Source organism: Balaenoptera acutorostrata, chromosome 3 (assembly GCF_949987535.1).
Source record: "Balaenoptera acutorostrata chromosome 3, mBalAcu1.1, whole genome shotgun sequence".
Classification (NCBI taxonomy): domain Eukaryota; kingdom Metazoa; phylum Chordata; class Mammalia; order Artiodactyla; family Balaenopteridae; genus Balaenoptera; species Balaenoptera acutorostrata.
This window is the reverse complement of record NC_080066.1, coordinates 95,009,871-95,294,576: the sequence shown is the minus strand read 5'-3', so window position 1 is coordinate 95,294,576 and position 284,706 is coordinate 95,009,871. Positions and strand designations below refer to the sequence as shown.

General features: G+C 49.8%; 5 protein-coding genes across 16 annotated transcripts in view; 3 read left to right on the top strand and 2 right to left on the bottom strand.

The window, feature by feature from the left end:
* Positions 1-42,212, top strand: part of MAPKBP1 (mitogen-activated protein kinase binding protein 1) — a 54,796-nt gene extending 12,584 nt beyond the window's left edge. For 2 of the 3 annotated variants that reach the window (XM_007180349.2, XM_007180350.3), the window contains 30 exons: positions 13,748-13,839; positions 25,498-25,560; positions 25,780-25,837; positions 26,580-26,750; positions 27,135-27,272; positions 27,531-27,713; positions 27,952-27,969; positions 28,295-28,455; positions 29,248-29,437; positions 30,013-30,159; positions 30,376-30,551; positions 31,325-31,416; positions 31,684-31,809; positions 32,188-32,258; positions 32,430-32,551; positions 32,836-32,911; positions 33,022-33,133; positions 33,307-33,370; positions 33,628-33,762; positions 33,970-34,106; positions 34,311-34,366; positions 35,424-35,660; positions 36,133-36,299; positions 36,530-36,675; positions 36,797-36,994; positions 37,152-37,236; positions 37,533-37,816; positions 38,039-38,635; positions 39,075-39,160; positions 39,788-42,212. In XM_007180349.2, coding sequence (XP_007180411.1) covers positions 13,748-13,839; positions 25,498-25,560; positions 25,780-25,837; positions 26,580-26,750; positions 27,135-27,272; positions 27,531-27,713; positions 27,952-27,969; positions 28,295-28,455; positions 29,248-29,437; positions 30,013-30,159; positions 30,376-30,551; positions 31,325-31,416; positions 31,684-31,809; positions 32,188-32,258; positions 32,430-32,551; positions 32,836-32,911; positions 33,022-33,133; positions 33,307-33,370; positions 33,628-33,762; positions 33,970-34,106; positions 34,311-34,366; positions 35,424-35,660; positions 36,133-36,299; positions 36,530-36,675; positions 36,797-36,994; positions 37,152-37,236; positions 37,533-37,816; positions 38,039-38,635; positions 39,075-39,160; positions 39,788-40,015 — 4,416 coding nt within the window. In that variant the 3' untranslated portion in view covers positions 40,016-42,212. The remainder of the gene's footprint in view (positions 1-13,747; positions 13,840-25,497; positions 25,561-25,779; positions 25,838-26,579; positions 26,751-27,134; positions 27,273-27,530; positions 27,714-27,951; positions 27,970-28,294; positions 28,456-29,247; positions 29,438-30,012; positions 30,160-30,375; positions 30,552-31,324; positions 31,417-31,683; positions 31,810-32,187; positions 32,259-32,429; positions 32,552-32,835; positions 32,912-33,021; positions 33,134-33,306; positions 33,371-33,627; positions 33,763-33,969; positions 34,107-34,310; positions 34,367-35,423; positions 35,661-36,132; positions 36,300-36,529; positions 36,676-36,796; positions 36,995-37,151; positions 37,237-37,532; positions 37,817-38,038; positions 38,636-39,074; positions 39,161-39,787) is intronic. The other variant, XM_007180351.2, reaches the window with a different exon arrangement.
* Positions 42,213-42,464: 252 nt separating this feature from the next.
* Positions 42,465-49,282, top strand: JMJD7 (jumonji domain containing 7). 7 transcript variants are annotated; one of them, XM_057542627.1, is made up of 10 exons: positions 42,468-42,548; positions 44,487-44,784; positions 45,872-45,941; positions 46,532-46,685; positions 46,761-47,014; positions 47,354-47,410; positions 47,915-48,010; positions 48,237-48,313; positions 48,521-48,680; positions 48,771-49,282. In XM_057542627.1, the coding sequence occupies exons 2-10, from the start codon at positions 44,746-44,748 to the stop codon at positions 48,857-48,859; spliced, it is 996 nt and encodes a 331-aa protein (XP_057398610.1). In that variant the 5' UTR covers positions 42,468-42,548; positions 44,487-44,745; the 3' UTR covers positions 48,860-49,282. The 7 variants fall into 7 exon arrangements, with proteins under 7 accessions (XP_057398613.1, XP_007180405.2, XP_057398610.1 ...); XM_057542628.1 differs by lacking the exon at positions 45,872-45,941 and having other exon boundaries at positions 46,769-47,014; XM_057542631.1 differs by having other exon boundaries at positions 44,487-45,941; positions 46,769-47,014.
* On the top strand, positions 48,930-59,999 carry PLA2G4B (phospholipase A2 group IVB). Of its 4 annotated transcripts, none has more exons than XM_007180348.3 (21): positions 48,930-49,058; positions 50,399-50,447; positions 51,659-51,731; positions 52,028-52,164; positions 52,254-52,385; positions 52,723-52,763; positions 52,945-52,987; positions 53,262-53,316; positions 53,640-53,770; positions 54,033-54,116; positions 54,419-54,456; positions 55,278-55,413; positions 55,993-56,129; positions 56,382-56,604; positions 56,769-56,886; positions 57,203-57,340; positions 57,521-57,625; positions 57,769-57,948; positions 58,300-58,466; positions 59,051-59,237; positions 59,358-59,999. In XM_007180348.3, exons 2-21 carry the CDS (start codon positions 50,439-50,441, stop codon positions 59,567-59,569), a joined length of 2,346 nt encoding a protein of 781 aa, XP_007180410.2. In that variant the 5' UTR covers positions 48,930-49,058; positions 50,399-50,438; the 3' UTR covers positions 59,570-59,999. The 4 variants fall into 4 exon arrangements, with proteins under 4 accessions (XP_007180410.2, XP_007180409.2, XP_057398609.1 ...); XM_007180347.3 differs by lacking the exon at positions 48,930-49,058 and adding an exon at positions 49,233-49,342; XM_057542626.1 differs by lacking the exon at positions 48,930-49,058 and adding an exon at positions 49,269-49,342 and having other exon boundaries at positions 49,629-50,447.
* Positions 60,000-108,593: 48,594 nt separating this feature from the next.
* Positions 108,594-202,022, bottom strand: EHD4 (EH domain containing 4). The gene is made up of 6 exons (XM_028166046.2): positions 201,658-202,022; positions 168,362-168,538; positions 158,043-158,140; positions 129,175-129,587; positions 119,605-119,769; positions 108,594-112,690 (listed from the first exon to the last, which is right to left on the bottom strand). The coding sequence occupies exons 1-6, from the start codon at positions 201,891-201,893 to the stop codon at positions 112,154-112,156; spliced, it is 1,626 nt and encodes a 541-aa protein (XP_028021847.2). The 5' UTR covers positions 201,894-202,022; the 3' UTR covers positions 108,594-112,153.
* Positions 202,023-220,608: 18,586 nt separating this feature from the next.
* On the bottom strand, positions 220,609-279,926 carry PLA2G4E (phospholipase A2 group IVE). Its single transcript, XM_057543946.1, has 20 exons — positions 279,744-279,926; positions 257,655-257,727; positions 251,896-252,032; positions 248,172-248,303; positions 247,093-247,133; positions 245,122-245,164; positions 244,559-244,619; positions 243,433-243,593; positions 243,256-243,342; positions 242,765-242,802; positions 240,757-240,892; positions 239,319-239,455; positions 236,736-236,958; positions 234,176-234,290; positions 233,495-233,632; positions 231,947-232,054; positions 231,197-231,400; positions 229,133-229,299; positions 221,507-221,690; positions 220,609-221,083 (listed from the first exon to the last, which is right to left on the bottom strand). The coding sequence occupies exons 1-20, from the start codon at positions 279,924-279,926 to the stop codon at positions 220,845-220,847; spliced, it is 2,607 nt and encodes an 868-aa protein (XP_057399929.1). The 3' UTR covers positions 220,609-220,844.
* Between the last annotated feature and the right edge of the window lie 4,780 nt (positions 279,927-284,706).

Sequence of the window (284,706 nt, the reverse complement as noted above, 5' to 3'; positions counted from 1 at the left end):
TAGCCACTCAGGAAGTCCCGAGATAATTCATTTCTGATACTCAAAAATATTTTCTTGGTTAGCTTTGGTAAATAAAATGTCTTTTTATACTTTCTGAAGTACATGTGCTTTCTGAAAAGATTTTTTTACACCATATAGAGAAACGTAAAGAAGAAAACAGGTCATTCATAATTCTAACAGCCAGAATAACTATTTATAGCTCCATTCATTTCTGATTAAAAAGGACAGGTAAAGCTCTTTTTAAATAATAGTATTGTTACTTTTATTAAACAAGAATTATCTCAATCTTTTTGGACTTACTCATTAATTATAATTTAAGTCAGATTTATGAAGAGCCATGCCATGCATGTATTTACTAAAGTCAGGGGTAAAACTGTTTGGTTTGTAATCATGCAAGGCACATGGATTATTCCATTCAGACCTTCCCCAATCTTTCTGGAAAGGCATCAGAATCCTGCTTCCTGCTCCAGCTTCTAGGTTTGGCTATGATAGATGGAGAATTCTCTAGGAGGTTAAAGAATTTACTAAGTAAGATGCACCAAAGAATATTCACAAATATTTTTAAAGTATTAAAAATGGATTCAACAAATATACTATATTAAACACTGTGTGCTGTGCTATAAGCATAGAGTTGTATGAGATACAGCCTCTGCCTTACAGGAGATTATAGAGTAGCAGGAGAGATAAGACAGATCCTTAAAGAACTTCTGTACTACAAGGTACTAAGTAACACATGCCATGTAAATGATGAAAATTAAGTGCTGCTGTAAGAATACCAAGGAGGGAGGAGTCACTTCTGGCCAGGTTGATCATGGAAAGAATCATAGGGGATGTGATATTTGAGCTGGTTCTTTTTTTTTTTTTTTTTTAACATCTTTATTGAAGTATAATTGCCTTACAATAGTGTGTTAGCTTCTGCTTTATAACAAAGTGAATCAGTTATACATATACAATATGTTCCCATTTCTCTTCCCTCTTGCATCTCCCTCCCTCCCACCCTCCCCATCCCACCCCTCTAGGTGGTCACAAAGCACCGAGCTGATCTCCCTGTGCTATGCAGCTGCTTCCCACTAGTTATCTATTTTACATTTGGTAGTGTATATATGTATGTCCATGACACTCTCTTACCCTGTCACATCTCACCCCACCCCCTCCCCATATCCTCAAGTCCATTCTCTAGTAGGTCTGTGTCTTTATTCCCGTCTTGCCACTAGGTTCTTCATGGCCTTTTTTTTTTTTCCCCTTAGATTCCGTATATATGTGTTTGCATACTGTATTTGTTTTTCTCTTTCTGACTTACTTCACTCTGTATGACAGACTCTAACTCCATCCACCTCCTTACAAATACCTCCATTTCATTTCTTTTTATGGCTGAGTAATATTCCATTGTATATATGTGCCACATCTTCTTTATCCACTCATCTGTCGATGGACATTTAGGTTGCTTCCATGTCCTGGCTATTGTAAATAGAGCTGCAATGAACATTTTGGTACATGACTCTTTTTGACCTATGGTTTTCTCAGGGTATATGCCCAGTAGTGGGATTGCTGGGTCGTATGGTAGTTCTATTTGTAGTTTTTTAAGGAACCTCCATACTGTTCTCCATAGTGGCTGTATCAATTTACATTCCCACCAACAGTGCAAGAGTGTTCCCTTTCCTCCACACCCTCTCCAGCATTTATTATTTCTAGATTTTTTGATGATGGCCATTCTGACCGGTGTGAGATGATATCTCATTGTAGTTTTGATTTGCATTTCTCTAATGATTAATGATGTTGAGCATTCTTTCATGTGTCTGTAGGCCATCTGTATATCTTCTTTGGAGAAATGTCTATTTAGATCTTCTGCCCATTTTTGGATTGGGTTGTTCGTTTTTTTGTTATTGAGCTGCATGAGCTGCTTGTAAATCTTGGAGATTAATCCTTTGTCAGTTGCTTCATTTGCAAATATTTTCTCCCATTCTGAGGGTTGTCTTTTGGTCTTGTTTATGGTTTCCTTTGCTGTGCAAAAGCTTTTAAGTTTCATTAGGTCCCATTTGTTTATTTGTGTTCTTATTTCCATTTCTCTGGGAGCTGGGTCACAAAGAATCTTGCTGTGATGTATGTCATAGAGTGTTCTGCCTATGTTTTCCTCTAAGAGTTTGATAGTGTCTGCCCTTACACTTAGGTCTTTAATCCATTTTGAGTTTATTTTTGTGCATGGTGTCAGGGAGTGTTCTAATTTCATACTTTTACATGTTCCTGTCCAATTTTCCCAGCACCACTTATTGAAGAGGCTGTCTTTTCTCCACTGTATATGCTTGCCTCCTTTATCAAAGATAAGTTGACCATATGTGTGTGGGTTTATCTCTGGGCTTTCTATCCTGTTGAGCTGGTTCTTGAAGGAAGGGTAGGGTTTCAGTATGGGATGGTGGAAGGGAAGGGCATTCCAGGCAGAAGAATATGAACAAAAGCCCCAGAGCTCCTTTCCAGAATAATGAATAATCCAGATTGCCAAAAGCACATCATTCATATGGTGAGTAGAAGGAAATAGAATTAGAAGAATGATAGGGCCCATTGACAGATGGATGCTAGGCTAAGACATTTATAATTTATTTAGTTGGCATTAAGGAGCCATTGAAAGTTTTTGAGCAGGTGAGGGACATGATCATAGCTGTACTATGGAAAGATTATTCTAATGGGTTGGGGAGGGGAGGGCAGTGTCTACAGTAAGGAGCTTGATTAGAAAACCATTGCTGTATCCAGGAATATGGTGCCGAAGGCCTCAACCAAGGTGTTGGCGTTAGGAATGGAAAGGAAATGAGAATTTTATAGAGAATAACACATTGAAGAGACCTTCCTTCTTCTAGGAGAGTCTCATGGAACAAGTTGGCATGATTGCAGGGACACTGAGAGTCCTCTCCACTCCCCTTGTCCCAGAACACACGTTCGCTTTGCACACTTAGTCCAGATAAGGAACAGTTAGTATTCTCCCTGGTTACAAAGTTTGGAAACCAAGAGATTAAGAAAACTCAGGCATGTAGAGGTGGTGAATGAGGAAGAATTAGACCTTTCTTGATGATCAGATTTTTAGGTCATAAAGCTTTGTTTGTGGTTCTGGTCTTGGTTATAGCAAGGACTGACCTTAGAGAGGAAAAAAATTTTTTTTTCCTTTATTCTGGTTGCTTAAATTGAGATGTCTCCTATCCTTGCCTTTCTGATAACTGGAAGAGAAAGGGAGGGTAGGAGTACCTGCTCTATACCAGGCACTGTGTTATTCAAGCTGCTGTTTGGACTTGGGTGCCCGCTGTTGGCTGTATTATAATTGAGTCCTTTGGCGAGAGGCCTCTCATTCGCTCCCTTCTGGTTTGAGGTCTCATGCCATCCTTACCTCTTCCTCCATCTGCACATGAAATCATAATCCCCTGCTTCTAACACTGTAATTTTAGTTGCCTTGGAAATGGGTGTCAGCTGCCTGTGTTGACTGTAGGTTCTAATGCCAGCTGGATGTGAGCATGCTCTGACCAGGTGGGGTACTCTGACATTGGAAGACCCTCTGTTACTCTTTTCTCTGCAACCATCTCTGTGAGGAGAGGTCAGAACACATTTTTAGACCCATTTAAGCTACTGATAAGACCTGCTACTTTTTTAAAAACATTAATGCTAGGAGGAGAGGACCCTGTTGCCCCTCTACTTCATCCTGTGCCCTTTGCCTTCTACCTTGGTTCTCAGACCTGTCCCTGATGCCTCCCTGATGGCATGGTGACTTCCCTTTGTTCTCTTTCAGAAACTGTAACATCCTGGTGGTTTTGGAGAACCTGAACTCCCTCCTTGGTCACCATGGTTTCTGGAACCAGACAGACCTAGGTTTGAATCCTGGTTCTTCCACTGACTATTTACTTGACTCCTTCATAACTAAAATGGAAATAATACTAGTCCTTCATAAAGTTGTCAAGAGTATTCAATGAGATGGTCTTACAAAGCGTTTAGCACAGTTCTTGGCGCAGAGTACACATTCAATAAATGGTATCTATTATGGCTGTAGATCCTCTGTCTGCCCAAGACCTTTTGCACCCCATGGGTGTGGGTATTCTTGTAAGAATACTCAGAGCATTGTTTTCTCCCTAGTCCCAGGAGGGGTTGAAATTTGGAAATAAAAAGGCAAAATGCTTTAATTGAATAGTTCCCCACCTGATTAATCACTGGAACCACCTAGAGAGCTTTAATATGCAGATTCTTGAACCCCACTCCATAGCTGTTGATCAAGAATCTTGCAGAGGCAGGGGGTGGGTATAGGGTGGGGACTGCTATCTGAAAAAAAAACTTGTTAAGCCCTCTGAGTGATTCTATTGATCAGCCGGAATTGGGAACCTCTGTTCTCTAGTCTCCAGGGGCTTATGCTAAAGGATCTCTAAGGTCACCTCTTCCCAAGCAGTGGCAGACTCACCTTCCTTAGAAGCTAAGGCTATTTTAATCTCAGCACAGCAGAATTGGCTCAGCTCCAACAAATCTTGATCTCTAGTGAGGGAACTTGGTTTTTCTGTCATACTGGAAGTTGTTTCTGGGAGACTTCATGGTATAGAAAGTAGAACCATAAATCAGCCACAGGAACCAGGAGCAGAGTAGAGAGGCAAGGTCTGTTCTACAGTTTTGGAGTGGCCATTGTGTCTCTTCCTGCCTCTGACCAGATGGCACTTTGGTCTCTGAAGGAGCAGGAGTAAGTGAGCTTGGGCATGATACCCGCTTCCCCCTTCCCCCTCCCAGGGCTGGTCACTGGGTCTCTGCCCAGCTGGCTAAGTCTCTGCACAAAGCCTCCTGGCCTTGGCTTCCTCTGTGGCTTTTGCATAAGTGGCAATTCTCAGAATCTGGTGGAGAATCTGCTTTGTGAGATTAGAGTGTAGTGTGTGGGCAAGAGACAGGCATAGTTATTCTTAACCTGCAGGAAGGGAGGGAAAGGCAGAGAGGGCTCTGCCTCGGACAGGTCTGTGACATGCTTGTTTATAGAAATAGCAAGCCCATAGTTTGGCTGGAATGACTTATAACTCAGGTATTTATAACTTGTATTGAGTGGGATTAAGAAGTAGAGAAGGGGAGAAGGGGGAAGAAAGAAATTGGTGGCAACAAAACATGGCAACCAAAACAGATCAGCTTCCTCACAGTTGCTGGGGTTTCTTTACCAGTTTGAGGTCAGCTAAATCCTAGATGACCCTGGCCTTTTGTGGCTCTGGCCCCTTAGTTTTGTCTCTCAAGGGAGCAGCTGCTTTCTTGCCACTGCAGACTCCCTGTAGTAGTCCCTCGCACTAAGAAAGCAAGAACAGATTTGAATCCTGTATGCTGTGGGCTCAACAAGAAACCCTTCTCTAGCAGTGCTGTTGTCTTGGCTCCACCCACTGGATCTCTCATTGGCTGGTGCCTCTCCTCTAGCTTGTGGGCTGGTCAGATCTAGGGACTGGAGAGACAGATACCAGAAGAGTTTAGAAGGCCTTGCTTAGAGTTCCTGAGATCATGTGTTTAGGGGGTTGGGACTGCTGGGGACCCTGTGCTATGTTGCAGATGGCTTTGGACTCTGGAGAGTCCATTTCTTGCTTCTTCACTTCTTTTTGGCACTTACATTGACTACCCCATCCTTCTGGGAACTCTCCCCTTCACTGGCTTCCTGGTTCTCCTTCTCCCTTTCTAACTGCCTGAGCCCTCATCTTCTCCATACTCTAAAAATAGCTACAGCCCCATTTCTGTCCTCAGCCTCACTCTCTCTTCCCTCTGTCTTCTCCTGCCTCATTGTACTTTCAGTGGTGGTTTTCACCTCCATGTGAATAATTCTTTTTTAAAAAAAATATTTTATTTATTTTTATTATTATTATTGTTTTGGCTGCATCAGGTCTTTTTGCGGCATGCGGGATCTTTCATTGTGGCGCGCAGGCTTCAGAGTGTGCGGGCTCCCTAGTTATGGTGCGTGGGCTCCAGAGCACGTGGGCTCTGTCGTTGTGGCACGCAGGCTCTCAGGTTGTGGTGCGCAGGCTCAGTAGTTGCGGCACGCAGGCTTAGTTGCCCCACGGCATGTGGGGTCTTAGTTCCCCAACCAGGGATTGAACCCATGTCCCCTGCATTGGAAGGCGGACTCTTAACCACTGGACCACCAGGGAAGTTCTGTGAATAATTCTTTTTCTTTCCATAGATTTTTAAGAATTTATTTATTTTATTATTTATTTTATTTTTGGCTGTGTTGGGTATTCATTTGCTGCACTCGGGCTTTTCTCTAGTTGCGGAGAGCGGGGGCTGCTCTTCGTTGTGGTGCGCGGGCTTCTCATTGCTGCGGCTTCTCTTGTTGCAGAGCACGGGCTCTAGGCGCACGGGCTTCAGTAGTCGTGGCACGTGGGCTCAGTAGTTGTGGCTCATGGGCTGTAGAGCGCAGGCTCAGTAGTGGTGGCGCCCTGGCTTAGTTGCTCCACGGCATGTGGGATCTTCCCGGACCAGGGCTCAAACCCGTGTCCCCTGCATTGGCAGGCGGATTGTTAACCACTGTGCCACCAGGGAAGCCCCCATGAATAATTCTTAAATATCTATTTCTAGTCCTCACCTCTCTCCCAAGCATCAATTCCATGTGTATGTTGCTAAGTTGAATGTTCTGTGGTCCCTACTAAATATTCCTGAAGCGCCTTAGATTCAGCATGTCTAAAACCGACATCATCGGTTCCCATCCTTACCCCCTTTGTCCAGACCCAGCTCCTCTTTCTGATCATGGCAGCATTTCTTTTCATAGCACCACCTTGTTCCCTATCTCTGAAGTTCAAAATTTGAGTCTTCTGTCTTTTTCCTCCAGAGTTGTACAGTGCCCCGTCTTGCCAATTCTGTTTGCTTTGTCACTTTTTTCTTTGTCATTATTTCTTTTCTACTCTCACTATCTTCATGCTGGTCTAGATCCTTATTACCTCTCACCTGAACTGTTGTAATAGCCTCCTAACTGGGCTCCCTGCCTGTGCTATGTGTCTTTTATACATCATCACCAAACATAGCTTTGATTGTGTCCCTGGTTTGAAACCCTTCAGTGGCTTCCCAGAGCCTCCAGTTGACCGCACTTAGTTTGGCAATCAAGGCCCTTCCCGGTCTGGTTATAGTCTACCTCTCCTGACCTAAGTCTCCTACAAAAGATCCTTGCTTTCACTGTTGCTCACCTACTCTGTTGTTTCCTTGTGTCGAACTCATTCATGCAACTTCTTCTACTGAGAATTCCTTTCTCTGTATTTCCATCTGTCAAAATCCTATCCTCACTGCAAGGACCAGGCCACATTCCATCTAGTCTTCCAGGAAAGCTTCATTGTTTCCCTTTCCTGATCCTGTTCAGAAATCATCGCTCTTCCTCCTTTTTGAGCACTTTATATCTTTCTTATGACCCTCATCACGTACTGGATTACTTTGTAGTATGTCATTCATCTTCCCTAATGGATTTTGAGGACCCCCATAGCATCCCAGTGACTTTCAAACATTTTTGAGAACAACTCACATTAAGGAATACACTTTACATTGTGACCCAGGGCACACACACACACACACACACACCCCTGAAATAAAGTTCCACGTTCAGTACTTACCATTACTACATGCCATGAGATCTATTTTTTGTTCTATTTTAGTTATTCATAACCTATTAAATCAATTTCAAATCCCATTAATAGGCTGCAATCTGCGTGTTGGAAAATACTGTTCTATCTAGTATGAATGAGTAGTCCCGTCTGTCGCCTCTGAGCCACCTGTTTTTTCCATCTACTTTAATGAGAGCCAGAAGAGCTCTTAAACAGTTGGCTTTATTCTTTCCTTCTCTCTTGGGAATAGGCTATTATGAAGTTATCCCTTTATCTTATTACAGTGAGGGATGATTTTGCTTTCCTTCTTTCTCTTAGGAGGATACAGTACTGCCCTGCCTAGTGCATGTTGGGAGGGGTGGGTATTCAAGCCTTCCTTTGCAGTGCGTCTGTAGTAATTCTGCCCTCCTGCAGCCTTGCTTCTGGGGAAAGATGACACTCTCTTTCAGGTTGGTGTAGGCTTTCCCCCATCTCAACACTCTCCACCTGTCCAAGGAAAGGCTGGGTCACAACTCGAGTATTCTCCCTGCTTCTAGGCTGTGTTGCAGATGTGGAGGAGATCACTGCAGGGTACAAAGTGGGTACCCTCTTCTTAATTCTGAGTTTTCATTGTGCATGATGTTCCTAGAACTGTGGATGTATCAGGCTGCCAGCTGCCTGTAGCAGTTGTGTCCCAGCTCACCAGCCAGAATCATTTACCTGGACTGGTGTGTCTTTTGGGCTATATTTCATTGGCATTTGGGCCATGAGGATTTGGAACCGAAGTTCCTGTCAGAACTTGGGGCCCCATCCCTGACTTTGAGGACAGCTATTTTCTTATAGGGCCTCTTCCCTGCCTCATTTTCCTCAAATGATGCTTGAGGCCAGAACTCTCATACTAGTGGGCTTGCTTCCTTATGAAGAGAGATGCTGTAGTATACAGGAGGGGCTAGGTTATTGGTTGCCAAGGTGTAGTCACAAAATCCCTGGGATCCCCAAAACCCTTTTAGGTGATCTCTGCGATCCCCTCTTTTCCAATTACATATCCAAATGAGGCCAACTTTTTTTTTTATCTTCACCTAGAATAACATATCACAACAGATTGAATGCAGATGCAGTTATGAGAATCCAGCCGTTTTCTGTTAAGCCAGACATTAAAGAGATTTGCGAAAATGTTAAACAGTGCCACTCTTCTCACTAAATTTGTTTGGTTTTGTTTTGGAAACTAGAGTTACTTTTAATAAAAGTGTTAACATGTAATGGGTTTATTCTTAGTTTTGAATGAATTAAATTTATTTAAGTATTTCCATTCTAATTTCTAACATAGTAAATATTGATAGATATAACTTGTATAAATGAAAGCTCTTTGAGGTCCTTGATAAATTCTAACAGTGTTAAGAAACCAAAGAGTGTAAGAGACCAAAAAGTGTGAAAATTGCTGGGCTAGGTCATGCTGTGGTAACAAATCACCTCAACAACTCCATGACTTAACGGATAGTTTATTTCTTGCTCACACTTTTGTTGCAGTGTGGGTCAGTGCGGGCGCTCCGTTCATCAGAGTTACTCAGGGACCCAGGCTGAGGGAGCCCTATCTCATCACCTGCTGCCACACTTAGCAGTCAGGAGAAGGGATGTGTGCAGTGGTCCTTGAAGACTTCTGCTGGAAGCAGCATGTCAGAGCATCATAAACATGTGCAGCCTTACAAGCTCTTAAGTGAGAAACCTAAATCAAATAAAAACACAGATTCTTGAGCTCTCTGTACCCCTTCCCCTCACATTGCTGGGTCAACGAGTGTCAACGAAGTGGCTTTAGGATAAAGAGAAGTCAGGGATGTGAACTATAGAAGGATGTTGCTCATGAGGTGCTGAGCTCCACACCATATCCTGGACCATATTTTTACTCTCTTTTAAACATTTACTGTGCAATATTTAAGACATACAGTAAAGACATGTGGAATAATAGAGTGAACCATTGTGTGCCCACCGTCAGCTTAAGAAACAAAATGTTACCATTAATGTACCATTAACCTCCTTTTATGCTTGTCCTCATCTGGATGTGGTCTTTCTGTCACAACCAGTTTTATTTCATTTTATTATTATTATTTTTGGCCACATGGCTTGAGGGGTCTTAGTTCCCTGACCAGGGATTGAACCGGGGCCACGGCAGTGAAAACGCCTAACCTCTGGACCTAAGAGTCCTAACCACTGAGCCGCTAGGGAATTCCCACACAACCAGTTTTAGATACTTTGTGGAGAGCAACTTTACTGGCCTGAAATACCCCAGTTTTCTTGTGCTTCCCATCTCTGTCCTTTCACTGTTCCTGAAGCCTCTGCCATGCATTCATTTATTCATCAAATATTTATCAAGTGCCCATTTTGTGCCAGGCATTGTTTAAAGTGCTAGGGATGCATCAGTGAGGGGTAGCAACTTAGGCCTTGCCCTCGAGGAGCTCATATTCTGGTAGAGGAGACAGACAGTAAGTATGTGGACAAAGATATAATCAATGTTGGGTCACTATCTGACTCTAAGTATAATGAAGAAGAATAAAGCAGGATAAGTTGGGTATAGAGTGATAGCAGTCAAGCCAGTCTGGAAAGCCTTCCCTGTGGAGAAGACCTTTGAGCAAAGACCTGAGTGAATTAGCTGTGTGAGTAGTTGAGGCAAGGGAGTTTTAGTGGAGGGAATAAAAAGCATATGCAGAGGACCTGAGGCTAGAATGTACTTGAGGTGCTTCAGGTGCCAGGGTGGTTGAGGTGGAGGTAAGTGAGGGAGAAGTGTAGGAAACGAGGTCAGAGAGGCAGCCAGAGGCCAGGTGACTTAGGGCCTTCTAAACCGGGGTGAAGAATCTGGATGGGGAACCATTGGAGACTTTTGAGCAGCATAATGACATGATCTCCTATATCTCTTGAAAGAATCACTGTGGCCTGCCATGTTAAGAAAAAGAAAAGACTATAGGAAACAAGGCCTGAAGCAGAGGGAACACATGGGAGTTACAGCCATAGTCCGAGGGAGAGATAAAAGTTGCTTGAGCTTAGCGGTGCATTGGTAAATGTTTACATGCTCTCTGAGGGGGAAGAAGGGCCCTGATTTGTAACGTTGTCTGATTTCATGGCATAAGTGCTCCCGCCATGGTGATTTCAAGCTACCAATGTGCTCTCATTGAATGTGGAGCTGGGAAAAGAGGTGCATAGTTAGCTCTCCTGAGCCAGCGTGAGCCAGCTACAGCACACCGCTACTTGAACTTGGGCACTTTTAGCCCGGGGTGGGTTTGCAAGGGGGTGTCCAGGTTTGTATCCATTTCTTAGGGTAGATGGAGGCTGTACCACCTTTTTGGAAAGAAGGAATATGGAGAGGGTTATGAAAGGGAGAGAGTCAGTTTATAAAGTCCATCGTGCAGGAGCCTTGCAGGACAAGCCTAGACATTGGAGGCCTTGCAGGAGCTCTGGACTCTCAGATCCTTTGAAAGTGGAGCTCAGCCCCAAACCTCCCTGCAAACAGGAAGCTGGTTTGAGTTAGAACATAAAATAAAACCCAGCTGATGCCCCTGAATGTTTTTCCCCTGCTCTTCCCCCTCCACAGAGTCAAAGGAAACTGCCTTTTTTTCCCTTGGATAGCTGCTCAGAAATCCAGAGGAAGCCAAAAACCGTAAATCCTTTGAAAATCATCCAAGTTTTGAGCCCAGGCAAACTCCTGTCCGTGGGGTTTCCTAGCCCGGATGTCTGCTCCACTGTGGAGAGTCCTAGGAGGAAAGTGACAGAACACAAAGATGCCAGGGACCAGAGATGAATCCCATGCCCAGCGGGGAGAGATGGTCTTTAGCAGGGTTTCTCAAACTGCAGTTTCCAGGCCACTTGTAGGTCATGAAGTCAATAAAGTGGGCCATGATCAGAATTATTTTTTTAATGAAATAGAATATAATAGAAATTGGAGTTTATCACATGCAATGAGAGTATGTATTTGTCTTTGAAACTTTTATTTCAGTTTCATGAGCATGTATGTTTATACTGGATCAAGATATAAAATGTGTCTCTTATGATGGGTTGTGGTCAAAAACGTTTGATAAACACTGGTCTTTCGGGTCTGAGTAACTCACATCTCCTTCCTGCTTTAGATTGCTGTTGAAAACTCCAAGCTAGTTCCAGAATTAATTCTCTGTGGAACTGGATCATCTACCCACAAAACACCTACCCAAATTCCTGTCAGAGAGAAGGCAAGCTGAGAACCCACAGACTAGTCTGATTCTTTGGGACCAAAGCTGAAGCATAAGGGCGGGATTGATGCAAATATGAATCCAAAGGATTTGCCTGAAATCAGATTAGCTTGAAGAGAATAGGAGTTGAGTTGGCCTTTTAGCTCAGTGCTTGCTTTGGTGACCTTTCTCATCTATGTGAGTAATGCTGGCCTCAGGCTCCTCTTTCTCTCTTCTCTGCAGTAGGCAGTTGGTGCAGCAGGAATGTTCCTGAGTACCCCTCCCTCAGGGATAGCTAGAGGCACAGTGCCAGAATAGGGTGTGGTGCCCTGAACTGAGTATCTCCCGGACTTCCCCAGGGTTATTTTGTCCTCTCCAGTTAGTGTGCAGTGCTCAGCCCTTTCAGAAAGGTGACTGGGTGCCGGAGAAGGGGGAGGCGGTCATTAAGCTGAGAAAAAGTGAGGAAAGAGGCATAAATTAGGGCAGAATATCAAGAATGTATAGAGTAAGGCTAAAGTTAGTTTAGCGCCCGCTAGGTTTAGTGCCTCAGAAAGGCCCAAGGGTAGCTGGCACATTTGGTGCTTGCCAGGTGGTTGTGGGTAGGTGTGGTGCCCTCGAACTAAACTGCCTCTGTCAGTGAGCAGACACATGTTGGAATTCCTGGTCCACGTCCCCAAGAAACACAGAAGACTCTTGGGGACCTTCCAGGGTAATAGCTTTAACTACAACATCCCAGGGGACTTATTTTGGTCTCCGGCCACCTCAGGGCATTTCTTTCCAACCTAATTCAAACTAAAATGGTCCTTGGAGATAAGAATTTAAACAGGCCCTCTAGGAGCACTTGGAATTCTCCATTTGGGAGAGTAAGAGAGAAGGAGAGATCCTAAAACTACCGTAATTGACTCTGGGCTTCCCCTCTCTAGATGCTGGCCTGGGCTAGGACCAGACCACAGTGCCGCTGATATGAACACCCCTGAAGGGTTTCTGGTTCACATCGCCCTCTTAAAGGCCCCCAACACTCTCTTAGCAGAGTACACTCTAGCCTGTTTACATGGCCATTCTGCATTCAGAAGCCCCTCTGTCTGAGCCACCGAGGACCGAGGACATCCCTGAGGAGGGCCAGCGCAGGGAGTCCAGACAATGCCAGAGGAGACTCGACCTGGAGTGACATGCAAGACGTTTTGTAGCAGTGGGTGAGGGAGTGACGAGGTTACAGGGCAGTCTGAATCTTACATGGGATCATCTAGCAGAAAGATCAGGGAACTAATTTGAGGTTAGTCCGGTGTGTCCCAGGGCCTGCACACAGTGTGGGGTAACAACAGTGATGAAGAGAGTGATGGTGAATGTCTCCCATGGTCATGTCCTCTCAGAATCTCTGAGCACTTTACGTATGTTTCCCTTTCATCTCTGTGGGAGTTGTGGCTTAATAATAATTAGAGTACTCTGAGCGTCTGTGCTTTGCAAAACACGGCCATTAAGCCATGTCTCTGCCTCCTAGGCTTGGAGTCTGTTTGAACTGGCAGACGTCTGATGGAGGGGAAGAGTGTGATGGAATGCACAGATCAGGGATATTATGAGTCACCTAATTGATACCTAACATTCTTCTGGCTCTTGGAGATCAGAGTGGCCTTTGTTTCATGCCTGCCAAGGTACGAAGATCAGTGACCTCTCCTGAGTCTCATAGACCCAAGAGGCCAGTCTGGGGACCCAAGACTTTATCTTGTAAATGGAGCCTTCCTGGATTGGGAGAGTTCTTGTCCCTCTGTGGCCATGAGCTGAGTTTTAACCACTTCATTTTCTTTTCCATGGGCCTAGCAGTTTGATCACTGTTAAAAGCTGGCGATGTACACTGGCTCTTTCCCATGTGATCAGGAGGCCTATGACCAGATCAGGACCTGGATAAGTCAGAAGACAGGGCCATCAGGAAACAGCGTGGAAGAAGGTCCCGGCTACCTTCAACTCCTCCTTCCCAACCCCACTCCATCCATAATATAACACTTCTCTGTCTTGCTCCAACAGGTGACCTTGGAGAAGGTGCTTGGAATAACAGTGTCTGGAGGCAGAGGACTTGCCTGTGACCCCCGATCGGGTTTAGTTGCCTACCCAGCTGGGTAAGTGTCTTGGAAGTGGTCTTATTGCATGGAAGTTTATAGCTATGCTAAACCAGTTGGAGTGGGCAGGGGTTTTCTGGTATCTTCTGGGAGATGCATCCAGGTTAATGTTTTGGTGCCATTTTTCTAAATGAGATACGGGGCCACATAAAGGCTCTTTGTTGACTGTTGTCTTTGTTGCCATCCTGTCCTGCTTTTTTGGCCACCCACACCCACCCACGCATACAGATTCACACTTTGTATTCACACAGCTCCCAACACCATCTTCAATATCTTTAATATCTACCTTTTAGTCATTTTTATTTTATTTTTTAAAATTAAAAGAAAAATTTATTTTATATTGGAATATAGTCGATTTACAATGTTGTGTTAGTTTCAGGTGTACAGCAAAGTGATTTAGTTATACATATATCTATTCTTTTTCAGATTCTTTCCCCATATAAGTTATTACAGTGTATTGAGTAGAGTTCCCTGTGCTATACAGTAGGTCCTTGTTGATTATCTATTTTATATATAGTAGTGTGCGTATGTTAATCCCAACCTCCTAATCTATTCCTCCCCCACTTTTCCCCTTTGGTAACCGTAAGTTGGTTTTCTAAGTCTGTGAGTCTGTTTCTGCTTTGTAAACAAGTTCATTTGTATCGTTTTTTAGATTCCACATATAAGTCATGTCATATGATATTTGTCTTTCTCTGTCTGACTTACTTCACTTAGTATAATAATCTCTAGGTCCATCCATGTTGCTGCAAGTAGCATTATTTCATTCTTTTTAATGGCTATGTAATATTCCATTGTATATATGCACACAGCTTCCAACACCATCTTCAATATCTTTAATATCTACCTTTTATTTGTTTTTAAAAACAGCTTTATTGAGATGTAAGTCACATACCATACAATTCACCCATTTAATATGCACAATTCAAGGACTTCCCTGGTGGTCCAGTGGTTAAGACTTCGCCTACCAATGCAGGGGGTACGGGTTTGATACCTGGTCGGGGAGCTAAGATCCCACGTGCCTCATGGCCAAAAAACCAAAACATAAAAAAAAAAGAAGCAATACTGTAATATGTACAATTCAGTGGTTTTTAGTGTATCCACAGAGTTGTGCAGCCATCACTACAGTCAATTTTAGAACATTTTCATCACCCCAAAAGGAAACCCTACACCCATTAACAGTCACTCTCTGTTTCCCCCCAAGGCTGCCAGCTTTTAGGCAGCCACTAATCTATTTTCTGTCTCTATATATTTGCCTGTTCTGAACATTTTATATAAATGGAATCATATTTTTTGTGAGTGGCTTTTTTCACTTAGCATAGTGTTTTCAAGGTTCATACATGTCGTACTGGGTATCAGTACTTCATTCCTTTTTATGACCGAGTAACATTCCATTGTATGGATATACCACATTTTCTCTGTTAATCAGTTGATGGGCATTCGGGTTGTTTCCACTTTTTGGCTGTTATGAATAATGCTTCTCAGATCATTTGACTACTCTTATCACGTTAAGAGGTGTCAGTGCCGTGGAAGAGAGGAAGGGTTCCAGCGCTGGTGTTTTTCTTTCCCTTGCAGCCTTTTCACTCCTCTGCTCCTACTGATGAGAAACCCCCAACCATAGCTGCTTGAAGCTTCTGCAGAAGTGTTTCTTTTGGAGGCTTGGGGCTTTTCCTGCTTCTGGTTCTCTCTCTCTCTCTCTGTTCTCTCTGGTTCCCTGTTCCTTGCTGCTGGGCACAGGGACGTGAAAATGGGAAGGCCACTGCTCTGCCTCTTTCCCCACCATCAACTTGGGAATGCCGAGTTCCCTAGTGTGATTTTCACAGCAACTCCTGTAGTTTTTGTATCAGATATATGATTTCTTTTTAGTTTTATCATCCCTACCTTTATCAAGAACGTTTTCTGTGTCAGGCACTTTGTTAAGCACTTTACAGGAATTATTTTATTTAATACTCAGAGCAACCCTGTGAGGTTGGAGCTGTTTTCATCCCATATTTTAGAGGAGGGAAACTAAGATTCAAAGAGGGTAAGCAGTTTGCTCTTGGTCACACAGCTAGCACGTGGCTGTATTGGGACTCCAACCCAAGAAGTCTGACTGCAGAGCTCTTACTCTAAAATGGCACGAGGTGGAGGGAGACCAGACTTGCTGCTTATTTTTAAAAGCTGCTTTCCCCTAAGCTGTTTACCTGCTCTTCGAATGAGAAGAGCCAATTTATGGGCAGCTCAGTCTATGCCAGGGACCCTTCTGCCCCTAGGTTCTGGGGTCTGTCTCTTCTGAGTGGCCCTTTGGCATTTGACGTCTGTGGTAGGGGACTGTGGGAGCTGCGCTGACTTTACCCTGCAGAGGCTGAGCTGGCCTCCTTCTCCCCCTCCAGAAGCAAGTTGATGAATGATCTCTATTGCTGGATACCCTGTGCAGTCTGCCTCCGGGGAATTCCACTCATGCCTGCCTCGGCCCCGGGAAAGCCAGGTTCCTTCTTGTTGGAGGTGGGACTGGGGCTGGATGTGGGACGGGCCGGAAAGGCCTGGGCTGCTGCTCTGTGCGTGCTGAGTCCTGTCTCCCTGCTCTGGGGAGTGTGGAGCCCTGGTCCCTCTCTTCCCCATCCGCCCCAGACCCCAGGCCTGGCGCCTTTAAGGGTGTGTGCTTCTGTTTTTGGGCAGGTCCCAGCCTGGCGTTTGTGCCTTGGGGGTCATTATCCTTCCAGGTAGTGTACGGAAGCTTCCCTGCTGTCACCTCTAGTAGGTTTCCTGAGTGTGTTTGGCTTGGGCCAGCCCTGGGCAGTGCCCTGATCCACTTCCTGACCTTTTGATTTCCTAGAACTTGGAGTTCTCTCTTTGCAAATGGCCCTTTTCTGGGTGTTTTAGTTTTGCTCTGTGCTAGAGCTCCCTGATGTGCTTCTGAGGTATCTGGGGGCCACCAAAGTCTGTGTGAGCGAAGCAGGCTCTTTCCCTCCCCTCTGTCTTCCTTCTCTTCCTATCTGGTGATCCCAACCCCACCGCCCATCCCCCACTCTCTAGTTCCTACTTTGCTTGTTGCTCTAGGAGCAGTTCAGGTATCCTAGAAACAAGAAGAGAAACAAAGCTCAGAAAATTCTCCCAGAGGCCTAGAGGCAAATATCAAACCAAAACAAAGTTTTCTGAAAGGAAATGAAACAGCCCAGGGAGGGTGGGGTGGAGGAGGATGTGTGTCAGGCAGAGGTGGGTTGAAGTCTCTGGGTAGAGACCCCTCGGTTTTAGCACCCCCTGCATTTCTTCTCCAGAGCTCTCCCTTTGCTGTTGCTTTCCCACAGGAAGCCCACCCTCACCTGTCACATTTTAAGCCCACTGCCCCAGGAGGCCAAGCTGGTCCCCAGATAGCTTTGAGGCACTCAGTTTAGTTGAACACCCATAATTGACTTGGGGCCCCTTCTCTGGCTGGCTCGGTAGCGGGTTCAGGGCCTTTAGAGCCCAGCACAGCCCCTGTTGCCACTGTGGAGTCAGTCAGTTTGGAGAATGGGTTTCTCTTGACCCCTAATGCCAGGGTGCAGGGCCTGGCCTGAGTGCAGAGCCTCTGTGCAGAGCAGCTACTGGCGTGAGAGGTGCCCTATGCAGCAGCCAAGAGGAGACCTCTTGGTGGTTTAAGCAGGGAGGAGGAGGGGAAACCCAGCTCTCCTGAGAAGGCCCTCCATTTACTCAGCGCATATTGGAATTTATGCTGAGATCCAGCTCCAAAGCTTTGGACTGCACGTGAAAGCACAGAGTCTCCTCCTGGACTGTGTTCTAGTGACATCTGAGCTGAAGGAGCGTACAGCTCCCTTCTTCCTCTCTGTGGTAAGCACTGTGGGTGGGGGGGGGGGGTTGCCGGGGAGTACGTGGAGTGGTGGAGAGGCCCGGTGGACCTAAGGGAAGAGGATGCTTGCACTTGGTGCCCTGATGGCTGTGAATCACATGCAAGGGTACTCACAGGCACCAGTCCCCTCAGTGCCTTTTCTCCTGCTTTCCCTACAGATCTCACACCTAAAAGTGGGGCCCTGTAGTTCTTCCCAAGACAGCTTGTTCATCCATATAGTCATTCATTTGTTCAGCAGATACCTGTTGAAAATATACTTTGGACCAGGCACTGTTCCAGCCGCAGATTATATATATACAGCAGTGAATAAGACAGTGTCACTGCCTCTGTGGGGTTTAAGGAGGGGCAAGCAGACAGTAAGCATGTGAACAAATAAATGAGCAAGGTGATATCAGAGAGTGGTAAGTGTTCTGAAGAAGTAAACCGGGGTGATGGAAAAGGAGAGTAAGTGAATACCTGGGAGCGGGGTGGGGTGGGGCTACTTTAAGACTGGCTGGTCAGGGCTCAGTGGGAGGTAACATTTGAGCTGGTGTCTGAGTGACAAAGAGGAATCTATGTGTGAAGATCTGCACTTCCCAGGTGGAGGAGACCTCAACTACAAAGGTCCCAAAGAAAGGAGGAATCAATTCACTTGTTTGAGTAGCTAAACAGCAGCCATGGTGGCTAGACCATAGTGAGTGAGAGGAAGGGGGCTCAGACACTGCTTTTGGACCTGGCTTGTGAGTCTTGCAGCTCACAGACATCCACCTCTTGTCCCAGAAGGGAATATGTTTAGAGTCCTCTGGACAGAGAGAGGTGTACTGGTAGCTCTACACCAGTGACCACATTATTCACTGGGTTATTACTGCTAAGTCTTTTCTCATGCCTTTGATGGGGGGGAGGGGTGTGTGTGTTTCATAGAGCATCCCAGAAACAGAGATGCCAGTGGGTCTCATGGGCTGGCCTAAGAGGGTTACTTATTTGGAAGGCATTGGGTTCCATGTGGGTCCTGAAGAGGACCACAACCAAGGATGCCCTAGGAAACATCCTAGACTCATTATCTCTTAGAATAACTAAAGCTGTAAGATTTCCCCTTTGGGAGTGAATCTGGAGGGACAGTTGGTAATTCCACACCTGGAGGAGGACCCTAATGAGTCACTAGTATCCTGCAAGTCCTATATGGGATACCGTAGTTGGGGTTCCTGTTGCAACTGCTGAACCCCTCGATAGCCCTTTCCTTGTTATTGGTGCCCCAGAGAACCCTTCAAGAAGATGGCTAGGAGCACCCTGCTGGTTACTTTGCATATTATTTTTTTCAGTTCTCACAACAATTCTGAGGCATAGATACTATTATTCCTGCTTTATAGATGAGGAAACTGAGGTTCAGAGAAGTTAAGGAATATGCCCAAGATCACACAGTATGTTAGCAGACAGGTCTGCCTGACCCCAGTTTTCTTATTCTTTCTATCATCACAGTGTCCTCGAGCATCATTGAGTCCTAGAAGTCTAAGGTTGGACAGAACTGTGGACCTGCCGTGGGGCCTGCTACTCAGGAGGTTCCTTGGGAGTTAGGGCTTTGAGATCTGGTAGCTAATGACTTAAAGATTTATTCACAAATATGTATCGAGTGCCAATTTTCTAGGCCTTTGGGATGTAACAGTAAACAAAATAAACAAACACTACTGTCACAGAGCTGGCAGTCTTAGTGATGAATATAGATCATCTCCCCTCCCCCAAAGTAAATTATATGGAATATTATAAATTGATGTGTGCTTTGGAGAAAGTATAAGCAAGAAGCAGTGAAAGGGGATAGAGAATGTGGGGGTGTGGGGTTATAATGTTAAGTAGGCGTACAGGGTGATGTATGAGCAAGGCTTGAAGGACCTTTGGTGTGCCTCTGTGAGTCACCTTCTGATTTTTCTTGGTCTGAAAGAGGAAATTCTAAGGTGCAGGGTCCCTGCTCAGACCTTCTGTGTCCTGCTCCCTGTGTGTGTTTCTGCATTCTTTGCTCATCCCAGGGTTCATTTGCTTCTGCCTTCTGGAGGATGGAGAGTCATAGGAGGTGGATCCTGTGGGAATGCTGGGCTCTTGGTGATGGCAGCAGGCCTGGACCTGTCCAGGCACGGGGGCTGTCGAGGGCTTGGCCCTTCCTGGTTCAGAGAAGTTCCTGGGCAGTGGGCCCAGCACCTGGTACGGGTGCTCCACCACATGACTCCGGGGCTGAGGCCCCGAGAGACTGAGGCCTCACCGCTTCCCTATGAGAGTGAGCAGAGTCCCTGTACCTGTACCCTGGGGTTCTGAATTACGGGACTCAGCCGGTTGGGCCCGCCCAGCCCTGTCATGTGGAGGATTGCAGCCAGTACTGCTGCAAGGGCACGTGCCAGTGACTGCCTGCTGTGCTGGCCAGGGTCAAGGGATGTGGAGACCAAGGGCCAAAGATTGACGCAAACTGCACCCCACCCTTCCCTCCCTAGCAGACTGAGAAACTTGCTCAAAGGTCAGAGAAGACTGACGAGGCTCCCACATCAGTGTTTTTGTGGTCTCTTCTCTTGGGAGGACCTCAGCGAGCTGGGCACAGGGGGACCTTGGAGGTCTTTGCCAAGTTCTGCCTTCACCATCTGCATTATTGTCCTCACAAGTGGAGCTGTGACCGAGGGTTGGTCTCTTTTTTCCTCTTTCTCTGTGTTGGAAAGTTTCCAAATTTGAATAATTAGAAGTAAAAATTTCAGCTTGGCCTACCTGTGTGTGTTTCCCTCCTCTGTTTAACTCTCCCATGCCACACATGAGAATTTCCAGGCTACACTGGGGGTGGGGGTTGGGAGGTGTTAGAGAAGGGAGAGGTTGCCTCAAAGCTAGTCATCCTCTGTCTGCATTGTCTTTTTACACACACCTGCTGCTCTCCCTCCTTCTTCCGCCATGGAGTCCAACCTAGGGGAGACAGGAAACAGAGGATGCTATGAGCCAGCAAGACTCAGAATTTATGTGCGGTGACTTGGGGAGTGTTCTCAGCCGCCCTTGAAAGGCCGCCATGCTGCTCGGGTTTAAAGGAACCCTCATCACCTACTTTTTCTGGATTTGGAATGTGGCTGTCGGAATCTGCATCAGTTCATTTCAAGTCAGATCAGCTCTGAGCTGAACCCCTCTGCTGTGGTTTATCTGGAGCTGATCCGAAAGCTAGGTAACCCAGCACCATTCAGACTGGAGGCCATCACCAGAGAGGATGAGCCTGCAGAGGGCCGCCTTAGCCGGGCGGCACAGATAGCAAGAAAACGTCAGCTCTCCCGAAAACTTGGTGGGCTTTGCGTGATGGTGGCAGGCCTGGGGGTTGTCATTTTTCACACACTGAATAAAATATTAAAATCTAAATATCTAGATCTATGAACTTTGAACTATAACTGCTATAATTTTCATGTGCCCTGTTATGATTTCCAAAGATTCTGTAGCCAGAATCCTTTTTCCCTCCAAGCGCCCCAGTCTTCTCTGCCTCTTCTCAGAGGCTCCTGCCCTGGTGCTCTGTGCGTTAGGTCAGTGTGCTTTCTGTGTTTGTCTCTCCTTTTCAGCTTCAGTTTTCTCTCCTTTCTCCCACTCACTCCACTCTGCTTTTCTGAGAGCACAGCTTCTGGAATCCTGACTCTGTTTTGCTTTAGCTGAGAGGCCTTGAATAAGACCTCTGAACTCGTTTCTCCACACTGAAGTGAGGCTGATTCTGTACCAGCATCACAAGCTTGTCGTAAGGATTAGCCAAGACCAGACCTCTAAGGTGCTTAGCAGCGTGCCTGCTACACAGAAAGTGCTGGGTAAATGGTAACTCTTATTATTGGGCCCACTGTGTGAAGAGCAGTAGACCGGTTATGAAAGGAAGTGAAGGCCTTCGTGCTTAGAGTTCATTGAAACTCTCGCGTGGTGCTTTTGAACTTAGCCAGGAGGTGTCACTTCCATTCTCTTTCTGTGCTTCTGTGCTGCTGTCCTAGTCACTTGAGGTAGTTTCTCCCTCAGCATTTCCCCCATCCCCTCCTTGCTACCTTCCAAGCTTATCATCTCCTAAGTGGATGAAGATGTAGATAGTTTCTTTCCCCAGGCTTCACCCAGCTCTCCTTCCTTGGCTGCCTTCCCAGAACTTTAAAGGAAGCCTCCTTGAGAGTTTTTATCATTACTCAGACCCTAACAGGACTCACCTCCGTTTTTCTGAAGGAAAAACCTGACGCAGTCCCTGAGCACCTTGTTCCCACTGCCAGGAGCCCCTTTTGGCTTCCTGTCCGTGCTCCAGGGGGAGTAATCGTAAGATTTGCCGTTTGTTTGGCTCCCACTGTGTGTCCAAAAAAAATTATTTGATCTTCACAGAAGTCCTGAGAGCTTGATCCTAGTGGCTCCTTTTTTTTTAACATCTTTATTGGAGTATAATTGCTTTACAATGGTGTGTTAGTTTCTGCTTTATAACAAAGTGAATCAGTTATACATATACATATGTTCCCATATCTCTTCCCTCTTGCGTCTCCCTCCCTCCCACCCTCCCTATCCCACCCCTCTAGGTGGTCACAAAGCACCGAGCTGATCTCCCTGTGCTATGCGGCTGCTTCCCACTAGCTATCTATTTTACATTTGGTAGTGTATATATGTCCATGCCACTCTCTCACCCTGTCACATCTTACCCTTCCCCCTCCCCATATCCCCAAGTCCATTCTCTAGTAGGTCTGTGTCTTTTTTTTTTTAATAAATTTATTTATTTATTGTTGGCTGTGTTGGGTCTTCGTTGCTGCGCACAGGCTTTCTCTAGTTGTGTCGAGTGGGGGCTACTTTGTTGTGGTGCACGGGCTTCTCATTGCAGTGGCTTCTCTTGTTGCAGAGCACGGGCTCTAGGCACGTGGGCTTCAGTAGCTGTGGCATGTGAGCTCAGTAGTTGTGGCTCACAGACCCTAGAACGCAGGTTCAGTAGTGGCGCACGGGCTTAGTTGCTCCGCCGCATGTGGGCTCCCCCCGGACCAGGGCTCGAACCCACGTCCCCTGCGGTGGCAGGAGGATTCTCAACCACTGTGCCACCAGGGAAGTCCAAGGTCTGTGTCTTTATTCCCGTCTTGCCACTAGGTTCTTCATGACCTTTTTTTTTTTTTTTTTCTCCTTAGATTCCATATATATGTGTTCGCATACTGTATTTGTTTTTCTCTTTCTGACTTACTTCACTCTGTATGACAGACTCTAACTCCATCTAGTGGCTCCTTTTTAACAGATAATGAAATAGGCTTGTGACTTACCCAGGGTCACAAAGCTGTACATGGCAGAACAAGGACTCAAACCCTGGTCTCTGACTCCAAAGCTCACAGTGTCCCCACTGTCCCACACTGCCTCTGAGGATTTGGAGATCCTCGGTGCCGCCTTCCATAGAAGACAGGTGGGGCATGCAGTAGGGAGGAGAGCTGGGCCTACGGATACCCCAGTAGACCAAGCTAGTGGACCAAGGGAGGCATTCATCCATTCAGTAAACAGTTCTTGAACTGTGATGGGCCAGACTCTGCTAGGCACAGGAGACAAAACAGTGAGCAAAACCAGGCTCAGTTCCCACCATCATGGAAGACACAGTCTGGTGGGGGAGGCAGTCAACAATAAATATCCTACTGTATAGCACAGGGAACTATATTCAACGTCCTGTGATAAACCATAATGGAAAAGAATATGAAAGAGAATGTATATATATGTATAATGAGTCATTTTACTGTACAGCAGAAATTAAACACAACACTGTAAATCAAGTACACTTCAATAAAATACATTTTAAAATTAAAAAATTGTAAAATTGCAGTTGTGATAAATGTCACAAAAGATTGATACAACTGTGTTGTGAGAGCATATACTGAGGCCATCTGACCTGAGATCTGAAAGAGGACTATGTGTTAACTAGTTGGAAAAGGGAGAGAAGAATGCTCTGGACAAGGGAAGGCGCTCTTGCAAAGGCCTGGAGTCGGAGGAGCACAGCAAGTTAAAGGGAGTGAAAGGATGTGGTTGGAGCATGGTGCAGGGTGAGGCTGGAGGGTGGGTAGGGGCCACACCACCCAGGGCCTTCGTGGTACTTGAGGGGTTGGGTCTTAGAAGCCCCTCAGGGATGTTCAGCAAGGGGTGACACAGATCAGAGTTGCACGTGTTTGATGTAAAGAGGCCTGGACGCTGGAGGAGCTGTGAGTCCTGGCTCTGCTCTTTATAGGAGCCTAGGTTTCCTCACCTCAAAATTTTGGAGGGTTGGACCAGGTGATCTTTAAAGTCACCTAGCACAGTGCGTTTAATTCCTTCCATCCTTCCTTCCGACTCTAAGGTTTTATGAATCTTACCTGTTTTGGAGGAAGTAGGCCCCCTGTATCCTGGACTGCCCCTCACAGAAGCTGGACAAGTGTGCTTGTGTGTGTGTGTCTTGGGGATGGGGGAGGGAGAGTGATGGGGCACAGAGTTTCCAAAGGCATCTGATTTGGGTCATATCTTTAAAAACCCTCCTGACGTGGCATTCTAGAAGGGAAGTGGGAGACTGGAAGTTGGTATAAAGATAGAAGGAGAAAGGAATGAGGAAAAGGAAACAAAGATTAGGAGATGGAGAGAGAAGAAGAAAGAAAACAGTGAGGAGGGATTTGGGGGAGGGGATTAGAGGAAAAGATGATGTGACTTGGGAATTCCAAGGCTGTCCGTCAGCCTGGCAGTTCTGGGCAGAGCTGGTGTCCCTCCGAGATCCCAGTGTCCCCAGTGATTACCTGTGGCGTTTGCATATGGAAGTGGTTTATTGAGCCTGAGATGCTGAGCCCTCACTAGCGGCTTGTACCTGCCTTCGTTTCAAGTTTCTGGCAAGCGGTGGGTTTCAGATGTGGGGTCTGCAGTGCCTTCCCACTAAACCAGGCTGAGTCTGGAGGACATAGCCCTCTCGTCCTTCTCTCCCCATCCCCTTACCTGGTGTAGCAGGCTCCACGTTTGCGCCTGTCAACTAGTTACAGTTCTGATGAAGCAAGGAGGCAGAAGGGCTGTGGGCGCAGGCATGCTGATAGCCGGGGAGCCTGAGGGAGAACACTGCTGGCCATAGCTGCCCGCTTCTTGCCCCCAAGTCCTACCACCTGGCCTCCCCTCTGGAGCTGCCTCTGGAAAGTCAGTCTGAGCCTGATCCCATCCAGCCTCGCCTTCAGGCTGCAGCGGGTGCTCCCAGCCTTCTCCCATTGTCTTCTGGCAGTCTGGAGGGTCCGTCTCAGGTTCCTCGGGGCCAGGGGTTCTCAGGGCTGGGCTTCCCCAGGCCCTCTCAGGCTCTCTCTGCCCCTCCCGCCAGTCGTACCGAGCCTCCTAGCGGTTCTGGTCCCCTGCCTCCCACCCGCTCCATCACCTGACGCGTAGAGGGTGTGTGTGTGGGCTGGGGGGGGTTGGCTTCTGCCAAGCACACAGGTGGGCACACACGTGAGAGGCCTCACTCCGTGGAGCTCAAATACTTGACACACGTGTGACGCCACGTCGCACTGGCTGTGTGTAAACCTGTGGCCTGCTTTGCCCAAAGCACGCGAGTTCTTCCCTCCTGCCCCCCTTCCTGGGCTGCGCAAGGATTGTGGGAAGGCCTGGGTCCCTGCTGCCCTTTGGGGCAGAGATGGCGCTGGTGCTTAGGGACCTGGTGGGGCTAGGCTTGCAGAGAGGCCTTTCACCCTCACGACGCTGCAGAGATGGGCCCTTATGGGTGGGAAAGGAAGTGGAAAGAGCAAATTGCCAGAAGAAAACAGTCAGTTGCCCTCAGTGGCAAGTGGAGCCCCCTTGAGCTGGCTCGCCCCAGCTCCCTGGCCTGGGGGCCTGGAGCTCCTGGGGGAGCTGTGGTTTGGTGCTGAAGTCAGTTGTCTCACTCATCTCCCCAGGTGTGTGGTCGTGCTGTTCAATCCCCGGAAACACAAACAGCACCACATCCTCAACAGTTCCAGGTAAATGGGTCTGGGCCCTCAGGGAGCATCTCCTGGGGTCTGTGAGAAGGGTCTGAGGTCTCTGTGGCTCTGGGGACTGGGACTGGGCCCCAGGGCCAGCTAGGGAAATGACGCATGTGCCGTTGGTGTCTGCTGGTCTTGCCTTTTGAGGGGACTGGGAGGGAGCCGGGCTTAGGCCGGGCTGCCAGTGCCCCTTTGAGCCTGCCTCATTTCTTGCAGGAAGACCATCACTGCCCTTGCCTTCTCCCCTGATGGCAAGTACTTGGTCACTGGAGAGGTGAGTGTGGAAAGGAGGCTGCAGTACTCTGAAGACGGTGGCGGGTGGCCTGGCCTCAGCAGAGAGCTACAGTCCTGGGCCTGGTTAGGGCTGCTGCCGCTCTGGCTTCCTGAACGGATGCCAAATCCCGGTTTTGGCTGCACCTTAAAACAGTGGTTCTGAAGCCATAGTGGGCATCAGAATCAGCTGGAGGGCTTATTAAAGTGCACATTGCTGGGCCTGCTCCCAGAGTTTCTGGTTCTATAGGTTTGGGAGGGGGGAACCCCAAAATTTGGATTTCTAGCAAGTTCCCAGATCATGCTGATTCTGCTGGTTTGGGAAGCACACTTTGAAAACCACTGCCGAAAGATATTCCTTGTGCCTGGGGGCCCCCTGCTGGGCGCATGAGGGACGCCTCTCCCTTCTCAGTCTCTTACGGGGAGGCATAGGCGTGGGTGGTGGTGGTTCTCAACCCTGGCTGCCCATCAGGATCCCTCTAGGAGCTTTGAACAAACACAGAGGCGCAGACCCTCACCCGGAGATACTGAACCAAATCTGGGGGTGTTTTCTCTCTGATAATCGTTGTTGTCCTGAGATATTTATCATGTTTCCTCTACACCTTTGCCCTGTGTAGCACTCTGCTTTGGGCCAGGGGCTCATTAGAGAGACTGTGCCCAGTAGCTGGAGAGGTAGGCCCCACCCTGAAAGGCTAGGGGAGGCTGTGTGCCTCTGGCCCTCACTTCCAGTTCTTGCCTCCCTGCAGAGCGGGCACATGCCTGCCGTGCGGGTTTGGGACGTGGCCGAGCATAGCCAGGTGGCGGAGCTGCAGGAGCATAAGTATGGTGTGGCTTGTGTGGCCTTCTCCCCTAGTGCCAAGTACATTGTCTCTGTGGGCTACCAGCATGACATGATCGTCAACGTCTGGGCCTGGAAGGTGAGTGGGCCGGGTGGGCCGGCCTCGCAGCCTCATGGGGGTCCAAGGGCCAGTTGGGGACCTGAACGAACCCCTTCATTCCACCCTGCTGATCTCAGTTTCATTCTAGAAAATGACCTGAAGCAGAAAAGAGCAACTGTGTAGCCAAGCGTGTTGGTAGAAAGAGGCTAGCTTTGTGCCTCCGAGGACCTCCAGAGGCAATGAATCTCTTCAACGCCTCTGGAAAAGGATTCTCCTTCCTCCCCTCTTTTTCTGACCAGTAAATCCTGGAAAGAGACATTTTTTAAAGTACAAATCCTCTCTAACCCTTCTTCATCCTCTGAGCCTCTTCCGTCTTGGCTCCGAGAGGCAGAACTGCGATTCTTCCTTTGGCTTTCCTTCCAGAAAAACGTTGTGGTAGCCTCCAATAAGGTGTCCAGTCGGGTCACCGCCGTGTCCTTCTCTGAAGATTGTAGCTACTTCGTCACTGCTGGCAACCGGCACATCAAATTCTGGTACCTTGATGACAGTAAGACCTCAAAGGTGAGGTGCTCAGGCTGGAAGTAGCCCCCAGGGCCAGGGTCTACTCAGCCCACCCCAGGAGACTGCTCCCCTTGGGCCCCCTCTGCTTTCTCAACAGCCATCCAGAAGTTCTGGATGAGCCAGATGCTGTCTGGGCCGAGGGGTAGTCCCAGAGGGCAAGGGAGCCTTGCTGCGCCTCTTCCCTCCCACTCCCCAGGGCCTGGTTTCCAGGGCGGCCCCCGGGGCGGATGGGTGGGCGACAGTGTCGCGTCTCCACAGGTGAATGCCACCGTGCCCCTGCTGGGCCGCTCCGGGCTGCTGGGGGAGCTGCGGAACAACCTGTTCACCGACGTGGCCTGTGGCCGAGGCAGGAAGGCGGACAGCACCTTCTGCATCACGTCCTCAGGGCTGCTGTGCGAGTTCAGTGATCGGAGGCTCTTGGATAAGTGGGTGGAGCTGAGAGTAAGTACCTCTGTCCCGGTGGGTGGGGTGGGTGGGGGGCTGCCCGCGTCTCAGCTCAGGGGAGGACTGACGCCTGTGGCTCTGTACAGGGGCTGGGCCCTGCATGCAAGAGGGGACCCCAGGAGGAAGAGGCTTGAGGGAGCCAGAGCTTGGCCCAGTTCCAGCCCGAGCAGAGCTGTGTAACTGCCTCCTCTCTGCTCTTTCTGTCTTTCTTTCCCTGCTTTCCTCTTCTGCTCAGAACACAGACAGCTTCACAGTAAGTGGCGCTAGACTCTCCTCTCTTTCTCACACTGTTCCTTTCTCTTTGCTGGGCTTTTCCTATTTTGTCCTCTTTGCCAAAACCTCTAGTGCCTTAGAAGGCTCCCGGACTCCCATCCCCCATCTGCACGTGACTGTGAGCCCTCTGCCGCCTGCCGCTGGAGGGCGGGGCGTCTCTAGATAACAGCTGAGGGGCTGGGGCCAGAGCAGCTGGGCTGCTTTCCCCTCGGCCCCTGCCTTGGCTGGCGTCTCCTCTTGGCAGGTGACTGTTGAGGAGGGCTTGAGCGGGTGGCCCATGCTGACGAGAGCCCCTCTGCCTGCAGACCACCGTGGCCCACTGCATCTCTGTGAGCCAGGACTACATCTTCTGCGGCTGCGCTGATGGCACCGTGCGCCTCTTCAACCCCTCTAACCTGCACTTCCTCAGCACCCTGCCCCGGCCCCACGCCCTGGGGACAGACATTGCCAGTGTCACAGAGGCCAGGTGAGCTGTGTGGGCCCCCTGCCTCCATTTCAGAGCCTTACTCCGCACCCAGCCTTCCTTGCCTGTGCTTCAGAGGATAAGATGACGGGTGTATCGATACCCCCAAAGATTGCAGGAACATCTCTGCACACACACAAATGTGGCTTTATTGGTACACGGCGCACCGTGGGGGACCATGGAGTGTCTCAGTATGTAGGCGTTAGGAGGGGCTTAGTGTCAGATTTGGGCTTGTGTTAGATGATCTTAGGATTGGATCCAGGGACTGAAGTTTTGCTCTGGTTGGGTGCTGTGAGGAAGTGGGGGCAGTTCTACAATTGGACATTTAATTTTATTTGAAAGGTGGAAGGAAAGGTATGGAGCTAATAAAGCTGTAATTGGTAAAGAAGTTTCAGTCAGTCCTGAAAGATGGAAAACGGTGATGTTTGGTCATTTTTGTGGTTTGTACGGTGATCTTGTTTTTATCTGTCTCAGACACCACTACAGAGTGGTCTTGTTTTTGTTTCACTCCGTCACGACCACAGAGTTACCTTGTCTCACGTTGGTGTTCTGTGACCTCGTTTGTGTTCATCAGGAGAGCACCATGGCCCAGCAGCTAGTGCTGGGTCAGCTCCTAGCTGAGAGCTGTCAGAGGCAGCTTTTTCCTCTCAGGCAGCTGCTTCCAAACCTGCGGGTCTGGAGAGGGCTCCCATGCTCTGCTCCTTCCTTTGTGGGTGGGCTTCTGTTTTCATTCCCCTCAATCCCTCATTTCGTCAGCTCCTCACTCACCAGTTTGCTCTGTCCTCTTCCCCACAGTCGCCTCTTCTCTGGAGTGGCGAATGCCAGGTATCCAGACACCATTGCCTTGACCTTTGATCCTACTAATCAGTGGCTGTCTTGTGTATACAACGACCACAGCATTTATGTTTGGGACGTGAGGGACCCCAAGAAAGTGGGCAAGGTGTACTCGGCTCTGTATCATTCCTCCTGCGTCTGGAGTGTGGAGGTAGGTGGGCTGACTCGAGACTGACCCGGTTTGCCGGGACACTATTGTGAGGACAGAAAGTGGGGATCCCCAGGTAGAACGTTATGTTCCCGCTGCCTCCTCATTTCTCCAGCAACATCCGTGTGTCCACATACCTTCAGATGGGTCCTGAGGGTTGAGCTTGAATTTTAGTGCTTATATGTCTCAGGCTTCTTCCAATGTGTCCCCGTCCATCCTTAGTTTTGCCTTGTCCTGGGGCTGGGTGATCTTGGACAAGTTACTGAACTTGACCGAGCCTCATTTCCTCAGTGGTGAAATGATGTACCTGATTCATCTAATTGTTTTAAGAATTAAGTGAAATAATGTGAGTGGGAAACATAGAAGAGTGCCTGGTACATGGTAGATGCTTGGTTAACGTGCTTTCCCGCAGTGATTTGAAGAGTATCTAATAGTTACGGCTTGCTTACCATGTGACAGACAGCGGGCTAAGCCTTGGCCAGCATCAGCTCCTTAATGTCATTCCCTTCCGTCTCCGTGGGCAGGCGAGGGACTGCTCCCTAATTGGAGCTCTGACTTTGTTCCCTCTGCCCCTTCAGGTCTACCCGGAAGTGAAGGACAGTAACCAGGCCTGCCTGCCCCCCAGTTCCTTTATCACCTGTTCCTCTGACAACACTATCCGCCTGTGGAACACAGAGAGCTCTGGGGTGCATGGCTCCACCCTGCACCGAAACATCCTCAGCAATGTGAGCCACGGGGCCCCCACTCCATGCCTAGCGCCCACGTTCCTTCGCCTTCACACCGCCTTCTCAGGAACTGGGTCCCCAGACCTTGATCTTCCAGCTCTTATTTGGCCGGCCCCTGCGAGCCAAGGCTTTTTTGTCTTGTCCAGCATTCCTCTCCCCTTGCTTCTGTACTGGGTCAGGCCTGCCTTATCTACTTCTCCTGACCTGCTCCACTAGGACCTCATTAAGATCATCTATGTGGATGGGAACACTCAGGCCTTGCTGGACACTGAGCTGCCCGGGGGAGACAAAGCTGATGGGTCCCTGGTGGATCCCCGAGTGGGCATTCGCTCTGTGTGTATCAGCCCCAACGGACAGCATCTCGCTTCAGGGGACCGTGTGGGCACACTCAGGTAATGCCAGGTCTGGAATGGGTACTGCCTGCCTCTCATGGTCTGGGCTGGGGGAGTTAGTCCCCAGGGATAGAGCTTTTGAAAAGTTTGGCTCTAAAAGATTGGGGAAAAGATATTCATATACAAGGGAAGGATAATTATAGTGAAGAAGCCCAGCAGAAACCATCCTAATCAAGTAATCAGGCTTAACATCCTCATATCAACATCACAAAGCCCATACTGGTGCACTAAGAAGGACATAGCATTTTTTCTGTGGTATTCTTGCCAAAAATGCAGAAAACTCAGTCCTGTCATGCGAAAATGACAGACCAACTCAAATTGAGGTACATATGACAGAGCATCAGTACTCTTCCAAAGTGTCAAGGTTATGAAAGGTAAGCAAAGACTGAAGAACTGTTACAGACAGGAGACTGAAGAGAAGTAACAACTCAGTGCAGTTTGGGCTCTGGGTAGGATCCTGGATCCAGAAAAAGGATGTGGCAAAACTGGTGAAATTCAAATAAAGCCTTTAGTTCATAGTGTTGTACCAACATAAATTTCCTGGTTCTGGCAACTGGACTGTTGTTATGTAAGGCGTTAACATTAGGGAAAGCTGGGTAAGGGAAATATGGAAACCCTCTGTACTCATTGCAACTTTTCTCTAACCTGAAAGTTCAAAAATAAAAATAAGCTTTCAAAAAGGTCAGGGGAGAGGATGTAGCAGAGGAAGCAGAGTGAGTCTCTCCTCCTGCAGCCTGGCAGTGACCCCCTCCCTCCTCTCCTCATCTTTGCAGGGTGCACGAACTACAGTCCCTAAATGAGATGCTGAAGGTGGAGGCCCATGACTCAGAAATTCTATGCCTGGAGTACTCTAAGCCGGACACAGGTAAAGAGGATGCCTGGTACCCAGCCCAGAATGGCACAGGGCTCCTCCAATCCTGCTAGTGCCACTTAACATCTGTCCTGGCTGTTGGATGTGGGACTGAAAATCCTTTGACTCATTTGGTGTCATTGCAGGTTTAGAGGAGGGCAGCTCTGTCCCTTCTCTGTGGTTCTCTTGGCTTAGGGATATGGGGCTCAGTTCCTTTTTGCTGGACCCAGATAGGGGCCTGCTCTGGGCACTCGTGGGCTGATGGAGTTCTTCCAATCCCAGGTCTGAAGCTCCTCGCGTCAGCGAGCCGGGACCGGCTGATCCACGTGTTGGATGCTGGACGGGAGTACAGCCTACAGCAGACGTTGGACGAGCACTCATCCTCCATCACAGCTGTCAAGTTTGCAGGTAGGGGCAGGGCAATTGAGATACATTCTGCCACCTATGACCGACATCTCCCCTGCCCCCCCACTGCCACCTGCATCCTGCCTCCATGGGAAGGGTATGCCCGTCACAGTGGCATGTGGGACAGCAGCTGGCCGGCCCGGGGCTGGATGGAAAGACAGGTGGAATATAGACTCTTAGTCCAGGGGACCCTGAGCAACCAGGTTAGCTGAGAATGGGGAGAAAGGAAGGCCTAGGTTTGGAGGGAAGCATCCTGATTTAATTGGTTGTCTCAGCCTTGTAGAGTAGCTCCGTAGAGGGAACATGTGGAGGGAAGCGGAGGGAAGGCTGGCCTTCTTGTGGTGAGAGGAGTGGGAACAGCTAGGCCCCCTTCCTCCATAGCCAGCGATGGGCAAGTCCGCATGATAAGCTGTGGAGCAGACAAGAGCATCTACTTCCGCACTGCACAGAAGGTGAGGTTACTGGGTGTCCCTGAATGGGGCAGTGGGTTTGTGGGTGGGGCGTGGGGTCGCTACGCTTCCCCTACCTGAGGTTACGAGAGGTGAAGGGCGGCAAAAGCAAGGCTCTCTGGGTCTGGTGAGGCATTTGGGCATGGGGTCTGCCCTCGTGCTCCACCCCCGCAGTCTGGAGATGGAGTACAGTTTACACGGACACACCACGTGGTACGGAAGACAACCCTCTACGACATGGATGTGGAGCCCAGCTGGAAGTACACAGCCATCGGCTGCCAGGATCGAAATATTCGGTGGGCATCCCTTTCTCAGACCATCTGACCACATTCCTTCATGCCCCAGGGGGTCAGCTCTAGGCAGCTCAGCCGTGTGTCTATCTTTTTGTCCAGGACTTTGTGCCCCCCCTTGAGCCTACAGAATGAGCACTTTGCCTCACCCAAGAGGTGGTAACCCCTTTGGTGTTGGGGAGTGGCTTCCAGAGAGAACAGAGCTGCGGGTGAATGCTGGCTTTGCCACCACCCAAGTGACCGTGACCTCCTCCTCATGAATGAGTGTGAATGAGTGTGTTTCTTCACAGGATCTTTAACATCAGCAGCGGGAAGCAGAAGAAGCTGTATAAAGGGTCGCAGGGTGAGGATGGCACTCTGATTAAGGTAAGGGTCCAGCAGGATGGGCGTTGGGCTGGAGAACGGGAGAATGGGGCGCTGGGCGGAGAGGCACTGGTGCTCCCTGTCCTCGTCCAGCTGTGTGTCCCACTCCTCAGGTGCAGACAGACCCCTCAGGGATCTACATTGCTACCAGCTGTTCCGACAAGAACCTTTCCATTTTTGACTTCTCCTCAGGCGAGTGTGTGGCTACCATGTTTGGCCACTCAGGTGAGTGTAGCCCTGATACTCTCCCCCTGGAACTTCCCTCTTTCTCCCTTTAGTTTCCTGCGTCCCAGCAGAGCTGTCTGTCCCTCCCCTCCAGCTAACCCCCTGTGTGTTGGGACAGACACTTGGCTGGGACTTCAGTGGGGCTCATAGGCCATACTCTTTGTTCTTCACAGAGATTGTCACTGGCATGAAATTTAGTAACGACTGCAAACATCTCATCTCCGTGTCAGGGGACAGGTGAGCAGAAGCCAGCTTCCCTGAGACACAGATTCTTCCTCTGTGCCACAAACACACCCTGTCCCTCCCCTCTCTTCAACTCAGTGACGTCTTGGCAAGTAGGGCTGAACAGGGATATTTCTTGGCTGGGCCTGACCTGGCACTGGAGGGTGGCTCTGGTCTCCTTGCCAGCCTGTGGAGAAAGGGGTGCTAGAGGTGTTGCCACCCACAGAGACCTACGTACTCCTCCCTCACCCAACTCTGTGGCTCTACCCCAGCTGCATATTTGTGTGGCGCCTGAGCTCTGAGATGACCATCAGCATGAGGCAGCGTCTGGCCGAGCTGCGCCAGCATCAGCGCGGGGGCAAGCAGCAAGGACCATCCTCTCCCCAAAGGGCTGCTGGACCCAACCGGTGAGAACAGAGTGTGGGGTACGGACAAGCGGTGGGTGGGCATCCAGACTGCTCGCTGTGATGGCACGGCTCCTCCTCCTTGCTCTGGACCTGCCATTCAGAAACTCTGTATCTCCCAACACTTGTTCCTCACACGAAGCCCCAGGACGTTGGCCTCTTCCCCTGTTGAGTCTCCCCTCCCCCTGACCTTCATTGTCTTGGACTCAGGCACGAGGCCCCATCGATGCTATCTCCTGGACTAGCTCTCTCATCAGACAGTGACAAGGAGGGAGAAGACGAGGGCACTGAAGAAGAAGAACTTCCAGCTCTGCCCGTCCTTGCCAAGGGTACCAAGAAAGAGCCAGGTCTGTGGAAGTCTGATGTGGGCCAGACACGCACCAGTTGGTGCAGTGGCTAGATGCGCCCTTTCGGGGGCTGCGGGGGTGAGAGCAGTGTGAGCTGAGGAAACTGGAGCATTGTCGTAGCCTCGTAGGGCGTGGGCTGCTGTGGGACCAGCGCTGCACGGTGGGTGGGCGCGAAACCCTCTCTGACTGCCGGTCTCTGTCTAGCCTCGGTGCCCAGCACGGCCCTGCCCCGAAGCCTGTCCCACTGGGAGATGAGTCGGGTGAGTCACCGTCGTTAAAATGTCCTTCCAAGGTTACAAGAAGTGAAGGACGGTGAAAGCAGGGCTCTCTGCACCTGGGGAGGCATGTGGGCATGGGGTCTGCCCACGTCTGCACCCCTTGTGTCCAAGGAAGGGGAGCTCGAGCCCCTGGGCTGGTTCCAGGTGAGGGGTGACGAAGTCCAGGTATTTCCTCCCGGCGGCCTGCAAGGATTAGTCACCACTAGGGGAAATACTCCGCTTGTTCAGCCTCCTGGGGGCCTGGGAGTAAACAAAGAACATGTTGAGGTGGGGAGTAGAAAAGGGGTCTAAGCTGAATGGTTACAAGGAAATTTCAAGAAAGTCAAAGGGCCAAAGAACTGAAATCTGGAGAAACTGTAGTTCTAAAGACCCAGGTGAAGAGCTAAGCTCAGAACTTCCAGAAGAGTTAGAGGGAAAAGGCCTTAAGAGGACCAGTAGCTGAGCGGCAACTTCAGGGTGGCCGGGAGGAGGATGAAGGCTTGCAGAGGCTGCCCAGCCTTCCCTTGTCCCACGTCAGGGTTTCAAGCTCCAGCACCTTTCATTGTCAGCAGCAGTTTCATGGGATGATGGTGGTGTGGTGTCTGGTGCCTTCTGACCAGGCCATGTGTCTCAAGCCGGGGCCATCGGTTTGTCCTTGGTGCTGTGAATGGACTTGGGCTGTCCTCAGAGTGGGGGCCTTTTAGAGACTCCCAGCTCTGAGGTGTCCATGACACCAGTGAAGACGAAGACCAGAAGGTCCTCTAGGACAGGACACAGAGTGAAGCTGAGAGCCTGAACTCTGGAGCCAGACTACCTGAGCTGTAACCTGCAGGCAGACTGTCTGTGGGACTTGGACAAGTTACTTAAGGCCTCTGTGCTTCAGTTTTCCCATCTGTACATGTGAGGCGAATGGTAGTACCTCCTTCATAAGGTGGTTGTGAGGATTAAATGAACTAATACGTGTAAAGTGCCTGGCACACAGTAGGTGACGTGTGAGTGTTTGCTAAGACTGTTGTGTGATTGTTACTGTTACTCCTCTCCCACCCCCTCCCCACACCAGGCACAGGAGACAGAGGAATTCCTGGATCCAGCTCCTGCAGCCAACCAAGGACCCAGAAGAAGGGGGCGCTGGGCTCAGCCAGGCGTGGAGCTGAGTGTCCGCTCCATGCTGGACCTGCGGCAGCTGGAGACGCTGGCCCCAAGTCCTCGGGGCCCTAGCCAGGACTCTCTGGCTGTGAGCCCTTCAGGTCCTGGGAAGCATGGTCAGCAGGCCCCTGAGACCTCACATGCTAGCCAGGTGAGCCCGCTTTCTCCCAGCGAACTAGAGATCTCCAAGCAGCTTTAGCCAGCCTTGTGCCAACAGCTGGGGCCTGAGCATTGGTCCGGCTGTGCTTGCTCTGCCTCTGTGGGACATGGGTAACCTGAGCTGCAAAGTCAGGTGGGGCTGGCTAGGCTGTGCGGTACGGTGCTTGGGGTGCAGAAGCAAAGGGTAGCCTTTGTCCTGGGCTGGGTTCCTTGGAGGGCTCATGATATGAAGTGGTGGCTAGAGGTTGGCAGCCCAGAGTGCTAATGTAGTTCTTCCAGAAGCTCAAGAACACTAGTTGGAACCCAGCCTGGCTTTTTGGTGTCTGTCCTCAGAGTCGGAGCTTCCCCCAGAATTGGTGCCCACTGGATCCTTGCCCACCTCCACCTCCTCTCCCAGACCCTCACTCACGTCAGCAACCCCAGTGATGTTTCCAGAATGTGTGTTTCCCTTTGTGTGTTTCCAGAATGAAAAGCGCCCCCGGCCTCAGGCTTCCCAACCCTGTTCCTGCCCCCACATTATCCGATTGTTGTCCCAAGATGAAGGGGTCTTTGCCCAAGAACTGGAGCCTGCACCCATCGAAGACGGTATTGTCTACCCAGAGCCGAGTGACAGCCCCACCCTGGATACCAGGCAAGGGTCCTGCAGACTTCTGGGGCCATGCAACACCCGCCTCGTCTTCCCTTCCCTCCGAGGGTTCTGTATTTGGGTGGGGGACTGGCCCCAGGCACTCAGGGCTTGCCCACCACTGCCTCATCCCCAGTCCTGCTCACGGGTCGGGCAGAAGGAAGGCAGGAGTCCAGTGGGGCTGCTGCTTACCATTGCTCACTGCCTCCTCTTTCCCCTCTTGGCCTTTCTGGCAGTGAGTTCCAGGTGCAGGCACCAGCCCGAGGGACCCTGGGAAGAGTGTACGCCGGCAGCGGGGGCTCAGAGAAGCACAGCCCTGACAGTGCCTGCTCCGTGGACTTCAGCAGCAGTCGCCTTTCCAGCCCTGAGCATCCCAATGAAGGTGAGGCTGCAGCCCTGAGGGCGGGCCGGGACCACGCGGGTCAGTGGACTGAGGTGGGAGTGGAGGCTCTGGTGACAGAGGGGTGCAGCGTGATGCTTCTCTCCCCCTCCCCCACATCCAGACTCCGAGAGCACGGAGCCCCTGAGTGTGGATGGCATTTCCTCAGACCTTGAAGAGCCAGTCGAGGGTGATGAGGAAGAGGAGGAAGAGGAGGGAGGCACTGGCCCCTACGGGGTGCAGGAAGGCAGCCCCCATACCCCGGACCAGGAGCAGTTTCTAAAACAGCACTTTGAGACTCTGGCCAATGGGGCTGCTCCAGGTGTGGTCACATTGGTCACCGCAATCTACCCTTCTTTCCTCCTTGCCCCTCTGAGAGGGAGGGTCCAAGGGCAGGCCATGCCCGGGGGCTGCCTTCTAGGGGAGGCAGAGTCTGGGCAAGAGCTTGCTTCAGTCCCTGATTTCTGTCATCCTGGCAGGGGGCCCAGTCCGGGTACCAGAGCGGACAGAGTCTCGGAGTATCTCCTCACGATTCCTGTTGCAAGTGCAGAGCCCCGCACTCAGGTACTGTCCACAGCAGCTCACTTTCCTACAAGGAGCTCCAGCTCTCCTAACCTCGCAGTGCTCCCAATAGGGTCAGCCCTGCGCCTGGGGCGGCCTGCACCCCTCTTCTCTCCAAGGCTCTGTCTTCCATGCCCAGCAGCGCTGTGCACTCCCCAAGTTTTGGGACAGCTGTCCTGGCTGGCTTTGTGCCCGCCCTTCTCTCCTAGTGCCTCTCTAGTGCTGTGCGAGCTTCTCCCCGTCTTGGCAGGGAGGAGCCCTGAGCCTCCTCTGGGGCTTCTTCCACATTTCCTCCCTAGGGAACCATCCCCATCTTCCTCAAGCCTGGCAATGACATCGAGGCCAGCCCAGGTGCCGCAGGCTTCTGGCGAGCAGCTGAGAGGCAATGGTGCCAATCCTCCAGGAGCACCCCCGGAGGCGGGGCCTTCCCTTGGGAACCCTGGCCCCCAGCAGGCAGCCCCTGTGCTGTTGCCACGACGCCGTCTCAACCCGGACAGTAGCTGGGCCCCCAAGAGAGTGGCCACAGCCAGCGCCTCAGGTGGACTCCAGAAAGCCCAGTCGGTGCAGAGTCTGGTGCCACAGGGTGAGGAGCCTGGGGGGCTCAGCTCTAGGTGTGGGGAGTGTGGAGCCCATGGGCGTGCTAGAGGAAGGTGGCCTCACGTGGCCCTGATGTGTCACTGTGCTTGCCGGTGGGAGCCCCTTAGTGGGTATGTGCAGGGCACAGCAGCTCCTAGAGAGTTGAGCCTTAGCACCCGGGACGCCTTCCTCACCGCCTGACCTGTGTATGTCTCTGTCTTCCCTGCAGATGAGGCCCCTCCACCAGGCCCGTTGCTCTTACAGGAGATGGAGGCCCAGGGGCGCCTGTGCTCCCTGCCCCAAGCTGACAGCCGTCTGTCTCAGCCCCACTCCTACCAGAACCCCACCACCAGTTCCATGGCCAAGATAGCCCGCAGCATCTCTGTTGGGGAGAACCTGGGCCTGGCTGCCGAACCTCAAGCTCCTGCCCCCATCCGAGTCTCGCCACTCAGCAAGCTGGCCCTGCCCAGCCGGGCTCACCTGGTCCTGGATATCCCAAAGCCACTGCCTGATCGTCCTACCCTGGCCACATTCTCACCTGCTACCAAGGGCCGGGCCCCTGGTGAGGCAGAACAGCCTGGCCCCTCAGCGGGCCTAGCAAAGGCTCACAGTACATCTGAGAGGCGGGCCTGCTTGGGGGAGGGTGCCACTCCCAAGCCTAGGACCGAGGGCCAGGCTCAGCCTGGGCCCAACAGTCCCCGTGCCCAGCAGCTGCCGGTCAGCAGCCTCCTCCGAGGCCCTGAGAACCTGCAGTCCCCAGCCCCTGAGAAGACTCCCAGCCCTGTGGAACGCACCAGGCCGGGGGCAGCCCGGAGCCGGGACTCAGGTGCGCACAGCTCCCAGCTCTCATCTCCTGCCCCGTCCTCTCTCTCCCGTGTCCGTTGGCCAGTCTCTGGCTCTATCCCATTTCTGTGCGTCCAGCCTCTGGCGTACTTCGTCCTGTCTGCTCCTGTTTCGGTCCATTAAGTCACACCCCTGATGGTGAGACACTCCTGCCGACCTTCATGATCTCCCTATGACCCACTTGCCCCTTCAGTGCCTTCCGGCCCCTGGGACTGGGGCTGGAGCTGGCCCTTTCCTCTGGACCTTGTTTCCTCGGTGGTGTTGGGAGGGTGTTGGGAAGGAAGGAGGCAAGAGGAAGGGACTGAGGGCGTGCGATGCTGGGTGGGGTGGGGGTAGGCCTCTCTTCCTCTGAGTGACCCCTGGGTGGGGAGGCCTGAAGGGGCAGCTTTGCTGGGCCTTACTGAGCTGTCTGTCCCTCCCAGAACCAGCCGTGAGCCTGGAGCAGTGCGAACAGCTTGTGGCAGAGCTCCAGGGCAGTGTGCGCCAGGCCGTGCAGCTCTACCACTTGGTACGTGTTGGGTACCCCCCCCCGCGGCGGGAAGACAGAGCAGGTCAGGAGTGCTAGCTGAGTATCCAGAACATAATGATAAGGCTCTTCCACCGGTGGGTGGGTGGGTGGAGCAATTAAGAACATTCTGAGTAGGTGAGTGGGTTAGAAGCCAGGCCAGGCCTCCTGAACTGAGCACGTATCGGTCATTTCTGGCTAACAGCTGGAGACATCCTCAGACAGGAGGGTGGGGTGTAGAGAGCCCACATGTCCTAGTTTGCTTAGGACCATGCAGCTTATGCCTGTTGTCCAAGTATAATTATTAATAGTATCCCCTTCCATATTCAAAACTGACTTGGCCACCCTAAACATAGGGGACAGTCCAGCAGGGGCCAAGATTTGAAAGAGGAGTTGCTAACAAGACGTAGATGGTGCCAGATCTGACAGTCACCCCCAGGGTCTGCCTCCGTCCCCTAGCCTCTGGTCATACTTGCTGGTCTCGGAGTGTGGAACTCCCAGCCACACCTAGCAGGGCATGCAGTCCCTTCTTTGGGGCAGGCTGGACGCCGGCAGGGCCCCTCCCTTTTCTACATCCGTTGACAGTCCCCTCCACTGTTCCTCCACCTCACTTCTGGGGTCCTGTTGCAGGTGGCCAGCTGCAAGACACCCTCAGCAGAACAAAGTCGCATCACCCAGCTCCTCAGAAACACCTTCTCCTCCGTGCGGCAGGAGCTAGAGGCCCTGGCCGGGGCTGTGTTGTCCAGCCCAGGCGGGAGCCCTGGGGCCGCGGGCGCCGAGCAGACACAGGCCCTGCTGGAGCAATACTCAGAGCTGCTGCTTCGAGCCGTGGAGCGGCGCATGGAACGCAGACTCTGAGTTCCAGAAGCCTGTCCCAAGTGAATGCTCCCCCGATTCCAAACTGCAGCCCCTCCTCCACTCACCAAAACCTGTGGGGTTGCTTGGAGTGGATAGCAGGGATCAGTGCTCAGAGGGGAAGCAGCTTTCCCAGCTGTTCCTCATGGGGTCCCTGTATTTATTAATTTATTTCCCTGACTGTTGCCTCACTTTCTTGGAACTCCTGCCTCCACAGCCCCTCCAGTGGCTCACGCAGGAGTAGGTCTTGGGCCTTCGTCATCTTGGTGCTGTGAGGAGTAGGAGGGCAGCCTGCCCCATCTGGGGGAAATCGGGAAAGGCTGGCCCTCTCTTCTTAGAAGCCATTTGAAATTACTGCAGGGATCAGCTCCCTGGGGTGGAGCACACACAGGGTATTCAGTGGGGTAGAGGTGAGAGGTGATCTGGTATCCATGCCCTTTAGCCAACAACGGAGGCTCACCTCTACCTCCACTTCCCCCCCTCCCCATACCAGCTGCACTCCCCTGGCTGCCAGAGCAGGGGTTGTTTTCCCCACTTGCTGGCAGTTCAGAAAGGCAGAGCCCTCTGGCCCTTTGGAGCACTCCCAGCCATCAGGAGGCTTGAGTTGATATCAAGGCCCGAGCCGCCACATTCCACTCCCGTTCCCCCTCCAAGAGGGCCCTAGCATTGTCTCTTCCTGTGCCGCCTCTCTCCTGGCCGGAACTGTGGAGCCAGCTGTGGGACATTGCTGCAGGACAGTAAAGCCCTCTGCTGGGCAAACATGAAGCCCTGGCCTCCTTCCCTCAGCCCCTTGGCCTTCCCTGTCCTCCAGCCCTGGTCCCCAGTAGGCTCCTGGAGCCGAGGCCACCTTCTCCCTGCATCCTGAGTGATGCTCAGTCAGAAGCCTGTGTTGGAACTTCCCTCATAGTTTACAGGGCGCTGGCCCACCTTCTAAGAACCTTGGCCACAGGTGAAATCTAAATACACACACACACCCACACACACACACACCCACAAGTTGAGTGTTCATTGCTAGAGCACTTGCCTGGCTGATGTGTACCTGCTTTCCTCTCACGTCCCGCCCTAGCTTCACCAACTTGGCTCTTATCAAAGAACATGAAAAGGGAAGGAACACACTAAGCCTGAAATCTGGATTCCTACTGTCCACAGCCTAGCTGATGTGAGATGGCCCAGAGTATCTGGTTTGGGTAGAAGGAGCCTCCTCAAAGGCAGTGCTGGGCACCCAGGGGTACTGGGTACTGGAGGTTGAAGAGAGGGAGGCACATGGGACTGCAGCAGGGGCTAAGAGACACACTGGAAAGGTGGTAGGTGGGACAGGTAAGTGGCAGAGGTCAGGGGATAGATTAGAATTAGAAGGGCAGTTTTAGGGGTGAGGGGAAGGAGCTAGGGCACAGTGGGCAAGTAGAGTAGGACCAGGTAGTGAAGCACTTGTTGAAGAGTTGAGGTGAAGAACATGTGTCTCTAGGCCCTACTGCTTCCTCTGCCTCAGGTAAGTCAGGGCACCACAGCTCCAGGCCACAAAAGTCCATTTCCCTATGGGCTCCGCTGGCTCTATAGGCGGAGGCATAGCAAGAAATTAGATTCTGAGGGGTGCGCAGCTCTGTTTGCATCAGCGGCCTGAACAGGTGAAACCTATTTCACCCTCACTCTTTTCTACTACCACCACCTGCTTGGCCAACGTGCAAAGAAATCCTGGCCCAAGAACTCTCACAGCTGAGAGTGGAGCCTGGGAGGGCTGCAGCTGCCCTCGTCAGAGTTAGAAATCCACTCCCACCGTACCCCTAACCCGCACACCAGCCGCAGTCCACCGCAAATGGGGTTCAGGCCTGGCCCTCTGGGCTGGGTTCTTGGCCATCCTTAGCCAGTCTGTCCTTCACGAGGAAGGAGCTACACTGCTGCCAAGGTTTGTGAGAAGGTGGCCGCCCTTCCCCTACCCCCAGCCCAGCGTGGCGTGGGGTGGGGGTGGGGGGGTCTCGTGGCCGGCGCCCGTCCCCTTCTGCATGTCTGAGGCCACCGGCGACTGCCGACCCCGTTCAGATCTGCCCTGACCCAGTTTTGAAAGCCCCTTATTTATAACTTTTATACTTTGTCCAGGCCATGGCGCTTCCCTCCTCCCCAGGTCTCACAGGGCAGAGGCTGTTTTTAACATGTCCGTTTGTACTGATGTATGAACTCGTCAATAAACACAATCATTTGCTAACCCTGGGTTGCCAGCGAGTGGGGCAGGCGAGAGGAGGCGCGGCTTTTCGCTTGCCGCGTGGATACAAAATCTGTGGTCGCCTGGGGGGTATGGGGGTGGGCAGTTGGAAGCTGCTGACTTCAGCGGCAGTGTGTGGGAGGACGAGGCGTGGAGGGGGCTGGGAGCCCGGGCTTGAGGCCGCACGGAAGGGCGGGGCCTCGGGCCCGAGGCGGGGTCTTAAGGGGGGGGGGAGGGAGGGAGGGAGGGGCGGCGGCGGCGGCGGCGTCATCGTCATGGCGGACGCGGCTTTGGACGCCGTGCGAAGAGAGTTACGGGAGTTCCCGGCTGCGGCAAGGGGTGAGTGGGGTGCCTCCCCGACCGCAGAGCAATCACAAGATGCGGGAGGGGCCTTGGGCTTGCCGAGAACCGGGTACCGGATCCGGGTGCGCCCTGGTTCTTCCTGGGCCACTGGCACCAGGGTGCACCCTGTTTCTTTTCCTCAAGGGGCGCGGAACCTCGTGCACGTGACTGGTGGCCGGCCCCTCTGTGCTCGCGCGTGTGTCGCAGCCCCGTTCCCCAGCCCTCTGGGTGGGCCCTTAGCTCCCCTCCTTCCGTGTTCCCGCACTTTCGTGGCTGCTTGGGGGGACTCTTCACATTATTCCCAAGACCCGGCCCAGTCTTTACTCTGGTGGCGTTCTGTGTTTCCCACCGTCAGCTGGCACCGAATACTCGGGGCATTCTGTTGTTAACCTTCCCACCCTTCCCTGTTGTGAAATCTTTAAGGTTTCTCCCTCTCTGAACCCCTGCTGGATCGCTTCCTTCAGGAAAAGACTCCTCCAAGCTGCGAGCATTGCAGAGCTTTGGGAGAACTGGAGGCAGCTGTACTGGAGATCCCTGGCTCTTCCCCTGCTTGGTTTTTTACTTTTCTCTCTCATTCTCTTCCTTTTCTCTTTCTATTTTTAAGCAATATCTTATCACTGAATAGTGACATGGGCACATGGTTTAAAAAACAGCAGACTTACAATGTAAAGTAAGCTTCCCTCCCATTCCAGGCTCCAGTACGCATCCTTCCAGAAATACTCTGTTCATATCTACACACAAACCTATGACTGTATATCTCCCTTTTTATACAAATGGTAGCTTGTTAGACACACTCTTCTGTACTGTGTATCTTGAAAATCGTTCCATATCACTCTACTTCAGTCTTTTTCAGTCTTTTCCATCCCTCCTGTGTACTAATGCTGTAATTTACTTAATCAGCCCACTATTGGTAGGCATTTAGGCCATTTCCAATCTATTGTTTTCAATACTGCAACCAATACTTTGAGTGTTCGTTTAACCAATACTTAGTAAGCTCTTCAGTGTGCCAGGCTCCATTCAGTATGTTTAGGATACATCAGCGAACAAAACAAATCTCTACCCTCGTAGAGCTTACATTCTAAGTGAGGAGACAACCATAGGCACACTAAATGAGTAAATTATATAGTAGAAAAAAATGGGTTAGAAGATAAGTGCTTTGGGGTAAAAAAGTAAAGCAGAATGAGGAGGCTCGGGATGTGGCGTGGAGGGCAGGTTACAAGTTGAAATGAGAAGGTCAGGGTAGGCCTCTTTGATAAGGCGACATTTGAGCACTGGCTTGAAGAAGGAGGGGAGCAGGGGAGCTGGGCAGACCTCTGAGAAACAAGAGCATTCCAGGAGAGGGCACACGGGTCAGATGCCCTATGGTGGGAGTGTGCCAGGTGTGTTCAGGGATCAGTGAGGAGGCTGGTGTGCCTGGAGCAGAGTCTTTGTGCACATGTGTGTTTTTGTTGGTTAAATTCCTAGCAGAAGAATTGTTGGACCAGAGGAATTGTTTGGATCCTTTTTGAAATTCTCACTTGGAAGCCCCAGGAGGGAATAGTGGCCATTCTCTAAAGGAAATCTATTAAAACGGTGAAAAAGTAAAACTGAAATAAAGGAAATCTATTAAACGGTGAAAAAGTAAAACTGAAATAATTACAGAAAGTACAAAGGGTTAAAAAAAAAAAAAAAAAGCAGTGTCCACTTATTTTAAGACTCCTAGTAAGAATAACAGGGAGATTTATTGAGCCCCACCAGGTGACTGCTTAGATGGGCTGGCATGACTGGGAAGGCCCTTTGCCAGATTCCTCGCCCTTGCTCCCTTATCTATCTGGCACGTTCCGTCTTGCCTCTCGAGCCAGTGAAGGAAGCATACTTCCTTTTCAGTTTTCCGGTGTCCACCAGGGTCTTCCCGCTCTGTTTCAATTTTTGATCTAAAGACATTTCACTTTCCAGCTGATTGCAAGGCCCAGATGACCGGTGTGGAGACGCGGTCGTGAGAGAGAGCGTGACCTCGGAGGTGAAAATGAGTGCAGTGGCTGTTGGGATAGGATGTAGTAACCACCCACTGGGGACCAAGACATTCAGGCTAGACCGCAAGGATGAAAATAACACAGCAAAGCCTACGCCCTGTATAAAAGCCAGGAGGAGGGCATTCCAGTGTGAGTGAGCAGCAGGATCAACGTTTGGCACCACCTGAGTAGAGCGTGTGCTGATGGGCAGGCACCAGACAGGAGGAAACCGGACTGGAAAAGTAGGTTGGGCCTCATCACGGAGTGTCTTGAATGTGTGTGCCAAGGCTGACTGTATTTTGTAAGGAGCAGTGGTAAGCCGTCAAAGGACTTTTTACTAGAGGTGTGACAAGATGAGACTGTATTTTAGGAAGATGACTGGGGCCAGGGTGGGGGATGCTTTGAGAAGGAGTGGAATTAAGCCAAGGAAACCAGTTAGTTCACTGCAGCAATCATCCAGCCAGGAGATCTTGGAGACTTATATTCAACCATTAAGCAAATATTTACTGAGCACCTACTGTGTGCTAGGTCCTGGGGGGTACATCAGTGAATAAGACAAGCATCCCTGTCCTCATGGAGTATACATTCTAGCAAGAGAGATCGATAAACAAGTGGAATAAGTAAAATATATAGTGTGTTAGATAGTGAGAAATGACAGAAATAAGAAGGGAAGGGGTATAAAGATTGTTGGGGGCAGGTTATAATTTTAAAAAGGGTGGCCAGAGAGGGAAGCCTCATCAAAGTGACATTTGAGGACCCAAATGAGCTAACTTTGAATGTGGTTACCAGCAGAGGAAAGGGGTATGTGTGGCTTGAGAGACATAGGCGGTAGAATCAACAGGACTTAGAGGTAATCAGTAGGATACCAGGAATGAGGGAGAAGAAAGAGTCAAAAAGAAGAGACTTTGGGGGCTTCCCTGGTGGCGCAGTGGTTAAGAATCCGCCTGCCAATGCAGGGGACACGGGTTCAAGCCCTGGTCCGGGAAGATCCCACATGCCTCAGAGCTGCTAAGCCCGTGCGCCACAGCTACTGAGCCTGCGCTCTAGAGCCCGCAAGCCACAACTACTGAGCCCGCAAGCCACAACTACTGAGCCCGCAAGCCACAACTACTGAAGCCCGTGCGCCTAGAGCGCGTGTCCTGCAACAAGAGAAGCCACCGCGATGAGAAGCCTGTGCACCGCAGCAAAGAGTAGCCCCCGCTCTCCGCAACTAGAGAAAGCCCGCGCGCAGCAACGAAGACCCAACGCAGCCAAAAAATAAATGAATAAATAAATAAAGAAGAGATTTTTGTTAAGGGTGACACAGGGCCCCTATTGACCTCTGCACAGGTGGCGCACCACACAATCTGCCCAAATGCACATGGCAGCCCTGGGTGTCTGAGGATGGTGATGCTGTTCGGTAAGACCAAAAGACAGTTCAGCCCTTACTTTTCTTCTGATGGTTTTGTGTGGCAGCCTGTCTCTCCAGTTAGGTTGTAAGCTTCTTGAGATGATGCTCGGATCATCCCTTAATACCTCCACGATGGCCCAGCCAAGTCCTCAGCACATTTTAGGTGCTCTCCAGAACCTTGGCCACCCATACAAGCGTTGGCCTTGGGGCCTCAGCTCTACTCATGCTGGAGCTCCCGACACTGCCTCCATGGCTGCCTTTCCTAATGGACGCCAGGAGGTTGGCCACTCCGGAGTAGGAAAGCCAGGGGTTCACTGTGCAGGGCTGGACGTGGCCCCCTGGAGGGTTTGGATTGTGTGCTGAGCAGCAGCCCGTGGCCCTGTGGACTTTAGGGCCCATCCTGGTGTGTTTATGGGTGTTTCACACTTTCTCCTTTAAATTTCCCTCCTCGTTCTTCTGTTCCTGGTTGTCCAGGGTCCCTTGGTCACCTATAGGCATTGCCTGGTGACACAGTGAACTGCCCAGAGAGGGCACCTCTTACGCAGGCAGCAACTGGGTACCGTTGGCCTCAACCCCCTTCCCCCGCCTCTTTCTCTCAGAGCTCAGCGTGCCTCTTGCTGTTCCCTACCTGGACAAGCCCCCCGGTCCGCTCCACTTCTGCCGCGACTGGGTCTGCCCCAACAGGCCCTGCATCATCCGAAATGCCCTGCAGCACTGGCCGGCCCTCCAGAAGTGGTCCCTCCCCTACCTCAGGTGGGGGCTGCCCTGGGCGGAGTGTGGGCGGTGCTTTGGGGCATCTGGGCTTGGACTGAACGGCCATTCCTCTAGAGCCACAGCGGGCTCCGCGGAGGTGAGTGTGGCGGTGACCCCAGATGGTTACGCGGATGCCGTGCGAGGGGACCGCTTTGTGATGCCTGCCGAGCTCCGCCTGCCCCTGAGCTGTGTGCTGGACGTGCTGGAGGGCCGAGCCCAACACCCCGGGGTCCTCTACGTGCAGAAGCAGTGCTCCAACCTGCTCACCGAGCTGCCCCAGCTGTTGCCTGATCTGGAGCCCCACGTGCCCTGGGCCTCTGAGGCGCTGGGTGAGTGGAGGTGGGGCCCCGGCAGGGAAGAAGTGGGAAGGTGGGAGCCAGCCCCGCTTGCCGCTTCTCTCCCCTTGCTGGTGACGGCCCACGCTCTTGGCTCCACAGGGTCAGCTCCCTCGGCCTTGACTTCATTTCGATGAACTACTGAAGATGGCTGCCCTTCCTTCTGCTCCAGGGGACAGAGGCCCCTCGCCATGCTCACCCACCTCTGCCCCTTCTCCCTGCCGTTTCCCTGGGGCCCCTCTGCTCCCCGCCCAGGTTCTGGCCCAGCATCACTGTGGTGGTAGTTCCCAGTCTGGCCTCTCCTAACTCGCCCTCTTTTCCTCTGACCCACAGGAAAGATGCCTGATGCTGTGAACTTCTGGCTGGGGGAGGCAGCTGCAGTGACATCGTGTAGGTGTCGGGAATACAAAGGTGGGGAGGAGGTTGTGGGGAGGGAAGGCGAGGCGGAGAGTAGAAGGCTGGCCTGAAGGGAAGTCGGACTGATTGATCTCTAAGATTTCTCCTGGGATTCTGGGGCTCAGGCATAACAGAGGGCCTTCCCCAACAGCTCAGGTGGGCGAAGGTGCCCGCGGCATTGGACGCGGGGGACGCTGTTTCTTGTAGGTCCCTAGAAAGCAGTGAAGGCCAGCTAAGTCAGGAGGTAGACTCAGAAGAACCCTGTTTGTGCAAATTCCCCTCTTGGCGAGTGTCAAGTCCCTGGCAGGCAGAGATCTGAGATGCCCGAATGCCTGCCGGACTCCTCTCCTTGGCATCCCCCTGAGCCTCCTCTGACTTTGCGTGCTCTTCTGTCACACCGTAAGCTGTCTTGGGGTGCAGGGCCCCAAGTGCGAGTGTCTGCCCCCTCCTGTGCCCTGCCCCTCCTAACCCTGCCCACTGGGCCCTCTGTGTCGGCAGTGCATAAGGACCACTATGAGAACCTCTACTGTGTGGTCTCGGGAGAGAAACACTTCCTGCTGCATCCACCCAGCGACCGGCCCTTCATCCCCTATGGTAGGGGATGCAGCCTGGAGGGGCCGGGGAGCAGGTGGCCCAAAGTAGAGGGAGGGCAGTGGGTAGCCCTGGGTGGGCTGGGCCCCAGGCCTGAAGTGTGGACACAGCATCTCCACTGCACTAGGACTCCTGGCCCTCTTGCCCCTGCACCCAGGGAACAAGTGGGAGTGGTGGGCAAGCTCCAAGCCCTTCGAGGGTGCCCACAACTTTCTCCCTCTGGCTTCAGAGCTGTACACACCGGCAACCTACCAGCTAACCGAAGAGGGCTCATTCAAGATGGTGGATGAAGAGGCCATGGAAAAGGTGTCTGCCTTGTTCCTGGGCCCCGGGAGGGGGGAGGCAAGGAACCTGGGCTCTGAGAAACAGGCACAAAAGAGATGGGGAGGTGGTGCTTTGCTCTGAAGAATCCCTACGTCTGGGCCTCCCAGTGCCGAGCAGGGCAGGGCCCATGGTGTTTACCGAGGGCCTGGGGGCTTTGGGCCTACTCCCTGGAATCTGTTGTGTTCCCAGGTGCCTTGGATCCCACTGGACCCCTTGGCTCCAGATCTGGCCCAGTACCCCAGTTACAGCCAGGCCCAGGCCCTTCACTGCACAGTGCAGACCGGCGAGATGCTCTACCTGCCCGCCCTGTGGTTCCACCATGTCCAGCAGTCCCATGGCTGCGTGGCCGGTGAGGGGCTGCCCAGCTCACCGGGGGGTGGGTGGGGACGCTTAGGTTAGAAGGGGGACCCTCGTGCTCCGGTCTCCATTCTCTCCACAGTGAATTTCTGGTACGACATGGAGTATGACCTCAAGTACAGTTACTTCCAGCTGCTCGACTCCCTCACTAAGGCCTCAGGCCTCCACTGACCGAGCCCTGGTGAACATCACCAAGGACAGCTCATGGAAAAGGCCGTGCCCCTCCCAAGCCAGTCACCTCGAGAGGCAACCTGGAGTCAGAGGCGCTGGCTGCTGGCCCAGCTGGGCTTAGGGTCAGCTTCAGAGGATCGGGAGGACCAGGAGGTGCCAGGCAGGTCTGGGTGTGGGCTGCCAGGAAGCTGGCGCACAGGTGAGGCAGCAGCCTGTTCTGGAAGAGGAGTGGGGTTCAGGTGCGGCACCGCCTCTCCCCGGCGCCGTGACCTTGGGCGAGTTACTGCCTCACAGCATCAGTGTGCTGTCTGTAAAACAGAGATAACGACGGTTCCTACCTCATGGCGTGTTGGCGACGGTATCTGTAAGGATGGCATGGGCCTGGCACGGAGGAAGCGTTCAATAAAAGGCGGCTATGATTCACGTGTGCTAAGGCTCCCTCGCGGTTGCCTTCCGTGGTCTGGCGAGGGCTGGAAGGTTCAGGTGAACATTTCAGGGTGACCCTGATTGGGGGTGAGGGCTGGGTCCAGGCCGGGGCCTGAGGAGCTCTCTGCGGCCGACACCTCTCTGTCCCCGGCCGCCGTCACAGCCTCTCTGGGGCAAGCAGGCCGACCTCAGCCTTGCTGTCACTCTGTGGCATAGAACTCGTTGACTCAGGGCCTGTAAAGCTCTCGTTAGCTTCGCTCTGGCCTTGTTTGCTCTCCTCCTCCAGCTCCACGGCAGCTGGTGGGGTCTTGTTCCCTAAAGGTCGCCCTTGTTTCCCTCACAGCAGGCACAGATAGGAGGGGACAGAAACCCCTGTCCCTCCTGAGGCTGTCGCCCTGAGGAAGGAGCGGGTCTCTACACTCGCTGTCCCCACCCCGCCCCGTTGCCCCAACCTGGCCCTGGGGACGGAAGAGCCCCCTTCCCCGGCCGCCACCCAGCACCCAGCACCCAGCACCCAGCTCCAAGGTGGAGGCAGCCCAGCACGCGGCTTTGAAGGGCTGTTTCACAGAACAAGCCACAGCCCTGCCGGCTCACGCTGGGGCCCGGGGCGCTCCCCTCAGGTTGGCCAAGCGCTTCAGTGAAGACGGGGCGGTTCTGTCACGTTGGCACCGGGAGGCTGTGGAAGGCCCTGGGGTGGGGGAATGCGGCTCGTGGGTTTGCTGCCGCTCTGGGGCCCGCTCCCTGCCTTCCAGACCTCAGCAGCCCCTTCAGCCGTGCCCCCAGCCAGACCCCCACGGCCTCTTGCTCAGCCGCTGACGGCGAGCTCTCCTGGGGGTCCCTCCTCGAGGTCCAGGCAGGGAGAGCAGGGCTGTGGGGCCCAGAGGGCGGTGGCTGGAGAGGATGGGTCTCTGGGGGTGCTGAGCCCCATCGCGAGGGTATCAGTGGCTCTGTGTGGGCTTAAGGTGTCTCGTCTCCTGGACGGGCGGCTGGTCCGGGAGTGGGCGTGGGGCTTGGGTGGAGCGGAAGCAGTGGGCAGGAACCAGGGAGGAGCTCGGGGCCTGCTGGGACATCCCTGGCGCTGGGTGAGAAAGCTGACAGTTCTTAGTCCTGCAGGTGCTGCTGTCATTCCTTCCTCCCGAGGACACTCTGCCTCATGGCTCTGGTAAGACCTGCTAGGGCACTGGTCCCTGCGCGGCCTGGTTAATGCTGTTTCTCGAGGGGGCTATGGGCTTCTCCAGGTGTTTGCCGGCCTTGGACAGGGCCAGGGAGCAGAGGCCAGGGAAGAGGCAGGGTCTTGTGAAGGAGGATCATTCTGTGTTTTTCCTGCCCTAGAAATGGGCTCCAGGCGGAACTCCCTGGCACTGTGGATTTGGGCCCTGAGAACTCAGGCTCCCAGCTGCCGTCCTGGGGCCCCAGAGGAAATGGCCGCTCTGGTGTTCTTTCTGACTCAGTTGCTTGGGTCATGGGGGCCTCAGGGCTGACAGTGCTGGATGAGCTTTTCCAGCTCTGCCCCTGGACTCCGTTCCATCAGGGCCCTTCTGAAGCAGGGCTGATGGCCAAAAGGAAGACTCGATTAGCACAGGGTCTACATCCCCATACCCAGGGTCGTGGGTTTGGATGGGGCCACCTGGGGACCATCTTTAGCCTGACCTTGTAGGACCTGGAAGACTGAACAACCTATGGGTGGTCTGAGCTGATAATTGCTGTCCCTAGCCTAGTGGAGAGCCCATTTCCAGAATTGTCTTCTGGCCAGGAATGCAGAGTACGGGAAGCAGCTCAACCAGGGGGACCAAGGACAACCGGGGCCCTGACATACCTCTTCCCTTCCCTCTGTAGCCTTATATCCACACCCCCCTTTGCTGCCCTGGGGGCCCCCTGCCACCCAAGACCAGCCTCAAGGCTGCTTAGTAAAGGGGAGCCAGGGTTGTGGGGTGGAAAGAGTAAGGATACTGTACCAGGAACTGGAAGCAGGTAAGTGTGGGAGTTGAGAGCAGAAGTCGAGCTAGCCTGCTCCAGTCCTGGCCCTGGGTCTCGGGCAAGCAACTACTTAGCCTTTCTGTGCCTCTGTTTCCTTGTGGGGTTGGTCATAATAAGTAGTCCTCGTGCATAGGGTGGTTGTATGATTAAATCGAGTTAATCTACGTGAAGCCCTTGGACCAGAGCTGGTGCAAAGTGTTGTGTAAGTGTAGGCAGGCCTCATCAGGAAATACCGTAGCCGCCTGTTGGCTCAGGACTCTGGTGGGTGGAGGACAGGCCTGTGGTTGGGCAGGGCTGGTCCTTCTGGTTCAGGATTAGGCCTCAAGGTGTCACCCCAGCCTCCCCTTTGGGCCCATCAGCCTGTAGTAAGCCTGTTTCTCTCTCTCTCCTCTGCAGGCAAAGGTGCCTGGGACCTGCTTGCTCACCATTCATGTCCTGCAGGCCCATGGCCTGCCCTCCAAGGACCTAGGTGAGTGCTGGGCCCAGAGAGGGCAGTGGTTCTGCAGCTGGCTTCAGAGTGGGGCGGGACAGTGGGAAGAGACGCGAGTAGGGCTGGGCGTGCGGCGGGTCCCAGAAAGGGTGCTGAGAGGAGGTAGTGGATGGAACGTCGAGGTCAGGCCTGTACCTCCTGCCTCCTGACCCAGCCCCATTCCCTGGGTCTCTAGGTCTCCTGGGGCTGCCTGTGACGGAAGGATGTGGGCTCTGGGCGGCTGGGCTGGGAAGGGCTCTTGGCCAGCACCGGGCGCTCCTTCTTCCTTCCCACAGTGACTCCCTCTGACTGCTACGTGACTCTGTGGCTGCCCTCGGCCTCCAGCCAGCAGCTCCAGACGCGCACGGTCAAGAACAGCAGAAACCCCGTCTGGAATCAGAGCTTTCACTTCCGAATCCACAGCCAGCTCAAGGTGGGCAGGCATCAGCCTGGCCCTGCTCCCTGACCCACCCCTGTCCCACCCCTTCTTCCTGCAGCCCCCTCACTCTGTTCCCCTTTCAGAACATCGTGCAACTCAAAGTCTTTGACCAGGACCTTCTGACCAAGGATGACCCTCTGTTGTCAGTGCTGTTTGACGTGGGGACTTTGCGGGCTGGGGAGTCCCGGCGTGAGAGCTTCTCGCTGAACCCTCAGGCAAGGCTGTGTGCAGGCAGCGGAGGGCTTCAGCCCTGGGGAGGGGATGCTTTGGAGGGTAGCCAGGTACATGGCTTTCTTCTCCAGTGAGTGGTCCAGGCTTCCCTGGCATCCCAGAGGCCTCTGTCAGCGAGGAGCTCCTGTCCACCAAAGAGCAGTCCTGTCCCCGACCCTCTGTCTTGTCCCCTAGGCCAAGGGCAGCTTTCTTGGAGCAGTCCAGGGAAGGTGGCCAGTGGCTCTCCTCGCCACTGGGACCGCAGCAGCCCAGGTGTCTGGGTTGGGACCTACACACACACGTACTTCTCACCGTTTCAAACTTGCTTCTTTCTCTCTCCAGGGCAAGGAGCAGCTGGAAGTTGAATTTCGGCTGCAGAATCTGTAAGTCGGGCCATGGGGCAGTTCCCGGGTAGGAGTGATTCCTTCTGGGCAGGACAGAGCCCAGCGCACCCAGAGCTGACACCCTTCCCTGGGAGGCATCGGGGTGGAGGAGGAAAGCCCAGGCCTCCTTGGGGGATGGGAACCTGGGTTCTCACTAAGGGTCACTGGGGGCTCTTTCCAGGACCGACTGTGCTGAGCGCCTCGTCAGTAATGGCATCCTGGTGGTGAGTCTAGAGCCCCTCCCTCGTGCCCTCTGCGCACCCTTCTCCCCGGGCCTGAAGCTTGGGCCCACCACGGGGGTCGGGTACCGCTGTTGCTGGGGGGGGTGGGGGCGGGGCCGGCTGGGATTTTAGTTCCAGAGGCTACAACCCCAAGCAAATGTTTGGTGACTCAGGGCCAAGGTAAAAAGGTGCTGAGGAGCAGGAACCAGGGTGTTGGGAGGGTGGCGTCTCCAGCAGGGGAGGGGCTCGAGTCTGAGGGGCTCTCTTAACGACCCAGGCCCGGGAGCTCTCCTGCTTGCATGTTCAACTGGAGAAGGCCAGGGGCCAGCAAGGTGAGTCCCCGAACCACTGGGAGAGCTGCCGTCTCTCAGCACTTGTCTTCCCCTTTCTAAGGGGACCCTGGAGGGAACCTTGCACTAGCTGACCCCAGCTCTCAGCCAGGAGCAGGGGTGAGGGGACGAATCCATGCTGGGGCTTTTCCCTTTAGTCCTCAGAGGGGCTGTGGTGGGACCCCATCTCCCAGCCCAGGTCTGAGCCAGACCTCCATCTCAGTGGGGGGGAGTGCCCCGCCCCCCCCAGGCCCCTTAGGCAAGACAGGGGCCTCTGTGGGCTGAGATCCCATTCCCAGCCTCTCTGCTCTGGTTCCTGTTTCCAGGGTCAGAGGGCAGAGTTCAGCTTGTGGTTCCCGGGTCCTATGAGGGTCCGCAGGAGGCCTCCGTGGGCGCCGGCTCCTTCCGCTTCCATTGGCCGGCCTGCTGGGAGCAGGAGCTGAGTATTCACCTGCAGGTAGTGGGACGTCCCGGGCGCTGAGGCCTGCAGAGCCCTCCCCCCTCCTTCCCTTGGCACCTCCTGCCAGCCTGTTCCTCTGCTCACCCCGAGCCCCCTCCCCATCAGTCCCTGGCAGCGTCAGGCATCCTGGGAAGTGTGGGGTTGATCTCAGCCTCCTGTCCCCCTTCCGGCTACTTCTCTGTCACTCCCGGGGCAATTGGTGAGGCTTTGCTGGAATGGAAGGGTGGAGATTCTTAGGTCCTCTTCATCCTTCCTGCAGGATGCACCCCAAGAGCAGCTGAAGGTGCCTCTGAGGGCACTGCCCTCTGACCAAGTGGTGAGACTTGTCTTCCCTACATCCCAGGTACTGGTCACCCAGAGGAAGAAAGCCAGATGCACGGGTGGGGCTGGGCCCAGGCCCCAGGCCTTGAAGGGCTGGCCTGCTTCTGTAGCGGCTTCTGTCCTTGGGCCAGGCCCTGGACAAATGCCAGGCCAGGCTCTGGGAGAGGAGTTCTCTGAGCATCCCTGTCTTCAGGCCTCAGGCCTGGCCCCTGTGGAGATGGCTGGCGCCCAAGGGAGCATGGGGCTGTCATGGGACGTGGCTTGGGCTGGGTTGACGGCAACGGGGTGTCCCATCTTTGTGACTGGAGGCTTCATGGTTTTCAGGAGCCCCTGATGAAGGTGGAGCTGAAAAAAGAAGAAGGGTGAGAGGCCGGCTGGGCACTAGGAAAGGTCACGGGGGACAGCAGCGGGCACTCAGCCTGGAGGAACGAGCAGGCACGGGGCGGCCCCTAGCAGGCTCGACCACCGTGAATCCTCTCTGAGATGCTCAGGGGTTTGCTCCCACGGTGGGGCCTGAGGTGCGGGGGCCTTGGCAGATGAAGGCTCTTCCTGTTAACGTTTTACATGCATTCCTGGTTCAGTCAGAGGGGTGTGTGTCTAGCCCAGTGCCTGGCATTTGGGAGGCACTTGATAAATGTTTGGCTGGAAAAGCAGATGGCAGGTGGGACAGTGATTAGAGGCACAGAGGGGGCAAGGAAACCAAGAGGAGTGCAGTCGCGTCCCTTCGGGGCCTCAGTTAACCCTCAGGAGATGGGAGGAGCCGCCTACACTGGCCCTGCACATGCCTGGGGGGCGCTAGCTCCCCACCATGAAGAGGTGAGAGCACCATTCCTGTCCCCTTTAGAGTCATTTTTGGGTGGGTGAGGGAGAGAGGCTGAGAGGAGGAAGTGGATCGATGGCGTTGGGTCCCCCCCAAGCCTCTTCAGTCACCGCTTTCCTGGTCCTGTGAATCCGCTGTGCTGCTTCCCCAAGGGTGTCGCCACCAGGGTCTGGGTTCACCTTCTCCCCCTCACATCCACACATCACACGTCAGTGAGGACACAGGAGCAGGGGCGAGGGTTGGAGAGAGGAGAGGAGAGGAGAGAAGGGTGGCGGCTGGCTTTCCGGGGCAGGCAGGCCGGCCCAGCTTCTCTTTCTCTGACGAGGCCGGGAGCTGCCTCATGGTGCCTTCCTTCCCACCCAGACCAAGGGAGCTGGCAGTGCGGCTGGACTGCGGGCCCTGTGCCGAGGAGCGGGCCTTCCTGAGCAGGAGGAAGCAGGTGGTGGCCAAGGCCCTGAAGCAGGCCCTGCAGCTGGATGGAGACCTGCAGGAGGATGAGGTCTGGGGGCTGGGCTGGATTAGGTGGGCGTCCTCGGGTTCAGTGCTGGATGCTGGGACTGGTTGTGCCCTAACCAGACCAGAACTGGTGCCGAGCCAGCCTTGGACCCTGCTCTGCTTCCCTCTCCCTTGCTGTTGTCAGGAGCTTGATCACATCAAATGCAGAGCAGTGCATGAGGCCTGGGGCATCAGATCAGCCTGGGGCATCTCCTAGGGATTTGGCCTCTCCTAGAAAGAGGGAGAGAGGTGGCCATGTGGGATAGTTTTGAGGTGACCCTGGGGCTTCAAGAAAGCAGTCACCAGACTCCTTAGGGGCTAGAGGTGAGGAGATGAGGCCTGGAACTTGTCCATTTCTCTTGGAGTTCTTAAAACCAGACAAGCCTGACGCTTGCAAGGCTACTTCCGACTAGACCTTCCTCAGCAGACCTGACTAGAACTGGTCCCAAGAGCCCTGATCAGATCTTGACCAGCCTTAGCTGTGGGTGAGCTGAGTGGGCACTTGGCTTGCTACCTCTTCTTCCTGTGGCTTGGGCTTCCTCTTCCCTAAGGCCTCTCCAAGCCTGGCTGTTCTCTCTTCCAGATTCCAGTGGTAGCTGTTATGGCCACTGGTGGTGGGATCCGGGCCATGACTTCCCTGTACGGGCAGCTGGCTGGCCTGAAGGAGCTGGGCCTCTTGGATTGCATCTCCTGCATCACAGGGGCCTCGGGCTCCACCTGGTGAGCTTGAGTGTAGGAGCCTGGGGGTGGCTAGCTGGGTTGTGATAGGAGTGTGGTGGTAAGGCTCTCTCAGACTCCACTGGCCTCTCTGACCAAACTGGAAGGGGTGGGAGAATGCACGTGTCAGAGAGAAAGGTGCTCAAGGGAACCCTGGAAGGTGTCTTCTGGGCTGTTGTCCTAGCATAGAGAATGAACCCAAGGCGTGTGATGGGGGTCCTTGAGTGACAATCCCCCGGCTTTGGCTTTTCCCAGGGCTTTGGCCAACCTCTACGAGGACCCAGAGTGGTCTCAGAAGGACCTGGCAGGGCCCATCGAGTCACTGAAGATGCAGGTGACCAAGAGCAAGCTGGGCGTGCTGGCCCCCAGCCAGCTGTGGCGGTACCAGCAGGAGCTGGCTGAGCGTGCGCGCCTGGGCCACCCGCCCTGCTTCACCAACCTGTGGGCCCTCATCAACGAGGCGCTGTTGCATGACGAGGTGTGGGGAGGGGCGCGGCCTGGGGGGCGGAGTGGGGCTGTTGCCGGGGGATGGGGGCAGCCAAAGGCAGGGCAAGGTCCAGAGGTGGGGAGCGGCCCTGGGCCGCAGGGGCTGGGAAAGGCCCCAGGAAGCCCTGGCTTTAGGCTCACACTACCTTCCCTCAGCCTCACGACCACAAACTCTCAGACCAGCGGGAGGCCCTGAGCCGTGGCCAGAACCCTCTGCCCATCTACTGTGCTCTCAACACCAAAGAACGGAACCTGACTACCTTTGAATTTGGGGGTGAGTAGCTCCAGAACCGTGACCTGTGCTCTCACAGTCGTCAGGGTGAGAGGTAGCCAGCCCTGTCTGTGAAGGTGGGTGTTAACTCCCCCTCTTCTGGGCCAGGTCCCTTGCTTTCCAGAGCCTGTCATCCTATCTGAGTCACTCAGGCTTTGGGATGGGGGCAAGGGCCGTGGGTCCCACGCTCAGGGTGCCAGCAGCAAGGCTGGGCCTCCTGATCACGAGTCTGCCTGACGCGGGGCCCGTGGTGGGTGCCTTGGTGCCCGAGGGGCCTCAGGCTCTGGGCCCCATGGTGAGGCTGTGTGGCTCTTCACAGAGTGGTGTGAGTTCTCCCCCTATGAGGTCGGCTTTCCCAAGTACGGCGCCTTCATCCCCTCTGAGCTCTTTGGCTCCGAGTTCTTCATGGGGCGCCTGACAAAGCGGCTTCCTGAGTCCCGCATCTGCTTCCTGGAAGGTGAGCGGGTCTGGGAGGCGGGAGAAGCTAGGGTTGTGGGGAGAAGGGGCCTGGGCGAGGTGGCGGGCTTGACTGTCCCAGCTCAGTCACTGGGACGTTTCCTGGTCCCAGACGGGCTGTGGGGAATGGTCTGGGTTTGGTGAGGTGGGGGACCCTCTCCCACTCGGATCTCCTCCTCAGGCATCTGGAGCAACCTGTACGCAGCCAACCTACAGGACAGCTTGTATTGGTCCTCCGAGCCCAGCCAGTTCTGGGACCGCTGGGCACAGGCTCAGGCCAGCCTGGGTAGGTGCCCGGGCTCTTCCCCGCAGGATGGGAGAGGCAGCCAGTGGGCCTGTATTTGGGGAGTGTGGGGTGGCTCTCTCCTCCTTTGTGAGTCCACAGAGGCTGGAATAAAGGGTCCCCGTTTCCCCCATTCTTGACTGCAGACAAGGAGCAGGTCCCCCTTCTGAATATAGGAGAGCCTCCCACAGCGGCCAGCAGGATAGCTGAGTTCTTCACTGACCTTCTGACACGGCGTCCACTTGCCCAGGCCACCCACAATTTCCTCCGTGGCCTCTCTTTCCACAAGGACTATTTCCAGCATCCTCACTTCTCTGCCTGGAAAGGTATTGCTTTTCTCCCCTGCTCCCAGCTCCCCAAACTCTTCCCATGGCCACCTGAGCCTTGGGTCCCTGGTCCAGACATCTGCACTGTCCAATCCCTTGGCCCCAATTCGTTTGAGTTCAGTTCTCTGGGTGGCTTGGAGCGGGAGCCCCTTTTCCTCTCCTTACGTTGGGGTCAGGGCCCATCTGTGGAGCCTCGGGAGTTGAGGTGCTGCTTTGGCAGGAGAGGGCAGGAGCCGGATGGTAGAGCCTCCTTCTAAAGCAGCAAGGAGCTGGCATTAGGCTGGAGGGGCTGGTGCCTTTAGCACCAGTGACAGCTGCTCTCCACCCGATCCCCACCCCCTAACTTTCCAGCCACCAAACTGGATGGCCTCCCCAACCAGCTGACACCTGCAGAGCCCTTCCTTTGCCTGTTGGATGTGGGCTACCTTGTCAACACCAGCTGCCCACCCCTCCTGCGGCCCACACGGGACGTGGACCTCATCCTGTCGCTGGATTACAACCTCCATGGAGCCTTTCAGGTGGGTAGCGGGGAGGCTTGGGAGGTGGGGGCAACGCCAGGCCTGGCCTCAGCTGGCCCGACATCCTGACTCTGGAGAGATCTGCTTTGGAGTCTGGTTTCTGGGACAGCTTCCCTTAGGGGCTGTGACAACGACGCTGTGAATGAAAGGCTGTGGATTCTGTGAACTCTCCCCCAGGGGAACTTACTCTGCTCAGGAAGTTGGCGTGGTGGGAAGCTGGCAGTGTTTTAAAATGTATTTTATTTTGAACGTACCTGCACCCTGTTTGGTCCTGAACCCCTGGGACTCCTTGCTCTGAGTTTCCGTGTTGGTCCCGTGAAGGGTTTTGTCTCCCAGTTGCAGAACCTGGGCGTTGTTGTTGTTAGCGGCCCGGCTCCGTTGACACCAAAGGGGCTGCCATAGAAGGGCTGCCAGGTTTAGAACATTTACCCCAGCCTGGCCTGCTGGGTCCACTAGCGTCTGGCTTGGCATCTGGGCACTCAGTCCCACGTCTTAGCAGACCTCCACGTTCAGGCAGCCCAGCGTGGAGGACACTGGGAGCCCACGGACCCATCCCGCTGATGCCTCTTCTGCCCACCCTGCAGCAGCTGCAGCTCCTGGATCGGTTCTGCCAGAAGCAGGGCATCCCGTTCCCGTCCATCTCACCCAGCCCCGAGGAGCAGCGCCAGCCCCGAGAGTGCCACCTCTTCTCAGACCCTGCCCGCCCTGACGCCCCTGCCGTGCTGCACTTCCCGCTGGTAAACGCCTCCTTCCGGGAGCACTCAGCCCCAGGTGAGCCACCACCCTCTGGAGCCCTCCTCTATCCTCTAGGCCTCCACCCACGTGACCCCAAACCCGCCCTCCATCCCCAGCGAGGTCTCCTCCCATGGCCGGCCTGCACTCTCTCCACAGGGGTCCGGCGGACGGCCGAGGCGCAGGAGGCCGGGGAGGTGAACCTGTCTTCATCCGACTCCCCCTACCACTACTTGAAGGTGACCTACAGCCAGGAGGACATGGACAAGCTGCTCCGCCTGACGCACTACAACATCTGCAACAACCAGGAGCAGCTGCTGGAGGCCCTGCGTGAGGCCGTGCAGCGGCGCAAGCAGCGCCGGGCCGAGTGATGGGCAGGAGGATGCCATGCCACGCCCCAGCCCCACGGCTCCCTTCTTGGCCGCCTTGCTGCTCCGGTTGAGTTGGGGTGGAGACCGTCATCACCAAGTTCAGAGCCTCTGGCGGTTTGGACGGCCCAGTTGTGGTCGCCAGCCCTCTGAGGGGCTCACGAAGGCGCCCAGCACCACCCAGACGTGGCACTGAAGCCACCAGCACCCCTGCCACGGACACCCTGGGGTAGGTTGAGGGTTTTAAACAGGGGCTGGGACCTCGTCTCCATGATGTGGCTGGAGAAGATTCAGAGGTTCTGTGGCAGCGGGGTAAGTGGGGCAGTCTGGGCCAGATTTGTGTGCGCACACAAAGCCCCGTGACCTGGGTGTCCTTTCCCTGCTACCTTGAGTAGCTGTACAGAGTGAAATAAATAGAGCATTTTATGTATTACAGAGGCCCATACAAATGTGAGGCATTATGGAGATTACTGTCATTGCTTCCAAGAAGGGACAGGTCATCCCACCTCTTGGTTACCCATGGCAAGGACTGGTTTAGGAAACAAAACCTCTCCCCAGGCACCTTATAGAGCTGGCAAATCAGCTTGGGCTTCCCCTGAAGAGCAGGCTGTGAGCTCATGGCAGTGTCTACTCCACTCCGGCCCACTTGTTCCAAGCAGAGAGGTGGCCAGTTTAGCCTGGGGGGCGGGTCTTGCTGCTGCAGCCCTGGCCCTGACCAGGTGACTCGCAGGCAGTGACAGCCAGCACCCCTGTCTTTCTCACCCAGGGACTCAGGCAAAGGGCTGCTTCCTGTCCCATGATTAATAGGGGTGGGCCAGACCTGGGATCAGATGAGCCACAGACAGACCAGTGCTAACGGCGTGACTTCAGCAAGCTGTGACCTTGGTGGGGCCTGTCTCCTAACCGTCTATTCCAGAAGTTGGTCCCAGGGGCCTGATAGCTGGGTCTCCTGGTCCCCTTGAGGGTGTCCTCGCTTGTAGCCCTGAGGTTTGGTGCCACCTGCAGGTTCACTTCAGGGCCCAGACCTGTTGGGAGAACAGGGAGGTGGAGTGAATTTAGGGCCTAGCTTCCCCAGAATCTTCTCCAAGCACTGGTGCCCCCGGCCTCTGCACCTCCTCCTAACATTGATGTGGGATGTGGCTACTGGGAGGCAGCTGCGGGAGGGACCGTGATGTGCGGGGGGATGGGAGATGACTGGTTCCCATGAGCCAACTCACTACCTCTGTCTGCCCTGGGCATGTGGCTGGAGGCACAGAGCAGAAGAAATGGCTGCTCTGATGACCTTAGAAGCCACCGTGTCCTGGATAAGGCCTGTTGACTCAGCAGCACCTCATCTGAATCATAAATTGGAAGCTGTAGGCCCTGCAGGAGTGGATAATTATACCAGACACCACAACTGGCTGCCACCCCTGCTGTGATGTGAGTGATTCCTCAGGCACAAGGCTGTGTGTGGAGTCTGTGTACTGTGTCATTGTGTGTAGGTCTGTTCTGTGTGTGAACCTGTGTGTGGGTCTTGGGGTCTATGGGTGTGTGTCCGGGTGACATCCTGACTTCCGGCCTCTCCGGGATAGTGAGGCTCCTCCCCTTCCCCCCTGGAGCAGGGACCTGGCTTGCCACTCCACATCTGACACCGAGCGCTGGGGAGAAGCAAGCCAGGGTGCGGCCCAGCCCTCGGGGGAGCAGAGAGCCATTCCCTCACCCTCTGCAACCTGGCCCGGGGCCCAGGGTGCAGGGGAGCAGCAGGACCTGCCCTTGGCTGTAGCTGCCAGACGGTGCAGCCGGCTAAGGGGCAGGGCCTCAGCTCACCCCGCCGTTGGGGTCCAGCAGGAGGTCCTCCCGGCAGGCCAGCCAGGCCTCGGCCTGGTCCAGCCCCTGCTGCAGCTTCTGCAATTGCCAGCTCCCCTCACAGCGCTCCCGGCGCAGGGCCCAGGCCTCCCTGAGTGCCCGTGGCCGACCGTCCAGCTCCTGCAGGCACTCTTGTCATCTGGGGGGACGGGGCGCTGTGGGTGAGAGGCTCAGGCAGAGCCATGGGGTAGGGCAGGGCTGGAGTGCCCAGCAGAGGTGTCGAGGGAAGACCGTGAGGCCTGGACCCTCCCCGTCTCTGCCCCCCTCTCTCCGCCCCCTGCCTGGCCTTCTCCTCCCGCTCAGGGTTCCGAGGCCTTGGGTAACTGGGCTGTGTGCCCAGCCCCAGACCCACCTCTGTGCTCGTACCTCTCCAGGGACATGAAGTGGCCATTGTCCACCAGCTGCTGCCCTTCCTGCTGTACATTCTGGGCTTGATGGCAGTGCCCCTTGACTTGTTGCCCCAGCTCCTCAAGCAGCTCCAGGAGCCGCTCGGTCCCAGCCACATCCCCAGCCAGCTCCTCTGAGGACAGCAGCCCCTGCTTCTCCTGAGCCCATGCTCTGCGGGGCAGGGAGGAGAAGGTGCTGTCAGGGCCAGGAGGGCAGACTGGGGTGGGGGGCAGGGCATGAGCTGCATAGGGAGATGGGGACTATAGCCCCCCAAAGAGCTGGGGTGACCCCTGCCCTGCAGGGCAGAGCTGAGCCAACAGCCGGGGCAGGATGCCACCTATAGCAGTTCCCGACAGCGTCTGAGGAAGGCGTGGCCCTGGGCAGCCTCCTCCAGCTGCGACCCCGCTCCTGGACCTTCGCATTCAGGGTGGCCCAGGCCTCCTGCACCTCAGCCAGTTGCTTGGCCAGGTCCTCCTGAGCCACAGGGTGTAGCTGGCCCAGCTGGCAGGCCTCCATCTGCACCTGGGTCACCTCCTTTTCCATTGCTGCCAGTTCCCTCTGCTGCCAGAACACAGGATCAGGCCTTACCCCCTGGCAGCCCGATGCCTGCTCCTCTTCAGGAAGCACCCATCCTCTTGAGAAGTCCACCTCCACAGCCTGGGCATGCAGGCCCTCCCTTCCCACCTCTGGGGTCCCCTTACCCAGGGGAGCAGGGCAGACGGGCAGGCCACGGGGCGTGGACCCTTACCTCCAGGCATCTGTGCTGTTGCTGCAGGGTCTGCACCGGCGCCGGGCTGCGGCCACAGGCATCTCTTGCCACCAGGGCCGCCTCCTCCTGCATCCAGCCCCGGAGCTCAGCTGCCGCCTGCTCAAAGCCGCAGAGCTCACGGGCCATGGCCAGGTTCTGAGAGAGGAGGGAGGGCCTGCTCCGGCCAGGGTCCTCTCTCCCTGGAGACGAAGCCTCCCGGGCCACTTCCTTTTAAACAAGGAGGTGCATGGGGCTTGGTGACTCGTTCGTGACCACCGGGTACAGGAAATGTCCCAGATGTGGCAGCTGCTCTGAATGTGTGATGTTACTGATGACGGGGTAGGGCCCTGGGGGATTCTGTGAGGAGAGGGTCTTCAGTGCCCAACTCATGAGAGGGGCAGAGGTGGGGGCTCGGAAGCAGGTGGGAATGAGTCCACCGGAGGGAGGAGGTTGCTTTGGGGGCATCTGGCCGAGATGAAGGGGGTCGCCTCAGGAGGCTGCCTGGCCAGGACGCTCAGAGGCGGCAGCCCTGGGCTGCAGGCTCTGTCAGGGGCTCGGGGACCTGGACTGCTTTTCTAGAAACTGCCAGCTGTGGCTGACAGCGAAGGCCGTGGAGAAACACTGAGGATGTCCTCAGCACACACATCCACTCAGAGCATTTAGATGAGAAGAGTGAGTGGCTGGAGCGATCTTGCCCAGTTAGTGTGTGTGTGGTGAAGGACAAGAGACCAGCGGGGCCTGTGTCTTAATAAACCTGAAGCCTATGTTTGGAGGGGGCTTTGGGTGGGGGGGGCGGTCAGGAGCTGGCCAGACATGCTTCCTGTTTCTCCCTGGAGGTGTGAGCTGCACCAGGGGGAAACCGAATCGGTGGAGAGACTCGGAGAGGGCTGGAGGTGGAGGACTTTGCGACTTTTGGTCTGCTTGGCAGTGTGAGTTGGAGGCAACCACCTTGCTCCACACACAGACACACAGACACATACACATGGCGGCACTGCCTGTCCCTGGCTCAGGCAGAAGACACAGCTGTCCCAGCCCCTTGGCTGCCCCTGGCTGAGACTGGGGGCACCTACCTGTGTGTGGGCTTTCACTGCCCGGTCCAGTCTCTCCCAACCGGCCTCGATGTGACTCCGCTGCCCTTGAATCTGGGGAGAGCACCTGGGTGCCGCCCATTCCAAGGAGCCTGCCTGCTTCCGCGGGGCCTGCACCTTGGCCTGTCCCAGGCTCTGAACTTCCTTTCTGAAAGCATCGAACTTCTCTTCCAGCACCTGCAGGGTGTAGAGCCAGGGAGGTCACTCTGGAGGTGGCGTCCAGCAGCTCTCAAAGCTAACGAAGGGCTCGGCAGTATCTGCCACTTCTGACGTCCCTTGGCCCTGCCTCTAGGACCACAGGGATCCTCCCAGAGCCCCCCACTTCCTGTGTGGCCCCCTCCCCCTTCTCTGCCTTTGTGGGCCACTCAATCTACTCTCCTCCAGGTTTGCTCAGGAGTGACTCACCTTGGCCTCCAGGTCCTGCCTGTAGTCCTGGGACTGGGCAGTGGCCACCTTGCTCGCCAGCCAGGCGTCCAGGAGCAGGGCCTCCCGCTCCAGTTGGTGGAGCTGCAGCTGCTCCCGAAGGCCTTGCTCCCTGCCCTCCGCTCTCTGCAACAGCCCTGAGTGGGTGTCCCTCACCGTGAGCATCAGGGCGAGCAACCTGGGGCTGCGGCAGGAAGGACAATCCGCCTGGAGCCCTTCCTCTCCAGGCTGGACCGGCCTCGCGCCTCTGTAGGGAGAGCCTCTCCCTGCTCCTGCCTGCTCCTCCCTATTTGGGCCTGGCTCCAACTCACGTTTCTGGGTTCTGCCCGCTCTCGAGGAGGGCTGCTGTCTGCTGCAGCCTCTCGATGCGCATGCTGAACCCCTCCAGGTCTCTCCTGGTGGCCTCCAGCCACCGCAGAAAGGCCTGCGTGGCCTCGGCACTCTGGCCCATATCCTCGATGTCCCGTTCTTGAACACAGCCCCGTTCTTCCAGCCAGGATTCTGCCTCTGGGAGCTGGGGTGACATAGAGGACAGGTTTCCCTGGGCGATGCCCTCCAGGGCTCCCAACTTTGAGTTCACGGCCTCGAGATTTAGAGCAGTGAGTGGTTCTCAACTTGGCTGACGGGGATCACCTGAGAGTTTTAACAACTCGCTATGCCTGGCTCTCACCCCTTAAGATTTGGATTTGGTCTGGAATAGAGCTGAGTGTCAGCACTTCTTAAAAGTTCCAGGTGATACTGATGTGAAGCACTGATTGAGAATCATTGGTTTAGAAAAAACAGCAAAACCAAACCAAACCAAACCCAGTGGGCTGTTTCCTGGGAAACATGCTGAAGGAAGATCTTGGGGGCAGGAGACAACTTAGTGGAGGTGACAGAAGATGCACAGAGAGCCCGGAGCCCCACCTGGGGGTTACCTTCCAGCCCTGCCTACTCTCTGGGTGTCCTCATGACCAACCCCCGCCCTTTTGTGCCCCGTCACACCCTCTCACCTCCATCAGGGACTGCTGGGCCTCCTGAGCCTGCTGCAGCCGCTGTCGCCTCTGCGCAGCCTCTGCCTGCAGGCGGCCCACGGCATCCTCCAGCTGCCGCGCCCAGGCAGCCACGTCGCGGGCAGCAAAGTGCCCAACCTGCACCAGCTCACGCCCTGTGCCCACCGCCGGCCGGGTCAGAGCCTCGTGGCTGCTCATCTCAGTCTCCAGGTTCTGCAGAGCCGGAGGAAGACGGGGGATGCTCCTGGGTGCTCCTTGGGGGGCCCAGAGTCGCGTCTCAAGCCCGGTGGGATCCCACAGCTGCCCCCAGAGAGAACCCTGCCCCTGTGACCAACAAAGAATCCAGGGGCCCCCAGAGCCTCCCGCAGGCAGAAGCTTCCAGCCCCAGAGGCAACTGATGACAGCCCCGCCCCTCCCGCTGGGTCCACACCTGGCACTTCTCCTGCAGGCGCTGCAGGGTGCTAGGGCTCTGGCCGCAGTCCCGGGCGGCCGTCAGGGGCAGCTTCTCCTGCACCCAGGCCATCTCCTCGTCGGCGTCCCTGAAGAACTGCAGGAGGAGGCTCCGGGCCTCCAGGGCTGTCCTGCGCTCCTGCAGGGGCGCCCGCTGGCTCTCGAACCTGCAGCAGTGGAGGGTGGGCCCAGGGCAGGGGGCACCCTGGTCGTCAGGATCAGGGCCACACTGTGACCCGCACACCAGCTCGCCTGCTCTGTGCCCCTCACCGTGGGCAGGGAGGGCCCCGAGGAGCCAAGCCGGGGGGCACAGGGGAGGAATGGGTTTACCTCTGGAGCAGCTGCTGGGCCTGCTCTTCCAGGTCTTGAGCCAGGCAGTGGCCTTCCCCGGACAAAGGCCTGTGTGGGCCCGGCCTGCCTGTCCAACTCTCCCTGAGCCCCCAGGAGCTCGTCCAGCCCAGGCTGCTCTGGGCCCCCGACGCGGACTCTCAGTTTGAGCTCCACGGGCTCGAGCCACTTCTCCAGTTCCTCCACGCTCCGCCGGAGACACAGGGCCTGGGGCAGAATGTGAGGTGGGCACGAGGGGGAGAGTCTAGAGCTGCACCCAGCCCGCTCAAGGGCCACACAGCCTCACCTCACGGGCCTCCTGTAGCTTGGCTGCCTTCCTCTGGCAGTTGGCCTGTAGCTCCTCCCAGAGTTCTCTCAGCTCCTGCAGCCGCTCCTGGATGGTCTCTGAGGATGCGAGGCCATCCCGCAGCAGCCTCTGCCCCTCCTACGGCCACAACGTGGCACACACCTCGTGGACTCAGGACTGCTGGTGTCAGGCCTGTCGTGTTGGCTCCAACCACCAGCCCCACAGCTGCAGAGTCTGTGTGCTAGCTGTGTGATCTTGGGCAAGTTCCTTAACCTCTCTGAGCTCATTTTCCTCATCCATGTAATGGAGATAATAATGGGTATTTTGTTTAAATGAGATCAAACATTTCAAATACTTAGCAGGGTACTTTATATCAGAGAGAGGCAGCCTGGGGTCAGGGCCTGCCCTTTGCAGGTGGAAGAGGGTAAATTTAAAAGGTGCTATACTTTGACTCCTACACGCACAGGACTGCTAGCTACATACCCTGACTCTGTCCTCTGATGTCTTTCCAAGAGAGCTGTTAAAACTATCACGCCAAAAGACCATCTTTAAAATTCTTGAAAAGGCACTATTTTTGGAGAGGGTGCCCAGGGAAGCCACTGCATCTCACGGCCCTTTGGTGTTTAGCGCGGTGTCTGTATGCGGAAAGCACTCGAAGGTCGGCCATCCACGGCTGTGATTCAGAGCCAGCTGCCAGGGCTCTGTGGGGTCACCCCCTGCTCTGGCCTGTAAGCCCATCCCTGGTCCCCAAGACCTTAACGTCTGCAGCCTTTGCTGGTGGTGTACACTCGTGTCCTGCTCGGCCTGGAGATTCTGCTGCCACCACGACTGTGCCTGCAGCCGGGCTGGGGCCTGCCAGCCCCCTTCCAGGACCACCAGGTTCTTCTCCCTCAGCCATGCGGCCACCTGGGCACTGGGAGGAACAGGCTCTGCTGCCTAGGGCTCTCCTTCCCCCTAACCTCTGGGCTGCCCCGAGGAAGAGCGGCTTGTTCCGGGGGCAGCCCCTCCTCTCACCACAACCACTCCCCATGGCGGCCAACCTCGTAGGAACCCTGCAGGGAAGCCTGCAGGGAAGCCTGCAGCTGCTCCTCCAGCTGGCGGTGACAGGTCCTGGCTTGCTCCAGGAGTGCCTCTTTCCTGCCGGAAGGAGGGTGTCAGGGGCCTCAGGTCTGCTCGCTGGGACCTGGAGCTGCTACGGGTGTGTGTGTGCGCACATGCATGCACACACATGTGCATAGGTGTGCCCTTCCAGCTCAGGACAGCCTTTCTTGTGTATCAATATACCCTGAGTCTGTCTCCTCCTGCTGGGGCTGCTAAAGGGTGTGGAGGGCAGAGGAGATGCAGAGAGTCTTGATGGAATGAAAACAGCCCCCTAGAGGATGCCAGAAGCCTGAGAGGGAGGGGGTCAAGATGGCACTGTCCTGGGGGACAGCCGGGCCTGCCAGGAACCACCTAAGGGGACTGGGTGGGGGGCAGGGAGTGTTGACAGAGACCAGCAAACCAACATTTTCCATCTGTCAATCAAAGACCTCGGGTACCCAGGTGGGGTCCACCTGCAGGGAAGAGGAGGGGACGGCCGCCAGGGCACCAGCCCAGGAGCCACAAACACAGAGGGCCCTGGTGGGCTCTCTGGGAAGGACGGAGACCCCCGCCAATCTGGGATCCAGATTTTGGCCAAATCTGCCTTGATCTAAACGTCTGAGGGGCTGGACGAGGCAGCTGAACCAGATGGGCTTTTACGAGAAAAAAAGGCAGAGACTGGAGTCTCATAGCTGTGCCGGCTTCAGTTAAATGAGCCTAAGAAATATGCCGACACCCCTGAGTGCCAGGCACGACACCGGGACATCAAGGATTCCTTTCTCATCCTGACCACAACCCTAAGAGGCAGGTATTTCTATCCCCTCACTGTAGACATGAGACTCTGTGAGGAATCTGCCCCAAGTCCCGCTGTGAGAGGGCAGCGCAGAAACTCAGCGCTGTCTGGCTAACTGCTGTGCTCTAGTATTGCCATTTCATGAGGTCGTCTCTCTTTTAGTTTCTTAAGCATGTGCTTCTTTTTAAAAGTCCCCTTTATCTCAGCTGAGTGACTGTGTGCTGTTTGATTCCATAACAGGTTGACACACTGCAGGGTCAGGAGCGCTGGGGCCCTGGCATCTGAATTCAGCCCTTGGACAAGCCTGGTGAGCCCAGGCTAAGGGATACAAGGGCAAGGGAAGAGCATGACGCCTGTGCCAGCCCACCCACGGCTCCCGCAGCCAGAGCCAGAGGTACCTCAGGAGCATGGCCTGGCACCGGCCCAGGGCACCCTGGGCCTCGGGCTGTCCACCCTGGTGCAGGCTGCGGGTGGAGGCTTCCAGCGCGCTGATCTTCTCCGCCTGTGCCTCCAGGTCTCGCTCACGCATCTTCTGCTTCCACAGCAGGGTTTCCACGTCAAGCAAGGAGTCCTGGGAAGCGATACTGTCTACAGGGCTGCCCCCTCCCAGTCCCAAGCTATCTACTTTCCTACCAAACACATCCCCCCAGTCCCTCAAGGCTGTATCTCGCTTTAGGGCAGCGATTCTCAATCAGGAAAGGCATGGGGGATAAGGGTCAAGTGTTAGAATTTCCAGGGCAGGTGGAGCTCCTCCACATAACAGGGACACCCTCTCCTCTGCACTCCCAGTAAGGCTACGTCAGCACAGGAAACGGCCCCTGATCATTCTCTGAGGACCCCCCACGAGTCAGGCTTGCCTGCCACAGGGGTTGGGACAGTTGTGGGAAAAGCAAACCTCTGGGTGTAAGGAAGTGAGGAGGGCAGAGGAGAGAAGGGTGTTGGGAAGGAGGCAAGAACGCGTCAAGGGCCACAGGCTCACCCTCTGAGCTCCCACAGAGGGCCCAGCCCCAGATGCATAAGAACTGCCAGCGATGGACGGGTAAGCCACCGCTCAGTGACCGACGTGCTTGAGGGTCGGGTGATGCCCTTGGCCTGGGGAGCTCTGGCAGCACTGGCTGGTTTGATCTCTAGTGCTGCCCTGGCAAACACTCCCTCACTCCTGCTGGGCACCTACCCCCAGACCCTCACTGGCTGGGCAGGCTTCCAGGCTGCAGAGCCAACCTTCCACCTGCTCCACAGAACTCAGAACCAGCTGTTGAGAAAGGAAAAGGCAAGAGGAAGTGAGCGGAGGGTCCAGTCACTGCAGGTGGAGTGACCCTGTTGGTGGCCCAGTGGGAAACCAGGGACCTAGGGCCTGGCTCCACAGAAGGAGTCCACAGCAGGCAAGATTTGCCGTGGGTGAGCTGAGTGGTAGGCGGTGGGCGGTGAGTGGCGGGAAAAGCCCCTGGCACGGCAGCCTCTCTGGCTCTGGCTTTGGCTTTGATGAGGGGCAGTGGGTTTAGTACAGGCCCCAGGGGCGGGGGCGGGATGGAGGCTGCTACCTGTAGCTCCAAGGCCTGATGCAGCTGGAGCTGGTGCTCCTGCCAGGCCCCTTCCAGGCTGTTCAGCTCCCGGTCTAAACCAGCCGGGGCCTGGCGAATGTCGGGGGGTGGATGGGTGCCAGGCGGCAAGCAGTCGTTGCCCAGTGCTTCGGGCCAGGCTGATGCTGTCTGTTCGGGCATCCAGCTCGGCCTGTAAGAGGACTGGGCTCAGATCCCAGAGGCTGAGGCTTCCTGAGTGGGAGGGAAGAGACCCAGTGGGAAGGAGGAGAGGTGGGGAAGACAACTGAGGGGATTCGAGGGAAGAGGAGAAAGGCAGAGGTAGCCGATGCAGAAAGAACCCAAGAGAAAAGTGGGATCACAGTAAGGGGGAGGCCAGAGAGGAGGCGAGATCCCGGGAAAGGCCTCAGGGTCTGGGCCACTCACCTTGCGCTCCTGGTGTTCCTCCAACATGCTCTGGACATCCGCAAGGCTGCTGGGGGTGCTCTGGGCGTCCATCTCAGCTCGTAGCCTCTGGGCCCAGATCAGCAATTCCTGCAGCATTGCCTGCCGCTTCTGAGCTTGGTGCAAGGCATCCAGCGACTCCTTCCTGCCATAGGGTTCATCAGCTAGTCCTAGGGCCTCTGAGCCCCTTTCCCCCACCACTGCCTTCTGTCCCTGGATCCCCTCAGCCAAAGAAGGGCCCATGGGCTGGGAATTAATAGGGTGGCGATACAGATGGTTATTAGAAGGATGGAGACAGACTCTTAGGGAAGGGTGGGGATTGAGACGCTGCAGGGGATGGGTCAGCGAGAGCAGTGAGGGAAAGAGGCCTGGGGGTTTGTACTGCTTCTGGGCCCCACTCCGGAGCTGCCACCAGCTGCCCATCAGCGCCTGCTGCTTGCGGCCCAGGCTGTGGGCGGCCTCAGGGCTTCTCTGGCGGAAGCGGCCTACCTCATGCTCTACAGGCTGTGCGGGAAGCCAGCGTCAGCGGCTGGGGCAGGGAGGCAGGTGGTGCTCAGGGGAGCCCAGCCTGTGGTTGTACAGCTGAGGGGACCTGGCTGGCTCTTGGTCCCGAACATGCCCCCGCCCCGCCGCGTGCCTGCCCAGGGTCCCACGGAGGAGGTGCCCTGGGCCTGGGGCCACCTCCACACCCAGCTGCACACCTCCACCTGGGCCTGGATGAGGCCTATGTCCTGCTCCAACTCCTCGCGTTTCTGCCTCAGCCTCTGCATGCTCGCCAGATCTTTCCCACAGTCCAGGGCCTGGACCAGGGTGGCCTGGGGAGGAAGGCGGCGTTATTATCAGCCTTTTCTCCAGCTCCTCCCTCACTGCAGAGGGGTCACTGGCCACAGGGTTTCTGTGTGGGAAGCAAGCACCCAGCCTGATTCCCTTCCCAGGGCCCTCCGCGGGCTGGAGCAGGCTGCTGGCCCTGACCACAGGTCCCTTCCTTCTGTGAGGGAGGAAGGTTCCCAGGAGAGACTTGGGGCTGGAGTTTCGCTGGCGGTAGCAACCTCCACGGGTGTCCTGCTTCCACGTGCATGGTCTCACTTGACCCTCGTTCCTTTGCAGGGAACTGAGGTGGGCTGACCTGGGTGAGGCGGGAACCAGAGGGGCAGGAAGAACAGAGCCCTGTGCATGCTCAGAACAGGGCGCCGCGTGCTTCACAGGAGGCTTCTCAGGCCGCGTACAACTTCCCCGCTCCCACCTCTGCCAGCGTCTAGGCCAGGTTTCTCTGTGGCTGCTGACACAATCCTGGGGCAAACCTCCAATCCCGGGGCAAACCTCCCGGGGCAAACCTGGCCTTGCTCGGGGACAACAGAGGAAACGGTGGGGAGGGGGATGCTCTGGCCTCTGGACTCACAGTGCTTCTGGGAGACAAAGGCGGCAGGTGGGCCAGCCTCCTAGAAGCAGATGGGGGCGTCTAGGTCCGGAGTTGACCGTGAGAACCGCTGGCAGACCCTCGGACGGCCCCCTGATGGGACCTGCCTCCACGTACCCAGCTGAAGAGGAGAGGCGGGTGAGGGGTGGACTCGCTGGCGCCCTGGCTGCATCAGCAGTTCCACTGCTCACCTTCTCCCCGATCTGCTGAGTGGGGTCATCCAGCTTTTGGGACAACGTGTGTATCTCCAGGGCCCCTTCAAGCTGCTGTTGGTACCAGAGCAGGTTGCCATGGAAACTGTTCCACCTGATGGAGAGGGTGTAAGGCTGAGTCTGAGGTGACCCTCCAGCTCCCTCTCCCAGCCCCACTGCTCCCGGCTCTGGGACTGGCCTGTTGTTGAGCTGCTGTCACCGCTGGCAGGTGGTCTTGAGTTGCTCGGGGTCCTGGTTCTTGAACTGCAGGGACAAGTCATTGATGCTCCTGATGTGGGCATCATACACCGTGTCCTGTGGAGGTGCAGGGGGAGGGCATCTGTGGCACCTGCTCCAAGCCCCTTCTCTGCACTGCATCAACACCTGGAGAGTGTGCTCGGGCCTGAGAGAGCTCGAGGAACTGCACGTTTGGGGAGTGGAGGCAGCTGCTTCCTCTGCCGTGGCCAACCCATCCCATGCCAGGTGCACTGAGCGAGATGCACCTGGGGCCTGTAGCCCAGGGTCATCTCTAAGGCTAGGAAATCTGCTCCCCAGGTCAGGACCAGGCAGGAGCGGGAGGGCAGGCACGCACTGATGAACAGAAGCTTTTAAAGTTAAAATGCAGCTTCTCAGGATAAGAAAAGCAAAGTAAGGGGTTGAATGAAATGGTGAGTGCTAGCCTCCTTAGGTTTGGGTGTCCCTGTCCCTGGGAGTCACTGGGCTGAGGCTGCCACTGCTTAGACACTGGGTGGGGTTCACGGCTACACGGGGCTGGGGTCCCTGACAGTGGATGGACTGCAGGTGTCCTGCCCCAGTAAAAGAGCCTTGCACTGGTCTACATTTCCAAAGCGCTTCCCAACAGGTGTCTCATAGGTGCGCAGGGAAGGGGGTTTCTCTCTTTTACAGGAGCTGGAGCAGAGCTCAGAGACTAACCTGGTGAATTTATGGCAGAGCCAGGACTCAAACCCAACTCCTCAAGTCTATCTAACACTCTTTCTCCTACAGCATCTGGCACAGTGGCTGTGAAATTCCACCGTTAGTAAAGACCATCTTAGAGCATTGGAGCACTGCAGCCTTTTAAAAAAGTCATATACTTACTTCAGGGGGTGAGGTTAGCATGTCTGGGCTCTTAATACATGATTGTGAATGCACTTGGCTAATTTCTTTCCTCTATACCGCATAAGAGAAATTGATTTTGGTGTGTGTATGAGTAGGGGGTGGGGAGGAGATGCAGAGTTCTGAGCAACTGCAGTTTATTGATTATCTACTACACCCAGGCATACATGCATTTTTTAAAAAAATTTTGAAATAATCATAGATGCACAGGAAATTGCACAGTGTGTAATGAAGGCCCATGTACCCTTCCCCCAGCTTCCCCTGATGGTAACATCTTACATAACTATAGTGCAATATGAAAACCAGGACATTGACTTTGGTATAACTGTTAACTAGACTACAGACTTTATTCAGAGTTCAGCAGCTTTTACATGCATGCACCTGTGTGTGTGTGGGAAGGTATAGTTCTAGGCAGTTTTATCACATGTGTAGATTCCTGTAACCACCACCATACGTATATGCTCTCTTACCTATGAGGTAAGCCGTATCCTCATTTTATTTTATTTATTTTTTTTTTTAAAGGATTTTCTTATTTATTTATTTATTTATTTTATTTTTGGCTGTGTTGGGTCTTCGGTTCGTGCGAGGGCTTTCTCCAGTTGCGGCAAGCGGGGGCCACTCTTCATCGCGGTGCGGGGACCGCTCTTCATCGCGGTGCGCGGGCCTTTCTCTATCGCGGCCCCTCCCGTCGCGGGGCACAGGCTCCAGACGCGCAGGCTCAGCAATTGTGGCTCACGGGCCCAGCCGCTCCGCGGCATGTGGGATCTTCCCAGACCAGGGCTCGAACCCGTGTCCCCTGCATTAGCAGGCAGATTCTCAACCACTGCGCCACCAGGGAAGCCCCGTATCCTCATTTTAAAGATGAAGAAACTAAGGCTTGGTGAGGCGAGGGAGCCTGCCTAAGCGAGTTCCGGTCTTAAGCGCGGAGCTGACATGAGGGCCCACATCTGGCTCCAGAGCCCATGCGTGGTCACTGCTTCCTGATGTGGGATGCACTGGCAGGGCCCCCTTACCCCGGCCCAGACTCCTCGGAGCTTGCGGAGCAGCCTGTGGAGCTGCAGGCAGTGCTCAAGGTCCTGGCCCAGGTCGCCGATGTTCACCATCACCTCCTGTGGAGGCCGCGGGTCAAGAAGGCTGCGCTCTGAGCGCCCAGCCCTGGGTGCACCCAGCCCCCAGGCACCCAGCTGCTGGGGCGGTGTTGGGGCAGGTGGCGACTTTGGGAACTTCCTGCCGGGGCTCCCTCCCGCATCTGTCAGTCCCGCAGTCCCACCCCCAGCTCTGTCCCTGCCCAGCTGGGTCTCACCATCTCCTGGATCCAGGCCTCTGCAATGTCCGCTCTCTGCAGGAACTCCAGGAAGTTCCTCTTGTCCTCCAGGTCCTGGCCCCGGAGAGCCAGCCCTGCTTCAGCTTCTCCCAGTGCCTGCGGCCTCTGGGAGACCTCTCCCACCAGAGGGTGGCTCTGTGCGAGGAGAGCCTCGCCCCCTGGGGAGAGAGGGGACACCAGGAGATGGTGCCTGTCGCTCTCTCTCCTGCTTTTTCTCCATCACAGGCTCCCCCTGCCTCAGACCTTTCGCCTTGGCCATCCTGGCGTCCTCACTTTGGGGCAGGGTGGGGGCTGAGGGCCTGGCTGTTACCTTGGCAATACAGGTTATAATCTCATGGGCCTGGACCTCAGCCTCGAAGGCCTGGTGTTTCTGCACATGCCTCAACTTATCTTTCAGGTCCCCAGGAGGGACTGGTTCTTTCAGCTGCTGGAGTCACTCCTGGATCCCGTCCTCGGCCTGGTGTGGCGGGTGGGGGGGACATGAATCTCATGATGCTGATGCTGCCTCGGTCCACAGAGACGTCCCACACGCCTGCCCTCAGCTGTGCCCAGGTAGCTGAGTGCTGGCCCAAGGGTGGGGCTGGGCAGTGCCTGGGAAATAAGATCCAGTGGTCTGAGCCCAGGAAGACAGCCCCAGGCCCAGATGGCCCCTCGGCCACACAAAGGGGCTGGCCAGGGAGCTTGGGTGGGACCTCATTTTGGAGGTGAGGCTCTCTGCCCTGGGGCCCTGGACTTCTCTGCTCCCTCCCAATGCCTCTCTTTGCCCTGGCTCTGTGAGAGCTTAGGAAGCAGCGGGGTCTCCACATACAAGGTCTTCAAATCAAATGTCTGTGCTCCAGCATGGCCTCTGGGAAAGCCATTTAACTCTCCAAACTTTAGCATGCTCATCACAGGGCTGTGGCGAGGCCTGAACGAGCCCGTGAAGGTGGACGTCATCTGTAAACTGGCAAATGTGGCCCAAGTGGAAGGTACTGGGCTGGAGAGGCCCTCTGACCTGGATGGCGGCCCTGATGAAGGCAGTCATCAGCAGGGAGGCGTGCAGGGTGTGTCCCCGGCTCTCTGCCAGCTCCTTCACCCGAGCCCGGCGCCCTAGCACGGTGCGGAGCAGGTCCTGTGCCCTGGGGCCCCCGAGCATCTTCACCTGCTCACACAGAGCCGCCTCCGGTGGGTGGGGTGGGGCTGGGGGGAACTCAGCTCTCGGTTCCTCATTCGGGGAGGCTGGAGCAGGGGCTGGCCCACAGGGGAGCCCCGCCTTCAGCCCTGCATGGCCCAAGGCTGGCCGGTCCTCCCAGCAAGCCAGAACCAGCCCCCAGCTCTCCCCCCACTGCCCCCGCTCCACTGCCCTGGGACTACGTGATCTGGAGCCATGTGGCCCCTGTGTCCCTGCAGTGTGGCCCACCCCATCCCAGGCCCTCCTGAGCCACACATCTTACTCTGCTCAGTCAGCCCCAGCCAGGTGCCCCTAGCCCCCCAGGCCACCCCCGTACATCAGCATTACCTGTGGGTCCACACCGAGCACCCACGTCCCCCATTGAGAACTCTCCAAGTTCCCAGACTCCGACCACCTCACCTTGACCACGCCCAGCATCCCCCAAACCCATTCCCTTCTTGTCCTGGGCAGTCAGCACCTTCTGGAATGTCTCATGCTTGCGAATCACCTGCTCCACCTGTTCCATGGAGCTCCCCAGGGCACTGGTTCTCCGGAAGACCTGGCTCAGCCCACGGAAAAGTCAAAGAGGCCATCAGGGACTGTCCAGACAGCCAGCCCCCCACCCCCATTTGCAGCCGTCTGGGTCGAAGCAGTGCACAGCCTCTGGGCTCCACATCAGGGAAAGGGCCAGAGCCCCAGGAAGCAAGAGAGCGAGTGGGGGAGAGGGCAGAGGGGAGAAGAGGGAGTGCTAGGAGGCTACGGGGTGAGGGCTCCTGCCTCCCGGGCCGTGAGGGTCTCGTCCAGGTGGCCGCACTTTCTGAGGAAGAGCAGCTCCCAGTTCCTGGCCTGCAGCCTCTCCTGTTTCTGCTCCCAGGCCTGGAACACCTGCTCCTGTTTGTCCCGCAGGACTTGCAGCCCTTCCTGGACCTGGGCATGAGCATGTGGAGAGCCTGCACTCGGGAGAGCTGCATGGAGAAGACGGAAGCGGGTCCCAAGGGAAGCGTCTGAGGAGAGGCCGGCGTGGCGCAGTGGGGTAGGCACAGGCTCAGTCGGGGTAGGCTGGGGGGGCACCAGGAAAGGGGGGCCCACCTCCTTGATGGATGTCCCTGCAGCCAAAAGTCCCTGCTGGCCCACCTGGGCAGCCTTCTGGTGCAGCTCCTCCTGGGCCTCCGGCACTGCCCGAAGCTGTCGGTGGGCGCTGAGCTTCAGCGGGCCACTGCCGGGCTCCTGGGAGATCTCCTCCACCTGCAGCTCCTGTCACACACAGGCGCCCACGAGGTGCAGTCCCGCACCTGGATCCCAAGGAGACGGACGGAGGGAGTTGGGTGAGGGCTGGGCTGGGCGGCAGAGAACCAGCCTCTGAGGCACAACCGCAGCCTGCCTGGATCCACTCACACACTGAAGCGGTCCCAAGCTGTCCCAGCTCAGAGCCCAGGTGAGGTTCATGAGGCCTGTGGTCACCTCGTTGCTCCGTTGTTGTCCAACCCAATCCCCCCAGGTCTACTAAACTTCCAGAGGTGCCAGACCAGCCTCCTCCTCGCCCTGCCCATGACTTCTCTCCACCCTAGGCTTTCCCTTGCCCCTCTTGCTTAGAAGTTCTTCTCCTTCCTTCCATCCCTTCCAAGCTCACGTGTTCATCAAGGGCCAAGGCCTTCTTTGCCTTGTGAAGCCTTCCCTGCCCCCCTGACCTCCTGACATCTCACTGCTTGCCTTGTCCTCTGAATCTCCAGTTTAATACTTACAAACACTCTTCTGTTGATTTGTGTACAAACACATGTTAGAGCTGGAGCGGCCTTGGATCCTTGTCCCAACACCTCATTGCACAGATGAAGAAAGGTAAATTGTACATCGTGTGTGAGGGAGTTTTGTAACCTTCAGACGCTCACACACAGTGGGTAACAAGCTAGGGGTAAGTGCCTTGCTCGAGCCCATGCTGCTAGAAAGTGGCAGAGTTGGGTCTCTAAACTCAAGCCTTTTTGCTGTGTTATAGTTTGGGTCTCCCTGTCTATCAGGCACTGGGATAAGGGGACTCCTAGGACACCCACAGCCAGGGCCCACTGTCCCAATCTAACTCTCTGGGGTATTAGGCTCATTCCCCCCCCCCCCCAGCTAGATAGGCTCCCTGACAGCAGTGATTCCATCTTTCACAGGCTCTATATCACCTCCTCTCCCCACTCACAGCTCCTAGCAGAGAGCTAAACACAGATGTTAAAAAGATGCCAGCTGATCCAGAGGTCACTGTCTAGGACATTCAGATCTCCAGTTCTGGGCTTTCCTGGGCTGTTTCTCCTGCTGAGCTCTGGCTGGGACCCCTGCCTCCTAACTGCACTGTCACTCACCTGGGCTGGTGTTGACCCAAACCTAAGGAGTCACTGCTGCGTCCCCCGCGCTCAGCCCTCTGCCTGGCCAGACGGACACCCGCACATGCCCAGTGCTCTTCCTCCTCGTGTCCCCACTCGTCTTCCCTCCAGGGTTGGAGGGTCTCATTAGTGCATGCACACTCACGGTACAACACACACACACACACACACACACAGAGTCCGGGGAGGGAAGAGCCCTCACCGCTGCATGGAAGCCGGCCAGGAGCCGTTCCCGCTCCAGCTGGACCCGGCGCTGCTCCACGTGCAGCTTCAGGGCCTCCCAAGCCTGCACCAGGGCCCGCTGCCTCTGCTGCACCGCTTGGGTCTGAGGCCCAGGCCGCAGCTTCTGCACCGTTCCTCCAGCCTCCAGCAGCTCCTGCACCGTTCCTCCAGTCTCCAGCAGCTCCTGCACCGTTCCTCCAGCCTCCAGCAGCTCCTGCACCGTTCCTCCAGCCTCCAGCAGCTCCTGCAGCTGGGGGCAGGGTAGTGATAGGGAGGGAAGGGTCGTGTCCTCCTAGAGGCTGAAGGGCCTGCCTATCCCACGGCTCCCTCCCGGGGCCCTGCCCTCCATGCACAATGGGCCTGACGGGTGGCCCCGAGAGCCGAGAGCGGGGAAAAGCTAGAGAGAAGATGGGCAGAGGCCTGAGGGGGCCTGCGGGGCAGAGGCAGCCAGACCTGGGCTCACCTGCGCTCAGTGCCCACGAGTTCACGCTCCAGCCCCGTGTCTCCTCAGCTGGGCCCCCAGCCCACACAGGTCCCGGGCCACACCACAGGGGAGGCTTGTGGCTTTCTCCCGAGGAAAGGAGATGGCCACGGGGATCAGGACTGGAGGGTGGGGCACTGATCCACTTCTAGAAAGAACCCCCTTCCTCCTCCTGGGCTCACACCTGGACCTGGGTGAGGGCTTCCAACATATCTCTGTGAACTTTGAGGGTGATCTCAGCATCTCGGAGCAGGCGGCCGCGGGCCTGAGTCAGCGCCCACAGCTCCAACCGGGCAGCCCTGCGCACAGGCGTGCGGGAGACGGGCAGCAGATCAGCTATTCACCCAGCACCTCGTTCTGCCCCCTCTGCTAGGCTGGTCAGCCCTCCTGCTCTCTGGGCTGCATCCAGGACTGGCCCAGATCTCCCCTTCTTAACCCCCTCTCCTGTCTGGCCCTGGCCCTGGAGCCTCTCTTTCTAGCTTTGCTTTGAATTCAGTCCTTTGCTGTTGTCACGCTCAGCACTTAACTGATTCCTGTGCTCTTTGATACTCCTTACATCTTGTGCCTTCGAGTCTCAATAAGTCAACCAGATTACAATCGTTCCTCTCCATTCCTCATTTAACTCAGTAAACTCTCCCTGAGCTCCTAAGGCTGGGTCAGGGTCTGCGCTAGGGGTTATGAACGAGGATGACCTTGCCTCAAAGCTCACAGGTTGGGGGAGGAGCCAAACCAGCCAGTGGGCAGCTAGGCAGTGTTCCCACAGCCCCTCCTCCAAGTCCTGGGAGCCAGAGGTTTGGAAAAGTGTCCCTGGGGGCCTGGGCAGGACTCTCTGACCTGCACCCGTGGCAGGCTCGGCTTCCCTGGAAGCATCCCGCTTTCCCGACACCTCAGGTGCAGACAGAGCCAGTGTGGCCCCGGGAGCACGTGCCCTCTAACAGTCCAGGACCTGCCTGCCCAGCACCCTCCCCCAAACCCACGCCCTGGGTCCGCTGGGCACTCACTGCAGATCCTGCTGCATCTGACGGGCCTTGGGGGCAGCGCTGTGCCCACATTCTAGCAGGCTCTCTGCCAGCTGCTGGCGGGTTGCCACCCGTTGGCTCCCCATCTCTGCAAACTTGGTGCAGAAGCGCTGAGGGGAGAGGGGAGTAGGTGACAGAGTGGCCCCTAGCTGGCGAGACAGCAAGCAGCCTGGGGAGTGAGGCACCTCAGTGACATCTGGACCATGGGGGGTTGGATGGCTGCAGGGCCTGCCCACTCTACCCAGAGGGCCTGTCCTCAGCCAGGGCTCATGAGCCAGGGCCCCCTTCTCCACACAGCCCAGCCAGCCGCCTGCCCCCAGCGCCCTGCCTCGGGGCTTCCTCCCTGCCCGGCCTCTTCTCACCAGAGCGTCCTGGCAGTCCTCCCCAAGGCTCTCTCCTCCTCTGACTGCCTGCTTCTGGCTGGCCGGCCGGCCCTGCAGGTCCTCGGCCTCCCTCATGAACTCGTGCATCTTCAGGGTCCCCTCCAGCTCCCGCTCCCTGTGGGGATAGCCCGTGGTTCCCCAGAAGTTAGCTGCCCACCCCCCTGGGGACAGCTGGCCCAGCCAAAACAGGTGACCTGAAGGAGGAGGTTATTCATGGTCTCTCCCAGCTTGAGGCTCTGGATTCAGGGAGAAGTAAACATAAGAAGGCCAGAATAGGGCAGGTGAGGGTGTGGATGTGGGGAAGAGATGGGGAGCCAGGGACTGGGGGTCCAAGTTCCTGCCCAGTGGGCCTCCCTGAGGAATTTACAGAAAGGAGAGCAGCACACAGCAAGGAACCATCTGCCATCTCCGTGGGCCTGGGGTCACGGGCTCCTTCCAACTCAGGGTTATGGCACGGAAACAGCCAACCGTGGCTAGGCCCCCTAAACCTGGGGAGGGGTACAGCGCCCCTCACCGTGTGGTTGCCAACTCCTGCAGTGCCCGCAGCCGCTCCCGGAGCCTCTCCTGCACCACGCCCAGCTGCATAGGGGCCTCGGGGCCAGTGAGGGTTTGGGTTCTCTGGTCAAGCTCCTCCATGGAGCTCCAGTAAGAGCCAGTTCCTGTTGCAGGGCCTGCCAGCACGCAAGGCTCAGACTGGGTGACTCATTCATCTATTCATGTACCCACCCTCCCATCCGTTCACCCATTGATCGCACACCCATCCTTCTCCTCCTTCTACTCAACCACCCATGCCAACCCATCCGCTCACTCACGCACCCGTCATCCACCTACCCAACAGTGATGGGGTTCCTTACTGTTCCATGAAAGTGAAGACCCAGTCTGTGCCCACAGGGGGCTCACTGTTTAGCAGGGAAGGGTGAATGATGGGTCATCTGGGCCAAGGAAGAGAGGCCACAGGGGGCGTGGTACTGGCCCCAGCATCGCAATATAAAAAATGGATGGAGTTAAGCGAGCTGCCCAGGAGGCCTGGGACGCTGAAGCTCCATGAGGCCATGGCTACAGGCACGCCCCTTAGGAATGGCTCCCTGAAAGTCCTCAGTCAGGACCCTGAAACACTGACCACTAGGGCTGTGTAGACAAAACGCCCAGACAGCAGGACACTTCAGTGACGAGAGGAACCAGGATTGCTGTGGGGCTCAGGGCTTGTGGTTCTGAGAGACAGACTGCAGGAAGGAGGAGGGGGCTCCAGGCCTCCCTCGCTTTAATCAGGGATGCTCATGAGGTAGGTTTCAGGCACGGTGTTTGGTTAACTCAAAGCATGGTATTCAACGTGTGGGAGGAAGAAGGCTGTGGAAGATGTGGGGAGGGCTGGAACAGGTGACACCCCCAAGAGAGGAGAAAAGTGCCAGGGGGAGGAGAAGAAGCAAGAAGAGAAGGCAGAGAAATCCTGAGGCCACAGGAGTGTGGACCACTACAGAGATGAAAGAAGGGGGATGGGCTCTTCGAAGGGGTGGTGCCTGAAGAAGGGGTGGGGAACTGGGGGTGAGCAGGGGGCCCTGCAGGATTTGGGTGGGGGTGGGGAAGGGGCTGGACAGTCTTCAGGAAGAAAGAGCGGGGCTCTGTGCCTCCGAGAAGCAGGGTGTGTCCTTTGGGCGTGTGACAGACCCCTTCCTCATGGCCCATCGTCACCCCAGTCCAGACCATGTGGGAGATGCTCAGGACACATTACCTCGTGCTTCTTGATGAGCCTGACCGTGCCTGTCTCGTCCCCGCCACAGTCCTGACTGCTCACCAGAGGCCACTTCTCCTCCACTCAGTCTTCCAGCTCTGATACGTCCAGGAAATACTATCAAGAATGGTGCCAACTCACCTTGACGATCTCAGATGGGACCCTCCATCACCCCTTGGGGACATCATGCTCTCCAGCAGGCAGCAAAAAGAGGCTTCTTTGTCCATGGGGACCCAGCAGCCCCGGGCCCAGAGTTCTCACCACTGACCCAGCTCCCTGAGAGTTCCAGGTCCCACAGACCTCACTCGCAGAGGCTGCCCGACTTTGGCTACTTCCCCTGACCCCGTGCCCTCTGCACGCTACCGCGCCTCACAGGCCTGCTCCGGCTCCGCCCAGCGGCCTTCTAGCTTCTGGCACTGCTCCACGATGTGCTGGGCCTGGGGGCGCCCTGAGGCTGCAAGGCTGCGGCCGGAGCCCAGCACCCGTCGCACCTGTCCCTGGTGGGCTTCCACCTCTGCGCGGAGCTCCTGCCCCAGAACGGCACAAGCGGCTGTTGCGTCTGGGCTTCCCTTAGCCATGGGGTGCCCAGAACAGAGCCGTGGATGCAGCTCCAGGGCTCAGTCATGGCAAAACTTGCTGGCAGAGAAGGGCTGGGGGCAATCAGGCACCCCTGAGTAGCGGTGGAGGGCGTCTAGGGTCTGGGAATGGGACATCAGGGATCCTGGGAGAAAATGAGGACCGTTACCTCGTGCTTGCGGAGAAGACCGTGGGCACCATCCAAGTATTTATCGGAGCCAGCGCTGGGTGCAGGCATATGCTCTGCCACCCAAGTGAGCTCCATGTTGCTCAGGTGGTGGAACTGGTACAGTTCAACGGAGGCCTGCAGCTTCAGTTGCCGGGCGGCCAGACATCCCTGAAGGGACTCGAACCTGGGTGGAGGGAGCAGATGGGGGACGCTGGGGACAGGTGAGGGGTCACGCTCAGTCCTTTTCTTGGCCCAGCCAGAGACCCATGAAGAAAGAGGTGGGGGTTAGGGAAGCCTCATCTGATGATGGGGAGGCAGCTGGAGAGGGCCCAGACCCCAGCTGAGACAGGCTGGGACCTGGGACCCTTTGCTGCAGTGCTGGCACCTGGACAAACGTCTCCTTGCGCAACAGAATACAAAGAAACTATAAGGGACTAAAAATAACTGCGTGCATGCCCCATTGGGGCAAATTCTGGACAGAAGATATAAAAATACCAAAAAAGCCCAATTGCCACTTCTGAAGAGCCAAAACAAGAGCAAAAACAGGGTGTCAGGGGCTTCCCTGGTGGCGCAGTGGTTGAGAATCTGCCTGCCAATGCAGGGGACAAGGGTTCGAGCCCTGGTCTGGGAAGATCCCACATGCCGCGGAGCGACTAGGCCCATGAGCCACAACTACTGAGCCTGCGCGTCTGGAGCCTGTGCTCCGCAACAAGGGAGGCCGCGACAGTGAGAGGCCCGCACACCGCGATGAAGAGTGGCCCCCGCTTGCTGCAACTGGAGAAAGCCCTTGCACAGAAACGAAGACCCAACGCAGCCAAAAATAAATAAATAAATAAATAATAATTTTTTAAAAAAACAAAAAAACAAAACAGGGTGTCAGGACAGAAGTAGGGTACAGCTCACGCCCTTTGCACTCACCACCACCAGAGGGGTGGGCAAAACACCTAAGCCACCGCTCCAGCCTGACAAGCTCATCCCTACTGAGTGAGCAGGCAAACAAGGGAACCTGTTGTTTGTTCTCGCTCCCCGCCTGCTGCAGCAGGGGCCCCAGTAAAGCCTTGCCTGAATTTCTCGTCTGGCCTCTAGTCAATTTCTATTGACGGGAATGACTCTACTCATAAGGGAAGGAGGCTTGGACAACCCCAGGGCCTGTAGCTGCCACCCTGCTGGGCTCCCTGGGTGAAACCACCCTCAGGTTCACATGGTGGCGATTACACGCAATGGAGTGGAGACGGAACGAGCAGGCGAGGACCTCTGGAGGTACTTCTGGGTCTCCTCCACGATGGTCTGCGTATTGACCACCTGGGGGGCCTGGGGAACGAGGGCAGCCATCTTGCTGGCCAGTGCCTGGCTCTAGGCCTCCAGCTGACGGTGCTGTTTCTGCAGCCCCCGGCTTGAGCCCAGGTCCTGCCCCATTTCTGCACTCTGCAGGGCCCCCTCCAGTTCCTCCATCTTCTCCTTGGCTTCCTGGGGAGGGACGCCGGGCACTGCATTAGGCTCTCCACATACGGGCTGGCAGGTGGCCCTTCTTGGGCTCTAAGGCTGCAGTGCTAGTAGCATACCAAGTTCACCAACGGCCTTCTGGGGACCTCTCCCACTCCTAACCAGCACCTTCTCCCAGAGCCTCATGAACAGCCCTATCCCCTCACGCTTCTTCCTCTCCGGGGGACTCAAGTTGTGCTGAGCACACATGGGTACACAGGAGGCAATCCTGGATTGGCCAGTGGTGGGTAAAGCCAGGGTCAACGGGCCGTAGGCCAGAGGCCTCCAAAGGCTGCAGGACTTTCCAGGGCCGCTCCAGAGTCAGCAGAACACCCCGACTCCTCCCCCTCCTTCCCGTCCTGTCTGTTCCCAGCCCAGCCCAGCTTCGGTCTCCCTCCTGTGTCCTGCCCTTCTCTTCAGCCAACCTGCAGCAGCCCCAGGAGCTGGTCCTGCTGCCGAGCCCGCCGGAGCTGCTTCCCATGCTCTGCCATTTGGCGGTTCAACTCTTCCCACTTGCTGCTCAGGCCCTGAAGCCCGGCCTGCACGTCCTCCTGGACACGGGGCCTGCTGCTCAACAGCTCTCTCCCAACCTGCAGTGGACACAAAGGCCCGGGGCATCTTGTTGAGCTGCTGGTACCAGGAGGGGTCGTGGCGGGCTGGGCCCAGGGTGCAGCAGTGGTGGTGGTTGACTGTGAGCTGCACGCCACATGCCACAAGGGCTTGAGCTGTCTGCGTAGCCCTAAATCTGTGGGCAGAGGTGGGAGCGCTTTCCTCTGATGCCTGCGAACAGCGTGGGGTGAGCAGGCACCGGATGGCTGGTGGGAGGGCTGCATTCAGGCAGAGGCGGCAGGCTGCCTCTTAGAGCTGAGGGGAAGGGGTGACAGAAGCGTTCTGGGCTAGTTTGGGTGCCAAGACCAGGGGGTGCCTGCTGAGTGAAGGGGGAAACTGGGGGATCCTAATTCCATGGAGACAGGTTGATTCTTCCTTCAGTGACCGTGCTCCATGCAAACGTGCTGTGCAGCGGAAACGTGAAGCTGAGCAGGCCCTGCACCCTCTGTCCAGTGTCCCGCACCTGCTGCAGGCCTTCCACGTGCCCCTGGGTGGCCACCAGCTCACGCTCAGCTGTTTTGTTCCACCTGAGTTTCTGCAGGATGTTGCCAGGCTCGGGATGGCTCGTCCGCCAGCATCCGCCACTTCTCCTCCATCCACAGGGTCACCTCTGCCACGTCCTGCTTCCATTCCTGCCCAGGAACCAGGGGAGAGTGGGTATCACAGAGTGGGGGTGAGGGCTGGTATGAGGACCTCTAGGGAAAGGGGTCTTAGGGCGCCCCGAGGGGAAGAGCAGGATGCAGAGCCAATCCCGGGGTGCAGGAGAGGTGGGGCCTGGGGTTACCGCTCCCAAGAATGGACAGGGAAACCAAGATGGGGAGAAAGATGTCTCAGGGAAAACAGCAGACAGAGGCCTGGAGAATCAGGGTCTGGCTTCACGGTGCTCTGTGCCCAGATAGGAGAAGCATCTGGCCAGGTCCCCACTGCTCCAGCCGCATCAGATCATGGACGGTCCTCTGTCTCCAAACAGGCTTAAGCTCCGGGAGGCCTGTGAACTAGCCCAGCTCTGAGCCCCGATCGATCGTGGCAGAACAAATATCTGACAGAGTCAAGATCTGCAGCTGGAGCCCATGGCCCGTGCAAGAGCCTGGAGTGTGGCCAGAGGCCATGAGGGCGGGGAGCAGCCGGCTGAGGGAGGGTGAGAGGGTTATTCAAGAGGCCAAGGCTTCGGGCCCAGCCCTGCCTTTGAGCAGTGTGGCCTGAGCCTCAGTTTTCCTCATCTGGAAAAATCGGAGCCATAATGCCTATCTCACAAGGGATGCTTGGAGGTCAATGACATAACATGTGGGAAAGTGCTTTGTAAACTAAAGTGCTCCACATAGCACACAGTTGTTAGTTCAGCAGTGGACTCTTAAGCATCCCTCCCAAGGAGGCCTCATGCACCGGGGCCGGCCCCTCCCCTGGAGCTGGAGGGAAGCCAGCAGCTGCCGAACCCAGGCCGCACTCTCCTGGAGCCTGGTCCACTGTGCCTGGACGCGCAGCAGCTGCTCTCGGACCCGGGACAGCAGGCAGAGTGGGGGAGGATATGGGGAGGCTCCACTCTGCCTGAGGCTCACCCCGAAGGTCGGACACACCGCAGCCCAGGGTGCACCCCACTGTCCCCCCCACTCCCCGTGCACTCTCCAAGCCTCAGGTCTGTGCAGGCTGAGAAAGAAACCTGGGCTCTGCAGGTGCTGCCCAGTCAGGCCCAGGCTCACTTGTGTTGGCTCTGAGCCAGCTTCTTGCCACGTGCCCGCAGATCCTCTGCTCGAGGGCCCAGGGCATCCAGGAGCCGCTCAAACTCCTGGTGCCGCTGCAGCAGGCTCTGGGCCTCCCACACGTCCTCCTGGAGATGCAGAGACTGGGGTCATGCCGGGAGGATGGGGGTCAGCACCATCTCACCCACTGCCGACCCAGTGGCCTCCCGCCCAGCCTGCCATCTAAGCTCCTACTTCCTGGGGGTAGGAGCTTCCCAGCTGCACACCCCGAGCTCCATACCGCGAGGCTGTCCAGCTCTAGGAAGGTCTCGTGGTTGGCACAGGTGGCAGTGAAAACATCCACTTCTCGACCAGACCTCTGCAACTTCAACCCCTCCTGCAGCCGCTGCTGTCTTTGCTCCCAGGCTGCCTTCAACTCCCTGCCTTGCTGACCTGGGAGCCTCAGGGTACCGGCCGCTTCTCGGGAGTCCGGGGAGTCCAAGGCTGCCATATGCGCTGGCCCTGAGCCTCCAGCCGCTGCAGCCTGTCCAGGACGACAGGCAGAGGGTGAAACCCTGTCTGCTCCCCTTGGCAACCTTCCTCCCCTCTCACCTCCATGGATCATTCATCTTGGAGCTCTGATGTAAGGGTAACCAGAAGGGGTGTGAGGCTGGTGAGCCCAGGGGTCCGCTTGTCCTGTGGGACAGCTGTGCCCTGGGCCACTAGTGAGACACTGAATGTAACAAGCCCAGTCCACTATTTGGGACTCACTAGTTCCCGTGCTCCCTGCATGTCACACCTTTGCTCCAGCTGGCCACGCTGATGACAATGCCCAGGCAAGTGGCTGTGCTGGGGCAGCACACCCAGAAAAATCACTCAGACTGCCTACATGCCTGACTGGGGCCCCCGCAAGCCTGGGTGGAGCCTGGAGCGATTAGGAAGGCACCCACCCCTCTCTGCCGGGTTCGCCCCCAGGCTCACAGCTTGGGAACAGGCCACACCTTTGTCTGAATTAGGAAAAGGCTCCACTTCTCTGAGCTGATGCAGCCCAGAAGCGGGTAGTGGAGTCTAGTGAGCAGGGGATGGGCTGGATTTCAGTGCCCACTTGGCCACCCGTCAGGCTCCTTCACGTGGGGCACAGCCTGCAGACTGTACCCACCCCTGTAGGAGGAGAGGAGGTATCACCATACTAAGGAGGTGGGTGTCTTATTCCCGGGGGACGGGGGGGCTGAGCCATTTCACTCCAGGGGTCCGTGGGGTCTGCGTTACCCAGAATAGGTGGGGACGCTTGACCACCCTGACAGAGCAATCTACCAGGCTCACCTGCATGGGGTATGGCCAGGCCTGGACTGGATAGAACGTTCCAGGAAGCTCAGACTCTGCCCTAGGTCCCTCCCCAAAGTATGCAAGATGCCTGACCAGTCCTTGGTTACACCCCCTCTTTGTAAACCTGCCTGAAGCACCATGCCAGACACCAGCCTGGGCCACTCCCCTGGGTGACTGGACACTTCCTGCCTCTCCCTTTCCGGTACCCCATCCCCACTGGCCGAGGCCAGCCTGAAGGGCACCCCACCCGCCCCCATCCTGACCTCTCCAGCTTTAGGTGAATCTCCTCCAGCAGGTCTTAGTGCTCCGCCAGAAGCCGCTGGGCTGAGGCCACGTCCACCACCTCCTCTTCCTCGTTGTGCAGCTGAGCCCGGATACCGCCTGCCCGCAGCAGCCGCCGGCTCCCCTGCAGGAAGCCCTGGTGGGCCTGCGCCTCGGCCTGGGCCCGGGACCGTCGGGTCACTTGCTCCTGCACTCGCTCCAGCAGCCCCTGTGGCGTCTCCACCTGTCCCTGCAGAGACTGGCTCTCTGTGGGGCCCAGGTCCTCGACCCTGTGAGACAGGGCCCACCGCCTAGTCCGGGCCCCGCCCTGGGCCCAGTGCCTGGGCCTGTGCTCCCCAGGCCCAGTGGTGGAGACTCTGAACTGGCCCCTCACCCTCCACCTAGGGGCAGCAAGCACGTGTGGCTCTCCCTTTCTCCATGAGCACGTTCTCATACTGCTCCCCAACCTGTGCCCTGCCCTTCGGACAGCACATCCTGCCCGTCCTCCCCACCTCAATTTCTGTCCTCTTCCCCATTCCAGAACCCTGCTCAGGCCTTCACGGTGCCGAACCCAGGCCATACTCGCTAGCGGCCCTTTGCCTCTCTCCCGCGCCAGCATCTTCTGCTGGCTCACTTGCAGGACGCGGTGGCTGTCCTCTAAGTGCCCCGGCTCCAGGGTTTCTAGCTGGAGTATCATGTCTTGCAGCTGGACCCATGTGGTTCCACACTCCTGCAGAAAACCGCACACATGCGTGGTGCATGCCAGCTGTGTTTCCTTCTCTTTCTTCATGGCCTCCAGCTGCTCCCACCTGGACAGAGGGAGCAGGGCTGTCTCAGCGATGTCACGTCACAGGGACACCACCCCATCCATCCTGGAGGCTTGCATGACAGAAGGTGCCAGGCTGGCCATCCCCACGCCCTCTCCTCTCTGCCTCTGACATGTCCAGTCTTTCTTCCTGGCATCTTGGGGGTCAGGTGAGCTGGCACTCAGGCCCGGGCACTGCATCCAGGCTGCCCCCCTCACCTTGCACTCCCTCCTCATGCTCACCTCCAGCTCAGTTCCTCCTGCTGTCGCTGGATTTTGGGGAAATCTCCAGGACATCTCTGCTTCAGCTGCTCAGTGGAGCTGCTAACCTCAGCCCAGAGGCCTCTTCCCACAGCCAGGGCAGTGAAGAATTTCTGGGGGAAAGAGATTCCAGGCCTTGAGGGGACTTTTCTCTTCCCACACTTCCCTTAAGACTAGGAATGACCTCAGATAGGGGCTGTTACAGAGATGTTTGAGCTGCATCCCTCTGGAAGGACAGGGATCTGTGTCCTTAAAGGGCTGGGAGGGCCCTTTAAAAATTCAAGACCAGGCATCCAAATTGGATGGACAGGAAGAAGTAAAACTATCACTATTTGCAGATGACATGATTTTACATATAGAAAATGCTAAAGACTCCACCAAAAAACTCTTAGACCTAATAAATGAATTCAGTAAAGCAGTATACAAAATCAATATACAGAAATTTGTTGACTTTCTATACACTAATAATAAACTATCAGAAAGAGAAATTAAAACAGTCCCATTTACAATCACAACAAAAAGAATAAAATACCTAGGAATAAATTTAACCAAGGAGGCAAAAGATTTGTACACTGAAAACTATAAGACATTGATGAAAAAAATTGAAGAAGACAGAAATAACTGGAAAGATATTTTGTGTGCATAGATTAGAAGACTAAAATTTGTATGGAACAACAAAAGATCTCAAGTAGCCAAAGCAATCTTGAGAAAGAACAAAGCTGGAGGTATCACGTACCTTGATTTCAAACTATATTACAAAGGCATAGTAATCAAAACAGTATGGCACTGGCATAAAAACAGACACATAGCTCAATGGAGCAGATAGAGAGCCCAGAAATAAACCCATGCATACATGGTCAATTAATTTATGACAAAGGAGCCAAGACTATACAATGGGGAAAGGACAGTCTCTTCATAAATGGTGTTGGGAAAATTGGACAGCCACCTGCAAAAGAAGGAAACTGGAACATTATCTTACACTACACACAAAAATTAACACAAAATGGATTAAAGTTTTGAATGTAAGACCTGAGATCATAAAACTCCTAGAAGAAAACATAGTGGGGTAAGCTCCATGACATGAGTCAGATGATGATTTTTTGGATTTGACACCAAAAGCAAAGCAACAGAAGCAAAATAAACAAGTGGTACTACATCAAACTAAAAAGCTTCTGCCTAGCAAAGGGAACCATCAACAAAATGAAAAGGCAACCTATGGAATGGGAGAAAATATTTGTGAATCATATATCTGATAAGGGGTTAATATCCAAAATATATAAAGAACTCATACAACTCAACTGCAATAATAATAATAATAATAATAATAATATAATTTAAAACTGGGCAGAGGCTCTGAATAGACATTTTTCCAAAGAAGACATACAGATGGCCAAGAGCTACATGAAAAGATGCTCAATATCACCATCATATGGGAAATGCAAATTAAAACCACAATGAAATATCACCTCATACCTGTTAGAATAGCTATTATCAAAAAGACAAGAAATAACAAGTGTTGGCGAGGATGTGGAGAAAAGGGAACCCTTGTGCATTGTTGGTGTGAATGTAAATTGGTGCAACCACTATGAAAAATAGTATGGAGGTTCCTCAAAAAATTAAAAATAGAACTACCATATGATCCAGCAATTCCACTTCTGGGTATTTATCTGAAGAAAATGAAAATACTAACTCAAAAATATATATGCACCCCTATCTTCATTGCAGCATTATTTATAATAGCCAAGATTATGGAACAACCTAAGTGTCCATCAGTGGATGAATGAACAAAGAAAATGTGATACACACACACACACATGCGCGCGTGCTTGCACTGGAATACTATTAAGCCATAAAAAAGAATGAAATCTTGCCATTCAGGACAATATGGATGGACCTTGACAGCATTATGCTAAGTGAAATAAATCAGATGGAGAAAGACAAATACTATATGATCTTACTTATATGTGGGATCTAAAAAAAAAAACAACAGGCTCAGAGATTCAGAGAACACATTGGTGGTTGCCAAAGGGGAGGAGTAACGAATGGGTGAAATGGGTGAAGGGAGTCTAAAGGTACAAACTTCCAGTTATAAAATAAAAAGTCATGGGGATGTAATGTACAGCATGGCAACTATAGTTAATAATACTATATTGCATATTTGAAAGTTGCTAAGAGAATAAGTCTTAGAAGTTCTCATCACTAGAAAAATAATTCTGTAACTATGTATGTATGGCGATGGTTGTTACCTAGATTTATTGTTGTGGGCATTTTGCAATAATATACAAACATCTAATTATTACGTTGTACACCTGAAATAATATAGTGTTGTATGCCAATTATACCTCAATTTAAAAACATTCAAGGCCAGCTCCCTCCCTCCCTCCCTCCTCCCAGACAGGACCATGGCTAACATGGAGCACTGAGAGTGGATAAGGGGGAGGCAGAAGCATGGTGAGGAGGGAACAGGGCAGGAATAAAGAGGGGCAGCAGGGCCAAGCAGCTAAGACCCCCCGCACCGGCTCCAAGGGGACTGTACCTCATACTTGAGCTGCATGACCTCCAAGTTGTGGCCTGGGGCGGCAGTGTTCGGAACAGCCCTGTCTGGTTTGCCAGCCAGGACTGCAGCTCCCCACAGGAGCCACAGAAGCCAAACAGGACCACCAACTCCTCCAGCCGGGCCCTGCGGTGCTGAGGAGAGGCCGGCCCAGAGGCTGGGGTGAGGGTCAGTGCCCGCCACGGGGCACTCAGAGCAGGTCCCCCATCACCTCCCAGCCAGCAGAGCCCAGGGCCAGGGCCAGAAACGGTCCCTGTCCCACAGCTGGGCTCTGTGCCCTCTGTCAGAGGTGGCACAGGGTAGAGGGCCCCGGCAGAATGTGTGCTTTTGCTCTTGTCCTACTCATGTCCTTTGGCTCTTAGGTACAACCCACGCTTCTCCCATGGGACCTGACCCCGCTCCTGGGCCCCCTCCTCTCCGGGCTCTCCTCTAGCCGCTTCTGGGCCTCACCGCTGTGCTCCAGGCACCCTGGCCCTCATTCCTCCACTGGGACTCTTTCCTGCCTTTGCACAGGTCCTGCCTAGAATGCTCCTCCCTGCCATCTCCCCCTGCCCTCCCCCTGGCTCACCTGCTCTCAGCTTCTCATTGTTGAAGTCTCTGCCTAAATGTCCTTCCCTCAGCGACGCCTTCCCTGACTCCCCGTCCTGACCTGGGCTCCCCTCTCACGCTCCCATCACACCCGCGTCTGTCTAATGACTTGTTTCACATCTTCTCTGCCATGACGTAAGCTCCCCAAGGTCAGGGAGCAAGTCCAGTCACTGCTCTGTCCCTGGGCTCATGGCTCAGGGTCTAGCCCCGAGTGGGTGCTCCGTGAACGTTTGTTGAACAAGGACCGTTACCTCTGCCAGAGTCCGCAGGTCCTCATAGTCCTGGCTCAAGTGGTCCTGTGTCTGGAGGATGGTGTTGGGGTCAAAGTCAGGGTCAGGCTCATCTGGGAGGGCCATCTTCTGGATGCCCCGGGGGCCAGAGTAGCAGGAAACCTCACGCGAGGCCCCTGGGTTTCTTGGGCCTTCTTTTGGAGAGCTCAGGGCAGACACCACCTGTGCGGACAGGACAGAGGCCAGCATGTCCGGAGGGGGCTCCCCGCAAGCAGCAGAAGGCTAGGCTGGGTGGGGCCAGCGATTGTACCTGGGATTCTTGTTCCATGATGTGGCTGATGGGCACCTGGCCGGGCAGCACCCCTAGTCCTTCAGCTCCCAGGTGTCGGGGCTCGTCTGGTGCAGGGGCTGCCGGGTCTCTCCCGGCAGCTGGGTGAAGTGCGTCCCTGTGGGAGCACAGTTTCTGAGGGCTGTGCTGGTCCTGCTCCTCTTCTTGACCCAGGAGCTGGCCAGTGGGGATGGGCGGGGGATTATTTATTACTCAGCCCTGTGCCAGGAGCCCTGGGGGCGAGAAGAGAACGAGGCTCAGAGCTTCCTGTTCAGGGCCTTACGATCTTCTCAGGCTTGCAAGCCCACAGACCTAGAGCTGATGGGACACCTCCCGGGACTGTGCACGGATAAGCAGAATGTGCATCGTGTAAAATAAATACTACGGGTGTCCAGAGGGGAATAATGGCTAGAACAGTCTGGGGCTGTTGGGAAAGATTTCATGGACAAGGTGGGCCTCAGTGGGCCTGGCTGGGGGAGTAGGATTTGCAGAGGGGGGAGGCAGAGTGGCTCTGGCGGTAGGAGATGGGGCAGAGAGGGGTGGGGGAAGCACAGGCTGGCTCTCCCGATGGGGGTGGACGAGCAGCTGGTCTCTGTCCCTCTGTGCCTCTGGCCCTGGGCAAGGGTAAGACAGCCGTGACAGCCAGGCTGAAGAAAAGGTGTAGGCACAGAGAAAGACTGGAAAGGGGAAGAAAACAAAGGAAGACTCAGAATTTCGAGCAGCTTCACATCTTTCTTTCTGCTGAGCCCAAAATGGCCTCTTCTTAACTTCCTCCCTTTGGTCTTCAGATGCCCCCGAGAGCCACACAGAATAAATTTATGATGCTCTGTTAAGGTTCCTGCATGGGGTCTTGGTCTTATACCTCTGTAGATGAAGCTCATCTGGACCAGAGGGCAGGGGTACTGGCTGCCCGGCAGTGCTAAAATTTGGGTCCCATCCTGAGGTCTCCCAGTCGCATCTCCATCAACTCTGCTCCAGCCTTCAGGGGGCTTCCTCTGTATGGAGGAGGGAAGGCTCTGCTTAGCTGCCAAAGTGGTTCCCCACCCCCAGGAGAGGGGGCATTTCTGTATCAACCACCCCCACTGGGCAAAGCAAGGGTCTGGAAATGCCAGAGACCAGGACTAACCTCTCTATCAATGCCAGGGCTGGCTGGGCAGTAGAGGACACAAAAGAAGGATAAGGCACCTCCTATTCATTCATTTAAACAATTAGCTCAGACTGGAGAAGGAGGCCACACAGAACAGGAGGAAGGCAATACCAAAAGCAGTGTGTGTTAATATAACTAAATGCTGGAGTTAAACATCATAGCCACACAGGGAGGGATGGGGTGGATACAGCCCTGGACCAGGAGTTGGGAGGCCTCTCCAGCAGGTGAGAGGGCAGTAATTTGGCATCTGTGAAGAGGAAACCAGACAACTGCTAACACACTGTGGATCTATTTTCAAAAACTGTGAATTATGTGGTCCAGGGAATAAATGCAAAGGAAAAGAGATAGCTCGACCTTGGCTAGGTTAGAACCATAGCCTTTTCAGACCTGGTTAGTCTGGTCCTGGTGGTCAGGACCAGAACCCCAGTCAGCTACCGACTACTCCACCAGGCCCCCTCCCAAGATACGAGGACCTGAGCTGCAGCTCTGCAGGTGCATGGGACGTGGCTGGGCAGAGAGAGGGCATCTGGGAAATGGAGCTTCCTTGGGATGAGGGTAGAGGGACCAAATGTGAGTGCAGGGTCTGAGGGCTATGATTTATGCATCTTGAGCTACATGTATGGCTTATTGGAAGACAATTGCAAGCTCTCATAGGGTGGACCCAACTGCCCACCAGGTAGTTATGTGTTTCTTTTAAAACAAGTCAGGAGAGAGAGCCAAATAGGGCTGAAGGCTGAAGGGTCACCTTAGGCCTGGTGGTGAAAGTAAAGGGACACTCCTGGAGGAAACTGATCAGTGCCTGGGAACTGGCGGGTGAAGTGAGCAACGCCAAACTACACTTCGATGGCCTCCAACCGTGAGCAGACAGGACTCCACTGTGGGCGGGTCGGCAGGGGAGATGATCTGAAGAGGGGTGGGCACATCCAAGCCCAGGAGAAGGCCAGGTCAGGGGCCACAAATGCCCTCCCATTTCCACCCTCTGTGTGACCATGGGAGAGCGGGCACAGCACGCACATTTGATGTCGGAGGCCCGTGGGTCTGGGTCCCTGCCCGGTCGGTCCCCGTGCACCAGGAGCGACGACGCCCGGGCTGCGGCCGCCCCGCGGGCTCGTCCAATCGCCGCAGCTCGGCCCCAAAGGCGCGCACTGCGCGCTCCAGCCGCAGGTGACGCCACAGCAGGGCCTCAGCGGCTGCCTGGTTCTGCCCAAAGGACGTGCTCTCCAGCGCTGACGCCGCTCCCAGAGCCACAAGGCTGCCTCCGCCACGTCGGCGAAGTACTGAGGAGGGCAGGCTGGGCACGGGCCGACCCCGCACTCCCCGCCCGGCCGCCCAGCTACCTGCTGGACGAGCAGGGCCGCCTGCAGCCGCGCGCCCCGCCCCGCCGCCCGGGCCCAGAGCCTCTGCCACGCGCCCTACACCGCCGTGATCGGGGCCCGCGTGCACCCAGGTCGCGTCCCCTCCGCACGAGATCAGTGCACACGGCCTGGTGGTGGCGGAGCTTGGCTTCTAGGGCCTGGCAGATAGCAGAGCAGGGAGCTGGGCGAGGGGAAGGGCGGGAAGGCAGGGAGAGGGGAACCGGCAGGGCGCAGGGTAGTGGGCACCTTGTGTTGCTGCAGGGCCGCAGCGACCTGGCTGAGATCCGGGCCCAGGGCCGCATCCTCCACCAGCTGTCCCCGCTCCCTCAGCCAGGCGTCCTCCTCCTCACAGCCGTGCAGGAGCTCTGCCCGCTGCAGGGTCTGCTCCAGCAAGGCCCGCCTGAGGGACAGCAAGGGCCACACAGGGGCTCGGGGAGTGACGGGGCTTGGGGAGGGGGTTCCCCAGGAGGCCCAGACACTCCCCCTTAGACAAGAGTTTTCCTTTTCCTGGATGACTCAACAGAGGAGACAGAGGCCTTGGGGATGAGGGTCAGCGTAGAGGAAGTTGCCAGGCAGCACCGTTTTAAGCTGGGCAGGGGGTAATTTGGGTTACAGAAAAGTTCTGGAGAGGGTAGGGGAGTTCCGGTGAGCTCTTACCGGGACCTGGCAAGAGACACCAGGCTCTGGTGGAGCTGGGCCAGCACCCTGGCCTTGGCCTGCAGCACTTCCACACTAGTGCCCAGGCAAGAATCCAGCTCCGTTGTCTGGTGGGCAGGATGGCTCATGTGGGCGCCATGGGCCGAGATCTGGGCCTCCAGCAGGTCATGCCCCTGAAGCAGCTCCACTACCTCTGCCAGCTGCTGCCCACAGGCCGTGGAGCTGGCCAGCACCTGGCCAGGGACAGACGAGTGGTCATTAAAGTCCCAGAGAGCTGGGTCCCCGTGAACGCCAGGGTTGGCGCATCCTGCTGTGTTTCCCAGGGATCTGCTGGCCCAGGGCCCACCTGCAGCTGGTTGAGCTGGTTGGAGGCAGTCTACTTCCTTCAGTAGGCTCAGCACAGCCTGCATGCCTGCCATCTGCTTCCTCTGCCCTTGGAGCCGCGGAAGGAGCCGCTCCCAGCACTGAGTGATCTCCAACTGCCTGGGGGATATGAGAATAAGGGTGGTACCCACTGGGCTGGGGTAGGGAAGCTACCTTGGGGTCCGCAGTTGCAGGGTGGGGATTGGCTGTCCTGGAGGAGCCTGAGTACCGTGGCTGGAGCTGTGAGCATCCGTCCAGTTGGGGCAGTGTCCCCGCCTTTTAGACACAGGCAGAGAAGCTGGAAGGAGGGCTTGGGAGGTTCAGGCCTTCACGGACCCCCAAGCCTCCTTTCCAGTCCTCATCTCAGGTGATAGCAACTCTATCCTTCCAGGTGCCCTGGCCAAAACCTTGATAACTCACTTTCTCACACCCCACATCTGATCTGTGTGCAGATCCTGTTGGATTCAAAATATATGCAGGATCCCACCAATTTCTCATCACCTTCACTGCTTCTCTGGTCTGGATTATTATTATCTCCTTCTGACGTTGCCCTTTCAGTCTATTCCTGACATGGCATCCAGAGTGATCACTGTAAAACAAAAGTGAGATTGTGTCACTCCTCTGCTCAAGCCCTGTCATGAGTGCTTATCTTTTGCTGAGTAAAAACCAAGCCTTTACCATGTCCTGCAGGGCCCAGCAGGATCTCTGCCACCACCTCTCGCCTCCATACCTCCCTGACCTCAACTACAACTTGTTCACTTGGCCAACACTGGCTTCTGTGTTGTTTTGCAAATATGCCAGGCATGTGCCCACCTTGGGACACTGCACTAGTAGAGTCTGTCCTCATATCTGTATGGCTTCTCACTTCTTGCTGGTCTTTGCTCAAAAGTAAACCTCCTCTGACCACCCAATATAACTCCCTCCCCGCACCTTGGCACCTCATATTGCTCTATTCTGCTTTATTATTTTTTAAAATCACTATCTCACATACTATATATTTTTTCTGTTTTCCTTAGTAGTATGTAAGCTCTATGAAGGGAGGGATTTTTGTTTGTCCTCTTCACTGCTAAATCTCTAACACCTAGAATAGTACTTGGGACACAGTAGATACTCAATAAATGTTTAGTGAATGAATTAATAAGAGGTTATCTAGAAAGAACAGTGCTTTATCAAAAGGGATCAATTATGGATGGTGGAATTTCAGACATCAGTGGGAGCTAGATCTTTTTATTTTTATGTATTTATTTATTTAGGCCGCACCTCGCGGCTGGTAGGATCTCAGTTCCCTGACCAGGGATCGAACCTGGGCCCCGGCAGTGAAAGCCCTGAGTCCTAACCACTGGATTGCCAGGGAATTCCCAGGAGTTAGATCTTTTTAAAGGGAGCCCCAAACCCATAAATCATCCCTGCCTCTGTGTCCAGGAATGGGCTGTGTAAAGATAGGGGCACGGTAGGAAGGCCCTAGCCTATTCTGAAGACCGTTCACGTGCCTGGGGCTCACCTTCAGGCCACCTCTGCCCAGCCATGGTAGTGCTCCTGCTGGAGGATGTCTGCAATCTCGGCCAGGGCCTGGAAGCGCCCCTCCTGGGGCAGGATGCCGGCCTCCAGCATGCGCAGCCTCTGGGTGGCCGCTTCCACTGTGGCTGGGCTGGCCGGCGGGGCTGCGGCCCGGTCCAGCACCTGCTCTGTGTCTGTCAGAAAGCTCTCCTGGAGGGCTGCCTTATGCTGGAAGCGCCAGGTCAGGGTTTCCAACCTCTCTAGTTGCAGGAACCTCTGCTGTAGGGCCTGGCTCCACGAGGCCTCTGCCTGCTCCAGGCCTGCCCAGCTCTGGGACAGCTCTGCCGGGCCCAGGCCCTCGTGCGGCAGGAAGTGCCTGCGATTCTGGGCTCGGAGTGCCATCTGCAGCCGGAAGAGCAGGGCCTCCGTGGCCCCTCGCTGCTGCAGCCTCGGTGGCTTCTCCTGGGTGCGGAAGGAGGCAAAGGCCACCAGCAGCTGGCGCATGCCTGGTAGGGTGTCTGGGAAATCCCGGGCCTCCAGCTGCACCGGCTTCTCTGCGATCCACCACAGGAGGTCGGCCACCAGCTGCTCGCACTGGGTCTGCAGCGCCTCTGTCTCCTGGAGCTGAAGCAGGATCTGGCAGAGGGCACGGGAAAGGGTCAGGGCGGCACCTGGGGGCAGGCCCTGGAATCCAGGCCCTGGAGGCCCTCCCCTTTTGGGTGCTGAGTGCCAGCCAGGCTTGCCCAGGTGGGCAGTAGCTCCTGCCCTCAGCTGAGGACACACTAAAGTGGGGTTCCTCCCAGCTCCCAGAGAAGCGGGTCTACCACCATTCTACACTCAGACCTGGGAGTGTGGGGCCCCGTCCTGCCTTCCTCTATCTTATTTTACTCCATTTGGCCTCAGCTCTGCGGGGGGCTGTTCTTTTTCTGAGCCTTCTTTCCCTTCCCTGAGGCCGCCACACCCCTAGAGCAGCTCAGAGCCCTTGGCCTGGATCATCTCCCCCATGCCCAGCTGAGACACCAACCCTGAGAACAGGCCTCCCAAGCCTCAGCCTCTGCCATCGTGCCCAGAGGGTAAGAGAGCCCCCAGAAACATGGACTCAGCCCAGCAGAGCTGCGCTGTGCTTGCCCTTGCAGAGTCCAGCTCTCTGAGCCTTTTAATCCCATTAGGAGCTTAACAACCTAAGAGCAGAGGGGGAGGGGGAGGGGCAGGGAGGGGCACCTCCCACCTGGCTTTCCTGTGTGCCAGGCACTGTGTTTATGCTCCCTTGCACACTCATAGCAGCCTTCTATTACCCAGAATTAATTAGCTATTGCCCAGGAATCATCATCTCCATTCTACAGACGGAGTGCAGTAAAGTTAGGTGACACAGCCAAGGCCACACAGCGAGGAAGGGGCAGAGACAGCCTTCAAACACGGGTGTGTCTGACTCCGGAGCCCATGTTCACCCCACCTCTCCTCGATGCCACCTTCCCTTTGTTACCAACCTTCGCGAGTCTCCTCTGGACAGTCTGCCCCTGGTGCAGGTGGGAGAAGTGGTGGTAGTAGAAGGAGACGTGAGTCATGACGGAGCGCTCATCGGGCTGTAGGGCCACCACGTCCTCGGGGTCCAGCAGCTGAGCGATGCCCAGCTCCTGCTCAGCCACGCGGAAAGCACAGTGGAGGTGGTGCAGCGGGCGGTCGGGACGCAGGGAGCCGTAGTGAAGCAGATCTGGCCTGGGCAGAGAGCAGGCAGGGCTCTTCACCAGAGTCAGTGACTGCTTGGCTTTAAGTGGACTTGTTAAAAAGGCAAACCAGCTCCTATTGGTCATTCATACCTTGCAGTGCATTAGTTTTCCCCTGATGATTATCTGAGACCCCGGCTGAAGGAATAGGGCTGGGAGAGGGGAGGATTAATTTTGCTCAGGGGTCAGGCTCCTGGGTAGGGGAGGAAGCTCCAAAAGGTCAGGTGCTTGCCAGGGAGAGGACAGAAAAGAGAATCAGGGGCACAGAGAGTGGAGGAAGGCAGGGTCAAAGGCAAACCTGGCCAATTCCATGGAAGGGGGTAGGGGTAGCACAGACCGGGGCCTCAGCTGTTAGCTGTCTTTATCTCTGTGCCCAGTGCGGGGGCCGGAGGGACATGGGAGGATGGGTAGGTTGAAGACCCAAGTCCTGAAGCAGTTGGCTCAGCGGGTAGAGGCCTCCCAGAAGGAAGCCAAGGGCTGCCTCAGGCCAGGCCAAGGTCCGGAGGCGCTGGGGCCCCTCCCTCATGCACACCTGTGGGCGTGGATGAGGGCACGGAAGTCAAGTCCATCACTCCAGCTGCGGGAGAAGTCAGTGATGTTGGCGTTGGCGTTGGCGTGGCCGGCCGTCTTCCGCTGGCACCGGAGCAGCAGAGCCTCCTTGGCAGACAGCAGGGCTGTGCTGGCCCCAAACTCCTCCTGGAAGGACAGGGCAGCGGGTCACCATGCAGGGACAGGTGGGCTGGGGCAGCAGAGCCCGCAGGCCATGGGAGAGGCAGGCTGGGCACGCTGTGATCCTGCTCTCCCACCTGGAGCATCTGACTGTACTCGCTTTCACTCGTGCTGGGGAGGGAATGGGGGTGCGAGAGAAAGATTCTCTTTACAAAGAAGTGGAGTGCTTGAAATCGGTCACCTCTGAGCAGCTGGCTTTGAGTCGTGATTGGTGACAACAGCAGCAGTAAGTCCTGTTTCTCCAGCCTTTCTGATGGGCCAGGCACTGTGCTAACCTACCCTGGGCTGCACAGAATTGAGTCTGGGCTTCATTAGACCGGCTCCTGGTCCACACGGGTTTTCTGCCAACCAGGCACCGGTCTGCACACGTGGCTCTCCACCCAGCACAGCCCTCCGAGGTAGGCGCTATTAGTAGTTACATTCTAAGGATGGCACATGATGGCTGATAGGGAAGGGTCTCTCTTGACCCAGAAACATCTGACAGAGCCCATCTCTGACATGGGGAGCCCACCTGTCTGCCCCCACAATGCCTCATACGACGGCTTCTTCAGACTGGGAAATGACCATCTATAACTGGTTTCAGTCTCCTGGATAATTCCCTTTATTCTGCTACTCTCGGCTTCCACCTACCCCCACTCCCGTCCCCATCCCTCTTCCACTCGGTGCTCCTTTCCCTTCTCCTTCCGGGCTCCACTTCTTTCCCTGCCTTCCATTCCTCGTCCCTGTCCTGCCCTCAGTGGTCCTCCCCTTCCATCCACTCTCTCCCTCGCCCCTCACACCCCAGAGTCCCCATCTCCTTTTCCCTTGACTCTTCCTCTCCTTTCCTCCCCTCTACCAATTCCTGTTTATAAACTCAGAATGTCAAAGCACAGCAGGCTGCATTTCCTTCCCTGCCCTTTGGGCCCCGGAGCTTGGGTAGGAAGGACAAGTGAGCAGCATGCAGGGGAGGGGAGGGGGAAAGAGCTTCAGGGCCTGGAGCTGGGCTCTGCCACAGCCAGGCCAGGGCCAGATATCCTGAGTGGCTGGGCTAGGCTAGCAGACATGAACCAGGAGAGATTCTGGGGTCAGCATGTGCGGGTGTGGGGTCAGCCTGGTCCCAGACATGTCTGAGTTTTGCAGGGAGCAGAGCCTGAGCTGGCGGCGGACAAGAGAGCCAGTTGGCTGGTTGGTGGCCGGTCAGGGGATGATGTGGACTTGCTGCTCCCAAGGGAAAGGGTGGCCGGGGCACCTGGAACTGGCCTTGGGGGTGGGGGAGGGGAGTGTGGCTTCCTGGAAGGGCTTGAGGTCAGTTAGAAATTCATCCATCCATTCATTCGCCACATATATGCTAGGCTCTGGGGATGTAGCTGGGCAAGGCCGCTGCTCTCCTGGGGCTAACAGTCCCCTCATGAGTGTAAAGGATCCCCTTGGATTTGAGCCAAATCTCTGGCTTCTTTTCATTAGGATTTCATTCTCCAGGTTTGCTTTCCTAACCTACTAGAATCAAGTTTTAGATGGGGTTTTAGAAACCATGAAACTATGAAAATTGATAAATATAAGGACTTTATGTGTTTACTCTTTCTTTTTTTTTTTTTTTTTTTTTTAAATATTTTTCTACTATATTTTTTTTTCTTTTTTTAAATTTTATAGCTACTTTATTTATTTATTTATTTATTTTTGGCTGTGTTGGGTCTTTGGTTCGTGCGAGGGCTTTCTCTAGTTGCGGCAAGTGGGGGCCACTCTTCATCGCGGTGCGGGGACCGCTCTTCATCGCGGTGCGCGGGCCTTTCACTATCGCGGCCCCTCCCGTTACGGGGCACAGGCTCCAGACGCGCAGGCTCAGCAGCTGTGGCTCACGGGCCCAGCTGCTCCGTGGCATGTGGGATCTTCCCAGACCAGGGCTCGAACCCGTGTCCCCTGCATTAGCAGGCAGATTCTCAACCACTGCGCCACCAGGGAAGCCCGTGTTTACTCTTTCTGATCCAGTTGTGGGAAAACAAGAGGTAGAATGGAGGAAGATGGGGGACCATCTCTTTGGTTTTCAGGATCCTGGAGATTTGGAAACCTCCAGGGCTGGGGCTCCCTCTATATGTTTAATTTCCCCCAACAATACATTAAGGGGTAATGAAAGTTACAGGATTTCAATGCCCTGTAACAAATTGGGGGTGAAAGATGGGTGGTGGGCAGGTACCTTGACCCCCTCACTAGTGAATGACTCATCCCAGATCAGGCTTGAAGCCTGTGAATCTAGTTCTCACTTCAGCGTATTACAGTCTCTCTGACGTTCTGAATCCTTTGCCCGTGGTTGAAGAGTGAATAGTAGTCGTGTGGATGCCAAGGATCCGTTGTGGGGATCCTAACAGTTGGGTGCAACTGCTCTGTCCCCAGGGCCCTGAGGTGAGGCCAGGGCTGGGCACTGGGGGCTGAGACATACCCTGTCCAGGGAGATGTGGGAAAACTGGAAACACAGAATGATGACCCAGATGAGTCCCAGGATGAGCGTCTGGTCTCCATCCACGATGTTCTCTGGCTCAATGAGGGGTACTGGCACCTGTGGGCAAAGTTGACTGGGCTCAGCTGCAAAGCCCAGATACCAGAGAAGACTCATAGTAACCAAATGTTCAGGGGGCTGGAGGGTGGATGGGAGGGTTCTGGAGTCTGTCCTGCCCTAGGAAACCCCCAGGGGAGAAGCAGGCAGGCACAAGGCCAGGCAAGTAAAGCCTTTCTAAGTGGTTGGGGCTTTGCTCCCAAGCCCCCTTAGGTAAAGTCCCAACGTGGTGAACTGGGCTGGACCACAGGAGCAGGAGGTCTCCCCACACATGGGCTACAGGTAAACCCAGGCCAGGATCAGTGGTTCAGCTATGGAGGTTGAAAAGAAGAGTCGTAAAAGTCAATGTATGAGCTCAATAGACAGCATCAACTGTCTGCCTCCACCTCCCAGGGCATCTGGGGATCTCCAGTGAGTGCCTGGGTCCCTGGCTCATCCTTGAATCTCAGCCTTCTTCATCAGTGTTCCATCTCCTGTTAAACATTCAGATTCCCAAGCTCCACCCAATCAGACTCTCTTGGACCAGGGCCCAGGAATTTGTATTTGGACAAACACCTCGGTGGTTCTTACGTGCACTAAAGTTGAGAACCTGCTGACCTAGATTTTGCCACTTGGACAGGGAGGGTTGAATCAAGGAGGGAAAGGAACAGAACAAACATGAAAGTCGCATGTGTCTTGGGCCCCTTCGCCCTCTGGCTCCATCCTCCTCTTCCGGACCCCACAGCTCCAACACCCATGGGATTCTTGCAGTTCCCTGAGATTCTAAGCTCAGGCCTTGGGCCTTTTGTACTGGCTATCCCTGCTGTCTGAAAATATTATTCCCCCAGAGAGTCCCATGGCTATTTCCTTCTCTTCCTTTAAGTCTTTACTCAAATGCTACTCTCTCAATGAGGCCTACCCTGGCCACCTTTTACAAAATCTTCCCGATTTTGTGTTTAGTGACGTCATGGTAGGGGTATGAAGGCCTCGGAAATCAGCAAATACTACAAACCAGGGATTTTATCTGCCCCCTTCCCCTCAACTCCCCATCCCAGATAGCTGGTTGTTAAACATTTACCAGCATATTGCTGATCTGGGTTCAAATAAACTGTCTCCCCTGAAACTGTAGGGCCTCTATGCTCAGGTCTGGGCTTTGTGACATGCAGTACCCAGCACAGGGCAAGGGCTGCAGAAATGAGTGCATCTCACGTTCTGCTACTTATTAACTGTGTGCTGGGGGCCATAGTTTGACCATAGCTGCCTCATATATATAGTGGAGACAAGGCTGTCACCTTCGTAGGTTTACGTATCAGTGACATGCTGTGTCTCTAAGCTTGAGGGGGGCTGCATAGACTCTGACAAGGGCTGCGGGGCTTGCATCCTCCCCAGGTTCCCAAGAGGAGGTGGCTGGCTCACAGGCCATTGTCCCTGGGACCAAGTAGGGCCTGGCATTGTGTGGCCGGCAGCTTTCCGCTCTTCTGTGCACCCAGGGACTGCAGTGCTCCTGTCTGTTGCTTTGGCTTCTCACCTTCCTGGCCTCCCTTCAGCACGCCAGGCTTGCAGGGGGGCTGGCTGTGACCTCCATTCCAGGACTTAGGCTCAGCCCAGCCAGTTCCACCTGTGACTTCTTAGCCTCCAGGGGCGGCCACCTCGTGCTTTAGTACCTGAAGCCAGGAGCCCTTGGGCCTCCCAATTCCTGCTTCTCAATATAAGTGACCCCTGCACGGCCCCCTGACACTGGCCATGAGGGTCCCTTTGTGTCCCTGGAGCTCTTGTCTCCTTTTAGAGACTATTTCTTTGGCCTGTCCCTTTCTCTCAGCGTCCCTCCTGTTTGCTTAGAGTCCCTCCCTGCTGTCTGGTCCAGCTTCTCCAAGGTAGCCCTGCATCTCCTCCCTCCACTGCCTGGCTCAGTGTCCGAGGCTCTTCCCCTGTGTCTGACCTGCCCTCACCCCTAGGGCCCCCTATCCAGGATCTGCTGGCCAGTTGACTGTGGGTCTGCCTGGTAAATAATTTCCTTATTTATGAAAAGAGAAGGTTAAGAGTGCACTGAATCTTTCAGCTTAGACTCCACAATCTCTCATTACAGTCAATGGCATATTCCATTTCCACCCACTGGGGACGATGGCTGTTCCACTTCAGCCAGTGGGGGTCCTCTAAACTGGGAGAACTGGGCAAGGAAGGGCTTTGCTTCCTGGACCTCTGTATCGCAGCTGTTCCTCCTGGATCCCGGCTCCAGATCCTCTGCTCTGCCCTGTGGCCGGCCCAGGAAAGATGATCTAGTCATCCAGCCTGTCCCCGCTGCCCACCCCAGCACCACGCCCAGAAGCCCTCTCCCCAGTGCCCACCTTGGCCCTGAGGAAGGCCAGAGCTCGGCTGCTGTTCTCTAGGAAGTGTATGCGCATGTGGTCCCGGTTGGGGGGTAGCAGGACCTCCCCCGAGATGGGCTCCAGCAGCCGCAGCAGGTGGGTGCCATCAGCCAGCTCTGTGTACAGGTTCTGGATCTTGATGCCCACCTGGGCATGGAGCAGGCATGGGAGGGGATGGAGTAGGCACAGGGTCAGCCTAACCTCACCTGTCTGCCCCATTCCTGGACCTGGGCTATGCAGCCCAGGGCATGCCTTGAGGAAGGAGCATTGGCCTCAGCTGTGCTTTGGGGTCGAAAGAAGTGGCCTCAGCCAGATGACCTCATAGTCGGTCCCCCAGGGTCCACTGGCCAGGGAGCTGGGGGGACAGTAGAGATGGGCTGTGGGGCACGCCCAACTACACTCACCCGGCCGTGCTGGAAGATATTGTTGATCCGCTTGGTGGAAGTCTTCTCCTGCATCTGTATGTGCTGTGCCCGCAGCTTGCAAATGTGACCCATCTTATATGCAGAGTCCATGGTGGGACTGGACTGGGAGAGCGGTCCAAGGCTCTGCCACTGGCCTCCTGCTTCACGTGCCTGTAGCCCCAAGGAACTGCTGGGGCTTGTGGGGCTGACCAGCCATCAGGCCTGGAGCTCTCTGGGGATGAGGGGCCACTGGACATTTCCTAAGCTGGGGATGTTGGGGGCATGGAGGTTGGGGGAGGACTGCGGATACTGATGACTCCCTGGGAGAGGGGGCTGCTCCCTGCCAGACAGTCCCCACATTTGGTGGGTGGTTGCGGCTTGGAACCTAGCCAGGTAAGGTTTGGTCCTTCTGGCTGGTGTCCTGAGCTTGAATGGCCTAGGGCCCCTTTTGTCCCATCCCACCTTCTAAATTCTTCTTCTAGAACTCCTGCTGCCAGAGGTTTCTCCTGGGCTACAGCGTTTGGCTGCTGCTCCTTGGGACGAAGAGGGCAGGTGGAAGGAAAACAGGAAACTACTTACCTTGGTGATGTGCAGGCCCTGGGAGGAGACCTGGCTGGACGGTCGGAGATGGCAGGTAGGAGGGGCTGGGCGGGAAGGGAGAGACATCAGGAGAGGCTGAGGCTGGAGTTGGGGCCGCTCCATGGCCCTCCTCTTGGGCCAGGGGGGCAGGGGTGACAGCACACAGCCGGCATTGTTCTCTCACCTGCCGCAGGGCGTGGCCCAGACCGGGAGGGGGCGGCTCAAGAATGCTCCAGATCAGTTGCTCCAGGGTCTCCTCCTTCATCATCCCCCGCTGCAAATGCCTTCAACATCAGGTGGGGGTCCTGGCTCCCAAGACGCAGAGGCCCATGGGATGGTCTCCAGTCGGCTCCAGGTGGGAGCACCATGGGGGTGCTGCAGTCCAGGTACAAGGTGCCGCAGGGCAGAGCCTCTGGTCAGAGCTTCTGCACCCACTTCCGGCAGGCTGGGGCTGCCCTTCTGCACCCCTGCAGAGCCTCTCCGTGAGCACCCACAGGGGCGGGGATGGGAGCGAGCCCGCTGGGCCATGGCCCTCGCATCCTCTCCTGGGGGATGCACCACAGACACACCACAGACTCGGACCAGGGCTGGGCTTCCCAGGCCCTGACGGAAATGCACCCAACCCAGCCCAGGGCTGCAGGGCGGTACTCCCTCAGGCCTGGGGCCACTTTCTGGAGGGGGCTCCCCCTGAGAAGGGGTAACCCGCAAAGTCCGTGGGAACGACAGAGCCTCCTCCAGAGTTGGAGACACGGTGTTCACTCTTTGGGGCCCCAGTGAGGCACCAGCACCTGTGCTCCCTTGGCACTGGCTGGGTCTGAGGCTCAGAGGTGGGGGCTGTAGGGGAGCCCCTCCCTTCCCTCCCTCCCCCTCCCCCTCCCCTCCCTCCCCCTCCCCCTCCCTCCCCTCCCTCCTTCCCTGCAACCTTGGACTGCATGCCAGAAGGAGAGCGAGTTCTAATTCAGGTGGCTTCACAGAACAGTCTGGTTACAGACACTGGGCTGGGCTGTGTGTCTGGGTTCATCCACCCAGCAGCCCCGGCACCACTTCAGGGAGGCGTCCCTGACAGCCCAGGCCGGTGAGAGGAGCAGTGGCCACAGCCTGCCCTTGACAGCTGGGCAAGACCCATCACACCTGTGGCTGGGAGTGAGGAGCATGCTGCTCTGGAGTGGGGGCATCTCCCCTGTATCCGACGGGAGCCTCCACCCCTGCTGTCCTCTCCCTGTGGGGTCCCTCCTGCCACTGACTGGCTTCCTGGCACTAGGGATGAAACTGAGCTGCTTCCTCGCCCCAGCCCCAGGTCCAGTCAGGTACCAATGGCTGTTGCTACTGTGCCCCCCAGCGAGCGCTCCACAGTGCACCCACCCCCCATCCGGTTACTCCCACTGACCCTGCAGGTCCTTGTCACTGTCCCCAGCTCACCACCCTGCCTGCACGTCAGCCGATACCCGGCCCAATGTGCCTTCCCAGAGCAAGACTTCCCATTGCCTGGTCGGGACCAGAGGTTTCCTGCCCAAATCTGAACATCAGTGGTTCTCTCAGCTTAGAATGAGAATGCCCCTCTACTCCCCACCGTCCACATTCTCCAATCATATCAGCCCCAGTTAAAATCCTGCTCCTTCTAGGAAGTCCCCCCTCCTCCCACCTCTGTAAGCTTGTTTCACCTCCTGTTAAGAGCCTTGGCCCAGGGCATCCCATGTGATGTGACCACCAGAGATCAGGATGGAGCTGCATGACACTTTGTACACAGATCTCAACAGAGGTGGTTATATTTGAGGTTGTTGAGCAGGGCTACGGAACTGCTCTTCTTTCTCCCTAGTTCAACTGCAGTAAAGCCACTGCACATGCTGCCAGGATCAGCTCCTCTTGTGCCTTGACTGATAGCAGCCCCTGTTGAAATGAGAATCCCTGCTGGTCAGTACAGTTCTGGAATATTTGTGTTGTAAGTAACTGAAATTTCAAGTCAAATGGCTTTAAATGATATAAAGGGAATGTACTGGTCCACATAACTGAAAAGTCTGGCAGGAGGAAGACTTCAGGTAAGGTTTGATCCAGCAGCTCAAATGATGCCACCACAGGTGTGGATTCCCTTCGTCTTTCTCAATGCCTTCTTCATCTTCACGCTCCACAGGGTGGTTGCTGTCAGCCTAACCTCACTCCTCTGCTTCCAGCACCTCTGGGCACTTCTCTCAATGCTATTTATATTGTTGCATCAATAGGCTCACTTCTTCACACTGCATGGTTCAGAAAAGAGAGAACATCTCTCCCAAGAGTTGGAACAGAAGTCTGAGGGGCCTGGCTCTCATAGACACATGTCCATTCCTGAACAATTTCTGTGACCAGGCAGATGAAATACTCTAATTGGCTCAAGACAATCAGGACCCACCCTGGAAAGAAGGGGTGGGGTCTATCTCCCCAAACCTCATGCCTCAGATTGAGGGTGGGGAAGTGGAGAGTGGCCTGCAAAGGAAATTCCAGGTCTGGATCACCAAAAGGGTAGATGGGTGCAAGTGTGAAAACTCCAGACGTCTACTATGGGTGGTCCAGACCTGTGAGGCACGGCAAGAGGCAAGAGCATTGCCAGCCAGCCAGGGGCTGCACCCTAGCACCACTGCACCCTCAGGTGCTCGGGCCTGCCTCAGCACCGGACAGAGGCCGTCTCCTGTGAGTGCTCAGTGATGCCCTGTCCTCAGCCTCAGAAGGATCTCCTCCATGGTCCCCTCCATTCTTGGTTTCCAGTCACTCTCAGTTGGGGTGTGAGTCTCCCTTGGGGCCTGCTCCCAGACCTGGTCTCTGCCCACAGTGGATGGAGCTGCTTTCCTGCTGAAGAAGCCCGAGTCTACCACCCAGGGAAGATGCAGGAAGAGTCAGGGGTCACAGGGATGGCGTGCGAAGGGGCACACCCTCCCCTTAACTCCTCTGCCTCGTTTCAGAAGGGATCCAAGGGATCCCTGCTTTATTCCCGAGACAGCTGGTACACAGTCAACTGAAAAACCAGAGCCAATGGGAAAAAAGTAGTGATTTTTTTCAGAAGTTTATTGATCAGTAGACGGTGTCTTTTTTTGACATTTCTAAACAAGATTACAAAAAAACAGAAGCATTGTGTATTAATTGCATTGGCTAATTGACACGTCACCTGGTACACTCTTAGATTCTGCCCGTGTTTAACTGGAAAAACTCAGTGGTTATCTGTCCTAAGAAAGTTATTTCTCTGCCACATTCCATGGAGGAAATAACCAGTGCCTCCTTAAATGCTTTCCTTATCTCCAAGGCAATCTGTCCAGGGTATTGTTCTGAGCATCAAGAAGGAGTGTAGCCATAAAGCGGGAAGGTTCTGGTGGTGGCTGTCAGGCCATGACTCTGGTGGTTAAACCCCATCCTAGGTGGCAGGCTCCAGTACAAGACATTCCCAGTGTGGTGCAGGGGCGGCTCCCCGAGGCCCAGCAGACAGAGCAAAGGACCGTGGTCGGGGCAGTGGGGCCAGGGCTCTGCTGAAGCCTCTCCTGCGGGATTGTAAGGCGGGCAGCGGTTGGGGGAGAGCACGAGGCATTTGGGTTCTCCTCACATGCTCTCTGACCCACCTGGACACCAGTCCCATGAGATGGAATAAGAATCCAACTCCTTAAGGCCCACAGCTCTGTGGGAGGAGTCACAGCCCCCAATCCAGGCATTATTGCTGCACGATGACAAGCGTTCCGGAGAAGCCACTCTAGCCCTGGAGAAGTGAAAGCCGACTGAATGCCTGGCCCTCCCCACAGAAGAGCAGCCCCAACTCAGGTCATCCAAGTGTGTGTGACGAGGAAAGAATCCACGTAGGACGCCAAGCGGGTTGGACATCAGCGTGTGGCCGCAGAGCTGGGGGTTCTCGGCAGGTCTCAGTGCAACGCTTCTGTACAGACGGGTTCAGGAGGGCCTCACCAGCAGGCTCACAGTTTGGAAGTCGACTTCGGGAGGAGTAGGCAGAAGTTTTCATTTTTTTTCCCCTAAACTCAAGACTGCAGACGTTTGTGTTGTGCGATACCGTGTGCTGTACAGAAAATAGATTCAAGATTCTTAGGTTTTCTTCTGTGAAATCATGGAGAGCATGAAGATAGTTTTAGAGTTCTGGAGTTTACCTACTTCCACGCCCCCCGCCCCATCCGTGAGCACTCTGCGGAGGGGGTACTTGGACAGTGGGGTGGTGCAGGGAGGACAATACGGTCGGTCAAGGTGCCCAGATCCCAAGGGTTCCGTGTTCCCGGCCCTGCTGCACGGGGTCAGGGGATAACGGGTGTTTTGGACACAGACTCAAGGAACTCTGTGCGGGTCCTGGGACGATATGGGTCCTTGCTTGGCCGCCATCCCTAATGTCTTCCAGTGTTTTTTTTTCCAATCGACTATTTACGATGGGTGACTTCAGGTTTTAAGAGACGATATTGAGAAAAATGGACATGTGACTTCCTTTTGCTTCCTTTTTTCTCAGCATTCAGCTGCCAGATGTTCTCCCACCAGAGGTCATGGCGGGTGGGGTGGGGATCACCCGTGAGGTGTTTCCATCCACATAGAACCAGAAACCTCCTCTGCGGCTCCTCTGAAACAGTATTCCTGTACATCCACATATAGACAAAACTCGGCCATATGTACATATCTACACATTAACAAGTGGCCAAAATACATACTCTTGTGACATACGTGTATATATTTATCTTTATATATGACAACTGAGCAGAGTTAAAGAAGCAAGATGATTGTGAATGGAAATCATCTAGCCTCGGCATCTCTATACCTTTGGACAAATGAACTTTCTCTCCTCCTCTCTCAATCTTGCCCTCTGCTGGATCCACTGTGCTTGCACGCCTGTGTGGTCCTCGTGCATTCACAGAACTATCTGCTCAGATTACAGTACTGGGATTACAAATGTCTCTTTTCTATGTGTCTAATTAATTTAAAAGTACTCATTAAGACTAAAACCATGTTATGTATTTACTTCTCTTAAAACTAAATTATGTAGAAAGTAAGCTAGGGAGTGTGAGGGCTGGCATCTGGATAAATGCTTCTCTAAAATAAACATTTTCTTAAGTCTGCTGTTCTGCCCCTGATGTTGCAAGTGACACCAGAAAAAAAAAAAAAAAGAGTTTTTTGGAAGACTTTGGTGTGACTGTTTGGATTTCATTCATTTTTGGTGCCGGCAGGGTCCCAGCTATGCAGCCATCACAATAGTGATGAAATATCATATCTCTCTTATTGCATAAATAATGGTGAAAGGCACCTGCATCCCCCAGCTGGAGCCCACATAGTTGGGAGGGTGATCTCCACTGGACACAGGCATTTGGGCAAGTGGTCCAGAGAGGTTCACACAGGGCACCCAGGGAGGGAACATCAGGAGCTGATGTACAGGTAAGGGCCCAAATCCTACCTCGTGAGGCATTCATGGTATGAACCACACAGTCTTCTGAAGAAAAGGCTTTATATGAAAGATTGCATCTTGTTTCTGTATAAAGGCCTTTATCCTTTATATAGAAACTATATTTAAAAAACTAGTCATAATAAAAATGCCTATTTTTTATAAAAATAGTGTCTAACGCTAGTAGACTGACCTCTTCTATCTGACAGCCAGCTTGGGCTGGCCCCCCATCCCCTCTGTGGCCACAGGGCCAGGACACTGCCCGCACCAAGCCATGTTTTTTTCTGGATTTAAATCCTGCCACTGACCAAGGAGCCTTGAGGACGTGTAACCACGCTAACTGACGACTGGGGAGAACCACCTCTTTTCTTACTCTAGTTTAAGTATGATAAACTTTGCTGCAACCTATTGCCAGACAAGTAAAGCTAATCTTCAGATTTCAACGTGACTTGAAATGAATACTAGAATTCTTGCCAGGGGTTAATAAAAGTTGTGAGTTCCAAATTTCTAACCAAATACAACTTTGCTGGGAAGGCCCCAAGGCTGGGAGCCCCGGGAGGGCCGGCCAGCAGGCGCTGGGATGAATGCTCCCTGCGGCCTGGCCGCGGGCTCTGCGGGCCTACAGAAGGGACGGGGACGTGCAGACACGGTGCGTCCTCCTCTCAAAGCTGGGGCAGCAGTCTTCTCTTTGGTAGACAGTTTGGAGAGGACAGAAATCTTCTCAGGTGTTTTTTTTTTTTTTTTTTTTTCACTCTAAATAGAGCAAGAGGCAAAATAAATAAGCTCGTCTTTGCTGCTTCCTGGTGCCCTCTGAGGGACAGCCAGGTTCAAAATGATGGGACAGTCCAGTGAAGCCCAGCAGAGCCCCCAGCTGACACCCCGTGGCTCCTGGGATTCCACATCTGGGCTTCTCCAGGCTTTGGAGGACTCCTTGGACGATTTCCCTTTCTTCTCAACCCTTCCATCCCCGTATCCACCCCCTCCCCCCAATATTTTAATAGAAACTCTGGGAATTTTAAGGTGAAAGGATCTCATCTAGTGTCCAGTGTCTGCCCTCCCCGTTCTACAGATGGGGAAACCGAGGCACAGAGAGGGCAGTGACTCGCCCAGGGTCGCTCATTGAGTCAGTGGCAGCGTGGGCCTCCGGCCTAGGCCCCCCGATTCTAGCCCCACACCGCCCTCCCTGTGTGCGGCCTGCCCCTCAGTCGGCCTTCGGCAAGGATTTCCTGTGGGAGGGCGGCACGAGGTGCAGGGGCAGGCTGTTGGGCAGCTCGTAGCCATCGAGCTTGATCTTGATGAGGTGCTTGGCCAGTGCGAACTCCTCCTCGTCCAGCATGCCGTCGCAGTCACAGTCGGCCAGCTTCCAGATCTTGCCCAGGACGCTGTTGGGCAGCTTGGAGGTCACCATCTCCTTCTTGGCGTTGACGCCCGATATCTTGCCGTTGATGGGCGACAGAGTGTAGAAGAGCTCATCGTAGACAGGCTTGTCTTTGGCCACAACCCACTCCTCCTCATCGGCGCCCTCCTTGGCGCCCTCCCCGTAGCCCTGGTTGAAGGGGCCCTCGGTCGTGCCGTCGAAGGCACCGCCCTGCACCAGCTGCGTGGGCATGCTCGTCTCCTCCTGGCTGATGAGGCTCATCAGGGACGAGATCTTGTTGCTCAGCATGTTGTCCACGGCCTCGATCAGCTTGGGCTTCAGCGAGTGGAATTTGGTGAAGTCATAGCTCTCAAGCTGTTCCTGAAAAAGGAGAAACCACAGATTTGGTTAACGTCCTCCCTGCAGGAAGCAAATGACGAGAGGGATGGCTGGAGGGGACGAATGCTCCCTTAAAGCAGGCAGCCCATGCTCTGGGCTGTCCAGAGCTCTCTCTCTTTGGTGGGGTCCCCACATCCGAACCCACCAGACATAGGAGTGGCTTCTGGAACAAGAGACAAGATGCATGAGATGCAACATTTTCCTACGGTAGCTAATCTGGGCTGGCAGTGGCATGAGGGATGGTGATCCCCTAGGGCTTTGAGACAAAATTCCTTCACCCTGTCTTTTTTTAAAAAAGCACTCTAGAGATCTACTATTTTATCTTTTAAAGTATTTTACATACCTTACATACTTCAGTTGATTTTCACAACAATGCTGGGAGTCAGGAAGGGCAGGTATTAATAACCCCATTTTACAGAGAGCACAAGGGGTGTCCTGGTGGAGTCAAGACCAGAGCCCATGCCTCCTGCCGCTCGACTAGCCTCTTTGTGCTGTAACGTGAAGCTGTGACAGAGCTGTCAGTAGAACTTATTTAGGTAAAATGATTATTTAAAGATGATGTTGATCAGTTAAAAAAATGTAGTTTAGGGTACAAATAGGTACAAGTTGAAACTGGAAAGAGAGAGAGGAGTAGGGATGGGAAGGGCAAGTATAAATGCAGCCAATAGAGCTGAGTAGTACTAGCATGGTCAGGGCAGGTTTCGGCTGCATCTCCCAGGAGAGCTGGGAGGAGCAGACAGAGCACAGGGTTTGCAGACAGCCCTAGGGGACGCGGCAATTGCCTGGCCAGGATGGGAGCCAGCTGTAGATGCCACAGAGGCTCTGTGGATGGCTCTGTAGAAATAGTCCTTCCTGCCTTGGTTACCCTTTCTTCCTTCCATCCATCCATCCAACATTTACTGACCATTTGTTATGTGCCAGGCCCTGTTCTGGGATATAAATATGAAAAGCCACAGTCTCTGCCTTCAGGGAGCTTATATTTCAAAAAGGGCTTGACTTAGTTTACAGTGAAACAATGATAACATGAAATAGAAGAAAGTCATTAACAAAGGGAAAAGCCAAGTAATTGAAAGGAAGAGGAGGGGAATCATCACATCAGATAATGAAGGCTGAGAAAAGCTACACTCCTCAGCTGCCCTGGCTGGGGAGCCGGTGGGGTCACACCTCGTTGTCAGAGGGGAGAAACCACCTGTTCATCACAAGAAAGACAAACCTTCTCTGGCCCTGAACTGTAGAAGTCACTTAGGGAATTTTATAAGGGGCCTCAAAGATCTAGTGAAAATGTCTTCAATAGTAGTTTTGCCAAACAAACGCAGAGAATTCCAGGTATGGCAGTTTTTATATGGACTCTACATGAAGTATTTCTGTTTGGACAATCCTAGAGGGCCAGAGAGGGGACAGCCAGGTGCGCAGTTTTCTGGAGATGAGACAGGGAAGCTCTCAAGGGAAACAGCTTTCACATTCCCCTCAGACCTGATTGTTCTGGACAGAAGTAATGGGACAGGGAGTTAAGAAAAAACAAAACTTTGTGCTACCATAAATGTTACACTTTGCTTGTAAAAAGTTGGGGAAAAAACTAGTAAACAAAAATAAAAATCTTAAATCACTTATAATACCATCACCCAGCAATGACTCTTGCTAACATTTTTGGGCATACGTTTATAGCCATTTTTACAAACACACACACACACGTGCACACACACACTCTTTAACTGAAATAAGATCACACTATGTAACAACCTGCATTTTAAAGAAATAATGTATCACAGCTTCCCATGATATCAATTTTTACATAACCTTTAAAAATTTTTTTAAATTTGATTTAATTTTTAAATTGAAGTATGGTTGATTTACAATATTGTGTTAGTTTCAGGTATACAGCACATTGATTCAGTTTTATATAAATATAAAGTGATTTGGTTTTATATATACATATACTTTTTTTCAACATCTTTATTGGAGTATAACTGCTTTACAATGGTGTATATATACATATACTTTTTCAGTTTCTTCTCCATTATAGGTTATTACAAGATATGATATTGTTCCCTATGCTCTACAGTAAAAACCTGTTACTCAGCCACAGAAAGGAATGAAATATTGCTATTGGCAGCAACATGGATGGACCTCGAGATTATTATACTAAATGAAGTAAGTCAGACAGAGAAAGACAAATACCATATGATATCACTTATATGTGGAATCTAAAAAATAATACAAATGAACTTATTTGCAAAACAGAAACAGACTCAAGATACAGAAAACAAACTTATGATTACCAAAGGGGAAGAAGGGAGAGGGATAAATTTGGAGAATGGGATTAACAGATACACATTAATATATACAAAATAGATAAATAAACTTATTCTCAATAACTACATGATATTGAACTGTATAGCTGGGCCTTTCCTCATTTACCCTGTCCACGTAATTGGAAATTCAGGTCGTTTCCAATGGAGAATCAAAATTGTGGTCTCTAGGGTGTGCTGGCAGGGCAGACATTCTAGGCTGTTATTCTGAAGTGGAGCCCTGAGCTTTAGATGGTGGAGAGGACAGAGCGGAAAGCAAAACAGCCTGACATATCTTGGAGAGGTGCCCCCACCACTCTTCTCAGTAGCCAACTCTGTGGCTGTCAAAGCAGGCTGGCCCGGGCTGCCACCTAGCACTCGGCCTGAGCTCAGCTCAGAGTGGTGGGGTAGCACAGGCCTGGTTTCTAAGGTACATTCCAGTTTTCATGTCCTCCATCCTCACTGACAGACCACAGTCACCTGCACGTCATCCCAACATCAGCACCAAACAATGCTGCTAACACTTTGGGGTCCTGCTGCCGGCACCTCGGTCAGCCAAGGGAACTGAGAAGAGAAAGCCCAGGAGGAGGAGAGCAGGCAGCCCACACAAAAATCCCAGTGCTGCTGGGGTAAACAAGTCTGGATTCCCCTGGGTGCATGAACACCTACCCTCTTTCCTCATGAATGAGCCTGAGCTCTGGGCACACACAGAGCCTCTGTGTCCGGCCAAGTGGACAAATGAGGGCGGTGCCCACCCAAACTTTCCACCCGCCTGCAAGGGGACATGGATTCAGACTGCAAACCTCTGGAAAACTGGCCAGGGGGAAACGGCCACATATTTGCAGGGGTGGGCAGGAAGCAGCGGCAGCAGCCGTTCCCGCCCCGGAGGGCACATAGGAAGGAAGCCCTACACTCTCATCCGTGTGGCGCCCGCCTGCCCAGCCCTGGCCGGGGGGGGGGGGGGGGGGAGGTGGGGGTGGGTGGGGGGTGGGGTCCAAGTTAAACCACACCATCCCTGCCCTCCACCAGGGTGGCTCCAAAACTTTTTATTGGGATGAACACACACTGGAGAATTTAAAGAGTTACCCATCAACAACTGTATCCATCAAAGCCACCAAGCCCAGGATCCTGGAATTCCCCCCCAAGAGACAAAGGTCAATCCCAGCCTAGCCTCTTCTGGGCTCTCCCTTGCCTGCTCACTCCCAGCCTGTACCAGAAGCTGTTTTTGAATCCACTGGGAGGGTCTGAGCGGATGCGGATGGCTCTGCCGCCCTCTGCTGTTGAAATGTTGCCAGCTCCTCAGCCGCGGTGGCCTAGTTCTCCAAGGAGGACGACTGCGTCAGCAATCAAGGCAGCCTTGCTAGTGTCCCCTCATTCTGCAGCACGGACACGTCAGTGCAGCAAAGCAGATTCCCTCCCCAATGGTGTAGGGCTGACACAGGCAGATGCACCACCAGGTCATGGGCCTCCCCCAGCACCAGGCAAAAGCCTGCAAAATACAACTGGCTCTTTGCTACGGTGAAGAGTCACCCTGACCAGCTTGGAGAGCAGAGACTTAAAGCCGGCCCTGGTGAGCTCGCCGTGAGATCCTGGGATGTGCAAAGATCATAATCAAGTCATCTCTAAGCTTCTGCCCCTGCCGCTGTGCCAGACACAGTAAGGCTGAATGCCTGTGTTGGGGAAGATGTCAGATGCCCAACAGACTCAGGGATGATGGAGGCCTTGACCCACACCAGGAACCCCCAGAGCTTCCTGGGTGACAGCAAACTAGCTTGAAGTAGTAAGCACACCCTCTGGGCTCCAGGCCTGCCTTGCTCCCTGGGGATTCCCTGAAAGGACTGGGGCGGTATGATCAGGGCCTGGCCGGCTTCCCAAGGAAGAATCCTCAGCCAGCTTCCAGGGGTTTGCTCCAGAAACCACTGGTCTATAAGCCCTGTGGGAGTCAGCCCTAGGTCAGGGTCTGAGAAACTCATTACCCTAGAGCCTGCTACGATATAAACATACACTAACTTATTAATTAACCTACTCAACACGTATTCACTGAGTGCCTGCTACACCCCAGGGGCTGGGGATATGGCCAAGAACAGGACATGGGTCACTGGCTTCATGGAATTACAGCCTTGTACGGGAGACACTAAATAAGACATTGAGTAAATTAATTACACCAAAGCACAGAGAAACTTACGCTGTAACAAGGAGCACATGCCCCAACAAGGGGCTTTGCTGCCAAAACATCACTGCCAGTTACAGTCATAGCAGCAAAGCCTGTAACCCAGAATGGACCTCTGTAGGGGCAAGGATTTTTATTTTTGCTGTTTGTTCAATGATTTATTCCAGGGGCCTAGAACAGTGCCTGGCCATAGTAGACTTAATTACTATTCTTAGGTGAATGCATAAATGAACACAGATGATGGCAGGACTGTGTTGATGGTAGGCACCCGTCAGGTAGGACTCCTGTTCCCAGTCTCAGGGCACCCAGGAGTCCAATGAAGGGGCCAAGGTGCCTGGTGCGGCGCCTAACCACAGGGTTCCCAGTGAAGGTTCAGGCCCTTCCTGTACTGCCCGGCTACATGGGCCAAGGCTGCTCCCGAGAACTGAGGTGAGGGACTGCCCCTGTGACCAGCTCTGAGAGGCCTGGATGCCCTCTGACCGGCCAGGCCCAGGCTGGCATGGTCAGGAGTAGCTCTGGTCAGAGTTTGCTCCCTCCGTTCAGGAGCTCCCTGGAGACGGGCAGGGGAGGCCTGTCAGGGAGACTTCAGGTCTCGGGAGCCGCACCTTGTGGGTCGGGCAACAAGGGAGGCCAATGAGCCACAGACGTCCCATCAGGCCATCGTGAGCACTGTGTATTTACTCACAGCTTTCATTTCAGTCAGGAAACCAATTTCCCTTCCAAAGTATCTGAAGGATGCCAGGAAACAGTTGTCCTTCAGTTTGGTCACGGGGTGCAGGGCATAACCCAAGGGTGTGAAAGCAGAACCTGCTCAGGAAGAGGCCCCAGGAGTTCTCAAATTAGCCATCTTGTGACCAGAAAAAAATCCAATTCATCCTCTGAGTACAGGAATATCAACTTTACTTCTAAAAAAAAAAGTGTTTCTATGTATTTTTTTAAGCCGACTAAATCATATTTGACCAGATCGTATATACCAGATGCATTCACCCTGATCCCAGGCATCACAGCAGTAAGTGTAACCCACTCCTATTTCAGTGTGTACTTTATATACAGAGTTTACATTAACAAACCCCTTAGGATCGATGCTTCCCCTCCTGCGGCCTGATCTTGCCTCTGCGCTTGCCCTTCCTCCTCCCTGACCCTCCCCCCCAAGCCCACCCCCATCCCCACCCCAGGCAAGCTGGCAGCTCACAGGCCCAGAGTCTCCAGGGTGCAGCCAGTATGCTGTACACTCTCTTTGGCCCGTGTAGATTCTTTGAAATTCTGAGCCCAAATTTGAAAACCAGGGGACTTTACATACAAATCCAGATCTCCAGCTTCTCGTGAAATATCCAGGCCTGCACTCCCACGGGGCAGCGACCACTGGGCAGGATGGGGCCTCCCCACCGAGGGGGGCAGGGCACACGCTCCCCAATCTGCCCCCACCGTGCGCCCCGCAAGTTCTCACTCACTGCACTTGCAGAATTGTTTTCCTCCCGGTAGAGACATGTTTCTCAGGACCCACATCTCTACCAAATGTGAGAAAACAAGAGGTGGTCGGAGGGGGCACCCCAGTTTCCTCTGGCGTGGCCCGCCTGCCTCACTTGTTTGACTTACTTTTGGCTGGTGGCCGCAGGCATCTGAGTTGTGTTGCCTGCTTTCCAGAGAGGACTGTGGCCTCCAGGGCAGACGGGGCCTCACACCGGACAAGGAGATGGTCGGTCAGGCTCTCTGAGGAGCCAGGTGAGGCGGCCTCGCTCGGGAGGACATGGTCAGCATAGAAATCAACGGTCACCTAACACCACGGCGGGGAGGTGGACACACGGGTCAGGCCAGGGTGGCAGCACCCACCCGGGTTCACCTGGGGCTGCCCAGACACATCTCAGGGAGACTCTGAAATTAGGCCAAAGGCTGCCCGAAGCTGACCTTTAAGCACACTCTTCAGTAAGCACAGCCCGCTGTGTCTAGTGAACTCCCGCCGTGGCCACAGCCCGCCACGGCCTCTGACTGAGCCCGCAGCAGCAGCAGTGCTGCCCGAGCGCGTAATCCCACAGCGCAAGGCAGCGCGGGGGAGGGCCGGCTTCAGGAGGCCCCTGGAAGTGACCTCCAAGGTCACTCTCAGCTCTAATTCCCTTAAGGTTCTGGGATTCTGAAAAACAGGTGTCACTTCCGTGTCAAAACAACCTTGAACGCAGCCTAAGGGAGCTGTTCACAGGATTTTTTTCAGGTGAGCTTAATTTACTTCTTGAAATGTCTCCCTTTTTGTTTAAATGTTTCAGGAAGCAAGCAATTTCTGCTTTATTCACAAGAGCCTATTATCATGTATTACTAGGAAGACGAATTGACCGTGTTCCCCTCCATTCTAAACCATGAAACCCAAATGTGTACCCAGCAACCAGCCGGACAAGGTGGCAGTGCCCCTCCAACCCCACTGGTGACACTGTGATGGGCCTCGGTACCTGCATTGCCTTGACCTCGGGGAAGTCCCCTGAAGAAATCTGGTATTCTCGCTGCAGCTGAGTGTAGATTTCTGGCAACCTGCTGATAAGCTCTCTCTTCTTGTTTTCTTTTCCAAATACACTTGGCATCTCCTTCTTCAGGTGGCTGATGATGTAGGCATGTACCTGAAGGGGTATATGTCAGTGAGGACGGGCCATTTAGAAGTGCACCAGAGAAGGACAAACACGATGGCATCTTACATGCATCATAGCACATAACAGGCATCCCCGCAAAGTCATGGTGCTCAGGACAGGAGGAGGGCAAGGACCTGGGGGCAAGGTATGGGGGCACCTGAGTGGGAAAGACCTTGGTTCTGGTGATTAACCTCAGAAGACCTAAGAGAAAGTTTCACCAGGGCCAGTGCATGGGAGCACCAGCAAATGAAGCTGGAGGCTGATGGAAATGGCTGATCTGCATTGAAATCTGTGCCCGGTGAACAGTGACATGAGAACACCCATAACCTCCCCGTGGACAGTTTAGGCCCCGAGATCACTGAGGTCATTTCTGCACAAGACCAGCTGCCTAGGGCCAGGCCAGACAGCAGAAGCTCCGTCTGAGAGAGGGACCCCTGGTACAGGAAGGGGGAGCCCCAGAAACCTTGGTCACTCAGGGGTAGCAGGCCTGGCACTGTTACCCGAAGGGTGGTGAATCCTGCTGGGAGGGCTCTACTTGGCTTGCGTCACTTTCTTCCCTAACATTTCCACCCTTCTACTGATTTCCAACTTTAGGATGTTAAGAAACGCTCATTACAAAAGTTCTCTTTGTACAGCAGAAACTAACAAAACATTGAAAAGCAATAAAGATGTTTAAAAAAAAGTTCTCTTTGTATATCTAGAATTCTACAGAGTAATTTAGAAGTCAAGAAAATAACTAAAATAAGAAAAGATGAAAAACAGAGCAGTGATTACAAAAAGAAAATGACTGTGTAGCTATGGAAAATCCTATTAAAAAAGCAGACGTCTACTATAATCTTGTGGAAGAATGGAAATTGAATAAAGGTGGTAAGCATTAACATCCCATGGATCAACTGAGGGCCTCTGTGTATGGACATACACTGGGCACAGCCAAAAACATTTTGCTAAGATTTAAACACTAAAATAAGTGCATAATGCAAATGCTGACAGGCTTGGACCAGACAACGCTAACTTCTCCATCTACATAAAGGTCATGTTAACATAAGCACACACTGAGCTGCCTGACTATTGCTACAAGTATAGGTTGGGAGAGATGCGTCTAAACCTTCCTGTCACTAGTGAACTTATTTATTTATTTATTTTAAAACATCTTTATTGGAGTATAATTGCTTTACAATGGTTAGTTTCTGCTTTATAACAAAGTGAATAGTAAACTTATTTACTTTTCAAATTAAAACAGCTTAAAATATTTACACGATTCTTTAAGATAACCAGAGAAATCCAAGGTTTGGGAATCCTTTTATTTAGAACGATGGGCTTTAACTGCATTCCTGAGGATATGATGAATAAGTGGTAAAACTAGTAAGACTGGTAATTTCCTTGCCTTGATTAGTGAATGCCTGGCTTGGTTTGGATGGGGCTGGGGACGGCCCTGTGTAGGTCCGAAGGCCTCTTGGCGGGGCCGCCATATTCCATCGGGGAGAACCAGCTGTCACCAGCTGTCCTTGCATCATTTCCTTGGCCTCGGCCCTCCTGGATCCTCTGGACTGGGCCTGTGGACCCCTCTCTCTTCCGTGCTCTGGCCTGCCCTGCTCTGGAGCCCACCCCAGCTGAAGCGGGAAGTCCCACTACCTGCTCAGCTTCCCATCCACGAGGGTGTCTTTCCAAGACCCCTTCCCAGAGCCCAGGCCTGGGGCAGCTGCCAGGCCCCTGCAGAGCTCCCCAAGCCCCCTCCCCACCTATCAGTGTGGTACCTCGGAACTGCCAGGCCCCTGCGCAGGTAAGGCTGACTCCCCACCCAGCCCCTAGGTCCCCTGGGAATGGCACCCTGCTCGTGAACGCTGCCTGGTCCCCAGGGGCCTGCTTTCCCTGGGCTGGGCTGCAGGTGATGTGCCCCTGCCACAGCCCTCCACCCATCGCCCGGCACCTGCTCCCTCATCCCTGCCCTCATGGTGCTCACCGCTGATGACTGAGGCTGCTGGATGATGGGCCAACCTTGGACGCCAGGCCTCCAGGGCCCTGACATAACTGGGGCGGTTCCTGTGCCAGGCCTCAACTCCCTCCTCCTCCCACCTGCCTGGCTCTACCTGAGTCATGACCCTCAGGTGACCTGCTCATGCTGCAGGCTGCTCTCAGCCTCAACTACTGGCCTGTTTCGTGGAAGTCCCCTGTTGTACTGCCTCTGCATGGCCGCCCCCTCCTGCCCTTCCCTGGGCATCCTAAGACAATAACCCAGGGTCAGATTCTATGCACGGGCCCTGCCTTTAAGAAGCTTATCGAGTTACAAGGTAAATTATAACCCTTAGAATCACAGAGTATTAAATCTGGAAGGGGCTCCCTATATCTGATTGAATTCCTGGTTCCAGGAAATTCATATGACTTACTCAAGGTCACGCAACTAGTTAGGAGATGCCAAGCTGGCACTAGCATTTAACTATCTTACTGCCTCATTCCCTGTCTTATAGAATTAACTGCTTTTTGTGGGTGTGAACTAAACATGGTACTGAAGCTGCTGAAATCTGGAATTCAAACTGAACTATGTCCTATGGAACAACTGTGAGGTTTGGCTTCTGATTGTTCCTAACTCACAGGGAAGCTCTGGAAAGGTCATGTTCTCTTCCCTCCCCATACGTAAAAAGTGGACACGTTATGGCACCCACGCCGCGAACACCACGCAGAATGTGGGTGAAGACTGCAATCTTCTAGCGGGACGGCGCCTTGTGATTGTCTAAGGAGACTCTCGGTAAACAAGGGGCAGCCTGGGTGGCTGAAATCCCCAGTCAACTTGAAAAGCTCGTGTCTGCCCTTATGTGTCAAAGATGTATCTCCAAACAAACGCAGGACCCGGGGCCAGATCCGGCGATGGTCCAGGGAAGGAGGTAGAAACAGTCTGATCTTTTGTTCTTTATAATAAGAGAAAATTAATCGAGAGGAAGAGGAACAGGAAGGAGAAGATGGGGAGAAAGAGGAGGTGGGAAGGATGGGACTGCGTGTTTGAAGGCCGGGTCAGGCGCTGCCACCGCTGCCCACGTGCTCGCTGAGCAACCCTGGGCAAGCTATCTCCTCCCCGGCCTCAGCTTGCTTACCCACAACCTGGGGATTACAGCCCTTACCTCACAGGGCTGTGGTTATGAGAATAGAGAGAGAGCACGTATTTGAATGCACTTTGTCCTCTAGAAAGGGGACTAGAAATGTTGTTATTGACTAATGGCCAAAGACCTATAGCTGGAGGGGTAGTAACGCCAGAGGAGGCTTGTGGCTATTTAGTCCTTACTGAATAATGAATAAACTCTATATATTTAAATAGAACATGATGAATTTGGGTTCCAAGTTCTTCATTCACAAGTGAATGACACTGAACCCTGGGGAACGTTTGAACATTGTGGTCTTGTTCAATTCGCTCTTTCCCTTATATAAAACTAGAAAAGCCCCAACTCATCAAATGGTGATGACCAAGGGTAAGTCAAATGGCTCAAAATGTCAATTTTTTTCTGGGCTAATAACTCAATGAGCAGAAAAAGATGTACTCCCCTTTAAATGAACAGGGATTTATAGCTCACATCTACACTCTGCCACAATCTCATTAACTGTGTCCAGTGACAAGTGTTTGCATATCCAAGGCTGAGAAGCATGTACACAGAGTAATACTGGGTATTTCCACTGTGGGCTTGGAGGGCAACCCCCAGCAGCAAGTGCTGGAAGCTTGAGGTGCTCATGGACAATAGGAATGGAAATGCCCATGGAATTTGGATACTGGGGAGCCGTGTGGGGGAAGTCAGGCTGGGATACATTGTTCTGCACTGGGCAACCTTAGCGTTGCCCAGGTTTAATATGACCTGATGGAGATCTGCATCTTTGCAGGCTCAGCTGGAAACGTGCATAGAACATTTAACCTCTGGGGATCAGCACATTTCTATATATATATATATATATATATATATATATATATACACACACACACACACACACACACATATATTTGTTTGTTTGTTTATTTATTTATTTATGGCTGCGTTGGGTCTTTGTTGCTGCGCACAGGCTTTATCTAGTTGTGGTGAGTGGGGGCTTCTCTTGTTGCAGAGCACGGGCTCTAGGTGTGCAGGCTTCAGTAGTTGTGGCACACAGGCTCAGTAGTTGTGGTGCACGGGCTTAGTTGTTCCGTGGCATGTGGCATCTTCCCAGACCAGGGATTGAACCTGTGTCCCCTGCATTGGCAGGCAGATTCTTAACCACTGCGCCACCAGGGAAGTCCCTGGGGGTCAGCACATTTTAAAGTTGGGTTTATTATGATATAAAAATTTCAGTTCCTAAACTAAAGACCCAGAAGATGAACCCATGGGGTAGTAAGAGTGTGAGGCTTCAAGATGCAGCTGATTGGCTCCCACTTGGAGGTTTGTTATTCTGTTGAAATCAAAGCTGGCACCAACAGCACATATGATTCTGAAGAGCCTTAAAGGGCATGTGAGGGGGTCTACCCAGTCATCTGATGTTGGCCTTCAAAGAGACAGGCTCCCCTGGGTGGACACAAGTACTGACACACCCCCAGTAGATTGGGGCTGCCAACTGAGCTATTTTTAAATGCCCCCTGGAGGACTAAGCATCAAAGGGATAGTCATCAGCCATTGTAGAATGATTTTTACATAACTTAGCCTGGGTCCATGTGGTGAATTTCAAAATGTCTAACTTCTCCCCAGATGGAATAGGCGGTGCAGACAGACCAGAAAGCTGCCCCTGCATGCGACACGTGACTAAGAGGAGGACACACTTTGAAGATGAAACTAAATTGCACAGAACTATAGTAAACCACCCAAATCACTGACCTCTCCTTTTCTTTCTCATTTTTAGTTGTCCCTTCCTCAAATGGTGACTCATTTTTTAGTGAATAAAAGTTTCCAAGTGGGTGGGAGCCTTTCCTATCCTTGGGCAGCATGCTTATAAAGGGTGGGGTCCTACAGTAAACTTGCCTCACTATTTACCTTTGTGCACTTATCCCATAAACTACTATGATTTGGAGTGTGAACCTTATTTCTTTAACTTGGCTATTTTAATTATAGCTGAATAAAACTAAATTCTTATTTTCTAAACTTACTTTGGGCTTTCCCCAAATAGGTTACTCTAAAAAATCATGAAATGAAACTTGACTGGCATCTTAGATTGTGACATGCTTCAAAGAAGGATGTCTACGGATATCATAAGATATAATCTTTGAGGCTAACCAAAAAACCCACTCTAAAGGTTTCCTGTTCTTTGAAATAGACAGTCGGGAAAAAAATATAAATAGAAAAAGCAGGGAAATCATTAAGTTTCAAGAGATCTTTAGTAAGAGTTCCATTTTTCATATTATTAAAATGTCATCTTGGGCTTCCCTGGTGGCACAGTGGTTAAGAATCCGCCTGCCAATGCAGGGGACACAGGTTCGAGCCCTGGTCCGGGAAGATCCCACATGCCGTGGAGCAATTAAGCCCGTGCACCACAACTACTGAGCCTGCGCTCTAGAGCCCGCGAGCCACAACTACTGAGCCCTCGTGCCACAACTACTGAAGCCTGCGTGCCTAGAGCCCGTGTTCTGCAACAAGAGAAGCCACTGCAATAAAAAGCCTGTGCACCGCAACGAAGAGTAGCCCCTGCTCGCTGCAACTAGAGAAAGCCCGCACACAGCAATGAAGACCCAACGTAGCCAAAAATAAATAAATAAATTTAAAAAAAAATGTCATCTTTATGATACCTCAAGTTTGACTACTGCAGAACCCGGCAGGACATTAACAACGCATTTCTGGCTTTATTTCTGGATGGGCCACAAATTCTACCTAATTATGGTGGTCTATAAATAGACACACTCCATACCCCAACTCAGATCTGTCACCTCTCAGGTGACATCTGAAAACTTATCCTTTGCATGCTTTCAAAATGACAGCTCGACAAACCTCTAAACTTACAGTAGGGTTTACGTGGATGGATAATTTTATAGAATAAACAGAATGACAGATTAATGCAGAAAGCAAGGGTGTAATAAGGAGCAACCAGATGTTGTCCACTCTGGATTTCAGGTGAATGCCTTCCGGACCAGGGAGTCAGGCCCACTGGAGTTTGAATCTATATTTTGTAACTTCAGGCTGGGGAGCCTTGGGCAAGTTACGTCACCTTTTTGAGCTTCAGTTCCCTTTTGTGAGAAATGAAGAGAATGCCCAACTTTGTGCACTTATTGACAGGATCAGACCCTCAGGAAGGACTGGCTTACAAAAGGAAAACTGGATCAAGAGAGATGAAGATTAATATACCAAAACCAAAGAGCATTTTTTATGAAATAGAAACACTGCAAAGAGAAGAACTCAGGTGACTCCTTGTCCATTTCAGCAACAAGTTCACAAATGGAACATAAAACTGCAGATGGTGTATAAAGTGGATGGCATTGGTTAGTGGCCAAGGCCACTGTGCTGAGTTCGGCTTCTTCTCCGCCCAAGACTGTTTCCTGCCCCCTTTTGCAGTGTGGTGCTGCCCCAGGAACACACTGGCACTGAGAAGCTCAGGCTGGAAACATCCGTATTTCAAACATTTTCCTTTATGAAAAGGAACAAGCCAGATACTATTCTTAGGAAAAAAAAGACAAGCTTTTTTCCTAGAAGTAAGCTCAGCAAGTTGACCGCCCCCTGCCCCTGCCCCCCGCCTCTACACAAGGGCTTTCATTATTCCCGGCGCCAGTACACAGCAGCATTCTGTGCCTCTCTAAACCCAGGCCATGCTGGCCCCTTCACAGGGCCCAACACTCAAGGATGGCAGCGAAGTCCCATGTGCTTGGCACCCCCAGTGAGCTCTCTGCTCTTTATTTATTTATATGACTAACGACAGCTGCGTCTTCAGTCACTAGGCCCTCAGCAACAACTGGTAAACTAAAAACGTCCATGGGGGGCTTCCCTGGTGGTGCAGTGGTTGAGAATCTGCCTGCTAATGCAGGAGACACGGGTTCGAGCCCTGGTCTGGGAAGATCCCACATGCCACGGAGCAACTAGGCCCGTGAGCCACAACTACTGAGCCTGCGCATCTGGAGCCTGTGCCCCGCAACAAGAGAGGCCACGACAGTGAAAGGCCCGCGCACTGCGATGAAGAGTGGCCCCCACTTGCCACAACTAGAGAAAGCCCTCGCACAGAAATGAAGACCCAACACAGCCATAAATAAATAAATTAAAAAAAAAAAAGAGTAGGAAAATTAAAAAACAAACAAACAAACAAACAAAACCCGTCCATGGGCATTTAAAAATAGTTTAAAAGATCTTGAAATCTGCAAAGGCTATGACGTCATTTACCAGCCTTGGTTATAAGATCACGTTGGGTACTATGTACACTGAAGGTTAAGCTCAGCTGTATCAGCTGGAGGAGAGAACGACCACACGCCGGGGCGGTGGGGACGGGCGTCACTAAATGGGCAAAAACGGACTTCCTGCCACCAAGCATCAGGCCCGGGATGAGCAGGGGAGGGAAATCATTTCAGGAGAGCTGCAAATCAGTGGATTTACAAGCCTTGCAGAACTGGAACAAATGTGGCTGTAGTTCGGGAAGGAAGCAGATGGTACTGAGAAGAAAAGTTAAAACAGCAGTGACTCACGGGAGCACAGGTGACTGCAGATTAGCTGGGCCACGTGGGAGGAGGGCATGAGCACGCACTGGGTGGGGAGCTGAGTCGAGAGGAAAAGAGCAGATCCAGGGACTATGGGTGGGGCTGGGCAGCCAGGGAAGCGTCTCTTTCGACATAGGCGGGATGCTGCCCTGTGAGCATGCTGGCATAAGGGCGGCGATGACGAGCCATGAGGAGGGGTTGGACGGCTGGTCACCCGCCCGGAAGTCCCCCTCCGTGGAGCCCTCCCCACTCCCCATCCCGCCCCGGCGAGGCCCCCTCCTCAGAGCACAGTGTCCACACCCCGGTCACACACAGCTCCCCATTCTGTAAGGGGGGGTCCTGCGCCCCCTCCTCCCCCAGACCAGGCTGCCCAGCCCCGGCCCAGGGACGCTGAGCAGCTGCCGACTGAATGAGGCAAAGTGATGGTGGACTCCAGAAGGCTGGCCTGTGGGCCCCCAGGCCACAGCAGAAGCCACTCTCGGTGCAGCAAGAGGAAGTGGGAGGAGACATGGGTTCTCTGCCACCAGCAGATGAAGGAGAAGTGAGCCCACCTCACTTCCTGACCAGGGTAGCAGTGGATTTGGAAAGGCAGGCCCGGTGATCAGTTCTAGCAGAAGGGACGGGCCAAAGCAGAAGGCGAGACTGAGAGGCAGGAGGGCTGTCTTTCAGTCCTAACTTTGTCACTGATGGATTAGGTAACCCTGGAGAAATCACTTAACCTACCTTGTGCTTGTAAAATTAGGGAGTCAGGCTAGACCTCTGGTTCCCAAACTTGGCTGATCAACAGAATCACGTGGGGAGCTTTATACACACACACACACACACACACACACACACACAAACACACACACACACACACACACACACACGCACGCACGCAAATGCATCAGAGGCTCTGGGGCAGGGCCTGGGGATTCTTTGCTTAAAGCTCCTGGGTGCTTCTGATCATCACCAGGACTAGGTAAACTCTGGAGGCACTTGTAGCGTTAGAGGAATATGATTTTATGAAATGTACAAATAGTTTTCAAAGAACCATTTTTTTCTATACTTTTCCTTAGAAGAGTCACATCCTCCTCTCTCTTCAGAGACATGACAAAATCGACTACTTGAGGGTGGTCAGCAGATTACTGCCCACCCCTGTCGGGCACAGACTCCGGGGGCTGCTGAAAGGCTCAGCCACGAGGTGAGGGAGCGGAAGCCACAGCCTGGAATGGGGATGTGGTGCGCCCCCTGCCCCCAAACCGACACACTTGGTGGGCTGGGCTGGGCTGAGCCAACCTTCCTCCTGGGGCCCCTCTGTGTCTACGTGTGACACGGGGCTCTATGCCTCAGGCATAGGGTGACGGGTGGTGGCATCTTGGCACCCCACTGGTCCCATCGACGCCACCTCTCTCTGGTTCAGCGGTTACGTTCCCACCATCCTAACATAACAGCAGCATCCAGGTGGTGAGGGCACGGATTCCTCCCTGTGTGCCACGTACTACACCAAGCACTCTGCAAACCAGGTCGCACTAAACACGCCCAAGCGCCCTGGGATGTGCTCTTATTAGCTCCATTTTACAGATTAGAAAACAGGTTTGGAAAGGTTGAGTCATTTGCCCAAGATCACAGAGCTAGGAGCCAGAATCTAAAGAGGGATACTGATCGTGGGGCTCTCTTCCTAACCCATTCCACGTCCTGTCCCCCGAGGCTCCTGGAGTGGAGTCTCCCTCAAACTTTCCCTTAGAGAGGAGAGTGTGGGGAGGGTCCCCTGCAGAGGCTGCCGCGGGGGGTCTCCGGCTTACCTTGGCCAGCCTCGCTCGCTTGATGAGGTCATTGAGTTTGCGCACCGCCGCCTTCTGAGGAAGGCTCTGGATGTCTCTGAACAGGTCCTGGGCCTCGGCCTCGAAGAGCCGGCGGTTGTCACTGTTCTGCAGGGGCTGCGCCCAGAAGGAGCCGATGTAGACGCGCAGCACCTCGGGAGTGTTGATGACTTTGCCCAGGGACCACATGAGGGCCCCGTAGACGCGCATCAGCTGCTGCGTGTCCACTTGGTCAGCCTTGTTCAGCACCACACGGATCTTGTCGTCCTGGCCCCGGAAGGCCTTGATGGCCTCCGAGAACTCGTCTGAGATGTCCAGTTTGTGCGCATCGAAGAGCAGGATGATCCTGTCCACCCGCTCAGCAAACCACTGCAGGACCTGGCAGAAGTCATACCCTGTGGGGAGGGAAGGGCACATTAGTGCAGGCGGCTGCCGCAGGGGACACGCTTGCTGGGAGGGCTCGTAACCACCTGGGTCTCCAGCAGCTGCTGAGGAGAGAGCCCCGTCTCCAAGCTGGAGGCAGGGGAGGCCTCATAACCTGAAAATCATTTCAAATGGGGCCCTCTGGGCTGGATGCATCGAGTTAATGCTGGGGACCCTGGGAGCCCTTCCATGAGATGAAACAGGGGATATAGAGGAGCTCGTGGTCACTTTGATTGGGCAATGCTTACTTCCATAGATGTAATTTCATTTAGTCCCCCAGGAGTCTCTTGTTTCACCTAGTACAGTCTTTTCGCTCAGTGGCAAAATTGAACAATGGCTCTGTAAAAATGCAGGCCATGGGTCAAAAGCTCTTAATTTCTGTCAGAGTCTCACCTTTCTGAAAGTTCCAGAGCTGGAGAAGGAAGAAAACCTAGAGGCCACTTGGAGTCCCATGGGGTGTCCAGGAAGTACCACAAAAGAGAAATCGCCTTCTCTTTAAGTTTTTAAGAGTGTTAAGGAGATCAAAGGTTGGCCTGGCCAAAACTGTGACCTATATTTATCATTTGGACTATTTATATCCTAAGTATGTTGTAAATATTTAAAAAATTGTGTCTCACAGCTATTCCGAGAAACGGTCTCTTGCCAATTTCTTTCTAAAAACAACTAGGCCCATGACAATTCTGTTTAGTTCACTTTGGCCACGTACCAATGCACTCCAAATCATGCAGCTAAATCAACACTCCTCTGCGCTTGTGGTCAAGATTTTCAGGCATTTCTCCAGGGAGGCAAGTCCCGCGAGAAGGAAACAAGAGGGGCCAGTTCCACAGGTTTATTTTTATTCTCAGTCTGATTAGCTCTGGAATCAGAGCCTCAGTGCAGCCCAATCAGAACCCAGATGGGATTCTTCCTGAAGCTACTTTAGTGCTCTTGCCTCTTTTTTAGATTTTGAAAACTTCCAAACACATATAACAGTCTAGAGAATAATGTGATGAATGCTGATATACCCACCTTGTACCTTTAAGAAATTTTGACACTTGGTCTTGTTTGCTTCACATACTTAAAAAAATTGAAGTCTAGTTTATTTATATAACAAAATACCACATAGCGGTGCGAATGAACTAGATCTTCACTTGTCAACACAGGCAAATCTCTCACAAATTGGTGAGTAAAAAATCAGTTTCGGGCTTCCCTGGTGGCGCAGTGGTTGAGAATCTGCCTGCCAATGCAGGGGACACGGGTTCGAGCCCAGGTCTGGGAAGATCCCACATGTCGCGGAGCAACTGAGCCCGTGAGCCACAACTACTGAGCCTGCGCGTCTGGAGCCTGTGCTCCGCAACAAGAGAGGCCGCGATAGTGAGAGGCCCGCACACCGCGATGAAGAGTGGCCCCCGCTCGCCGCAACTAGAGAAAGCCCTCGCACAGAAACGAAGACCCAACACAGCCAAAAATAAATAAATAAATAAATAAATAAATTAATTAATTAAAAAAAATCAGTTTCAAAAGGACATGTACAGTTTGATAACATTCACTTACAATGGAAAAAACAAAGCACCGCTCAACAGCCTATGGATATATACTACAGCACAGAAAAAAATAAGTTACACCAGTTTTGGGATTCTGGTTGACTCTGGGGATGGAGGGAGTGAGGCATCTAAGGTAGATGAGAAAGTGTCTAAAGGAGAATAAGCTATTAGGCAGAAATAAAGGGGGTCCATGGACTAAAGTTTCCACGAATTGAAGAACAGGTATAAGGGGAGTAGGTGGACAAGCAAACTGGATTCAGACACATTTAAATAAAGAAAACATTCAGAAATGCTCAAGCCCTCTGTGCACCCCTCCCCAAGCCCTAGCCTCAACCTCCTCTCCAGAGGAAACCACAGCCCCCAGATGTGGGGCTTTATGTCATCACACATGTGCATATGCTGCCAGCTCAGGCTTTTCACTTCTCTTTCTCTCTGCATCACTCCCTGACTCCACCGGGGACAAGGAGGACAAAGGTAGTTCCCGGAACGTGGGCCAGAGTTTATTTTCATTGCTGTCAGCAGCCAGTTTAGATCAGAGGAAAATCAAAGACCTATTGAACAGGTCACAGAGTAGTATGTGAATATTCAGAGTCAAGATTCCACTCGAGTTCTGTCCCTCTGAGGCCAGAACAAACCTACTCCTAAGGTAACACACGTTCTGTCATTTGAAGCTGACTTGTGTGCCAGAGTGCCCAGATCCCGGGTAGCAGATCCTCAGCAGACGAAAGATGGTGCTGTTCCCTGGGCACCTGGAGGACATTTTGCAACCACCCACTGAGGGCCCTGCTTGTGGATTTACTTTTCCAATAGGGATGATCGACTTATCTCTCCGACCCAAAGTCTCTCTCACTTGGTAACCGAAGGTTCACAAACAGATGAAAGAAAAGGCTGTGTCCAGAGTGCACACTGGAGAGGACACGAGTTGTATTTTGCTGAACGCCCTTCCTGTCCGGTGGGGGTTGTGGGAGGGTCCCTCGGGGGCCACAGACGCTGAAGGTGTGGCAGACAGACTCTTGCCCCACTCGTTAGCAGGCTGGGGTACAGGTAGGTGATCTAGAATCAGACAATCATCTCCTACCAGAGGATGGTGTTGAATCTTGAGGGAATGATGCAAAGACACAGGGAACCTGAGAATTTATTTCTGGCAGAGGTGGCTGAGTTTAGACAGTGATGGTGGTTTCCTAACCTAGTTTTTGAGCCCAGCTCTCCAACTTTCCCATCAATTCTGCGAACAGCCTGATTTTCTGAAAAATTCCTTTTCTGCTTAAGTTAGCGAGAATCGGCTTCTTTGGTTTGCTACCAAGGACCACGACTGGTAAATAATCTATCCCCACATTTGAATATTTCCGAACTCTAGATGCTCTTACCATCAGTGCCGAAAGAAACTTGCCACTCCAATAGCTGTCACCTCCCCCATGTGCGTGCACCGTGCAAATCCAGCCATGCAGACACGTCTCTCCTCCTCCAAGGGCCACCTGGGTTCAGCAGTTGGCCTCAATAGTACCTCATGTGTTTAAACTTTAACTTAAATTTGGGTTCCTAATAGTTATTTTAAAGAAGACTTCATTCTAATGCTTCAGTGAAATAAAAAGTTACTGGAAACGGAACTGCCAGATGTAAGTTTGCTATAAGTGAAGCCAGTACTCATCTCGGGAGGAATGGCTGCATGTCTGTATTCTTCTGTTTTAAAGTAATGTTGAAAGCTTAATAAGATTAAGTAGTATAGGGAAGTAGAACTGTTTTGTTTGGCATTAAGCAGGTGTAAAAAGGATTGCTTGTTACACATTAGGCAACACAATCAAAGGTGAAAAAAATCACCAAGTGTCTCAGAAGAAAGCAAAGAATTATCAAAGCCAGGAGAGGTTGGTCTGCTCAATTTTTTCCCCACATACAGTTGTTATTGTTATTATTTTATCATTTTTAAGTGTACAGTTTAGTGGCATTAAGTGCATTCATATTGTTGCGCAACTATCACCAACATCCATCTCCAGAACTCTTTTCGTCTTCCCAAACCGAAAGTGTACCCACCAAACAATGTGTCCATTCCCTCCTCCCCCAGCCCCTGGCAACCACTATTCTATTTTATGCCTTTATGAATTTGCCCTAAATACGTCATATAAGTGGAATCATGCAGTACTTGTCTTTTTGTGACTGGCTGCTTTCACTTAACATAATGTCCTCAAGGTTCATCCATGTTATAGCAGGTATCAGAATTTCCTTCCATTTTAAGGCTGAATAGGTCTTCTCAATTCTTATATCTTCATGATATAAGAAAGGCACCAAATATCTGTCTATCAAAAAGTTCTAGCTGATTTTTTTTAAAATTATTTATTTATTTATTTATTTATTTTTGGCTGCATTGGGTCTTCGATGCTGTGCGCGGTCTTTCTCTAGTTGCGGCGAGTGGGGGCTACTCATGGTTGCGGTGCGTGGGATTCTCACTGCGGTGGCTTCTCACTGCGGTGGCCTCTCCTGTTGCGGAGCACGGGCTCTAGGCGCGCGGGCTTCAGTAGTTGTGGCTCGCGGGCTCTAGAGCGCAGGCTCAGTAGTTGTGGCACACGGGCTTAGCTACTCTGCGGCATGTGGGATCTTCCCGGACCAGGGAACGAACCTGTGTCCCCTGCATTGGCAGGCGGATTCTTATCCACTGCGCCCCCAGGGAAGCCTGTTCCAGCTGATTTTAAAGAAAGGATCTAGTTTAATGATATGTTATTTAGTTTGCCTGCTGAAGGAAAATTATTCAGAAGGACCTAGAGACCACTGATTCTCAGAGCCTGGTCTTGCATCAGAATCAAGTATGGGGTTTGTTAAAATTTAGACTCCTAGCCTCTCCCTAGAACCATGGAATCAGAATCCCTGGGGCTGGGCTTGGTGACTTGCATTTTATTTTACTTTATTATTACTTTTTAGAGTATACAGATTTAATTTTATTTTTGGCTAAATGAGAGTTGTTTACAAAGCCTCTACAACATATTTATACATTATTCTGGCTTTAGTAAGCATAGGATGGTGAATGAAACTGAAGCCTGCAATGATTTATGGTTTCCACTGAGGATTGGTCATCATTCTGAATAGAAAAGATTATATTTTAGGCACAAGGGAAATGAACAATGTAGTAACTTCAAAATATAATATTAGAAATATTTATGCATGCAGTTCTTCAGTAAACTTAAGAGTTTGCTCTCTTGTCATCTGACACTTTCATTTCAAAGTAGAGAAGGGTGACCGGCATTTTATAAGCTCCTCAGACAATTGTAATGCCCAGTAAAGTTTGAGGATCACTGCCTTAGAATGAAGACCAAGGCATGGGATGGCAAAGATGGGTCTGTGTTATTGCTGGTCGGTAAAACAAAACACATTTAAAATAGTTTCTTTTTATTCTAAAAAGTTACCAATACATGGTTAGATGGTACAGCACAGAACTGAGGAAACACAGAATTTAAATCTGCTTATTTGAAGACGGATTTTAAAATTCATGAAAGCTCCCCCATCTTTGCTCATGCTGGGCCTAGGCCCTGGCAAGCCCTTCTCCTCTGGCTTAGGACCTAGAAATCTAGCCCAAATCCTCGTCATTCTTCAAAACACCTAGGGGAAACTTAAGTGACATGTTACTTAACTTCTATAAGCTCCAATTTTCTCATCTGTAAAACCAGGTTGTTGAATGACTGCATAAGAAAATGCTTTTAACATGCTCAGTACAGTGCTGAGACTTAGTAAACTTTCAATAAATATAAACTTTCATTATTAATTCTGCCCCCCTCCCTCACAAAGGTGGACTCAGTTACTCCCTCTTCTGAGCTCCCAGAGCCCTTTGCTTATTCTCCTACTAAACAACTTTACACAGTGGATTATAATCCAATGGATATACAGGGTTCTCTCATTGGATCATAAATTCTTTAACCGTAGGGACCACATCTTCCTCATGGCGGCACAAGACAGTGATTATCAGTATGGGCTTTGGACTCAGGCTGCCTGGGATCTAATCTGTCTCCATCACTTACTAATTCTGTGACCTTGGGCATGTTACTTAACCCCTCTGTGCCTCATTTGCTCATCTGTAAAATGGGGCTAATAATAGTATCCATATACTTCATGGGGCTGTGGAGTTAATATATGTGAAGCAGTTAGAATCATCTTGGCACCTAGAAAGCTCTCCAAGATGTTATCTGCTGGTTATTTAAAAAACCCTCGTATCTAGTCCCCAATGCATGGCGGGGGCACAATAAATATTTGTTGAAGGATGCCTGGCTGGGGTGAGGTATAGTCTGCAGTCACAGAGAAAACAAAATTAATTAGGGTAAAGGTGACAATGCAATGATGCTTGAGCCAAGTGAGAGAATCAGTGCTCAGAAAACAGCTAATAGAATATACCTACCGAGCACAAACCATTCATATTTTACGAATAGAGCTAGTGGCCTTTCTTTCCTTGCTTGTGAAACAGAGGGAGTTCTACCAGTTGGCCTTAAAGACCCTGGGTTATTCCTGAAACAGAGCGATGATTCCAACCACAGGATTCCCCCCTGGCTTAGGAAAGGCCTGTGCACACCTGCGCTGGCTGGGACAGCTCAGGGCAAACATTCGTACTCAACGGGCGGAGAGCAATGAAGTGCCCCAGAGGTTCTGTTACAGAGGGCGGTCAGAGCCCTGTCACCCCTACAGTCAGCACACTATGCTAAGTAGGTCTGTGATGAAGCTACCACTTAAAACAACATTGAAAACCAGTGGCCCTCAGACTGAACGTGCCCTTGGCTGCTGTTTTTTTTGGCCTACATAGTGTCCTTACGTTTTGAGCTGACTGCCTTTGGTCTGGACAGCACTGTCTACCTGGAGCCTACTTCTGAGTGGAAACGCTACAGCTCTGACTCAGCCTTAGAGACCCAACTGTGCCCTCCAGCCCTCCTGGGCTCCCGCAGCGTGCCCCTAGCCCCCCAGAGAACTGTACTCCGTTAGTCCACAGGTGCCTCCCAACTGGTCTGGGAATGTCTGAGGTGGGGGGGCCCTTCCTACCCTGCTTCCTACACTGACTCAATGTTTTCTGTGGGAAGATGTTCAAAATCCCTTTTCTTTTTTTGGGCTGCGCCTCGCGCCTTACAGGATCTTAGTTCCCCGACCAGGGATCGAACCCAGGCCCTCGGACGTGAAAGCGCAGAGTCCTAACCACTGGACCACCAGGGAATTCCCCTAAACTTCCCTGCTTGAAACAATCTTTTTGAACATGTCTCTCCGGAAATCGAAAATACACTAAACATCTTGGAATTTAACAAGACATTTCAAATACAAAATTTTTTTAATGGATTAATTAATAATTATCAAGTGCCTAGGATGTGCTTGGGACTGTTGCTGAGGGACATACTGCCATAAAAATGAGGCTGCTAGCTTTACCCAGAATAGCCCCAAACTGGAAAAAATCCAAACGTCCTTTGGCAGGTGAACGGATAAACTGCGGTGCCTCTATGCAGTGGATTACTACTCAGTGATAAATGGAATGAGCTACTGACACATGCAGCCACACGGGTGAATCTCAGAAACATGCCGAGTGGGAGAAGCCAGGCGCTAAAGAGCAAATACTGTACGATTCCATTTATATTAAATTCTAGGACAGGCAAAGCTAAGCTACAGTGACAGAGAGCAGATCAGGAGTTGCCTGTGGCTGAGGATGGGGCTGGGACTGACTGCAAAGTGGCACAAATGAAGAAGGAACTTCTCAGGGTGACAGAAAATTTCTATTTCTTGAAGATGGTGGTGGTTACACGAGAAACACGAGAACATGAGTAAATTTGCAAATCTGTCAAAAATCAACAAGCTGTACAATTAAAGTGAGTGCATTATAATGTACTATACTTCAATAAAACTGACTTTAAAAGTAAAAATAAATAAATAAGAAAGAAAGGAAAAGAGAAGAAAAGAAGAAAGGAAGAAAGGATGGACAGAAGGCTGGAAAGAAGAAGGAAAAGGAGAAAGAAAGGGAGAAGGAAAGAAAGGAAAAAATCCAAGGCTGCTAAACTTGTTTGAAGATATACATCTCCACAAACTGCTGAGTAGATCAGGAAGTTGAAATCTGTTCATCAGGGAACTATGTCACAAATCTGACCATGTACGGAGCTGGATTTAGCAACAGTCGAAACAGTCTTAACCACAGAGGTTAATGTAAAATTTGGCTTGTCTACTGAAACTTTGAGAGTCGTGTAATTTCACAGTGCCTTGCCTCGTGGGCAAGGTGATTAAAGAGCCTTTCATGCTGACAGCTCAGGGAAGAGAATGTTCTGAGTTTATGAGAATCAGTTCCAGCTGGGCAGAATGCAACAAGGCCCAGGGTGCACACAGATCTGGGCATGTGTGTGTGTGTGCACACATGCAGGTGAGCTTGCATGTGGGTGTAGTGTATGTATGTGTGCAGGTAAGAGTGTCCGTGGAGGGCACAGGAGTTGACACAATAATAGAACTATCCCTGTGATGCTCGATATATGTTAAAAATTCATCATTCAGTTATAGACATTTCAATTCTATAAGACTTTCCAATGGAACTTTTAACAGTCTGGAACAAAACAGAGATGTAATCAGTCCAGTTGTTTAAAAATACACTTTCTATCTTTGCAAAAGGACCCCAAAGCTATATAGCTTTGCGAGCTGGGAAAGAGACTTTGTCCTGTGGAAGATCCCAGCTTGGCATTCCTGGCTCCACATTCTGGGAACAAGGGGGGGAGGCAGGAAGGAAGGGGCCCTTTCCACCCAATCAGGGGCTTCCGTCACAGCCCTGTGGAGACCATGGTCACCATCCCTGCTGAAAAGACCCACCAGGAAATGGCATCTGAGGTTTCAGCAGTGGCCGCCTGGCTCAGGTAAACACAGGGCGGGGACCCTGAGGAAGCAAATTTGGCAGGATATTTTTAATAGAACAGCAGAAAAAATGCTTCAGTTTCTTCCCAAAGCCAAGTACGTGAGTTTTAAACAAAATGTGTGTCAATAAAAGGATGCAAGATAATGGAGGACAGTCAGACCGAGGCCAGGTTCTCCCTGCCCTTGCCCCTAGTGCCCTTCTTGGGGTGGGCAAGGCCACTCGCCCAGCCGGCCACAGCCCAGGACTCTGCTCAGACCTCTCCTCCTCTTCGGCGGGGCCCTGGCCTGCCCCTCCCAGAGCTAGCAGCTCCGTTGCATGCAGGGCATTCATACCCCTTCCCCAGCACCTACGGTGTTGGTTTGTGTAACACTGGCCCCTCTCCCAGAGTTCCCCGAGGTGTCATGTCCATCTTTGTGTCCCTCCAGCACCTAGTCAGCTGTCCAGCACAGACTGTCCAGACAGGCATTGAGAGTGCTGGCAGTGACCTTAACTGCCCTTCCTGTCCCCGGGCTCCGTCCTCTGCCATCCAGCCCTCAAATGATCCCCGCGCCTTCTCAGAACTCAGATAATCTCCCCAACTGTGAGTCCCTGATTACTTCTAGAATAAATGTCTACAGAGTCTTGGCGACTAGCCCCAGCTTACCTCCCCAGCCTTTTCTCACAGTTCTCATACTAAACTGCCCTCCCCACCCCATAAACCACACTGGGCTCTTTGCTGCTCCTCCAAAGCATCCTGCGGTTCCCTGCCTCTGACTTTTCCTTCTGCCTGGGACGCCTTCCCTCTTTCCCATCTCCAGTTACCCATCCCTCCGGGGCACTTCCCCCCAGGAGGCGTTCCCCCACCCGAGTGGAGCTGGACCTCCCCACCTCCTGAGAGGGTCTGTTCTCTGCCATAGCCCGTCCTCTAGATGAGACTGTCATCATGTCTAGAACCCAAAAGCCTATCGCAGAACACTGTATACTAAATCAGCTTCCCTGGGACATATTCTTCCAGCATCAGTGATGTTTCTTTCATAACACTTATTCTCTATAATATTTATTTGGTGACTATACGACAGAAATTCTGAGGGCAAACACCACCCCTCATTCCGTTTACCACCTTACACCCAGGATCTACCACTGAACATAGTAGATGCTCAATAAATTTGACTTATTCCTCAAAAAAAAAATAAACTTAACCCAAGGCCACACAGCTATTTCCCAGGGGAGCCAGGATTCAAACCCAGGGACGCTGATCCCAGAGCCTGCAATTTTATCCACTGCACTGCACTGTGTGTATACCATGATGGTGGGATTACAGGTGATTTTTATTTTCTTCTTTTTGGTCTTTTAAAAAGTAGTTTTTAAGTGTTTTACGATGAACATATATTATTTTTGTAATAAAAAAAAATAAACATGGAAAAAATCATTGGCCCATACAGGACTGGGCTAGCAAATATTATTAAGGTGGCATTCCCTTCCTTCTGTACTGGTGTTTACAGCTAGGGTCTGGATTTCTAGTGCTTTCCAGCTTACTGCCATCTCAAGAAACCCTGCAGGTGAAGTGGTGTCTTTGCTACACACCCCGCTGTAGACAGAGGCAGGCCCCCTTCAGCTGTGCCCAAAGAGCAGCGGGAACACGCAGGTGTGCAATGAGTACAGACACTGCTCCTGCCTCCCCCCCGCACCTCCCCTCTCTTCTCCAGCCGGCTTTCTCCTCCTCGCAGCTGACCAGACACACAGTTGGGGTGGGTGGCGTGGGGGTGAGCTGATACTAAGCCCCTTCCCGGATCCAACGAGACTCTCAGAGAGGACGGACACCGCGGCCTCCACATCTGCACAGCGGTCACCTCTTTCGGTGGAGGTTCAATGTGTGTTCCCCTCAAAGTTTTCAGACGGTGATGGTCACCGCTTGGAGAATGTAACTGGCTACAAGAATATCCCCGCAGTTACAGAGTTCCCTGCCGCCCTGTGCCTGGCCTGAGGGTGGTCTGGCCACTGAACACAACACATTTTAAATTAAACCAAGGACCGAGCCTGTCCTGGGATGGGCTTGGTGTTGTTTATCCTCTAGCTCCTCTTCCCACTCCTCTCCCTTTGGAATTCAGTCCAAGACCTTGTGAATTAACTTTTCTGTGCCTGTTTCCTCCTAAAATAAACAAGCTGGCCCCACAGCCTGTCTCTCCTTCCTCTGGGGGATGTTGTGAAGATAACGACGGGGCAGATGGTGCCACGTGACCCCGAAGAGCCCGCACATCACGAAATCACAGCATACCATGGGCAGATGGGGAACTGAGAAAGGCTCTACCTGAACATTTAGCACAGCGAACGTGGCTGCTTCTGGTCATGTGACCAAGCCAAAGGGAAAACTGGGTTTCATATTTCATTTTCCATTTCAGGTTAAAAATTAGGTTAAGAAGCAGGTCTGAGCCCTAGAAACAGACAGCAACAGCACACGGCATTTGAAGCTCTTTGCTGGAGAGAGAAGTTGGTGAAAATCTACTAGGAAAAACCTACATGTCCTGGAGCCTGGTTCAGCCACTTCACTTTACATGGCCTCAGTTTCTACATCTATCAGATGGGTCAGATGATCAATACGGATTCCTTCAAATCTTAAAGATATATATGGTGGTTCTGAATATCAAGCTTTTCTGAAACAAAAAGTCAAATTCTCAGGAAAATCCATTTAGTGCCTGTATAGTAGATACCATCAAGTTCCATTACCAGCATAAGAATGTAAAACCATCTGGATGGTTACAGGAATATTCAGTGACTAACTCTAGGGGATAAGATTAGCAAGGAACACATTTCATTTTATTATATTCGTTCCACTGGACTCATGTACTATGGCATTTTGGGCTGATCTGAAGGTCCTTGCATGTTTCCATAGTGGCAGTTAGTTGCCCTGCAAGATTAATTTCCTTGTCATTTAACTCCAAACTCCCTATGCTGAAAGAAATTACCAGAGAAAAAGTCACAGAATTTGAGGCTTTCAACGATGCTGAAGAAGTCATCAGATTCAACCTTCTAATACTATAATTAATAGAATCCAGGAATCAAGTGTCACACACATGGAAATTGCCTCTTCCTCATTTTCAAGTGGGCTTTGTGTACCTCAGGTAAGAAGGTCTCATACAGTATGTCTATAAATCAGGCAAAGGCAGTTTGTACTTGGATTTTCTTGAGGCAAAACGCCAATGGTATATACACTCCACCCAAGTGTGATGAGGCCAAGTATTTACAAACAAGGCTTCAACTTTGACAATGCATCTCGTCATTTCGTGGTTCAGAAGGGCAAACAGACAATGTTTCTTCAAGTCATAATTTTCCGCAGAGAAATGTTAAACCCAGAGGGTGACAACTTTGGATCAACAAATGACTTGCAAGCGACCTCTGACCCTGACCCCCTGCCCTGCCCTGTTCCTCCTTTTAAACACTCCCAGCGTTGAGTGAGTGTTCTGTGAGCATTTGGACAATAGCCAGTCATGAACACCAGCTCCAGCAACCAAGTTATCAGCTAACCCACTCCGAAAGCTGAACCATTACTCAAAGATAGTTATTTCTGAGTTTATGTCACAGATAGAAAGACAGATCAAATCAGGGGGGACCATGTAAGCCCACACTGGGGTCTTTATTTTAAAAAAAGACTCACTTAATTAAACAAAAGTCCATGTAGTTACCAACAGTATTTCAAAATGGTCAAATATCTCCGGAAAGGAACTGCTTTGAGAAGATCTGTAAATATGAAAAGATGCTCAACCACAAGAACAGTGAGAAGTGAAATTAGAATTATAATGAGATGCCATTCACCTATCAGACGATGCAAAGATAATGCGAAGATGAAAACAAAATCGGTAATGCCCTAAATTGCGGAGGATGTGTGGAAACAGGTACTTCTGTACTGTTGGTGAGAATGTAAACAGGCACACCTTCTAGAGAGGGCATTCTGGCATCAGTTAACACAGTAAAAAGACCACAGTTCCTTTTGATCCAGCAATGCCACTGCTAGGAGTGTATCTTACAGTTACATGACTGTGCAAACTGTATATACTTGCACTGTATGTGCAAAACTGTCTGTATTCTGTGGCACTGTCTGTAACAGTAAAAGATTAGAAACCGCCTGAATGTCATCCATCCAAAGGACACCAGCTATTAATTCTGGCACAGCTATATGATGGAATATGAAGGAGGCAGCTCTAAAGTCCCGACCTGGCTGCGCTCCAAGATTTACTAAGTGGAAAAGTCTTGATGCAGAGCAGTGGGCAGAGGACCTTCTTACTCAGAGGAAGCCCAAGAGGCTGCTGCTGGGTTTTGCTCTAGGAGGGGAACTGGGAATGTGGATGGGACAAATGTTCTTCACCATTTAACTTTCTGTCACTTGAATTTTTCATCCCAACATGTACACACATCCGCACAAAATGGTGGTACTTCCGAAGAGTACTTGAGACAGGCGAAATGCTGAATAAATGGTCTGACTTGTGCTTTGCATCATGATTTGGATTCGAACAGGGGATGGTTTTGAGAAAGAGACGAAAAGAATCCAGGTGAATTGGAGGTTTCTAGAGGAAAGTGTCACGGCACATGTGAGAAACATCCGCAGATACCAGAAAGAGGATTATGGCAAAAAGAACTGAAAACGTGACAAGAGCCGGGGCCCTCGCCACGAGAGGACACCTCCTCTGGGTCATTCTCTGAAGCAGGTTCCCCAATGGCATTCCGTGGCTGCATTCTCTCAGCATTCTTTCTACAGATCTACTGTCAAGTCTACTATGCTCTCTGCCACCTCCAAATCAAGTGAAGGAAGAGATGATCACAAACTTGGAAAACCTACCAAAATGGACTTGAGCTGTGTCTCATGTCCCTTTCACCAGTGTGAAAGGATAGGGCGGAGGATGTAAGTGGTGGGGGGTGAGATTGACTCTCCGGGGTAATTCTGGGGCACTTGGCCGAGCTGACCCTGCGATCCTGGTGGGTCTTTCAGGGACCACCCCAGTTCCAGGAAGTGAACAAGACTACCATCACCAACAGTCCTTCAACACGACTGTATGCCAAATGGCTTGTACTTGTTATGTCACTTTATCTTCCAACAACTGGGGTGGGGGGTTTCCTCACTTTATAAAAGTGTAAACTGAGGCTCAGAGGGTCCCACAGTAAGGTAGGGGTGCTGAGATTTGAGCTCAGGTCAGCCTCCTCCAGGGCCCACAATGATGGAAAACAAAGATGCCCTGAAAGCGCCGCTATTTTCAGCACGTTTCTACGTCCACTAGCTGGAGATGCCTCCCCACCAGCACAGGCGCCTGAACCTGCCCTCTGTCCACTCTGGGTCCTCTCACTCTGAGCATGTTTCAGAGCTAATGCCTATGGACCATTTAGGTACTGACACGATTATTCAGCTCTAACTCTGTGAGGGAAAGCGTTTTTCCTCCCATTTTACAGAGGAGGAAACTAAGGCTCACAAAGGTGGAATAACTTGCCCGGGTCACCCAGCTGGTCAGTGGAAGAGCCAGGGAAATGGAAAAATGTCCCAGGCCAGTGTTTCTCAGATGATACTGCTCTTCTCCCGCCTAGAATCATGCATTTACAATCAATCACTCCCACCATCCAGTCTGGGGGGGCCCTCCATGGGTGCACAGTGATGGTGGGGCAGAGAGCTTCTGCCATACATAACATTAGGGATGGAGGTTATACAACAAGAATGTCCCCATTATAGCAGTGAAGTTATTAAACATTTGAAAATATAAATGAGAATCTTTAAAAAAATCTCTCTATTTTTCTCTAGAGGTTCTAAAAACCCTAACTTCCAAAGAAGTCTAGAATGGTTTGGGGGTGCTCCTATATGGAGTGAAGGCACAGGCAGAGGACAGCAGCGTCAGGCCAGGGGTCCCTGTTAGATGCTCATGAGGCTAGAGTCACCTGATTACCTGGTGACCACTGTGGGGTAAAGTTACCTCCGCTCCCTGTCAAAGCCCTCACCTGGGAGGATGTTGGTCAGTCACAGATCCCGGCCCAGTGCTGCGCTGCCTCTCACCCCACCCAAAGACCACCCCCGACCACTTACACCCTCCGCCCTATCCTTTCACACTGGTGAGAGGGACGTGGGACACAGCTCAAGTCCATTTTGGTAGGTTTTCCAAGTTTGTGATCATCTCTTCTTTCACTTGGTTTGGAGGTGGCAGAGAGCATAGGAGGGGGCAGGCTCAGCGCTACCCCAGATTCCTCAAAGTGGGGACCTCCTGCACCAGAACCCCTGGACACGCAGTTTTCTGCATCTCACTCCAGATCCCCCAAATTGTGCTTGAGGCCAGGAAGTAGCATATTAACAAGTTCCCTGGAGCCTGAGAATGTTTGGGTCTTGATTTGAGGGGTCATTTCTTCAGGTAGCCCATTAGGGAATGTGAAACGAGGGATGTCCCATAGGATGTTATCATAGTGCCAAGTGACACTTGGCTGGTAGAATATGGTTGTTATCATTAATCATTTTGTATCTTGCCTAGGGCTCTAGGGCTTCAGTGCATCACTCACAGGGTAGAAGGGGAGCAGAGGGGAGACGGTAACTGAGAACAGGTATGACAGGAGAAGAAATGACAGTGACAGTCTGGCATCAAGAGAGGAGAAAGCCAACCATCCACCAACCAAACAAACACACAGAAACTGAGTGGCAGAGCCGGGCTGGATCTGTGACTGCCCAGTATGAGAACACCTGGCTGTTCACAGAGATAATTCTGGGCAATCAAGAGAAGGTTAAAAAAGATAATCCTGCTCCTCTCAGAATAAAATCTACGTGCTTCCCTAAAGCCAACAGCTCCCACCAGCAGCCCCTCCTGACCTCACTGCTCACCACCTCCTGGCCACTCCCCAGCCTCCAGCCTTCCCTGACCTGCCCGCTCCCTCTGGCCTTTGCCTGCAATGCCCTTCCCGCAACTCTCTGCCAGGCTAGCCCCTCCATTCTGCAGGTCTGAGGTTAAATGCCACCTCCTCGGAGACACCTCCTCTCACTACCCATCTAAAGTAGGACCACCCAGGACTTCCCTGGAGGTCCAGTGGTTAAGACTACGCAGTGCTTCCACTGTAGAGGGTGCACGGGGTCGATTCCTGGTCAGGGAACTAGGATCCAAAAAAAAAAAAACAAAGAAGAAGAAGGAGGACTACACTTTCTGTGGGACTCTGCAATTGTTTCCTTCAAGTTTTTGTGTCAACTTCATTTGTTCTGCATTTTAGCTCATCCATCTACCTCAACCCCCCCTCCCCCCCCCCCCCCGTATGTTTCAGAAAGCAGCAACAGGGTCTATCTTGGTGCTGTTAACACTAAAGCGCCTGTTACCTAACACATGGTATGTGCATGAGCAATGGACCAAGAGGACCTAGCAGAGCATGGTGCAGGGTGGACATTCAACGTAAGGAACCTTCTTCCTCTTCCCACTACCTTTTTTTTTTTTTAAAAGGATTTTATTTATTTATTTGGCTGTGTTGGGTCTTCGTTGCTGCACGCGGGCTTTCTCTAGTTGCAGCGAGCAGGGGCTACTCTTTCATTGCAGTGCGCGTGCTTCTCATTGTGGTGGCTTCTCTTATCACAGAGCACAAGCTCTAGGTGCACGGGCTTTAGTAGCTGTGGCACACGGGCTCAGTAGTTGTGGCTCGTGGGCTCTAGAGCGCAGGCTGAGTAGTTGTGGTTCACGGGCTTAGTTGCTCCGCGGCATGTGGGATCTTCCTGGACCAGGGCTCGAACCCGTGTCTCCTGCATTGGCAGGCGGATTCTTAACTACTGCGCCACCAGGGAAGTCCCCCACTACCCTTGGAATGAGAATGCAGGCAGCGTGTACTATCTTTCCCAAAGACTACTACCAAAAACCACTAAAGGAAAAAAACCCAGGAGGTTTGGTGTGTGTAGGGGAGAAGTGTCAGTTATGTGGAAATGTGCCCCACGTGGTACCTTTCCCCAGTGCTGTCTTCTCAGTGTGTGTGTGTGTGTGTGAGAGAGAGAGAGAGAGAGACAGACAGACAGACAGACAGACAGGCAGGGGTGTTTATGTCATTGCCTCTTGTGGTTAACATCCCGTCTGAGCGTTGACTGGGCTCAGCTGGGTGGGTCTCGATTGGGGTCTGCCATGAGGTGAAAGTCAGGTGGCACTTGGGGCTGGAATCATCTTAAGGCTCAACTGAGCTGGTCCTCCATGGCTTTGCTCCTATCTCAGCTGGGCCAGTCGGAGGCTGCCTGAGCCTCTCGGCTGCCCCATGTGACTAGCTGGGGCTTCCCTCACAGTATGGTGGTCTCAGGGCAGCTGGACTTTTAAAATAGTGGTTGGCTTCCCAAGAATAAACATGCCAAAAGCTCCAGGTGGAACCTTCAGGGCTTCTTATGACTTAGACATGGGAAGTCATACAGCATCACTTCTGCTGAATTCTACTGATCAAAAAGTGAGCCAGAGGTCATCCCAGATTCAAGGGCATGAATACTGGAAGGCATGGTTCATGGTTGGCAGTGGTGGGAGCAAGAGGCATCTTTGGAGACTGGCTACCACGCTAGCTATAGGACTGTGGACTTAACTTCCTTGTGTCTCAGTCTTCTCTCCTATAGAATGGGAGAGCAGTTCCTACCTCACACAGCTTTTGTAAGGAGCAAATGAGTTAATAATATATGGAAAACACTTAACAATGCACCGTGTAAGTGTCAGCTATATTATTAGTACTCAAAAGAGTAAGGAGCAAAACTTTTCTCTGATTAATCTCTGTATCCCAATGTCTATGAAATGTTTTATGATCATAAGCTGCTCTCTATGGGAAGTAAGAGGAGGACTCTTTCTCCAATTAAAAAAAAAATCGTTTTTCATTTAAAAGTCCAGGTAGGTTTAAAGTTTGGGTAGAAGCAGTCATTTCTCACGATCGAGTATGCATTTAAGGTATTAACAAAAACTAAAAACATCTTCCAGGGCTTGGCAAATGCCGTTCTGAGTCATGGTCATGACGCGCTCACAGGAGGGGCAGAAGCAGCCACTCATGGTGTGGAATTTCCTGTGGCACCGGCGGAAAAGGAGCCTGAATGTGTTTGTCAGCAAACTTCCCCGAAACAAAAAGAAACCAGGATTTCCTGTTGGAGGCCCAAGAAGCGAGTGATGTCCAGGACCTCACAACCCAACCTCAGACTGGCCTTAGCTCTGGCCAGAAAACAGGGTCTGCCAACAAATTCATCAGCAGTCAGCCCCAGGCACTGGGGATGCACCCTTTTCTGTTGTTGCCAAATTCAAACAAAGCTCAGAGACAAGTCATTGAGCTCAAGCTCTAAATATAAAAATGGCTTCATGATCCGAGCCTGTGGACATAAGTTCTACCCTACAGAATTCCTACAGAATTCTCTACCAGGTCATCCTCTACCTCATACTCCTCAGTATTCCACGCAGCCTCCAGGATAAACCCAGTCTCCTGACGTGTGCGTCCACCCGCCACATGCACACACTCCAGCCACAGGCATGACTCACATTCCTCCAAAGGGCTCTGAGCTCACACATCTTCCCGTTCTTGCAACCTCTTTCCATTGTCTCGAGGAGGATAACAATAGTTAGGGCAGCCAGGTTATCTTTCCCTTGACTGTGCACCAGACAGGTACTGTGACAAGATGTCACATCAACTCACTTTATCCTCACCTCATCCTGTACGGCCCTGACCTTGCGGGTTGATGAACTCATGCATTTACCTGGAGTCACTGATCAAGAAGAGCTGCATCATAAGGTCAGACATACAGATCGATGAAATAGAATTGAGAGTCCAGAAATAAACCTCCACATTTATAGCCATCTGATTTTCAATAAGGGTGCCAAGACAATACAATGGAGTAAGTACTGTCTTTTCAACAAATGGTGCCGGGACAACTAGATACACACATGCGAAAGAATGAAGGTGGGCCCTAAAGTCACACCATATACAAAAATTAACTTAAAATGGATCAATGACCTAAATGTAAGTGCTAAAACTATACACCTCTTAGAAAAATATAGGAGTAAATTTTCATGAGCTTGGGTTAGGACAAAAGCACAAGTGGCAAAAATTTAAGCAGATAAATTAGACTTCATTAAAATTAAGAACTTTTAATGCTTCAGGCTAGACCATAAAGAAAGTGAAAAGACAACCCAGAAAATGAGACAAAATATTTGCAAGTCATATATTTGACTAGTACATAGAACATATAAAGAATGTTAAAACTCGGGCTTCCCGGGTGGCGCAGTGGTTAAGAATCCGCCTGCCAACGCAGGGGACACGGGTTCTAGCCCTGGTCCGGGAAGATCCCACATGCCGCAGAGCAACTAAGCCCGTGTGCTACAACGGAGCCTGCGCTCTAGAGCCCACGAGCCACAACTACTGAGCCTGCATGCCACAACTACTGAAGCCCACATTCCTAGAGCCCGTGCTCCGCAACAAGAGAAGCCACCACAATAAGAAGCCCGCACACCGCAACGAAGAGTAGCCCCTGCTTGCCACAACTAGAGAAAGCCCTCACACAGCAACGAAGACCCAAAGTAGCCAAAAATGAAAATAAATTAATTAATTTAAAAAAAAAGAATGTTAAAACTCAACAATTAAAAGACAAATAATCCAATTAAAAACGGGCAAAGCCTCTATATATACATTTCTTCAAAGAAAATATAGAAGTGGCCACAAAGCACATGAAAAGATGCTCAACATCATTAACCATTAGAGAAATGCAAATTGAAACCACAGTGAAATACCCCTTCATACCTATGAGGATGGCTCTAAGCAAAATGATAGCGTTGATGAGAATGTGGAGAAACTGGAACCCTCATACACTACTGGTGTATGAAAATATAAAATGATGCAGTCACTTTGGAAAACAGTCTGGCAGTTTCTCAAAACATTAAATACTGAGTTACCATATGATTCAGCAATTGTGCTCCTAGATTTATACCCAAGAGAATCAAGAACATACGTTTTCTCACTCTCTTTTTTTTTTTGCCTGTGCCCTGTGCCATGTGGGATCTTAGTTCCCTGACCAGGGATCAAACCCACCCATGCCCCCTGCAGTAGAAGTGCAGAGTCTTAACCACTGGACCGTCAGGGAAGACCCAAAAATGCACATTTTCACAAAAACTCATACATGAATGATCATAGCAGCATTATTCAAAATAGCCAAAAAAGTGCAAACAACCCAAATGTTCACCAACTTATGAATGACTAAAACGTGGTACAGCTGTACAATGGAATTTTTATTCAACCATAAAAAGGAATGAAGCACTGTTTGACTCAGATGAACCTTGAAAACATTATGCTAAGTGAAAGGAGCCAGACACAAGGGCCACATGCTGTATGATTCCATTTATATGAAATGTCCAGAGTAGGTAAATCCAGAGACAGAAGGTAGATTAGTGGTTGCCAGGGTCTGGGGGGAGGAGAATGGGTAGCGGTTGCTAATGAGGACAATGTTTCTTTTTGGGGTGATGAAAATTTTCTAAAATTCATTGTGGTGATGGTTGCACAACTCTGTAAATATACAAAAAAACCAAAAACCCCACTGAATTGTTCAGAGAGAGAGAGAAAATGCAGATTTTTTAAAAAAGGGGAAAAAGAGTCCCTTCCCTTAGCAGCTTTGCTGACAGCCTACTTCCCATACCCCACTTCTTGTTCAGAACTCCTGTAATGCACAGGGTCAGAGTGGCTTGTTTGCAGGTCCAACCACCCCAGCCAAGTGTGCGCACCAGGGCCAGGGGCTGTGCCTCATTCCTTTTGAATCCAGGACAGTGCTTGGCACCCAGCAGGCAATCAATATAAATGTGTGTTGAATGAATAGTCTCTAGCACGCCCCTAATACTACCCATTGCTTTTTATACCATCACTTCTAAAATAAAGGAGTGCCAAAAAGATCACACACACAATATCTGTCCATTATTTTAAAATTCTTTTTCCACCAAATATTTTTTAAACCGGATGATCAATTAGTGTTGTCCCTTTTCCACTTCCAGAGAGACATGTGATTTCAAAATTTAAAAGCTAATTATCAAAAAAAAAAAAAAAGCTAATTATCAATAAAATGACCAAGGTACAGGGAAAAAAGGTAAAAATGCTTAGCCAAACACAGCATATTCAGTCCCTGAACAACAAATTCCACATTTCAAATAACTTGACAAAAATTTACCCTACTCTGAGACAGAAGACTTTAAGAGGCAAGAAACCAGTACCAACCAATATTAAATTCAGCCTTTGAAAACTCCGGCCTACACCACCACCACCACATTGAGATGGTGAGAGTAATAATAACAGCTAACATTTATTGAGCACTTACTATGTGCTAGGCTGGGTATTATTTTCTGCTTTCTAGGTATTAACTCAGTTACAACAGCATTATGTGGTAGGTACTATTATTACCCTCATTTCCCATAGAGATTCACAACTTTCCCAAGGCTGCATGGCTAGTAGATGGCTGAGCTAAACTGGAACCCAGGAAGTCCAATTCTCCTGCCCATGTGCTTCCCGCTATATGACATAGGACAGCCCACAGGGACTTCAGTCCCTTGACTGGACCTAGGAAAGCAACATGTTTGACTCTGGGTTTACAGACTGAATAGTGTAGGTTCTAAAAAAAGGCCTCAGGAAAAACCATGAATATGCAGGAACTGAAATCCATGGGTGAATATCTGATACTTGAAAGTCTATTCTTTTATATATCCTTTATATATCAGGTGGAAAATATCTGAATAGACAACATGCTCAGCCAAAACCTGCAAAACCTTGACCTGCCCCCCTCTGCAAGGCCGCCGCCTTCTGAACTTTCAGCCACAGGCCTCTGTCACCTTCCGAGACTGTGGCTCTCCCACGTCACCCCTTCTCATTAAGTTCAATGCCTTATCTATTTCCTTCCTGGTACTCACCACTATTTACAATGATTTTATTCATCTGTTTACCCACTTTTCTTGTCTGACTCTCCCATCAGAATGTAAATTCCATAAGGGCAGTGACCATGTCCATCTTTTTTGCCTAGTGTTTGTTGAATGAATAATAATTCTCTATGTAGGTGACAGCTTTCTTTCAGAACAATCTGGTGCATCAGTGACTGGCTGGATGACCACACTAGGCTGTAGCAACTCCAAGGCAGGGGCGGTACCTTGTTCATCTTTATGCTCCCAGTTCCCAGCTTAGTACCTGGCACACAGGAGCTCATTGCATCTCAACTGAACTTGTTCATTAATGAACTGCTGTCAACGTGGAGGGCAGTCTCTATTGGAGTACCTCAAGGCTCCACCTTGGGTCCTGTCCGCTCAACTTCTGGATCCAAGGGCGAAGGTATAAGGGCATGTTGATGAAGCCTGGGGATGCCTTAGAGCTGGAAGGAGCTGCAGTGGACAGGGAGAGGAGCTAAGAGAGCCTGAACAGTCGTAAACCCAAAAGCCCAGAAACAAAACAAAAAATTAAGAAACCCTGTACCAGGGTGGGAGGAGGGAGAATTAGATGAAGGTAGTCAAAAGGTAAAAAATTCCAGTTATAAGACAAATAACTACTAGTGATATAATGTACAACATGATAGAGATAATTAACACTGCCGTATGTTATAAATGAAAGTTGAGTTCTCATCACAAGGAAAAGAATTTTTTCTATTTCTTTAATGTTGTATCGGTGTAAGATGATGGATGTTCATTAAACCTATTGTGTAACCATTTCATGATGTATGTAAGTCAGATCCTTATGTGGTACCCCTTAAGCTTATACAGTGCCGTATGTCAATTCTATCTCAATAAAACTGAAAAAAACCCAACAACAACCCTGTACCAACCACAGGATGGGAAGGCAGGGACAGGAGTAGCACCTGTAATGAGGGTCACATGTCCAGTGAGCTCAGGTGACCGCAGTCTGAGATGCTGGGATGGTCCTGAGCCGTGTCTGTAATGGGTGGTGGTGAACAGAATGAAGGAGGGGATAGTGCTGCCTCGACTCTCCCTTTATTTAATGATTATTTCTACTCTTATTTATAATACTACCCAAGTAAGGCCTGAACTTCTTCTCCTGGGGTACTCGGCAGGCATGGTGGGCCCCCCTCAGAAACTCTCTGTGAAGTCCAGCCTTGAGCTGTGTAGTCCACCTGAAGCACAGGAAGCACCTGCCGTAACCACCTGGTCCTGGGAGCCGCTGGCCTCTTCAGCCTCCAGCTCTCAGCTCTCCAGGCGCTTCTCAGAAGAGCCTCTGCTGCTGTTGAACCTGGCTAACATCTCGCTCCAAGCCTTCTCGCTCTTCTAGGGAAGAAGACTCATTCCTCCGTGTATGTGTGTGTTTTCCGCTCTAGTCCTCCCTGTTCCTAAAGCACAAGAGGGGAAGTCATTCTTACCTGGACATTTCTAAATGTTCTCTCTCCTGTCTTGCGCAGCCTTCAAAATCGGTCTTTTGCCTTTCAAGCTCAAAAAATGTGTCAAGGAGGTGTGTTTGGACTTCCCTGATTACAGTTTTCATCATCGCTATTTTTTTTAGCATCTTTAATGATTACCAGTTGGATTTCCATTCCCTGTTTCCTGTTCTGTCAATTCTTTTGTGATGTTATGTTTGGGCACCTCCACTGTGTTGGCATATCCTTGAAATGACCTGCTCACTTGTACCTGTCAGTACTCAGATGCTTTTTTTATTCTTGAGTGCTTTCCTTAATGCTGCCAAAATCAGGAGGACATAAGGATGTCTACATGTAAATGTTAAGACATTAATCAATGATTTTGAAGCTAATGTTATGGCCTGTTACGTTATTTGAAGCACAGTTAGATCTCTTCTGTTTCATGCATTATCATCATTGATTGCTTTTACTAGCAGGACATTTTCTCCCCTTCTATTTTTCACTGTCTTCTCAGTTCTATTCACTGATTTATAATGAGAAAGGCTTATAGAGAGAAGGGCTTAAACATCAGAAGAAGGCGCCCTTAGACTTTCATTTGACAAGCTGCTGGTCCTAGGTCCTAGGTCCTAGGTCCGACCTGCTGGTAGATCCGTTAGAAAATTCAGACGAAGAGTTTTTTTGTTCTAGAGTTATATAAATTTTTTAAAGGGAAAAATTGTACTATTTTTGTTATCAAAGTCAAGTCTGTTGAAGGCTACACAAAACCTCATGCTCTCAGGAAACCACAGGAATAATTACTTGCTGCTAAAATAGCACCTTCCAAATGCTTATGTGCTAAGTAGATGGACAAGTACACCAGCTGCCACATTAGAATTTTTCACAGACTTCTCTTTGTCAGACAGGGACGTTATAATTGCAGCCAGAACCCAGAGATTTGTACCACGCAATTGGGAACACACTTGTGTTCATGCCAAGTCCAGAAATAAATCCTAGATGATGTTTAGGTTCAGCACGACATAAACAGTATTTTAGGAAGCAAACAGTTCAGGAGCCGGAATAATAAGAGATTGGGAATGAAAATAAGGATGTGTGGATAAATGTGCTCTTTTCTTATCACATAGAGTAAAAAATCTGGATGCCATCATCAGGGCAAAGGATGTTCTCAAGACTGAACCTGGTCAGATTTCACCCACCCACTTCAAGAAAATAACTTAGAAAATCTTAAGAACTCAAACATTTCTTTATTGGCTACAAGAAAAGAATCAAGAAAAGTTTGTAGGAATTTTAGGTAGTTCTTACTTCAGTAGAATAAAGTTATTATTAAAAATATATCAGAATATTTTAATTCCTGCTTGATGGGAATTCTCTATGTCAGGCAAGAAAACTAAAAGTTAGTATCTAAGCTTACCCTTTTGTTCCTAAAGATTTTCTGTTAACTAAAATTAAACCAAGGAATGTCAGAAGGGTAATGGGTTTCCATATGGAGTAGTATACTAAAAATGGCTTCAAAATCAATTACTCTAGTGGGTTTTATGCATAGAACTCCCAAAGAGGAGATTCAGACAACATTTACTCCCCTCCAATGCTGACTATGCATTCTTGTTTCACTCTGGAGCACAGAGCAGGGTCCTGACTTCTAGGGTCCATGTTAAGGACCTGCTGATGAGAAGCTATGCTAAGACACATTCTAATTGGTAAGGTCACTTCTGACATAAGAGTGGGTTTGCCATGTTTTGCCTCAAACTGAACACCCCAAAATACGAATCATCATGTAGAAATGTCAACTCTTTCTTCTGGTCACCTATGACTTTGGCCAAGAGAAGAGCAATGTCCTCTGTGTGATCACACTTGCCCCCTCTACTCAGCACAGAGTAAAAAGGAAGCAGGCTTATGACGTCACGAGAGAGAAGAATGAACAAGGAAGAAGGGAGCCACAGGTGAGGGGAGGCACGTGACTGAAGCCGGGTTCAGGACTCCTTCCTGGAGATATACCCTCACTAGGCCATCTGGTTCCCAGAGCTCGGGGTACCTGGGCAGTTCCCTGGGGGTGCCCAAGGGCTGCCAGTGATGATGAGGCCAGCTCCCCAGTTTAGGTCCCTCCTTCCCTGTTCGACCACCAGCAAAGTAGCACGACGCTCCACTGCCCCACCTGCCATCTGCCTCATCCCGTGCGGATGGGGAGAACTCTGAGTGTGATGCAGTCAGCAGGTCTTCTTGGGGGTGCTCTGCAGTCACCCCATGCTCATCACCTCCTCCTGCGGCTGCACTGTCTGCTCAGTGTGTGCTCAGCCAGGGCTGCACAACCCTGCAGGCTAGAGGGTGGACTAGGTCCACACAGCAGCGTCAGCCTGCAGCCCGCATCCCCTCAGCTTGTTCTCCAAACGCGGCACCTCGTTAACAGCTTTTACTCTGTCCGCTCCCCGGATGTCAAGCCTGGTTGCCCATCTGCCCAGCAGCTGGGGAAAGAATTCTTACAGTCGCTGTTAGGCTCCGCTTTCCCAGAGGAGCGAGGGCGAGGGGTTCCCTAGTCAGGGCTGGGCTCCTGTCTGTGCAGGACCGTGTGTAGGTTTAACTCAGCAAGTCCCAAATGAAGAGCACACTGTAGACACACAGCAAGGGCTCAACACCTGGCGGCTGTTCTCATACTGCTACGGTGAATACACACTTGAAGGAGACGCTACATGTGTAAGAGGGACCTGCTCGATGAGACTCTGCCTGCTGAGGGTTAATCCATCAACTGCACTAAGGGACGAGGAGGAGGGGCAGCAGCTGCCCCCTTCCTCTCTCACAGACGAAACACCCGTCAGGGAGGCAAAGCCCCACCAATAAGGTCAATGGCGGATGTTTCCAATGTTCTGTGGGGTCGCAGTTTGTCCCCGTGCCTCATCCAGTGTTGACACAGATGACTGGCGAAGGTGGTGCTGTGATTTAGGAGCTGGAGGGATGGAAGCAGACAGGAGCGTGTGTGAGAAGGCAGCGCTGTTTGCAATAGTTTAAGCTGAAGCAGCTTTAAAACAGTACACATTCTTTGGGGTTGAAACTGTCAGCTAAGTGACTCCAACCAGCCACGGTGCCCGAACACGGTATGGCACCTAAGCCTGGGGACCCTGGCCACAGTGCCCGGTTTGCCGCTCTGGGTCCTTCCCCATCAGCTGCTGTCTGTCAGGGTGGCAGGGACCAGCTGACTGGTTGGAACCATACGTGCTATTTCTGGGCATAGGATGTGAAGAAGGACAAGCCACAGTAAGTCAGGATATGAGTCAGTTATTATAAAGTGTTAAAAAGAACTGTCTTCAAAGCATCCTGAGAGCATTACACCACGCTAACTACTCTGAAGGAGCTATAGGTTGAAAGACACTTAGAATCACTAAGCCCAGGAGAAACCCTGAAGAACATGGATGATTAGCATTGGTCAAAGGCCTGCCAATGAAAAGGAATGGATAAGGCTGAAGCTAAAATCCAGAGGTCCTAAAATGCAGAGGCAAAAAGAACATTTCCAGGACCGCATGTATCTCCGGCATACTTCCGTCAGACACGCAGAAGCAGTGGAAACATAGGCAGCTTGAAAAAGCTGTGGGACGTGGGTTTGCTTTACTTTCCTTTTAAAACAAGACATTGTATGTGCAGAGCAATGTTTAATGGGGCCAAATTAATGGTCCTAAATTGGTTTTTTAAAAAAATCTATTGGCACCGAGGTGTAAAGATACAAAAAAGATGTCTCTCTGGAGTGCTGTCTGCAAGAGGGAAAAATTATTAACCACACGACATCCACAAATCAGTTAAATAAATGACATTATGTCCCTTTGATAGAACCTAAGCAGCTGTCAAAAGGAATAAAGTAATTTAAATATACTGGCATAGAATGATCCGCGATAGCTGTTATGGCGAAAAATCAAGTTGTAGCAAATGTGCATGGCAATCACATTTCTGTTAAAAAAGGTATGTTTGTATATGCAGAAGAAAAAGTCACTAAGGAGCTGGAGAAAACCATTAACAACTGTTATTTGTGGCTTTTTCTACAAGTGCAATGTTCTTGGAGGCCTCAGGGAGGCCCACTAAGTCCCTGAATGAATGGGTGAAGGCACAGCAAGGCAGTCGGAGGCTGCAAAATCAGCATTTCTCAAACGGCATGAGAAGAGAGGGCTTATAGACATGGGGAGCCCTTTCTTTAACCCTGTCACGGGACCCTTGCTTTCTAGCTCCCAGGTGTGTCCCAGGGCCTGTGTAACGTTCTTCAGCTTCGGGAGTGGGGCAGTTCACTGGCTGGCCATAATCCCACTGCTCCTGTTCACGGGCTGTAAAGAGTTACCAGTGAGAAGTAACAGCAGCAACGCATCCACTCCAGCCTCTCCCTCCCAGCAAAGCCTCCAGGAACTGTCCTCTGTTTCAAGGGCCAGGGCGAGGGAACTTGACCTGCCTCTGGGACCACAGGAATCCATCCTAGTGCCCTCCCTGTCAGGAATTTCCTCTCTGTAAGTAAACAGTCCTCTGGTCTGCTCCCGATAGCCCCTTTACCGGGAAGGTGGGGGGAGACCGCAGGCCCATCTGTTTAACCACAGTGCACGGGTCTGGAAACAGTACTGCCTCAGCCTTGTGTTGTGAAGGCTGAAGAAGCCCAGACGTCACTGTTCTTCACAAGTGTTTTCCGTTCTCCACAAATCTCCTCTGAGCGCCTTATTGTCTCTCCTTTCCCACCCCAGAGCTTCCCTTAGGTAATTCCTATTCATCCTCCAGATTCCGGCTCCAATGTCTCTTCCTCTGGAGAGCTCTTCCCAACACGCCAAGGCCAGATATCCTCCTTACACTCTGATAGACAGTCCCCATCGAAGAGTGAGTATCCCAGCTCTTGTTCTCTATTTATTTCTGTGATAACGAAACTAATGTCCATCTTCCTTGTTAGAACACAAGCTCCTCCAGGGAAGAAACTGCACCTGTTCTTTCTGCATCCCCAGTGTGCAGTACAGTGTCTGGCACCAAGCAGATAGCAATAAAGGCTCACTCAATAGAAGGCTGCTGGGCTTCCCTGGTGGCACAGTGGTTGAGAATCTGCTTGCCAATGCAGGGGACAAGGGTTCAAGCCCTGGTCTGGGAAGATCCCACATGCCGCGGAGCAACTAGGCCCGTGAGCCACTACTACTGAGCCTGCGCGTCTGGAGCGTGTGCTCCGCAACAAGAGAGGCTGCGACAGTGAGAGGCCTGCGCACCGCGATGAAGAGTGGCCCCCGCTCGCCGCAACTAGAGAAAGCCCTCGTACAGAAACGAAGACCCAACACAGCCAAAAAATAAATTAATTAATTAATTAAAAAAAAATAGAAGGCTTCTGCAGAGGTGACTGGGGTGGAATACACGGCAATGGTGGAGGGAGGAAGAGCAGCTGGGAGGGCTCTCTCCCTTGCTGTCACTAGCTGGCCTTCTTTATTTTTTGTCATGTGTCCAAGTGAGTGGTCAGCAAGTGGTCCCCTCTTAAAGTCTGAAGATTTATGTGAGGTGGGTACTAGTATTACATGACAGTGTTTAAAGGAATTAAGAGGTTATGGCTAAGGCTCCAGAAAGTTCCTCAGTTGAAAGAGCAGAACCTTTGACCATATGACTTCCTGGTTATTTCCTGGGACCTCTTCAGCTCTGGACCCTGGGGCTGCCCAGGGATGCTGGGGGTGCCCTGGAGGATGGATAGAATACAACAGGGGCAGAAATCCTCTGCCAACATCAGAGAAAGACTCAGCCAGCCCCGGGTGGGGAGTGGGGGGCACGGAAGGGCAGGGTGGGCACTGACCTCGGCTGATGCGCTGCTTCTCCCCAGACAGGATGCCGGGGCTGTCGATGACGCTGATGCTCTTCAGGACCTGATTGGGCAGCTGGGAGCACATGAATCTGGAAGAAAGGGATCAAAGGTGGGATCAGAACCTGCACGTTGCAGAGTGCTCTGTCCTCGGAGCTCCTTGGCCTCTCCTGGCTACTGACATCTTCTGAAAAGCGGGGGCTTGGAGGAGATTGATGGCACCTCCGCTGGAGACTAGATGCTGGTCCACAGGGCAGCTATCGGAGGGTGGCCTGGCACCGGCTGCTCCCTACCACCAGATCCCTTACTGTTAATTTTATTTTAGCTAACGTTTATTGAACACAGGTATTTTACAAACATCATCTCATTTGTTCCTCATATTAATCTCATGAGGAAGACATTACCATTTACCTCCGGGAGGTTACGTAACTTGCTCAGGGTCACTCAGAGCTAAGCTTTAAACCCAGGTCGGTGTGACTCCAAAGGCCACCAGCCCCACCCACCCCTCCTCTATCCTGCTCCTTAGACAAACGTCCCAGGCTTTTCCTCCCCGGGAATCCCATGCTTCCTTCAGGGTCACTGCCCCACTGGGCTGGAGTATCCCAAGCTCTGTCCAGCCCCTGCTCACTCCCAAATGTGACAGCAGAGGTGCTAGGGCCTGTTTTCACTGCCTGATGCCCCAGGGACATGCTATGGTTCCAGGCTCAGGGTGGGGCAAGCACCTGCGGGCAACACCCCAAATCCTCCAGGTGCTTCGGTGCCCTAAGAGTAGACGAAGGGGCAGGGGTGGGCAGGGCCCTGGCCAAGCATCTCCCAGCCTCCTTCCTTGTCCATCACCTTCCCGATACCACCTCCTCCTTCTCATCCCCATCCCTCTTCTGTGGTTCCAGTCGGCTGCCCTGGTGTTGGCCTTGGAAGCAGAGTGAAGTGGCAGGAAAATTGCGGCCTGTGTGTCAGCAGACCTGGGTTCAGGTTCAGCTCATCCTTTGCCAATGACTTGCCTGGGACCCTGGGCAAGGGCTTCCCCATTCTGGGCCTCAGTTTTCTCATGTGTCAATGGAGACACTTGGACCAGGGGCTGGCGAGGTTCTTTTAGCTTTAACACGGTGTAACGCTAGAGGACCAGAGGGAAATGCTTTGTTACTTCCACCCCAGGCAACCTGGGGGGATCTCCGTTAGGCACTGTGTATGTTTTAAGGCAGAAACTAGAGTGTCTCTCCTTCTCCTATATTGTAAATGGCTAGCTTTGGTATCTGTGTGGGCAGAAGGCTTGAAAATCCTTGGGGAAAGCTCAGTTCTTCCATTCAGTGGAAAAGGTGGGATTACTCAGAAAGTAAATATGCTGGGAATGCAGGAGAGGGAGGCCTGCCCGGCCCTCACAGCGCACACGTGGACAGCACAGCCCCCGGGCAGGCGTGGGCAGGCGTGGGCAGGCATGGGCATGCGTGGGCAGCCCTGAGAGAGACGTGCAATTACTGACATTGCAAATGAACTTTCACTGAAGGTGCTTGGGACAAGTTTCTCAGACATTGTTTCCCACATTTTCAAGTCAGCCCAGGAAGATGTAGGAATGATAACTATGATCATTTTGCAGCTGGAAAAGTTGAAGCACAGAGCAGTTACGACATGCGAGGCCATGCCGCTAATGCGTGGCTGGCTGGGGACTGCAGCCTGAAATTTCTGATGTCAGGTGAGTAGAACTCAACCTGTAAAGTTAAAAACCTCATAACATTAAAAATAAGGGGTCAAGTTAATTTATGAGAAGCCCCTCATTTCTGATTTTCTCCTGCCCCTCCACCTTTATAAACCTCACTGCCCAACACTCAGATAGCAGATCTGTGAGAATAAAGTGCACCGGGGTCACTACACATTCTCTGTAAGTTCACAGAGCAAAAAACGCCATATTCAAGTCTCTAGAACTGGGGTAGGAACAGAGTTCTGAGCACATCTGTGGTGGACTGCATTTCCTGTGGTAATTCGGTCTCTTATCATAGTCCCATCCTTTTTATCAGACGGCTCAAGACATCTGGCAATGCTGAGAAAACTGCACATATGTGAAACTTTTTCACATAAAGTATTCCTGTGAGAGGCAGACCTTTTTCCAGAACCACAAGCTCACACTTGATACCAATTTTTCCAAAACACAGAACCCCTGGATTCTAATGTGAAGTTAACAGAGGGATTCAAAATTTAGAAACCATCCACTCCCTCCGTACAAAGAGACAAGGTTTCAACAACTCCCATGCCTCCTGACGTGACAGCAGAGACAAAATGTGTGAGCCACAAAACAAGATGGTCTGATGTGGTGACAGCGCCACGCAACATACAGGAAGCAGGCCCAGGGCCAGGAGGGATGACTGCAGACAAAAGGGGGGAGGGGAGGGGGGAGAAAAGAAGAGGGAGGGGAAGGAGGATGGGGGAGGGGGAAGGAGTGGGGGAGGAGGGGGAGGTGAGGAGGGGGATGGGAGGGGAGGTGAGGAGGGGGAGGGGGAGGAGGGGAGGGGGGAGAGGAGGAGGGGAGGAGGGGGAGGGGCGGGGAGGGGGAGGAGGGGAGGGGAGGGGGAGGAGGGGGAGGAGGGGAGGGGGAGAGGAGGAGGGGAGGAGGGGGAGGGGGAGGAGGGGAGGGGAGGGGGGAGGAGGGGAGGGGGAGGGGAGGGGAGTTCTCCAGGGGCACCCTGAGAGAGGGTGACAGGGGTTGTATGTGCAGAGCTGGACTTTGCACAGCCTGCCCAGCATGTGTGTGGGGGAGGTGGGGAGGTGGGCAAAGGAGCACAGGGCACAGTCAGCTTTCAGACCCCTGTGTGGGGGCATGGCCCACACTCTAGGGGTTAGAACCACACATGTGTTTTCTTAAATGGTTGTACTATAATCAGAAAAAACCCTAATGCAATGCTGTTAGAGCAATCTTGTCTTCCTTTGATGTTCCATGAAAGGAAGGTGAAAAGTGGGTTATTTATCGGATATAACACAGTCAGCCTTGGGTCAGGCCTTTCCCACTGATATGACTGCTGCAATGTTTCCAAGCACAGATTTGCTGTCCCAAGATGGATTTCCTACTTCTTTCAGAGGGACTAACAAGCATAAAGTGTACCCATGCATTGCCTTCTACATTTCACGTGAAATACGCACATGTGCCAGTTAAGCCCAGGAGCCTCACGTAAGCTTTATGAAATATGTCCCTCACCCAGGGCTGGCTTGATATATTTTATTTTTGATAAAAGGAGAGGAGGAGGGGATCGAACCCTACATTGGACCCGAATTCCCCGTCACCCCACAACCAAGGAAGGCTTAGGGGTAGCAGAGAGGGGGTGAGTAAAGGAATGGTATGGGCTATAAGGTCTCAGGCCGGTGGCTAGAAGTCCTGCGGCACAGTAAGACAAGGAGGTAAGGGGATTTCAGTTCCTAAAATCACCTCCAAACACTAACATTCCAATTCAATGATCAATATTTTAAAAGAGCCAGGCAGTAGCTTAATAGTGATGTGATCTCCAGTGCAGTGATACCCAGTAGTTTGCAGCAATAATCAAATGGCACAAGCATCCACTGACCACTTACTGTGTGCCAGGCACTGTCCTAAGCACTTTCCATTAACACACTCAATCATGGCCACAACCTTCAGCAGTGGGGCTGTGCACCTCCATTCTACAAAGGATGAGACTGGGGTGGAGGGGAGCAAATCTGGCCACCCCGAAAATGTGTCTCATTGGCACGAGGATTAATTTAGGCTGATTATTTTTAAGGCCCAGAAAGACTCAGGAAGACTCTTTGACCTCCCCTCTCACTGCCTAAGGAATGTAGACAGAGGACCTGTTCCAGGAAGGGAGCTGTCACCAGAGATAAACACAGTATGAACTAGCTGCGTATATGGGGGGAACCTCGCAAAGTCCGTTTGTTAAAACTCCTCTCTGTGTCCCATTGTCTCTGCATGGCCCAGCGAACATTTGTTTACCGAACATTATTTTCCAGCTCTGTGTCAACTGCCTTCTTCCCCTTACAGGTTCCAAACCACTACCCCCAACATCCTCTTTTGTCTTTAACTGAAGATGGTATTTAAGGTGAGGGCTTCAGCCGTCTGGGGGAGTTAGTTACTCGGTTTTCCTGGATCTCTCCCATGTATACACGTAATTAAATTTTTGTTTGATTTTCTCCTGGTAATCTGGCTCATGTCAACTTAACTCTTGGACCAGCCAGAAGAACCTAGAAGGGTAGAGGAAAATCTCTTCCTCCCCAACAAGGGCACAGAAGGGTCACATGCCATAACTTGCCAAGTCACATAGCTGGGAGGTGATGGAGCTGGATGCAAACCTGGCAGTTCTGACCCCAGTCGGGCTCTTAACTGTTAGGCTGCTACTGCCATTTCATGCATTTGAATCACCGCTGTTTATCCTTATCAACAGAAGGCAACATCCTAAAATAAAGGAGTGACATGCCATAGCCCTGGAATTCCCCACCAAAGAGGCCCCTCTGTGTGGCCTGCTCTCAATCCATTGGTGGTGGCCATCTTCCTTCTCACTCACCTCTTGGCCTTGGTCAGGTCTCTGAGCAATTCTACCAGCCTGAGGACTCCCAGGGTGTCTTTAGGTTCAAATAAACCTAAGCTTACAATGGAAGAGAGTATGGAGCTGTTTTTGCCCCAGTTCACTTTACTGATAAGAGTAAGATCAGAGAGATTACACGACTTCCTAAATTGGCAGAATGAATAGCACCCAATATGCAAAAAAACTTTGACAACTAACCTGTAATAACCAATTGTTATTACATGGTCCTACCACAAAGACCTGATCTAAACTTCTACTGCCCAACAGGAATTTAATTTCACATCCAGACTATGAAAAGTCCATGGTTATCCCTTAGACTGAGTCTTAATTGGAACTACCACTTTTACAAGCAAAAAGATGGTTGAATATTGGCAATTCCATGCAGTTCGACCTAAACATAGACTTTTCTAAATCAAACCTCCCTCTCCCAGCCACCACAGGGGAAAAAGCTGGTTTTCTGGGATGACAGGACCAGGGCTGTGCAGGCAGCTGCCAACAAAGAACAATGGCTTGATGATCCAGGAGCCACCACAAATCCTGAGGTTAAAGATTAACGGGAAGGGCTTCAGGGAGTTTATTATGGATAAGCACACCACAAAACCCAAAACAAACCACCCTCCACCCCTAACCAGTTAATCTCTCATGTTTAAAAAAAAAAAATTAGTTTTGCTAGTGAATCAAGAGTGATTCTTGGCAAGAGCCTATTTTTCCTTAATTTCTGCGGCTAAATTATCTGGTGGAGCCAGCATGTGTGTGGACCGATGCTGTTTACTTGCATTAAATCAGTTCTTTAGGGGCTTCCCTGGTGGCGCAGTGGTTGAGAATCTGCCTGCCAGTGCAGGGGACACGGGTTCGAGCCCTGGTCTGGGAGGATCCCATATGCCGCGGAGCAACTAGGCCCGTGAGCCACAATTACTGAGCCTGCGCGTCTGGAGCCTGTGCTCTGCAACAAGAGAGGCCGCGATAGTGAGAGGCCCGCGCACCGCGATGAAGAGTGGCCCCCGCTTACCGCAACTAGAGAAAGCCCTCGCACAGAAACGAAGACCCAACACAGCCATAAATAAATAAATAAATAAAAATAAAAATAATTAAAGAAAAAAAAATCAGTTCTTTAAAAAATCCCAATGGTACTAAGTGACTATGTAATATTCACAGTCTAAAAAAAGTCTATTGAATGAAGCCTCATTCAGTTACAAACATAGAGGTAACGAATAGAGTATAAGTCCAAAAATACATATATATAGTCTATTATTGCTAAATCATTATGCAAATTTAAGACAGTGGAGTTTTTTTGTGTTGTTGTTTTCATTGGTTTGTTTTTATCACACCATCACCACCATCAGGCCTGGCTAAAATGACAGGAGCATTGGAAGTACTGTTTAGATTCCTTCAGCTCAAAAGGAAGTTTCAAAATTTCAAGCCCTACGGCCAGCAATTAAAGTTATTTTTCAAAGAGAAACAGAGAAGTAAATGAGATTAATAATTTCTTCTGTGGAAGTCTACTATTTAATCCTAAATTGTGGATCCTAAACTGAAAATGATGTCTGTAGCTATCTGGATTAAAAAAAAAGATTACCATTTTCAGAAAAGTAGATTGAGGGAAAAATTTAACATCCGATCCAAATGCAGGCTGCAGGGGGAAGTGTCAGAGGCCAACTCCTGACATTTCTTGAACTGACCAAAACACGCTGGTGTCCCCCAGGGCTTGTGCCCTCAGTGTGCTGCTGGGTTGTCCCTCCCCTCTGTGAGGTGGAACTGCCTCCTGACAACAGCCTTTGGAACCTCAATAACCACATTCCCATGGAGCAACTCCGAGACAGGCTTGCCTGTGGGATTCCTCTAGAAAGTAGAGCAGCACGGTGGAGTCTCAGAATGTCGCATTAAGGTATTTTCCATAGAACTCTTTGTTCCAGACTCAACTCCTTTTCTTTTTCGATTGTTCAGGTATGCAGTTTCTATCATTCAAAGCTGTCTTTTTGGGAATTTGTCTTCGTTCCTCAGAAGTGCACTGTAAACCTCCCGTTACCTTCTTAGAAACCAGCCTTAGAGATTGAGGCTTAAGCTCCACTGGTTTGTTTAATGCTTCGAGGCTGGTACCATCTTGTGAAGTACTAAACTCTTTTAAAGACGCCCCAGGGGGCAGATGCCCAAGCCCACACCCTGTAATGGGAGGGGCAGAATAATGAGACCTATCCCGTACGGGTAGGGGGGACAGGTTGCTCAGTAGGGTGGGCGGTGGAAGTTCTCCACAGCGGACAACCAGTTCTCCTCCCTACTAAGTACTGTATTTTGACCTAATTCCCAGAAAGTATGCTATGTAGAAAGAAGTCTGCCTGCCTTTAGAGCTAAGCCTGCTGCTGTTCCCACAGGGATGCTATAATTACATACACACATTTGAGCACTCCACGCTAACTGACCCTCTTCCTTGTGTTAGTGCTGGGTGAAACGGCAGCACTGCCGTGTAGATACAACTTAAGCAGGCTGTTTACTCTTAAGTATGCTATCGATTTCCAGGTGGTACATCCCTAACATGTGAGCTTCAGGTATACATGGCCACCAGGTGGCTAGAAGGATAGGAACTCTTCTTCGCTGGTGCTTCGTGAGGTGCAGGGCAATAGGTAAAAGGGAAGAGGGAGCCTGAATTCTAGCCCTGTCTCTGCATCTTCTTGGGCAAGTCATTTTACTTCTTTGCTCTCAGTTTTCTCATCTGTAAAATGGCCCTAGTATCATCTGTCTTATTAGCCCTGAAAAGAGGGTGTATGTGAAATTATTAATCTATAATTTAGGACATAATCATTATCATCTTCATCATCATTGTTGGCGGGCTAGATTGAGGACAGCCTTAAATGTTAGATAGAGGGCAATAGGCAGTGATTCTCAGTCCAAACGTCCTCCCATTGGGCAGCTCAGTACAGCACTCACTAGCAGGACTCTAGCCAGATGGCCTGGGTTCCAATCCCAGCACTGTCATTTATCAGCCAAGTGGCCCTGTGGAAGTTAAATGAACCTCTCTCTGCATCAATTCCTCCTCTGTACGTTGGGGATAATAGTAGCACCTATGTCACAGGGTTTTTGTAAGAATTTAGAGCTAATTTACAAGTAAAGTTTAGACACATAGTAAATGCCATATAAATATTTGCTATTACTTTTCTATGTATTCTGAATTCAATTAACACGATTATATAAAGCATGGGTTATTTTCAGCAAGTTTTAAATTCTGAGATAAAGAACCTTGCCATTCAAAATCTTTCCTGAGGGACTTCCCTGGCAGTCCAGTGGTTAAGACTTTGCCTTCTAATGCAGGGGGCGTGGGTTCAATCCCTGGTCCGGGAGCTAAGATCCCACAAGCCTCGTGACCAAAAAACCAAAACATAAAACAGAAGCAGTATTGTAACAAATTCAATAAAGACTTTAAAAATGGTCCACATCAAAAAAACCCCAAAAAACAAAAAACAAAGTCTTTCCTGAATGCTCCTTCTCCACTCTCATCTGCTGTATGCTTGGGATTTGAGAAAAAATAAATTTGTTAGGGAAGTAAATCATCTGCCAAAATAAATGAAGCCAATAGCCACTCTCTCTAGTTTTTCCCTTGTGAATACAGACTTTATAACATGGGAATTCGAAAAAGGTGGCAGCTTATTTCTTTTTTAAGCCTTTGTCAGGCAAAAAGAAAATAAGACTAAGGACAGTGGTAATGAAATCGAGGGACTCCAGGCAGCCTTTCATGGAGGAGGATCCTGTGCCCTGCACTTTCCAGGGCCTCCGGAACCTTCCAGGGCCAGTCTTGGGACAGGAAGCCTGGCTGTTGCCTGCCCCAGGACCACGGCTCCTGGGAGGCCCTGCTGGGGGAGCTTCTTGTCCCACTTCCCCTCAGCTGTGGTCCACTTGTCCCGAGAGACCCTCTGGTGTTCTCCCTCCTGGGCTCAACCCTTACTTCTCCTACAAGGAGGCACGCTGGTGCCAACCAAGGCTGCCCTGGAGTTGAGGAGGACACTTCTGCTAGAGGAGAGACTCTGCAGGGGGAAAAAACTCATCTGGACAGTATTCTGCCAATCCCCGCCAGCAACAAGATGGAATTTCTCTGCGACTCCATCTACATCATCTGTACGTTTCTATTTATCCCGTGGCCAAGTTCCCTTGGTGCCCCTTGGATGCCTTCTTTGATTTGCTCTGGGAGCATAAACAAGCTCTTAGAGGAGAGTACAGATTCCTAGAGAGGCGCCTGTGGAGGTCGCCTGGGCCACTCTTATCAGAGCCACTGCACAGCACCCGGGCACGTCATTCATTCCACAGCCCTTGTGAATGGCGCACCCTGGAGTTGTGCGATCAGGCACCTCAGCCTCTGGGAGGACAGCAGTCAGCGGGGAGGATCTGTTCCTTTTTTTTTTTAATCTAAAAAGTAGAAGCGCAGTTCAAGTCTCTTATCTGTCAGCTCTAGTTCCATGCCTCCCTAAAGGGGTTTGGAGGACCCCTCCCTGGCTCTGCACTCCCATAGCCCACTCCCTGCAACCAACCAGTCTAAAGCGGTAGACTCCTACAAGAGGGGAACGGAGCAGTGAGGGGAACACAAGAAGAAAGAGAAAAGCGTTTTAAAAAATAGGCTAGGGGCTTCCCTGGTGGCGCAGTGGTTAAGAATCCGCCGGCCCATGCAGGGGACACAGGTTCGAGCCCTGGTCCGGGAAGATCCCACATGCCGCGGAGCAATTAAGCCTGTGCGCCACAACTACTGAGCCTGTGCTCTAGAGCCCGCGAGCCACAACTACTGAGGCTGCGTGCCACAACTGCTGAAGCCCGCGCACCTAGAGCCCATGCTCCGCAACAAGAGAAGCCACCACAATGAGAAGCCTGCGCACCACAACGAAGAGTAGCCCCCCTCGCCACAACTAGAGAAAGCCCATGCGCAGCGATGAAGACCCAATGCAGCCAAAAATAAACAAATAAATAATTAGTTAATTTTAAAAAAATAGGCTAGGAGTGTCAAAGAAGAAGAGGGAAGGGAAGGTAAGAGCAGGTGGTGCCTGAAAGTGCAGAGCTGCATCCCGGACAACCTGCTAGCTTGTCCTCTGTCCTGTACCCCACTGTGTCATTGGGAACTCTGGTGAAAGGTAGTACAAATAAAACACATCTCCAATCAAGACAGAACCTCAGCTATCCTACAACTTCACATCTGTGAAATAATGACTACGCAATAAAATTAACGTTTTGTGTATTCTGACTCTATCTCCACTGCCTTGCTCTAATGAATGAGGAAGCAGCTCAAAGCATGGGACTGAGAAGCAAAAGGGACAGCCAGGGAGGTGGGGTGACCAGTCCTGGAAAAACCAAGACTAAGTCTGGGTGTCAGGAGAACTTCAGTGGTCCTCTGGGCTCAGCCCTCTGTGCAGGAGGCCCCAGCACACGATGCCTGAGATGCGGTCATCCAGCTACCATGTAACATTGCCAGCCACAGGGAGCTCACTACCTCACAAGGCAACTTGATCTATTTCTGTGAGACTCAAATTATTAGAAATTTGTTCCATATACTGTGTGGCCTTATAATGTCCAAACCTGGGCCTTAGCTTTGCCCTCTGAAGTCACCCAGAGTAAGTATAAATGATCACTTCCTAAGAGAATTTTTCTAGTATTTGAATATGATAGCGAATTTTCTCACAACTTCTCTCTTTCAGAACACACATGCTCTGTTCTTCTGGTTTTGGACCTTTACATGTAATGGGCAAGAATTCCAAGAACAGGTTTAAACAACCTGACCAAAGATGGCAGTTTGCTGGTCCTTACCGATTGAGGAAAGCATTTCCAAAGCGACTAAGCTTTCGAAATGGCTTTTTGGGGTCCACGACTAAAGCGTTCCCTGGGGTGCTGCCCTCAGTCTCTCCATACATCACGGCGATGAAAGAGTCGGTGGTGGGCTCTGGACCAATCCTCATGCCTGGGAAATCTTGCTCCAGTAAGTATCTGGGAGAGGGGAAAAGAAAAGAAACTTAGCATGTGGTCACAAGGCAAGAGGCCAGAAAGCTTCCTGGGGCTACCAATTTGTAACATAATCATTTGAAAACCTAGAATATAACCCCCAAGAAAAAGAGAATGATTGGCATTGTACTCTTTTGCTAATAACGAATTTTCAAAGCTTAGAATCTATAGACCTATTTTTTCCCCCAGTGTAAGGAGCCTAGTGAAAGAGGCAGACATCTTGCAGACCTGCTGGGCCTTCTCAAAGTGGACCTTAGCTCAGCACAGCCATTCCCGGTCACGGTTCCATTGGCACAATAGTTACTACCCCAGGGAAGAGTACTCAGCCAGCTCCTATGCGTCCTGGAAGACCCTGCTCAGGCCCACCTCCTTTAGGGAAGCGTCCCCGTCCCTCTAGCATGTTGGGGACACCTGCTCTGTGGGCCCCAGGCACCCTGCGCCTGCAGCCATCGTGGTGCTCACCGTGGGTGCTGCACTTCTCTGTTTGTGGGCCTTGAAGGCAGGCCCATATCTATGGCCAGATGTATATTCCCAGGACCCAGCACCATGCCTGCCCACAGAGGGCACCCAGTGTAGTGAATGAAATGATGAACCATCTCCTTCCTGATCACTGGCAGTCAATGTGGCCCCAAAAGCCTCCCTTGAGCATTTTACAGCTCCCTTGGGATCCTGGAAGTCGTGGCCATGGAAGATGATTGCCAAAGAATTGAGCAGCAACGGAGACTGCTAAGGGGAGGGCTCGGATTAGATATCACCAGGGCCATCCCTAGCTTTCTGTGCAAATTGGAAAAAGATGTCCCTTCCTCTAGGCAGACCCAGCCCTGTGCCAGGGCTCACAGCTTAGTGAGCAGGACTCTCGCTGGGTTTTACCCCCACCTGCCCCGTTGCCCAGCTGCCCTCATGCAGTTTAACCTGCATATGGTGGTCCTAGCAGATGTCATTGAGGATGTTCATCCAGGGGGCTGAGGAGGCCAATTGATGTGGTACAGGGCATAGGACTGGCTCAGTGGCATGGCTGGCGTGGGGCAAGGGAGCCAGAGGTAGAGCTATGGGGAAAGTCTGCTCTCTGTGGGAAATGGCTGTGTCCTAACATTAGCTCCCCCTTACCTCCACCAGCACATCATTCAGCTGAAGCCACTCAGAGCCCCTCCCTTCCTCCCCACCAAGATTTCCTTTCCAGGATGTAGGGACACACTTAGGTATACGTAGGCCTATATGGATGGAATGGGATGGGGGGTGCAAAGACAACTCCCTCCTTCCTTTGCAACCAAGGGGAACATAAGGAGGGAGTATTTTGGAATACTTTTCACTAATTACCAAGCAACAGGTGGAAACGCAACACCTTCAGAGAACACTTGGCAGGGACAGTGAACGGCAACTGGGGGAGGGGGGCGGTGGAAGAGAATGCCTGTTTGAGGTGACAGAGCCTTGTCCCAGCCCTGCCAGGGAGATGATCCTTCGCCCTGGGAGGAGGCTCAGGGCAGAAACATGCACAACTTTCTCCAACTCCCCATTCCTGCAGCTTACAGTCTTGTTTGGTCCTAAACCATTTCTTTTGTTTCTAAAATGTCTTGACTAATCAAATTGAAGCCCAGAACCTATGATTTTATTTCCAGGGTTAGAGGGAAAGAACGAACTACCAACCGTCCAACACCATTTTGCCATTTTTCTAAGAATAAGAAGTTAAGCCACCCTTTAGACTCATTTTTTTCTCTGTAAATAAAACTGAAATTGTTTAGCACTCTTAGCAGGCTGTACTCTAAACGTTAGATTTTTTTTTTTAAATCTAAAGTTTCTACATTTCTATGAACTTGTAGAGCACCAGAATAGACACAGCATTTAAATATGTCCCTTACATTTAGAGTAAATGTGAAAAAAAATCAGATAACAGCACCCAGCATTCACCAAGTACAGTCGACCCTTGAACAACACGGGTTTGAACTGCACAGGTCCACTTACATGTGGATTTTTTTTTGGTAGTAAATACTACACTACTACATGGTCCACAGGTGGTTGAATCTGTGGATGTGGAAGTACTGAGGATACAGAGGAAACGTGGGTATGGAGGGCTAACCATAAGCTATATGTGGATTTTTGACTCCTCAGAGGGTTGGCACTCCTAACCTGTGTTGTTCAAGGGTCAACTGTTCTCACTATTTACCTGGTGTAGTACAATACTCTGGGGTAGTATACACTATCTACCTGGTGTATACTAACATTACCCCCATTTTACAGGTGGGAAAACTGAGGCACCAGAAAGGCTAAGCAACGTGCCCAAGGTCACACAGTAAGTGTTTCAGTGGAGATGGAATGCAGGCAGTCAGACTCCAGGTCTTGTGCTGTCTCCAGATATGTTTAAACCTGGGCTTCAGTTGGTAGTTTGTTCAGAGATGAGGAGCACAAGGGGAGTTCCAGGGTGCCTCCATAAGGCACTATGGCCCAATTATTTCCTCCAAAGTGAGGGAAAAGAGCTCTCCAAACCGTCCTCCTGCATGGTCCCTGGGCTGCCCTTACAACAAGGGGCCAGCTCTCCCCATTCTCCCTGGAGAAAAGCTGGGGAGAGAAGATGCTATTTTTCAAAACATATTCAAACTTAATTTTTTAAAAACTTTTTCAGGCAACTAGTAGACTAGTAAATATTCTTAGGAGCAGAAAGGTTCAGGTTTATAATCTCTTATGAAATTCCACACAAATCTTAGAAATACTGATAAAAGCTACAGCGAGAGCATCACACATTTTGTGAAACTCCAGCACTTATAGAGCGTATGCAGAACGTGTGGATTTCACATACACGTATGAATTTAGGAATTTAAGTTTTACAGCCACTCTGAGATCTTAAGTCTGAAACCATTCAACAGCAAAGCTAGAAGTCAAGTCCGGATCACACCCATCCCACGTGCAGTTAGATTTCCATACCCCGTTGCCTGGATGAGGCAGTGCCAGGAGGCCTGTGGGAGACACGGAGGAAGGGGGACAACTGGGGAGAGGTGCCAATGACAGCAGCCAATGTCACCAGGCTTCCTGCAGTGCACGCCTCACAAAAAGGTTAGGTCCAAGTGTTGGTCTGAAACCTGACAGGCACTTTCCCATAGAGTCAGTGTTAACAGCAATGGCTGGCTTGCCAAGATAGCCAAAAAAGGGGCTTGTTGCTGGTCAAACTCATGAGTGGCCATGCAGGACTGGGAGCCTGGAGCTCCTCCCTCCTGGCTGGAGGCTTCTGCTTTTATACCAGGCTCAGCCCCATAGCCGTGGGGTTCCACACAGCACCCAGCTTCTGGGACCCCAAGTAGGACCTGTCAGATACATGAGTTAATACATGACACTCTCAGCTGATTGCCCAGAAGAGTCTTTACATTGGGGGATTGAGGGACTTGCCTGGCGGTCCAGTGGTTAGGACTCAGCGCTTTCACTGCCAGGGCTCAGGTTCAGTCCCTGGTCTGGGAACTAAGATCCCAGCTGCGTGGAGCAGCCAAAAAGACACCCCCAAAATGAAAAACAAATGCATTGCTACGTTGGGGGATTGTGAAACTCAGATATACTTCAGTCACACCCCTGGGCAGGCAGGCATGTGTCACATGCGGTGAGGGAACTAAGAACAGCCAGGACACAAAGTATCTGATGTGAACAAAGTGAGAATGAAGAGATAAGGTTCAAACCCAGCAACGTTGAAAGGAAGAGTCTGAGTGGATCCTGAGGTGTGATGCACCGAAACGGGTTACCCACCCAACCACATGCATGAGACTGATCAACTGTGATACTATTTTTTTTTTTTTTTTGGACAGCTCAGAGGCTTTCCCAAAGCTACATGTTCCAGAGACTTTGTGGTGTTATCTGCAATAACAAGAATTCAAAGGAACAAGAGGCCATATAAAGACTGCAGAAAAGACTCCCCTGCAGTTCAGAGTCGGCGAGCCCACTGTACGAGCATCCTGTGCGTTGGGCTGGGTTTTGTCCCCAGCTCCACCTCACTCTCCTTCTCCTGTGTTCTCAGAGAGGGCTGCTAACTCCAGTGGCGACTGCTCCCAAGAGTCTCCAGCCAAGTCATCAATGAAAAAAGGGACAGACATTTGGACTCCAAGCAGCTGGACAGAGGGGGTGGTGGGACCTGACACTGCTTTGTCCCTGTCCGCTGAGGGCCATGGTTCGGTTGCATCCAAGTGGCTCCTGGGACCCTGGCTGCTGTGCTCAGCCCAGGTCAAGGAGCTGCTTTCATGCAAGGCTATATGTAGACAGCGTCTTTCTTCTTCCATTGCTTAGGTTAGAAAATTTCTTTTTGACTTCATAGAAAAAACTGTCATTTGTGATGGGACCTAATGAAACTTAAAAGCTTTTGCACAGCAAAGGAAACCAGAAACAAGACGAAAAGATAACCCTCAGAATGGGAGAAAATATTTGCAAACAAAGCAACTGACAAAGGATTAATCTCTAAAATATACAAGCAGCTCAAGATCAAAAAAACAAACAACCCAATCCAAAAATAGGCAGAAGACCTAGACATTTCTCCAAAGAAGATACACAGATTGCCCACAAACACATGAAAGGATGCTCAACATCACTAATCATTAGAGAAAGGCAAATCAAAACCACAATGAGTTATCACCTCACACCAGTCAGAATGGCCATCATCAAAAAATCTACAAACAATAAATGCTGGAGAGGATGTGGAGAAAAGGGAACCCTCTTGCACTGTTGGTGGGAATGTAAAATGATACAGCCACTATGGAGAACAGTATGGAGGTTCCTTAAAAAACTAAAAATAGAACTACCATACGACCCAGCAATCCCACTACTGGACATATACCCAGAGAAAACCATAATTCAAAAAGAGTCATGTACCACAATGTTCACTGCAGCTCTATTTACAATAGCCAGGACGTGGAAGCAACCTAAGTGTCCAACGACAGATGAATGGATAAAAAAGATGTGGCACATATATACAATGGAATATTACTCAGCCATAAAAAGAAATGAAATTGAGTTATTTGTAGTGAGGTGGGTGGACCTAGAGTCTGTCATACAGAGTGAAGTAAGTCAGAAAGAGAAAAACAAATACCATATGCTAACACATATATATGGAATCTAAAAAAAAAAAAGGTTCTGAAGAACCTAGGAGCAGGACAGGAATAAAGATGTAGATGTAGAGAATGGGGAGGGGGAAGGGTAAGCTGGGACGAAGTGAGAGAGTGGCATGGACATATACACACTACCAAATGTAAAATAGATAGCTAGTGGGAAGCAGCCACATAGCACAGGGAGATCAGCTCGGTGCTTTGTGATCACCTAGAGGGGTGGGATAGGGAGGGTGGGAGGGAGACGCAAGAGGGAGGAGATATGGGGATATATGTATATGTATAGCTGATTCACCTTGTTATAAAGCAGAAACTAACACACCTCTGTAAAGCAATTATACTCCAAGAAAGATGCTAAAAAAAAAAATTGTCATTTGTGACAGGGGAAGAACAAAAATCTTCAAGACAATGAAAAGTCCCTCAACATACCCAAGCACCATCCTCTCAAAGACAAGCTTAAGAATAACTAAAAAACAAGCAAACAAACAAACTAGAAGAGGCACATTACTCAATGATAGACATCCAAAATTCCAGCTGCAAACCTCGTCTCCCCTGGGTATTCACCCATGCGTTCTGTCTGGGTTTTGTCTGTCACACTTGTGCTTGGAATAATGGAAAAGGCATTAATTATTTTAGTAATACACCTAACGTTTGAGAACTTGTTATGTACTGAAGTCTTTATATGAATGAACTTATTTCATCCTAAGTTCCTTATGGGGTAGGTACTATTTTTATCCCCCATTTTACAGATGAGAAAACAAAGGTTCAAATAGATTAAATTGTTTATTAGAACATAGGATTTCTATTAGTCCTGTGAGAGCACTACCTGCCCTAAATCAGAGCTTAAGAGGCTATCAACCGCCAACAGGCGTGTTTACAGGAATGGGTTTTGTGAATCATAACAAATATCCAAATCTAAGACTTTTTAGTTGGTATTCAGTCATTAAGTAAGCACTCTAAAAAGCAATAAGGGACATCTATCCGGGGTGTTTTATGAGCATTATTTTTTAAATTCTCAAGCCAGAAATGAGAAAGAGAAATGGCCTGTGTAATGCTAAATGAGATTTTAAAGTATTTGTGCATACACTGGCATCTGTGCAGAGAGTTTAGAGGTTTAATTCATTGCTGTGGTCTGGGACATTTTTTAAAAGAGCATTTAACTCCAACGGTCATTTTGTTCCTTTGAGCATTACTAAGGTTTTAAACCATAGAGATGTGAAAAAAATACCTAAAGTACAACTTCTGAGTTCAGCAAGAGAAACAGTTTTATTTCCTGATTTTTAAATCCAGGGCTATGAGTTTAAATACATTTCAATTTATAATGTGTTGGAAGGTTTTACATAATGTATTTTTTTTTTTATAGCTACTTTATTTTATTTATTTCTTTTATTTTTGGCTGTGTTGGGTCTTCAGTTCTTGCGAGGGCTTTCTCTAGTTACGGCAAGTGGGGGCCACTCTTCATCGCGGTGCATGGACCGCTCTTCATCGCGGTGCGCGGGCCTCTCCCTATCGCGGCCCCTCCCGTTGCGGGGCACAGGCTCCAGACGCGCAGGCTCAGTAGTTGTGGCTCACGGGCCCAGCTGCTCCGTGGCATGTGGGATCTTCCCAGACCAGGGCTCGAACCCGTGTCCCCTGCATTAGCAGGCAGATTCTCAACCACTGCGCCACCAGGGAAGCCCCATAATGTATTTTTGATTGATCATACCTGACCCACCATTTCACTAGGAAAGGGACTGAAAAGAAAGTGTTAGTCTTTCAACTCTGATTTGTCCTAAATCTGGAAATGATGTTTTTAAAGCAGTTTCTTTTGTTTATCCTCATGTTTAATACCAAGAAATGGAAATGCCAGAAGAATCAAACATTTATTATCACAAATGTCTTATAAAAATGGTCCAGAATATATAATTATTTCCTAGCAATGAGTACCACCACCACTACCACCACTGCTTGTAGACACCACCAAACAACAGATTATGATGAAATGCTAATAATAATGATAATAATCTTACAAACAACAGTTTATAAGGCATTTCACATATAGGCTTTATCCTTTCACCCTCCCTGTTGCTGGAGCAGGTATTTTTATCCCTAGCTTATAGAAGAGAAAACTGCGCTTATGACAAGTTAAGCAGCTTGCACAGGACCACATTAATACAGGACAATGACTAATGTGAACATTTTGATATACTTCCATCCAGTCATTTTCTGCAGGTATAATTTTTTCTTTATACAATTGGGATCAAAGCATTTAAACAATTTTGCATCTAGACTTTTCACCATTAGTTTTTCCTCACACCATTAAAAATTATTTGAAAACACAAGTTTTAATGGCTGCATACTATTCTGAGGTGAGTATGCATCAATTTAGCTTGCCATTTCCTTACTGTTGGGCATTGAAATAGCTTCCCGTTTCTTGCTATGAAAAATAATGCTGATAGAAAACAAACTTATGGTTACCAAAGGGGAAAGGGCAGGGGGGAGGGTAAGTTGGGAGCCTGGGATTAACAGATATACACTACTATATATAAAATAGATAAACAAGGACCTACAGTACAGCACAGGGAACTATAGTTGATATCTTGTATTAACCCATAATGGAAAAGAATCTGGAAAAGAATTTATATATATATATATATATATATATATATATATATATATATATCTGAATCACTCTGCTGTACACTAGAAACTAACACAACACTGTACATCAACTATACTTCAAATAAATAAATAATGCTGAGATAAATATCTCTGAGCAAACATCTACTTTAAAAAGTTTTTAGCTTATTTATTTATTTTTATTGAATTATAGTTGATTTACAACATTATATTAGTTTCAGGTATACAGCATAGTGATCTAGTATTTTTACATATTATAGTCTATTAAAAGTTATTACAAGATTACTTTAAATATTTAATCTTCTTTGAGTTATTGAAAAACTAAGTCAGGCCAAGCTTCACTTCCATTTTAAAACTCTATGTCTTCCTCAAGTGTGGAATCTAACTTTTCTTTTCATTTTTGTTTTCCCTTAGTTAAATCATTGACATATTATCACCAGGACTGTTTGTTCAGATGACATCATCCTTTTAACTGCTCTGCGTACTAAAGGAGTGGACCAAGAAAAACTGGAATGGCCTGTTGGACCAAGTATTTGGAATTTGCTGGGTAAAGCCTTTCATATCTCTATTTTTCCAGCTATGAGTGGAATTTAAACTACATCGGGCTGGGATATGCTGAAGGCACAGTGCTGTCTAACCTATGTCATCATCTGGAGCTGCTCCTCTCCACCTTCCACGCTGCTCTGGAAGGAGGGTGGAAGAAAGGGAAAGGAAGGAAAGGAGAACAAAGGGAGAGGAAGTTTACAGGAATCAAAAGCAGCATGCTTCCGTGGGCAGGCCCCACACCTGCACACCTGCTATCAAGGGGAAATGGCCAGCACATGCTGAGGAAAGAGACAGCAAGCATCCAAACCAAAAACAGCCCTCGCGCAAAAATATATTAAACCCCCACAAGCTATTCAGGGATGCTCCCTCATATAAATAGCCCTCCAAGACTACAGTAGATAATTGTTTCTCCTAAACTCACAGAGTAAGAGAAATAAAAGCAAAATGAAGAAGCAGAGGAACCACTCCCAGTTAAAAGACCAAGAGAATTCCCCTGAAGGAACAAACAATGAAACAGACCTCTTCAGTCTAATAGACACCGAGTTCAAAAAGGAAGCAATGAAAATACTGAAGAAATTAAGAAAGGCTATCGACAAAAATGCAGATTACTGTAAAAAGGAACTAGAAACTAAAAGGAGGAGCCAAGAAAAATTAGAAAATTAATTTGCTGAGATGAAAGCTGAGCTAAAGGCACTGAATAGCAGAATGAATAATGCAGAAGAAAGGATAAGTGATCTGGAAGATAGAGTAATGGAAACTACCCAATCAAAACAGCAGACAAAAAGCCTAATTAAAAAAAAAAATGAAAGCAATACAAGAGACCTATGGGCTAATATAAAGTGGGTCAGTCTATGCATAATAGGGATTCCAGAAGGAGAAGAAAGAGAAAAGGGGATTGAAAACGTATTTGAAGAAATTATGGCTGAAAACTTCCCAAATCTAAAGAAGGAAACAGATATCCAGATACAGGAAGCACAGAGGGTCCCAAACAAGAGGAACCCAAACAGACCTACACTAAGACATATTATAATAAAAATGGCAAAAATTAAAGATAAAGAGAGGATTCTAAAGGCAGCAAGAGAAAAACAAAGAGTTAATTACAAGGGAACACCCATATGGCTATCAGCTGATTTCTCTACAGAAACACTGCAGGCCAGAAGGGAGTGGCAAAATATATTCAAAGTCTTGAAAGGGAAAAATATGTGACCTAGAATACACTACCCAGCAAGATTATCATTTAAAATAGGAGGAGAAATAAAGAATTTTTCAGACAAGCAAAAATTAAAAGAATACAGCAATACTAAACCTATCCTAAAAGAAATATTGAAAGGTCTTCTCTAAACAGAAAAGGAGCAGGAAGATATAGGAAGGAGGAAATCACAACTGGAAAGTAAATCACTTAAATTAGCCAGTATACAGATCAAAAAGAAAAAAAAAAAACCTATTTGTGAAAACGATGATAAACACAAGGAACATCAAAAGGATAAACATGAAGATGTAAAAAAGGACATCAAAATCATAAAATGTGGGGAAGGAGAGTAAGAAAATGCAGATTTTTTTTTTTTTTTAAGAATGCGTTTGAGCCCATATGACTATCAGTCTAAAGCAAGCAGATATAGGAAGGGGTTAACATACTTGAAAAACAGGGCAACTGCAAATCAAAAACACACAATAGATTCACAAAAACCAAAAAGAAGAGAACACAACCATAAGATAAAAGGAAATAATCAAACCTCAAAAAGAAAAACAAAAAGAAAGGAACAAAGAAGAAACAATCAACTGGAAAACAAGGTTTAAAACGGCAATAAGTATGTGTGTATCAATAATTACCTTAAATGTCAATGGACTGAATGCTCCAATCAAAAGACATAAAATGGCAGACTGGATTAAAAAAACAAGAGCCTACAATATGCTGCCTATAAGAGACCCACCCTAGGGCAAAGGACACACATAGACTGAAAGTGAGGGGATGGAAAAAGATATTTCATGCAAAGAGAAATGAAAAAAAAACAGAAGTTGCAATACTCATATCAGAAAACAAAGACTATAAAGAAAGATAAAGAAGGGCACTATGTAATGATAAAAATATCAATACAAGAAGAGGATTATATACTCATCAACATATATGCATGTAATATAGGAGCACCCAAATACATAAAACAAATACTAACAGACATAAATTGATGGGAATACAGTAATAGTAGGAAACTTTAACACCTCACTCACATGAATGGACAGATCATCTAGAAGAAAATCAATAAGGCAACAGAGATCCTAAATGATACAATAGAAGTTAGACTTAATTGATATTTTCAGCACATTACGTCCCCAAAAAACAGAATACACATTCTTTTCAAGTGCACATGGAACATTCTCTAGGACTGACCACATACTAAGGCACAAAACTAACCTCAACGAATTTAAGAGTACAGAAATTATTTCAAGCATCTTCTCTGACCACAATGACAAGAAACTAGGAATCAACCATGGGAAAAGAAATGAGAAAAAAATGACTACATGGAGACTGAACAACATGTTATTAAAAAAAACAATGGGTCAACGAAGAAATCAAAAAGGAAATTAAAAAAATACCTTGAGACAAATGATAATGAAAACACAGCCATACAAAATCTATGGGATATTGCAAAAGCAGTTCTTAGAGGGAAGTTCATAGTGATACAGGCCTTCCTCAAAAAAAAAGAAAAATCTCAAATAAACAACCTAAACTACCACCTAAAAGAATTAGAAAAAGAAGAACAAACAAAACCTAAAGTCAGCAGAAGGAAGGAAATAATAAAAATCAGGGAAGAAATAAATAAAATTGAGATTTAAAAAACAATAGAAAAAGCCAATAAACCAAGAGCTGGTTCTTTGAAAGGGTAAACAAAATTGATAAACCTCTGGCCAGGCTCACCAAGAAAAGAGAGAGAACCCAAATAAACAAAATAAGAAATGAAAAAGGAGAAATCTCAACAGATACCGAAGAAATACAAAACACCATAAGAGAATACCATGCACAATTATATGCCAACAAATTTGACAACCTAGAAGAAATGGACAACTTTCTAGAAATATACAGCCCATCTGATTGGGATTGACATGTATACACTGATGTGTATAAAATTGATGCCTAATAAGAACCTGCAGTATAAAAAAACAAACAAAACAAAACAAGACAAAAAAATACAGCCCATCAAAAGTGAATCAAGAAGAAATAGATGATTTGAATAGACTGATCACTAAAAGTAAAATTGAATCTGTAATTAAAAAAAAACTCCCTACAAACAAAAGTCCAAGACCAGGGACTTTCCTGGTGGCGCAGTGGTTAAGGATCCACCTGCCAATACATGTGACATGGGTTCAAGCCCTGGTCCAGGAAGATCCCACATGCCGCGGAGCAACTAAGCCTGTGCGCCAAAACTACTGGGCCTGTGCTCTAGAGCCCGCGTGCCACAACTACTGAAGCCCATGTGTCTAGAGCCTATGCTCCACAACAAGAGAAGTCACCACAATGAGAAGCCCACGCGCTGCAATGAAGAGTAGCCCCCACTCGCCACAACTAGAGAAAGCCCGTGTGTAGCAACGAAGACCCAACACAGCCATAAATAAATAAATAAATAAATAAATAAATAAATTTATATTTAAAAAAAAAGTCCAAGACCAGATGGCTTCATGAGCGAATTCTACCAAACACACAAAGAACTTATATCGATTCTTTTCAAACTCTTCCAAAAGACTGAAGAGGAGGGAACACTCCCAAAGACATTCTATGAAGCCACCATCACCGTGATACCAAAACCAGACAAAGATAACACCAAAAAAGAAAATTACATGCCAATATCTTTGATGAATATAGATGCAAAAATTCTCAACAAAATATTAGCAAAACAAATCCAACAACACATAAAAAAGGTCATACACCACAACCAAGGTGGAATTCATCCCAAGTTCACAAGGATGGCTCAACATACACAAATCTATCAATGTGATACACCACATAAATGAAAGTCAAAAACCACATGATCATCTCAATAGATGCAGAAAAAGCATTTGACAAAACTCAACATCCATTCATGATAAAAACTCTCACCAAAGTGGGTGAAGAGGGAACACATCTCACATAATAAAAGCCATTTATGACAAACCCACAGCCAATATAATACTCAATGGTGAAAAGCTGAAAGTCTTCCTGCTAAAATCTGAAACAAGACAAGGATGCCCACCCTCACCACTTCTATTTGACATAGTATTGGAAGTCCTAGCCACAACAGTTAGACAAGAAAAAGAAATAAAAGGTATCCAAATTGGAAGGGAAGAGGTGAAATTGTCACTATATGCAGATGACATGATACTGTATATAGAAAACCCTAAGGACTCCACCCAAAAACTACTAGATCTAATAAATGAATTTAGCCAAGTAGCAGGATACAAGATTAACTTTCAGAAATTGGTTGCATTTCTTTACACTAACAATGAAATATCAAAAAGGGAATGCAAAAAAACAATACCTTTTAAAATCACAAACACACACACACACACACACACACAATGCCTAGGAATAAACCTGACCAAGGAGGTGAAAGACTTATACGCTGAGAACTATAAAACATTAATAAAGGAAATTAAAGAGGATTCAAAGAAATGGAAAGATATACCATGCTCTTGGATTGGAAGAATTAATATTGTTAAAATGGCTATGGCTACCCAAAGGAATCTACAGATTTAATGCAATCCTTATCAAATTACCCATGACATTTTTCACAAAACTAGAACAAATAATCAAAAAATTTATATGGAACCATATAAACCATACTGTCAAAGCAATCCTGGGGGGGGGTGGGAACAAAGCAGGAGGCATAACTCTCCCAGACTTTAGATAATACTACAAAGCTACAATAAACAAAACAGTGTGGTATTGGTACAAAAATAGACATACGGATCAATGGAACAGAATAGAGAGCCCAGAAATAAACCCACACACCTACAGTCAATTAATCTTCAAAAAAGGAGGCAAGAATATAAAACAGGAAAAAGTCTCTTCAGCAAGTGTTGCTGGGAAAGTTGGACAGCTGCATGTAAATTTGATGAAGTTAGAACACAACCTCACAGCATGCACAAAAATAAACTCAAAATGGCTTATAGATTTAAACATAAGACATGACACCATAGAACTCCTAGAAGAGAGCACAGGCAAAACATTCTCTGACATAAATTGTACCAATGTTTTCTTAGGTCAGTCTCCCAAGGCAATAGAAATAAAAACAAAAATAAACAAATGGGACCTAATCAAACTTACAAGCTTTTGCACGACAAAGGAAATCATTAAAACAAAAACGAAAACGAAAAGACAACCTAGGAATGGGAGAAAACATCTGCAAATGATGTGACTGACAGGGGCTTAATCTCCAAAATACACAAACAGCTCATACAACTCAACAACAAAAAAACACCCAACCCAATTGAAAGATGGGCAGAAGACCTTAACAGACATTTCTCCAAAGAAAACATACAGATGGCCAATAGGCACATGAAGAGATGCTCAACATCACTAATTATTAGAGAAATGCAAATTAAAACTACGATGAGGTATCACCTCACACCAGTCAGAATGGCCATCATGAAAAAGTCTACAAATAACAAACGCTGGAGAGGGTATGGAGAAAAGGGAACCCTCCTATACTGTTGGTGGGAACGTAAGTTGGTACAGCCACTATGGAAAACAGTATGGTGGTTACTCAGAAAACTAAAAGTAGAATTACCATATGATCCAACAATCCTACTCCTGGGCATATTCCTGGACAAAATTATAATTCAAAAAGATACATGCACCCCTATGTTAATAGCACCACTATTCACAATAGCCAAAACATGGAAACAACCTAAATGTCCATTGACAGATGAATGAATAAAGAAGATATGGTACATATATATAATGGAATACTACTCAGCCATAAAAAGAATGAAATAATGTCATTTGCAGCAACATGGATGCAACTAGACATTATTATACTAAGTGAAGTATGTCAGAAAGAGAAAGACAAATACCATATGATATCACTTATATGTGGAGTCTAAAATATGGCACAAATGAACTTATCTACAAAACAGAAACAGACCCATAGAGATCAGACTTGCGGTTGCCAAGGGGGCGGTGGGGGAGAGGGAGAGGGATGGACTGGGAGTTTGGGATTGGTAGATGCAAACTATTACATTTAGAATGGATAAACAACAAGGTCCTACTGTATAGCACAGGGAACTATAACCAATCTTCTGGGATAAACCAAAATGGAAAAGAATATATAGGATTATTCCATAAATAGGGTTAAAAAATAAAAAACCAAAAAAAGAATACTTTCAAAACAGATTTTACTTCCAAGTGGATTAAAGAGTTAAATATTTTTAAAAATCTATTTAAAAAAAGAAAATACAGGTGAATATTTTCTAAATCTTAGGATAAACAAGGATTTTCTAGGCATAAGAGAGATAAAAGACATTTTATGGAGGAAAAAAATGCTAGATTTGACCACAAATGTTACATATTTCTGCACGTCAAAAATTGTCATAAAAATTAAAAAGGCAAACCTCAAACTGGAAAAAAAACTTAAAATAACTATGACAAAGGACTGACAGCCATTATTGAATAAAATATTTAAATATCTGCAAGATAAAGACTAATACTCCAAATGAAAATTGGTCCAAGTTCATATTACAATTCAAAAAGAAATATAGATGTTGGCTATATAGTTTATGAGTTCAGCTTCACTAGTTTAAAAAAAAAAGAAAAGAAACTTTTTCCTATCATATTTATTTGTTTTTAATAGTAATACTTAGTTTTATCAATGGTTTAATGAAATAATAATCCTTATATTAGACTCCCTAATGGGAGTCTAATTTGAAATAACTTTTCTGAATAGGAATATATATAGACACACATACACTCCTTTGTGTGTGTGTGTATATATATATATATTTAATATATACAGCATATATATATACACACACACACACACACACACACACACACGTACATTTGTCAAGAGTACATATAGGGACTTCCCTGGTGGCGCAGTGGTTAAGAATCCGCCTGCCAATGCAGGGGTCGCGGGTTCAAGCCCTGGTCTGGGAAGATCCCACATGCTGCAGAGCACCTAAGCCTGTGTGCCACAACAACTGAGCCTGCACTCTAGAGCCCACAAGCCACAACTACTGAGCTTGCGCACCACAACTACTGAAGCCCACGTGCCTAGAGCCCGTGCTCCACAACAAGAGAAGCCACCACAATGAGAAGCCCTTGCACTGCAACAAAAAGTAGCCCCTGCTCGCTGCAACTAGAGAAAGCCTGTGTGCCACAACCAAGACCCAATGCAGCCAAAAATAAATAAATTTATTAAATAAATTTATATAAAAAAGAGTATATATAATTGAAAAATATTCATAACTTTTTTTTTTTAAAGATTTATTTATTTTTATTGATTAATTGATTGATTGATTGCTATGTTGGGTCTTCGTTTCTCTGCTAGGGCTTTCTCCAGTTGTGGCAAGCGGGGGCCACTCTTCATCACGGTGCGCGGGCCTCTCACTGTCACAGCCTCTCTTGTTGCGGAGAACAGGCTCCAGACGCGCAGGCTCAGTAATTGTGGCTCACGGGCCCAGCCGCTCTGCGGCATGTGGGATCTTCCCAGACCAGGGCTCGAACCCGTGTCCCCTGCATTAGCAGGCAGATTCTCAACCACGGCGCCACCAGGGAAGCCCAATATTCATAACTTTTGATGCAGTAATTCATGCTCAGACAGCTATTCTAACAAAAAAGCTAGATATACTAAGATTTATAGCCAAGAATATTCATTGCAATATTAGGCATAACAGCATAAAATTAAAAACAATGTTCCTATAAAAATCAGTTGCATTTCTTTACAATAGCAATGAAATATTAGAAAGGGAATGTAAAAAAAAATACCTTTCAAAATCGTGCCCCCCAAAATAAAATACTTAGGAATAAACTGGACCAAGGAGGTGAAAGACATTTGCTGAGAACTATAAAACATTAATAAAGGAAACTGAAGATGATTCAAAGAAATGGAAAGATATACAATGCTCTTGGATTGGAAGAACAAATATTGTTAAAATGGACATACTACCCATGCAGATTTAATGTGATCCCTGTCAAATTACCCATGACATTTTTCACAGAACTAGAACAAATCCTAAAATTTATATGGAACCATAAAAGACCCAGAATTGCCAAAGCAATCTTGAATTGCCAAAAGCAATCTTGAAGAAAAAGAACAAAGCAGGAGTCATAACCCTCCTAGACTTCAGACAACACTACAAAGCTACAGTAATCAAAACAGCATGGTATTAGAACAAAAACAGACTTAGGGGTCAATGAAACAGAATAGAGAGCCCAGAAATAAACCCAAACACCTACAGTCAATTAATCTTTGACAAAGGATGCAAGAATATAAAACGGGAAAAAGACAGTCTCTTCAGCAAGTGCTGTTGGTAAAATTGGACAGCCGCATGTAAATCTGATGAAGTTAGAACACACCCTCTCACCAAACACAAAACTAAACTCAAAATGACTTAAAGACTTAAACATAAGACATGACACCATAAAACTCCTAAAAGAGAGCATAGGCAAAAATTCTCTGACATAAATTGTACCAGTGTTTTCTTAGGTCAGTCTCCCAAGGCCACAGAAATAAAAACAAAAATAAACAAATGGGACCTAATCAAATTTATAAGCTTTTGCACAACAAAGGTAACCATAAAAAAACAAAAAGACAACCTACGGAATGGGAGAAAATATTTCCAAATGATGCAACTGACAAAGGCTTAATTTCCAAAATATACAAACAGCTCATACAACTCAACAACAAAAAACAAACAACCCAATTGAAAAATGGGCAGAACAACTAAATAGACATTTCTCCAAAGAAGAAATACAAATGGCCAGTAGGCACATGAAAAGATTCTCAACATCACTAATTATTAGAGAAATGCAAATCAAAACTACATGAGGTACCACCTCACACCGGTCAGAATGGCCATCATTAAAAACTCTACAAATAACAAATGCTGGACAGGATGCTGAGAAAAGGGAACACTTCTACACTGTTGGTGGGAATGTAAGTTGGTACAGCCACTGTGGAAAACAGTATGGTGGTTCCTTAGAAAACTAAAAATAGAATTACCATATGATCCAGCAATCCCTCTCCTGGGCATATTCCCAGACAAGACTTTAATCCAAAAAGATACACGCACTCCCATGTTCACAGCACCACTATTTACAACAGCCAAGACACGAAACAACCTAAATGTCCATCGACAGATGAATGGATAAAGAAGATGTGGTACATATATACAATGGAATACTACTCAGCCAAAATGAAATAACGCTATTTGCAGCAACATGGAGGCAGCTAGAGATTATCATACTAAGTGAAGTCAGAGAAAGGCAGATACTGTATGATATCACTTATATGTGGAATCTAAAATATGACACAAATGAACCTATCTTCGAAACAGAAAGAGACTCACAGACATAGAGAACAGACTTGTGGCTGCCAAGGGGAAGGGGGTTGGGGGAGGGATGGAGTGGGAGGTTGGGGTTAGCAGATGTAAGGTATTATATACGGAACGGATAAACAACAAGGTCCTACTGTACAGCACAGAGAACTATACTGAGTATCCTACGATAAACCATAATGGAAAAGAATATAAAAAAGAATGTATATATATGTATAACTGAATCACTTGGCTGTACAGCAGAAATTAACACATTGTAACTGAAATGAAAACTACACTAGAAGGAATCAATCACAGAATAACTGAGGCAGAAGAACGGATAAGTGACCTAGAAGACAGAATGGTGGAATTCACTGCTGCGGAACAGAATAAAGAAAAAAGAATGAAAAGAAATGAAGACAGCCTAAGAGACCTCTGGGACAACATTAAACGCAACAACATTCGCATTATAGGGGTCCCAGAAGGAGAAGAGAGAGAGAAAGGACCAGAGAAAATATTTGAAGAGCTTATAGTCGAAAACTTCCCTAACGTGGGAAAGGAAATAGCCACCCAAGTCCAGGAAGCTCAGCAAGTCCCATACAGGATAAACCCAAGGAGAAACACGTCGAGACACATAGTAATCAAATTGGCAAAAATTAAAGACAAAGAAAAATTATTGAAAGCAGCAAGGGAAAAATGACAAATAACATACAAGGGAACTCCCATAAGGTTAACAGCTGATTTCTCAGCAGAAACTCTACAAGCCAGAAGGGAGAGGCATGATATACTTAAAGTGATGAAAGGGAAGAACCTACAACCAAGATCACTCTACCCAGCCAGGATCTCATTCAGATTCGATGGAGAAATCAAAAGCTTTACAGAGGAGCAAAAGCTAAGAGAATTCAGCACCACCAAACCAGCTCTACAACAAATGCTAAAGGAACTTCTCTAAGTGGGAAACACAAGAGAAGAAAAGGACCTACAAAAACAAACACAAAACAATTCAGAAAATGGTCATAGGAACATACATATCGATAATTACCTTAAACGTGAATGGATTAAATGCTCCAACCAAAAGACACAAGCTTGTTGAATGGATACAAAAACAAGACCCATATATATGCTGTCAACAAGAGACCCACTTCAGACCTAGGGACACATACAGACTGGAAGTGAGGGGATGGAGAAAGATATTCCATGCAAATGGAAATCAAAAGAAAGCTGGAGTAGCTATACTCGTATCAGACAAAATAGACTTTAAAATAAAGAATGTTACAAGAGACAAGGAAGGACACTACATAATGATCAAGGGATCAATCCAAGAAGAAGATATAACAATTATAAATATATACGCACCCAACATAGGAGCACCTCAATACATAAGGCAACTGCTAACAGCTATAAAAGAGAAAATCAACAGTAACACAATAATAGCAGGGGACTTTAACATCTCACTTATACCAATGGACAGATCATCCAAAATGAAAATAAATAAGGAAACAGAAGCTTTAAATGACACAATAGACCAGATAGATTTAACTGATATTTATAGGACATTCCATCCATAAACAGCAGATTACACTTTCTTCTCAAGGGCACACAGAACATTCTCCAGGATAGATCACATCTTGGGTCACAAATCAAGCCTCAGTACATTTAAGAAAACTGAAATCATATCAAGCATCTTTTCTGACCACAATGCTATGAGATTAGAAATGAATTACAGGGTAAAAAACATAAAAAACACAAACACATGTAGGCTAAAAATACGTTATTAAATAACCAAGAGATCACTGAAGAAATCAAAGAGGAAATCAAAAAATACCTAGAGACAAATGACAATGAAAACATGACGATCCAAAACCTACAGGATGCAGCAAAAGCAGTTCTAAGAGGGAGGTTTATAGCTATACAAGCCTACCTCAAGAAACAAGATAAATCTCAAGTAAGCAATCTAACCTTACACCTAAAGGAACTACAGAAAGAAGAACAAACAAAACCCAAAGTTAGCAGAAAGAAAGAAATCATAAAGACAAGAGCAGAAATAAATGAAATAGAAACAAAGAAAACAAGAGCAAAGATCAATAAAACTAAAAGCTGGTTCTTTGAGAAGATAAACAAAATTGATAAACCATTAGCCAGACTCATCAAGAAAAAGAGGGAGAGGACTCAAATCAATAAAATTAGAAATGAAAAAGGAGAAGTTACAACAGACACCGCAGAATACAAAGCATCCTAAGAGACTACTACAAGCAGCTCTATGCCAATAAAATGGACAACCTGGAAGAAATGGACAAATTCTTAGAAAGGTATAACCTTCCAAGACTGAACCAGGAAGAAACAGAAAATATGAACAGACTATTCACAAGTAATGAAATTGAAACTGTGATTAAAAATCTTCCAATAAACAAAAACCCAGGACCAGATGGCTTCACAGGTGAATTCTATCAAACATTTAGAGAAGAGCTAACACCCACCCTTCTCAAACTCTTCCAAAAAACTGCAGAGGAAGGAACACTCCCAAACTCATTCTATGAGGCCACTATCACCCTGATACCAAAACCAGACAAAGATACTACACAAAAAGAAAATTACAGGCCAATATCACTGATGAATATAGATGCAAAAATCCTCAACAAAATACCAGCAAACAGAATCCAACAACACATTAAAAGGATCATACACCATGACCAAGTGGGATTTATCCCAGGGATGCAAGGATTCTTCAGTATATGCAAATCAATCAATGTGATACACCATATTAACAAACTGAAGAATAAAAACCATATGATCATCTCAATAGATGAAGAAAAAGCTTTTGACAAAATTCAACACCCATTTATGATAAAAACTCTCCAGAAAGTGGGCATAGAGGGAACCTACCTCAATATAATAAAGGCCATATACGACAAACCCACAGCAAACATCATTCTCAATGGTGAAAAACTGAAAGCATTTCCTCTAAGATCAGGAACAAGACAAAGATGTCCACTCTCACCACTATTATTCAACATAGTGTTGGAGGTCCTAGCCACGGCAATCAGAGAAGAAAAAGAAATAAAAGGAATACAAATTGGAAAAGAAGAAGTAAAACTGTCACTGTTTGCAGATGACATGATACTATACATAGAGAATCCTAAAAATGCCACCAGAAAACTACTAGAGCTAATCAATGAATTTGGTAAAGTTGCAGGATACAAAATTAATGCACAGAAGTCTCTTGCATTCCTATACACTAATGATGAAAAATCTGAAAGAGAAATTATGGAAACACTCCCATTTACCATTGCAACAAAAAGAATAAAATACCTAGGAATAAACCTACCTAGGGAGACAAAAGACCTGTATGCAGAAAACTATAAGACACTGATGAAAGAAATTAAAGATGATACCAACAGATGGAGACATATACCATGTTCTTAGATTGGAAGAATCAATATTGTGAAAATGCTTATACTACCCAAAGCAATCTACAGATTCAATGCAATCCCTATCAAATTACCAATGGCATTTTTTATGGAACTAGAACAAATCATCTTAAAATTTGTATGGAGACACAAAAGACCCCGAATAGCCAAAGCAGTCTTGAGGGGAAAAAACGGAGCTGGAGGAATCAGACTCCCTGACTTCAGACTATACCACAAAGCTACAGTAATCAAGACAGTATGGTACTGGCACAAAAACAGAAACATAGATCAATGGAACAAGATAGAAAGTCCAGAGATAAACCCATGCACCTATGGTCAACTAATCTATGACAAAGGAGGCAAGGATATACAATGGAGAAGACAGTCTCTTCAATAAGTGGTGCTGGGAAAACTGGACAGCTACATGTAAAGGAATGAAATTAGAACACTCCCTAACACCATACACAAAAGTAAACTCAAAATGGATTCGAGACCTAAATGTAAGACCAGACACTATAAACTCTTAGAGGAAAGCATAGGAAGAACACTCTTTGACATAAATCACAGCAAGATCTTTTTTGATCCACCTCCTAGAGTAATGGAAATAAAAACAAAAATAAACAAATGGGACCTCATGAAACTTCAAAGCTTTTGCACAGCAAAGGAAACCTTCAACAAGACGAGCTCAACATCAATAATCATTAGAGAAATGCAAATCAAAACTACAATGAGATATTATCTCACACCGGTCAGAATGGCCATCATCAAAAAATCTACAAACAATAAATGCTGGAGAGGATGTGGAGGAAAGGGAACACTCTTGCACTGTTGGTGGGAATGTAAATTGATACAGCCACTATGGAGAACAGTATGGAGGTTCCTTAAAAAACTACAAATAGAACTACCATATGACCCAGCAATCCCACTACTGGGCATATACCCTGAGAAAACCATAGTTCAAAAAGAGTCATGTACCAAAATGTTCATTGCAGCTCTATTTACAATAGCCAGACATGGAAGCAACCTAAGTGTCCATCATCGGATGAATGGATAAAGAAGATGTGGCACATATATACAATGGAATATTACTCAGCCATAAAAAGAAATGAAATGTAATGAGGTGGATGGAGTTAGAGTCTGTCATACAGAGTGAAGTAAGTCAGAAAGAGAAAAACAAATACAGTATGCTAACACATATATATGGAATCTAAGAGAAAAAAAAAAAAGGCCATGAAGAACTTAGTGGCAAGACAGGAATAAAGACACAGACCTACTAGAGAATGGACTTGAGGATACGGGGAGGGGGAGGGGTGAGATGTGACAGGGTGAGAGAGTGTCATGGACATATATACACCACCAAATGTAAAATAGATAGCTAGTGGGAAGCAGCCGCATAGCACAGGGAGATCAGCTCGGTGCTTTGTGACCATCTAGAGGGGTGGGATGGGGAGGGTGGGAGGGAGGGAGATGCAAGAGGGAAGAGATATGGGAACGTATGTATATGTATAACTGATTCACTTTGTTATAAAGCAGAAACTAACACACCATTGTAAAGCAATTATCCTTCAATAAAGATGTTTAAAAAAAAACAAGACAAAAAGACAACGCTCAGAATGGGAGAAAATATTTGCAAACGAATCAAAGGACAAAGGAGTAATCTCCAAAATATATAAACAGCTCATGCAGCTCAATATTAAAGAAACAAACAACCCCATCCAAAAATGGGCAGAAAACCTAAATAGACATTTCTCCAAGGAAGACATACAGATGGCCAAGAAGCACATGAAAAGCTGCTCAACATCACTAATTATTAGAGAAATGCAAATCAAAACTACAATGAGGTATCACTTCACACCAGTTAGAATGGGCATCATCAGAAAATCTACAAACAACAAATGCTGGAGAGGGTGTAGAGAAAAGGGAACCCTCTTGCACTGTTGGTGGGAATGTAAACTGATACGGCCACTGTGGAGAACAGTATGGAGATTCCTTAAAAAACTAAAAATAGGGCTTCCCTGGTGGCACAGTGGTTGAGAATCTGCCTGCCAATGCAGGGGAAATGGGTTCGAGCCCTGGTCTGGGAAGATCCCACATGCCACGGAGCAACTAAGCCCGTGAGCCACAACTACTGAGCCTGCGCGTCTGGAGCTTGTGCTCCGCAACAAGAGAGGCCTTGACAGTGAGAGGCCTGTGCACCGCGATGAAGAGTGGCCCCCGCTCGCCACAACTAGAAAGCCCTCACACAGAAACAAAGACCCAACACAGCCAAAAATAAATAAATAAATTAATTAATTAATTTAAAACAAAAAACAAAAAACAAAACCTAAAAATAGAATTACCATATGACCCAGCAATCCCACTGCTGGGCATATACCCAGAGAAAACCATAAGTTAAAAAGACACATGCACCCCAATGTTCATTGCAGCACTATTTACAATAATCAGGTCGTGGAAGCAACCTAACTGCCCACTGACAGACGAATGGATAAAGAAGATGTGGTACATATATGCAATGGAATATTACTCAGCCATAAAAAGGAACGAAATTGAGTCATCTGTTGAGACGTGGATGGATCTAGAGACTGTCATACAGAGTGAAGTAAGTCAGAAAGAGAAAAACAAATACCGTATATTAACGCATGTATGTGGAACTTAGAAAAATGGTACAGATGAACCGGTTTGCAGGGCAGAAGTTGAGACACAGATGTAGAGAACAAACGTATGGACACCAAGGGGGGAAAACCGCGGTGGGGTGGGGATGGTGGTGTGCTGAATTGGGCGACTGGGATTTTATACACTGATGTGTATAAAATTGATGACTAATAAGAACCTGCAGTATAAAAAAACAAACAAACAAAAAAACAACTAATACTAAACTTTCTTTGGGTTATTTGTACGGAAATATGTTACTATAACTGTTTCAGACATTACATGAAATTTCTAAAGATCTTATATGTTCTGGTATAATGTTATGTCATAATTCTAGTTATTACTTTAAAATGTGTATCTCAGAAATAACTAAATTTCCTTGTCAACTGCGTTATTATGAACTTTCATCAAATCTTTAACCATGGTCATTTTTAAGTCTTTTGTCATTTACAGACAGTTCTGGGTGTACTCTGATGCTTTTGCAAAAATGTTCCTATAAAAGGGTTTCATCTTCAAGGAATTCATGGAAAAGACTCTGACAAGTACAGGTTTCTGGTAACTGACTATACTGCTGAACTGAATGAATAAGCATTTTCAGAACTCTAATGGAAAACTGATGAATTCATAAAAGTGCTAACAAAAGATCAAGATTAAAAAAATTAACTACATGGGACTGAGTGAACTGATGAGGATGATTATAATTTTTGTGACTTTCTGTTTGAATTAAAAAAAAGACCCAACACAGCCATAAATAAATAAATAAATATTAAAAGAAAAAAAAACTCACTGGATTTTCCAACTTGAATATTGGGATTGATATAAAAACATATCAAAATAAAAAAAAGAAATTAACACATTGTAAATCAACTATATTTCAATTAAAAAATGGGGAAAATATTAAAAACAATGTTCCAAGCTTTACGATAGAATATGATGCAAACATTAGTTATTTTTGAAGATTACTTAATGACACGAGAAAAAATTCATCATATTGTATTAAGTGAAAAAGGCTGTTTATTAAATTGCATTTATTGCATAATCCCCAGTTTTGTAATCATGACTTCTATGTCTTCTTCTACGTCATCTGCTAAAATGTGAACAGATGGAGCTTGGACCATATGCCATGGAAGGTCCACCACAGTGAGCCTCTCTCTTCAGGCTTGATGGTTCTAGTGTCATGATTCCATCAACTGAATCTTCATGTAGCAACGGCTCTCAAATGTTTCCTGGGGGAGGCTGCCTAAGAATCACCTTGAGACGTAGTTTATAAAAACAAAAACAGATTTCTCAGTCTCATCCACAGAGATTCCAATTCATAAGGTCTGGGATGAAGCCCTGGAATCTGTTTCAGAAGGTGTCCTGGTGATCCTGACCCGCAGACAGATCCAGGAACCACAGCTTTCCAGTTCACAATTTTCCAAGGTTTTGAAAAGTATATTGAATGCCTTTTAGAAGTAAGCTTCTAGATGTCACTTCTCCTAATCCTCGGGTACCGCTGCCCTTTGTCAGGTAGACGATGTAATGAGTGGATGAGAGGCCAACCTACGGTGTCTCGCCGAGCTGACTGATGCCGGCAATGCCACACTCAACCTGGCCGGTACCGCCCCCCACCCCTCAGAATCCTTGCTCCAAGTCCTGCCTCCTCTTGGGCTTCTGAAATGCCAGCTGCTCCCCCTCCACGGGCCCCTTCCATCAACTTCTAACTCTGCTGAGGTCATGCTCATCAACCAAACCTCCGCAATGCCTGTGACCAGGGCACGATTGCTCGCCTTCAGTGCCCAGCTGCTGAGAGTTTTCTATATTTGACGCTTCACCTCCCACTCATTCCTCAACCCCCTGCCACCTGGCTTCCATCACCACCACTTACTGACTCTTACCAAGGTCACCCTGGCTCCTGGTGGCTAATCCACTGGTTCCGTTTCGCCGAGGCAGCCGATGCTGCTGACCACCCCGCCCTCTTTCCCTGGCTTTTGTGGGGGTCGTCTGCTGTTTCACCCGTCTAGCGTCCACGTCCCCTATTTGATAGCCGTGCCCTGAGGAGCTGCCTCTCCCCACCCTTAGTCCATGAGGTCTGGGGGCTGACCACCCCACTCCAGGCACGGGTACTTCATTCCCCTGGCTCGAGAGACTGGTGCAAGGATGCACAGATGGCCAAAGTTGAGCTAATGAAACTCAAACCTGAGACTTTTCCGTGAAACTACGGGGAAAGGGGTTCTCTTTTTTCCTACTGGGGTTGCTGAGCTGGCAGAATGTGAGTCTGGAATTAGAGAGGGTGCGCCCACCCCACGAGCTACTGCCTGAGAAGGAAGCCAGCGTGAGGAAGGCAGCAGAGCTGAGAGGCCGCGTCCTGATGGCACCACGGGGGGTCCTAGGCCAGGCCTGAAGCCAGCACACCCTGGTTCAAACAGTTTTGTGAGAAAAGGTATACCCTTTTTTTTAAAAAAAATAGATTTTATTTTTTAGAGCGGTTTTACATTCATAGCAAAATTGAGTGGAAAATACAGAGGTTTCCCATACACCCCCTGCCTTGACATATGCATCACCTCCCCCATTATCAACAACCCCCAGTAGAGTGGTGCGCTTATTACAACTGATGAACCCACCCTGACACAGCATTATCACCGAGAGTCCACAGTTTACATTAGGGTTCACTCTTGGTGATGTACATTCTATGGGCTAAGGTATACCTTTTTACTTAAGATTTTTTTAGTTGAATTGCTGTCACTTGCAACCAAACGAGCCCTAAGATGGCTCTGAACCATCATCCTTCCCTGGCATTACTCCACCTACCTGGTGACATTTTCCCCAGCGTCTCCACAAGCTCCTCTTCCTCTCATTCCAGACCCATATGTCTGACCCCTCACGGACTCTACACCTGGGTGTCCACTTACGCACCGGCTTAAATCTAAACTCTTAAGTATGCCCCTACTCTTCCTCCTCTTGTGTCCCCATCTCAGCGGATAGCTCAACCACCCACCCGGTTACCTAAACCTGGGCCTCATCATCGACACTTTCTCACCTTCCCTTCCCCGTCTCCTTGGGGCAGTGAAATCTGGCTCATTCCGTAGGGTTCACCTTTTAGGTTGTATCCTCAGGGAGGCCTTTTCCAATGTCCAAACCTGCAGGAGGGTCCCTCCTATACTCCCATCCCACACTGTGCTTTAGTGTCACAGCTCTTATCACCCAGAACTCTCACGGCTTGATTCTTTTCCATAGTCTGTGATAGCCGGGCCCATCCCTGAAATCAGTATTATTTGAGTAAAGAAACACTAGGCTGTGTAGGTATGATCTTACATTGTATATTGTAAATAAAGTCTATTCTTTGGTGAAAATTAAATATTTCAGTATTTTGACGAGATCTGTAAAAGGTATGGTACTTGACACACAAGACTATGATTTTCAGGGGTCCAGCACTTGAATGGGGGTGAGAACCACTCAACTGGACCCACAGTGTTTCCCTAAAGGAACTTTTTTTTTAAGATTATTTTTGATGTAGACCATTTAAAGTCTTTATTGAATTTGTTACAATATTGCTTCTGTCTTACATTTTGTTTTTTTGGCCCCAAGGCATGTGGGATCTTAGCTCCCTGACCAGGGATCGAACCTGCACCCCCTGCATTGGAAGGTGAAGTCTTAACCATCGGACCGCCAACCAGACTGCCTCCTAGTGAGTGCCTTCACTTCTCTTTAATAACTGAGTCTAGAGCTTATCAAAGGAATGGAGCAGAGCTTTGTCCTTAAACAAAATCTATTTCCCCCCATTTTTGAAAACTGGGACATTTGTCTGCTTCCAATTTTCTGATACTTTGCATATTCTTCATAATTTCTTACAAATCACCAAACACAGTTCTTTGAGCACAACTGCAAGTTCGTCCTATAAGGGCTTCCCATCTACCTATCCACCCGGGTATTTACTCGGTCTTGCCCGTGCCAGGCCCTGGAGAGCTCCTCTCGGTCTGGGTTTGAGTCCCTCTCAAACATGGCTGGGCTCCCTTTACCATCCCTGGAGCATTTTCTTTGAGAGAAAAGGAGGAAGCAAAATAATAGCTGAGTAGTTCTGCTTTCTGTTAATGTTACAGCAAGAGTTCCAAACAGTGAGCCTATCACTTCCTGATTCTTTTTCTTGTTCTAATCATACCTAAAAAGGCTTTTTTATTGTCTGAGGCATTTTTGCCCTCTCAGCCCACTCACTCCAGCTTCTTAGTGCTTTGTACTGTCCATAAACCTCGTTTTCACCCTTGTGTGTGGAACCCCTGCTCCCTTTTCCCCTATTAATGCTATACTTAATATTTAAAGTTTTAAAACATAATTACTTTATCAAGCATTTTATAGGAAAACATCATACCTTGATTTTACTAACTTGAGTGTTATGAAGAATGCACGTTTATACACTGACAAGACCATACAAGGGAAAAATCGTAGGGATTGTGTGATGGCTATTTGTACTCCCTTTTTTCTCAGGTCTACTCCTTAGTTCCTTCTGTCCTTGTGTTCTTTCAGCTTACTTCCACTTTTTTTTCATTTGTTTTCTTTCTGGCATCCATTTTTATTTTAAATTATTGTACACAAATGCAGAAATTACTTGACTAGCACTAACTGCAGAATTTATAGAAAGTAAATAAATCATAGGATGCTTAATACTGAAAGACTGAATTGTGTTATATTTTTTATCGAGATATAATTCATATACCATAAAATTCACACTTTTAAAAGGCACAATTTTGTGGTTTTTAGTATACTCACAAAGTTGTGCAACTAATACCTCTATCTAATTTCAGAACATTTTTATCACCCAAAAAGAAACGCTGTACCCATTAGAAGTCACTTCCTATTCTTTTTTGCAATGTGGATGTCCAGTTGTCCCACCATCATTTGTTAAAAAGAATATTTTCCCCCATTGAATTGTCTTAGAACCCTTGTAAAAACAAATTTATCACAGATGTATGGGTTTATTTCTGGACTCTCAATTCTATTCAGTTGATCTACATGTTTATCTTTAGCTAGTATCACACTGTCTTGTTTACTGTAGCTTTGTGGTAAGTTTTGAAATCAGAAGTATGAGAAATGCAATTTTTTTTTTCAAGATTGTTTTGGCTATTCTGGATCCCTTACATTTCCATGTGAATTTTAGGATCAACTTGTCAATTTCTGTAAAGAAGGCAACTGGGATTTTGCTAGGGATTGCCGTGAATCTGCAGGTCACTTTGAGTACTACTGCCATTCTAAAAATATTAAGTTTTCCAATCCATGAACATGGAATGTCTTTCCTTTTCTTTTTTTTTAAGGCTTTCTTTAATTTCTTTCAACAAAGTTTTATAGTTTTCAGTGCATAAGTTTTACATTACTTTTGTTAAATTTATTCCTTAGTATTTTAATATTTAAGGTGCTATTATAAATGGAATTTTCTTAATTTCATTTTCAGATTGTTCATTGCTAGTGTATAGAAATATAATTGATTCTGTATATTAATCTTATATCCTGACATCTTGCTGAACTTGTTTGTTAGTTTTAAGAGTTTTTTAAGGCTTTTCCTAAATCCTTAGGATTTTTCTATATACAGGATCATGTCCTCTGTGAATAGAGATGGTTTTACTTCTTCCTTTCCAATCTACATGCCTTCTATTTCTTTTTCTTGCCTAATTTCCTTGGTTTCTACCCTTTAAAAGCCTATATAGGGCTTCCCTGGTGGCGCGGTGGTTGAGAGTCTGCCTGCCAATGCAGGGGACGCAGGTTCGAGCCCTGGTCTGGGGGGATCCCACATGCCGCAGAGCAACCGGGCCCGTGAGCCACAATTGCTGAGCCTGCACGTCTGGAGCCTGTGCTCCGCAACGAGAGAGGCCGCGATAGTGAGAGGCCCGCGCACCGCGATGAGAAGTGGCCCCCGCTTGCCGCAACTGGAGAAAGCCCTCGCGCAGAAATGAAGACCCAGCACAGCCATAAATAAATAAATAAATAAAATTAAATTAAAAAAAAAAGCCTATATAGCTTCTTGAGTGACTTCCTTTTTTTTTCCTCATTAGAATAAATTTTTTGAGAGAACAGGACAGGGTGTAGGAGGAAGAGAGAAAGTGGAGCTCTTAAAAATCAGAAGTTGCAGTTGTGTGGTTTGAATGGATTTTTGGTGAACCTCACATCCTCTCAGTGGAAATGTCTTCCTTCATAGCACCTGGGCCCAGGGACTTTCTGTGGGAATCTCTGAAATCTGTTTTCCTCAGGTTTTGGACATAAGCCTGGCTGAACCCAATATCCAGCCTTCCTTGGCTGTTAAAAGAGTCTACCATGATATGGCCACTTCCCCCATGCCCATCTCTTCTCCTTCTCTGGCCAGTTCTTTCTTGCTGGTCAGAGGCAGAGCACCAACATTTCCTCCCATTGCATCCTCTGTCTTCTGAGAAATAAAACTGTCAACGAGACAAGAGGCTGTTTGTTTCTACCCCCAAAAGACTTTGACAAACATCTCCCGAAGTTCTGGGCCAGCTTTGTGACCCATGTGAGGAGAGTCCACCAAGACTCTCCTTCTATCCGTCCTCCTCCTCACACTTGAGTCCTTCATGGTGATCCTCCATGCAGGAGTGAGCACAACTTCTTGACACTCAGGTTCTCCATCCACCCCGTTGAGGAGACCTCTGCATTAGCACATGGCACACACTTAATTTCTTCACTCTTGGTGAATGTCCTGGCTCACCATGTTTCAGTGGGGCTCTTAGTTCTTCCCAGTTATGGGACAAAAGGAAGAAAGAATAAGGTTTCATCAAAGCTGTGGAATGTACACCAAAGGTCTTGCTGAGTGGCTTTACAAGGAGAGAAGTTTCCCTCCATATCAGTGCAGGTTCTGTGTTACCAGTGACCTCTTGGGATATGCAGGAAGCCAGGTAGATAAGAATCTCTGACTATGCAGATAGGTGCACCCCATAGCCAAGTATGAGCTTCCAGTGCTCACTGGCTAGAAGCAAACCACCCAGGCACTGAGAAAAGACAGCCACGGATGCAGGCATGTTCCGGGACTGTTAGCACCCTGGGCCAACACTTCTGGCCCCCAGTTCCAGTGCAGGACTCTAGAGGGCAGCTGCCCTTTTGTTTGGGGCTTTCCTCCCAGAAGCTACATCTTTTCCTCCTAGCTCCACTCTGAAACCAAACTCAGGTCTCCGGTGCTCACCAACCTTCCTGTCTACCCTGATTTTCTTCTGACCTCACAGGTCCACTTTTGTGCCTGCTGCCTAACGACAAAGTCACTTTGTCATTAGGGAAGGTCTCAAGAGCAAGTGACTTCCTGATAAGGTGACTCCTTCCTCACCCTGGTGTTGCACATGGGGCTCCAGTGCCTCCTGAGAAGTAGTTCAGTTGGATGGAGTTGCCAGACCTCAAAATCCTTCTTTAAACTATGCTTAGCTATTCCACAAAGCTCCCCCCAAATGATGAAACAGAAAAACAGTAAACTGAAAAAAAGATCAATTCATGTTCCTGTGGGTTTGTTCTCCTGCCTTTGGCTTGCTTACTATCCAGGCTGTGGGAGCAGAGAGAGGGCCACATCACATCCGGGTTGCCATGGTATCAACCGTGGCTCCCTAATCACACAATAAAGCTCTCATGGCAAGGACAGATGGGAGGAACTACCCAGGGTGCTGTGAACATGCCACCGCTAATGTCTGAGACTATTATAACAATGCTTACCCTCTTATCCTTTATTTGCATATTTCAAAAAAAAAAAAGTCCACCTACCACCCTTGTACCACTTGGTCATAATGCTTCATTGTCCCATATACTTAAAAACTGGTTAGTATTACTGAGACCTTAAATGTATTGTGCCTCATCTTTCAAGGTATCAGTTACTGTAATATTTCTATGGTTCATTTTGAGTGTCTTAGGTGACATATTTAATACTGTTTTCAGCTTACTAATAAGCACCAAATAGAGCAATTTAAAATTATTTTCTTCCATCTTCCTTCACATTCAATTTACTGCCTAGAACTATATTTCAATATAGTATATTTGTTTTGTTGAATTCATTCATAGAGTATCTGCAGGCCTGTACTTTCTGTAGTGGCAACTACTCTATTTGTGGGAACTATTTAGGTCACTGGAAGGGAGAAAAAGAGGTCACTACTTAATAGAAATGGCATTGATCCAAATACCGATGCAGTTTCCTGAACACCTGTTGAACATCAATGATGAAGAGACTGTTACAATTTCCAAAACCCTGGATCAAAACCTTAAATGATTACTTTGTTTCAACTGACACAGTTTAACCCAGGAAAACAAGTCTCCTAACCAAAGAAAGTGAGTCTTAATATGCCAGCTGCTTTAAAAGTAAAATAGCTTCTTCAAAAAGCTATCTGTTACAATGTAAATGATTTCCCATCAAAAATCACTAGGAAGGAGCTATACGATTTGAATGTCAAGGCATGCACAGTAATTGTTTGCTTTTGGAGACACAGCGAGCATGACAATATTTTCAGCTGTCAAGGGTGAGGGAGGAGGGATTGACCCACCTAAGAAATGGAAACTAACGAAAAGCAATATGACACTCCCCCTTAGTTCCACTGGGCTTCCGCTGGTGCGGCGGCTACACACAGCTAACTTCCTAACGCAGGGTAAAGGGAGGCTGTGCAAGAACTGAATGAAGGCGGCCTCTCTACCCTGTCCCCCGAACACAGTGGTGGAGGCCGCGTACAAGGACCGCAAGGGAAGGGGGAGTGGGCGATACCCTCTACTGTTGCCATTCATTCATTCATTCTTTCTTTCATTCATTCAACAAAGTTATACGCGGGGCACTGTGCTAGGGGCTTAACTTTCCAACTTTGACTCAATAACCCATTTTGATACCCCACACCTCTGTCCCCATTTCCAGCCGTAGCCCTCACTCGCTCATCAAGAAGGTGCTTATTATAACCTCGCTTCCCCTCCCTTCCCCGGGTTCGCAGGCTAGGGTGACAAGATAATGCCAGCCAGAGGAGTGCCTTTCCAAAAGCAAGGAAGGAGGGCTCGGAGTACGCAGACAGGGGCGGGGGCTGGTTTCGAGGACCCTCCTGGCCGCGTAGGGAGAGCCAGCCCCTACTTTGTCGGCCGCGCCCCGGGTGGGGCTTCAGACACCCCGGCACCGCGCTCGGACGGGGAACCAGAGGTCACGCCGATACTGGAGGAGGAAGCAGCGGAGACGGGGTTCCTCCAAGGGGAAGTGGGCGCTGCAGGAAGCCCGAGGGAGGCGGGAGGCTAGTGACAACACGCACACACGTGGGGAGGACCGCCTCCACCTAGGTGGTGGGGACAGGTGCGCAGGCAGGGGTGAGGAGCGGGCGGGGAGGGTTACCTGATGAACGTGGTCTTGCCCGTGCTGTACTGGCCCACCAGCAGGATCATGGGCTTGTTCTCAAAGTCGGCGTCCTCCAGCGCGGGCGAGTGGAACTCGTGGAAGCGGTACGCCTCCTCCAGCGGCAGCACCTTACGCAGGTAGAGCGAGCGCAGGCCGCCAGTCACCGTCTGCACGGCGTCCGCGCCGCCCGCGCGTTCGCGCCCGCCCGCCTGCCGCCCCAGCCAGCTAAACATCCTGTCGCCGGTCCGCCCGTCCGCACCCCGCGTTCGCCCTCTCAGTGCAGGTCCAGCGAACCGTCCCCACTCCAGGCTCGACCCTCCCCAGCTCGCACTGAGCTGCCCAGGCCGCCCTAGCCACCGCCCGAGCTGGCCCCGCCTCTCGCCGTCTCAGCCAATCCCCAGTCTCTACGTCACGGGAGTTCGTTCACTATTCAGAAGGGCTCTCTCAAGTCCTTCCTCATTGGGCTGCTGCCAGCGCTGGTGGAGGCGCCAACCAATGGAGAGGAGGTTCTTAATGAATTATTGATGACGGAGCCCTTCTGGAGGACTGGGCGGGGAAGAGGGTGTTTCTCGAACCCACCAGCGCAGACCGGCCAACGGAGGGGCCCCGTTTGGTCTAACCCGCCGCACCTCTGGCCAGGTGGCGTCGGCTTCCGGGCAAATCTGAGCTGGTAATAAAAGAGCCTCCGGAGGCTGCTTAGTCTCCGGGAACGTTTACTCATTCCAGCCCAATGGACGTCGATGCTGGGGACAAATGTTCAGAAAGTTGACAGGCAGGTTCTTTCTACCTACTGGCAGGTTATTACACTCATTTTATTGGTGAAGAGACCCTGACTCACGGACACAATTGACAACATTTGAAGTAGGGGAAGTAGACTTCAATCTACTTGGGTATATGTTTCTCCACACTGCCTCCACTAAATTCTGGGTCGATTGAAGAACTTTTGCCCTTAGTTTTCTTTATTTGATATTCTGTAAATTTGAAGATTTAGTTTAAATCCTCATTATTACAACCTCATTGCCACATAGTAACATAAAAAGACTGTTACCTCCTAGCTGTCTCTTTTTCAGGTGAAAAGGATACATCTAAATTGAGATTGGGAGAAATAATCAGCCATCACTTTTGGTGTCCTAGGTTACAGTTTTAAAATGTCTCAGTTGTTTCAGAGCATTTCTCAAGTGTGGTGGAGGGGGGCACCTGCATAAGAATAACCTGGGATACTTGTTAAAAATGCAGATTTCTGTTCATCACCCCAGACCTACTGAATTAAAATATTGAAGAGGGATGGAGCTCAACAACTACCCCCAGGTGATTCTGATGTATCCTAAATGTGAGGTAATAGGATCACAACAGACTTCTCACATTTGATAGCAATGCAGAGTCTGATTCAGTGGGTATGGGATGGGACCCAAGACTGCATTTCTAACAAGCCCCCAGGTGATGGATCTGCTTGTTCATGGATCATAATTTGAGTACCAAGGCTGTGGTGGGGAGAACAGGATTTGGCATCAAAAGACATGGGTTTGAATTCTGACTATATAAATTAATGGCTGTGTGATCTTAAATGCAATGAGTTGTCTCTCTGCCTCAGTTTTCTTGTTTGTAAATTGGGAATTCCTTTGGAGTTGTGTGGATAAAGTATTTAGAGGGAGCTATGTGTGACTAAGGAAGTGAAAAGAAAGCCAAGGGAAAATGTAGTTAGATATCTGCCTCATGTCAAAATAAAGATTGAAATGTAAAAATAAAATGAAACCATAGACCTACTAGAAGAAGAACTACTACTTCAGAAGCTACTGAAGATTTGTAAAATTTGGAAGGGAAAAGCTTTTATAATCAAAATCAAAGATAGAAATTATGAAAAAAAAAGTTGATAGATTTATCAACAAAAAAGTAAAGGCTTCAATTTTTTTTTTAATACATACAAACAAACCCATATAAACATACTCTTGCCATGTGATCCAGAATTTGCTCTCCTTGGTATTTACCCAAATGAGTTGAAAACTTATGTCCACAGGAGAACTGCACACAAGTGTTTATAGCAGCTTTATTGATAATTGCCAAAACTTGGAAGCAACTAAGATGTCCTTAACGAGGTGAATGGGTAAGTAAACTGTGGTACGTTTAGACAATGAAATATTATTCAGCTAAAAAGAAATGAGTTATCAAGCCAGGAAAAGACATGGAGAAAACTTAAAACTATATTACTGAGTGAAAGAAGCCAGTCTAAAAAGCCTACATACTATATGATTGCAACTGTGTGACATTCTGGAAAAGGCAAAACTATGGAGACTGTGAAAAGATCAGTGGTTGCCAGGGGTTAGAGAGGAGGGAAGGATGAGTAGGAAGAGCACAGAAGGTTTGTAGGGCAGTGAAACTATTCTGTGTGATAATGTAATTGTGGATACGTATCATTATACATTTGTCCAAATCCATAGAATATATAACACCAAGAGGAAACCCTAATGTAAACTGTGGATTTGGGGTGATAATCATGTGTCAGTGTAGGTTAGGTTCATTGATTGTAACATATGTAACACTCTGGTGTAGGATGTTGATAGTGTGGAATGTTGATAGTGGGAAGGCTGTGTTGCAAGGATAAGGGATACATGGGAACTCTCTGTACTTTATACTCAATTTTGCTGTGAATTTGACTGCTCTAAAAAATTCTATTAAAAATAGTATATATAAAAAACCAGGGCTTCCCTGGTGGCGCAGTGGTTGAGAATCTGCCTGCTAATGCAGGAAACACGGGTTCGAGCCCTGGTCTGGGAAGATCCCACATGCCGCGGAGCAACTAGGCCCGTGAGCCACAACTACTGAGCCTGCGCGTCTGTAGCCTGTGCTCCGCAACAAGAGAGGCCACAATAGTGAGAGGCCCGCGCACCGCGATGAAGAGTGGCCCCCACTTGCCACAACTGGAGAAAGCCATAGCACAAAAACGAAGACCCAACATAGCAATCAATCAGTCAATAAAGAAATCTTAAAAAAAAAAAAAAAAAAAAAAAAGTTGCTTATAAAAAAAAAAAAAACCAAACAAATCCATAAACAAATGTAAAGGGCAAAAGACAAATTGGGTAAAATATTACAGACATATATGATATACACATTTAATTAAGGACATTAGAACTTTAAAAAGCTACTATGAAGTTATTAAGAAAGAAATGAATAAATTGAACACCACATTAGACAAATGAGCAAAGGACACAGACAACTAAAAAATCTAATACAACTGGCTAGTAAACATTAAATGATGCTGATCTCCATTAATAATCAAAGAAACAAATTTTAAATGAACAGATAACATTAAGAATGGCAAACTTTTATTTTTCTAAGATGATGCCTAATGTTGGCAAGGGTGTAGGAAAAGGCACCTTTTCATACATTGCTGGAGATGGTGTAAATTGGAACTTCTCTGGAATCCATACTTATCAAAATCTTGAAAATGCACATTCAAAACTTCTGCTTCTCAACATCATACTTAAGGTGAAATGACTGAAAGCTTTCCCTCTACAATCAGGAACAGGGTAAAGATGTCTGATTTTACCACTTCTATTTAATATCCTACTAGAGGTTCTAGTCACTACAATAAGGCACGTAAAAGAAAAGGTATCTAGATTGGATAGGAAGAAGTAAAACTCTATTTGCAGAAAATATGATCATCTATGTAGAAAATTCTATGGAATCTACAAAAAAAAGCTAGTAGAACTAAGTGAGCCTAGCAAGGTTTCTGGGTATAAGACAAGAACCTGCTGTATTTTTATATACTAGAAATGAATAACTGGACAATGAAGTAAAAAAAAATCAATATCATTTGCAATAGGATTGAAAATATTAAATACTTAGGGATAAATCTAATTAAAAAAAATGTACAAGGTCTATACACTGAGAACTACAAAGCATTTCTGGAACAAATAAAGAAGGTCTAAATAAATGGAGATATATACCATGCTTGTGGATCACAAGACTCAATATTGTTAAGATGTCAATTTTCTCCAAACTGATATATAGATTTAGTACAATCCCAGCAGGCTTTTATTTTTGTTAATTGACAAGCTGATTCTAAATTCACATATAAATGGCAGAGGACCTAAAATAGCCAGAACAACTTTGAAAAATAACAAAGTTGGAAAACATACTACCTAATTTCAAAAATTGTAAAGCTACAGAAATCAAGACAGCATGGTATTGGTATAGAGATAGACTAATATATCAAAAGAACAAAATGGAGTCTAGAAAGAGACCCACACATATATGATCAATTGATTTTTGACAAAGTGCAAAGGCAATTCAATGGATAAAGGAAAGTCTTTTCAACCAATAATGCTAGAACAGTTGGACATCCATATGTGAAAAAATGAACTTTGATCTATACCTTGCACTATATGTAAAAATTATCTCAAAATGATTTTAAACATAAATGAAAGACTTAAAGTTCTAGACAAAAACATAGCAGAAAACCTTTGTGACCTTATGTAGGGAAAGGTTTCTTAGATGATACTAAAAGCATGACCCATAAAAGAAAAAAATTGATAAATTGGACTTGATCAAAATTAAGAACTCCTGGCCTTTGAAAGATATTGTAAAGAGAATGAAAAGACAAATCACGGACTAGGAGAATATATTTGCAAATTACATATCTGATAAAGGACTTGTATCCAGAATATATAAAGACCTCTTAAATCTCAATATCAAGAAGACAGGGAGTTCCCTGGCAGTCCAGTGGTTAGGACTCAGCGCTTTCACTGCCATGGCCCGGGTTCAACCCCTGGTCAGGGAACTAAGATTCCGCAAGCCGGGTGGCGCAGGGGGAAGAAAAAGAAACACACCAAGATACTGTTATATACCTATTAAAATGTCTGAAATTAAGTCTGATCATACCAGTTGTTGGTGAGGATGTGGAACAACTGGAACCCTCATTCATTTGCCAGTGGAATGTAAAATGGTACAACCACTTTGGAAAACAGTTTGGCAGTGTCTTAAAAAGTGAAGCATACACCTACCACGTGACCCAGCAGGGGAGGAGCAGAGGGAAGGATTACAAAGGGCATGAGAAGAAGACTTTTGTTGGCGTGAAGGATTTACTCATTACCTTGATTGCGGTTATGGTTGACAGCTGGATATATCTGTTGAAACTCATCAAGTTGTGTACTTTAAATATGTGCAGTTTATTGTATGTCAGTTATACCTTTACTAGTTGTTAGAAATGCTCACACTTCTCAGGAATTTTATCCTGAGGGAATAATGAATGTAAAGATTTATCAAAGGAATGTCTATCAGCATATCATTTATAATAGTGAAAAGCTGTGACTAGTTGTCCCCCCATGAAGGACTAGTTAAGCGGATGATGGCTTCCTATGCAGTCTCTGAAAATTGTTATATAAGTAGAGTATTAATGACCTGAGAAAATGCTCAGAATATATTTTTAAGTGGAAAAAAGCAGATTACAGAAGTGAATCCATGTAATTGCTATGGCAAACCATATGGCAGTTCCTCAAACAATTAAAGATAGAAGTACCATATTATCCAGCAATCCCATTTCTGTGTATATATCCAAAAGAATTGAAGGTAGGGTCTCTAAGACATATTTGCACACTCATGTCCATAGCAGCTCCACTCACAATAGTCAAGAGGTGGAAGCAACCTAAGTGTCAATTGATGGATGAATGGATAAACAAAATATGTGTATATATATACAATGAAATATTATTCAGCCTTAAAAAGGAAGGAAATCCTGTCTTATGTCACAATCTGAATGAAACTTGAAAACACTATGCTACATGAAATATGCTGAAACCCCTTTATCCTTCCTGCTGCCTGGAATGTGGGCATGATGGGTGGAGCTCCAACAGCCACATTGGACCAGAAGGAAAACTTGAGGATGGCAGAAGCAAGAGCTGAAAGGAGACTGGGTCTCTGATAGGAAATAGAAAAATAAACTTCTTCTGTCTTGTTTAAGCCTCTTTAGATCCTTTTTGGTTATGTAGCAAAAGCAATGTTAACTGATATAGAATTTGAATACATGAATCAAGAACTTAGGACATTACCTTGGCTAGAACTAAAGGGTTGTGAGTTTTCAAAATAGAAGCAGTAGTAGAAGACTTGGGTGTAGATGAGATTGCTTAAGGAGAGTATAGAGTGAGAAGCGGGGAGAGCTAAGGAAAGAGCCTCAAGGAATACTAGCAGTTAAAGGAGAGAGGGGAGGTGAGGCCAGGGAAGGGGCTTGAAAATGTCCAAGCACATCTGGCCCCTTCCCTCTAGGGCTGGGTTGGCAGTCCCTAATGTGTGCCCCTGTGTACACAGCTAATATGGAACTTCCTCTTCGTATTGCAAGCCTCTGTTTCCATGGAGGTCTCCTGCGTGGGACCAGAAGGAAGCTCCTTGAAGTGTGGGGTCAATTGTTCATCCTTTTTTTGTTGTCCCAGTGCCTACAGCAGTGACTGGCACGTAGTGGGAAGGCAATAAATATTTGCAAGCGGAACTGAATTGAACTGCTTGCTGTTGGCAAGGAAGTCATGGGAAGGGAGGGTTTCAGGAAGGAGGGAGTGGTTTGCAGGGCCAAATGCGGTGAACAATCGAGTAAGATAAGGCCTGTAAAGGGCTGGTGCCATTTGGCTCAGTGTATTGGCAATTAGGAGGGCACTGGTGACCTCGGGGAGAAGTGTTTTCATGGAGACATAGGGGCAGAAAACATCCACTGTGGGGCAGGGTGACGGGGCTGCGCGGCAGTGTGGTGTGCTGGCCGCTCTCAGGAAGGAAAGGGGAGACAGGGAGGGAGGGACATCAGGGGAGAAAGGAGTTTTATTTAATTTTTCTATTAAATCATGTTATAGGCGGAGAGCAGGGAACCTGAGGAGGGAGAATCCCTGTCCTCCCCCAGACCCTATGCTCTTGCCCCTCTCGGAGCTGATGACACTTTGTCCTTATCCCTCGTGTGGCCCTTACTCATCTCCTGCTCTGTGACATTGCCAGCATTGTTTTAGAAGCTAAGTCACTATTTAACTTCTCGAGTCTGTATACAAATCTTTTCATGTTTTACCCCCCAACCCAAATCTAAGTTCCTGGAAAGCAGAGGCTGTTCACAGACTGCTGTATATCAGGTAGGTGCTAGGCTGGTGCTGGCCGCCCTTCTTTCCTCTCCATCAATCGGTGCTTCGTGAAAACCATCTGAGCTTCAAACAGCATAAGTCAGCAAGGGCTGGTGCTCCACTAGTCGCTGACACGGCTTCATAAAAACAGAGGGGCACCCTGCCACACAAGAAAGGGGGAACCCCTGCAGGAGGAGAGGAGGGCTGGGACGAAAACAGCCTTCTCACACCTCTGGCAGTGCATGTGGGAAGCCCAGGCAGGGATGAGGGCAGGAGTTATGCAGGTTTTGCAGCACCAGATAATGAAAGCTGATGAGTCGACAGCATTTACCCACATGGCCAGTTTATTCTGTGCTCAAATAATACAATGATTTTATAAAACTCGTTTTACATACTTGGATGAATCCAAGGCAGGGCTGCCTTCACCTTACAATAAACACCCAGGTCTTGCCCAGTGGCTCACTCTGATCATTTTAAGGAGAATCTGTTTCTTGCAGATGGAAAGAAAAGATGGCAAAGTGGAGGCAGCTGGCTGCTCTGGTGTTGGAGCAGGGTGCGGTCCCAAGTCAGCATTCTCTGGGTGGGGACCAGCTTTGCAGGTCCAGGAGTCCAGTTTATCAGTGGCTCAGGGGAAGTGATGGTTTCATGCTTTCCAGCTTATGAGTGAGCATGGCATAAACCCTCTCCTCTCAGACTTTAATATGCATAAGCGTCACCTGAAGGCAGTGGAGAGGAGGTGAAAATCTCCTTAAAATGCAGATTCTGGAGATTAACCAAGATGGCGGAGTAGAAGGACGTGCTCTCACTCCCTCTTGCGAGAGCACCAGAATCACAACTGGCTGCTGGACAATCATTGACAGGAAGACCCTGGACTTCACCAAGGAGGACACCCCACGTCCAAGGACAGAGGAGAAGCCACAGTGAGACGGTAGGAGGGGCGCAATCAGAGTAAAATCAAATCCCATAACTGCTGGGTGGGTGACTCACAGACTGGCGAACACTTATACCACAGAAGTCCACCCACTGGAGTGAAGGTTCTGAGCCCCACGTCAGGCTTCCCAACCTGGGGGTCCGGCAAAGGGAGGAGGAATTCCTAGAGAATCAGACTTTGAAGTCTAGTGGGAATTGATTGCAGGACTGTGACAGGACTGGGGGAAACAGAGACCCCACTCTTGGAGGGCACACACAAAGTAATGTGTGCATCGGGACCCAGGGGAAGGAGCAGTGACCCTGGGGGAGACTGAACCAGACGTACCTGCTGGTGTTGGGGGGGTCTCCTGCAGAGGCGAGTGGTGGCTCTGTTTCACCGTGGGGATAAGGACACTGGCAGCAGAGGTCCTGGGAAGTTCTCCTTGGCGTGAGCCCTCCCAGAGTCTGCCATTAACCCCACCAAAGAGCACGGGTAGGCTCCAGTGTTGGGTTGCCTCAGGCAAAACAACCAACAGGGAGGGAACCCAGCCCCACCCATCAACAGTCAAGTGGATTAAGGTTTTACTGGGCTCTGATCGCCACAGCAACAGGGAGGGAACCCAGCCCCACCCATCAACAGTCAAGTGGATTAAGGTTTTACTGAGCTCTGACCTCCACAGCAACAGTCATCTCTACCCACCACCAGAGCCTCCCATCAAGCCTCTTAGATAGCCTCAACCACCAGAGGGCAGACAACAGAAGCAAGAAAAACTACAATCCTGCAGCCTGTGGACCAAAAACCACAGTTACAGAAAGACAGAGAAGATGAAAAGGCAGAGGGCTATGTACCAGATGAAGGAACAAGAAAAAACCCCAGAAAAACAACTAAATGAAGTGGAGATAGGCAACCTTCCAGAAAAAGAATTCAGAATAATGATAGTGAAGATGATCCAGGACCTCGGAATAAGAATGGAGGCAAAGATTGAGAAGATGCAAGAAATGATTAACAAAGACCTAGAAGAATTAAAGAACAAACAAACAGAGATGAACAATACAATAACTGAAATGAAAACTACACTAGAAGGAATCAATAGCAGAATAACTGAGGCAGAAGAACGGATAAGTGACCTGGAAGACAGAATGGTGGAATTCACTGCTGCGGAACAGACTAAAGAAAAAAGAATAAAAAGAAATGAAGACAGCCTAAGAGACCTCTGGGACAACATTAAACGCAACAACATTCGCATTATAGGGGTCCCAGAAGGAGAAGAGAGAGAGAAAGGACCAGAGAAAATATTTGAAGAGATTATAATCGAAAACTTCCCTAACATGGGAAAGGAAATAGCCACCCAAGTCCAGGAAGCGCAGAGAGTCCCATACAGAATAAACCCAAGGAGAAACACGCCGAGACACATAGTAATCAAAGTGGCAAAAATTAAAGACAAAGAAAAATTATTGAAAGCAGCAAGGGAAAAACGACAAATAACATACAAGGGAACCCCCATAAGGTTAACAGCTGATTTCTCAGCAGAAACTCTGCAAGCCAGAAGGGAGTGGCATGAAATACTTAAAGTGATGAAAGGGAAGAACCTACAACCAAGATTACTCTACCCAGCAAGGATCTCATTTAGATTTGATGGAGAAATCAAAAGCTTTACAGACAAGCAAAAGCTAAGAGAATTCAGCACCACCAAACCAGCTCTACAACAAATGCTAAAGGAACTTCTCTAAGTGGGAAACACAAGAGAAGAAAAGGACCTACAAAAACAAACCCAAAACAATTAAGAAAATGGTCATAGGAACATACATATCGATAATTACCTTAAACGTGAATGGATTAAATGCCCCAACCAAAAGACATAGACTGGCTGAATGGATACAAAAACAAGACCCATATATATGCTGTCTACAAGAGACCCACTTCAGACCTAGGGACACATACAGACTGAAAGTGAGGGGATGGAAAAAGATATTCCATGCAAATGGAAATCAAAAGAAAGCTGGAGTAGCTATACTCATATCAGATAAAATAGACTTTAAAATAAAGAATGTTACAAGAGACAAGGAAGGACACTACATAATGATCCAGGGATCAATCCAAGAAGAAGATATAACAATTATAAATATATATGCACCCAACATAGGAGCACCTCAATACATAAGGCAACTGCTAACAGCTATAAAAGAGGAAATCGACAGTAACACAATAATAGTGGGGGACTTTAACACCTCACTTACACCAATGGACAGATCATCCAAAATGAAAATAAATAAGGAAACAGAAGCTTTAAATGACACAATAGACCAGATAGATTTAATTGATATATATAGGACATTCCATCCAAAAACGGCAGATTACACGTTCTTCTCAAGTGCACACGGAACATTCTCCAGGATAGATCACATCTTGGGTCACAAATCAAGCCTCAGTAAATTTAAGAAAATTGAAATCATATCAAGCATCTTTTCTGACCACAACGCTATGAGATTAGAAATGAATTACAGGGAAAAAAACGTAAAAAAGACAAACACATGGAGGCTAAACAATACGTTACTAAATAACCCAAGAGATCACTGAAGAAATCAAACAGGAAATAAAAAAATACCTAGAGACAAATGACAATGAAAACACGACGACCCAAAACCTATGGGATGCAGCAAAAGCGGTTCTAAGAGGGAAGTTTATAGCTATACAAGCCTACCTAAAGAAACAAGAAAAATCTCAAGTAAACAATCTAACTTTACACCTAAAGAAACTAGAGAAAGAAGAACAAACAAAACCCAAAGTTAGCAGAAGGAAAGAAATCATAAAGATCAGAGCAGAAATAAATGAAATAGAAACAAAGAAAACAATAGCAAAGATCAATAAAACTAAAAGTTGGTTCTTTGAGAAGATAAACAAAATTGATAAGCCATTAGCCAGACTCATCAAGAAAAAGAGGGAGAGGACTCAAATCAATAAAATCAGAAATGAAAAAGGAGAAGTTACAACAGACACCGCAGAAATACAAAACATCCTAAGAGACTACTACAAGCAACTTTATGCCAATAAAATGGACAACCTGGAAGAAATGGACAAATTCTTAGAAAGGTATAACCTTCCAAGACTGAATCAGGAAGAAACAGAAAATATGAACAGACCAATCACAAGTAATGAAATTGAAACTGTGATTAAAAATCTTCCAACAGACAAAAGTCCAGGACCAGATGTCTTCACAGGTGAATTCTATCAAACATTTAGAGAAGAGCTAACACCCATCCTTCTCAAACTCTTCCAAAAAATTGCAGAGGAAGGAACTCTCCCAAACTCATTCTATGAGGCCACCATCACCCTGATACCAAAACCAGACAAAGACACTACAAAAAAAGAAAATTACAGACCAATATCACTGATGAATATAGATGCAAAAATCCTCAACAAAATACTAGCAAACAGAATCCAACAACACATTAAAAGGATCATACACCACGATCAAGTGGGATTTATCCCAGGGATGCAAGGATTCTTCAATATACGCAAATCAATCAATGTGATACACCATATTAACAAATTGAAGAATAAAAACCATATGATCATCTCAATAGATGAAGAAAAAGCTTTTGACAAAATTCAACACCCATTTATGATAAAAACTCTCCAGAAAGTGGGCATAGAGGGAACCTACCTCAACATAATAAAGGCCATATATGACAAACCCACAGCAAACATCATTCTCAATGGTGAAAAACTGAAAGCATTTCCTCTAAGATCAGGAACGAGACAAGGATGTCCACTCTCACCACTATTATTCAACATAGTTCTGGAAGTCCTAGCCACGGCAATCAGAGAAGAAAAAGAAATAAAAGGAATACAAATTGGAAAAGAAGAAGTAAAACTGTCACTGTTTGCGGATGACATGATACTATACATAGAGAATCCTAAAACTGCCACCAGAAAACTGCTAGAGCTAATTAATGAATATGGTAAAGTTGCAGGTTACAAAATTAATGCACAGAAATCTCTTGCATTCCTATACACTAATGATGAAAAATCTGAAAGAGAAATTATGGAAACACTCCCATTTACCATTGCAACAAAAAGAATAAAATACCTAGGAATAAACCTACCTAAGGAGACAAAAGACCTGTATGCAGAAAACTATAAGACACTGATGAAAGAAATTAAAGATGATACCAACAGATGGAGAGATATACCATGTTCTTGGATTGGAAGAATCAACATTTTGAAAATGAGTATACTACCCAAAGCAATCTACAGATTCAATGCAATCCCTATCAAAGTACCAATGGCATTTTTTACGGAGCTAGAACAAATCATCTTAAAATTTGTATGGAGACACAAAAGACCCCGAATAGCCAAAGCAGTCTTGAGGCAAAAAAATGGAGCTGGAGGAATCAGACTCCCTGACTTCAGACTATACTACAAAGCTACAGTAATCAAGACAATATGGTACTGGCACAAAAACAGAAACATAGATCAATGGAACAAGATAGAAAGCCCAGAGATTAACCCACGCACCTATGGTCAACTAATCTATGACAAAGGAGGCAAAGATATACAATGGAGAAAAGACAGTCTCTTCAATAAGTGGTGCTGGGAAAACTGGACAGCCACATGTAAAAGAATGAAATTAGAATACTCCCTAACACCATACACAAAAATAAACTCAAAATGGATTAGAGACCTAAATATAAGACTGGACACTATAAAACTCTTAGAGGAAAACATAGGAAGAACACTCTTTGACATAAATCACAGCAAGATCTTTTTCGATCCACCTCCTAGAGTAATGGAAATAAAAACAAAAATAAACAAGTGGGACCTAATGAAACTTCAAAGCTTTTGCACAGCAAAGGAAACCATAAACAAGACGAAAAGACAACCCTCAGAATGGGAGAAAATATTTGCAAATGAATCAACGGACAAAGGATTAATCTCCAAAATATATAAACAGCTCATTCAGCTCAATATCAAAGAAACAAACACCCCAATCCAAAAATGGGCAGAAGACCTAAATAGACATTTCTCCAAAGAAGACATACAGACGGCCACGAAGCACATGAAAAGATGCTCAACATCACTAATTATTAGAGAAATGCAAATCAAAACTACAATGAGGTATCACCTCACTCCTGTTAGAATGGGCATCATCAGAAAATCTACAAACAACAAATGCTGGAGAGGGTGTGGAGAAAAGGGAACCCTCTTGCACTGTTGGTGGGAATGTAAATTGATACAGCCACTATGGAGAACAATATGGAGGTTCCTTAAAAAACTAAAAATAGAATTACCATATGACCCAGCAATCCCACTACTGGGCATATACCCAGAGAAAACCGTAATTCAAAAAGACACGTGCACCCGAATGTTCATTGCAGCACTATTTACAATAGCCAGGTCATGGAAGCAACCTAAATGCCCATCAACAGACGAATGGATAAAGAAGTTGTGGTACATATATACGATGGAATATTATTCAGCCATAAAAAGGAACGAAATTGAGTCATTTGTTGAGACGTGGATGGATCTAGAGACTGTCATACAGAGTGAAGTAAGTCAGAAAGAGAAAAACAAATATCGTATGTTAATGCATGTATGTGGAACGTAGAAAAATGGTACAGATGAGCCAGTTTGCAGGGCAGAAGTTGAGACACAGATGTAGAGAATGGACATATGGACACCAAGGGGGGAAAACTGCGATGAGGTGGGGATGGTGATGTGCTGAATTGGGCGATTGGGATTGACATGTATACACTGATGTGTATAAAACTGATGCCTAATAAGAACCTGCAGTATAAAAAAACAAACAAAACAACTAATACTAAACTTTCATTGGGTTATTTGTATGGAAATATGTTAATATAAATGTTTCAGACATTACATGAAATTTCTAAAAATCTTATATTTGTATTTGTATGGAAATATGTATGGAAATATGTTAATATAAATGTTTCAGACATTACATGAAATTTCTAAAAATCTTATATTTGTATTTGTATGGAAATATGTATGGAAATATGTTAATATAAATGTTTCAGACATTACATGAAATTTCTAAAAATCTTATATTTGTATTTGTATGGAAATATGTATGGAAATATGTTAATATAAATGTTTCAGACATTACATGAAATTTCTAAAAATCTTATATTTGTATTTGTATGGAAATATGTATGGAAATATGTTAATATAAATGTTTCAGACATTACATGAAATTTCTAAAAATCTTATATTTGTATTTGTATGGAAATATGTATGGAAATATGTTAATATAAATGTTTCAGACATTACAGGAAACGTCTAAAAATCTTATATGTTCTGGTATAATGTTATAAGTAATAATCCTAGTTATTACTTTAAAATGTATATCTCAGAAATAACTAATTTTCTTGTCAACTGCATTATTATGAACTTTCATCAAATCTTTAACCATGGTCATTTTTAAGTCTTTTGTCATTTACAGACAGTTCTGGGTGTACTCTGATGATTTTGCAAATATGTTCCTATAAAAGAGTTTCAAGAAATTCATGGAAAAGACTCTGACAAGTACAGGTTTCTGGTAACTGACTGTACTGCTGAACTGAATGAATAAGCATTTTCAGAACTCTAATGAAAAACTGATGAACTCATAAAAGTGCTAACAAAAGATCAAGATGAAAAAAAAAGAAATTAATTACATGGGACTGAGTGAACTGATGAGGATGAGTATAATTTTTGTGACTTTCTGTCTGAATTAAAAAAAAAAAAAATCCCACAAGGACTCAGAGGAAAAGAATATACAAATCAATTTTCACTGCAAAGTAAAGGAGCTGTTACAGTGGAGGATTACTGGACTGAATGTCAATATTATGACATAGTATAAGTGTGTTTCATGTTTGGTAATTGCAATCATTGTTGCTTTTGTTGTCATCCATGTACAATGCTTGGTGTCAGTCTATCTATCTCTTGTAAAAATAAAATACAGTGTGTGTGTGTGGAAAAAAAAAAACAAAAAAAAAAACAAAGATCAACCAGGAGATGATACAGATGCCTTAACATGCGCTGTCCTAGAGGCTTGATTCGTGCATAGGACCCCATGTTTCTATGAACACTCACACCAGAAAGGCACTGAGATGAAATGGGAAGAGGACCCAATCTGGACTCAGAATTCTAGCTTGTCCCCACTGAGCTGAGCGACTTTCGGCAAGTCACAAGGTCATCTTGCCTCAAGTGTTTCCTCTCTGAAGGAGGTGTAATAATACCTGTTCTGGTTGCGTGGCACGATTGTCGTGTGAATAGAGTATGGTAATGTATGTGAATATGTGTTGAAAATCTAGCCCACTAGATTGTGAGCTCCTAGGGGGTAGAGGCCATTTCTGTTTTATTCATCACTTAGCTGACCTTCCTGCTGGGGTTACAGAGGATCATTGACCCTACTCTTGTTCACCGAGAAGCATACCCAGAGACTGGCACATGCTGGGAAGTCGCTCTATAGAAGGAAACACCATCAGCTACCCCGGAGGGATGATCATCTAGTTCTCTGAGATGCCTATATTTTAAGTCAATCTGTTCCCCCAGATAACCTCCAAATATGGCGAAAAAACCTATCTAAGTATTTTCACGTGATTTGGCAAAAGGCAGAAATTTAATTTTGTTTATGGAGATGGCTCTGCAGTGCTTAGCCTGGAGTTTGGCATATAGTAGGCGCCTAAAAAAAAGTTATTGAAAGAGTGATGAGTAAGTAATAGAATCTAGGGCATTGTTATTAGCCTGTCTTTGTTGCCACGTTTCCTCCATTCTCTCGGAGACAGATATTAGGTGTGGTGTGTGCATAGTTGTCAGGTCAACCTCTGCTCCCTTGGTGAGTGTCCTTTCCACCCAGCTTGAGACTTGCCTGCAAGGAAGACCCAGGAAGCCACAGATCCCTGACAGCTGCGGGATGGGAAAGGCTGACAGCTGTCTGAATGTACCATGTGGCCAGGCCTCAGCATCCTCACGTTGTACCTGCTGCTCTACCTCCAGTCTTAACCTGGAGGTCTATGAGCCTTGCTGTGTTATGTATTATATGACATAGGAAAATAAGAGTTTGGGGGGGGATAAGGCGGCATCAAAAGGGCCATGTAAATAATTAAAAAACAATTTCTTTTTTAAAATTGTTAAGTAATACATACAATAAATGTCTCTGACCTACCAAAAAAAAAAAATGCAGATTCTGAACTCAGTATGGCTGGGGTGGGGCCTGAGATTCTGCATTTCTAACTAGTTCCACACCACACTTTGGGTAGCAAGGATGTAAATCAGAGGACAATTTTGGTAAACTTTTGACACCTGTCACTGCACATCTCCTAACATCCAAAGGACTGCTTAGGGAGCATGGTGGCCCAGAGAGAGGGTCATGTCTTCCAGGTTTGCTGGGCTTCATGTAGACCACATGCCTTTCTGGTCACACCTTCCATCAGCACAGGCATCTCAATGGCTCAGGTTACACATTTCTTTCTTTTTTTTTTTGGTAATATTTATTTATTTATTTTTGGCTGCATTGGGTCTTCGTTGCTGTGCAAGGGCTTTGTCTAGTTGTGGAGAGCTGGGGGCTACTCTTCGTTGCAGTGCGTGGGCTTCTCATTGCGGTGGCTTCTCTTGTTGTGGAGCACGGGCTCTAGGCGCGTGGGCTTCAGTAGTTGTGGCACGCGGGCTCAGTAGTTGTGGCTTGCAGGCTCCAGAGCGCAGGCTCAGTAGTTGTGGCGCACGACTTAGTTGCTCCGCGGCATGTGGGATCTTACCAGACCAGGGCTCGAACCCGTGTCCCCTGAATTGGCAGGCGGATTCTTAACCACTGTGCCACAGTGGGAAGTCCTACACATTTCTTTAGTTAAGTTCCCAGCCTGATGGGAGATGTGGATACTTTGAGCTTTTGTGTCCCAGGGCTTTCCCAGAGATTCATCTGGAAACCATCTCCAAAGATGAGCATTTTCCTCAGGGTTAACCTAGTCCTTTCTGGGTTGATCCTTTCCAGTTGTGTTATCTCCGGGTGACTCTTCAAGAGTTGGGATGTTCTGGCCACGGTGTTTACATAATAAATAAGTGAAATGCCGCTTAGAAATAAGTAATACCATCTGGAAACCAGAGAGGAGGTGGTAAGAGGATGGAGAAGTGCTCCTGGAGCAGGGTGGTCAGCGAGCGGTGGCCCCGTTGAGTGGCGGCACCAGGCAGCATCACTCACCTGATGCCCGATGTACCTGCCCAGACGTCCCAGAGCTGCATCCCAGATCCTTGTTCGGTGAACCGGAGCTGCAGACTTGGGCTTCGTCTGGCATTTCGCCGGAGCTGGATGCTCAGTCGAGGCTGCCCAGTGGGGATCAAAGGAATCACTTGTCCTGGGCCTTTGAGCGGCTGCAGAGGGGCTGCTGAAACCCCATCACCTGTTTGTGTTTGTTGTTGAAGAGACCAGGATGTCTCTAGTGCTCCATCTAGATCTTCAAGCATTATGCTTCCTATTAATAAGCTGATTCATGAAAATAAAAATCACAAAATACAATTGCCTATAAAAATCACAAGAATACAATTGCCTTAAATTTAAAAAAGCATTTGAAGTAAGTCAGAAAGAGAAAAACACCGTATGCTAACACATATACATGGAATCTAAAAAACAAAAACAAAAAACATGGTTACGAAGAACCTAGGGGCAGGGCAGGAATAAAAACGCAGACATAGAGAATGGACTTGAGGACACGGGGAGGGGGAAGGGGAAGCTGGGACAAAGTGAGAGAGTGGCATGGACATATATACATTACCAAATGCCAAATGTAAAACAGATAGCTAGTGGGAAGCAGCCGCATAGCACAGGGAGATCAGCTCGGTGGTTTGTGACCACCTAGAGGGGTGGGATAAGGAGGGTGGGAGGGAGGTGCAAGAGGGAGGGGATATGAGGATATATGTATATGTACAGCTGATTCACCTTGTTATAAAGCAGAAACTAACACACCATTGTAAAGCAATTATACTCCAATAAAGATGTTTAAAAAAATTAAAAAAAATAAAGACCACCTTCAGAAATAAAAAAAATTAAAAAGCATTTTTCCAGAGAACCCAGAATGCTTCTCAGGTCCTCTTGTGCATTTCCCGAGCAAAGAGGAGTAGTGAGGGGAGGGCTTTGAGTTCCAGCTCTGAGTCCGAGGTTTCTGGAGAACCAGCCTCTTATATAAATAAAATTGGGCCGTGCTATTATTCTCCACACTTCAGGCATGTGTGGGAGCCTGTGGCTATTGGATCCCCTTCCCTGCAGGGAAGGTTTAAAAAAAATTCCAGTGGGTATACTACTGGGCATATACCCTGAGAAAACCATAATTCAAAGAGACATGTACCACAACGTTCATTGCAGCACTATGTACAATAGCCAGGACACGGAAGCAACCTAAGTATCCATCAACAGACAAATGGATAAAGAAGATGTGGCACATATACACAATGGAATATTACTCAGCCATAAAAAGAAATGAAACTGAACTATTTGTAATGAGGTAGATGGACCTAGAGTCTGTCATACAGAGTAAGTCAGAAGGAGAAAAACAAAATATACGTGTATGCTAACACTTATATATGGAATCTAAAAAAAAAAAAAAAAGGTTCTGATGTACCTAGGGGCAGGACAGGAATAAAGATGCAGATGTAGAGAATGGATTTGAGGACACGGGGAGGGGGAACGGGAAGCTGGGACGAAGTGAGGGAGTGGCATGGATATATATACACTACCAAACGTAAAATAGATAGCTAGTGGGAAGCAGCTGCATAGCACAGGGAGATCAGCTTGGTGCTTTGTGACCACCTAGAGGGGGGGATAGGGAGGGTGGGAGGGAGGTGCAAGAGGGAGGGGATATGGGGATATATGTATACGTATAGTTGATTCACTGTTATACAGCAGCAACTAACACAACAGTGTAAAGCAATTATACTCCAATAAAGATGTTTAAAAAAAAAATTCCAGTGGGTATAAAGCCCCAAATACATCCCCTTGTTATTTTCCTTTGCCTGTTTCTCTTTCTCCCTCAACTTTTTTTTTTTAATTTTAATTTTTTGATAGAAAGCCCAGGCCAGCCTGCCTGCAGCCCTTGCTAGAGAGCGGAGCTGGTTGTGAGGGCCAGTCAGCCCTGGGTTCTGCGCCTCTGATGCTAGAAGCAGACACAAGAAATGTCCTGGGACTTTAGGGGGACTCTTTAGGGGTGTCCTGGGACTTTAGGGGGACACTGGCTCTTCAGGCGTTTCTTCTTCTCTACTGCCAGTCGCAAGGCCTGAAGGAGCTTGTCCTTGTTATTCAGGATGTTATATTCGGAGAGCTTCACCAGCTTGTCGAAGGCGGCCTCCGTGTACGTCAGCTCCTTGGTGGCGTAGGGAGTTTTGGGACCACAGATGTCAATCTGGCCCTGCTCCAGCTCCTCGGGGCTTCGCTCCACACCTGGAGGAGCAGAAGGACTTGCTGTAGCCCCTTATCACGTGAGGGTGTAATGGTTTGTTTCTGTCCCTCTCCCCGAGGCCCACCCCTGCACACCCACAGGAAAACGTGCCCATGTGCACACTCACACATGCAGATGCGCACGCACACCTCCTAGCCCCCCAGGGCGGGGACATAGCTTGCCCATCGCAGGACCTCCGTGGCACCGCACAGCGCCAGGCTGTGAATGACTGAAAGAGGAGAGCTTGACATCGGCGGTGCACGGGGGAATGGGGGGCTGTTCTTTCTCACCGAAGCCAAGTTTGGCTCAGACAGGAGCTATGCCAGGCTTCCCCGTTAGTGCTGTCGGAAGACTGCACACATCTAAGAACAGGAGCTCTCCGTCCAAGGCCAGTTGGGGTGGGACCCGAGCTCACGGCGGCTTACCTGGGGCCTTGTACTTTTGGAAGGTGTCGTTGATGAGTGGGAAGAAAATCACAATGGGGGCATCGGATTCCTGGGAGTTCTCCAGCAGGTAGCACTCCTTGAGCTTATCATCCTCCTCCTGCACCTCGTATTTGGGGAAGGGGATGTTCTGCTCGGTGCAGTACTTGCAGGTTTGTTTCATGGGCTGGAACATCACAGGAGGACATGTTTGAGTATCAGGAGGGGTGAGGGTGGGCAAGAAACACAGAATTCTTAGGTCCAGCTTTCTGATTTCCCCAGCTAACAACTCGGGTCTCCAACTGCTTTGCCTATTTGTGCTATTTTTAGGACAAAGCTGGATCAGGATGAAGAGCCTGAGTCAGTAGGCTGGTGTGTGTCCAACCGCAAGCTCCTTCCCCAAGTAAACTGGACAGAAGCCCTTCTGATGATGCTTCACCCACAGACCTGGAGATGTGGGTGGCTCCCTAAGAGGGTGACAGCCATGGCTGGCCAGGCTCCTGCGGGACACGCATGGGCTTTGGAACGTGACAGGGCCAGAAAGGACTCTGAAAGGGCATCTTTATAAACATGATGTAACACAAAAAGCAGCAGACTTGGAGTATCAGAATCCCCTTAGTTCTTCCCCGTTCTAAGCTCACTAGATGTGCAATCTTAAGCAAGCCATTTACCCTCTCTGTGCCTCACCTTCCTCACCTATAACATAGGAATAATAGCAGTTGTGCCATCTACCTCAAAGACATGGCATAAGGATCAAGTGAGATCATGTGTAGGAAAGTATGCTGTCCCTTGTTTACAAACGTAGGCCATTATCATTGGTGTCATCCTTGTCATCTGTCTACACTCCCCTTTCCCTGGCCTCAGGATAGGACTGTATTAAAGTAGACCAGGGAGAGGAACCAAGATGGAGGAGTAGAAGGACGTGCTCTCACTCCCTCTTGCGAGAACACCAGAATCACAACTAGCTGCTGGACAATCATCGACAGGAAGACACTGGAACTCACCAAAAAAGATACCCCACATCCAAAGACAAAGGAGAAGCCACAATGAGACGGTAGGAGGGGTGCAATCACAGTAAAATCAAATCCCTTAACTGCTGGGTGGGTGACTCACAGACTGGAGAACACTTATACCACAGAAGTCCACCCACTGGAGTGAAGGTTCTGAGCCCCACGTCAGGCTTCCCAACCTGGGGGTCTGGCAATGGGAGGAGGAATTCCTAGACAATCAGACTTTGAAGGGTAGTGGGAATTGATTGCAGGACTTTGACAGGACTGGGGGAAACAGAGACTCCACTCTTGGAGGGCGCACATAAAGTAGTGTGTGCATCGGGACCCAGGGGAAGGAGCAGTGACCCCAGGGGAGACTGAACCAGACCTACCTGCTAGTGTTGGAGGGTCTCCTGCAGAGGCGGGGGGTGCCTGTGGCTCACCGTGGGGACAAGGACACTGGCAGCAGAAGTTCTGGGAAGTACTCCTTGGCGTGAGCCCTCCCAGAGTCTGTCATTAGCCCCACCAAAGAGCCCAGGTAGGCTCCAGTGTTGGGTCGCCTCAGGCCAAACAACCAACAGGGAGGGAACCCAGCCCCACCCATCAACATTCAAGAGGATTACAGTTTTACTGAGCTCTGCCCACCAAATCAACAGTCAGCTCTACCCACCACCAGTCCCTCCTATCAGGAAACTTACACAAGCCCCTTACATAGCCTCATCCAGCAAAGGGCAGACAGCAGAAGCAAGAAGAACTACAGTCCTGCAGCCTGTAGAACAAAAACCACATTCACAGAAAGACAGACAAGATGAAAAGGCAGAGGGCTATGTACCAGATGAAGGAACAAGATAAAACCCCAGAAAAACAACTAAATGAAGTAGAGATAGGCAACCTTCCAGAAAAGGAATTCAGAATAATGATAGTGAAGATGATCAGGGACCTCGGAAAAGAATGGAGGCAAAGATAGAGAAGATGCAAGAAATGTTTAACAAAGGCCTAGAAGAATTAAAGAACAAACACCTAGAAGAATTAAAGAACAAACAAACAGAGATGAACAATACAATAACTGGAATGAAAATTACACTAGAAGGAATCAAAAGGAGAATAACTGAGGCAGAAGAACGGAAAAGCGACCTGGAAGACAGAATGGTGGAATTCACTGCTGCGGAACAGAATAAAGAAAAAAGAATGAAAGGAAATGAAGACAGCCTAAGAGACCTCTGGGGCAACATTAAACGCAACAACATTCGCATTATAGGGGTCCCAGAAGGAGAAGAGAGAGAGAAAGGACCAGAGAAAATATTTGAAGAGATTATAGTCGAAAACTTCCCTAACGTGGGAAAGGAAATAGCCACCCAAGTCCAGGAAGCGCAGCGAGTCCCATACAGGATAAACCCAAGGAGAAACATGCCAAGACACATAGTAATCAAATTGGCAAAAATTAAAGACAAAGAAATATTATTGAAAGCAGCAAGGGAAAAACGACAAATAACATACAAGGGAACTCCCATAAGGTTAACAGCTGATTTCTCAGCGGAAACTCTACAAGCCAGAAGGGAGTGGCATGATATACTTAAAGTGATGAAAGGGAATAAACTACAACCAAGATTACTCTACCCAGCCAGGATCTCATTCAGATTCGATGGAGAAATCAAAAGCTTTACAGAGGAGCAAAAGCTAAGAGAATTCAGCACCACCAAACCAGCTCTACAACAAATGCTAAAGGAACTTCTCTAAGTGGGAAACACAAGAGGAGAAAAGGACCTACAAAAACAAACCCAAAACAATTCAGAAAATGGTCATAGGAACATACATATCGATAATTACCTTAAACGTGGATGGATTAAATGCTCCAACCAAAAGACACAAGCTTGTTGAATGGATACAAAAACAAGACCCATATATATGCTGTCAACAAGAGACCCACTTCAGACCTAGGGACACATACAGACTGGAAGTGAGGGGATGGAAAAAGATATTCCATGAAAATGGAAATCAAAAGAAAGCTGGAGTAGCTATACGCATATCAGATAAAATAGACTTTAAAATAAAGAATGTTACAAGAGACAAGGAAGGACACTCCATAATGATCAAGGGATCAATCCAAGAAGAAGATATAACAATTATAAACATATATGCACCCAACATAGAAGCACCTCAATACATAAGGCAACTGCTAACAGCCATAAAAGAGGAAATCGACAGTAACACAATAATAGTGGGGGACTTTAACACCTCACTTACACCAATGGACAGATCATCTAAAAATGAAAATAAATAAGGAAACAGAAGCTTTAAATGACACAATAGACCAGAGAGATTTAATTGATATTTATAGGACATTCCATCCAAAAACCGCAGATTACACTTTCTTCTCAAGTGGGCAAGGAACATTCTCCAGGATAGATCACATCTTGGGTCACAAATCAAGCCTCAGTAAATTTGAGAAAATTTAAATCATACCAAGCATCTTTTCTGACAACAACGCTATGAGAGTAGAAATGAATTACAGGGAAAAAACGTAAAAAACAAACACATGGAGGCTAAACAATACGTTACTAAATAACCAAGACATCACAGAAGAAATCAAAGAGGAAATCAAAAAATACCTAGAGACAAATGACAATGAAAACACGACGATCCAAAACCTATGGGATGCAGCAAAAGCAGTTCTAAGAGGGAAGTTTATAGCTATACAAGCCTACCTCAAGAAACAGAAAAATCTCAAGTAAACAATCTAACCTTACACCTAAAGGCACTAGAGAAAGAAGAACAAACAAAACCCAAAGTTAGCAGAAGGAAAGAAATCATAAAGACAAGAGCAGAAATAAATGAAATAGAAACAAAGAAAACAAGAGCAAAGATCAATAAAACTAAAAACTGGTTCTCTGAGAAGATAAACAAAATTGATAAACCATTAGCCAGACTCATCAAGAAAAAGAGGGAGAGGACTCAAACCAATAAAATTAGAAATGAAAAAGGAAAAGTTACAACAGACACCACAGAAATACAAAGCATCCTAAGAGACTGCTACAAGCAACCCTATGCCAATAAAATGGACAACCTGGAAGAAATGGACAAATTCTTAGAAAGGTATAAACTTCCAAGACTGAACCAGGAAGAAATCGAAAATATGAACAGACCAATCACAAGTAATGAAATTGAAACTGTGATTAAAAATCTTCCAACAAACAAAAGTCCAGGACCAGATGGCTTCACAGGTGAATTCTATCAAACATTTAGAGAAGAGCTAACACCCATCCTTCTCAAACTCTTCCAAAAAATTGCAGAGGAAGGAACACTGCCAAACTCATTCTATGAGGCCACCATCACCCTGATACCAAAACCAGACAAAGATACTACACAAAAAGAAAATTACAGGCCAATATCACTGATGAATATAGATGCAAAAATCCTCAACAAAATACTAGCAAACAGAATTCAACAACGCATTAAAAGGATCATACACCATGACCAAGTGGGATTTATCCCAGGGATGCAAGGATTCTTCAATATACGCAAGTCAATCAATGTGATATACCATATTGAAGAATAAAACAAATTAACATTAACAAATTGAAGAATAAAAACCAGATGATCATCTCAATAGATGAAGAAAAAGCTTTTGACAAAATTCAACACCCATTTATGATAAAAACTCTCCAGAAAGTGGGCATAGAGGGAACCTACCTCAATATAATAAAGGCCATATACGACAAACCCACAGCAAACATCATTCTCAATGGTGAAAAACTGAAAGCATTTCCTCTAAGATCAGGAACAAGACAAGGATGTCCACTCTCACCACTATTATTCAACATAGTCTTGGAAGTCCTAGCCACGGCAATCAGAGAAGAAAAAGAAATAAAAGGAATACAAATTGGAAAAGAAGAAGTAAAACTGTCACTGTTTGCAGATGACATGATACTATACATAGAGAATCCTAAAGATGCCACCAGAAAACTACTAGAGCTAATCAATGAATATGGTAAAGTTGCAGGATACAAAATTAATGCACAGAAATCTCTTGCATTCCTATACACTAATGATGAAAAATCTGAAAGAGAAATTAAGGAAACACTCCCATTTACCACTGCAACAAAAAGAATAAAATACCTAGGAATAAACCTACCTAGGGAGACAAAAGACCTGTATGCAGAAAACTATAAGACACTGATGAAAGAAATTAAAGATGATACCAACAGATGGAGAGATATACCATGTTCCTGGATTGGAAGAATCAATATTGTGAAAATGAGTATACTACCCAAAGCAATCTACAGATTCAATGCAATCCCTATCAAATTACCAATGGCATTTTTTATGGAACTAGAACAAATCATCTTAAAATTTGTATGGAGACACAAAAGACCCCGAATAGCCAAAGCAGTCTTAAGGGAAAAAAACGGAGCTGGAGGAATCAGACTCCCTGACTTCAGACTATACCACAAAGCTACAGTAATCAAGATAATATGGTATTGGCACAAAAACAGAAACATATATCAATGGAACAAGATAGAAAGCCCAGAGATAAACCCACGCACCTATGGTCAACTAATCTATGATAAAGGAGGCAAAGATATACAATGGAGAAAAGACAGTCTCTTCAATAAGTGGTTCTGGGAAAACTGGACAGCTACATGTAAAAGAATGAAATTAGAACACTCCATAACACCATACACAAAAATAAACTCAAAATGGATTCGAGACCTAAATGTAAGACTAGACACTAAAAAACTCTTAGAGGAAAACATAGGAAGAACACTCTTTGACATAAATCACAGCAAGATCTTTTTTGATCCACCTCCTAGAGTACTGGAAATAAAAACAAAAGTAAACAAATGGGACCTAATGAAACTTCAAAGCTTTTGCACAGCAAAGGAAACCATCAACAAGACGAAAAGACAACCCTCAGAATGGGAGAAAATATTTGCAAATGAATCAAAGGACAAAGGATTAATCTCCAAAATATATAAACAGCTCATGCAGCTCAATATTAAAGAAACAAACAACCCCATCCAAAAATGGGCAGAAGACCTAAACAGACATTTCTCCAAAGAAGACATACAGATGGCCAAGAAGCACATGAAAAGCTGCTCAACATCGCTAATTATTAGAGAAATGCAAATCAAAACTACAATGAGGTATCACCTCACACCAGTTAGAATGGGCATCATCAGAAAATCTACAAACAACAAATGCTGGAGAGGGTGTGGAGAAAAGAGAACCCTCTTGCACTGTCGGTGGGAATGTAAATTGATACAGCCACTATGGAGAACAGTATGGAGGTTCTTTAAAAAACTAAAAATAGAATTACCATATGATCCAGCAATCCCACTATGGGGCATATACCCAGAGAATACCATAATTCAAAAAGACACATGCACCCCAATGTTCATTGCAGCACTATTTACAATAGCCAGGTCATGGAAGCAACCTAAATGCCCATTGACAGACGAATGGATAAAGAAGATGTGGTACATATATACAATGGAATATTACTCAGCCATAAAAAGGAACGAAATTGAGTCATTTGTTGAGACATGGGTGGATCTAGAGACTGTCATACAGAGTGAAGTAAGTCAGAAAGAGAAAAACAAATATCGTATATTAACGCATGTATGTGGAACCTAGAAAAATGGTACAGATGAACCAGGTTGCAGGGCAGAAGTTGAGACAAAGATGTAGAGAACAAATGTATGGACACCAAGGGGGGAAAACCGCAGTGGGGTGGGGATGGTGGTGTGCTGAATTGGGCGACTGGGATTGACATGTATACACTGATGTGTATAAAATTGAAGACTAATAAGAACCTGCTGTATAAAAAATAATAATAATAATAAAATAAATAAATAAAGTAGACCAAAAACCAGTTTCTTTCCCTTGAAAATCCAGAACTTTTCAAAAGGAAATAAATAAAAATAAATAAAAATCTCTGGTTCTACCTCTTCGGTGTAATTACATGGAGGCTCATACTTCCTGGAAGTGGGGAGACCATGTGATCACTTTGAAAATAGGATTACAAGCTCCTGAAGTGGTACAAAACTTTACAATTGACTGGGCTCTATTAAGGTTATTATTATTATTTTTTAAATAAATTTATGTATTTATTTATTTTTGGCTGCATTGGGTCTTCATTGCTGTGTGCGGGCTTCTCACTGCGGTGGCTTCTTTTGTTGCAGAGCACAGGCTCTAGGCATGCAGGCTTCAGTAGTTGTGGCTTGTGGGCTCAGCAGTTATGGCTCGCGGGCTCTAGAGCACAGGCTCGGTAGTTGTAGCACACAGGCTTAGTTGCTCCACGGCATGTGGGTTCTTCCTGGACCAGGGCTCGAACCCGTGTCCCCTGAGTTGGCAGGTGGGTTCTCAACCACTGTGCCACCAGGGAAGCCCTAAGGTTACTTTTTAAACTCTTTTTTTCTTTGCAGCTAAAGAATTGCCAAATATGGGAAATGCTCAAATGTAAGAATAAAATTGGAATTAGCTCAGTAAATCTAGTAAACCCATTGCGTGAGGGCCAGCGGGCTACACCCCTGAGGTCTGGACATCTAACCTCCATCAGGGATAGTGGCTTGAGCTTCTCTGATGCTAAGTCTAGGAGCCTGTGGGGAGTGGGGCGGGAGCCTTTCTTTGCCGAACTTGCCTTTGTCTGGGACCCAGCACAGTAATTGAGGTGGATGATGAGGTCAGCTTTTCTCTCCGGCCTGAGGATGGGCGGGTAGCTGGAGTTGACGCAGAATGCAGTGTCCAGCAGGCACAAGTGTTTCACGGACCCTGTCAGCTGGTTTGGGAAGCCATCCAGCACCGTGTCTGAAAGTCAAGGCTTGTGGTTATCCTTACTCCTTGGCGCCCTGATCTCAGCAGATGGTCAGAGGCACCTGGTGGGGATGGGATGCCCTGCCCGGAGCTCATCCACTTCAGCCTGGCCTCCAGCCCTCCCCTCGGTCAGGGTGCCCGGTGAGTCCCAGTGTACCCCTGGGTAGGCTGAAGAAGAACAGCATTACCTGGGGGGGTTAGCAAGTCTTTTATGGAACATGCACAGAAAGCCCACTAACGCTCAGCCACAGAATTTGTGGTGTAGCAGGGGCTTAAGACTATCCTATAAATTAGTGCAAACCATGGGCCCAGAGCCAGCTGCCTTTTCTGCCCCAGATAGTGAGGACAAAGATTATTAGCCCAGGCTCAAGCAGCCATTGCAGGCTGTGGCCAAGTAAAATACCAAAGATGGTGGAAAGTCAAATTTAGAGCCTCAGCAGGGTGGGGACGAAGTCCTGAGTTGAAGCTGCAAGACCACAGTTTAAGAGCCAGCTCTGCCACTCACCATTTGGAGGAGCTTGGGCTGGGCCATCCCTGCCCAACTCCGGGGGCAGCACTTACATTAAAAGGTGTCCCCAGGGGCTTCCCTGGTGGTGCAGTGGTTAAGAATCCGCCTGCCAATGCAGGGGACACGGGTTCGAGCTCTGGTCCGGGAAGATCCCACATGCCGCGTAGCAACTAAGCCTTTGCCCCACAACTACTGAGCCCACATGCCATAACTGCTGAAGCCCGCGTGCCTAGAGCCCGTGCTCTGCCGCAAGAGAAGCCACCGCAACGAGAGGCCCGCGCACTGCAACGAAGAGTAGCCCCCACTTGCCGCAACTAGAGAAAACCCGCGCACAGCAACGAAGACCCAACGCAGCCAAAAATAAATAAAATAAAATAAATACATTTTAAAAAATTTATTTATTTATTTATTTATTTATTTATTTTGGCCTGTGTTGGGTCTTCACTTTCTATGCGAGGGCTTCCTCTAGTTGCGGCGAGCAGGGGCCACCCCTCATCGCGGTGCGTGGGCCCCTCACCGTCACAGCCCCTCTTGTTGCAGAGCACAAGCTCCAAACGCGCAGGCTCAGCAGCTGTGGCTCACGGGCCCAGCTGCTCTGCGGCATGTGGGATCTTCCCAGACCAGGGCTCGAACCCGTGTCCCCTGCATTGGCAGGCAGACTCTCAACCACTGTGCCACCAGGGAAACCCTATTTTTTTTTTAAATGAAGAAGAAAAAAAAAAAAAGGTGTCCCCAGAACACAACTGTAGAAAGTCAAGGCCCACATTTCCCCAACTGTAAAATGGGGCCGGGCTTCCCTGGTGGCACAGTGGTTGAGAATCTGCCTGCTAATGCGGGGGACACGGGTTCGAGCCCTGGTCTGGGAAGATCCCACATGCCGTGGAGCAACTGGGCCCGTGAGCCACAGCTACTGAGCCTGCGCGTCTGGAGCTTGTGCTCCGCAACAAGAGAGGCCGCGATGGTGAGAGGCCCGCGCAACACGATGAAGAGTGGCCCCCGCTTGCCGCAACTGGAGAAAGCCCTCGCGCAGAAACGAAGACCCAACACAGCCAAAAATAAATATAAAAATAAATAAATAAATAAGACCCGGTGCAACCAAATAAATAAATAAATATTAAAAAAAAAAAAATGGGGCCAACTTCTACCTGCTGGGATTGTTATACAGATGCTGTATAGAGTCATTGTACAGATTCAATTAATTAAATACACCACCACTCCACCCGTTGTTCAAGGCTTCACCAGATGTAGAATACACTGTGGGGAGAGTCTGCCACTTGGCCCAATGAACATGGGCAGAGGAGTTTTCTCATCCTTTCTCCCTCCACATCCACTTCCCCTTCCTCTAAACAGAGGTAGGCCTCAAGGGGCAGCAGGTAGGGTTACCTTTCCATGTGGAGAACTGGCCATTTTGGTGGTAGTCAGTGTGCAGCTGCAGCCCCAGCAGGAAGTTGTGGAACTCAGACACAAAGCCCCGGTAGGTGAGGATGTTGCGGAAAGTATTGGACAGCCATGACCCTGGCTTCACCACTGTGGTATCCAGGATGTTGGCATCACATTTGGGGATTTCAGGTAGGAGTGGCTCGTCTTCTGCAGGGGAGGGGGGGCATGGAGGACAGGTCACAGAGCTGGAGTCCCCAGATTGCCCAGGTGAAGCACCGCATGGTTGCCCTGCACCCAGGGGTCAGCCTGTAAGTGCAGTGCACACCTTCCTTGTCTAGTTCTTGGAGCCAGGAGGACCCAGGGGAGAGACATAGAACAGGGGCAGGGTAGAGGAGAAGGAGTGGGGTGACAGGCAAGGAGGGGTTCCAGAGAAAACAGAGAGTCCACAAGGGTGACCTTTAACTGCATTCATAGATCCCCACCCTCTGCAGCTCTCCTGGGCGCCGTGCAGCTCTTCCAAGCCTACCACACGGTGCATCCACTCCCCCTGGCCAGGCCAGAGCTGGCAAAGGTGTGTCCAACTACAATCACCCTCCTTTCCAGGCAGGGAAGACCCCCTAGTTGCCTTCCTGTTTCCGTGGGCCATAGGGATGATGTTGAAACACGTGGCAGGTCGACCGGTCCTCAGTTACTGATCCACCTTCCCCACCCCCCTATCTCCCAGCCAGGAGGGGAAGCCGGTGGGTCACCCACCGATATCATGCACTCTCTCCCTTGTCCACCTGTGGAAAAACTCCTCCGAGCTGTGGGACAAATTCCAGGCATCGAGCAGGTTCAGGGAGAAGATGCTGCTCCACAAACCTAGGGAGCAGGACCAGTGGTGAGTGGCTCTGCCCAAGAGCCTCCAGGCCCACCCAAACACTGATTGATTCTGCCTTAGACTTGATGCCCCCTCCAAGTCGAGCTGCTCAGGGAGTGGGACAGGTTTTCATTTCCCTCTCCCCACGGTGCAGCTTGACATAAGTGACTCAGCTCTTCTCCGCCCTCCTCTTGGAACTGGGAGAGGGTATGAAGGCATATAAGGCACAGCCCCAGGAGAGACTTAATGCTGACAAGTACAGGCTTCAAGTTCAAGTCCAGAAATCACCCCTTGCATCAGTTAATACACTAGTTTAGGACAGTGCCTGGCACATGGTGAGCACTCGATAAATGTAACACCATCTCTTATTATGATTTAAAAAATGCAACACACTAATAATAATACTCATGTGAAATCTTTCACATACATTGACCCATTTGAATCCTCCAAAAGGTTGGTTTTACTCTTAAGCCCAATTTACAGATGAGAACACTGAAGCTCAGGAAGGTTAGGTAATTTGGCCTACTTTGCACAGCTAATAAATGAGGAGCCAGAGTTCAAGTCCGAGTGTCTCACCTACAGATCTCTGAGCCACATGCTCAACAGCATAGGTGTTCAGAGGAAGGAGAGGCTGCTGGGGGCTGTGGGCTTCGGGGCTGACTTCCCAGAAGAAATGGGGCTTAAGTGGGACTTTCTGGGATGGGTTGGATTTGGGATAGATGGACCGGAGGGGGAGGCAGACAACTAGTTTAAATAAGGGCATAACTGTTGTTGAGGCTGTAAAGATGGGTCCGTTTTTTGCGGTTGCCCTTTGACAGATGTACTTCGGGCTCTGAAGGGGAAAACTCTACGAGTGGACATCACAGTCAGGCCCCTGCACTCAGTGGGCCTGGCTTCTGGAGGACCAGGGAACATAGTGTTGGGAGCTGGGCCAGGCTTCCCCAGAGACTCTGTCTTCACCCTGAGGTCCCCTCTGGCCCCTTGGATCCCAGGGGCTGGTTCAACCCCCGGAAACAGGCATGTTGCTTCCTGGAACCAGGGGGAAGGGGATAGAAGTTCCAGAAGCTTCCATCTCAGCCTGCAACTCCCAGTCTGGTTCTGAATGGACTCCAGGGAGACGACTGGAGACCAGGACATTGGGAGGGTCCCCTTTGTTCCCCAGTGACCCAGGAGCCCCTGTCAGGTCCTTCTGGGCCCACAGGGTCACAGGGAGATCAGGGCAGTCTGGGAGGCTGGTAGGCGCAGGAGCCTCTCCTGGAATGAGGGTATGCTGACAAATGCCAGGAGGGTCACATGCCCAAGGGATAACCCAAACCAGCACCAGCACCTGGCACATGATCCTGGGGGAACAGACCGTGTCTCCTCGTCATTCCTCTAATCAAACGCGGAGCCTGTTTCGCATGGGGCGGGGCTCCCAGGGGCCTCCCCCAACCAGGAGTCACCTAGCATGTAGCATATCCGCGACTCTGGGATCCTCCTCATCAGCCGCCCCATGAAGAACTCGGAGCCGAAGAGCTCGGTGGGAATGAAGCCTCCATACTTCGGCAGGCCCACCTCGTAGGGGGAGAACTCGAACCACTCTGCACACGAAGCAGCAGGGCAGGGTATCAGTCTCAGGCCGGGACGGCCCCGCCCACCCTTCTCCCTGCTGGCGCTGTCTCCCCGGCCGCGAGGAGCCTGGGATGGGGAGGCCGCAGTTCCCCCGCAGGGCACAGGGGGGCGCCCGTGACCGGTTTCTGCTGGCCCGGCAAGACAGTTTTGCAAGCTGCACAGGCTCGTTTGCGCCTCATAAACCTGGACCAAAACCGGACCCCAAAGCAGGGCAGGTCTCTAGAGTCCTTCCATCCTGGCAGCTTAAGAAATGTCTAGGACTCTTTCCCTTCACGAGCTTTATTTCCTCTGTCCCATCAAGTCTCTGCTCAGGAGAGCCACAGGACCCCTGCTGCCCACCGGCTACACACATCTGGGCAGAAGGGGGTAGCCAAGTGGATTTCTTCGGCTGTCAGCACACTCTTGCTGGCAAAGGTATGGTGGCGGGATTCGTGCGCTGGGGTACTGAGTGCCCTTGCCTGCTGAGAAGGGACCCACCCCGCCCTGGGTAAATTTCTAGCCACCAGTGTTACCTCTGAAATCCTGGTTGCTTACATCATCCTTGACATTGATGGTGAGGTAGATGGGCAGGGGGTTCTGGCCCTGGCACAAAGCAGCACTCTGATCTGACAGTTTGCATTCATTTCTCTGTGTGGAAAAATAATGGTTAAGGAGAAGCAGCAGACAAGCAGCCAGGAAGCGGTGCAGAATAAGAGGACAGTCTGGACCTCTGGCAGCCCACCAGGCTCCTGAGCCCACCAGGCTGCTCTAGAGGTCTCACCTGACACCAGGCAAAGCTGCTCTTAAAATGTGCCCAGAAAATGTTCACTCATCCTTGGGTCGTTCATCACCCCAGACACATGGACAGGGTGGGGACTGGATCTGCAGTTTAGGGCCGTCCTTCAGAGTCCTGGGGTTCTCCTCGAGTCCCAGGGACCAGAGAACGAAAAGGCATGGGTGGAGGAGGCTACCACTGCCCCCTCTTCATCCTCATCATCTTCCACCCTACTCAAACCAGAGCAGCTCCATTTTTAAAAAATCTGCTTTGCATGTTGGGCTCTCTCATAAATTCATTTGGGAGGAAAAAAAAAGATTCTTCTTTTTTAACAAAAGATTTGGAAACTTGGCACCGGATGGCAGTCAAATTCCCTCTAAGTCCCCAGAGCACTAAGTGGTGTAATCAAAGTGGGAGTCCTGCAGATCAGCCTGGACCACAGGCCACCTCCCAAAGTGAATCAGCCAGTGTAGACAAGGCCAGTGGAGGTTTCAGGGGACCAGGCTCTGACCCTAGGCCAAGCAGCTGCCTGGTGGGTGACATCCATGGGTGCCCGAGCATGTAAAGGCCACAGAACCTGTGTGGTATGGTAAACATGTGTGGGTCAAACAACTCTTAGGCCTCCCTTGAAAGGCCAACAGGATGCCTATCAGAACTGGGCCCAGAGATATGGGCACCACAGCAATGACCGTCATGGAAGGAGAGGAAGTTGCATACTCAGGGAAGAGCCCAATCCACACTCATTGTCAAGGGGGCCTGAGGCAAAGGAGCTCCTGCCTTGGCCAGAGTGGAAGAGCAGAGGCCTCCTTCCATCAATCCTAGACTTGCTTTCCTAGGAACCTAGGCTCCTTCCCACACCAAACCCTGGGCAATGCTCAGACTCTAATGTTAAAAAAAGCTTTCCTCCTCACCACATGGAGCACTAACTACTGTTAGAAATATTAACTGTTGACGAAATAGGTGACGAAATTCCCATTTAAGGAATAGCACAGAGCAGAGCCAGAATTCAAACCCTGTCCTGCCTGAATCCAAAAGCCAACACCCTCAGCCTCTCCCTGCCCTGCTCCATCATGTGGACAGAGTAGACAGTGGGTTATCAGAAGGGGCAGGGATCCATCAAAGGCTGTGCGTGCCCGCGTTTGAATCCCCACTGTCTAGCACAGTTCCTGGCATGCAGGAGTTACTTAATTTTGTTGAAAGAATGAATGAGGGAATGAATGAATGTTGAAGATGAGGTTTGGTCCATCCTTGGTTGCTCAAATTGTCTGTGTTTTCTGGAAGAGGAGATCTACTAGAAAATAATTTGCTGTCCCTCTTCCTTCTGGTAAGTTCTGATTTGAATTCAGAACTCTTCGGACACCTTTGGGAGTGGGGCAGATAGCCATAGGCCTGGATAGAAATTAGATGGGAAGCCCTGCTTTGGGGTCAAGCAACAGCCAAAGTTGGTTCCTCCCTGGGGTGTGGGCAGTCGGAAGGGTCCGGGTGTTATCTGAGCTCACCCTGATGTCCGGGATGGCAGCATCCCATGGGGATCCCACTGCCCTACCACGGCCCACATGGCTCCCACAGCAGCTGGGTCCCAACACAGGCTGCCTCTCTTCTTGGGCACACGCTGCTCAGATCATTGGATATCAGAGCTGGAAGGAACCTCACTGGGCTCATCCTCCGTGCGGTGGCCATGAGAAGGGGCCCAGCCGACCTCCAACTACAGGAGTGTAATTGGCTGACGGCCCAGCTACCATGCTCCGAAATCCATGGCTGAGTTTGTTCTAAGGCCACACTTCCCGCTGGGCTGGTCCCAGCCCATGACTGAGCGTGGCAGGGATCCTGAGGCAGGCCCACTGTGGTGGAGGGGAGGGGGCGGTGCCAGACTCCTCTGATGGCCAACTTGGCTGGGGGACTCTCCAAGGGTCACTGTGCTGACCTTTCAGACCACACAGCGGGCTAGGATGCTTCCACCCGGCCTTTCCTTCCCTCTCTCCTCCACCTGGGGTCAGGCTTACATCACAGTCCGATGGCTCCCTCCCGATTTTCTCTCACAGGTTCTCAGAGGGCCCGCTGCCTCTCCAAAAGGTTGCACCTAAGCCACCCCTGATGTGAGGGTCTCAGTCATACTCTAAAGGGACTCGGGAAGACAATCCCACCATCTGCCTGCATCATGCGTTCTGATGCCTCATGCTTCTTACGGCCCAAGGGTGCATCTGCAGGTCTAACCTAACTCCCTCCTGCTGTGATGTACCTCCCGAGGCCCCAGTGAAGGCAGAGGGCTGGGCATCAGCCCTGGGCGGGTTGGGCCCCAGGGGAAGCTGAGCACCTACCTCGTCCGCCAGACAGGCCTCAACCAGCAGGCCCCAGAAGTCTGTGAAGGTGACTTTGTAGCCTTCCTGCCTGCGCTGCTGCAGCTCCTCCTGGAATCTGAGGAGCTGATCTGGGAACAGAGCGGGCATCTTGTCCTTGACTACGTGCCTCCGCGCCTCGCGGATGGCAAGCTCCAGGTTTTTGGAGGACCAGTCAGGGTCACGGTACAAGGTAGCCATGGTCCTGGAGAGAGACAGGCGTGGCTGAGAGAGCTGAGCCAGCCCTGGTCTGATCGACCCTGGACCTTGGCAGGAAAGGAGGTGGGCAGGTCATGGGAAACCCTCACCCGCCAGGAGAGGAGCCTGGAGCAAATGGGGTGAGGCCTGGTCGGGGAGGGGAGAACATTCTTACTCAAAGTCACAATTGCTGACGTTTCTTGACTGCCTGCCGTGTGCCAGGTGGAGTACATTGCTTAACAGTGAAGATTCTGGACCCAGATCTTCCTGGGTTCAAAACCAGACTCTGCCACTCACCAGCCATGTGATCTGGGCAAGGTACCTAACTGCTCCTCACCTCAGTTTTCCCATCTGTGGATTGGGGAGAAGGATGATAACTGTACCTATCTCACAGCGTTATTGTGAAGATGGCGTGAGTCAATGTAAAAGGATTAGGACAGCACCCGGCCCGAAGTAAGTGCTGGGGCCAGCATTTGACCCCAGGCTTTGCTGATTCCAAATCCTGGACTCTTCCCACTCTGCCACATTAATTCCCATAATTGTGATGCCAGCTAAAGACTTACTTCCCCTTCTTCTTCTTAACTTCTATGTGGGCAGTGGGGAGGAGTAAAACAAAGATAGAGATCCCCCTAGCCCTGGGTCTTTGCCTCTGTCTGCCTCTGCTTGGCCTGGACCCGGCTTTTCTCAATCTAGGTCAGGACAGCACCCAGGAATTCCCCTCCCCACAGTGGGCCCAGTCTACAGCTGCACAGCTGTCTGAGCAGCGGCCTCTTCCTTCAGGAGATTTCTTCAACAAAAAGTACCCTGCTCTGCATAAGGTTCACGCTGTTACTTTCATACCTTTAAAAAGCTTTAAAAAAACATTACAAATGATTGATTTTGATTTTACAAAACTCCTTCCCAGTGCTTCCCCAGGCCAGGAGACACCCTACCCACACCCTAGCTGGGTCTGAGTTCCTCCCAGTTTCCTGCCTAGCCCAGAGGTAGGCCAGGAGGATGCAGGTGCCCCTCTACCCTGATGCAAGCAGGTTTATCTCCTTAACCTACTTCCCATGGGCAGCGGTTTATCGGTGAGATTAAGAATGTGGGCCCCTCCCCCACCCCCCCCCCCCCAAAAAAAAGAATGTGGGCCCTGGACTCAGACAGCCTGGGTTGAAATCCCAGCTCTACCGCTCTTTAGCTGAGTGACCCTGGGCAAATTCCTTTCTTTCTCCAGCTGTAAAATGAGCATAATGACAACATCTTCCTCATAGTCTTCTTGTGAAGAAGAAATGAGATAGTCCATTGGAAGCAGTCACCCCAGTGCTTGGTGCAGAGGCAATGCCGGTAATTGTCAGCTATCCTTCTGTCCCACCTGGGCTGAAGCCCTGGGGCCTCTGGTGCACCAGGAACCCTTGGTTTTCCTCACATCCACCCCCTCAAATGAAAGTTACCCAGAGCCCCTCCAGGATGAGGGACACAGCTTGGCACGTTGAGGGCTCTGAGGCCCGCTAGTTACACACAGAATAAGATGCAGCCCTGGCTGAGAGGATGTGGGTGGTCACAAGGCCTGGGTCACCCTAGACCAGGGCTGCATTATGACTTTGGTGGGCCCCTTCCACCATAAAAATATTAAAAATTATCTTCTATGACTGTTACATAAAGACAAATATAGTGATATATTACTATATATTAAAACATTCTCTTCAACCTAGAAGTTTTTTTTAAAGAACTTAAAAGAAATTACAACATCTTTGTGGGCCGCCACCGGCATCGTGAATCCCAGGTGCCGTGGCTCCTGTGGAGAAGCCGGCCTCGCGCTGGCCTCACCTGTCGGGGGAGCTGAGGGCTCACCCTCCCTGCTCACCAGCCAAGAGTGAGGACGGGGAACCCGAGGATGCCTGCAGGGCAGAGGGAGCACGCAGGGATGGGGGTGGGCTGGAACGTGGCAGCCAGAGCAGCGGGCCAGCTCCACCCACCCCAGGAGACTTGGCACAGTCTGAGAGAGGGCAGCTGCTGGGGAGATGCACCAGTGGCGCCAGTGGTTCACTCATAACCGGCTGCCACGCTCCTGGGACCCTGCCATAGTAATGGAGTAATGACCAACACGTGTCCCTGGTATACCCAGTACTGGGAGAGCATCTCACAACAACCCCATGAGGTCAGGGCTATTACTATCCCCACTTGACAGATACAGAAAATGAGACTCAGAGAAGTTCAGCTGCATTCCCAAGGTCACACAGCTGTGAGGGCTAGAGCTACCCAGGTGTCATGAGTCACCCTAACTTGGGGCGGATGAGCTTTACCAGAGACCCCACCCCCGCCCACCGGCCAGCCTGTTGGCTGCTTGCTCTGGGCTTCACCAGACAGTGGCCCCCGGCTCCTTACCAGGTGGCCCCTGACAGGCCAGTGATGTAGCTGGCACAGTTCAGGATGTTCAGCTTCTGCAGCCCCAGCAGGTGGGCATACATGGCAGTCATGGATCTTATTCCACCCCCAGTGGCCATGATGGCTATCAGTGGGACCTGGGGGCACATGGAGGCAGACTGTTGGGGCAATGCTGGGTAGGGGAAGACTTGGAGCGACAGGCGCTTAGAAAGAACAGTGGAAGAGGAAGAGCTGGCTACAGAGAGCAGAGAGTGGGGACTGAGTGACCTGAAAACTGCCTTTCACAGAGTGTCAAGCCGCCTGGTAGGTCTAGAACTGGACCTTAGTTCCAAACCCAGTGGTCGGTGTCAGGCTTGGTAAATTAGAAAGCCGTGGTTGGAAGAGTTCTTGGCACTATTAATCTAGCTCTCAATTAACAGATGATGAACTGGGGCCAGAGGGCTGGGTGGCTCGCTCAAGAACCCAGCTAGTGTGTGATTCCCTAATGGTTGCAAATCAACACCTGCTGTAGAGGGATTTGATGTCAGGGCACATGATATGTGGTCCTTAGAGACCGTATGTGTAAAAGCAGGAGTACATGGATTTTTGATGTGGGAAGCACAGTTGTCCCCTCTGGGTTTACTTAGGTTTAAGATGTCCTCAGTGTGTTTCCCTATAGATGGGAGAGCGACGCGTGGAGTCTTTGCCAAGACTCACTCTGTTTTCATCTGAGTGGGGACTGTGAGACCTACTGTCGGCCGAAACCCCCATCACAGCCCTCCTCAGGGACGAGGTCTCTGTCTACACCTGTGGTTGGCCTCTGAAGCGCGGGCTCTCCGAGGGCTGACCTGCTGCTCAGGGGAGTGTGAGCCTCAGCCCCTAGCACGGAGGTGACAGAGGGCTCTGGCAAAGGTACCATCATCTACGCTGTGCGCAGAAGCTGGCCCTGCGTGAGGAAGCTGCTTCTCTCCAGCCCCCCAGTGCTGTTCGTTCTGGGGTGTGTGTGTGTGTGTGTGTGTGTGTGTGTGCGCGCGTGCGTGCGCATACATTTGGGGGAAGGGAGAATTGAAGAATGAAAGGCCCAGGGCCTTTTGGGTGGAGGTGTGCAGAATGTGGGAGGTGGTGGAGCTTCCAGTGTTTTCGTGGCTGGGGAAAGGATGCCACATTGTCCCGTGTAGGTAAGACATCATTCATCGTCTCAGGATCTGTTAGTGCACGGGGAGCAGCAGCTGGGGCTCCTTCCTTTCTCTCTACTCTGCCCTTCCTGCCCCTTGCGAACACACAACTGAATCACATCCAGCACAGCCCTCACCTGGGCACCTGGAACCTCAGCAGTAAGGGCCACCAGGAAAGGCAGTGCTGAGGCTGCCCTGGGGCAAGGGAGGGACTGCAGGGGGCAGCTGGCAGGCACAGTGTTCGAAGGGCAAGCCTGGCTCTGAGCGGACCTCTGCTCACCCACCTCGTCTGCCTGCAGGTCCTCCTCCAGCTGCAACACCTCCTTCAGCGCCTCAGCCACCACCACCCTCCGCTTCTGCAGGAACTCCAGCTCTGCCTGGCACAGGCTGAAGCCCAGCCGCACGTCCAGTGCCTGGGAGCTGTGGGGACAGAGGACCTTGGCTGAGCGGGTCTGTAGACGCCACCTCCATGGAGAAGACATGGCTTTAGGGTCAGTTGGACCTAGGCTCGAAGGCTGGTTCTGCCAGGAATCACCTTTGTGACCTTGGGCCCCTGCTTTCTCATCTGTAAAATGGGGCTAATCGTGCTTAACTCCTGGCACTGTCTTCAGCACTTAATGAGATAACAAATGTAAAGCCCCAAAGCCTTAGCTGGTGCACTGTAAGCAGGTACTTAACACAATTAGGGACTCACTGAACCCTCTGCCTCCTCAACGAGATCTGGAAAGTCTTGAAAGGCTTCCCCCGCACACCTTCTAGAGCCCAAGGCCAGACATGGGTGACAAGAGGCCCTGAGATCCTTTTGGCCAGTCCCTCTGAATAAGGCTCTACAGTAGGGCTCTTCTGAGATGGATAAACAAGGTCCTGTTCTCATGGAGCTCATATTCCTTGGTGAGCTTTTCCTGCTCCCAGAGTAAAAATCACCCTGTGTGACAAAAACCCTTCACATCCCTGATCTCACCCTGTCACCCCCACAGGTCTGCAAGGTGGGTGGGGCAGGAAGAGTATGCCCAACACTTGCTCTCTTTTTAATCACATCCCTGATGTGAGCAAGTCCAGGCTTCTGGCCTGGCATCCAAGCCCCCACCTGATCTGTCCAACCTCACCTCCTGCTACTTCCTGGAAGGGTCCATCGGCTCTCAGAGCCCAGGAGTAGTCTGGGTTCTGAGCCTCCTCCCTCTGCCCACCAACATCCCTTGCATCCTCCAAGGCCCTGCTCTCCAGTGACTCCAGGAGAATGGACCTTGACAATTTCCAGCCGGAGTCTTAGTGACCCGAGTAACTATAAAGGTCACATCTTCTTGAAGGCAGAGCCTGGGAGCTCTCCTGTTATGTTTCCTTCATGTCTGGTATAGGCCTGCAGACACAGCTGTGAGGAAATCTTCCCTTGGCCTCAACAAGGAATGAATAATAAAACAGCAGTAATAATAACATTTGTTGATATTTTCTGAGTTTCCCACTTCGCAGATCACTGATTTCTTCACATGTGTTATCTCACTGGATCCTCAAAGCAACCCAATGATAGACAGTACTCTTGGTATTGCTCTAATTTACAGATGAGAAAAACTGAGATTTAGAGAGGCTTAATAACTTGACCAAGGACAAACAGCTATCAAATTGTAAATGGAAACTACAGTCACTTGATCTTCAGCAAGGGTGCCAAGACAATTCAAAGGGGGAAAGAACAGTCTTTTCACCAAAAGATGCTGTGACAACTGGATATCCACATGCAAAAGAATGAAGTTGGACCCCTATTTCACACTGTATATACAAATTAACTCAAAATTGATCATAGACCCAAATTGAGAGATAAAACTATAAAACTCTGAAAAGAAAACATGGGAGTAAATCTTCATGACCTTGGATTAGGCAATGGTTTTTTAAATATGTCACCAGAAGCACAAGTGACAAAAGAAAAAATATACATACACTGAAGTTCACCAAAATTGAAAACTTCTGTGCTTCAAAGAACACCATTAAGAATGTGAAAGACAGTCTCCAGAACAGGAAAAATGTTTAGAAATCATATATCTGACAAGGGGCTTGTATCTAGAATATACAAAGAACTTTTACAAGTTAACCATAAAAGGCAAATCACCCACTTTAAAAATGGGTAAAGGATTTGAATAGATGTTTCTCCGAAGAAGATATACAAATGGCCCATAAGCCTGTGAAAAGATGCTCAACATGCCTGGCCATCAGGGAAATGCAAATCAACACCACAACAAGATACCACTTTAAGTCCCTAAAGATAAATAAGTCAGAGGGACAGACCGAAAGAGGGCACTTTACCAGGGTGTAGACTTCATGTGTAATTCACAATTCTTGTTCTGGGAATTGAAAGATGAAAAGTTTGTCAGGGATGACAGTTCAGAGCCAAGTGCTCCCAACCAAGTAAGAGGAGACTCACCACACGGTGTCCCCCGCCCCCTCCCGCCCCCTCCCGCCCCCTCCGCCCCCTCCGCCCCCTCCGCCCCCCTCCGCCCCCCTCCGGGGGCACTTGACTTAGCGCATGCGCATGCAGCGCCCGCCCGCGCATGTGCACACAGGTTCTCTTCTGGACGTCCCTCGCCCCCAACCTGGCTCACCTTCCACACCCTGTCTTTGGCTCCACACTGCAGCTCAGCAGTATCCTACCCCTCAAGACTCCTCTACCCTGCCTGACAGACCCACCACGAGCCATGCTCCCCCCCCCCCCGGCCCCCCAGGCTCGCCCCGTCTCCCTTCCACAGGCACTCCAGGCTACGCTGCTCAGGGATCCCTTCCCAGACCCAGGCCCTCACCACAGGCAGGGTCACCGCCTGGCCGTCACGGAGGCAATCCAGGGGCTGGCACACAGGGCCATTCTTGCCCGCACCGCAGCAGGAAAGCTGGAAGGATGGGCCGTTTTGTGAGGGGAGGGGCTCCTCCCGCCGCCCGCCTGAACCAGCCCCTAACCCCCTACTGCCGCAGCCTCCTACCTCAGAGCTCCATTGGCTCTTGGGCACCTCCACGTGGACCTGGGGCTGGAAGTACTTGGGGAAGTGGAAGCAGGCAGGGTTTGGGCGGCAGGGCTCCAGGCAGTGTGAGATGTGCTGGGTGTGCTCGAAGGACTCCGTCACTGTCACCAGGAGGCCCTTCACTGGAAGAGAGGACACGAGAGAGCTGAGACCCCTGGGAAGCCTCCCACTTCCCACCCCAACTCAGCCCAGTAAAAGGCCTAGGGGAGGCACCCAGGACAGGGGTTTAGAATTACCGAGGGCACTGGTTAAAATGCCCCAGAGAGTCTCATTCTGAAGGGCCAGGCAGGGCCCAGGAATCTGCGTTTTTACAAGGCTTTTTGTGTGTGTTTGTGTGTGTATGTATGTGTGTGTGTGTGTTTGTGTGAGGTCTGAGAGGCTGAGTTTTCTGGACTCGCCCTCCTAGGTTCTGCTCCTCCACAAGGTGCCCCAAAGTTACCTTCCCACTGCACTGAAAGCAGGCCCTCTCCTTGCTGCCAGTTTGGGGGCAGAGCCTCTTCCTTCCCCCTCCCTCCCCCATGCCAGTGGGGCTCTGTGCCGCTCTCCTCTCTGCAGACAGGGCTGGAAGCCTTGCATGGGGGGGATGGGGTGGAGTGGTGAGAAGGAGAGTCGTGTATTTGCGGATCTCTTAGGTCCCTGCCAGCTATAAAATGCTAGGACTCCATTAATTGCAGTCTGACTAGAGGAAAGGGTGCAGCTAGAGGGGACTTGGGTGTTGTCGGGGCCCTCCTGCCCTGGGTGCTGACCACTGCTCTAGACCCAGGGAACCCCCCATCTGGCAGGCGTGTGGCGAAGACTGGTGTGGACAGATGAGCAGTACTGTGCCACTGACCCGTGGTCCAGGGCGTTCATCAAGCCCGGGAAGCTCTGAGGGTCTTGTGGGGACCTGAAGAGCAGGTCCTTCTTAGAGCAGGGGGAGGACAGTGGTTAATGACCCCTGAGGGTGAAGTGATCCCAAGGAGTGTCAACCAAGCTTTTGGTTCCCCATGGAGCCCAGGGCAGCCATAGAGCAGCCAACTCTGGTGTTGACAGGGTTGGGAAGTGGCACTGCCACCCCCCAGCAGGCAGAGGTAGTAAAAGGGCTCACTTTTCCTATTCTTCTGTCTCCTGGATTCTGCATGAACCTCCAGGCAGGACACTTGTCGAGACTGAAACAAAGGAAGGGGAGGTCATTTTGAGCACAAGCTGCCCGGGATGCTCTACCAGGCCACAAACTCCCAAAGGCCGATTTTCGGGGGAGAGATTTCCTTGAATCCTGAGGCTTTAGATGCATCTAATTGAAATGGCTGTACCAACAGCCTAATTATGAAAATCTTTTTAATTCTGAACTTGTGCTTATAGAGAGATTGGAGTTGGGGGAAAATGGGATGAGACTGATTCTGAGAGTGGGTGCTTTTATTAGGGAGGTTCCTGAGGTCATCGTTTTGGGAGATGGGATGCTGGTCCAGGTGTTTCCTCCCCAGGAGCAGGAGCCCAGCTGCTGCCCCCACCACTGCCCGCAACCCCTTTGTCTGGCTTCAGTTAGTCTGACTCCTAGCGGGCTCTGGGACAAGGGCCCAAGTTGGGCCTGGTTTTCCCTCCCACGGTTCTGTTCCCAAGAGCAGCAACCACAGGTGGCCTCGAGCCACAGGAGCCTGGAAGGACAATTACCACCAGCACGCCATTGGTGATGAGACTCTCAGGTGGAGAGGGGCTGAAAAATAAAATGAGAACTCCTGGTCAGTCATATCGTTCTTTCAAAAAATTTATTTTATTGAAGTAGAGTTGATTTACAACATTGTGTTAATTTCTACTGTGCAGCAAAGTGACTCAGTTATATACATTCTTTTTCATATTCTTTTCCATTATGGTTTATCACAGGATATTGAATATAGTTCCCTGTGCTATACAGTAGGACCTTGTTGTTTATCCATCCTATATACAATAGTTTGCACCTGCTAATTCCAAATTCCCAATCCAACCCTCCCCTACCCCCTCTTCCCCTTGGCAACCACAAGTTTGTTCTCTAAGTCATATCATTCTTGACTGATTTCTCACAAAGGTGACAAACAGCCTGCGTAGGGTCAATAAGGAGATAGCAGAGCCTTCTTAATCCTTGTGAAAAATATTGGCTTACGAAACCTTAGATCTGCAGATTGTCAAGGGGAAAACTGGCATACATTTTAAATAGAATGTCCAGAAAAAAAAAAGATTTATAGGTTAGAGGGAGTAGAAGAGTTTCTTTTCTTTTTCTTCCTTAAAGGGTAGCTGTTCTTTATGTCCAACCAGATGCAACTGCATGGAGTTATGAGGATAAACAGGTTGCAAGAAAAGGCCAGAGCCCACCATCTCGAGCAGATGTAACAGTTCTGGTAGCAAAACGGACTCATCCTCCCTTCTGTGCTTTATTTAATTTGTGCATTTAACAAATAGTTTTGACCCAGCTAGAGAGGGGCCTGGTGAGCGAGAAATGTCCTTGTGTTACAAAGCTGAGAAAACCTCCAAGGTTGCAATTCACCTAGGGGAGTCCACAGCCTCCCGTGTCAAAATTAAGCCCAAGATGACTGTGTTTCCAGATCAACTCTGATTACCAGTGCTGACGTATTTCATTTTGTAAGCCACTTTCTAATTCACCCAAGGAATGTTTTTCCCCCTAAAAGTCCTGTCAAACCAAGAACTGAAGGAGAGAGCCCAGATTTTCTTTAATGTGAAAAAAATAAAGTTGATTTTAATTTGTCAAATTTAATTTAAATTTTAATTTAAGTTGATTTTAATGAGGCACCTCCAATAGTTCCAAGACCCCCTATGCAGAGGATTCTCCAGGTAGAATTTGACAAGCGCTCTTGTTCTAGTTCCTGCCTCTCATTGACCCCTGTCCCTGGGCTGATCATAAGTCCAGGGGACTCAGTTCTGCCAGGGTTAAGAAGCTGGTTGCCCAATCACAAGGCACACTGCTGCCCCAGGGCAGGCTTGTCCCCTCCCGGCAGGGGCCCTACTCCCCTCTCTCACCACCCTTTCCTTTCCTTTCTCTCTCTGTGTCCTCTTCTCCCCACACTCCAGCTCTGTGACCCAATTCCACTTGAGTCCACGGCATAGTCATACCTCCAGGACCCTGGATCTTTTTCTTAATTGGACATGATGAGAAATAACCCCACATCTCTGTCCTGAGCCTCCCCTTGACTTGGTTCCAGAGTTGGCTGCAGAGGGGCATGGCCTCTGCTTCAGGCCAGGGTTTGGGGGTGTTTGTTCTAACAGTCCTGGGTCCAGGAGGAGACGCCTTGGTCCTGACCTCTTTCTCAGCATGGCCTCAAGAAGGCCCCATCCCCATGGTGGCAGGAAGTCTTCCCAGAGGCCACTCTCAGAAATGCTGGGGAGCTGAGGCAGGTGATTTGGCCAGAGTACTAGATCTTTAAAGCAATACTGACATCGGTAGACCTGGATGAGAAGGGGTGGGGCCCAGGCACCTACGGGATTTAGAAGTTCCCAAGTGATTCTGATGCACAGTGAGGAGCGTCAGGGGTGGGCGTAGAAGTGGGGGTGGGGAACTGCAGAAAGGAGGACCCAGCTGTACAATGCCTGTGCCCAGAAACTGCTTTGGGGTCAGGACCTTGGTGGAATCCTGGGGGGTTGGGTCCTACTCACCTCTCCTCCAGCAGGAACTCCACCTCCAGCTCCTCCATGCCCTGCAGGGGGAGGAAGAGACTGCAGTTGTGAGCTGTGTCTACACCTCTCTGCAGACCAGGATCCTGTGCCATCCCAGGAGACCCTGTGGACCTGCCCCTGTCCTTCGCACACGGCTGTCCTGCTGTCTTGGAGTGGGGGCAGCTGCTCCTGGCTCTTTTTGTCCCCTCTGCCTCCCTCTGTCCCCAAGTCTTTGATATCAGGAACATCACTGACCACCCAGGGGAGGGTCAGGGTGTGGAGGTGACCCCTAGCCCCAGCAGGTAACTCTCTCTACCCCAGAACATTTTCCTTTCATCTTCTCCCTCCAGCTTCCATTGCTCTCCTTCTTCCCCAAGGGGCTCAGGGCCTGGGGCAAGGGAGATATTGCCCCCAGCAAGCTCAACTCTGAAGGCTAGGAGCCTCTTCCTTCAGCTACTGCTTTGCATCTCTTGCTGTGTAACCTCAGGAAGTCATGACCTCCCTCACTGGACCTTAATCGCCCCACAGAGTATAAGCCAGGTGAGGGCAGGGATGCTTGTCCCTGAGGTGTCCCCAGTGCACAGAACAGTGCCTGGCCCATAGGGCATTCAAATACTTGTTGAATGAATTGATAACATCCTGGGCCTTTTCAGCTCTGACTTTTTCTGATTTGCAAATTTGCACTCCTTTATCCTTATCTGTCCTCTGTCCCCTGGGACCATCCCAGAAGCAGGACTCTGAGGGAAGAAAGGGAATCAACACTTATTCTGTCTCCATTTTGTACTGTGAACAGTGCTAGATGCCTTAATTATGTATTCTCATTTAAGCCTCGCAGTGACCCTGTGTGGTAGGTATTATCATCACTATTGCATAGACGAGGAAACAGAACTCAGAGGAATTAAGTAATTTCTGCAGGGTCACAGAGCTATTGATAGTAAGCCAAAGCGCTGGGATTTGAACAGCAGTGCTGTCTTCTCCTGACCTGGCTACAGAGAGAGGATCCCTTAGAACAGCATCATAGGAATAACCAGCTGCCCCTCGTGAAGCAGGAGGCTGAGGGCTGAGGCACCTGCACCCACCTCTGTGTTGAGTGGGAACTTCACGTGGGTTTTCTCTCGGAAGCAGAGCTTGGTGAGGTCATAGAGAACTGTCAAGAAATGGTCATCTGGTGTCACTGTGTCTTCATCACAGACGCTCAGCTCTAGCACGTTCTAGGGGAGAACGGAGGGTGCAAGTCTGGTTACCAAGGTTGCATCAACCCATTCCCAGGATGATGGCCCTGACCTCAGTCCTAGTGAGGAGGTGGGTCTGAGGGATGGGGACCAGCACAGCTAGGTGTGAGGGACATCTGTAGGGACATGAATTAAGAGAGGAAAGTGTCTATTCCCTTCTTTGCAACTCTCTGAAGCCTTCCTGCCCTTCTTCTCTGATTCTCCTACTGGGGAATCTTGCTCTTTTGCAAGCTTGGCAGGGGCTTGTGAAGTGTGAGGGATTTCATTTCACCTGGGGGAGAGATGGAAGGGCACAGCAGACAAGAACCCTGTCAAGACATAGAATGTATCCAGCATTGGACCCAGGAGCTGAAGACAGTTCCTTTGGCACTAGAAAACCGAGCCAAGGGAAGCTAACATCTTCACACTCCAGGGGAGTGATGTGGCAAAGATTATAGAGGGTTTGACTGGGTTGGGATGACATATTGGAACTCTATCCTTTGGCTCATCAGCTCCTAAAGAGGTCTCATGGATGGTCCCAAAGCAGTATGTCAAGGATGGGGCAGCTACCCTGTAATCTGGCTGAACTCTAAGGTCAATGATTTTAGGTGACATGGATTAGCCTCTGAGGCCACTTTTTCCAAGGATCCTGGGAGATGTAGGTTGGGGCTGGGTTTGCCTCTTTGGTCCCTATCTAGTGGACATGAGGTGGTTCTGGGGGTTCCCAGCTGAATGAGACCTGTTGACTTTGTAATGACTAGAAACCAGGTGTGTCCCTGAACCAACCCAGCAGCCCCATAGATCTTCAGACAAAAGAAACACAAATTCTGGTTTCAAGATGGTAGGCTGAGCCCAAACTGAAATCCCCCTTTCTCACCAAAAACCATATATATGATAGAAAAGATATTTTTAAAACAATAAATATAAAGCCCTTCTTGAAAACAAAAAGGATATGTCATTAACTCGGAATGGAGAAGCATCCCTAAAATATGAAAGCAGTAAGCTCGATGGAGCTGTCAAGCCTCAAATGCCTCAAGACTGGGTTTGATGCCTCCATGATGAGGCCAAGCTTGTCTTAAGGGCACCCTGCTGACGCTGTCACAACTCAGGATGTTCAAGAGAGGATTCTCCCTCAGGAGATATGAGCTCAACTTAGAGTCACCATATATCTGAAGAAGACAAATACCATGAAACAGCAACTCAGCAAATGAAGAACACACACCCAAGGAATTAGAAATAATAAAGCCATCTAAAAAGGATTTAAGATAGAGAAAGCCCTCTGGCCAGAATTAGACTGGTCTCAGACCTAGTGAGTAGAATGGCTCTTCTCTACATTCTCCTGTTTGGAGTATGTTCTGGAAGATACTGGAAACACACTCTATTTTGGGGCAGGAGACATCCAGTTCCAGTGACAATTAGGTAGAAGGACAAGAGAGACAGGAAAGAGGGCAGAAGGATAAGTATGCCTAGAGGGACAAGCGTGAGACAGGCAGAAGGAAGGAGTGGGTGAGTGGGGAGACAGGTCGATAGGAGGACAAGAAGTTGGTAGAAAGAAAGACAAATAGGGACTTCCCTGGTGATGCAGTGGTTAAGAATCTGCCTGCCGATGCAGGGGACACAGGTTCGATCCCTGGTCTGAGAAGATCCCACACGCCATGGAGCAGTTAAGCCCGTGTGCCGCAGCTACTGAGCCTGCGCTCTAGAGCCCGCAAGCCACGACTACTGAGCCCGCGTGCCACAACTACTGAAGTCTACGTGCCTAGAGTGCATGCTCCACAACAAGAGAAACCACTGCAATGAGAAGCCTGCACACCATAATGAAGAGTAGCCCCCACTCACCGCAACTAGAGAAAGCCCGCACACAGCAACGAGGACCAAATGCAGCCAAAATAATAAATAAATAAATAAATTTATTTAAAAAAAAGACAAATAGTCATTATACTACAAAGTCACAGTAATCAAAACAGTATGGTACTGGCACAAAAACAGAAATATAGATCAATGGAACAGGATAGAAAGTCCAGAGATAAACCCATGCACTTATGGCCACCTAATCTATGACAAAAGAGGCAAGAATATACAATGGAGAAAGACAGTCTCTTCAATAACTGGGGCTGGGACAACTGGACAGCTACATGTAAAAGAATGAAATTAGAACACTCCCTAACACCATACACAAAAATGAACTCAAAATGGATTAAAGACCTAAGGCTGGATACTATAAAACTCTTGGAGGAAAATGTAGGCAGAACATTCTCTGATATAAATCATAGCAAGATCTTTTCAATCCACCACCTAGAGTAATGAAAATAAAAACAAAAATAAACAAATGGGACCTAATTAAACTTAAAACCTTTTGCACAGCAAAGGAAACCATAAACAAAACGAAAAGACAACCTTCAGAGTGGGAGAAAGTATTTGCAAATGAAGCAACTGACAAGGGATTAATCTCCAAAATATACCAACTGCTCATGCAGCTCAATTAAAAAAAAAGAAAGAAAAAAACCAAAAACAACTAAAAAACTAAACAACCCAATCAAAAAATGGGCAGAAGATCTAAATAGACATTTCTCCAAAGAAGACATAGAGATGGCCAAAAAGCACACGAAAAAGTGCTCAACATCGCTAATTATTAGAGAAATGCAAATCAAAACTGCATTGAGGTATCATTTCACACCAGTCAGAATGGCCATCATCAAAAAATCTACAAACAATAAATGCTGGAGAAGGTGTGGAGAAAGGGGAACCCTCCTACACTGTTGGTGGGAATGTAAATTGCTATAGCCACTGTAGAGAACAGTATGGAGGTTCTTTAAAAAACTAAAAATAGAGCTACTATATGACCTAGCAATCCCATTCCTAGGTATATATCCAGAGAAAACCATAATTCGAAAGGATGCATGCACCCCAATGTTCATTGCAGCACTATTTACGATAGCCAGGACATGGAAACAACCTAAATGTCCATCGACAGAGGAATGGATAAAGAAGATGTGGTACATATATACAATGGAATATTACTCAGCCATAAAAAGGAATGAAATAGTGTCATATGTAGAGACGTGGATGGACCTAGAGACTGTCAAACAGAGTGAAGTCAGAAAGAGAAAAACAAATATCGTATAATATCACTTATACGTGGAATCTAGAAAAACAGTAGAGATGAACTTATTTGCAAAGAAGAAATAGAGTCACAGATGTAGAGGACAAACTTATGGTTACTAAGGGGGGAAGGTGGGTGGGATGAAATGGGAGATTGGGACTGACATATATACACTACTATAGATAAAATAGATAATTAATGAGAACCTACTGTATAGCACGGGGAACACTACTCAGTGCTCTGTGGTGACCTAAATGGGAAGGAAATCTAAAAAAGAGGGGATATATGTATACGTATAACTGATTCACTTTGCTGTAAAGCAAGAAACTAACACAACATTGTAAAGCAACTGTACTCCAATAAAAATCAATTTAAAAAAAGAAAGAAAGACAAATAGTCATAAGAAGGGCACATGATCAAAGAGAAGGACAAGCCGGCAAGGAGGGGAATAGCAAGCAGGGCAGGCAAGTGCTGTCCCCCACGTCTCACCTTCACTTGGGTCTGGATCTGGAACTTGAAGATTTCATTCCACTCTGGGTTTCGGCAGTTGGAGATGGTCCTAGTCCTCAGCCTCTTATGAGAGGTGGTGGGCAGCCAGAGGCTCACAAAGCAGTCTGTCTGGCTTGCTGTCCGAGGAAGACAAGGGTGGAAGGGAAGGGTGAGGAGCCAACCCAGGTCCAGAGAGGAAAGAGTGTGGAGGCAGAAGCCAGCTTCTGGTCCCCTCCTGACTCATGGCTCTGACTCTCCAGAGACCTTTGTCCCAGAACCCTGAGAAGGTCACAGACTGCAGGCTAGAGGTTTCACAGAGGGGACCCAGGTCCCACTGACTGTTCTCGTGGACACAGATGGCCTCTGGCTCTTCTCAGCAGCACCATGGCTCTCTGAGCAAACACCTGTTGGTTTGGGACAAGGTACAGCTGCACAATTTTCCCTCTGCCAGGGGAAGATCTGGAGGACTAGCCCCCAAGGGTCCAGTTTATCTCTTGCCTTAGCCCAGGGCACCAGGGAAACCACAGTAAGGCCCAGCTCTTCCTCTGGGCTGAGGAGCAGCAAGGATTAGAAGGGACACCATCGGCTGGGAGTCAGCCTAGAGGGCCCCAGCGGGGAAGGGCTTGAGTGGAACAAGCTATTCAGCAGGATCTAGGGGCAGGGACTACCATCCACACATGACTAACATCTCAGATACACCACAACGGGCTTTTCATATCTCTACTGGTCTCCCCACATGGGGTGTGTGACCCAAGAAGCCCTCGCATCTAAGACCACATACTTTATTTTTCATTTGAAAGAACAACCCAACTGTGATGCTGCTGTAAGTGCTCTGGAGAAGAACAAAGGCTGTGACCTCACCAGGCCCTCCTAAAGTGAAAGAAGGCCTCCTGGGTCTTCTGTTTGGAGCAGCAGAAGGCATATGGTGAAAAATGGCAGCCCAGCCCAGCTCCTTCCCTCCATTCTACCTGGGAGGAGGGAGGAAGAGGTGCCACGATTGCCCTTGTCACTCTCCTGGCACTCTGCTTCGGTCATTCCCAGGGTACCCACCCAATTCGTAGAGAATGGGAACAGTCAATACAGTTTCCAGTGTCAGAGAGTCTTCTAGATAGTAAAGCTGGGCAGGGATGAGAGTTCTGTACTGATAAGACTCATCCAAACTACCTCCTAATTATAATTAATAATGTCCTGTGAGAGTGGAACCAGAGGTGACCCCCCTCCCCAGACTGACTTAGTCCTATATCGTCTCTATACTGAGAACTTTATCAGACTTAATAACCATGGTTTGCATCACAAACATCCCTAGTTTCTGATTTCATCCCCACTGTCTGGTTAATATGTGAGGGCTCACCATTCAATGAATTGGAATTCATGGCCTTCCTCCCATTGAATAGAGGTGAGATGACACTGTCCTTTAGATGTCATAATCATCATTAATCCAAACACAAAGAATGACCCAAACCCAACAGAATCAAAAGAAAATGATGACATCATCCCTATCTTTCCTTCCACACCCAACCTGTTCTTCCTCACCGGCAGCTCAGGTGTCCTGACTAGACACCAAATATGGCCCTTGGCTCTCACCTTGAGTCGACTTAACTCCTTGGAGCTCTCCAGCCTATCCACTTCTCCCTACTCGCATGGCCACTGCCTTGGTGCAAAGCCACCTTCATCTCTGCTGCCACCGCCCCAATGGGTGCCCTGTCTTCTGTCCTGCCCCACCCTAATCTTTTCCCTTTAGAGAAACCAGAGGGCTCTTTTCCCATCTGACCATGTCACTCTCCAGTTTAAGATCCTTTAGTGGCTCCCATATGCCTTCAGGAAGGAGTCCCACCCATTCAGCATGCCTGCCCCTCCCACTTCCCCAGCCTCAGCTTCATCTTTCCAGCTTCCCTATCACCCCAGCCCCTGCCCTGCCCCCAAACACACACACACACACACACACACACACACACACACACACACACACACACAGAGGTGCGTGCACACATGCACGCACGTAAATACTCACACACATGTGCCACCACTCACACTCCAGACTCCAGCCAAACCCAGTCCCTTGTAGGTCTCAAAGGCCATGCCATCTTGCAATGAACACCCTTCTGTTCCTCTTTCACGCCACCCTTCCTTGGTTAGCCCCTTCAGGTTGCAGAAGAGACCTCCTCTGGAAGCCTCGTCTGAACCTCCAAGTCTGGGCCAGGGGCCCCTTGTAGCCCAGGGCCCTCTGCTCTCCTCCCGATGGAGCACTGGCTACAGTTCACTGCAATGGCAGGTCGGTGCATCTGCCTCCACCGCCCACTGCACCCTGGGAAGCTCAGGAGACCCATGTTGGCGCCGCTAGTTATTTGTTGAATAAATGAATGATAGAAAAGCCCAACTTCCTGCTATTGGGCTGTATCAGTACCCAAGAAATTCTGGGCTGAGTCACCACAGATATAGATAGGCAAGTTGGTATGTTTAATGGCTCTGCTGAGGGAGACTCCCTGGGGACCTGCTTAGTCCTCCTGGACCCCTTCCTTGGCTTTTCCTGGGCTCTGGGGCACCTCCTGCTGGTCTGCCTCCTGTGCACAAGGAGCCTGCAGGCAGGGACCCACCAGCCCTACACCCACTTGCTTAGCATGATTTGAAGGGCCCTGTAAAGGCCCCTTTCCCTCTAACATCCCTTTCCTATCATCAGTCCATGCCTAAAATTGTCCCATTAAATCCACTAAATAAAGTTTCAAGATTTTTGGCCTAAGGCTTAAATGTCTAATTAAATAAAAAGACTCCTGGAAGAGCCAGGATTGATCAGACACCCACATGTCAAGCATTAATTTATTTCCCAGTCCTTTCACAGGGAGCGGTTCCACCTCCTCCCCCACAAGGCAGGGAAGGAGAGTGCAGCCCAAGAGGGGATAATCCTGGGGAGGGAGGGATAATGAGGTAGCTGCCGGACCCAGATGACGATCTGGGGCATCATTAGCTGACTGTAAGGCAGTGACCCTCGAGCTGGCAATGAAGAGTGGTTAAGCAAGGATGACCCAATTCTGAGAATTTCAGGGACTTCAGGGAATTTCCTAAGCACAGATAGGTTCTAACCCTTGTTCTTCATGAAGTGACAGAGGGCTTGGTCATCAGAATGGCATGTCTCTTTTCCCAGAATGTGGGTGGCCAAAATGACTCAATGATCTCTACAGATGTCAAGAACATTATCTTCCTAATACCTTAGAGACACCTGCCTCACACCCCCTGGGAGTGCTGGTTTGAGTTTATTTTCCCAAGAGGAATAAAAACTCTTGACAGCGGGGAGATTTCCGGGCCGATTTTCTCCCAGCCCTGGCCCAGGGCTGGGTGGTGTGCTCCTTGATGGGGCAGTCACCCCTGAATCTCATCCCTGAATCTCATCCCTTTCAGGCTCCTGGAAATCTTAGAAACTCAGGCACCCATTACAGGACTGAACCAGAGAGGAACTTGTTTTTGATCCAAGCTGGAAGGCACAATGCGGGGCGAGGGTAACCCAGGACCTGCAAGAGGTTCAGATAGACTCAACCCAGGTGAGGCAGAAACAGAGCCCAGCCTGTGACAACTGTGGATCCAGACACGTGACCTGGGCTGCTGACACCCCCAGACACCATGGCTGCCCCCGGACGCTGTTCTTTAGGGAAATGAGGAAAACATAAAAAGGGGTTCCCAAAGGGGCCAGGGTGTCCCCAAAGGGCAGCCTGTGTGCCAGAGGCATGCGTGGGGAAGGGGGAGAGGAGGGTGGTGGAGCAGACCTCAGCCTGTTTCTCTGGTTCCTGCTCCCCATCCCACCCCCACCTCTAGGGCTTGTAGGTGACGGGTGTAGCAGGGAGAAGACAAAAGGAAGGGCCCTGGACGTGGCGGGGAAGGTCTGAGCGCACAGGTGTAGGCATGCCGTGAGAGTGTGAGGCCCGCATGACACACAGGGCTGGGACAGACACGCCTCCAGAGGAGCTGAGGCAGGCAAGGCAGCTGGGGGCATGTGAGAGCTGTGGCCGTCCCTGAGGGAAATGGGGTGAGGTGTCTGATGACCCACGTTGGCACAGCAAGAAAGGCAGAAGAGGCAGCCAGATCCTGGGTCCAGTGGACACTTCCAGGCTCCTCAGATCACTCACTGGTGGCCTGAGAGGTCCCGAGAAGCCCAAGAAGTCCGTGGCCCTCTGGCTGGCCTTGTGACAGAGCCAGACCCAATTGCTGGCTGCAATTGCTTCCCTGGCATGGGCTCTGGACACTCACCCTTCCAGGGGCGCAGTCTGAATGCTGCCTGATCCCTTTGTTCTCTCTGGGGCTCCAGGGCCCTCCTTCCTCCGCCCTCCACACTCATCCTTACATTGCAGTGTTGCAGCGGCAGCTTCCCAGAAGGTTTGTCAGCCTCTCCCACCTGTGCTCCTGCACAATCTGCATATAAGCCCTCGGGAAGTCATGCAATCCCTGCCTCAAGAGCTCAGGTGCCCATCACTTAGATTCCTGCCCACCCTCTGAATGGTCCTGGCCTCCTCCTCCTCCTCCTGGCTTGTCTCCCCTAACCCCCAGCAGTCCAGACCTGGCATCAAATACTGATTCTCCTTTCGGCAGTTAATCCTCAATGTGAGAAATGGGCCCCACAGCCCTGCCCTCAGATTGTGCGGAGGATGAATGGTGTTTGGATGTCTGGCCCCAGGTGGCCCCCAGCAGGGGCTTGGGGGGACGCAGCTCCTCTCCCTCAGACTGGGCTCCCCAGGCCTCTGGATGCTCACATCCTGTCCCCTCAAAGCAGCTCTCCTCAGCTACTCCCAGCTTTCAGTGTCCTCCTCCAGTTCTAAATTCTGCGGTGACAAGATGAGAATGCCATCCTCTATTACTACTCTATAATTGCTTTGGGCATAGACACCTCCCCGTGTGTCAAGTCTCTCCCAGGCTAATTGAATCCTGGGGTGAGGGCAGTATAACAGAGCTTTGGGGAAACTGGAGCCCTTGGGCGATTCCTGTGTGGTCGCCAGTGAGTGGGGACCCCCTCAGCCATGGGCCTTGACACAGAGCTTTCTCCTCCTTGAGGGCCAAGCTTCCTCCCTGAATGGGGTGGGGGGAGATGAGGGCAGCATAGGGAGGGGATTTTGTTCTGCCCACCCAGATGCCTTCATTTCTTCCTGAAGCCAAAGACTTCCCTGGGCCCCGGTGGTCTGGGAATGCAGCAGGGGCTGGGATGAAAGGGACATTAAAGCTGCAAGAAGACACTGCACAAAGAGCCCTGGTGAGTCACACCACATCCATGGCCTGAACTGAGGAACTCGGTGCTATGGGGCACCTGGCATGCACTGTAGAACCCGTTTGAGATCCAGGTCCTGAGAAGGGCACTGGGGCTGGCCGGCAGCCGGCGCCAAGGTACTCAAGGGCCCTTCCTTCCCCGCCACCCCTAACAGCCCCTAAACTCATGCGGAGGCAAGGAGTGCCCAGTGCGGGAGAAGCTACTCCTGGAACGGATCCCAGGGAGGGGAGAGTGGGGAGGGGAGAGCAAAGTGAGCCGTTGGAGGAGGCCGACTGCAGGGGCCGGTCGTGCCAAGGGTGCAGCTAGAGGGAGGGGCCTGGGAAAATGATACAAACTCCAAAGTCTGAAATACAACTTGAAAATAGAGCGCGCGCACACACACACACACGCATGCGCACACACACACACGCATGCGCACACACACACAGCCACACCTGACCTTTTCTCCCCCGGGGCCTGTCTCCATCCTGGCCCCAGACGCAGAGAAGGAGGGAGGAGGGAGGGGGATACTTACCCACGTCAGCCTGTCGGACGTTTTTCATCCGGATGACCCTCACTGTCAGCAGGTGGCATGGAGACAGCTCCTCCTGTGGATTGAGAGGACAGTGGACTCACTCTTTGGGCGATCGTGGCAGGTGGCCTTGACGGAGAAAGCAGCACAGGCTCCCACTGCCCAGGCTCAAGTAACCTCCCCACTGTCCATCGGTGTTTCTGGGCTCTGGAGGATGCTTCTGGGCCCCAGGGGGCCCGAGGCTGTGGACGTGAGGGGCTTTGTCCTCACTCCACTCTGAGCCAGCACACCCGGGAAGAGGGACAGCTTCATGCCTGTTCCGTCCCTGTCTTGCTTGCTTGGATCTTGGAATTGGAAGCCCTTTTCCTGAGCATTTTACCCAGGCTTAGACGAGTCTTTTTACTGTCCACTCCCAGCCCACGCTCATGGCAGACACCATCGGACTCCTCCGACCCACCCAACGACATTTATAGAGGCCTCTGAACTGGAACCCTTTACTCTCCACATCGTCCACTCCATGTTACTAGAATCACTTTCTACCCTTCAAAGAAGATGCAATTCTTCTCTATTTAAAATAATATTGGGGGACTTCCCTGGTAGCGCAGTGGTTAAATATCTGCCTGCCAATGCAGGGGACATGGGTTCAAGCCCTGGTCTGGGAAGATCCCACATGCTGCGGAGCAACTAAGCTCGTGCGCCATAACTACTGAGCCTGCGCGCTAGAGCCTGTGAGCCACAACTACTGAGCCTGCGTGCCACAACTACTGAAGCCCGGGCACCTAGAGCTCGTGCTCCACAACAAGAGAAGCCACGGCAATGAGAAGCCCGCGCACCTCAACGAAGAGCAGCCCCCACTCGCTGCAACTAGAAAAAGCCCGTGCGCAGCAACGAAGACCCAACGCAGCCAAATAAATAAGTAAATAAAAATTTAAAAAAATATAACGTTGGGATTTAGGGAAAAACATGAGAGTATGAAGGGAAAAAGTCCCCATAATGCCACCACTCAGAGAAGGTCACTATTTATAATTATTTTAATTTTCAACTCAGACTGTCCACAGATAGTTCATCTGCCTTGGCTGTTATCAGAGATAATACTATTTGTAATAGCATCTACTGAACACTTACTGCAGTAGGGGCGGGGCGGGGCGGGGCAGACACCGACCCTTAGCGCGAGACCCTGAGCTCAGGGGTTAGAGGTCCCGCTCAGTCAGCCTCGCGGGGGTCCTGCGGCAGAGAGTGCAGTGGAGGCGGACAGCGGCCTTCTCCCCAGGGCCCTCCAGCCTCAGGCCAGCGGGTGAGCTGGGCGCCTGGGGGACAGGCTGAGGGCTGGGTCCCGCAGAGCTCCAGAACCCTCGCCATGGCTGCCCACTGGCCGGGCCCAGGCCTCGAAGCAGCAGCGAACCTCTCCCCAGTCCCCGCCTCTGCGACCTAATGGCGGCGGGGTCTCCATGGGTCACAGTCCGCGGGACCCACCCCTATTTGGGTGGCCTGAGGAGCCCGAGGGCCAGCTGGTTCCTGGGTGCCTGGCTTCCTCAGTGATGAGAGCTGGGCAGGGTCTGGGGGTCTGGCCCTGAGGGTGCCGCCAGCTGAGATCTGCCTCCTCAGCCGGGCCTGGGCACTGGCGGGAGGACCTAGACTGGAGGCTGGTCCAACGCTCCCAGGCAGGGAACCAGCCCACATAGGGACCCCCCTCCTCTTACCGGAGCCTGGACCTCGGAGGGCAAAAGTTGAGCCTTGGGACCTTGCCCTTTCTTGTCAGAAGAGAGAATAACATTTGTTTTGGTGGAGGTTTACAGGAACATCGTGACCTGACTGTGACCTGACCTCAAGAACAAAGGATCAGACACCAAGAAGTCTGCAACAACTAACCATGCGCCTCCTTCACCTTTCCTATAAAAGGGCTTTGCTGAAAGCTTTCAGGGAGTTTGGGAATTTTTAAGGCATGAGCCACTAGTCTCCTTGCATGGCCCTGCAATAAACTTTCCTCTGCTCCAAACTCCGACGTTTTGGTATTGTTTGGCCTCACTGTGCATCGGGTACACGGACTTGCATTTGGTAACATTACTATTTGCTAGACACTTCTCTTATAGTTTCTAATCCTCATAAAACCTTTATAATAGACGTATTGCCATCTTTTTAGAAGTTAAGAAATAATTGACATATAACATTGTATAAGGTTGAGGTATACAACATAATGATTTGATATATGTATTTAGTATTGCCATATGATTACCACAAGAAGTTTAGTTATCCATCATCACACATAGTTAAAATTTTTTTTTCCTTGTCATGAGAACTGTTATTTTGATGGCTGTCCTTCCAGCCTCTTCTGGCGCTTAATTCTGACCAGGAACAATAGGACGATGGCTGGGAAGACAGTTGCTTAGTCCCTGAGATAGATACATACGTTAGTTTTAGGGCTTCTTCCTCCTCTCTCCCCAGCAGCTGCCTCAAAATTGGAACAAAAGCCACACTGACAGACACATACAGGTCTGAGGATTCCTTCTGTGAGATTAACTCTGAAATGTTGAATATATTCATGGTCAACTTGCTCTAATGGGATTGCCTTTTGAGCTTTGTAACTGGGCCGAAGGTCGCACACACTGCTTCTCTTCTGGTTCTGGAAATACGGCTCAGCCTTTGGCCAGCCTCTGGGCACATGGGTTCCTCATTCTCACTCCCCACCTGGGCAGAGCATGTGTCCTGGTTTGATCTCGTGAGGAGGCAGGAGTCAGCTTTCGTCCAGGAGAGCAATTCTGGTGAAACCTGTTCCCCCTGGCCCACTTTCTCAGAAGGCAACTAGAGGGCTACAAGGGGGGAGCCGCCTGAGGCCTCAGCCCAGGCAGGGGTCGCTCCTCATGTCTCTGAACCCAGGGTCACGACCCTCTTGGCCATCATAGGTCTTCTCCTGCCTCCAGGAGGGGCTGCCCTTGGCCCTGCCCAGCTCCCTTGTGTCTTCGCTGGGAGAGAAAGAGCATCCACAGCTTCCCGCAGGACCTCACTTGAGGTCTCCCTGCCTTCCAGGAAAAGCTCTCTGCTGTCACCTAACACGATACCGCCCGATGAGGCTGACCATTTCTTTCTACTCTAACTCAGCCCCATTAACAACACAGCGACCATCTGCTGAGTGTCTTCCAAATGCTAAGTGTTGTGTATATAATCTCTACATTTTATCTTCCTATTAGCCTTGCTTTACAGATAGAGAATCTGAGCCTAAGTCCTTTGACTTCGGGCACTCAGCTAGAATCAAAGGAAACTGAGTTTGAATCCAGTTCTAATTCTTAAGCCCATGTTCATAACCACAACTATACTGTCACCTTACTTGAAAGCGACCGTCGGCAAACACGAAGACAGGTGCTGCTTGCCCTGATCTCCTCGTGCTTGGTCTTGTCCTCTGAAAATCTATTTTCCTGGCAGAGTCTTCTTTTCACCCTTCATTCCCCCAAAGCCCCCAAATAATCCCCACACTCTGGCAGTCCTTCTATTTACAGTGCTCTTCTGACACATCTCATCACCTCTCTCTTTTTTAAACAGCCAGAGCACATCAGAACTGTAAGGGTACTTGGAGAAGTTCTCACTTTCTAGCAGCCACAGATGGCTCCTTTGTGGTCAGCCTGGAGCCTCAGATTACATCTTTAGCCCAGAAATTTGCAGAAGACACCCAATTGCAAAGCACTCTGCAAAGCACTCCTACATCTGCCAGCAGGGAGCCAGAGCCTGGAGGGTTTGAGAGAGAGCCCAGAGGGGCCGTGCGGAGAGGAAGGCAGTGGGAACATGGGACTCAGGTCTTGGGCCCAGATGATTCCAGAAATGAGGTCTGTGAAAAATGACCTTCTGGGATTAACATGAGTGTACATATTTTGCTCCTGATATAATCAGCTCAGTTGGAGTGGTGCTAGACATAAGCAAAACTTCATGGCCCCAGAGGTAATGAATAGAAAGACGTAGAAAGACATAATACAGTAGAACGACGTAATAGATCAAAGTACAGCGTCTGTGACTATGGAAACCTGAAACCAGTGAGCTTTCGGAACCCAAGTGTACAGGGTAGCTTACGGGATCCAGGTAAGAACTTCAGGGACTTGGACAAGCTCATCCCTCCAATAGGATGCCCTGGCTGGGTATCAGGGTGAAAGTTGAACAACAGGCATGGCCAGGCTGCGGCCCTGGAATTGGGATGGGCAGTAATCCTCCAGTTCATGGGGGTATTGGAGGGTCCTGGGATAAGGACCAGGGAGCACTCAGGAGGCTAGAACTGAAGGCAGGGATTATTTGGCAACCAGTGGAGAAGTGTATTTAGACACTTTAGTAACCAGAACAGCTGTGCAGGGAGGGTGGCTGGATGGCAGTTTGCTGGGAAGTCACTGCTCAGGCTGCAGACACACCTGGCTCCAGCCTCCTCCCCCGCCTCGGTCCCTGGGGCTGGACTTGCCAGGACTCCATTTCCCCCGAAAACTCCTCAGGACAGGGGCATCTTGCCAGCTCATATGGAAAAGAGCTTGACTCTCAGCACTGGCTATTGTGCAATCCAATATTACCCCTTCCCAAACCCTCACTTTAGAGATAGGACTTTGGCGGGGAAGTTGGGAATACAATTCATTACCCTCTAGTGCGCTGGGCTCTGCTCTACCTGGGGTTGCTGCATCTGTTCTAAACTACCGACCCCCATCCCAACCAGACTCTGAGGAAGGTACTATTATCCTGCTTTGCAGAGGAGAAGACCGAGGTTAGAGAGCTTGCATCTCACATGGGGTCACGCAGCCCAGAAGGGGCGGGGCCAGGACTCAGATGCAGATCCACCTGACTGCAGGGCCGAGCCCTTTCCGTCCACCTGGAGGCTGGCTCTCACCGTGAATTAACCAACTCAGTTAAAAGCTTGCTCCAGGTCATGCAGAGTTAATAGCAGAGGCAGGAGTAAAACCCTCAGCTCCCATTTTGGGGGCTGTCCTCACACCCCAAGGAACTAGCTATCATCACAAATTAGAAGAATATTTAGTTACAGATGGGCTCCCAGGGCCTGGCTCCCAGGTGCGGGTGAGGGTTGGGAGGAGGGTCTGACAACCCTGTTTCAGAAGTGATTAGGGTCAGACATACCCTATCCACACCAGCTCATGAGGTCTGGGTGCTAACGAGGGAGGACAACTCCCAGGGAACCTGTGGGAACTCCCCTCCGCGGGGCTTCTCAGGGCAGGCCCGGCTGGCGATGCCACCTCCTCCTCCCTAGAGAGCTGGGTGTATCCATCAGTTCCTTGCAACACCTGTGTCAGAGCTCAGACCAGCCTGGCGATAGCTTCCAGGAGGCAAGGGCCCTCCCTAAAAGGAGAGCATTGGGATGGGAACTCCGTGGGATCCCAGAGTATTTCTCTGCTAGTCTGAGCAGCACCCCAGACCAGGGGTCACCTGGGAGGGGCCACTATGGCTGTTTTCCTTTTTATCACCCAGGCTAGGTGAGAGGTCAGGGCAAGAAATCCCAGCTCTGAGTCATGGACCCTCCAGGACCTGAGAGGGATGGGCACAGCTCTCAATCGCTTCATTCCCGCTTCAAGGTAAGCTCTGTCCCTCTGTGGAGGTTTCTCCTTGCCCAAGCTCCTGGAGACTCAATGAGACAGGAGAGGCAGGAGCATGTGTGGACCAGAGGCTATCTCAGCCCCCTGAGGGCTGTGGAGAAACACAGCCCAGAAGGCGACGTCTATCCTGGCCCAGGCAGCGGGACACCAGGCACCATACAGCATGGGGCTTCCCTCCTGGGCTCCTTGGAGACTGAGCAGGGTCTCTACCTCCCACACCACAGGGACAAGACACTTTCAGGGCATCACTCATCTCATTCCATGATTTAGTGTGGGCCGGGGGAAGGTAAGGAGGAAGGTGTTGCTGCTGACAGCCCTTGCCATGGCATGCCTACAGCAAATTGGAAGACAGAGACGATGGGAAAGCCGAAGCAGAGCTGGTCTAGAGCCCTGGAAACCTGATCCATGAACCTGGGGTGTCTCTGCAAGGCTGTGAGGGGCTGCATAGACCCAGGAGTCTGGACCACAGACCCAGGAGCGGTGTTTCATGGCCAATGGAGACAGGTTGGCAATGGCACTGATCCTCACCGGACACCACACCACACACTCTCACAGCAGGCAGTTCAAGACGTCCACAAGGTAAATGCCTGCTCACCGTTAGGATAGGCCAAATGTGACCCACCCCCAGCAGTGCTGAGCACTGTCCTCCTGGGCGCTGCTGGGCCCAGGACGTCCCTGAGCCACTCCATAGAGTCTTGTCAAGCCCGTGGGTACCCGCAGCTGGGCCATCCACCCAGGAACCCAGCCCCAACTGGGCCAGACTGTGTCCCCTGGTGCCAGGCAGGGGCTGCCCTGGCCGAGGTGCTCCATGTCTCTGGAGTCTGCAGTGCCCCGAGCCCTCCCTGAACCCATCTCCTGCTCTCAGCTCCGGACCCACCCAGCCCTGCTCCCTCACCTCCAAGGTGCAGGTGGTGGAGGGCCTGCCATCTTCTGCTTGGCTTGGGTGTGACGGGTAGTGGGAGACTGGGACGAGCATCTGCGTCTGGAGCATTGTGTGGTTCTGCCGTAGGGTAGTGAGATGGGGAACTTATACTCTGACTCAGAGCTCCGCCCTCTGGAAGACTCTTGGCAGTGTCTGGGATTGCCCGGGGAGGGGTTTAGGTGGGAAGACAGATGGGGTTCCTGGGCACAGGCCTCTTAGTATCAAGGGACCCTCAGGTCTTCAGATCCTGGAAATGCAGGGACCAGCAGGGTCAGTGGTCCGCTGCCCCCAGAAGAATGACCAGGCTGTCCATTGCACCAGAGAACGGCAGGAGGAGCCTTCCGGATTAGCCCAGCCATGATTTGGAAAAGCTGTCTCTACAGCTTGCCAAGGTCATGGCTCAGAGGCGCCCCTCTGGGGGATGTGCCCTCCCTCCTAACTCTACTTAGCCCCATGGCTCAGTGCCCCAGGAGCTGTAGGAAGGGACCTCAGGAGAGGCAGCGACCATGACCAGGACTCAAAGTTAGAGGATGAAGAAGGAAAGTAATCGCCTGAATCCCTGGTGAGGAGAGAGTCAAGGGCTAGTGCTCCCCGCCCTCCCAGGCAGGCGGAGAAAGGGTGAGCCCAGCCCCTGCCTGGGCTCAGAGCAGCCTCGGGGATGCTCTCGCCCCATGCAGCTCGTCCCTATCTCTGTCCTGGTGGCTGGCTCACTCCAGGGTTCTGGAGAGGCGGCTTTGCTTGCTCAGCTGCGCAGCTGGGAGCATTGGGAATTTCCTGCCTGAGCTATTGCCTGGAGGCCCACAACCGGCTTTTCTGGCCCATGGATTAAAGTGATTTTATGAAACTAAGGGTGAGATCTGAATGCAGGGCTGATTGGGCTTGAATGCAGGGATGGATCCCGGTCAGTGTTACCTGTGGGGCCTCTCCGTCTGCCAGGTGGAGGACATCCCCACCCTGCTCCTCTCTGCTTGCCAGGCTCTCCAGAGTGGGGATGGGGCCTTAGCTTGGACCCCTCCCAGCTTGCATCCTTCCCTGCCGCTGCCATAGCGCACTGCCAAGGACACAAACAGCATCTGCACCCCTCGGTGGACTCTACCAAATTCAGTTTAGTTCACAGTGCTTAGTGAGCACCTACTGCATACATGCTACTAAGAGAGGAAATTCCAGGCTTGAAGCTGTTGACAGTCCAGCTGGGGAGCCAAATGCTTCCAACCCCTCAGAAGCTTGGAGGTCTGAGTCTCCTGTGGTAACGGGGGTATCCTAGAAGGAGCAATATAAACCCTTTCCATTTGTAAAAATCTGTGGTTTACAGAGCTAATAACTGGCTACGGAGCACAGAAACGGGGAAATGAGTGTCAGCTGGGAAGGGAGAGTGGGCATGAGAAGGCTTCATGGAAGAGGCAGCATCTGAGCTGGGTCTTGGAGGATAGATGGGATCGCAATAGCTAACGACAGGTGAGAAGGGCATCACGGGAAGAAGGAACAGTAGGAGCAGGAAGAAGGAGGCCAGAAAGCAGGCTATGCTCAGGTATGTAAGTGGGCTGGTATCAGAGTAGTGAGTTGTGTGGGAGGAGGTATGGGGGGTGGAGAGTGGGACACAGAGGGTGGTGGAAGTTGGGCAGAGAGAAGGGAGATTCTGTGAAGGAACAAATCTGGAAAGATATATTAGGGCCCCATAGTTGTGACCTTTAAAAGGCGTGCTTTAGGGACTTCCCTGGTGGTCCAGTGGTTAAGACTCTGTGCTCCCAATGCAGGGGGCCCAGGTTCGATCCCTGGTCGGGGAACTAGATACTGCATGCCGCAACTAAATAACCTGCACACGTCAAGGAAGATCCCGTGTGCTGTAACTAAGACCTGGAGCAGCCAGATAAATAAATAAATATTTTTAAAAATTAAAGAAAAATAAGAGGTGTGCTTTAAATTTGGACTTATCCTCTAGGCAATGGGGAGCCATCGGTGGTTTTTGAGCAGGACAGTGACATGATCAGAGCTGAAATTTAGGAAGGCAATGGTGATTGATGTTGTAGACAACCCAGCCCACAGCACTACAATGTCCTGAATGTGATGTGGTGAGGGCTATGGTGAGGGAAGGCGGACCCTCCCCCCAACGGAGGTGTCCGCCTGGTACCCATTCCCTCCACTCCCCCACCCTTCACCATCAAATGGGCCCAGGGCAAGCCCCAAACTCCAAAGCATCCCTCAAAGCCTAGAACTTGATCCTCTTCTCAGTGAAGGAGCCTAGCCACAAATACCCACCCCACCCGCTCCATCCATCCTCGGCAGCCTATGAAAAATCTGGGTCTCCAATCCTTGTATTTCCTCAATGTGCATAAACTCCTCAAGAGCAGGGCCTCACTTCAGTTGAATGAAATCAAATTGAATAGGAAGCTAACAGGAGGTGGGGTGGAAGTTTCTTCCTCCGCACCCCCTACACAGCCTCTGACCCAGGTGGGAGCTGGTGCAACAGCAAACAGAGTGGACTCACCTGCCGGCATTTACTGCCTGGCTCTGAGCTGACAGGGTGCAGCCGGGAAGGAAACAACAAAGGATTTGTGATCTAGTGAGGGGAGCAGAGAGGGCTGAGTTAAGTGGTAAATTGTCCAGTGTGGACTCTAAGTAGGGCAGGAGGGGACAGAGGACTCGGTGGGAGCAGTGGGGAGTGGGCTGGGAAGGTGAGGAGTGCCAGGCATAAGGCAACGTCCAACTACGGGGTGAGGGGAGCCTAACCCCCTCCTCTAATCCAATGTGTCTCTGAATGAACAGACAATTAAAGCTACAACAGTGTTCTTGGTACACAACTGATGCTCCAAATCAATGCCCCTGCCCCCAGAGCTCCTTCATGTGGAAATTCTGATGCCATCTCCGTACAAAGTGGAGGGGACTTGTTTTCTTTCTACCCACCGCCCTTTCCTCCCTAATTAGCGGAGAGCCTGAGATCTCCCCAGAGCCCCCCAACCTGCTCTTCTGAGCCTCCACCTCTGGCTGTGTCTGGGGGTCTTGTTAACTGGCTCCCATTGATCAGGGTGACCAGGAGCTGCCTTCGCCAGCAGCCTCTTGGCCTCAGGTAACCCAGCATTGGAAAGTACATTCCTCCCAGTGGCTCAGCTGACATCCCAGGAGAACCAGCAAGGATGAATTCTTCACCTTTCCTCTTTCAAGATGCCTCGGGTGCCTGTCCCTTCCGTCCCACCCCATCAGCAGCATCTGATTCTCCGCCTCTTGCCTCTCACGAGTTCTTGCCCCACACACCTGGCTGGCCAGTGAGCTTCGTAACCAAGCCCTCAACCTGTCATTCTCCTGCTCAACACATCTAATGCTTTTCCATTCTTGCCAACAAATTCTGGATTCCAATACCTTCCAAGCAGAGCCCAGAAACAGCCCTATGTACATATGAAATTTCATTATACAGTGCAGGAAGTATTTCAAATCAGTGATGAAAGGATGGACTATTCATTATTGGAAAAAGTATTATAGCTTACTATTTGGAATAATATAAAGTTAGTTATAAAGTTAAAATGAACTTCATAACCACACAAAAATAAATTCCAGACAGATTAAATATCTAAATGTTAAAATAACACTATAGAAGGTTTAAAATAAAATATTACAGAATGATGAGGATGAGGAGGATTTTCCTAAACAAGGTATAAAAGCTAGAAACCAATAGGGAAATGTTGCCAGATTTTTTTTTTTAATTTTTAAAAAAATTTATTTATTTTTGGCTATGTTGGTTCTTTGTTGCTGCACACAGGCTTTCTCTAGTTGTGGCGAGCAGAGGCCACTCCTTGCTGTGGTGCGCAGACCTCTCACCATGGCAGCCTCTCTTGTTGTGGAGCATGGGCTCTAGGCGCGTAGGCCTCAGTAGTTGTGGCGCACGGGCCTAGCTGCTCCTCGGCATGGGGGATCTTCCTGGACCAGGGATCGAACCCATGTCCCCTGCATTGGCAGGTAGATTCTTAACCACTGCGCTACCAGGGAAGTCCCTGTTGCCAGATTTAAATACATAGAAAGAGACTTCCCTGGTGGTGCAGTGGTTAAGAGTCCACCTGCCAATGCAGGGGACACACTTCAATCCCTGGTCTGGGAAGATCCCACATGCCATGGAGCAAATAGGCCTGTGCACCACAACTACTGAGCTTGTGCTCTAGAGTCCTCAAGCCACAACTACTGAAGCCCATCCACTGCAACTACTGAGCCCACATGCTGCAACTACTGAAGCCCACATGCCTAGAGCCCGTGCTCCGCAACAAGAGAAGCCACCGCAATGAGAAGCCCGCGCACCTCAACGAAGAGTAGCCCTCGCTTGCCGCAACTAGAGAAAGCCCGTGTGCAGCAATGAAGACCCAACACAGCCAAAGACAAAACAAAACAAAACAAAACAAAAACATAGAAATGTAAAACTGGGGTAAAGCAAAAGATGCCATAAGCACCGTTCTACCTCCAAAACGTATCCCAAATTCCTTCCTCTTAATAAATATCTGTGGGTAACAAACCACTCTTAAAAAATAACAGTAAAGGGGCTTCCCTGGTGGCGCAGTGGTTGAGAGTCCGCCTGCCAATGCAGGGCACACGGGTTCGAGCCCTGGTCTGGGAAGATCCCACATGCCGTGGAGCAACTAGGCCCGTGAGCCACAACTACTGAGCCTGCGCGTCTGGAGCCTGTGCTCCACAACAAGAGGCCGCGACAGTGAGAGGCCCGCGCACCGCGATGAAGAGTGGCCCCCCGCTTGCTGCAACTGGAGAAAGCCCTCGCACAGAAACGAGGTCCCAACACAGCCATAGATAAATGAATGAAGAAATAAAATTAAGAGAAGAACTCCATTTCTTTCATTTAAAAAAAATAAAATAAAATAACAGTAAAGAGGAGAGTCTTACCCTGCCTGATATTAAAATAAACTACAAAGTCACACTAACACAAGCAGTAGGGTGTTGGTGCAAGAATAGGACCAATGGAACAAAGTAGAGGGGGCAGAGATAGACCCCGATATTTAAGGGAACTTAACATATGAGAAATTTGGCACCACAAATCAATAGAAAAAGAACAGATTGTTCGGGCTTCCCTGGTGGCGCAGTGGTTGAGAATCTGCCTGCCAATGCAGGGGACACGGGTTTGAGCCCTGGTCTGGGAAGATCCCACATGCCACAGAGCAACTAGGTCCGTGAGCCATAACTACTGAGCCTGCGCGTCTGGAGCCCGTGCTCCGCGACAAGAGAGGCCACGATAGTGAAAGGCCCGTGCACTGCGATGAAGAGTGGCCCCCACTTGCCGCAACTAGAGGAAGCCCTCACACAGAAACGAAGACCCAACACAGCCAAAAAAATAATAATAATAAATAAATAATAATTTAAAAAAAAAGAACAGATTGTTTAAGAGGTGACATGGTCATGAGTGGCTCAGTGTATAATGTAAAATAAAACAGCATCCTCACCTGTCCCCATATAAAAAGATGGGCTGGAAATGGGATGAACATAAGAAAGGGAAAACTATGAAGTTGGCAGAAGATAACATAGGAGAGTCTATTTGTGGTCTTGGGGATGAGGATTTCTTAAACATCATTTTGAATCCACAAACCACAAGGAAAAATATTTCTAAATTTGATTACATAAGAATTAAGAGTTTCTGTCAACTAAGAACACAGAGAAACAGTTAATAGATAGCCGACAGAATAACAGAAGACATTCGCACCAAAGTTGCAAATCACAAAAGGATTAATGTCTAGTATATAGGAAGAATTCTTACATACTCCGCAAGAAAAAGATGGCCATGCCAACACAAAAGTGAACCAAAGATTTGAACCTGCAGTTTATAGGAGGGGAAACCCAAAAAACTAACAAGCATTTGAGGAGACGCTCAAAATCATTGGTAATCAGAGAAATTAAAACAAAAATGAAATTTCACTGCAGCTGTTAAATTGGAAAGCACTGAGAAAGTTGAATAAAGATTGCCTTTCTTCGGGGAGAGAATGGGAAAGGATTTGTGGGTTCAGGGAAGTAACAATCGAGAAGACAAACTCGGGGCTCATGGGCACCAAGGGTGATAACAGGCCATGTCCTCAGCCCTCTGCACTCAAGTGAAATTATTTTCCCTCCAGCTTTTCCCCGGAGTCACTGCCACTGCTCCAGCCTGAGTCATCATCTCCCTCATCTCAGCTATGGCATTAGCCTAACTGGTCTTCCTGCTTGTACTTTTGCCTTGTTATAAGCCATTCTCTACAGAATCTCCTAAAAACATAACTAAATTATTCGACAGCCCTGGTTAGAACCCTCCCATAGCTTCTGGTGGCTTTTACTTCTTGCATGGCTTCTCACATTCTACTCCTTCCCTTGAACACAGTTCAGCTTGTGAAGTGGAGATGCTGCTTTATTTCACCCTATATAGTGAGCCACTTGTACCCATGTCATCTATTAAACAGTGTGTTCTTTTCCTATTGATCCGTGGTGCCAATTTTATCATATATTAAGTTTCCTTAAATATCAGGGTCTGTCTCATGGCCCTCCATGCCCTGAATGTGCTAAATTCTTTTCCACGTCAGGGATTTTTGCACTTGCCGTTCTCTTGCCCGAAGTCCTTGACTTTCTGCTCTGTCATGGCTCTGCTCAAGTGTCATTTTCTCCAGCAGCCCTGCCCTGACCACCCTTTATAACATGTGTGCCTTTCAACCACTTACTTGTTTCCGTGTTTCTCTGGTTATTAATTGTTAAATTGGATCAAATCTAATTTAATATATCATATATTGATTTATCTTGTTCATCTTTTTGCCTCGTTCCACCAGACCGTAACCCTTTTCAGGGCAGGAACATTGCTGGTCTTGTTCATCAACTGGAAACACCTAACGTCCATCAGTAAGAAGATGGTTAGTTGTGGCACATTCACCACTGGACCATCACAGAGATACCAACAGGAACAAAGTGGCTACCATCTATTGAATGTTTACAAAGTGACGGGGACTATTCTTCATATCTCGTATTACCTGTGAAGTAGATACTATTATTATCTCATTTTAAAGAATAATTGAGACATGGAGAAGGTAAGCCACTTCCTCAGAGTCACCATAGTAAGTGACAGGGCTGTGATGCAAATCAGCCTGTTCCAGAACTTCTGGCTTTAACCCTCATACACTCAGCCTTTTGGGAGATGCTAATGCCCTGGAAAATCAAGATTCTCCATTATGATTTTTAAATGTCTCTTTATGTTCCTGTGTTCATTGATAAAGCTCAATTTCCTAAAACAAACATAGAATGAGTAACACAGACACAGAAAACAAATTTATGGTTACCTTAAAGGGAAAAGGGGGTAGGGGAGGGATAAATTAGGAGTTTGGGATTAACAGATACAAACAGATATTTTATATTGTATATAACATAGGTAAACAACAAGGTCCTGCTGTATAGCACAGGGAACTATACTCAATATCCTGTAATAAACCATAATGGAAAATAATATGAAAAAGAATGTATGTATATGTATAACTGAATCACTTTGCTGTACATCAGAAACTAACACAACATTGTAAATCAACTATACTTCAATGAAAAAAACATACAGTGAGTAAATACAGTTTTGACAACAATAAAGTAAAGCAAATATTATACCCTCCAAGTAACGGGAGATTAAAAAAAAAAAAATCAACCATTGAAGTTAATATGTCAAGATGTCTCAGAACTTCTGGTCAACAGATTAGACGTGACTATTTCATGATGACAAGATATAAAATAAGGATAAATATGACAAGAAAGGCTCTTTATTCCACCGTAGGTAGTATTTATGTTCCTAATGTTGTCAACAGATCCTGCCCTTCTTTATCTTTATAAGCAGATGTTAAAGTCCTACTCAGTGCTTTGTATTCTCAAAGCACTTGTGTCCATAGCTCAACATTTCTCAATCTTGTGAGGCTTCTGCTACTAAAATTTGTGCCTCTGGTTTCAGCTGGATGATAGGTTTTATCTTCCTGCTCCTGACTCTCTCTCACACATAGCAAGACTGCCTGGAGCTTTTTGTACCCTGAGTTTGCTCTTTGCCAGCAGTCACCTCTGTGAGGATGACATTGTCCAGTTAGTTCAAGGTCTAGATGTTGAAGTTTCACAGACCTGGATTTGAACACTTGTTCTGCCCCATGTTAGCTGCATGAACTTGGGTAAGTTTATCCCTCTAAGCCTGAGTTTCTCCATCTGAAAAGTGGGAAGCAAAATAATTCCTACCTCATAGGGTGGTTGTGAAGACTAAACAAGATCAAGTCATAGCACATGGCTGGCCCTTAGTTAGCGATGGATTCAATACAAGTGCTATGATCCACAGTACAGCAACCTCAGACACCAAGATGTCATCTGCCCAAGGAGCTCACAACGTACGTTGGGTGAGACAGGAAGGTCGTACAAATGGTCTCAGGATGATCATGTCACATATGAGGAGAGGTGTAAAAATATGCTGCTTGGGGATCACAGCCACCCAGGGCTGGGAGAGTCAGAAGAGGCTGCCTGGAATAGGAAAAACTTGAACTTGCCCTCGAAGGAAGGACAAGGACCCAGGAAAGAGCATTTCTGTCAGATGAAACAGCATGAGCAAAGGTATGAAGACTCAGAAAGGATATTAAATAAGGTACCAGATGTCAAGTGTAAGAATCATGATGATTCTTTTGTTGGCAGTGGTGACTCATGAGCAGAGAATGTTTAAGAACGAGAGCAAATCCTGCTCCTACAGGCAGAACAGGTGGCCATCAGCACTGTGTGTTTTGGGTGAGCTGGAAGGCAGGCATGCCTCCTTCATCAGCTCAGGGTGGCTCCTTGGCCCAAGCCGTGGCCTGCAAAAGCCCCCTGATTAATAAATGCCTCTCCCTCTTCACCAGCCGGGAGTGGCTGCTGGTCTCGTCCTACCCAAATGCCCTGCAGTCTCCCAGGGTCCCCAGTTCCATGCAGACCCTGCCTCAGCTTCTCTAGCTGTCACTCTGGGCCCGAGGGGACGGTACCCAGGAAGGATAAACATGCACGTCTGTAGAGGAGGAGGAGGAATCCGGAGCAGGGCCTGTGAGTGTCAGAGGGAGACGATGGGAAGCAAGGTTGCAGGCTCCATTCGTTTCTTCACGGCCTCTGGTCGCCTGGCCAGAGCAGAGTCCCACCCATCTGTGTTTAGGTCAGGCTAAGTCTACACAGGCAGACACTGCCTTTCTGTCTGGTCACTTTACAGAGATGGAAGGGCTTCCTGCTGGCCTCAGGGCCGGATGTGGGCAGAGACCAGGTAGGGCAGGAGTCACCTGGCCATGGAGCCCCCAGGGCGCCAAGTGCCAGCAGCAGGTGGCATTGCTCAGTGGAGGAGACAGCTGATGTGACATAGGTGGAGAACGTTCACTGAGCACTCAGGAAGTGCCCAGCACCGGCTCTAATTCTGGACAGGCTGACTCTGAACAGAGATTTCTTGTATGTTAGGAACTCTTTGGTGAGCCTCTCCTGGGAATCAAAGACTTACCAAAGAGTTTAAAAAAAAAAAAAAAAAAAAGGATGAAATGTGAACATTTTAACCTGTATGGTTTTGTTTTATGCTTTTGTCCCTGCAATCCTTTTGGTCCTTTCTTTCCTCAAACTGGCCCCTGGCCTCTGCTGCCCTGAGGAAGGAGACCGTCTTCAAAATACAAAGAGAAACAGAAGATAAATCTTGGCTTCTAAATTTCTCTAGGCCTCGGTTTTCCTGTAAATAACAGATATGGAAAAATACATAGGCAGTCATTTATCCTTGCCCCACCTCCACCATCCGACAGCTGGCGTAACAGCGACAAACTCTTGGGATCCGGAGCTGAGAGCACGTCTGACCTCTGGGAGATGCAGCCTCACAGATGTGCTCTTTGGCCCCCAGCGAGTAGAGGGAGGAGGCCTGGGCAGACTCATGGAAACTCCGCAAGGCTGCCTGAGGGGCCCTGGAAGTTAGGAGAGCTGTGGGCCTGTGGGCGATGGTGGGGCTGAGTGAGAACTGCTGGGCTGGGGTTGCTGGAGCCTGAGGACCCAGCTCGGTAAAAGCCGTATGAGGGCGTCTTGGCGGACGGCCCAGTAGAATGATTGCACTTTTGGCAAACTCATCATTTGGTGAATTGACTTATTTTTTTTACTTTAAAACTCAACTTTACTGAGGTATAATTTAACACAATAAAGTGTATCCATTTGATGGGTTTTGACAACTACATACAAATGTGCAACCACTGCCACAATCACGACGGAGATCATTTCCTTCGCTCCCAAAATTTGCCTCATAGCCCTTTTGGTCAACGCTTCCACTTCTCCCTGGGCCTCAGGGAACCACTGATCTGCTTTCTGTTGCTGTCAATTAGATGGGTCTTTTCTAGAGTTTCACATAAGTGGAGTCATACTGTTCAATCTTTTGTGGTGACTTCTTTTGTTTGGTGTAAAGTTTTTGAGGTTTATCTATGTTGTTGTATGAGTTCTTTCTTTTTCATTGCTGTGTAGTTTTCCATTGTAGAAATTACGATTTGTTTATTCATTTGTCAGTTAAAGGATAAAGGTGTTTCCAATTTTCAGCAATTATGAATAAAGCTGTTATAAATACACACATACAGGTGTTTGCGTAAATATGAGTCTTCATTGCTCTTGGGAAAATAACTACGACTGGAATGACTAGGTCTGATTGATTTTTACCTAGTGACCCAGAGCTAGTGTGATGTCACATCTGGGCTCATCTGACAATCCCAGCCTCCTGTCCTTGGCCCTTCTCCACTCTCCCTGGGGGTGGGAAGATGAGTTGTAGTGGTTCCGACGGGAAACCCGTGGTGACTCAGGCCACGGTGAGTGGCAGGGATGGAGAGAAGTGATGGGATTCAAGACGTATTTTGGGGGACTTCCCTGGTGGTGCAGCGCTTAAGAATATGCCTGCCAATGCAGGGGACACGGGTTCGAGCCCTGGTCCGGGAAGATCCCACATGCCACGGAGCAACTAAGCCCGTGCACCACAACTACTGAACCTGCGATCTAGAGCCCACAAGCTACAACTACTGAGCCCACGTGCCACAACTACTGAAGCCCCTGTGCCCTAGAGCCCACGCACTGCAACTGCTGAAGGCTGTGCGCCTAGAGCCCGTGCTCCGCAACAAGAGAAGCCACTGCAATGAGAAGCCTGCTCATTGCAACGAAGAGTAGCCCCCGCTCGCCACAACTAGAGAAAGCCCGCACGCAGCAACGAAGACCCAACGTAGCCAAAAAAAAAAAGACGAATTTCGGGGTAGAACCATCACAGTATGATAGTTTAGATATGGAGGGCGGGGCAGAAGATGTCCAGTGGGCTTCAGTAACCTGAGGTGAAAAAGTGTAATGCACACGGGTGGTCCTGAGGGAAATCCATCAAGTAAGAAAGTAGAGGGCAGATGGGGAGAGACTGGGGAGATGAGCTTTGAGCTGGGCCTGAAATGTGGGCCAGGCTAGGAAAGGCAGCAGGAAGGGAGGGCATTCCAGGAAGGGAAGCAGCAGAATCCAGGTGAAGAGGTGGGAATGAGCTTGCCTTACACCATGTAGGCGGCACAGAGTAGGGCAAGTCCTGCCAGGAGGGAAGGGTGGGCGCCGGGCCATAGGGTGGGCTGCTGGGGTGGGGTCCGATTTCGTCAGGCCTCTGGAGCCAGGCAGAGGAATCAGCCTTGATGTCAGAGATAATGGGAAGCCGCGTGGGCTCTGAGGCCCGCAGTCAGCCAGCCAGCCACCTGTCACTCAATGTTCCAGGTGTGCACCAGAGGCTGCAAAGACACTAACAAGCAGCCACAAAGCTTGTGCTTCCTGAAAATATTTACTGACCACCCACTCTGATAAAAGTATGGGTCGTTTAGAGACAAAGTCTCTTGGCTTCCTTGGTTTCTTCCAACCTCATTGGCGATTCCTTCTCAGTCTTCTTTGGTGGCTCTTCTGTCTCCACCAGGCGTCTAGAAGGTGGGGAGCAGAAGGGCATAGGCTTCTGCTTCTTCCCTTCTGTCCGCCCCACCCCCCCCATTTTTGGGAGACCTCATCCAGCTTCATGGCTTCAACAACCATCTATATTCTGCTTCATGTAGTCAACCCAATTATCTCCCCGACCTATCTCCCAAGTTCCAGACTTGTGTTTGCATCTGCCCACCTGACATCTCTGCTCGGATATGCGTATATCAAGCATCTCAAATTTAAAATGTCCAACACAGAAACCTCCAGTCTCCTCCATCCCAACCCATTTGGGGAACCCTATCTTGGGGTTCCCTAGCTGACTAAGGGGTACCTCCCAGTTATTAAGGCAAAAACCTAGGAGGCGTCTTTGTGTTCTCATTCCATATCCAATCTATCAGCAAGATAGAAGTTCTGCCTCCAGAAAAATCCAGAATCTGTCCACTTGTATTTAAGCCGCCTCCATTTCCTCCTGGACCACAGCCAGAGCCTCTTCACTTGCCTCCCTGTTTCCCCTCAGGCAGTCCATTCCACAGACCAGCCGCAGTGATCGGTGTAAAACATAAATCAGATAAAGTCCACCCTCAGATTAGAAGCTTCCAGTGGCTCCCGCCTGATGCCTCAGAACAACCCCAAAGCTGCCTCCTGCTGCACTGGGTCAGCATAAGGCTCTGACTACTTCCTCTCTTCCCCTGCTCTCTGCTCTCCAGACACACTGGTCTTCTCTCTGTTTCCAGAACAGACCAGCCTTGTGCCCACCTCAGGGCCTTTGCACTTAGAATTTGCTCTCTGTGGAACATTTTCCCACTGGTCTTCTTATGGTTCAGATGTCACCATCCTACCTCTTGTCCCCTCCCTGCTGAAAGTCACCCTCTATCACATGTTTAGTTCCAGTAGCTTCGACATAGAAACAGTCATGTATTTATTTACTGTCTGTCTCCCCCATTAGAATGTAAGTTTCAAGAGGACTGGATCCTGTCTGACCTGCTCAGTGCTCTGTCTTCCACTCCTAGAACAACACCGGGGGCACAGTGGGACCTTGATAAATATTTGTTCAAGGAATGAATACGTGCTTCAGATGTGGTTCCTGGTCTTCCTGAGATGGAAGACATGTAACAAGCCACAGGAAGAGTTGCCTAAGAATACAGTGCAGGAAATGGTAACTCTGAAAACGAATCCGATAAACTCATTTTTGCTGAAGTATTGCTGGATGACGACATGCTACCCAGTAATGCCAGCCTCCAAGGGGCCCTAGAAAGATGAAGACGTAATCTACAGGGTGGTCCTGGAGGGAAACCCTTCAAGGACCAAAATGGAGGGCAGATGAGGAACTATTTGAAGATTGATGGGTCCTTGTGGGTCCCTCAAAATTTGCCATATGGAGGATTCCTCTGTCACCGAATGCAGACACATCGTCCCCAATCATACACGTTCCCCCCACATACGTACATTCCCTAATATTACACCCCCTCTTGCAGAGCTGACTGTGATTCTTCTTATCTTGTTCAGGTATTTCATACAGGTCTTAGGGAAGAACCAACTGACAAGCTTCTGAGAAATTCCATGGAAATTTGCAAAAATAAAGCACCTATAAACTCTGACATTTCACCATAAATCTTAACAAATTATAGAAGAGGCACACAATGGAATATTATTCTGCCATTAAGGTGACAATTATGAAGTTTAAGTATCAACCAAGAAAACATTCATGGCTGTCATTTTAGGTTAAGACAAAAAACAAAAAGCCTGGTATAAGTATTATAAGCACAACTATATCAACATTATCTAAGGAGAAAAAAGACTGAAAGGGAATAGTTATTGTATTGAGTTAATGCGATTACAATGGGTTTTTCCTTTATGTTTCCAGACATTTTTTGAAATTACTTTTACACGCATAAAAAAGAAAATATTAAGGTTAAGCACAGTGTCTTTGTGTGGTTGCCTCTGTCCCAGCCCTGTGGCCTTCCTGCTCTTCCCTCAAGCAGCTGAAACAAGACAAGGGGCACAGCCTCACTCCTGAACCATGTCAGGCATGGGGATGACAGGACAGAAGGGGAGAAAGAATTGTAAAGTCACAACAACGACGACGACAGCGGTCAGCATGGTTCCAGCTTCCTGTGCTCCAAACACTCTGCTATCTACACCTGACATGATTTTGCCCCAGAGGTGGAGAAACTGAGAGGTGAAGTCTGAGAGGTTAAGGAACTGGTCTGAGGTCACAGGGTTGGCAGCTGACAGAGAAACTTATGGAAGCCCTGGTCTGATTTCACAGCCCACGCTCTCAACCACTCTAAGGAGGACGGCGCTCTTACAGATACTGAACCCCTGTGTTTCAATGGCTCTCACAGCCTTTGAGGGGCCACTTCTGAGTCAGGAGGCCTCTGATGCCAGGGAGGGGCGGGGGGTGCAGGCCCCTGACCTCCCAGCAGGGCTGTAGCCGGTACATCTCTCCCTGCAGCACATCAGGAGCAGGCCGGGCCTACTGGACCACAGGGACTTCTGGAATGGAGGCTGAGCCGGGAAAGGAAGGGGAGGAAGCCTGCCCACTGGGGACTGGGGACAACAGGAAGGGCGGGAAGGTGTGGGGCAGAGAGGGGGAGAGGAGCCACCACTCTTCACCTGTGACTCTGAGAGGGGTCAGCGGCAGGGGCCCTGGTGCTTCCATGGGGCAGTCAGTCTGGTCAAGGGGACGAATCTTGGGGGGACTGGTCATCGGCCCAGCTGCCCTCAGGTACCTTGGGTGGTGGACACTGGGTTGACAGCCACAGCTATGAATTGGGACCTACTGGGGCCAGGCAAGGTGACCCCATGGTGGAGGGCCAGGATGGAGCCAGAAAGCCAGGGTCCAGACAGAATGGGGCAGAGGGGTCCACAGGGGGCAAAGTGACCATGACCCAGTGCTCCTGTGAACAAGGCCCATGGACGGACGCGAGCCTTGCCCCCTGCTGAGCTCAGCCTGGCACTGCTGCTGAGACCAGAGCGGCCAGAGGGGCCCAAGAACACGGACCCCTGCCCATTGCTGGGAGCCCACAGGAAGCTCACACACCTGCCCGGCGGAGAAGCTGGGGAGGCAGATCTGGATCTACTGATGATTGCCTAAAGCCACGCTTCAATTTTTGTAGCCCACTCAATTTACCAGATGGGACTGACTTAGTCAAGGTTTTCTCTTCACTGGCCCATAGGTGGGGTCCGTGAGGAAGGCCAAATCAGTACATTCCCTCCAACTTGCTCAGAGCTGCGTGTGGTTACAGTTATGACCCTGCCCTGCCACTAGGCTAGATGGCACAGGCTTAGAATCTGTTATGTGCCAGGTGGTCTGCTAAGTCATTCACCTGCAGGGTCCTGACCGCTCTTCTCAGTATCATATCAATAGAGACACCTGCCATCTCAGCTCTCCTATTGACTAGCTGTGTGACCTTAACCCCACTGAGCCTCAGTTTCATCATCAATACTAATCCATCCCAAGCACACAGAGTGCACGCAGTAAAAGGTCATCACTGTCAGAGTTAACAACTCTGGGGCACAGAGACAGGTAAGGACAGGTAGGTGATGGGGCGGGGCCAAAGGAATGCATCTGGGAAAGAAAGAAATTAACAAGAACACAACCTCTTAACTCTGCAGCAATGCAGGTGATCTTACTTGTAGTCAGGAAAGCGGGGGTAAAATTTAAGGGGCCAGGAGCCCTCCCCAGAAATGCAGACATACCTGAGAGTCCCCAGGGGCCACGGGAAGTAGAGGTGGGAGATGGGGAGTTTCCAAGACCTGTGTCTGCTCCAACTCACTGACACTCCTTCCTGCTGTGCTGCCTTCTTCATCTCCTTGTAGGCTCTGCAGGACAAACACATCAGTTCCCAAGCCAGGATGGCCTTCTGAGGTCTGGAGAGTCATTCCAGCCACGTCCATCTCTCTGGTCCTTAGAACAGGCCGTCTGACACTGGGCTGGTCCTTAACAGCGAGGCAAACCGCGAATATCCTTGGGAAATTTCAAGGGAGTTTTGCAAAACAGCAAAAGCAGTGTCATTGGATTCCTCCTGAAGATAAATGAGCCTGATGAATTATTAAAGAGGTGAAGGAAGTCAGTGCTTAGCTAAAAGAGTCCCACATCTCTGTGAATACATCAGCTAATCTGGGCCGACTTTGGTGGAGAGAACGTTCTTATGTTGTGTAGAAAGTCAGCAGCAAGCTACAATTACATTCACCTGGGGCAGCTCTTCTCAGGGGAGGCCTGCATTTCTGAGCTCGCATCCAGGCTCCTCACTGCTCAGGGCTATTTTTAAAAGTGTGACACTCAATATGTCAGTGGGGAGGGAAGAGGGAGCAAGGGCTGAGGGTCAGGTGGCTGAGACCATCTGGGCCCCTGGTGGATTCCCTGGCTCTTGGCTGACACCCCCAGATCTCTCTTTTGAGCCCTGAAAATAAATCCCTAACCTGGTGTTCAGCGTTGATGGAGGGGCCACAGGCCAGAAGGGAATTCAATAATCTACTCCGCCTCTCATTTTCAGCCCTTTCTTTGGCTTGATAGACGCCGTTCCTGGCAGCTTAAAGACAATGCATCATAGCTCCACAGTAAAAACAAAAATGCAAAAATAAAAAAAAAACCCTCTTTGTGTTTGTTTACAAGTGTTTTAAAATATACATTCAAAATGTGCATCTTTCTGTTTCTCTGTGTGTGGGCTCTGAGTGATCCAGCATCCTCTCTAGTTGGGGACACCCCATCATCCCCCTCCCCATTTCAAGACTCTTTTCGGAGGCTGTGGTTCTCCAGTGGGGACTGCCTCTGGCCTAAACAGCCCTATCAGAAGTCAAGCAGTAGCCAGACTCCCAGTCTGACTGACTAGAGTCGTGTTTGGGGGGTGGCGGGGAGATGTATGTAAAGTGTCATTTTTCTGTTTGTGCTAAAAGGTAGCAGAATTCGCACCCTCTACCCCAATTAAGTCACTTAGCATTTAGGATTATTTTCAGCTGAAAGCAATTAAGAAGAAGCCGATACAAGAAAAGCTTTCTGCTCTCCTTCTATTTGCCTAAAAGCAGGACATACATTTCCTTCCCTCTCCACCAGTTAGAACAGAACTTAATCAGCAGAGACAATTCCAGACCTTCATCAGCCCACAGAAGCGCCAGCACTATGACAGTAAATTATAGAAAATTATGTAACTAGGAAGATAAGGGTTAATTTAACCAGGTCTGTTTGTGCCTCTACTCCTCATCTTTAGTGATAAGGATGTTTCTTTCCTCCTAGTATATCTTCTAAACACATGGAGTTTTTTTTAAAAATAAATTTATTTATTTATTTTTGGCTGCATTGGGTCTTTGTTGTTGCGGGTTTTCTCTAGTTGCAGTGAGCGGGGGCTACTCTTCGTTGTGGCGCGCGGGCTTCTCATCGTGGTGGCTTCTCTCGTCGCCAATCACGGGCTCTAGGCACGTGGGCTTCAGTAGTTGTGGCTCGCGGGCTCTTGAGCACAGGCTCAGTAGTTGTGGCACATGGGCTTAGTTGTTCCGTGGCATGTGGGATCTTCCCGGACCAGGGATCGAACCCGTGTCCCTTGCATTAGGCAGGCAGATTCTTAACCACTGCGCTACCAGGGAAGTCCCTCCGTGGGAGTTTTATCTCCAGCTTGTAGGAAGAAAAAGAAAGTTAGCGTATCCTTATACATCTATTTTTTCAAGTGCCTTTAACTCAATATAATCAATATACAGAGCAGCATATTTGAGGGCAAATCTGGTTTCCTTCAATAACTTCACCTTTGTGAATTTTCTTTTGTGGCCTCTATTTCTTGACAAGTCTAATTTTTTCCAGGTCATTTTTTTAAATCTCCAAGACATGATTCTTTAAAAGTTTACCATGTGGGCTTCCCTGGTGGCGCAGTGGTTGAGAATCTGCCTGCTAATGCGGGGGACACGGGTTCGAGCCCTGGTCTGGGAGGATCCCACATGCCGCGGAGCGGCTGGGCCCGTGAGCCACGACTACTGAGCCTGCGCGTCTGGAGCCTGTGCCCCGCAACGGGAGGGGCCGCGATAGTGAAAGGCCCGCGCACCGCGATGAAGAGCGGTCCCTGCACCGCGATGAAGAGTGGCCCCCACTTGCCGTAACTAGAGAAAGCCCTCACACGAACCGAAGACTCAACACAGCCAAAAAAATAAAAAAAAAGAAATAAATAAACAAAGTAGCTATTAAAAAAAAAAAATTACACCTACCATCAAAGGTGATTGATGTAAATTCAAAAAAAAAAAAAAAAAAGTTTACCATGTGAGGGACTTCCCTGGTTGCGTAGTGGTTAAGAATCCACCTGCCAATGCAGGGGACACGGGTTTGAGCCCTGGTCTGTGAAGATCCCACATGCCGCGGAGCAACCAAGCCTGTGCACCACAACTACTGAGCCCACGTGCCACAACTACTGAAGCCTGTGTGCCTAGAGCCCGTGCTCCGCAATAAGAGAAGCCACTGCAATGAGAAGCCCCGCACACCAAAACGAAGAGTAGCCCCCACTCGCCGCAACTAGAGAAAGCCCATGCGCAGCAACGCATGGACCCAACGCAGCCAAAAATTAATTAATTAAAAAAAAAGTTTACCATGTGAAATTTTAGCTGTTCCTGGTTTTATTTTGCATTGATTAATCCTAAAAGTAATGCTCACTGGAAATTGGATAAAAGATTGATTTTTAAAAATCTAATTATATATTTTTCTTTCCAGTTTTATTGAGATAGAATCGACAAACAGCAGTGTATAAGTTTAAGGTGTATTGTTCTTCTGTTTTATTGCGAAAAGCATTGATAAAGAAAAAGCATTTTCCATGGTGTGGCTAAATGGCAGGGTGCTTTGTTAGGTTAAAATAATCTTTTAGAATGTGGGAAGTCCTACAGATTAAAAACAAAGGCATCCTCAGTTTCCAGGGGAAGGTTCTTTAAAGAAGGAAGTTTTCCAACAAGAAAGTCCCCATACTGAGAAATAGAGGGAGAAAACCATGCAGAGAAAGGGGCTGTCAAATAGACCAGTGATACCAAACCATTCCATAATAATTATCCCATTTGTGTTTACATTAAATTACATTACATTCTAGAACTGGCTCCTGGCACAGTGAACTAATTAATTGTGTAGGGGTACATTGTGTCTTGAGGTTTTGGAAGCTAAGGACTTAATAAATATTTTGTGCACCTGCAGGCTTTCAATTTTAGGGAACAAAAAAGAAAAAATTTACAAACATAAACATAATATGCATCAAAATGTGTGTGTTTAAATGAAAAATGGTTCTGGTCTCATTGTTAGGAGGACTGTCTCTTCTCAAATATCTGTATCTAGCAGGAAAGGAGGCTTTGACAGAGTATAGCTGGGGACAGTTAGTGAGAAAAATAACATGGTTTCATATTTGCCCCATGAACTGGTTCCCTTTGTAAAGGGCTCAGAGTCCAGTGGTGCCTGGCAGGCCCCCAGGGCAGAGTACCTGTCACCCCATCAGCTGTGGGCAGGGTCTCCCAAAGGCACTTTCGTCTCAGGCAACAAAAACTCACTTCATTTTGCTCAAAAAAAAAAAGGGAGGTGGGGCTTTATCAAGAGGAGCTGATTTGTCTGTAGCCAGGGATACAGGGAGGTAATAAGTAGAATATCTCATTACAGGTCCAGGGAGAAAGTATCTGGTGACATCAGGAGAGATACAAAAGGCTAGGTGCCTCTCCTGCAGGCCTGGATCCCACTCTGGATGGAGCAAGCCCGCCAAGGGCCCGGTATGGGCTCGTGGGGCAGGAAGGGGTTCCCACGGCTCCAGAGAAAACTATTGGCAAGTTACCAACCTTTCTGAGACTTGGTTTCTTCATTTGTAAAATAGGGATAACGATGACGATGTTGACCTCGTAGAAGTGTGAGAATTAACACCCGGCAAACAGTGGGCTGCAGTCAATGTTAGTTCCTTTCCTGCTCAATCCCCATTACAGAAAGTGTGGCTTCAATAACCCAGCTTAATATCAGAACTGATTCATGTAAATATCATAGGTCTGTTGGGACTAAAATGATCTCAATATAACAATGATTTTTTTTTTTTACAGAAAAAAAGATATATCGTCTTTTCTGTCTTATCCCATGAAGGGGAGAGTGGACATTTTCCTAATTTTTCCTTCAAGAACTAGCTTTGATGGGGGTGGACTTATCACCCCCACCCCCATCCTTGTCCCCTCCCCCCAACAGGAATTCTTCATCACAGAGCAGGAAATGGGACAGGGCTTGGCTCGAGTTAACATTTCCCTCATTCCTGGGGCCAGAATGCAGAAATAGGGAAAGGAAGGTAGCTCAGAGCCAGTATGGGGCTGAAGCTGCAGTGTAGAAACCCTTTTGGACCCTGCCACCTTGGCCCGTCAGGACTTGAGGAAAGTGGCTGTGGGCTGGTGCAAGCATCATGAGCTGAGGAAGCCAGAGTGGGTCTGAGTCAGGGAAATGGCAGACAAGCCAAAGCCACCTGCCCTGGGGGGCGCGGAGCCTGTGGGTACGTGCCCTGCAAAGCCCTCTCAGCTTCATTCCCCAAGAGGCGCGCAGGGGCAAGCCAGGCAGCAGACCTGGTGGGGTCCCCTGTCATCCCCAGCTTGTCCAGTAGTGGGCGAAGAGGACAAGCCCAGAGCAGCTGGAGCACCTGTCTTTCATCATCAATGCTTCAGGACAAGAGCAGGGGGCAGTAGCGGGTGC

Coding starts and splice junctions, on each gene's coding strand:
- JMJD7 (XM_057542627.1), top strand. CDS start 44,746: ATGGGCAGGCACCAGACAGGAGGAAACCGGACTGGAAAA. Junction 45,942..46,531: donor GAGGATGGTGATGCTGTTCG/GTAAGACCAAAA, acceptor TCTTTCTCTCAG/AGCTCAGCGTGCCTCTTGCT. Junction 48,681..48,770: donor GTCCCATGGCTGCGTGGCCG/GTGAGGGGCTGC, acceptor TTCTCTCCACAG/TGAATTTCTGGTACGACATG.
- PLA2G4B (XM_007180348.3), top strand. Junction 52,386..52,722: donor GCTTCTCGCTGAACCCTCAG/GCAAGGCTGTGT, acceptor TTCTCTCTCCAG/GGCAAGGAGCAGCTGGAAGT. Junction 54,457..55,277: donor GAGCTGAAAAAAGAAGAAGG/GTGAGAGGCCGG, acceptor CTTCCCACCCAG/ACCAAGGGAGCTGGCAGTGC.
- PLA2G4E (XM_057543946.1), bottom strand. CDS start 279,926: ATGACTCTCCAGACCTCAGAAGGCCATCCTGGCTTGGGAACTGATGTG. Junction 243,594..244,558: donor GAGACAGAAGAATAGGAAAA/GTGAGCCCTTTT, acceptor CCTCTCTTCCAG/TGAAGGGCCTCCTGGTGACA. Junction 229,300..231,196: donor CCAGTTCTCCACATGGAAAG/GTAACCCTACCT, acceptor CTTGACTTTCAG/ACACGGTGCTGGATGGCTTC.
- EHD4 (XM_028166046.2), bottom strand. CDS start 201,893: ATGTTTAGCTGGCTGGGGCGGCAGGCGGGCGGGCGCGAACGCGCGGGC. Junction 119,770..129,174: donor AGCGAGCGAGGCTGGCCAAG/GTAAGCCGGAGA, acceptor ATACCCCTTCAG/GTACATGCCTACATCATCAG. Junction 112,691..119,604: donor CCGAGGTCAAGGCAATGCAG/GTACCGAGGCCC, acceptor CTCCTTTTTCAG/GAACAGCTTGAGAGCTATGA.